Genomic DNA, 266,245 nt, shown 5'->3' on the forward strand with positions numbered 1-266,245 from the left:
AGCTTGGGGCACCTGGGTTGCCCAGTTGGAAGAGCGTGTGACACTTGATCTAGAATTAACGAGTTCGAGTCCCACCTTGGGTACAGAGATTACTTAAATAAGCAAATAAACTTAAAAAAAAAAAAAAAAGAAGAGAGAATGTAAGAAAGGTTTACCTATTTGTATTTCTATTTACCTATTTACCTATTTGAATTTCTTCTGCTATGATCTTATCTATATCTTTTGCCCAGTTTTCTAGCTGGATGCTTTCCTTTTCTTACTGATTTTAGATGGATATAAATACAGGCAAATAGAAACATATGCCTGTGAATATTGTGAATACTTTCTGTTTTAAATCTTTAAGTCTTGCTTTAAGTCAAGTTTTAAACCTTGACGTCAGAACACTAAGCACCTGTTTGGACCACTTGTTCTGCTGTTGGGGAGAAGAGGACTGGCCGGTTGAAGTCAGGGTTTGCATCCAGTAGGAGCTCAAGAAATGTCTATTGGTCAAACATGGGGTACTGCATTACTGCTATGTACAGAGTGAGGAGTTATCTGAACCGGTGGCAGGAGTAGTGAGGAGTGAGTAGTGAACAGTGGATCCCCCAGGCGGGCAAGAACTGAGAGAAACCCGGAGAAAGAGCTCAGCCAGGGCTGGGGCTCTTGGCCAGGATGCTGGGAGCAGAAACGTAGGCTCATACCTAAGTAGAGCCAGCAGGTGGCGCTCTAAAGACGCGCCGTGGCCCTCCAGACTTGCAGGGGGCCAAGATCTTGATCAAGCACCTAGAAGTGGAAAGTGAGGCATAGGGAACTTTAAGCCCTAACTTTTTTTTCTGTGCTTCCTCCAGAGGTGAAATCCCCAAGATCAAGAGCCCCGTGGATTTTGTTTTTCCTATGATTGCTCTCCCTCTGGGTGCCTGTATAGCACATCTATTCACTTCACTTTGGACCACTGTGCGTCCAAAACTTTGATGAGCAAACCAATGAAAATGCAGGTTCTGATTCAGTAGGACTGCGGTGGGGCCCGAGCTTCTGCATTTCTAACCAGCTCCCTGGTGATGACTCGCGCCCAGCCGCTCTCAGTCTCATTTCTAGGAGCAGGGGGAGGGCTCTGCCCCCAGAGCTTGCCAGCTTCTGGAGTAAACTCTCGCTGAAGTGTCTCTGGTACAAGTTAGAGAGAGCGTGGGTCCCCTCGCTGGGGGACCTTGGGCAAGCTGTGTGACCTCTTGGGGTCTCAGTTTCCTGATCTGCAAAATGGGAAGGGGGTGCCAGCCTGGCTCAGTGGGAAGAATGTGCAACTCTCGGTCTCGAGGTTGCGAGTTCAAGCCCCACGTTGTGTGTAGAGATTACTTAAAAGCAACAACTTAAGAAAAATGAGGAGAGTTACAGCTACTACCTTAGAGAGTGGTTTGAAGGTTAAAGCAACATTTAATATGGTGCCTGGCACATAGTAGGCCTCAACAAGGCTTGGGGCACGCTTAAAGGAGAAGCCAGGTGGGCATCCTGGAGGAGTGGCTGAGTGGACAGAACAGTCTTGAAGAAGGTGCCATCGTCTGAAAAGGAGGAGGTCAGGGAGGTGAGGGCAAAGAGCCAGGAGGAGGGCAGGTCTCCTGATCAGGTGCCAAGACTAAGGATTGCTTTTGAGGGAGATTTGAGGTTGCAGCAGGTTAAGCAGAGATCTTTCTGGAAATGGTGAAAGTGGGTGGGATCTGGACTGCCAGGCACATCAAGTGTGCCTTGTTGCCCCATTTCACATCTTTGGGGATCTTAGGAGGTTGTGATCAGAGCTAAGAGGAGCCAAGGCTCACCCTGGCCCTGCCTTCATGCCAGGCTTTGCCAAAGCCCATTTAGCCTCCTCCCACTGCGATGGGGTCCTCAGCCGAGGCTCCCGTGCTTGCCTGTGTGCTCTGAACAGGGTAGTGTTTCCCCAGCATCGCGAAGGCTGGAGCACATTTACGGACTAACTTCCAGTGCTCTGCTGAACGTTCTGGGGACACAGAGACACAGCCTCCACTCTCCCTGGGTGACCCTGGGGAGGTCGCATGTCACCACTGGAAAGGAATGGTCTGTGTGGGAACTCACTGAAGCATCCACGGACCTGCGAGGCTGGTACTGGGGTCACCTCAATTTCATCGAAGGGGAAAAGGAGACCCCAAGCAGCTCGTTCCAGGTCTCCCAGCCATAAAAGGGGTGGGCGGTGGCCCTCTGCCTTCAGTTCATGGGCAATGCCAGATGCTAGGCAGCTCCTGGCCTCGGTGACAGCTTTGCCCTTGCCCTTCCAAATACAAGGACAGGGGCGGACCCGCACGCAGTGACAGTGGGGAAGCTTGAAGGCCTGGCTCAGGAGCCAGGACAGTACCCGATTTCTCTCTTCCCTTGCTTGGCAAGGAAGGAATCGTTTCTCCACTCTAGCCGAGCGAGGAGGCTAGCGGGGTTGCCTCACCTCTAGATCACGGGGTCCCCTCCGCCTTTGCGGCCAAACCCACTTCCTGTTCTTGTACCTCTTTTGTCATATGGTGATTCTCACATTTCCTGTTGACTTCTACTTCCCTTCAGCTGGTTCAGGGCCAGCAACCGTGGGGCCTGCTGTTGGTCTGATCGGCGAAGCCCTGGACACAGGAGCAGGTACAATGCGATGGTGGCGGGGGATGGGGGAGGGGGTGGGGGTGTCTGATTGGACGTCTGGGCCAGGTGAGGGCCAGCCAGAGGCGCCCCAGAGCGGGAGGGCTCCTGGTGGTCGGCAGACCCTCTCTCTGTCCATGGGACTGGGGGCACCGTCAAAGGCTGAGGTCAGTGTTGTGAAGTTGGTTATGTCCCTGTGGGGGGAACACCAGACGTTGCATTGATGGTGGCGTCCTGAAACCCCGTGGTCTATCCCCATCTCCCCAAGATCCCATCACCCTGATTTGTCTTTCCTAGGTACCAGATAGCATTTTCCAGGCTTGCAGACAGGGTCTCTTGGGTTCAGACAGGTTTATCTCATGTGATGCTTAACATTGCGCTGAGCTGACCAAGTTAGGAGATTGCCACCAGGAGTCCCAGCTCCTTGTCTCGTTCATGGGCAAGTCACTCCCCTCTGAACCTATTTTCTCATCTAGAAAATGGCACCATGTCTCTCTTTCAGGGGACTTCTTGTCTTAAGCAAGACAGTGATTATGAAACTGTTTTATAAACTATAAGATGGTATCTTTCAGAATTTGAGATTAGTTTTATTTCATTTTCTAAATGGAACTCCACTTTTTTTTTCCTGGTATAGAAAACCCCCCAATACAGAGAAAGTTCAAGAAAGTTCAAGTTTTTGCATGATTCCATCCGCGAAGATTACCATGGACCCTTTGACATACAGATTTCTAGACCTCAAAAAATTTTAAAAATGTGTGGCAGTAAAATATACATAAAATTTACCTTAGGTCCACAGTTCAGGGACACCAAGTGCGTTCACGTTGTTGGACGCCCATCATCGCCCTCTGGTTCTAGAACTCTTATCGTCTTGCAAAACTGAAACTCTGTCCCCACTAAATACTGCGTCCCAACTCTCCTTTTCCCTAGCTTCTGAAAACCACCATTCTGCTTTCTGTTTCTGAGTTTGGCGACTCTAGACACCTCATATAGGTAGAATCACATGGTATTTGTCCTTTCATGGCTGGCTTGTTTCACTCAGCATAAAGGTCTCAGGGTTCATCCCTGTTGTCACAATTGCCTTCCTTTTTAAGGCTGAACACAATTCTGTTGTGTGAATAGACCGCGTTCTGTTCCACCGTCTGCACGTGGGTTGAACACTTGAATCGTCTCTACCTTCTGGCTATTACGACCCTGAGTTCAGCAATATCTGTGTGAGCCCCTGCTCTCAGTTCGTTTGAGTATATGTCCACAAGTGGAATTGCCGGGATCATATGGCAATTCTATTTTTAATTTTTTGTGGAATTGTCTTACTTCGTACATAGCGACTGTGTCATTTGAGAACCCTATGGTAGTGTGTGAGGGGTCTGATTTCTCTACATTCTTGCCGACACTTGTTACTTTCTGTGTTTCTGATCGCAGCCATCCTGATGGGTGTGCCCTGGTATCTTACTGCAATTTTAACCTGCATTTTCCTAGTAATCAGTGGCATGGAACGTCATTCTTTGAGGCTTATTGGCCATTTGTATACTTCTTTGGAGAAACGTCTAATCGAGTCCTTCGTGCATTTTTCAATCGAGTTGTTTGTTGTTGTTGTTGAGTTGTAGGAGTTCTTTATATATTCTGGAGAGCAACTGGACCTTTCAAACAAATATTTCTTATGTAAAACTCTGTCATTCAACCCTTTTTTACTTGATAATATCATTTGAGTATCATCTCTGGTTAATTTATAAATATCTCCCTTGTCTTTCCTTTTTAAAAGATTTTATTTACTTATATATTTAAGAGAGAGAGAGTACTTGTGTGTGTAAGAGCACAGTGGGAGGAAGAACAGAGGGAGAGGGAGAAGCGGGCTCCCCTCTGAGCAGGGGGCCTGACACAGGGCTTGATCCAAGGACCCCAGGATTGTGACCTGAGCCAGAGGTAGATGCTTTGCCACCCGGGTATCCTTACCTTGTCTTTCTTAACAGCTGGGTAGTATTTCAGTGTATAGGTATACAGAATTTATACATAGTGATGTATAAATACCTACTGATGGGTGTTTAGGCTGTTTTCAACATATTGCTATAATAAACAATGCTCCAGTGAATGCACGTCTTTGCATACTAGCCCTATTATTTCCTTAGTGTAAATCCTTACAAGTTTATTGCTGGGTGAAAAGTTATACACCTGTTTACAGGCTTGGTACTTTTGTCTAAATTCCTTCAGTAAGTATCATACTTTTTATGTGTTTCAAATTTCACATCCACTTTTATTAAAGCAACACAGAGCAACACAATGAAAAATACCAATTCCCCTTCCCACCTTCCCACTTCCAAGTTTTCTTTACCAGACACAAACACTTTTAATGATTTTAGTTGTTTCTAAAGTGACTGGATGGCTGTTTTTTTTTTTTTTTCTATTTTAGTCATGATCTATTGACTTTTTATGAAAAGGAAGGATACATCACCCTATCTATAGTAATGCCCCTCCCATCTTCCTGGTCCTTCCTGATAACAAATTTTGCTTAAATCAGTGTTCATGTTTGTGTTACAAAAGTATGTTGAGCTGTAACTATGTAAGTATTGCTCTCTGAGCTCTCCACTTTACTATTATTCTTTCCTTCCTTTTGTTTAATTTTTTCCCCCGGAGTTGATGGTTGCCTCAGGTTTTCATTTTCTTAGCTTTCACCCACATATCACTGTTTCCTCTCCAACAGGGCTTTTAAATTTCTCTCAATAGGATCAGACACATCAGATGATTTCCCAGTTCCCATCTTTATTTCAACTGCACATTTTATTTTATTTTTAAAAAGATTTTATTTATTTATTTGACAGATCACAAGGCAGAGAGGCAGGCAGAGAGGGGGAAAGTGAGCTCCCTGCTGAGCAGAGAGCGGGGCTCGATCCCAGGATCCTGAGATCATGACCTGAGCCAGAGGCAGAGGCTTTAACTCACTGAGCCACCCAGGCACCCCTAAATGTTCATTTTTATGATCAAGGAACTAGACGCTGATTGGAGGTTCTGGAGGGGGCAGGCGGAGGGTCTTGCTGGCTGTTGGGCTTCTCTGTGACTACGCCAGATCAGGCCAGTGGTTGGGAGACTCTCTAGATCCAGTTGGGTTCCGCTGAGAAAAACTCTCTGATCTCCTGGCTGGAGGATACACGTCAGGCTGTAAGCATTCTGGGAGGCTATCAGGAGAAGGAAGGTAGGATCTCTTCATTCCATACACAGCCTTTGAAGGATCTGCCCTCTCTCCATTACCCTTCTTTTTGTAGTGTGGTGACTTAGCCTTGTCTTAGTCTGGACAAGGGGTGGCCCAGTGTGCCCTAGTCTGGAGCTTTTCTAAACATCCTCCTCCTGCTGGGGTGGGAGAAAGGTAAATACCTTGGCTTGTCATTTGCCTGAGCTATGAAGTCAGCCTCTAAAGTGCTTTGTAAACATAGGGTAGTTTCAACAGATCTTCCTGTGTGTGGCCCCGCCCCGTCCCGCCTTCCGTCGTCGCAGCCAGCACCTCCGGCTGGGGAGCCGTCTGGTCTGCGGGTGGAGACGCCGCGCTGCTTGCGTCTGGGGGACACTGAGTCTCCCCTCCAGCCTTTTCTGATCACCCCATCAGCAGCCACTCAGCGATCTACTGTCCATTTTACAAGATTCTGTTGACATCTCATGTCATCATTGTCTTTCCTGCACTCTATCCTCCTGGAGTTCTGCCTTTTAGAATTTTTTTTTTTAAGATTTTATTTTTTTATTTGACAGACAGAGATCACAAGCAGGCAGAGAGGCAGGCAGAAAGAGAGGAGGAAGCAGGCTCCCCGCTGAGCGGAGAGCCTGATGCGGGGTCTCAATCCCAGGACCCTGAGATCATGACTAGAGCCGAAGGCAGAGGCTTAACCCACTGAGCCACCCAGGCGCCCTGTCTCTTTTTTTGGTCCTGTCTTTTTAGTGGTGTTTCAAGAGGAAGTGATGATACAAGTACTCAACCCATCATGGTAGCTGCCGTGGTTGTTACGCCGGCCCTCTGACCAGCGTGGTACAAACGCACTGACTTCCTCATACCTCTCATAGCAGCGAGCAGCATCATTTATTTTAAACGTAGCTAATCTGATAGACAAGTTGTACGGCATTGTATTCTAATTGACATGTTCAAAACTCATTAACGATACGGCCGAATATCTTCCTACATGTTTATGGGCCATTTTTTGTCTTTTTCTGCAAACAACTTATTTTTATCCATTGTTCTTTTTTTTTTTTTTAAGATTTTTATTTATTTATTTGATAGACAGAGATCACAAGTAGGCAGAGAGGCAGGCAGAGAAAGAGGGGGAAGCAGGTTCCCCACTGAGCAGAGAGCCCGATGTGGGGCTTGATCCCAGGACCCTGAGATCATGACCTGAACTGAAGGCAGAGGCTTAAACCACTGAGCCACCCAGGCGCCCCCCATTGTTCATTTTTTGAGCGGGGTAGGAAAAGTGCTACATTGGGATATGTGGCCAGCTCTGCAACGAGGCATAGGGTCGATGTTTTATTTTCTTGTATATTCAGTCTCAGAGCACAGGCTTCAGAGAACAGTGGATCTTAATGACTATGTCCACATTTTTGCATGATTTTTTATTCCCTCCCTTGGATTAAGAAAATAATCTGTAGGGGTGCCTAGGTGGCTCAGTTAATTAAGCGTCTGACTCTTGATCTCAGCTCAGGTTTTGATCTCAGGGCAATAATAATGCCCTGATCTCAAGGCAATAAATTTAAGCAGCTCTATGCTGGGTGTGGAGCCTACTTAAAAAAAAAAAAAAGAAAAGAAAAAAGAAAGTAATTTTTGTTCACCGCAGCACGTTTGGAAGACACAAACAAGCAGAAAAAAGAAAATATAAATCACCTTTTCAAACGTTACGAACCTGTGACAATAAGAGTCATTTTAATTTGTATTCGTGCTTTCGACTTACTAATCATAGTTCATCCTCCTATTATTATACACTGTTGTATGACATCATTATTCGTGGTAACGTGGTATTCCGTTGCGTGGCTATGCGATCATTTATTGAGGCCGTACCCTACTGACCGACATCTTGGTTCTTTTGGATTAAAATCTTCATTAACAAGTTCCCCTTCGGATCAGGACCCCATGTAACCTTGTTTCCACTCTGTTAATCTGTTTAGCAATCTCTTTTTTGGGGGAGGGGAAAGGACAAAAGTCACACTTTAATCCTTTTCTGGTTAAATTGTTACTAATGCAAAAACAGACTCTCAGAAATGTTCTAGCACTTTCTGTCTTTCTTTTCCCCCTCTGTGGTTTGGAGGAAGATGGAGAAAGGTCATTCGGGGGTTCTCCCTAGATTCCTCCATGGCTTTTAACCCTGGGTGGAAAGGGTGGAGGGCCAGAGCACCAGGGTGGAGGGATGTTTGTAAAGAGGAGGAAACAGAAGCGGATCGGGCAGGTGTCCGAAGAAGTTACCCCAGAAATACTAGCTTAAGTGCAAAAATCAGAAAGAATGAACTGTCCCTGAGTCTGCCATTGACTGGGTGTCCTCTGCAGGAGTCCCCACTCAGGGGGATTTCTAAGTTCCCTCATGTCTTCCAAGGCATTCTGAACACAGACTTTGTCACCCCTGCCTTGTGACCCGGACAAACTGCTTGACTTCTCTGAGACTCATTTTTCTCATTTGTAAAGTGGGGACACGAAGAGCTACTTCATAGTGTTGTTGTGAACGGGTGTTTGGCAAGCACTTACCCGAGCCCTGACCCACACTAAGAATCCAATAAATGAAAGCTATTTTTATTGCGTGCCGATTGTTATGTAAGACGAGGATAATGATAGCATCCCACACCGTGTGCATGGAAAAGGACTCTGCCTTCTCAAAAGTGGTTTTCAAAGCTCAGCCTGCAGCTGGGACAGATGCCAAGGAGAGCCCAGTACAAAGTCACCACTGGCCACTGACCTTCCCTTTTGGTTCATTCTTCCCTGGGGCTTGGACGCTGTCCAGATGCGGGCCAAGTAAACATGAGAGTGTTTAACACAGATAAGTGGGAGGCACGAGTGTGAGTCCGACGGGGGAAGCAATAGGAAACACCACTTTCTAAATATAAAATATCTGTGAGCATAGCAGAGGGGACCTGAGCATCAGCTGGTTCGAGTCGCCGGTGCAGGGATGCCGGGAAGAGACACTGACATGCTGTCAAGTTGTGCCCAGTGAGAACGGAGCCGGGGCTGCAGTTTTGCTCTTTGTTGCTGTGCATTTTTGGCCAAATTACCCTCTTCTGTAAAACCAGCAGGCTGGATTCTATTTTTGTCCCCCAAATGCTGGCCTTGGTACTCCCGGAGGCATGCAGAGTGATGTTACCCGGGATAGGCATGGACAGTTGCCATCTTAGTAGTTACGGATTTACTTGATGAAATATTAGGGAAACTAAAACTGGTGGTTCATTCCAGGAGTTCATGGATATGATCGTTTAGGATGAGGCTAATGAAGGATGTAAGTCTATTAAAAAAAAAAAAAAAGCAAACCAATTCAGGGGTGCCTGGGTGGCTTAGGTGGTCGAGCGTCCAACTCTTGATCCTGGCTCAGGTCTGGATCTCAAGGTCATGAGTTCGAGCCCCGGCTTGGGCTCCACACTGGGCGTGGAGCCTGCTTCAGAAAAAGGGAGGGAGTCAATTTAAAGAAAAGCTCAAAGATGATAAGGAGAAGTGGCAAATATTGTGACGAGGGTAGAATGAGCACATCAGATATCGTAGGCAGAATGATAAGCCCTGGAAGATGTCCACACCATAACCCCCAGAGCTGTGAGCATGTCCTCTTACGTGGCAAAAATGGCTTTGCAGAGGTGGATCAGGCTTTTTTTTTTTTTTTTTTAATTTATTTGACAGAGATCACAAGTAGGCAGAGAGAGAGAGGGAAGCAAGCAGCCTCCCTGCTGAGCGGAGAGCCCTATGTGGGGGTCGATCCCAGGACCTGGGATCACGACCTGAGCCAAAGGCAGAGGCTTTAACCCACTGAGCCACCCAGGCACCCGTGGTTAAGGCTTTTGAAATGGGAAGATTATTCTGGGATATCAGGGTGGGCTTCATGTATGGAAAGGGTCCTCCTGAGAGGAAGGCGGGGGTCAAAGTTAGACCGAGCAATCTGACACCAGAAGGGCTGGTGGACAGAGGCGGCTGTGAGCTAGGAGCCCCTGGAAGGGGCAAGGAGCCTCCTGCAGGAACCAGCCCTGCCAACACCTTGGTTGGGTTCCTATGAGTCTCATTTCGGACACCTGACCTCTAGAACCTGAGGAGGATACCGTGGTGTTGTTTTAAGCCACTCAGGATGTGGTGATGTGCTTCAGCGGCCCCAGCAGACGAACACGTGGCCTTTTAGATGCCCTTGGAAGTGGTCCATTCTGCAAGTTCAGGGCCTCCCCAGGACAGAGCAAAGCAAGCTCTGCCAGGGTAAGACGGTCCTCCATCATACGCCCTCACCAACCCACTGAGGAGGGGCCTGACCTTCCCATGACTGTAGGGCAAGCTGGCCTCAGAGAGGCAGGGACCTCAGCTCTCCTCGAAAGGGTGCTCGGCACCCAGAGGGCAGGACCAGTCCAGACTCACAGGAGCTGCTAACAAGCTGCTCTTTTTACAGAGGAAGAAAAGGAGATGCAGAGAGGGGAAGTGATGGGCAAAATCGCCTGTTGATGGGGCCCAATGTGGCCAGGAAGAAATTCCTAAGGCGGTGGGAGGGAAGGGCTCCCCGGGGCTGAGGCTGACTGCGCCCTCACACCAGGGTGGGGAGCCCTGAGAAGGGGCGTAGCTCCGGCTGGGGGTGGAGGGTGGGTCTTGCCTCCCTTTGATCACCTCGTCAGTGTGTCTGGGCCTCCTGCTCTCACAGGGCTGCCTTTAATATCTTTCTATCATGGTCTTCACAACTGTGCTGCCAACACAGGACTTTTGGAAAATCGTTGACACAGCAACAGGCTTGGAGAAAGGGCTTTCCTGCTCCCCTTCCTCTCACTCCTCCCTGGTGTTCTACCACTGGCACTTAAATCGATGCCTGCTCCCCTCCAAAGGGACACGTATTTCCTTTGTATGGAAGGGGCATTTCTACTGTGATTGACATGACCCCTGGGCTGTTTTTCGTTTCTGCACTTTAGCCTTTTACGAGTCAAAATTGGCCTCCGTGGAACATACAGTCCTAGAAAAAGCCCGATCCGATTTCGAGCAGAAATTGTTTCTCATGCACAGCCCACAAACCCCTCCTCTGTCATTTTCCAAGTGGACATTGGGACCCATGCTGTATTTATGTAGGAATTGACAAAGGCTTGTGGGCAATTTCCTCCAAGATCCCGCGGACTCGGGCTAGGTTGTAAGCCCCTGTTAGGTTATGATTATAAACGGTCAGGGTACGGCGCCCCTTCCTGAATCCATGGTCTCCACATGTGTGACACCCCCCCCCCACCATCCCGCCAAAAAGCAATCCCCATTTTCCAGGTTAGCTATAGTTGACGTCCAAGGTAGTGACACCCAGCCTCCTACCCCCACCTTCTTGCTGTTCTCTTTGGAACGCTTTTGATTAGGAGCGAGCTGACGATGACATGTGTGTTAGTCACCTTGTAATTTTAAAATTTGTCAGCAGCTGCTGATTGCTCATTCTGTTTCATTGGAGAGGTCTTTACTGGAGTTTTAATGATAAAAATGATTTGATGAAAGGAAAGAAAAAGAGGGGCACCGGGTGGCTCAGAGGGTTAAGCATCCGACTCTTGATTGGCTTGGGTTGTGATCTCGGTGTCATGAGATCGAGACCTGCGAAGGGCTCCATGCTCAGCAAGGGGTCTGCGTGAGCTCTGTCTTCCTCTCCCTCTGCCCCTCCTGCCGCTGGTGCTTGCGCTCTCTTTCAAATAAATAAATAAAATCTTTAAAAAATATTTTAAAAAGAGAAAGGAGCATCTGAGAGCCAGGGAAATATCTCAGAACTTAACAAACATTCAACACAAGGCATTTGTTCATGCTCCATGTCCGGTGTTGCCCTCCGTGCCCCCCAAAATACAAAATATTGAAACGTCTTGGCCTCTTTGTTTCTTCTCAGTACTTAACACTACTGGACAGGCTAATGTTTCCTTCTTTTCTGTTTCTTCTCTGTGAGCTCATGTCATTAACTGCTCTGTTCCTGGAGCCTAGAACAGGGCGGGCACTCACTCTAGGCGATTTGTTGAATGCCTGCATGAATGGTCGTTCAGTCCTGTACGTCTGGTAATAGAAATTTGCCTGAAATTACCCGATACGCCCAGCGCAGCTCGGAAGAAACGCTCCATCTCTTTCCAGCCTTGTCATTTCATCAGAAGGGTTTGGGGGTGAGCAAAACCGGTGTCACCCTGTCTCCGTGAAGGTATGGAGCAGATCTTGCTTTGGTCTGGGGACAGTCACGCTGTTGATGTAGGTATGATGGCAACAGCCCGTGAGGTTGCCAGGTGTTAACCAAGCCAACAATTAATAGTGTGGAGCCTTCCTTTCCTGGGGAGGCGGCTGTCACTCCGGGGCGTGGGTAGTGACACAGGGGCTGGCTGGGAGCCAGGGCTGACAGGGAAGACAGAAGCTTGGAGGAGTGGAGGCTTTGAAGCCAGGAACACCACGAGGCTGCAGATAGTTCCAGAATGGGAGGAAGCCCACAGCTGAGGTGGGTTGCTGGGGAGGAAATTGAGGCAACTCCAAGATTCATGGGAGTGCGGCTGGGTGTCAGTTTCCATTAACAGGGAGTGGGCAAAGGCTGAGCCAAGAGTCTTAAGCCTCAGTTTAGCCCCCAGATAAGGACAAGGTGGGGTCCTTTCCTCCCAGGTATGAGAGCAGCACTCTGACAGGGAGGCCTGTGATGGCTTCAGCTTGACTTGTCCTCGTTCTCGCCTGTGAGCTACACCCGAGTCCTGCCATGGAAGGATCTGGAAGCTGGCAGCGTTCTCAGACAGACACAGCAGGAAGGGAAGGGACAGCAAGGAGGTCTGGACCCTTCTGGGTCATATACCCAGCTCCTGGCTTTCTGTTGACTTACAGACCTCTGGAGTTTGGGGAAGGAGGGGATAGAGAATCTGACAGGAGAGTGGGGTTTAGAAGGCATCGAATAGCTTTGAGCAGTTTGCTGCACTCGGTTTGATCGAGGAGCTGCTGAGCAGGCAACATAGACATCGAATGGAGCCCATCATCTCTTTGGGGTGGCGCTGGGTTACCCCTGCTCCGCTGTTCACGGCTGTCTGGCTCAGGGGTGGGGGACCAAGCAGCAGGGGGCATTTTTTAAAATATAATTTTTATTTTCTTATTAACATATAGTGTATTATACTGGGAGTGTTTTGGAATCAGATGCGAACTGGCTACCATTCTTTATCTTAGAAGGGGGGAATTTATCATCTGGTTGGAGGCTGGGCATTTTGTAGACCACACAGCAAGCCCTTTATCCAACTGATTTATCGAACGCCCACTCTATGCCCGGCACTGTGATGGGAAGTAGGATGAGCTTCTCTATGTGAGACACTGGCATGTATTATCATGTTCTTAATTTCACATCTCTCTTGCATTTTACATAGCAGCCTTTATCATAAGAGTCCTGACAATTTTGTGGAGGAAGACAGTCGTTCCCATGACAAAGCCTGATACTCAGGGAAAACTCTTGCCATATCTTATCCTCTTGCTCTGGGCAGATTCCTTCCTTCCTTCCTTTCTTTTTTTTTTTATTTGAAAGATTTTATTTATTTATTTGACAGAAAGAGATCACAAGTAGGCAGAGAGGCAGGCAGAGAGAGAGGAGGAAACAGACTTTCTGCCAAGCAGAGAGCCCTATGCAGGGCTTGATCCCAGGACCCGGGATCACGACCCGAGCCAAAGTCAGAGGCTTTAACCCTCTAAGCCACCCAGGCGCCCCCCTTCCTTCCTTTCTAAGATTTTATTTGTTTAATCGACAGACAGAGAGCACAAGCAGGCCAGGCAGGGAGGGAGAAGCTGGTTCTCCACCGAGCAGGGAGCCCGATGTGGGGCTCAATCCCAGGACCCTGGGATCACGACCTGAGCCAAAGGCAGCCACTTAAACCACTGAGCCATCCAGGTGTCTCTCTGGGCAGGTTTCTTTCTAGCATCTATCATGATTGGACAGAAAGACATTTATTTGTCTATTGGCTTATTATCTGTCTTCCCCATTAGAAGATAAGCTCTACGGGCGTGGGGTGCTGTGACTGTGACGCACTTGAATCCCCAAGTTCAAGAACGGTGCCTAGAACTTAGCAAGCGCTAAACTCACAGCTGGAGAATGAAAGGCTTCGTTCTCTCTAGAAAACCACTTCTCACCTCAAGGTCCCAGAGCATAATTTTATCCCTGCCAAGAATAATTTTTAAATAAAAATTCCTATTTTTATTATAACTATTCTTTTTTATTTATCAAAAAACGTTATTTATTAGAGAGAGAGCACACAAGCGGGGGGAGGGTCAGAAGCAGATCCCCTGCTGAACAGGGAGGCCGACGCGGGGCTCGATCCCAGGACCCTGGGATCATGACCTGAGCCAAAGGCAGAGGCTTTAACCCACTGAGCCACCCAGGTGCCCCTGAAACTTGTTTAACTGACTTTTTGCTAAAGATCTGTTGCTGAGGAATAGTGGGACAGTCAATATTATCCCAGTGCTCAGTGAGATTTGGTTCCTTTGTGGGGAGCCCAGACACCTCCAGAACCAAAAGGCCATGTTCAGTAAGTCTCCTGTGAACTATTTGGGGTTCTGCTTGAACTCAGAGGAAGGAACACTCATTTGGGGGCATTAGGTATCGGGAAGGCTTCCTGGAGGAGGTAGCATATGAATGAGATTTCCAAAGGCAGAGAGGAAGGTGGGTTGGCCGGGCTCAGGGAGCAGGTGTGGGAGTCAGTAAGAGGCCCAGAGATGAAGGGAACTCTGTGGGGGACACAGTGGAAGGTCTGGCCGGACCCAGATTGGTGAACTGTAGGAAGTAGACTGTGGACATGTGTTGGAGTTGCTTTGGGAGGGCCTTGAATGCTAGGTTTTGTAGTTTGTACGTTATCACCAAGGCAACAACAGGATGCCGAAACCACTTTTGGAGCAAGTGATGCTCTGTACACAGAGGGATTTTGGAAAGGTTATCCTGATGGTGGTGTGGTCTGCTGGGCTGGGACCGGGAGGAAGTGAAGGGAAAGAAGTTCGGAAAGGGCGGGAGAGAGAGATAGGAGACTGTGAACTAGGGAGATCCAGGAGGAAAATGCTGCGAAAATGGAATTGAGAGAGTTTATGATGGGCGGGTCTCTTGGATTCGGTGACCTTCTAGAGTGAAATGAAAGCTGGGGGAAGGAGATAATTAAGGGTGACTTGAGGAGGCTTTTGTGCCTTAGTAACTAGGGGAATGACAGCATCTTTGTCAGAAACACGAAGTCATTTTGGAAATTTCAACTGGGGTAAAAGGAGGATTTGTTTGGGGTTCACACATGAGAGGTGGTGGGACCCCTGGTGGAGGTATCCAGCAAGACTCTAGTGACCAGCCAGCCTTTGGGAGTCCCTTGGCCAGCCTGGGTACAGGAGATCTATGCCCCTAGAGATGGGCAGAAAATTCCAGTCACAAAAGATGCAAGGCTGAATCAAACCTTTGCTTATCAGGTCTCTGCTTGCCTGTTTCAACAGAGGGTTCCATGGGCCCCACATCCCCTTGGAGTTTTCGAGGCAGGCCTGTGTTCACTGTGTCACCTTCCATGTGTGATGTGGCTGGAGTCTACGATCTTATTAGCTTGTCCAGACTTCTCGTAAGGCAGCTGGTCAACCCCTACCTCCCAGTGGAGACTGGCCTCTGTTTCCCAAGTCTCTGTGAGTTACTGCCAGGAAAGGTGGGATGCTTATGCCTGCTCTCAGGGACTGTGATATTGACCTGCTTTGGCTAGATCCATTCCTCATGGAAGCAGAGGATGTAGCAACCTCTTTCATCTTTGTTAAATTCCCAAAGCCGATTTTGCAACTTTTGTTTCCCTTAGAGGCTGCTTTCAGGTCTCACTTCCACTTTACTTCCCCAAGATGGGCAGGGGAGTGGGGCAAAGGCTGTTCACTGTTACTTGGGAGAAAGCACAACAGTGCAGAGGAAGGAGATCAGTTGGGGGCTTTGCGATTATTAACAGCCTTGCCAGGCAAAGCCCATTCATTGAGATGGGGCCAACGCATGGAGTCCAGACTGGGTAGGGGGAGTGGTGGGGCCTGGAAGATGACGCCAGCATTTTGTGCAGGGCTTGCCCTGCCATTAGGTGACTCAGTGTATTTCCCAGGACTTCAGCCAGGAGGCGGGGACAAGAGTTGCAGACTTTGTTTTTTCCTTTGGGCTGGGATTGCTGGGTCTTGGCAGGAGGTCCACAGGAAGACCTCCCTGCCTAATTACCTCTCTGTGATCTCATCTAACAGAGCACAGCTTCCTGCCAGGGAAGCAGAGCCCCAGATCCGGAAAGAGCTTCTGCAGTGTCCCCCAGGTCACTGGGCTTGGACAAAGACCTGCTTGGGTTAAAATTCCAGCTCCTCAGGGCCTCGGTTTTGTAAGTGTATTACTCGAGGTAATAATTGTGGCCTCACAAGCTGCTTGTGAGGACTGAGGGAGGTAATTTATTTAATGCACTTAGCATGGTGCTCTAGCCCCCAAATATTGTTAATATTAATTAAATTAAATAAAATTATTAATAGACATCCTGAGTGAAAGCATAGTAGTGGTGAAGAGCGTGGTTTCTGGAATTAAACCATCCAGACTAGCTGGATTTGGATCTTGAGTCCACTTTTTTCTAGTTGATTGACCTTGGGCAACATTATTTTGCTGACTCAGTTTCCTCACTGGTGAAATGGGAATTTTAACAGCACCGATTTCCCAGGGTCCTTTCGTGGATTAAATTATGCAAACCGAGCATTTCTCGTAATTGCCAGTGCCTACAGATGGCACAACAAAAGGGCACTTCTCTTACTGTCATTATCATGATCTTTTCAACCCTCTTTCAGAGTCTAGCTCAAGGTGCCATCCTTCCCGCAAACACCGTTCATCATGTTTCCAATTTTTATTGATTTGGACACCTATTACAATTCATTTTGCATTGTTCCCACAAAGGTCTATTTCCTCAAAAACGTGACTGAACTTCCCAACCTCACCTTGCTTTCACCTTGAAGCCTGTCTTTCACATGATTATCGCGTCCAAAAACCCCACAGACCCAATCCCGAGAGCCCTGACATCAGGGGTAATTACACGGCACATTGTGCACTCAAAGTTCCCAGAGCTGTTTTTTGAAAGAGCTCCGTTCTAGCTTCCGCTTCCCAAGCCGTTGCTCAGCCTCATCTCTCCCCTTTCTGAGCTGAGCACCCCTCGGCCCTCTTCCCTCCCAAGTCACCTAGGAGGCCAGGCTTCAGGGGCCCCAGGGCGACACACCCCCAAATAAATGTACGCTCAGATATGCAGAACACGTAAGTGGATGTTACTTGTATTCCTCCCAGCGAATCCATGCATTCCAACCAACAAGTATTTGAGCGCCCACTTAGTGTGCCAGCTCCCGGGTGGGAACGAGAAAGACCTGGGGGGGTCCTGCTCTCCGGGCACTTACAGTCTGCGGGGGAAGACAAGTCCCGGCACACAGTGCCCGCCGGAGGGAGAGCGCAAACAGCACGCAGATCCCCGTGGGAGTGACGAGGGGGACGGGGATACCCCTGTTACTCTGCAGGGTGCTCGGGGGTGTGCTACGGGGTGAGATCAGACCCGAGAGTCACGCTACGAACGGGCGCCCGGACACACGGACACTCGAAGGACCTCGGTGGCTGAAAGACGCGGAGGCCAGAGGGTATCACCCCCAAACCCCCTCCTTGGGGCGTCACTTCCCGTACCCGCTCAGCTGTTTTGGGGGAGCCGCGACGACTGAGGGCGCCTGCGCAGAGGCCGCCGCCAGCCTGACGTCAGCGCGCCGGGCCCGGCCCGCCCCCCTCCCCCCACGTGACGCCATCCCCGCCGCAGCCACGCCCCGGCCGCGCGCGCGCTCGCGCGCATGCTCCGGGCCCCGCCCCCGTGCGTCACAGAATGGCCTCGGACACCGAGGCGGCCCCTGACGTGTCGGGGAGGAGCCGGGCGCCGAGGTACGCGGAGTGGAGCTCTGGGCTGCGGAGGGGAGCCGAACCCAGTGGCTGGGCGGGCCTGGCCAGGCCAGCGGAGCGGAGACGTCGGTCGAGCGGCGGCGAACATGCGCTTTTGACACATTGAAGGTGAGCGGGCGGTGCGGGGCCGCTCCCGAGGGGGCCGGGCCGGGTGGCGGCGCCGAGGCCTGTCCCCGGGGGAGCCCGCTGCGCCCGCGGGCCGGGTCGGGCCCGGGCTCTGGGGGCGGCCGACCCCGGGCGACTGTTCCAACCGCTCTAACTGCCCTCCCAACCCCTGCCCGCCCCCGTCCGAGGTGTGGCCCAGGGAGGGGGTGGCCGGGCCGCCGGGGCGAGGGGTGCGCGGACGCAGGCCGGGACGTGGCATCGCGGGCCGGGGCGCTGGTGGCCGCGGCGCGCCCAGCCCTCCCCCGCCTCCCCCCGAGCGCCCTCGGCGGGCAGGGCTGTCGGCCGGCTCGGATTCCCAGCTCCCGGGGCCTCTCCGCGCTGGGGGCGGCAGCGGCCCGCGTCGGGCTTCGGTGGCATCCCCGTGACTCCCCGTCCCTCCTGGAGTTCGCAGAAGTGTCCCCAGACGGGTTCGGGTTGCCTGTCTGCTCCCCCCCCCCTTTTTTTTTGGCTGGTAAGCAACGAAGTCACCTTTTAAGTTTTGCCGAGGCAGTGCGGGTTCCTTCGGTGTTGATAATTACATTCTAATTCGGCAGCGCCTTGACGCATTTCAGAACGCTGCTTGCTGTCTCGGGAGCCTCATCTCCCTGGGTGGTGCCTGATTCTGTTACCTCCACTGGACGGATGGGGAAGTTGAGCCCAGGTGGGGTGGGTGGAAGGAGGAAGTGATCCACGCCGGAGTTTGGATTTTCCCAGTTGGTGAATGGCTTCGTTTGGATCAGAATTTACGGCTCTAGCCTCGACGTTAAGGTGTGTGTGTGTGTCTGTGTGTGTGTGTGTATGTGTGTGTGTGTGTGTGTGTGTGATTTTTATACCCTATTCAGCTAGAAAGCACAGCAGAAAATTTGGCTTGCCGAAAATACGCCAGAAGCTAGTAGGGAGAAGATGCATTCGAGTATTTTTGAGCAGACGTACTCAGGATAAGAACTGCTAGTGGGGCGGGGGCGGAGGTGGGGGGAATGCCTGGGTGGCTCAGACAGTTGGCTCAGGTCGTGATGACAGAGTCCTGGAATCGAATCCTGCATTGGGCTTCCTGCTCCTCGGAGACTCTTTCTCCCTTTCCCTCTGCCACTCCCCCTGCTTGTGCTCTCTCTCTCAAATAAACAAATATCTAGAACAAAAAAACAAAAAACTGATACTGGGTCGTTAAGAAAATCATTCTCTGTCTGAAACGTTCATGGGTCGCTGGCTAATTATTCTGTCTGATGAACTGTGTTGCTCTTAATCCACTTCTGAAATAGGGTAATGGCTTTGCTAAATCGTGCAGCACTAAGTCATGGGTTGAAGAGAAGTAAAGGGGAGAGGAGGAAGATAGCTCTTCTGAATTTTTTTTTCCTAAGATTTTATTTATTTATTTGGCAGAGACCCCAAGTAGGCAGAGAGGCAGGTAGAGAGAGAGGGGGAAGCAGGTTCTCTGCTGAGCAGAGAGCCTGATGCAGGGCTCTCCTGAGACCCTGGGATTGTGACCTGAGCTGAAGGCAGAGGCTTTAACCCACTGAGCCACCCAGGTGCCCCCGGGAGATTGTATTTATGATCAGCTTTGAAAAGGAAAGAATTCTGTAAATGTCACCTTTGGGAGAAGTAGATTTTGTTCAAAGGCACATATCACCTACAGTGAGTTCCAGAAGAACTCTCTCAGTCTCATTAGTCGACTGAGTCGACTCAGTCTCATTAGTACAACTTCTAATAGGATGGCAATATCATAGGGGATGGATATATATATTTTTTTTACCATTGCACAAAATGTAGCTTCTGGGTAAGTGTAGCATTTTGCACAGGCTATTTTACACCCAAATGAGTTGATTTGTCAGTTGCTGACCATCTGAAGGTCACGTACAGTGTGATAATGCCGCTACTTTTGAGATCCATCCTCCCATCTGTATGAGACACAGGATGGAGGGAATGTTTGGGTAGCAGAGGAGAGTACATAATTATCTGCTTTTATTTCAGCCTCATAAGATTATCGATGTATCATTAAAGCTTTTTAAAGAAAATTTTGAGCAGTGAATTTTTCCATATTGGCTAACTTTCTGTAGCCTTAGTATCTCCAGTTACATAGTTTCAAATAACGCAGTGAACACATCCTCCCACTGTAACCCGAAGCAAACTGAACAGACTGTCTTTACAGGCTGGAGAAGGTCTTTTGAATATCTGCAGCGGTGGCAAATTTTGGTCATTTGCAAAAATTCTGATTTTTGGGAAGGGTATTCCTTTTTTTTTTTTTTTAAAGATTTTATTTATTTATTTGAGAGAGAGACAGTGAGAGAGAACATGAGCGAGGAGACGGTCAGAGGGAGAAGCAGACTCCTCATGGAGCTGGGAGCCCAATGTGGGACTCGATCCCGGGACTCCAGGATCATGACCTGAGCCGAAGGCAGTCGTCCAACCAGCTGAGCCACCCAGGCGCCCAAGGGTATTCCTTTTTAATTATTATTTTAAGATTATTTATTTATTTGACACAGAGAGATCACAAGCAGGCAGAGGGAGGGGAAAGCAGGCTTCTTGCTGAGCAGGGAGCCCGATGCAGGGCTCCATCCCAGGACCCTAGGATCATGACCTGGGTGGAAGGCAGAGCTTTAACCCATGGAACCACCCAGGCACCTGTGGAAAGGATATTTCTGATGAATAAAATCAGAGTGATAAAGTGGGATAAAGCAGTCAGGAAGCAGTAAGAATGAGGTGTGACTACAAAGAAATAACTTTTTTTTTTTTTCCTGTTTTTAATTTTGTTCTTCAGGGCTGTTCCGAAAGAGGTTTTAAAAAGTGTTTTCAGGAATGGTGGTATCACAGGACTATGTGCAGTCCTATTTAAGAGATTCACTGCTGAACTATTTTTTTTTCACAATTTAATGGAATTTATGCTACATACACTATGTGCCAGGCTCTGTACTAAGTACTTTACAAATACTTATTCCCCTAATCTTTTCCCTAATCTTCATAACAGCCCTATTATTATCCTCATTGGGCAGGTGAGGAAGAGGGGGGCACAGAGTGGTTGAGTAACCTGCCCAAGGTCATCCAGCTAGTGAATAGAGGAGTCTAGCTCCAGGGTCTGGGCTCTCCACTGCTGTGCTGTGTTGCTTCTACCCCTTGTTTCTAGGCTGAATGTCTTTAATTGGTTTCTTCTGGAAAAGATGGTCATTTTAGTAAAAGGTTTCAGTTGTAAATTGTACTGTTTATGGGACCAATAAACAGGTTGTAAAAGTAGCCTGTTAATTGGAGAAATTGGCGACAACATTCGGTTTACATAAGATTCAGCAAGAAAATAGGAGATGCACGTGTGAAATAAAAACACACATTAAAGTGGTTTTGCTGCTGTTACTTGGCACCGAACTAAGGAGTTGGATACTGAAAAAGCTTCGCAGGAAACTCTGTTTATAACCCAAGTCATCAGGGAATGCCGATGGCAATGTTGATGATTGTGTTAAGAATGTGGCCCCATTTAAGCAACAAAAATCAGGAATAAATGGATACTTTATAGGACACCCAGAAGTGTAAACAGATAGATTCCGTGGGGAACACAACTTAGAGTGGCCTCACCCAGAAAAGTTTCACATTGGGCATGTGAATGATAAGCTGGAGGCAGTCCTGCTACAGATTGTTTGTAGAAGGATTGGCTCCATGTTAAATCCATTCAAATAAATATTAGGTGCAAGGACGGCATCTGATAGTCATTACGAACTTCCGTAAGGACTCTGGGCCATGGACCACACGACCCCCCACAAGCAGTTGCTGCCTACTAACAGGAAGAGTCCTGAAAACTTCAAAAGTACCCTACCTGTGAAGAAAATGTTGAAATACCGAAGAGGCACCAGTCACCCAATTCCAGAAAGGCATACATGTCACCTAGACAAGGTGCAAAGCATGACAGCGACATCCCTGTGGGACCAAGATGGCTGCCAGGTGACTGTAAGCTACAAAGTAATATATAATCAGCAAATTAAGATTTCATTTTTAAGTAATCTCTATCCCTAACAGGAGCTTGAACTCAACACCCTGAGATCGACAATCACACAGCCTCCTGACTGAGCCAGCCAGGTGTCCCCCTTGTGCTTTCATCACAAGCTCACATGGATCCCGCTTCCCAGGCTGCCCGTGACATGGGACTCCTCGTTTCCCCCGGAGCCACCCATGTAGCTGAGCGGGGGCCGGGCTTCATCTGGGGCCTTCTCTTCCTCCCGGTCCTGAGTCGGAGCCGCTGTTCCTTGCACCCGGTGCTGCCTGGGCGTGGTTTTCTCTGCCTTCTGTAACTATCTCAGGAAGTGTGTGGGAGGTCATCCTCCTGAGTTCTTGCAGGAGAAAAAAATTCTCTCATTGTCTGGATTACCTGTTTCCGCTCAGTTCAGTAGCTCCTAGGATTTTCTTGTGTTCCTGGGTCTTCTCATTTGTCTGGTGCTTCTTGGTTGTCCATTTCTATTAGAGACCGAAGGGCTGGACAGTGATTATTTTAGATAGCAAGTGTGTGGCTGTGGCTCCCAGGCTCTGCCCAGCGAGTCCCCTCTAGCCCCGTTCTTTGGAGCAGAGCCTGTTTGGAGCTTGTACGAGGCTGTGGATGTGGCCTGGTGTGCGTCAGACTGGCCATGTCTAGCAGGCAATGGTGGGTCTTACAGGCCTGATGGAGTATGTGGTGGTGCCCCGTGAGGCAGAAATAAAGTGCTCACAAGTGTTTTTTTGCTTCCACTATTCCCGAAATAGGAATTTAGGTTTTCATAAAGGAAAGCAGTACTTTAGAAAGTAGAGAGGGACTAAGGAGAGGAAGGGTATAAGTCATTTCAAACATTTGTTGAATTTCTCCCATGTTCCATGTAATAAATCACTGGTTCTGCCCTCAAGGAACCAGCTGGAGAGATTTCCCTTTCATTAAAAAAATATAGATTTCTTATTTGAGGGAAAGTAAGTAGCACCGAACTTTGCTTCTTGCGTGCCTATGATCTTCGTAACCTTTTACAAAGCCATAATTTATTGGAGTGTGTATCAGCATCTGAGTATCATCGATGAACTGCTCATCGATACATGGTTGCCAGTGTTTGATATGTGGTTGCCAGTGTTGGAAGGATGAGTGGAGGACCTGTACCCATGAGGTTCTTCAGGGCTGGATTCATAGATTTCAGATAGATTTCAATTTTGGGAAAGACCTTACAGAGAGCATTCAAGGGACACACTGATTGTTCCCTCACCTTGAGGTGCCGCTTCGTGCACTGATTGTGTCTTGATCTGGATTGTTAATATGCAGTCTGCCCCTTCCTTCCACGAAATGGGAGGTAGGAGTCCTCAAGAGTTGTTGAAACCACGGGGTGATACCTTCAGGGTTTTGGATATTCTTTTGAAGTACAAATACTTCTGTTCTTCACTAACCCCTTACTACAAACTGTGGCTATAAATGAGATCACTCCTACAGCCGGGGACATGGAGTGCGAATGGGGATCTCTGATGAAGGGGTAGGATTGTAAAAATGATCCGTAATATTTAGTAGTCACTGTGCAGACTTGAAGAGACTTGTCATCTGCTCCAGACTCTCATGAGAGGAGAAAACGGAGACCTTGAGGGGTCAAGCGGACGGCTTAAGGAATTGAATGGCAGGATCGGAACCCGAGAGTCCAGTCCGGGCAGGCCTCCCCCTCCGTGAGGTTTCCATTTTCATGCGCTGTGGGTCCTGAGCTCATGTCCCAAGAGTGGAGTGGTCCAGCCAGGGGGGTGCCAGTGGAGGGCTGACGGCGCTGGAGGAGGCCCGCCTGGGGTGCCAGGTACTCCTCCAGTACCTCACCTGACACGTAGCAGTAGATGAGTAAATGCTCGGAAGTACTCGTACTTCTCTGTGACAGGTGTTCTGCCTGGTGCCATGAGGTGCACAAAGCGTGGTCAAGAACCCATCTCTCTCTTTTCTTTCTTCCTTTTTTTTTTAAAAAACTTTTTATTTATTTATTTATTTTTTAAGATTTCATTTATTTGACAGACAGAAATGACAAGTAGGCAGAGAGGCAGGCAGAGAGAGAGGGGGAAGCAGGCTCCCCGCTGAGCAGAGAGCCCGATGCGGGGCTTGATCCCAGGACCCTGAGATCATGACCTGAGCCAAAGACTAAGGCTTAACCCACTGAGCCACCCGGGCACCCCAAGAATCCATCTCTTTTCAGAGAACTCAGACGGCTTGGTAATTTCGAGTAATTGGAAGATCGGCCAAGATGCTGAAAGTCAGAGAAGGTGGTGTGGTCCGGAAAGATGTGGCTGCAACAGAACACGCCGGTCAGCCTCCAGCTAAGTGTGTTGAGTTACGCGTTTATATCACTCAGCGAGACATCACTCTCGTACCTCTTGGCACACTCACCCTGAAGCGAGAGTTTCTGGTCTGTGACTTCTTGCTCAGCCTGTATGAGTAGCTTGTGCTATGTGAACTCTGGGTTTCTCTTAATTTACTTTTAAAGCCGCTCGTTAGGGCGCCTGGGTGGCTCAGTGGGTTAAGCCGCTGCCTTCGGCTCAGGTCATGATCTCAGGGTCCTGGGATCGAGTCCCGCATCGGGCTCTCTGCTCAGCGGGGAGCCTGCTTCCTCCTCTCTCTCTCTCTCTGCCTGCCTCTCTGCCTACTTGTGATCTCTGTCAAATAAAATAAATAAAATCTTTAAAAAAAAAAAAATAAAGCCGCTCGTTAGTTCTTGCTGCCGAGTGTGCATTAGGTGGATTTAATTTTGGTTTCGTTTAGCTGATGTCACTGAACATCTATTGTGCAGACCCGGCCCTTGGTCGAAATAAGAATGATACACAGCCTGACGGGGACACAGGTTTCAGCAAGTGCTTTACCATGTGCTAAGTCTCGCCAGGAAAGCAAGTGTGGGGTATGCTGTAAACAAGAGCGTGGCAGATTTCAGTGCTGTCTGAGGGTAAGAAAGGCTTTCTGGAAAAGATGACAGCTAGGTTTTCAAGGACACATAGGAGCTTTCCAAATGCACTAGGAAGGGAGAGCCCTTCCAGGCGGAGGAAACAGCCAGACCTGAAACAGAATGTCATGTTCAGACCGTTTTGATCAGTGTTGCTGGAATACAAAGTGGGATGTGTGGGAAGGGGGTTGTAGGAGGGAGGGCAGGCATTTTGCTCCAGGTATGAATGTAGAGTGAGCCCAGTGTCCGTGGCAGTTCATTTTCTGGCCAGCCAGTTGGGGTTTTTAGGCGGTCAGTCCAAATGTGACGTCACAGATACTCCACACCACCCCCCCACCCCCCATGCTTTGGGAGAGCAACCAAGATGAGAGAGCGTTAAAGTTGGGGATGAGTGAGCTCATGGAGGAAGCTTTGGACTTCAGATAATTAAGTTTTTAGAACTGTAATAATAGTGAATTACTGAGAATGTGGTCCCTGACTTGCTAGTGCATCACCAGGCGCAGGCTCTGCTAGGTCTCCTGAAGTGGTTGTGTGGCAGGGAGGGACGTGCAGGGGGAGCGTCACCTCGGACAGTGACCTTGTTTCTGTCATCTGATTCCTGAAAGACCGGCTGCTGGGGCCCGGGGTACGGGATGGTCCTGTGGGGCCAGTTCACTGGGAGCTGGTGCCTTTACCCAGAGTGTCCCACGTTCCTTTCCACCCGACCACACTGCGGATCTCCTGTCCTGATGTCGTCCGTGGGCCTGGTGGGCCCTGAGGTTGGGGCAGTAAAGTGATTTATGTGTCTGACTTAGAGTCGTTATTCGCTCTCAGAACCTGTCGTGTTTACTTCCCTCCAGAATGCTGATTTAATGTCCCAGATTTTAGACTTTTAGATTCCTGTGTTCTCTCTTTGGAAATTTTTTCTTACTTTGTAGGATTTCATTTTTAACAGCCGTCATTTATTGACTGGTTGATTGTAAGCTCTCTGTGCAGTGCAGGGCTTGACATGCCCCGGACGGAGGTCAAGAGCTGCTGCCTCTGCCGCCCGAGAGCCAGGTGCCCCTGTTCTCTGTTTAATGTCAAAGGTTGTCTTTAATATTTCACAGGCTTTCTTGATCATGGATGGTGAAGATATACCAGATTTTTCAAGTTTAAAGGAGGAAACTGCTTACTGGAAGGAACTTTCCTTGAAGTATAAACAAAGGTAATATTGGAAAGCATCCTGAAAATAGGGGAGGGCATTTAGAATATGCCATTTCTAGCCAATGGATTTCATTTATTTATTTACTTATTTAAGCATAAAGCTGAATTTAGAGTTTCAGATTTAGTTTTGGGATTCTGGAAATAGTCATAGCATTGCTGTATTTAAATAGTATGAAAATGCCATAAATCTTTATTACTCAAATTATTGTTATTATTTTAAGAAATATTTTATTTATTTATCTGGCAGATGGAGATCACAAGTAGGCAGTGAGGCAGGTACAGAGAGAGAGAGAGGAGGAAGCAGACCCCCCTGCCGAGCAGAGAGCCTGATGCAGGACTCTATCCCAGGACCCTGAGATCATAACCTGAACCGAAGGCAGAGGCTTTAACTCACTGAGCCAGCCAGGCGCCCCTATTACTCAAATTATTAAAACAATTAGAAAACTTCACGTTTGTGATTTCTTTTGGTTGTTAACCTCCTTTTGTGCTTACTGCGTTTGGCCATTCTGGGCCTGCTGTATCTGCCCTGATTCCGCCGCCTTGTGTGGTCTTTGGAGATGCCACTGGGCTGGGTGGGGCATGCACGGCAGAGTCTAATTCTCTCTAGGCAAGCATTGTCAGTGTCAGGAGCCAGCAGAGCTGGGAAGGGGGCGAGAAGAGTTTCAGGGGTATGGAATATTTTATAAAGTCTCACTTATTTTTTTTTCTTTTTCAAAGATTTTATTTATTTATTTGACAGAGAGATCACAACTAGGCAGGGAGGCAGGCAGAGAGAGAGGAGGAAGCAGGCTCCCTGCTGAGCAGAGATCCCGATGCAGGACTCGATCCTAGGACCCTGGGATCATGACCCGAGCCGAAGGCAGCGGCTTAACCCACTGAGCCACCCAGGCGCCCCAAAGTCTCACTTATTTTAATTAGTTGGGAAAGCTTTACATAATGACCTTTGAGCACCAACATTTGTCTTAGATTTCTTTTTAAAACATCCTCTAACATACACACAAGTTTTCCTGCTTTTGTTTACAGAGCTTGTTATCAAACTTTTTACCACTGGTTCATTGTTATTGTTGAAGGCTGTTCCTGTATTGTGCCCATGGATCTAGAAGGCTCTGACTGCGGCAGGAGTTCTTCATCTTTTTTATGCCATAGGTACCTTAATAGGCTGGGGAACCTGTGGACCCCTTCTCAGAATAACACTTTCAAATGGATAAAATTAAATCATAGAGGGGCTCCTGGGCGGCTCAGTCAGTTAAGTGTCCCACTCTTGGTTTCTGCTCTGGTCCTGATCCAGTCATGGGAGTGAACCCCGCGTTGGGCTCCGTGCTCAGCGGGGAGTCTGCCTGGGACTCTCTCCCTTCCTCTCTCTGCTCCTCCCCTCCCCACTGTGGGCACTCTTTCTCTTTCTCTTTCTCTCTCAAATAGAGAAAAATCTTAAAAAAAAAAAGAATTACAAAGGAGAACAACTGTATTGGAAAACATTACCTAAATATTAAACTACTTTGTGGTGTAGTGTATGTGCTGCTTTATTTATACCTTAAATAGGAAGTATCTAGTTGTGAGTATATAAAATGTAAGTCCTCTGGGCCTTTAAAACATTTAAAAAATTTTTTAAATTTTCTAAAAAACTTTTATTTATTTGAGAGAGAACCCAAGAGAATGAGCAGGAGCTGGGCAGAAGGAACGGGACCAGCAGACCACCTGGCAGAGCAGGGAGCCCAGTGTGGGGCTTGGTTCCAGGACCGTGACCTGAGTTGAAAGCAGACGCTTAACCAACTGAGGTCCCCAGGGGCCCTCTTTTGGGCCTTTTAACTCACTTTCACTGAACCCCCGAATACAGAGTCAGAACTGCAGAACAGGTTGTCCTTACTGTGTAGTGTAGTTTACGGTGGTGCCAGCGCCCAGGTCGCATTCTTGAACTGGCGGTGATCATCTTTGGGCTGACTCTGCTTCCTGCTCTGACTCCTCATTCCCATGTGGTCTCTGATCAGCTTCCAGGAGGCTCGGGATGAGCTAGTGGAATTCCAGGAGGGGAGCAGGGAGCTGGAAGCAGAGCTGGAGGCACAGTTAGTACAGGCCGAGCAGAGGAACAGAGACCTGCAAGCTGACAACCAAAGACTGAAGTACGAAGTCGAAGCATTGAAGGTAACCGCAGTGGGTAGCTGGGGTCCCGCGGGCTGCTTGCGGCAACCCGGGAAATAGAGCTCTTTTTTCGGTGGAGCCTCCAAGCGGCCGGTGGCAGGAAAGTAGCGAAGGCTCAAAGTCAAGTTTTGAAATAAACTTTTCCTTTCCGGGGACCAAAGACAGGTGGCTTGGCATTGAGGCGTTCACTTAGAAGCTCTGTAGCTGTTCGTTTGTTCGCTGCATTGCTGCTGTAGTATCGTAATTCCCATCGTTTTCAGAAGTGGCCCAACATGACAGATGGCCTCATTCCAGGTCGCTTTAAAATTGTATTTGTATGAATTACACGTTTGTTTCATTATTGTTCATAGTCTCTCTAGTTTTGAAGTTCAGTTGGGGTTAAAAAAAATTCCTTTTAGAAAAGGGATTTCCACGAGGGAAAAAAATCAGCCCCGTTTGCTGCTGTTCAGCACCAGCCTTTGCCCAGCGCTTGAGCTGTCTCTGTGCCCGGGGGGGGGAGCGCGGTCTGGGGGAAGGTACGGAGCTCGGAGCCGTAGTTAGCTTGAGGGGTTCTGAGGGCAGCAGTCTCATGGTTGTACGTCTTTTCAGACATTGTTATTCGATTTCTTTCTGACAGGAGAGTTGTTGACTCTCGAGATTTATGTGTTAAGATACTTTGAATGTGGGTTTTTGGATTTTTTTTTTTTTTTTTAGTTTTAAATGTTTTAAGGAGGAGAGTGCTACTTCTCCCATCAGCTCAGATGGGGGGTGAGTTGCTTGGGTCTCCCCCACGTCCGTGTCTTGGGTTACTTCTTTGCTAAGGAGAGCTGTGTTAGTGACACCCTCACCTTCCTGTGCCCGCACGTCCAGGAGAAGCTAGAGCACCAGTACGCGCAGAGCTACAAGCAGGTGTCGGTGCTGGAGGATGACCTGAGTCAGACCCGGGCCATAAAGGAGCAGCTGCACAAGTACGTGCGAGAGCTGGAACAGGCCAACGACGACCTGGAGCGTGCCAAGCGGTGAGTGGGGCCGGGCGTCCGGCTGGCGGCTGCGAGGCAGGTCTGGGTCTCTGCGCTTGGCCTGTCCCCTGGGTCTTGGTTCCACAACATCGCCCTTCGCGGTTTCATGCCCCATCACATCAGCACTCACCGCAAATCCTCATGTCCCCAGATCGGATCCTTTGAGGGCTTTCTCCCACTGTCCCCCCCAACCCCGTCGTTCCTGTTGGTTTTCCTCTGAAGCCTGTGTCCTCCGTTCCTCTGTCTTTTCCTCCGTGTTCTCAGTCTTCCCACGCTTGTCGTCAGCCCTGCGTCTGCTACCTGAAGTCTGTAGTTTCTTCCTTGCCCATCTGTCTGTCCATCCCTACTCCTCTCCCTTCTCTTGGCCTTTCACACCAGCACATGGGTTTTTTGTGGGTGCTGCTTCCCTCACGGTCATGTGGCGTGGCCGGAGCGGCTCCCCTGGGGTTGGAATTCGTAGTTTCTTAACCATCCAAACTGAGTTCCTTTCACTGTACGGTTATTGATATGTGGGTGACTCTTCAGTGCCTGGCCTGGTGCTAGAGGGGAGGCTGCCTTGGGTGTGACAGGTGGGGATGTTTCCCATGACAACTGCTCCAGCAGGGAGCGCATGCAGGTGGCTGCGGGGTGTGGAGGACGGCGCCAGGCACGTTTGCCGCTGGTGTTGCAGCTGCCCCCAAGTCAGCAAGGAGGAAGGAGGCCAGGCGGGTAGAGAGAGGGATGTGAAGGCCGAGAGGCAGGAAGGCTCGGGAGCTGCATGTATTTCACTTTGCAGCGCATGGAGACGGTGTGGCTGACCAGGATGAGGCCGGAGGGTGGTTGGGCCAGGGTCGGGAGAGCCTTGTGTGCTCTCTCCATTCTGGAGGCAAGGAAGGGCTCTTTGAAGAATTTGTTAAGCCAGGGAGTAGCATCAGATTCTGAGTTTCCAGAGTCATGCTGAGGCATTGGAGGGAGGAGGACCATTTAGGAGCAGTCCAGGGTTGGGGGTGGGGGTGGTTGAGGAGCTAAGCCAGGGCAGGAGGTTGGAGGAGAGCAGGTGGAGTTGAGAGACATTTCGACAGTTGAAAGTGTTTGGTAAAGTTGGCCAGAGCCTTGAGTTAGAGCTGGAGGTCAGGGAATGATGTTTCTGTAGCAAGCAGCACATAGTGGGGTGGGGTGCGGAGTAGGTGCCCGGCACTGTCTGTTGTGAGTAAGCTGAGGGATGCAGAAGGACGAGTTGGTAGGGACCTGGGACTTCATGTTTTAAACAGATTCTTAGTTAATTCTTAATGTTCTCTAAAATTGTTGAAAAGTTTTCTTCCTGAAAACATGTAAACTTCAATTGTTCTGTGTTTAAAATCCAGTGGGGAGATACAGTGTGTAATAAATGTCTGCCTTTTAAGGAACTGTGACGAATTTTGGTGGGAATTTAAGAGAATATATTAAATGGCCCAGAGTAGTGGCAGAAATACTAAATGCTGCCAGAGTCTGGAAGGGACTGAGATCCGTTCTCGTTCAACCGGGCCAGGCTTTCTAGGTCAGGAAATGCCATGAGAGAAACTGACAGTTTCCTTTTGTATTAGCTATTTGCATGCTATTTATTTAATTCGTGGACTTCAGTTTATTTTATTTTATTTTATTTTATTTTAGGGCAACAATAGTTTCACTGGAAGACTTTGAACAAAGGCTAAATCAGGCCATCGAACGCAATGCATTTTTAGAGAGCGAGCTTGACGAAAAGGAATCCTTGTTGGTGTCTGTCCAACGGTTAAAGGATGAAGCAAGAGGTATAATTGACAACTGAACTTGTATCCTTTACCTTATTATCCCTAAGCCCAAGGGCTATGCTAGCTTCAGGATTCGCCTTTAAAGCTATGTACGTTATCTACTTTCATCAAGCACTATGGCTAAGTGCTTTTTAGACTCTTAATGTCTACAGCGTCAACTGTAAGAGGTAGGTAGTATTACCCCCATTTTATAGGTCAGAAAACCGAGGCATGGAGAGTTTGAGTTTTGTCCAGAGTCTTAGAACTTTTAGGTTGTGGGGGGGCGCCTGGGTGGCTTAGTCAGTAAGTGTCTGCCTTCAGCTCAGGTCATGATCTTGGGGTGCTGGGATTGAGCCCCACATTGGGCTCCCTGCTTACTGCGGAGTTTGCTTTTCCCTCTCCTCCTTTGCTCCTTCCTCTGCTCGTGTTCTCTTCCCCCGCCCCCAAATTAAAAAACAAACAAACAAACAAACAAAAAACACTTAAAAAAAAAACAAAACTTTTCAGTTGGAATTCAGAGACCCTGGTCTGTTTTCCAAAACCTTATTAACTGCTACTATTGGGTGTGTCTTGACTGGTTTGTTTAGCTTTTTCCTTTTCGCTTATATGTAAATAATTTTGTGTTAGGCACATAATAGTAACACTGTGTCTGTGCACTTATCGTAGAAACCATTTTCTTCTTTATAATCTGCATTTTACCACATACGAAAAAAAGAGGGAGGGAAGAAGAATTTTATTCATTTATTAAAGATTTTGTTTATTCAGTTGAGAGAGAGAGAGAGAGAGGTAGAGAGAGCACAGGCACAGGGAGAGGCTGAGGGAAAGGGAGAAACAGTCTCCCTGCAGAGCTGGGATCCCAACCTGGGGCTCGATCCCAGGGCCTGGAGATCATGACCTGAGACGAAGGCAGATGCTTAATCATCTGAGCCACCCAGTGCCTCAGGAAGAACTTTAAAGGAAAGCATATAATCATCATAGGCATAATAGTGTGCAGCAGTCTATCTCTCCCCTTCTCCTCCAGCCCCTGGAAACACCCTTCCCTTTTCTGTGTCTGTGAATCTGACAACTCAGGGAACCTCGCAGACATAGAGTCACACAGTATCTGGTCTCTTGTGACTGGCTCGTTTTCACTTAGTGTAGTATCCCCACGGCTCATTCGTGTGGTAGCCGGGGCCAGAATGTTCTTCCTGTTTGAGGCTGAATAAGTTCACATTACATGCATGTACCGCATTTTCTTTATTTATCCATGGTAGACATTTGGATACATACCCAGAAATGGGGCAAGTTTGTATCCGTTTTTAACATGAGTGTTCTGTACATCAGTTGTGTAACTGGAAGAGAAAAATGTTAATTTTAGCTTAAAAATTCAGTATTTGAAAGCAAGAAAAAATTGCAACTGTTTTGAATACTTCCTTTCTAAAACGAAATAGTGCATTTTGATAATAAAAAATTTAAATTTACAAAATTTAAAAAATTTTAAATTTAAATTTAAAATTACAAAAATGAACTTCATTGATTTTGCTGTAATCCCAAAGTGTACATCATTTCAAAATAAAAACAAATGCGGTGGAAAGAGTATTTAGTTTTGTGTCGTGCAGGCTCACTGCGAGTTCTTCTTTGGACTCTGCCCCCCATTTTTTTTTTTTTTTTTAACATATGAGCATAGTTAATTGTTCTCCTAGGTAAGAGCATTTGTATGTGATCTTAGCACTCTCAACCATCATTTAGGCAGTAAAGTTATCATTTTTATACCCCAACAAATAAAAAGTATTACACAGGAAACACTTAATTTATATATATTATAACCATAATTTAGGAAGGACGTCTTTATGGCATTTCAGAGGTGACATTGCTGGTTGGATTTGCTTCCTCTGGTGAGTTTTGTTATCTGTGCCCCATTTTGCAGATTTAAGACAAGAACTGGCAGTCCGGGAAAGACAACAGGAGGTAACCAGAAAGTCGGCCCCCAGTTCTCCGACCCTTGATTGTGAAAAGATGGACTCTGCGGTCCAGGCATCACTTTCTTTGCCAGCCACTCCTGTTGGCAAGGGCACAGAGAACAGTTTTCCTTCACCAAAAGGTTTGTGATGTCTTTTTTTTCTGAATCTGCGGGAGGTTGTTCAGCCTGGGAGGGTTTGCTGGGGAGGTGGGGCGAGGCGCATGTGAGGTTTCAGGGTAGAGTCGCGCGCTATGAGGTGGAAGGAGAGGTTGGTTTCTGGGGCCACAAGCACACGGGGAGCAGGGCGACAGTGGCTCTGTGTAACATGAGTGGCTCAGTCAGTTGCAATGTTAAAAAGTTGAAGGTTTTCAGGCAAAGTTGATCTTTTGATGCTAGCAGTCATCCACACTCATGTCGGAAAGTGGAAAAAGAAGAAGGAAAGTGGCCTTTCTGCTGTCTTACCCTGGAGGCTGACTGCTGTTAACCCTGACTCTCCCTGCCATGAGAACGAACCGATCTCGGGGACTAGATGCCTTCACACGCAGCCTACCAAGACAGGTCGAGCTGCCCTTCACGCTCGTAAGACTGGCCCAGGCAGACTCGGCTGTCCTCTTACACGCCCCCGTGGCTGCCGTTTTCAGAGGTGACGTTTGGAGTCACTGATGACTAGTACATAAAGAATGTTCTCTTGCTGTCAGCAAAGGTGTTTTTTAAAAATCTAGATAAGCAGAAAAGCCATTTAGCAGACACTGCATAGAATCCTAGAGAGGAACCCGGAAGCACTTAATTCAGATTTATTTCATTTTTCCAGCTTATAGATGTTTCAGCCACTCCCACTCCTTTCATACTTTTTTCTTCCCAAAATGAAGCTCTCTTTTCCCCTCTTATTTATTTATTTATTTATTTATTTTTAGAGATTTTGTTTATTTGACAGAGAGATCACAAGCAGGCAGGGAGTGGGGGAAGCAGGCTCCCTGCTGAGCAGAGAGCCCCATGTGGGGCTTGATCCCGGGACCCTGAGACCATGACCTGAGTTGAAGGCAGAGGCTTTAACCCACTGAACCACCTAGACACCCCCCCTTTTTTTTAAATAAAGGGTTTTATCTTGCAGAATGATAGGTGAAGGTTTTGTCTCCAGGCAGATAGTGACCTTCCGTGTCTGTGCCAGCCCTTCCTGTAGCCACTAGCCACATGCGACTGTTTACATTTTTATTAATGTAATCGAGTTAAAATTGGAAATTCAGTTTCTCAGTTGCACTAGCTGCATTTCCGGTGCTCTGTAGCCCTTGAATAGATAACTCACCCTGCCTTCTCCTAGTCCTAAGGTGACATTCGGTGAGAAGTGTGGCAATGCTGTATAGTGCTGGGTGTTGCTGTGTGTCCTCGTGCTGTTTGCTGCTGAGGACCTAGAGCAGGTCGGGTATAGAGGACGACAGTCACCAGCAGCCCTCACTGTCCATGTTCAGAATGGCTCCTTGGGCATTTGAGGATCTCAGAATTCCTAACATTTGAGATTTAACAAAGGTTTGCTTTTAGGCGCTAATTAGAATTCTGCAGGTAAGTTCTGAAAATGCGTTAGTCAAGCACGAATCAGTATAGTGTGGAGCTTCAGTCGATGTTAAATCCCGGAGACGTGTACATCCTGTAATAGCTCATTATAGGTTTAATTCAGGGACTTGGTTGCGCTGAGCCGGGTGAGGTCAGTGGGACGCAGAGCTTGCTCACTGTGGCACAGGATTAAGATACGTCAGCCCTAAGACTGGAGTCTTGGTCCGGGCAGACACAGTTTTAGCTGGTGGCAAAGGACTTTCACTAACCTTAGAGCTGCTGTGCATTGGCTCCCGGCAACTGCGTGATGGAGAAGGCGGCACAGAGCTAACGAGAAGCAGGATATGAGAGAAGTCAGTGCGAGACCAAGGGGCTGAGCTCGGTGGTCTGCCTGTAACTGTGTTTTACTGGTAACAGCGCCTGTTGCCAAAAAGCATTTAAGACAACTCCCCATAAAAGCACAGATTTCATAATTTGAGGAGAATAAGGGAAGAAGAGATCTGGAAGTCCCTGCTGAGAAAAGTACGGCAGCTTCTTTCTATCCTGTCGAGCGCTGGTCGGATGCTGCACGTTATTCTGGATGCCGAGAGGCTCCTGGTAAATTGGGCAAAGGTGCTACCTTCAGGGTGATGATACTCTGGAGGCCAAGGACAGCGAACAGCCTCAGCAGCAAAGCGACTACGAGCTGATGAGACTCTGGAAAGTGGATGAGAGAGTAACAGCTGCATGAGAGCTTGAGTACTTAACGGTGGTGTGCTAGGCATTTAACGAGTGTATTAACTAATTTAAACTTCACAACGACTTCATAAGTGTTGTTACCAGCCCTCTTTGAAGTATGGGCCACTTACTAAGGCTCCCACAGTCTATAACTGGCAGGGATGGATTTGCCTCTTAAAGTTTAGCTCAAGAGCCCTTACCCATCGTGTACAGTACCTCAAAAGTAAATTGAAAAAATGTGCGTGACTGAAAACCTTTGCTGAGGAGCGTTCAAAAAGATGTGACTATCACCTTGGATAACCCCAATTCTGAACGGGAAGCTTCTTGCAGTAGCCATTGTTCGCAAATCAATCAATTTAAATTTCTTTTTTATTTTATTTTTTAAATTTTTATTTATTTGTTTTTAGCAATTTAAATTTCTAATAAAAGACAACACAGGGTTTTTTAAGTTGGCAAGTTTTAAAGTTACGCTGAAGAATAAATGTGCCAAGGAGAGTTTGGATTAGCTTAATAACAAGAAGCTTTCTCCTTTAGGATACCACAGGCTGTTTTAACATTGTAGCAATGAAAGCAGCCTATTTCCGGTGAGACAGACTAATAGTTTAATGGAACTAAAGTATATTGGGAATTCACGTAGGTGAAGTGTCATTTCAGCTGAGAAGAGTGTTCATGACATGGTATTAGTACAATTGGTTATCCTTTTGGGTGAAAAAAGAATTAGGTATTTGTTGAATTAAAAGGATCTAAATGTAAAAAAAAAAACCTAGGAAAGCATTAGGAGGAGATAGGAGCAACATTTTATAATATTGAGGAGAAGAAGCCAAAACTTCCCCCGCCTGTAGAACAGAAAGTATGAAAGGTTAATACCACGCTGAGAAATTCAAGATCGAGGAGAGAAAGGGGGGCCATCTGTGGTGTTCAGCGCCCTTGCCCATCGATTGAAGGAAAGACAACCCAGTATCAAATCGTAAATCATAAACATGACTTCCTGAAGAAGAGATTCAAATGTCTAGTTATTAAGGAAACAGAAAACGAAATGATTGTCAGATTGACCAAAGAAAAAAAAGATCACATCTAATATTACTGAGGGCATGCCGTACAGATCACTGACATTGGCATGACCTTACCAGCATTTTGGCAGGATCTCTTCAGGTGGATGAAAGGCCCATATCCTCTGATCCAGCAGTTCTATCCATTTTTAGGAATCTCTTCTCTGGAAATACCTGTCTAGATGTTTTAACGATATGTGCCCTTTTAGCATTATTCGTGATGTAAAATTGGAGATCGTCTCAATAGCCATCAGTTGAAGGAGACAGTTTATGGTGTCTCCGTTTTATAGCTCGTGTCCCCAGTTTGGAACACCGTCTTGACCTGTCCCTGAGTGTATCCTGCTCAGGGACACCTGACCACAAAAGGGAAAGATGCCTGCAAGTGTACTCTTCCCCCTTTCCTTTCCCTCTAGCTATACCAAACGGTTTTGGTGCCAGTCCGCTCACTCCTTCTGCTCGGATCTCCGCGCTCAACATAGTGGGGGACCTCTTGCGGAAAGTCGGGGTGAGTATTCAGCCCTTTAGCCTGAGGTACTGCCCTGGTTTTGAATTCTGAATTTGGGGCGAGAGAAGGAGAAAAAGGGTTCCTGTGTGTGGGGAAAGCTGTGATGATTCAGAGAGGCAGGAGCGTGCAGGGATCCGCGGAGACGGCGGCAGATAAACATGCTGGGGCGCCTGCGGGAGGCCCGGTGCGCTTCACTCTGGAGATCCCCGGGGCTTTCTTTGGTTTCCCCTTGGCTCTTTCTGCCTCATGACTCCTCCGTCTTTTCCTAAGGTAACTGGTCTCTGGCCTGCTGTGTGTTTTATCCCACTCTCGGGTCCTGTTCTTGCTGCAGGTCGCCCTCCGTGTGTCCTCCCCTTGAGCTCTGTCCCCGGAGGACTTTAGCACTGGCCCTCGGACAGGACTTTGTGCTCTTAGTCACGCCTGTCTCCTCGCTCTTGGCCGCTTCAGCTTCTGTGCTATCTCCTTGGCTCTGACCTTGGCTTCCAATTGAGCTTTTGAAGTCTTCCACTTGTTTTTCTGCTTATTCAGTTTTTGCTTGGTAGAATGCCTGCTCTTTGACACCATCAGCAGTGGGACTCTGGGTGAATGAGTGAAAGCTATTCTTGCTTTCATTTCTTCCTGCTCGTTGGTGACCCCGCAGATGGCTTCCTCTGTCACTGACGACTCATGCTCTTTTTGGCCCCAGAGGAGACCCGCTGTCTGGGTCAGTTTGGCCATTGGCGTTCGCCTTCCCTGAATCTGGATTGCAGGAAGCAGTTAGATAACTGGGGATTCATGCCACCGTGAAGTTAGCGTCTCGTGTGTGGGCTCCCTTTCCTGTTTCCCTGGGCAACTTTTACCTCTCTCTTCAGTAATTTTCCCCTGAAGCTGCCCGCTGTCTACCGCTCCTTCACTTACTTGTTTGTGAGAGACATTTTCTGACAAAAGCAGAAATTGGATTTTACTTCACATAATGAAGAAACGGGAGGCCTTTTCTGGCTTATAAAATTATTTTCTGACCATCACATTAATTCTGAATCTGTGTTTCAAATTTGCTATAGAAAGCAACCTGCACAAAGTCCATAGAGTAATTTTCCCTCCTAGCGTAACCATTTTTAAAAATCCCATTTGCTGTAAGAGTTGTGGTATTTGGCTCCAGAGATCAAAATAATATGCTTATTTTTTGGTATCTTACCAGCTTCAAGCAGTAGGATGAAGAATTTAACTCCCATCTCCCACTTTTTAACTCTTTGTTCTTTTGGTAATATTGAAACTTTAAATGGCATGCTTAAAGCTTGTTTCTGAGTTTATTAGACCGTATCTCAGCTCCTTGCTGCATGTGTCTTTCTCTCTGTCCTGTCATGAACCCTCCATTAGTTGGTTCTGAAAAGTAACTGAAAATCATTGAGCGGCTTCTACGGTACTCTGTGCGTGTGTGGGTTGTAGGCTGCAGAATCACAGAGAGCCTGGGCTCCTGGGTCGTTTATCTCTGTCACTCAACAAATGTTTCAGGGATTTTTTTAATCATTTACTCAGAACCATACCACGTGTTTTCATTTTTGTATCAGAGCTGACTTGTATGTTTTTTCCTTCTCCTGGCGTTGTTACTTACCTTCTTTTTCTTGGGGGTAGAAGAAGCCTGTCCTTTCTCAGCTACGTCTCGTGTCTGTAGCTTCTTACCGGTACCCTCTCTGCCGGTGCCCCGAGGGGTGCTGCCCCAGTTCTCTGCCTGGATTACTCCTGCCCGTTCCCAGGCTTCATGTCCGTAGCAGCTTTCTCTGGTCCTTGTTTGTTTTGCTTATGACGTTACATAATTTGTTCAGAAATGGTGCAGAAAGGTGACCTTGGGAGTCCCCGTGCGGTTGGTCCGTCTGGCTGATGGTCCACCTTCCGAGAGGCCGCTGGGACCTCGGGCATGTGGTTCCCCGCCAGCCCCGCGTGTTCTTCGGAGTTTCCAAACTCCCTGCTTCTCTGTCCTCCTCTGTCTGCTGCCTCGAGCTGGAGGCTCCAGCCCCTGCCCTGCATCCTCTTGAACTGAGAAATCAAGGCCATCTGATCTCCACCTGTCTATTCTCTTTGACTTCTGTTACTACTCTCCTGTTAGTAACTGTTTATTATTTATTTTTATTCTTCCTCGTTACCGCGGTGCTTCAAGGACCATGTTCCTGCCCATGGCTGACTTTGTCCCTCTGTGCCTTGGAACCCTTCCCTCCCCGCCCTCTCATCAGTGTCTCCTGTGCTTTTAGCCTCTTACCGTGTTTCAGTATCTTTGTGTAATCTTCATGGATTGCCACGTGTCACATGTAATATCTGTGTATTACAAACTAATTTTTTAATCTTAAAAAGCAAAAGTAAAAAGCAGCAATTTTTTTTTTTTACCCTACATCTGTCTTTAGCTGTCACCCTCGTTCTCTCTTCCCTTCACAGCCAAGCTCTCTGAAAGAGGCCTCCGTTTATTGTTAGCATGGGTGACGATGTGCCTCCTCCCCAGACATCCTGGTCCGGACTCTGATTCCTGCTCCCTCCCCCAGAATCGCTCATCGATGAGCTCAGCACCGTCGAACCCAGTGGACGCTGTTCTGCCCTACTTTTGCTTGGAACATTCAACACTGGCTTTTTTTGTTTTTTAATGCTTTCTTTCCTTTGCCTCTCCGATGCTGTGTCACGTCTGCCTCCTGCCTTTCTGCCCATTCCTCTGTCATCTGATTGGGTCTTCATCTGCCGCACCCTTCCCGGGTTGATTTTATTCAGAATTCTGTCCTTGAATTCCCCATTCACAGCCCTGACTTTGTCTGCTACTTGGTGTGACATCTTCTAAGTTTTCATTTCTAGACCACTCTCACTCTTTTCCCCAGTGCCAGACCCAGGACTTGCCCTTGTGCATCTGTCCCACTGAGGCCTCGGACACAGGTTGGGCCTGCTCTGTGATCACGCTCAGCAAGTATTTGAATGAATGAATGTCGTGAATAAGGATATTAGGGGCTTTCTAATAGTCCCCAACTCAGAAAGGGTCAAGAGACCTGGGATCTGTTTACTTGTGCCACATTTTGCTTAGTTGTAAGGTCAGGCTTATATCCGTGTTCGTCCGTAATACTGAGAGGAGTAAGTGCATTGTTCTGAGGTCGTTAGTTGGCCGTCAGCATAAAATTCCCCCTTTCCAATCAGAGAGGTGATGGATTGTGGCTTGAACGGCTACTGCAATCAACAGAGAGACTGTAATTTTAATCTTGAAATAGAAATGATTTGAAATGCAGATTTTTATGTACAGCTACTGTTTTGACAACCAAATCATTCCTCCTTCTTTCTGTAGGCTTTAGAATCCAAATTAGCAGCTTGCAGGAATTTTGCAAAGGACCAAGCATCGCGGAAATCCTATATTTCAGGGAATGTTAACTGTGGGGTCATGAATAGTAACGGCACGAAGTTCTCTCGATCAGGACATACGTCTTTCTTTGACAAAGGGTAAGTAAATCCTGGACATTATATTTATTTTTTATTTTTTATTTATTTACTTTTAAGATTTTATTTGACAGATGGAGGTCACAAGTAGGCAGAGAGGCAGGCAGAGAGAGAGGAGGAAGCAGGTTCCCTGCTGAGCAGAGAGCCCGATGTGGGGCTCAATCCCAGGACCCTGGGATCATGACCTGAGCTGAAGGCAGAGGCTTTAACACACTGAGCCACCCAGGTGCCCCAATTTTGGACATTTTAAATGATTTTTCTTTTTCTTTCTTTCTTTCTTTTTTTTTTTTTTTTTTTTTTTTTTGAGTTAGTAAAGTCGCACTTTATTAAGTGAGCTTATTTTACTTTGAAAAGGTAAACTCAGTTTGATAAGCCTACCTGAAGCGGTATCATTGAGGTCTTAGGGGACATAAATCTGTTGTCATCTTCTGGTCCCCGTGGAGTCGGTTGCCCCGAGAACTCTCATGCTTCTGTCTTGGGAAACACTCTTGCAAGGTAGCTGTGCTAGGCTCTGGGAATTAAAGACGATGTGGTAATAGTTCTTGTTCTCAAGGCGCTTGAAGGCTGGTGGACTTGCCTGGCCGGTATTTGTAAGGGTAGAAAACACCATGACCATGTGTGTGTAGACTTTGCAAGACACCTGCTATCTGAAGATTTTGGAAAAATATGAAACCACTGGATCAGATACAGTTTAGGGGACACAAGTTTTGTATGATATGAAGATGTTTTCTGGGGAGTTGAGAGTGTAAAAAAAAAATGGCATAAGATTGAAGCACTGGTATGTCCTTAATGCAAAAAGAATTTCAGTTGGTGCCGCTACATAGAAGTGAAGAGTAGATCTTTTCTGTTTTCACACTACTACATCCTTATATGTACTCTCTCGGGCAGGTAAAATCATATTTTTACGCATCTGCTATATGCTTTTTAAAAATTTATGGGATTAGACTTTGAATCCGACTCTGCAACCCAGCCCCCATCATGACTTACAGGCCAGTATCTTCCTGTCCGTGCAGCGTTCTCCCTCAAGTCCAAAAAAGACACTGCGTGGTCATACTTGATTGAAAGCTGTCCTGTAGCTAATGAGCGGTCAGGACCCCGTGGTTTGGCTCTGCCAACCAGGTTCCACGAGGTGGCTGTTCTTGGAACAGCATCTAGGCACCAAGCTCCCTTGCCCGGTCCCTGTTTCGAGTGGTAGAGCCCGTCTGGTCCTGTTCTCTGCATGCAGGACAGAAATGAGTCTAGAGAGGTTTCAGTTTCTTACAGGAGCTTATATTTTCTACTTTCCTCTGTAACCGTGGCACATTTCTGGAAGACTTGACCCGGCACACAGGCCGCTCTGAAAAGCTTATGTCCGCCCTTGTGGAGTGCGGTGTTCTGGTTTCCCTCTCTCCCTTCAGGGACTTCTACCCTGAAGGGCACATGCTTCATTAAGGAGCACGTTCTGAACTGGCTATAAGTAAGTCAGAGCTTCATTCTGACCGCTGGGTTTCCTCGGGGAGTCAACATAAAACCAATTTTCCTCAGGTTTAGGAGTTTCAGGAAACCTTGAGGAGTCCCCATGTTTATATCGTAATGGCAAGTGGAATAAATAGATATTTCACATTCAAGTTGCCATTTCTCCCGAATAACACAGGGAAAGTTGAGGGGCAGATGAGCATTGAAAACAGTACCTAATTATTTTGTCCAGCTTGTACTTTTTGTGACGTCTAACTCACCTCCAGTGGGGCAGTTACAGGTCTGTTTCTGGAACCCTGTTTCTTGCCTCAGGTGCCCTGTAACGTGAGAATGGGCAGGAACCAGAAACGGGGGGGGGGGCCTGATGCCTCTTTCGCAGTCCTCAGAGCAGTCACGGCGGGGAGGGACCACTCTCCGGGGAGGGACCGCTCTCCAGGCAGGTCCCTACTCCTGGCTTCCACGTGGCCCCAGCGTGGGGCACCTGGGCGCGGCAGGCCCAGAGATGGACCCTGTTTCAGGGGGCTGTGGAGGGCACAGAATCGCCCAGAACCAGGAGCTTTGGCTTCTGTCCCGGAGTGCCTGTCCCCTGAGGAACATGCTAGATGCACGCGCAGGCTTTATTTCCTGAACTGGGCCTAGAGACGGGCTTCCTGAGAGAAACAGTTGCAGATGATACATCTAGTTTTGCTTGAAGTAGTACAAGTTTTCAACTGTACTGTGTTGGTTAAGGATTAAATACACTTTTCTGGGCTGGCCTCTTCTCACGGGTTCAGGTCACAGCGGAGTGGATCATATGTCCACATTGCAGCATTGACCTTCGTGAGCCACGTGTCCTGTTGCCACGTGTCCGAGGCTGGCTGGTGGCTTCGCATGTCTGTGGATCCTTGTCGCTTTGCTTTGATTCTGGCTTCCTTCTGGCCTGGCTTTGAACTCTGGCCTTTCTCCCCGGTGACCTGCTGACTAGATAGTCATGACGGCGTGCACCAGCCGCGACAGGAAGCGGGGGAGCGTCCCAGCCCCCACCTCCGTTATGGAGTCTGGCAGGTAGAAGTCAAAACACCATTTCCAAGTGTCCAAGCGTGTAGCTTGGAGTTGTAGCATGAGAGAAAACTCCATTTTCAAAAGCCTCCAGTTGGAACTTCCCTGCCCTACCTCCTGCTCCCGAGGAGTGTGTCTGCAGGTCCCTGTGTTTTCCCCAGCTGTCCTAGAGACCTGGGGTGGGGTGCTCCTTGGGGGAGGTGCGCACCCCCAGGTCCGGTGATGCCTTGAGGCCTTACCTTGCCCACCAGATGCTGCCCCTTGTTAGGTGTCCGTACGTGTGGCCTGAAAACACTCTGGATGTTCTGGTGGTTTGAGGACTTCCTGCAAACAGGGTTTCCTCTAGTCTGTGCTGGCTTTTGCCAGGTTCTGGATCTCCTCCTTGGCGTTGCTCTGTGTCCTCCAACCACCGACAGCCCCTCGTGCTCGTCATCTGAGCCCCACGTGTGGTGTGGTCCCTGGACTTCTCTCAGACCCCTCTGTTTTCGCTGTCATTTTCATTCAGCCTCTTAAGTGTCCCTTACCCTGATTTTGTAAGCCAGTGAGGTCTCGGTGGGGCTGTGTGTAGGGGGGCGTAGACCAATTTTAGGGCAGGCTGTGAAAATAGGACTTGTATTACTGTTTAATGTTTTTTCCTTTTTTTTTATTAGGCAAGAAAAGGTCATATTTCCCACGTTGTTCATGGGTAACTGAATTTGTTTGCTGTGCTCTTTCTGCTTCTCTCTCCATCCCGGTGTGCGGTGCAGGACCCACTAACACACTCGTTTCACTAACGCATGGGGCTGACTCTGCTCTAACCGACTTACAGCCTCCGAGTGAGCGCTCAGGCTCCGGTCCGAGCCGGCTCCCTGCCCTCGTTGCTGCTTCAGCCACGCAGCATGGAGGCAGCTCGTGGTCACGGGCCCCGGGCAGGGTTGGGGCGGAGGTGGGGGGTAGCTAGCGGGCCTGGCAGTGCTCCTGGTCCAGGGTCAGCGCTATAGCGGTGACACTGCCGGGGGTCTGGGTGTGGGGGTCAGGCCCCAGAATCCCATTTGGCTTGACATCCTGGGAGACCGGGCTTCTTCCTGCCGTCCAGAGTCTTCTGTTAGGTCAAGGTGGGAGCCGGTGGTAATGGAGCCTCACCGCCCCCCAGGGACTCTGTCCTCCTGCTCACTCTTGGATGCCCTGTGTACAGCGGGAGGGTAGAGGGAGACGTGTGTGCATGTGTGTGTGTGCATGTGTGTGTGAGAGATCTGCCCTTCCAGGAGTGTGCATTTCCGCCTGCAGCACGGGCTGGAGCTTGTCTGAGCATCTGCTGCTCCCATCTCCCCAGGCTGGCAGGCCGGGAGGGGCTCTGCCAGTGCTCCCCATGCCTGCTCTGACCTTCTTGCGTCCTGTCCGGGCTGCACTCAGCTGCACTAGCCCTTGCTGCCGGGCGGGATCTCGTCTCTGTGCTCTGCTCCGGCACTGAGGCTTCCCGTCCCGCTGACAGCTCTGTCCCCCTCTCCACGTCATCTGCCGTGTCACACAGACCACAGGCTCTGTGCGTGGCCAGATCTGCTACTTTTCAGACTCTTGAGGTAGATTTTGGTGGTAAGACTGTGACATTTCTGGAACCTTCCTGTATAGATGATTCCCAGATCTGTCTCTCCCTCCCTGCATGTTCTCCCTCCACTCAGTCCCATGTCGTCCACCAGGACATTTCCCTGTGGCTCTCTTGCTGTCCCCTGCAGCCCACATGGGGAGTGTGGCGGCGTTGCTCCTCTGGAACCCCTTCCCCGTGGCACAGCTTGGCCGTCGCGGGAAGGGACCTCACCAGACAGTTTCTCGTGCCTGGAGGGTCAGCCTTCTTCTCCCTCTGGCCTTTCCCGTCCCACTCCTTGCCTCAGGAGACGGGTGCTGGGTGTGAGCCTGGCGGGTTTTGCTCCCCGGGCTGCATCTGGCATTCACTTGAGAATTCTCATTTCGGTCCACGCGGGGAAATGGCCCCGTTGAGTTTCTTGTTCTCCTTTTCTCTGCTGGTTGGCACTGCTGTTTGTCCCCTTAGAGCCGAGCTGCGTCAGAGTTACCGCAGGAGTTGCGGCTCGTGGAGGGCTGTCAGGTGTCCTCCTGCAGGAGGAGCCTGGGAAGGGAGAGGGGCCTGGGCGCCCACTGACTCGCTCGGGGGTGAGCCCAGGCTGGCATTCGCTTGCTTTGCTCTCTCCGGCCGCAGAGCGATAGGGGTGAGCTTGCTGTGTGTTCAGGTCTTTCCGGCTCGAGACTACAGGGGTCCCAGCCCTAAAATCTGCGTGCGGGAGTCCTTCTTGTGGGGCTCTTGCATCCCCTTTGGATGGGTGCCGGCCGCTTCCTGGTGCCAATGGAGCTCAGCCTGACGGCCGGAGTATAACATCCATGTTTCTGAGGCCAAGGCTGTGCGTGAGGCCTGCCTGGTTCTCGCTGAGGTTCCGGGACTGTCCAGACACATGGTGGCGGGGGGCCAGTGCCGTGAAGGCTGCAGGGGGTTGGGGCCCACATGGGGAGTGTGGCGGCGTTGCTCCTCTGGAACCCCTTTCCCGTGGCACAGCTTGGCCGTCGCGGGAAGGGACCTCACCAGACAGTTTCTCGTGCCTGGAGGTTGTAGAGGACAGGGAACAGATGATTGAAAGGCCCAGGAAGAAAAGGGAGGGTCCCAGGTGCACATCTCGGGGAGGAGGTTGTGCAGCAAGAAGTCTCGTGCCTGGGGGCTGTCCTGTTGCTCTTGGCCTGCACGGGGTTGCTTGTTTTCAGACTCATTTCTGTCCTCTGGGGTCAGTTACTTCGGACCTTAGCCCTTCTTCGTAGTCGTCAGCTGGTTCTTCGTCTCCCTGCATGCCTGTTCTCTCAGGTCACACTTACTTCCGCAGCGCGTGAAAGCATTGTCTTTGTGGGGAATGTGTGTCTGCACCCCACCCCCCCCTTTGGTTTGGTTTGTTTTGTCTTTTAAGAGAACCTCTCTCCTTGAGTCTATACTCAAGGCCCTGGCCCCTGCCGCTGAGCAGGTGGGGGGACAGCGATGGCCTGTGGGTTCGGCACAGCCCGTACAGTTGCCCGCACCTCCCGTATTGCTGCCAGGAGGAACCTTCCTGGGAAGGGTGATGCGTGGAAGGCTGGTGTGGTTTCCCTGTGCTTTTCCCCTCTCTGCTTCTGGTGGCTGTGGGGGGCTGGCGGGTGGGTCTGGGGTGGGGATAGTGGGCGGGGCCGCAGCCAGAGGGCGGGGTTGGGAGGCTCTGCATCCTCGCTCCTGCGTGCTGGGGCCGGTTGCGGGCTCTGGGCTGGGTGGGGGCCGGCGGGGCGGGCCCCTCATGTCCACAGACACACCTACCCATATTGCCAAACAACTTAACAGAGTTATTTTTTCCCCTTTATTAAGATATTCATGTACATTGTAGGAGATTTGGAAAACAATAAAAAGTGGAAAGTAGTAAAAATTATCCACCACCCAGATGGAGGAAAAGTAACCGTCGTTAAATTTCCTTTCTAGAACATAAATGATTTTATACACATGTATGTGCGTGTGTGTGTGTAGCGCGCCCACATTGTGAATTCAGCTACACAGAAGTAAGGTCCATAAAAAAGGTTGTATGTTAGAGTCTGGAATGTCTGTCACTTACTCTTTTCCTGCCCGGCATTGAACCTATACAGTTTGGCGACTTGCTGCTTTTCCACGTAGCATCAGTTACATTCTGAGTATTTTCCCGAGCGGTTAAAGAACTCTGTGGAGTGTGTTTAATGGCTGTGTAAACTGTAAACTTCTCGTTTAGTTGTACCAGTATTTATTCAGACAGTTCCCTTCGGGCAGACATTTAGACCAGCTCTGCAGGGGCAAGTCAGGGCTGTGGTGGCGGCGGCCGGCAGGACGGAGTCGTTGAGGAAGAAGCACGCGAGCGCCTTGCTCTCCATCCTCTGATTCTGAAGTCTCTGACTTGCTGATGCCTTCCAGTCGCCACTGTTCCCAGGGCTGCCGTGATTCCACCCTGGGCAGGAAGAGGGCTGATTATAGAGAGCAGGTACATTTCTTGTGTGTCGAGTGATTTTAAATGACCGTCTCTCTCTTTCTCTCTTTTCTCCCCTCCCTTCCCCTCTCTGCTCTGGTCACCCCCACAGGGCAGTAAACGGCTTTGACCCAGCGCCGCCGCCTCCTGGTCTGGGCTCCTCGCGCCCGTCTTCAGCACCGGGTATGCTGCCTCTCAGTGTGTGAGTGCCCGGCCTCCAGGTGGGGGCTCCTGCCCTCCTCCAGCAGCCCAGGACACCCACGCCTCACCCCTCGGTGCCTGGGCCCAGCTTGGGCCCCTGCGACCGCCTCCCCGTGGCCGGCAGAGGGCAGGCTGCATGCGGTGGCGGCTGCCGGGCCCCGCCCAGCCCCAGGACTCTGCGCGCTATCAATGCTGGCTATTTTCTCTTCTCGCCGTGGTGCCGTTGGTTTCACATGATTGCACTTTTGTGGGTCACAAGGTGATACGTACGTGTATTCCTTGGTCACTGGATGCAGAAGTACCCATTCGTCACACCTGCCTCATAGCTCCCACCCTGTTGTACCGATAGGATTTAGTTGTGTTTAAGACATGGCAGACCTTCTAGAAGTTCTCCCCCAGATCAGGTCAACATGTGCCCTCCTCCTGAGCTCCCGCTCAGGCATCTTCAGTGCTCACGATCATGTATCCCCCAGCCCCATTCCCCACAGTTTGGCCTGTTGCTGGAACAGAGTCAGGAAGGTCACTGAATTCGGGAACATTTTCTGCACCTTCTGATTTTACTTTAGCAGTTACCATTCCATAGACTTGCCTCCTGGAGAGCGAGACGCCCGTCTGATCCGGGGTGCCCACAGTGTGGGTCCTCCGCGCCGTCTCCTCCTCTGCGTGGCTCTGGGTGAGGGCGGGGGCAACCTCCTGGCCAGCTTTCTGGTTCTTGAGTTAAGTGACATCTTTCAGAGCGTTTTGTTTTGTCCTCTGAGGGCCTGCGCGGTCGTGTTAGGAAGGGTCGCGCGCCTGAGTCGAGGCAGACCGGCCGCCGTGGTGGTTCTGTGCGTCCTTTGGTTCCTCTCATGCTGCATTACTGTTTACATTTGTGTTACTGTACATAGGTTTGTAAACATTACCGCCCGAGGTATTTGTATATAACCTGGGCTTTGTAGCTTTTATTTATTCAGAATTCATATGGCATGTTAACGACTGACGCTGTCCGACTTCGGCGGCTGTATAGGATCATCATGTGGTTAAAAGAGAAAACAAGAAAATACTTCCCCTCAAAAAAATCTTTTAATGTGGAAACAATAAATTTCACAGAAAACAAAGGATGGAGGTTGCTTTCTTGGGTTCCTGCCTGCCTGCGGAAGATGCGGAATTCCTGAGCCGGGTTCCGGTGTCTGTGCTCCCGCACCGGAGGAGTGGGCGCTTGGTGGCCATGAGCAGGGGCAAGAAAAAGCCTGGCGGCCTCATGAGGAGGCGTCTCACGGCCAAAACAGGCGTTCTCAGCCAGATCCCTGGGGCTGGTTTCTGCCCGTAGCTGTGATGCCCAGGAGGGCCCTGTGGGGCCGGTGGGGAGGAGGGGCTCGGCCGTGGAGGGGGGCTGTGTTCTAGGTCATGGATCCGGGCGCCTGGCTGTGCTGCCTTTCCCCATGCGTGTCTGTGTGTCAGGACAGGCCGTCCCTTGGGTCTGGGCTTCTGTCCTCCCTCAGGTTGGTGTTGGCAAGTGCGGGAAGGTGCCGGGTGTGCGGTTGCAAAGGCACAGAGTGACTGGATGCAGGAGCGGCTACACTGGGGGCGTGTATGGGTGCATCAGATTCCACACCCCGCTTCTGAAGAGTGTGGTCTGTCGTTTTAAAAGTAGAAGTAAATGAAAAGTGAATCAGATTTGGCCCGGAGACCTCTCTGTGTCTGAGCCTCGGCTCTGTCGTGGAAGCAGAGCTGCTGCCGTTGACGCAGGACAAGTTCTGGGCCTGACTGCTCGGCCCTGGCCCCCAACAACTCCTCAGTTGCTCCCCCACTGAGCGCTGCTGCGATTGGCTCGTGGACGCGTGTGTCAGCCGATGGCCGGGCCGGGCCGGGGCCATGGCTGCGGGAGCCCGTGTGTGCTTCACCAGCTGTCGCTGCCTCTTTGGGCCCAGGACACCGCGGGCCAGGTCCATGCGAGGGCGGCGGTGTGCTGTATTCCCGGGCTCCTTGCTGGGGAGACCTCACAGGTTTGGGGGGGTCTTCTGTAGCTGCAGCAGGCCCTAGCCTGTTATGAGCCCCCGAGGAAGCTGGCTACTTCCTGACCTCATCTTCAGCATTTGGGATCCTGCAGTGCAAGTCACTGCTTTCTACTTGCTCACGTAGGGCCCTGGGCCACCCGGCATGAAAGTCACCGCAGGCTGTTTGCAGGTGCAGCCTCCTGCCTTGGTGCGCGTGTTCCCCGCCGGGCTGCTCGGTGCCCAGGTTAGCCTGGCGCTCATGGAAACCTCCAGGAACGCGCCTGTCCCTCAGTGGGGTCCCCGCTGTGCTCTCTCCTGGTGGAGGGGGTACTCTTGCAGGAGCCGAAGGACTGCCCGTTGCCTCCAAGTGTTTCCACCTCGCCCCCCGCCCCCCATCCCCCCTCCCCCCTTGCCCCCATCTTCACCCCCCCCTGCCCTTACCCCCTCCCTGCTCTGGAATCTTCCCGCAGGAGGGTAGGAGCCAGCGCTCTACTTCCTTTCAGCCCAGAGTAGCCAGAAATCGTGCCCCTCGGCTCAGGAGCAGAAGCTGAGGTGGAATGTCAAGTCTCATGGGAGGACGGGACTCGGGAGGCCTGGGAGCAGGAAGAGCCCACTCACCCCAGTTTACGGGAGGGAAGGTGGGCCCAGAGTTTAAGGTGGCCTGAGCTCCCCCAGCGAACGGACGAGCCAGGATCGGACACCAGCTCAGGTTCGTTTCCTGAATTATGCTCCACTTCTCCAAACCTGAGGCCTCGCTGGCCTGGGTTCTGTTTCCTGCCTCAGTGGATGAGCTGCTTTGCGACCCTTAGAAACGACGGGCTACGGGGCCTGGGGCAGGGCTGTCTCTCTGTAGCAGGAGGGACAGGCTTCGTCCACCTCTGTCTCCCGGCCTTGACTCTGCTGCTCTCAGCTGTCCCCAGGGCGCCCTTAGCCTCTCCTGAGAGCCACGTGGAAACTGGCGTCTTCCCGGAAGGGCGGGGTGTCCAGGGCACAGCGGTGGGCTTCCCGGGGGGCGGCCCGAGGCCACATCTGTCCTGCCAGGCCAGTGACGGGAACAGGTCCAGGAAGATCTCAGGCCTTTTCCTCATTGCGGCTTCCTTCCTGGCAGCTCTCCCGTGTGCATCTGCCTGGGAGTTGGGAGCCGACGGCGGGTGCTAGCCTCACTGTCCAGACGGAGGTGTGTTCCTGGGGTCTGTCCTAAAAATGGGGGCCAGCCGAGGAGGCATCTTTGTAAATCACTTTGCTATGACTTGGAGCATCTTTTCTGAAAACTGGTCCGTGACTATTACAGATGTGCTCTGTGAGCATATCATAGCCCTTCTCTAATTTTAAGGAAGAACAGTCCTCTTGAGTGAATGGGAACATAGTGACTTCCTTGGTGAAATGGTTCATCTGTCTCACCCTTCATCCGTCTGTCTGTCTGTGCCCACAGGAGTTAAATTGGGGTTTCCTTTCAGCCCTGAAGCCTTCCCCGAGGGAAACCAGACGCAGATTGAACTGAGATGTAACTTGCTTGTATAGCGGATGTTTTCTAAGAGACGGGTTTGCTGGCCCCATCCTGCCTGGGTCATGATCTGCAGGTGGCAGGCCTGGGCAGTAGTGGCCCCCGGGCACGTGCTTGGATTAACAGTCAGGTGACAGAGGTCTGGATGAGCCCAGAGCCCCACTGCGCCCTGTAAGAAGATGGTGGGCTTAAGCACTGTTGTTTATTTGCAAAAAATAATGATTGCTTTAGCCAGGGAAAAAAATCAGCAAGTTGCAATATCATCTAGAATTTAGGGGAATAGGTACACTTTTACGTTCCTGGTGTCACTAGATGATTCTCGGAGTCTGCTCAGCATGACAGTGCGATAAGCTTTGAAAACTCTTCTCTTTCTCCTTTGGGTAGAAGAACCCATGGTAATAAGGCAAATGAAATAATCTCGAGAAAGGAACGAAAGGGTCTCACGGCCGCGGAGCGGTGGGATGACTTTGCTGCCAAGCCACTGTGGCGTGGACGCACTACCACAGGCGAATGGGAGCAGTCGGGGGGAGATGGTGGGCACAGGTGAGCACCTTTGTTAAAAACAGTTAAGATGCAGATAGTTTGTGGGTTCTCTAAATTTTTCTATAAAGTTGCCCAAATTAATTTTTTTTCCCAAATTCACTGTTTAACATGGAAGTAATGAAACCAATTTTTTTTCATTGTCCCAGTTGGCCCAAACCTGGGCTGAGAGGCTCGGAGGTTCGAGCCAGTAGGATAGAGCAGGGGCTCTCCGAGCTGCGGGATGACCGGCGGTCACCCTTGAGGAAGTTAAAAGCTGGGTCCCCCCGGGCTCCGTCCTGTACCGGCCCAGTGAGGGCCGGATTTCAGAGACTCAGACCCAGCACTTCCAAGACATGCCTGTCTTTCGCGAACCATTAAGAAAAACGTGCCCCTCAGAACTACGGAACGCTTCTCGTGAGACGTTTTTTTTAGACTTTAGACAGATTTCCATATCGCACTCCAAAAATAAATAAAATGTTAAGAGAGATTCGTACGACTTGGCACCATGATTCGACGCTCTGGCCGGTCTTGACCCAGAGTTGTCCGTGTTTTCCCAAACTGTCTTCTGTGCCATGGTGAGTGCTTAGGGCCGGAGAACTTCTGAAAAGCGGCTCCCGCTGTTGGTTCCAGAAGCTGCTTCTAAGCTGCTGAGACCCATTCTGTAGGATCTCATGTTGGGCTCTTGACCTTGCCGGGAGGAGTCTGGCAATGACACTCACGTCATGTCACTGTTGCCTCCTGCTGATGGCGACTGGGGGACGCGTGAGATTTTACACCTGCATGAACATGGGCATCTTAGAACCGGGGCGGTACGTCGAGGGAGGTTGTGCTGTGCTGGGCGGTTTCCCTCAGACCTGGTGTGTCCTAGTCTGGTGCCGTCCCAGGACATCATTGCGTGTGGTTCCGTGATGTCACTTGGCAGGGGCAGAGCCATTAGGCTCCTTTGAGAAAACAGACGTCACTGGCGTGACGGATCAGATACGAATTTCTAGTTTCAGCAAGGGTAGAAGGACGTGGTCCCACTTTTTGCGGATGTTAATGTTGGCCTCAAACGCTGGCATCGTCCTGTCAGTACACCCTTACTGAGAGTTTGATTTCCAATAAGCAGCACGGGGACACGTTGCACGATTGGCTAGTTTCCCAGATGGCAGCCGGCTGCCCCTGGAAGCGGAGCACCCGCCTGGTCCTCGGAGCCGGTGCAGGACACAGCATCCCAGAAACATGGGAAGGTGCTCGGTGTGGCGTTGTCCCTCCCAGAGTGACAAGAAAGCCTGTGTGTGTAGGGACTCTCCTCCAGTCTCAGCCCTGCCTGGAACTCTCAGAGATACGTCTGCTTCTGTGCGTTCCTAAAGGCCCCCATCCCATGGTCTATTCCAGCATGGCTTTTGGTTTAGGGAGGTGGTCAGGTTCCACTGGGACAGGGTGTGGTGTTTCCTGGAGTGGGACACCCATGAGTACTTTCCTTCTCCGGTCTTGACCCAGACACCTGTGTCCCGCCAACACCAGCTTCAGGACGAAGGCACGACAGGAGAGACCCAGAGCCAGGGGGCGTTTCCAGGGATGGGGACGACTGGTGACAGGGCTCTAGTGTTTCTGATGGCCGGGCTTCAGAAGTAAGACGCTTCTAGCCCTCCTAGGAATGTGTGTTACCCCACTAGAGCAAATGAGTATCATCCCCGGGATGTCTGCATCAGACAAACACCCCTGGGCAGGGGCGGGCGGTTTGGTGTGGGCCGCGGAGGGACAGCCCTAGCAGAGCCTCACCGCGTGTCCACTGGGTCTCTGCAGAGGACAGGGCTTGCCTGTGTCTGGCTGGAGCCCTTCCTGATGAGGAACCAGAGTGCTGCTGGGCAGAAGCCGGCCTGCTCCTCGGAGTCGCTGATGCACTGAGAACCCAGCATCCATGAACCCTCTTCCTAGGGCTGTCCGTGCCCGGCAGAGGTTTTAGGAACCGCCTTTTCCTTGGACGATGAAGCAGTGGTTTGTTGAGTGGAGGAAACTTACTTCTGAGGGTCTTTGTGGCATCATAACTGCAACCAGCCCACGTAGCTTAGGTTTCTTCCGATGAGGCTGGCCTGGGATCGCTGGGCTGTGGGGAGACTGCGTGGATGTTAACGCCAGTGAAACCAGCCAACGGGGAAGAATTCTTTTTTGAGAAGCTCCTCTGAGTTCTCTGCTGAATGCCAGGGTACGGACACATGAAACGTGACTGGCACTTCTGCCCATTTTGCTTGGCCAAGCAGAACCGCCCTGGCCCGAGAGTATCGTGGAGTATGTGTATATATGAATCCGCGCCGTCTGCGGGATCGCGCATTCTCCTGGCATTTCATTCCAGCCTGTCCAAACTGGCCGACACTAGAGAGGCTGCCGTTGGAGCTCCCTGAACCCTCCCGACAGCATCTTCGAAGTGCGTCCTGCCCGAGAGCGAAGGATAAACCAAAACCCTCTAGGACCGTTCCGAGCTGAGCTGGCTGGTGAGCAGAGCCCTCCCGGAGGGAGGCTCCATCCTGCCTCCCTGACCCGCTCCGTTGGCCACTAGCGTTTGGGTCTCCAGCCCCAGCGGCCCTTTCCCTCCCCGCACGTGCACGCAGAGGCCAGCGTGCAAGCAGGACGCAGAGCCAGGGCCGCCGAGGGCTACCCCGTCATCCGCCGGTTCCTGGGAGCACAGCGCCCCCCTGAAACCGCGGGCCTGGCTGGCCGCGTTTCCGGTCTGGGCCCCCCCCTCCCGCCAGCCTCAGACAGGCCACAGGCGGGACACGGAGAACAGAAGGTGAGAAGACAGATTCCATGTTGACGTGACTTCGTGTTTATTGAGGTGTGTTTACTGTCAACGGGTGCTTTCTCCTCCCAGTAAACAGAGCAGGCGTGAATATCTATAATGAATAAATTTATTGTCTTACAAAAATCATTGTCTAGAAATATGGGAATACAAGAAAAAAGATATTTGCAGTCAGGTGTCTGGTGGTAACAGCCAGTACAGTTCATCAAGGGGAAAAGCAAAGATTCCAAACCCACGTGACATTTCTTCCTAACAGATGTTAAAGCTTTTAACCCAAAAGGTTTGTGTTTTCAAGCACGTCGCAGAGGATCAAGGATTTAGAATTAACACTGATTCGCTGTCGCTGAATGTCTCTAATACCACTTTGACTGGAGAGGTACATGATACGAAGCACAGTCAGAACTTATATGTTAAATTGTTACAGAGGCAAATCATAGGTTTAACATTGTCTTAGTACTGTAGTGTCTAAGGCACTTTCTGTAATGTCAGTTTGCTTAACTATCAACCAAAACCAGAATGCTAGATGGTCACTGTAACACTGTCCGGGGGGGACGGGAGGAGAAAGGAACAAGGATTCACATCCACTGGCGTGTCAACATTCAGGCAGATGGCGTCGGTTGGGGAGGCTCTGTGAGCCTCCCGCACAAACTTGGAATAAATCTGGGACACAAAACCGAGATTTCCATTTTGGGCTCAAAGCAGTGGCTGGTTTGCAAGGTCAGCATGCGAGCCTGGCTGGCGAGGGAGGGCCCCCTGCGGACCGCCGCGAGCGTCTGCTGAGCCAGTGGGCCCACGGACCGGCCCCGGCCAAGGAGAGTTCACAGGGAGAGACGCGGGGATGCCACCAGCTCAAGGGAGAGGGGCGGGGGATCCCAAATGGATGTGGCCTCCCCCGTGTCCGCCCCCCTTCCTCATCTTGCCATAGCCCCTTTCACAGTTTGCGCACTAGGTCGTGCTGCTCGTTCTCGGAGGAAAGATGGGGTCACAAGTGCAGTTCAGGTTCCACAATGTTCTAGGAGACTCGATGTGGCTGAGTCGTCGGGGGCCACACGGACACGGAACGGAGTTACCTGTCTGTAGAGAGAGCATGCAGAGCGACGGGCGGCCGCCACACGGCGGCCCTGGGACCCCCGCCACCGGCGACTGGTCTGACAAATGGTTCTCTTCTCACCGTGAGTTCGAAATGGTCTCGCGAGGACTATATGGAAAACAGATGCAATGAGGAGACTCTGTTTAACGGGCGCGTGTCTCGGGTGTGTATATAGAAAAGGGGCGCGGTTGTACTCAGATGTGACGTGGGATACAGTAGGGTCGGCCGGAAGCCTTAAGACACGGTTGATCTTCCAGGAAGGAGTCCCAGGCGTGGGGGCGGCCCCTGGCAGGTGGGCTCAGGGGCTCATGCGTGTCCCACTGTATCGCCTCCTAGGCCTCCCGGGCTCTACTCGGACTGGGGCGGCTGTGTCTCGTTGACGTCGCTGGTCTTGCTCTCCGTGTCGTCGTCCGACAGCTCCAGGGAGGCCCCCTCGATGTGCAGCTGGCGCCGGCCTGATCGGCTGGATGAGAAGCTGATGGGGCCGCCTCGCCTGGGGAGAAAGGGGAGGACGCGCAGAGGTGAGGCCGGGAACACGCGCGGCTCTCCAGCTCTCCAGCCGCTGAGGACCGCACCCTTGCACCCTTTCTGCGGGTGGCTGGGGGCGGAGGCGGACGTGATTTGGAAGCCTCTGCACTTTGCCCGTTCTCCAGCCCCCCTAGGCAGGCCTGGTGCAGCCGCGGCCGTTGCCGTAGGAACAGGCAGGGCAGCGGGTGGAGGCCAGGTTCCCTGTGCCCAAGGGGCAGCAAGTCCTTATGGGCCGGTGGCTGGGCCGTGGAACGTGGAACGTGGACTTGTAACACACTTCGTAAACGTAACAAAGTGCATAGCGCACTGAACAAGGAGCGGGCATACGTGGCGTGGTCCCTGGGCCGCTGTCCCCCACGCCCCAGCTGACCTGCTCTGCGGGAGGGAGCGTAGCTATCGCCCCCACCCACTCGGCCTCTCCCTGGCACCAGCCACATCCCGTGGGCAGGCGGGGGCGGGCGGAGGGTGGAGGGCACTGTTCTGGGCGGCCGGTGCCTCCACACCAGGGAGGTCCAGCAGGGAGCGAGCGTCCCTCCTCCGTCCTGCTGGAGGACGACCACGGCCAAAACCCCGAACGCGCGAGTGCAGAGCAACTGCCGCTGCCCGAATGGGACGCTCCCTCTGGACCAAACGCTGAGCCCCCGCGCACAGCTGTGCTTGCAGCTCTGGGCACAACCTCTGAGGCCCTGCGGCCTTGTGCCGGCAGCCCTGGGTCGCTCACCTCAGCCGGTTCTTGAGTGTGCTGACCTCGCGGCTCAGGCCCTCGTTGGCCTCCGTGGCATCGTCCAGTTCCCGCTGGAGCTTGCGCCGAGATGCGTTGGCACGTGTGGCCTCCTCCTCAGCCTCCTCCAGCTGCCGCTTGAGCTGTTTCATCCTGGCGGTGGCCTTCTCCATCTGGGGGATGGCACCGAGCCCGTCAACACCAGCCCGGCCGACTCAGTTTCAGCACGGCTGCGTCCCCAGTGTAGCATGGCTCGGGGCCCCAATGGCCACATGAGCGAGCGCACGCATGTGCACATGTACCTGTGTGTGTGCACGCCCGCCCGCCCGCCTGCGCGGTGGCCCGTCAGTCACCCTACCCCTCTCACGAAGCCCGTGTCTACAAAGCCAACTCTGCTAAAGGACACCGAATGGTCAAATTCTGTTTTCACCCGAGTTTTCTGTAGGAGTAACGACACCTTCAGCACCTTCCCGAGTGACCCAGGGAGCACGAAAAGGAACGGCTGTTCCTGCAGAAACAGGAGAGCCGACAACGGGGACCGTCTCCAGCCCCAGGAGCTGGTACGGTTGGTTTTGTGCCCCCACTCAGCATGGCTGGTTTGGATGTGACGCTTTGATTCAAAGAGTGGACACTGGCCAGCCAGCGCCTTGTGGGTCCGGCTCACAGCCACCCAGAACCACCGTTGGGGGCGCTTGGTCCTGCGGGTGAGGGTTGGGAGAGTGGGCGCGCGTCTAAGTGACCTCTGTGTCCCCAGCACCCCAGTGTCTCATGTGCCCCAGGAATATGAGAGTGAACATCTCAGGTAGCATTTTCTTACTCTTGCTGCTCCAGTGGTTGCCCTGGGCTCCTCCTGCTCCAATGTCCTTGCTAAGCAAAGCATTTCTGGGGCAGGAGGCGTGGTCGCCCCGCTTGGGCTGCGCCCCTTACCTGTTCCTTATACTGGTCCGCGTGTCGACGTTCGTCTTCAACCTGCATGAAGATCTCTTTCAGCTTCTTTTCGGTACGACGGACTAGTTTGTTGGCAGCTGCTCGTTCCCTGTTGAAACAACCCGTGCATGAGTTTGTGCAACTCTAGGAATGATCGTGGAACGCGGCGGACAGGATTTTGTAAGACCTTTTTCTCCGGAAGAGGACAACGTGCTCGAGTGCCTCTCAGGACCTGACCAGAGTCATAGAATTAACACGGCCCAGAAGCTTCTCCCTTGTGACTAAAATATGGATTATCCGTCGTCTGATGCTGACAGACAGGAAAAGTACATTCATCATTTCCTCCTCACAGATGGTGAGCACGCTGGCGATCTTCTGATCAGAGCTACCTGCCCCAGGGATACTGGGTGGCTCAGTCGGTTAACTGGCTGCTCAGGTCATGATCTTGGGGTCCTGGGATCGAGCCCCACACTGGGCTCCCTACTCTGCGGGAGGCCTGCTTCTCCTCCTGCCCCTCCCTGCCCAGCTCGTGCTGGCTCTGTCAAATAAGTTAAAAAAAAAATTTTTTTTTAAACCACTTTCCATATATATTGAGTTCAGATTTTTTGAAGACAAAAACCTCAGCTGGTTACTTTGATTGCCTAACTTTTTAGCTGGGAAAACAAAACCAAGACCTAATTTATGAATGAGTGACTGTTTTTGATGTAAAATTTACTGACTGCCCACCAAGATGCTGGGGGCTATTACAGTTACTGGTGAAACAGACAAACAGAAATCCCACACTCCCCCTTCAGTTAGAGCCAAGCATGTCGCCCTGCTGGCGGACGGGGTGCTGAGCCTCGTTAAGAACATAAAATGTCTTTTGTTCCTTCATAAATGTTATGCAAAAACGGGCATCGAAGGAGTTCTTCCCTGAGAAGAGCAAGTCATGCTAACTACAACGAATGCGAACAAGCCCTTCGCTTTGAGTGCAGCGGAGGCTGATGAGCCGGAGGTTCGGGGAGGCCGTGTCTGGGAGGAGGCCGCGCTCGGAGTCCAGGCTCCGAGGGCAGAGGCGCGCGCTGGCCCGGGCGGTCTGGGATGCGGAGAGCTGCGTCTGCATCATGCGCAGTCCCCCAGTGCCTGGCCTGCTGCCTCCCGCACGAGAGAAGATGCTGGGCTGCCCTCTGCTATGGGAGAAGGAGAGCTTTTGTCAAACCACACTTGTTCTCTGACAACAAACTAGCATTTCATGGGATGCCGGCAACATCAACTATGGCACCTGGGAAATCGTGGGGACGAGAGGACACTTGAGTCTGGGAAGGGGCAACAGGCGAGCCCAGCCGTCCCCGGGGCTCATAGCATCTCCCTGTCCCGCTCAGGTCATGCGTGCGCGGTCCTTGCCTTCCGTGGCCTGGAGCTCTTGTGGGGCGGGCCTAGCCCGGCCCCAGCCTGGCCCCGGCCTGCAGCAGAGACGTGGTCCGCTGGGGTCAGTGGCAGCAAACCCCTCTTACTTGGCTTCCTGCTCGAGCTGCTCCTCCAGCTGCCCGATCTTGGCCTCCAGGGCGGAGATGGTGGCCTTGAACTTGGACTTGACGGCGCCCTCCAGCTCCTGCAGCTTGGCCTTCAGCTCCTTGTTCTGCCGCTCCAGCTGTTGGCGCGCGTTGTCACTCTTCTGCGCAGCGCTGCGCTCGGCCGCCAGCTCTGCGTTGAGTGTGTCAACCTGGAGTGGAGGGGAGAGCCGGGTTCAGTGGCTCAGCCCAAGGGGCAGCGCGGCCCCTCCCAGTGATAGCACGGCCACCTGCAGCGTGGTCTTGCGGAAGCGGTCGTTGAGCAGCTCCATGTTGCTCTGCTCCTCTTCCAGCTCCTCCTCCAGCTGCGCGATCCGTGCCTCCAGACGCCGCTTCTCATCCAGCAGCGCAGACCTGGCCGGGCCAGGGAGGGGAGGGGAGGTGCCGGCTCAGCTCGGGGCTGCACGGCCCCAGGACACGCGGGCCAGGGGGCAGCTCCCCACCCGGCCATGTCCTCCTCTGCCGGCTTTGTCTGGCTGCCGTCCCCCAGTCCGCCAGCAAGTCCACCCCGCCACACTTCACACTTGCTGCCCTTGTCCCCCCATCTCTCCCCAGGCCTTGCCGGATCGCTGTGCCCCTGCCCACTGGCAGCACAGACGGCAGCCGGGGTTCCCTTCTGGAAGGGCGAGACGACCGCGCGTGCCCTAGCTTGGACGGCGTGGGTTTGCCAGCGCACTGCGGTCAGATGCCCGGTGCGCACCAGGACCTGCCACAAGGCGCATAAAGCACTGTAACTGGGAAAAAGGGCTTCCTGAAAAACGTGCTCAGAGAAGAGCAGGTCTTAAGAGATATGCTTGATCCAGAAGTGAGGACTCGCATGGCAAGGTGGCCTGCAGCCTGCGGAAATCGGAGCTTTCAGACGCTCCTCCACACCGAGTGTGGGAGTGACCGACGCGGTGGGGTGGCACAGGCTGCATAGTGCAGCCGCAGGGGGGTGAGGCAGGTTGGAGGCCCGGCGGTTTGCGCTCACCTTCCCAGACTCAGAACAGGAGCAGATCAGCCCCTGATTGCCAGATGCCGGACGTTGCGGCCTTCCCTGGGGATGGGTGGGCCCCAAGGGGGAGTGGGCCACAGGTGCCTGAGAGGACCAGGGCAGTGGGGGCACTGCTGTTGGTCTCTAGCCCAGCTGGCCACCTGCCTCCGGGAGACTCACTTGCCAGAGGCGCTGTTGGCGATCTCGTCCGCCAGCTCATCTCGCTCCTGCTCTGCATGGCGGCGCGCTCGCTCGGACGAGGCCAGTTCCTGTGGGAGGTTGCATGCCATTAACCATTTCCCCCGCGGTGACACCGGACTGCCCTGCTGTCCCACAGACAAGCTGGAGACCCGGGAGCATCCAGGCCCCAGGGTGCTTGGCAGCTGGGGTGCGCTGTCCGGTGGGGCGTGGGGGAGAGGCAGGGAGGAAGAGTGCTTGGGCTTGGGCGGGAAGCAGGGCTCTTCCTCAAAGGGACAGGGAGCACAGCCATCCAGGCCCTGTGGCCGCGCGGGCGGCTCCTGGCAGACCAGACCAGGGCAGGGCAAGGGACAGCGCCGGGCCGGCCACTTCTCTGCAGAAGAACTGCCTCATTGCAGCTCTTCCGTACATTTCTTTGGAAGGAAGACTTGCTGCAGGAAGCAGCTCAGGTGCATTTCTTACCCCACATGGGTAAAGATGGAGAGGACAGTCGTGCTGCTGTCCTCAAGGTGTGGAGGAGGGGAGCTGCCAAATCCTAAGGCTGGTTGACAGAAACCCCAGGTTCTAACTCCTCCCGGCCCAGCCGGCTCCACGCTGCTGGTGGAATAGGGCTGCTACAAAGTTGTCTGCCCGTGCGCCTGGCACGTGTGTGCGCCTCTCAGGTTATTAGCACACAGGAGGCAGGTGATGCCTGGGTTCGAGCACACACAGCCCTCACACATGGGACACGGCGAGCCCCGATGCAAGGGCAGCTGGCAGAATGCTCTGGGCCAGACCCAAGGGCCTCCAGTTCACAAGCACCGGGTCAGCGTCAGCTCCAGCAGCACCAGCCTCTGCTGCCCCTGTGTCCTGGGCCCAGCCAGGGCCCTTCCTGTCCGCCGGCTGGGTGCGCTACACACAGGCTGGGGGACCCATGGGAGAAAGGGGAGGAACCTGGGGCCTAGAAGCCGAAGAACAAAAGTGGTGTGAGGGGAGGAAAAAGAGCGGAAGGGTAGGGCAGGGCAGGCCCTCTTCTCCCTAATGCCATGGGCCCTTGTCTGAGGGCCTGAAACACACACTTTCTGACAAGGCTGGGAGGGAGCTGGGCAGCAGGTGTGCACGTGGGTTGTGCCCTGGGGCCCGGATCCTGGAGCCCCAACACCTTTGGTCCGAGCCCCGTCAGCTGCATGATGCACCACGCAGGTCTTGAACAGCTGCGTCCCTCAGAACCACATGCACGTTCTTTTAAGCACACCTGGAACGTTCTGGAAGACTGCCCATGCCTGGCCCTGCAGCCCAGCAGCCCTAGCCAAGACGCAGCAAGACCAAAATCAAGGGCAAAAAAAAGGGACCCCCCCCCATGGAAAACCAAGAATCACACATTTGGAAACTTAAACCACACTTCTAATTATTCATGTAATAAAAAAGAAAATCATCACTGAGATGAGAAAAACTAAGAACCAGGGGGCCCGGGCGGGGGCTCAGTTGGTTGAGCAGCAACTCCCGGTTTCACCATAGCTTGTGATCTCGGGGTCCGGAGACGGAGCCCTGGGTCGGGCTCGGCGGGGAGTCGGCTAATCACGATTCTCCCCCTCTGCCCCTCCCCACTCTGGCATGCTCTTGAGAATAAATCCATCTTTTAAAGAAAAATTAGAATTTAAATGGCAACGTGAGCCCAGATTTTGCAGGACCCAGCGAACACAGAACTTTGAGGGGAATTTGGTTTTCTAGAAGCAGAATCAGACAAGAGAAATGTATGAAAAATCAGTGAGTGTGCAACTCAAAAAGTCAGGAAAAAAAATCCATAGGAAATAAAGACCAGAGCAAAAGAAATCAGTAAAACGGAGATCAGAGCAGCTCAGCAGCAGGAACGGCCCCTCAGAGGCAGCTCAGGGTCCACTCGGCATTACCCAGCCCCCAGTCCTCCGCCGCCCCGACGCCGAGGGCGTCCCCTTCCCCTCCGGCCAGCCTGACCCCACACCTACGGCGGCCTTCGCCACCACTGAAGCCCGCCTTTCTAGGGGGTGGTATGTGGGGGTTTCTTTTTTTCTTTTTAACTGGTAACAGCGTTACCAGTTGAGGTTGCTGCTATCTTTTGGGGTTGGAAGAAACTCTAATCATGTCCCCGAAAACGGGGACACACTGAGTGCATAGTCAGGTCTCCGTACAGGTAGTGACACGGTTACCGTGTGTGTGTGCGGGCATGCCCACCAGGGACGGAACCCCAGACCCTTCGTCAGTCCCTGCTCCTGAGAACTCACTAGAGGAACTGGAAGCATTGCCCACAAGCGGATTCCCCAAGGAGCTCAATGAGACCTACTCGTTCCCTGGGAGGTGTCCCCTGCTTGCTCCTGTGGAAGACTAGGCAGCCTTAGCACAGTTGGGTTAAATGACCCTCACACTTAGCAATACCGGAATCTATGACCTTTTCTGACGTAGGAAATGAAGCCTGGAAAGTCGCCTGGAGAATTACTAACCGCCCCTCGGCCTCCGGCCAGCTGGGGGACTGGACCCACGAGCCCCAGGGGAGTGTGACTGGCCTGCTTGCTGCGCTGAGGTCGGGGGTGGGCCAATGCCTTACTAGACATGGTCATGAACTTAGGCTGGCTACCCCGGCAGCAGCACACCACTTTGACCTTGGAGAGATTTCAGGGGTGAATACTGAACAAAAGGCTGAGTAAACAGACCTCCTGCAGCTGAAGGACTTCGGCTTCTAGACTCTTCAGTTTCTTTTCACTCTCCTTGGACTGAGCAAAAATTTCATCCCGGGACGCACGCGCTTCTTCTAATTCACGCTGGTAGTCCTTCATCTGAGCCTAAGATCAAGAATATGAAAAGGTTTTAGAGCGGTTTGCATTATTAGTTCTTCAAACATGTATTTTTTCCAGATCAGAAAAGTCCTATCCAGCCACCGAAAATGTAAAACTGTACAGAAGTGACACAAAGTGCCACACGAAAGCATTTAGGACAATGTCCCTTATGAACACAGATGGAGAAATCCCCAACAAACACAATGACAAATTAGGAACATAGCAGCAAACTGAATCCAGCGGCACGTCACAAGAATTAGACACCGGTAGATCCCAACACCCTGGTGGGATTTACCTGCGGAAGGCAAGGCTGACTGGAAACCCCAAATGAAGGGCTATGGCTGCGGGACATCGCGATAAAAGCAGACGCAGCAACGGACTGAATCTGACATGCTTTCATTATAAAAACATTCAGAAAATGAACAGAAAGAGACGCCTCCACTCTGGTAGGCGGCAGCCATGAAAACCACAGCGGATACCACGCTTCATGGTCCAGAGATGGGTTGCCTTCCCCTGAGGCCACCGGCGAAGCAGAAATGTCTGGCTTTGTCCCCTCTGTTTAACACTCTCCTGGTGGTTCTAGTCAAAGCAGTTACACCAGGACAAGAGCAACAACAAAACGACATCCGGATAGGAAAGGCTTTAAGCAAAGACAACCAGCGGCTCTGCTGACAGCGGGATCCGAGGTGCTGCGAGGGGAATCCACCCTAAGGATAAATGATTTCCGCGGGTTTTAAGACACGAGATCAACACACAAAGCGAAATGCACTTCCTTGCATTATGGACGTTCCAAAAATTAGGAAAGCAATTACCCTTGTGAGCATCAAAAGCAATAAAATATTTAGGTACAAGTTTAGCTTAAGTAGTATATAACTTGAACACTGAAGCTATAAAATAAAATATCACTGAAAAAAGAATTGCTAATTAAGCGGAAAGACTGTTGTGTTCGGGAACTGGGAGCTAACACTGTCAAGATGGCGGTCCCCTCCACACTGTCTCCCCAAGTCAAGGCTATCGAGACTCAACCCGGCTGCCCCTCCCCCCATGACAGAAACTGACCAGTTGATCCTAAAATTCATACGAAATTGCAGGGAACCCAGAATAGGTAAACAATCTCAAAGAAGAAGAAGAAAGCTAGAGATTCACACTTCCCAATTTCAAAACTTACAAAGCCACAGCAATCAAGACTGTGTGATACGGGCGTGAGGAAAGGCATTAGAGACCAACGGAACAGACGGAGTCCGGATACACACAAACCCACAGTCCATGGATTCTTGACAGGCGAGTCCAGAAAGTCAACCGGGGATAGAATGGTCTTTACAGCTGGTGCTGGGACAACTAGATGTCCTTGTCTGGAAGAACAAGGCTGGGTTTACACACCAAAAAAACCACACCACAAAAATGGACTCCATGGACTTAAATCTGAAAGTATAAAATTTAGACTACACAGGAATAAATCTCCATGACCTTGGATTGGGCCACAGTTCACACAGATCTGATCACCAAAGCACAAGAAACAAAGCAGGAAATAAGCTGGACTCCATCAAAATTAAAAAATCTGCACTGCACACAATACCATCGAGCATGTGGCCAGACTAGAGGATGGAAAAGATATCTGGAAACCTGTCTCACAAGAAGCACCCAGAACGCACAAAGAAATGTCACAACTCCGTTATGAAAGCTATGGCAGTTGAGGAGGTGAGCTGAGGGAAAAGGTTCCCCTGCTGAGATGACGGCCAACGAGTGCGTGAAAAGACGTTCGTCACTGGTCATCAGGGGCTCCGGCAGAACTACAGTGAACTGGGACGTCACAACGTGGGTGACTACAGAAGAGGGTAGCAGTGAATACTGGTGAAGATGCAGAGACAGCGAATCTGCACGCCCGGCTGGTGGGAACGCGAAATGGGACCGTCGCGGCGGGACGGTCTGGCAGGTCCTCCCCGTGAACCAGAGTGAGTGATGAACCCGGCATCCTGCCAGCGGGTCCGCGTGGACCTTGGAGCTGAAAGCATGGGTCCGCACAGGCGTCCGGGAGCTCTCGCAGCAGGACCCCCAGGGGCTGCCGAGCACCGGGTCATGCCGCGGTGTGGAGATGCCCTGCAAACACGGACGGGGAGGAAGCCTGCTGCAGAGCCGCCCTGGTTGCTCCCTGTACCCGACACGGCCGGCAGAGGCAGCGCTCCAGACACTGAAAGCAGATTCGTGGGTGATTTGCGCTGGACGGAGCGGGGAGTGGGGGGTGGTGGTGACAGCAAACGGGGCACGGATTCTTGTAGAGGGAACCAAAGTGTCCCAGCTTGGACAGTGGTGATATCTGTACACCCTATGGCTGCATGAAACACTGAAAATGCTTTAAAGCAGTAAGTTGTGTGGCTTGTGAACTGTGTCTCCGTAAAGCCGGGACATACCCAAAACCAGTGTCCTAGACATTCTCCACAACGTGCCGCGTGGCCTTTGTAATTAGCTCGTCAAAAGCAAAAGCTTCGTCCTTAGATTTTTAAAAAAGTGTAAGGAGGGGGGTGGCGCCTGGAGGGCTCAGTGGGTTAAGCCTTTGCCTTCGGCTCGGGTCATGATCTCGGGTCCTGGGATCGAGCCCCGTGTGGGGCTAGGCTCTCTCTCGGCGGGGAGCCTACTTCCCTCTCTCTGCCTAAAAAATAAATAAAATCTTTAAAAAAAAGTGTCAGAGAGCAAATATAAATTAGTCCTAACCCTATGCTGCGGAGCTGACTTTCCTTTTGCCCTTTCTCCTGAGTACGTCGGGCTACTGCAGCGGCCCGCACCGTCTTCCTCCCTCAGGCCCTGTTGTCTCCCCGCTCGGCGTCACCAGCCGGTGGGCAAGCCACCCTGCAGCTCTGAGCTTGCATCTCAGTATTTCTCCTCCTCCTCTGAATTTTGTTTGAACACATTCTTAAGATACAGAATCGCCACGGTCCAGGGAATGGACCTTTGCTGAAAGCTTTTGTCACAACCAACCGATTTCCCCCGGGGAGAAGTTGTGCCTACATGGAGAGGGCCCATGACGGCGTGCCACCAACCACGAGTTATTCTAGAAATCCTGTTGACACAGTGACAGTGACAACCGGCCCATCATCTGGGAACAAGTACTGATTAAATCAGACTCAAGAGAAAAAAAATCCGGCCCTGCACCGGGGTGCCCAACGCCCCCCTCCTCGTGGGTGGCTCCAGGGTAAGCCAAGCGTCCCCAGAGGCTGTCAGCCGGGAGAGCGTGATGGCCCTGGTGGATGCTCCCCTGCTGACCACGCCAGCACCGTCCGGGACGTGTGTGTGTCCTGCAGACACAGGAGATACGCATGGGCCATCCTCCTGCCTGACCAGAGCCCTGGCCCGGTGACAGCCCTGCAGCCCCAGGCCGCTGTCCACGGGGCCGGAGGTCACCCACCTGAAGCTTCCGGAGCTGCTTAATCACTTCATCCCTCGCTTTGTTCGCCGCCTCGATCTGGGCTTCGAGGTCCTTCAGGTCGATTTCCAGTTTCTTCTTGGAGGCCACTGCCAGCGCCCGTTGCTTCCGCTCGTCCTCCAGCTCCGCCTCCAGCTCCCGCACCTGGAGGACAGCACCGGGTTAGGCCCAGCCAGACCCACGTGTCCCCTTGCAGGGCCCGGTGGCCTGCCGTCGGAGCCGGGATGCTGGCAGCTCTCTGGAGCCCAAGTGTGTCCAGGGAGGTCTTTAACCGTAATGCCCTGCAGGCACCTTCACTCTCCCAGACTACCGTGAGGGCCCATGGGTAGGCGGAGTCCTTGACCTTATAGCCAAGATGACGGACAAGGGGACAACCAGGAGACATCTTGCAGGGACACTCAAGGGCTTATGGAAGGGCCCCATGGCAAGAAGCTGAGGTCTCCCGCCAGGACCCTGGGCTGCGGGGGCAGCCAGCCTAAGGCGGGCCTTGAGTAGGTGCAGACAGATCGGTTCAGAATTCAGACCCACAGAAACTGGGAGCTAAGTAAGTGCTGTTCTCAGTCACTGAGTCTGAGGTTATCAGTCATGTAGCAAGGAATGGCAAATACACGAAGTGTTACTGACCTGGGAGTAACCAAACAAGATGGGCCCAGATCCAAGACTGGACCCGGTGAACTCCAAGGGACTGTCAAAACAGTTAGTTTTGAAAGTGAACTTTTAAGTTAGAAATCTGACATATGTTCAGAAAAGTGTACGAATCCTAAGTCCCCAACAGCTTTTTAAAACCAAACAAAATCATCTGGCTTTCTCCCCTCTCAATCCTGGTGTTGCGAGGGTGCGGGGTCTGAACCGCCAAGGCCCCTCGTCCCCTGCGGACGGCTCCTCTCCTTCCCATACGGTTAAGCCCCACTGAACTCGAAGCCGCCGACCGTCGGCTACCTAGTCATGGAGCAGCGTCCCCGCTCGTGAGCAGCAGCGGTGGTGCGGGGGGCACAGGAGTCAGAAACAGGGACATGAACCTCAGACAACAAATGACCAGGGGAGCTGGCTCACCGCCGCTCACATGCTCTGACCCAGCGCCGTGCTCGGAGACCAAGCGGCTCCTGTCCCCCGAGACCACGCGGCCTCCGACCCACCTGCTTCACGAGGAGCCGCTTCTTCTCCTCGTTCTGCTCGTCCCTGGTCTGCAGGTCCCGCTCGAACTGGGCCTTCATGGCCTGCATGTTGACCTCCAGCCTCAGCTTGGCGTCCTCTGTGGCCTGCAGCTCGTCCTCCAGCTCGTCCAGCTGCGTCCGCATCTCCTCCACCTGCTGCTCCAGCGCCCGCTTTGATTTCTCAAGTTCGTGCACCTGCAGCACACAAAGTGGTGGGAAGAGGCCCCCGTTCAGCACGAAGGCCCCCCGGGGCCAGCTTCCCGTGACGCTGCCGCCCCCCTCACTCCAGAGCATGTCGTTTACACGGGACGGAGCTCCTCACTGATGAGGGCCCTGGAGTCACCAAGTTATTCTCCAGTGCCTGTGAAGCCGAGCGAGCTTTGTGAGCACAAGAGCAGGGGAGTGAGCTCAGCGTCAGAGAGCTGGTCTGGGGCCCGAACTGCACGTGGCACCTGGTGCGTCTGACGACGTGCTGGAGCTGGGAAGTGGGCTGCTGTGGGACACAGGCCTCACCTCTCTGGACAGCGGTCCCCGTCCCAAACATCCACCTCGTTCTCGGGCAAGTGCGTCCATCCCATGGCCCCTGTGCTCTCCCCCGAGACACCCCGCAGGTGCCATGCCTCCCCTCTGGGGCGCCCCGGGACAGCGGGAGGCCAGGTGCGAGGCGGCCCCAGGGTCTCCATAGCGTCTGGTGCTTCTCAGGCTCAGAAGCGGCGTATGTGGAATGGATGTGGGGCTGTTGACTATTCTAGCGAATGACTAATGTGAACAAGCGGATGGGGCGCCTGGCGTGACTCCTGATCTCTGGGCCGGGAGCTGCAGCCCTGTGCTGGGTGGAAAGCTTACTTGATTAAAAAAAAAGAAAATGAAAGCAACTGTGGGGTCCTCGCTCTATGCTCTACTGTGTGACCACGGCCGCTTCGGCTCTAGGAGGCCTCTTGCTGCTGGGGCCGATCCCCTCGGGTTCAGAGGGCTGTCAGACACCCAGCAGGAAGGCGGGAGGGCCTTCTCTCCGCCATGATGGGTGCCCACATCCCATGATAAACGGGACTTTAGCTTTCCAAAGCACGTGCCATAGCCTCATGAAATGGGAGATGTGTCCTGTCCATGACGGAACTTGGGCTCAAGAGGAAAAAGGTGGCTTCTGCCCAGAACGGAAGCTGGGGCAGAGCCGACCCCCACGCCTGGCCTGGCTGCCATCCTCTGTACCTCGTGCCCTGGGGGGCAGGTGCGGGGCACGTGCAAATCATTGCCATTCTCATGCTGTGTGCATGTGGTAAAAGGACAGTATCGCAGAAATTTCCAGACCGTGAACGAGTTCCCAGAGCTTTTGAAGCCTTCTGGGAAGACCAAGGGTCTCAACTGGGAAGGCCCTGGTCAGGGAGAGCGGCAGGTGCCTCTGGGCCCCCGCCAGGGTCCCACTGCCCCTGGTCTGAGGGGCCCTCATGGTTCTCGTGTTTGGTGACTACCTGTGACTCGGGGCTGAGGACATCGCCCGTTCAGCGCTCCCCACCACGACGCGGGGAAGGCCACGGGGGCCCGCGGGAGAGATGCCAAAAATCGAGGCCTCCCCATCTACGAGCGCTGCCATGAGGACCCCGCAGAGCCTCTGACGGCTTCTCTCCAGGCATGTCACCCTCTCCTTACGCACCGGCCGAGACACCCCCGGACCACTTCGTGGCTGGGCGAGGCTTCCCTGCATCCTTCAGGGCTTGTGGGGTGGCCCGCCCCGCGCTGCCCCGCCCTGCCCCGAGGATTGTTCCGGGGCGCTACTCACGCTCTTCCCCACGTCGTCCTTGGAGCTCATGACGTCTTCCATGTCCGCCCGCAGCTGCCTGTTCTGCCTCTCGAACTCCTCCTTGGCCTCCAGCGCCTCCTCGAGGGCCCGGGCCAGGGACAGGGCCTTGGTCTCCTTCTCTCTGGCCTCGGCTTCGGCGCGGTCCCGCTCCTCCGCGTAGCGAGCGGAGATGTTCTTCTCCTCCGCGAGCAGCTGTGCGGGGGGGGGGGGGGGCAGCGGCGGTTACTCGAGATGAGGTTTCAAGAGCCACGGAGCCACTGTTCCCTCTCCGTGGCTCGGACTTCCAGCTGAGCGCAGCCCCAGGAAGGACGGATGGTGTCCCTTCATTTCTGCCTTTCTCCCTTTCCAACCCTCTACAGGTAAGTGTGGTTTTCAACTAAAATTACGTTAATTACTCATTATTTTATTGTAAACCATAAACCGCTAACAGCAGGGCGCTGCCGGGAGGAGACCGTGTGGGTTGCCGGGGTTGCGCCTGGGACACGGGGCGCAGGGGACCCACCTGGTCGAACTTCTTCTGCTTCTTCTCCAGGCTGGAGGCGATCTGGCGCTGGTGGTCCAGGTCCACGGTCAGGTCGTCGAGCTCCTGCTGCAGGCGGTTCTTGGTCTTCTCCAGCTTGTCGTAGGCCAGAGCCTTCTCCTCCAGGCGCTGGCCCAGCGCCTCCACGTCTTTCAGAAGCTTCTTTCTGGCTTCTTCCAGACTCTCGATTGTCCCCAAGTCGTCATCTACTTTCTTCTTGGTGTCCGCGAGCTAGGTTTTACGGGAAGAGAGATCCACGTCAGACCACTGCGCTGGTTTTTACAGGGGAGGCACGGGGAGAAAGTGAGTTCCAGATCAATACTGCGTGGCTCTGAGCAAACGAACCTTCGCCTGTCACAATTTCTGAGCTGGAAACCCACACAGGGATGACTGGGGGCAAGCGCGGACACAGCCCTGGGCTGTTTACATGCTCCCAGCACCGTAACCACCAGCGTGGTACCACCATGGCTGGGTCAAGGGAAGGACCCCTCCTGGGCTTCGTCTAGTTCAGCCTAATTAACTGTCCTGAACGCTGTGGGAAGGATGCGGCGCGGCAGGGACACGGGGCCGGCGAGGCCTCCCAGGGGTACGCCCGCACCTGGGACTGCAAGGCCAGCACTTGTTTCTCCAGGTTCTTCCTGGCCTCCTCCTCCTCCTCCTGCTGCTCCTGGAGGCTGTTCTTCTCCTCCTCCAGCTGCCGGATGCGACTGCTCAGGTGCAGCTTTTGGCGGGTTTCCTCCTGCAGAAGCTCCTATTGGCGGGAAGAGGTCAAGACGGAAGTCATGTCAGGCGCCGACACAAAAACGGCTGTAGGTCACGAATGCCAGAGCCCCTCCCTGGAGGAGTGACACCCGGGGACACTAGGACATGGAAAGGACTTGGAAACGCACGTGGTGGTTTTATAAAAGCCGCCACCGCAGCTATGCAAACCCTCCGCTCTGCCCCCTGCCCGCCCCCGCCCAGGGTCAAGTACTGGGCGTTCCTCACTAGGATCGCCTGTAGGATGGGGCCGCCCCTCCACTGTCTGCCCTTTCTGCCAGACTCCTTTTTTTCAAATGTCAATGCAAATGTGTCTTTCCCTTGACTTTCAGAGTAGGAAATTCTCAAAGGCACGGACGGAGGCTTTCTGCGCTGACCAGGATGGGGCACAGCATCAGCGTGACGGGGCTCATGCTGTACTGAAATTCTCAAAGGCACGGACGGAGGCTTTCTGCGCTGACCAGGATGGGTCTCAGTACAGCGTGAGCCCCATCACGCTGATGCTGCTCGCCTGACGATTTTACCCTGTGTCCGCAGCACCTAGCAAATACACTAGGAAGTTAGAAAATTGAATCCAATGAAGACGGAAAACTCCTAGGAAAAAGTGCTACATTATTTTCCTATCAGAGTCATTATCCTGACTCCTCTTGGACTTGAACACATTCCCGAGAAATGTTTCGATTCAAGTTTAACGGTAGGATTTGGTGAGCTTCAACCTCTCCTTTTACGGTAGGGCCTCTGTAAGGTCAAGGTCACGGAATTTCAGCCACAACAGAATAGTCCTGGTGCAAACGGCCAGTGATGGTTGTGCGCGCAGACGGCCGCCTGAAACACTTCCCAGGCGGGATCTGTGTGCAAGTCCGGGTCCCCACCCAAGCTGCCCTTGTGCCCACCAGACAGGGACCAAGGGCTCTGCATCCAGGTGCGAGCATCAGCGATTTCCTGAGCAGGATGATGGCTCCGGATAAAAGTGGAGTGCAAGCCAGAGGTGATCGGAAAGCTACTCTGGGACTTGCCCGCAGACACCAGATATGGCACAGCTACCGTCAGGGGCCCTGACCCCCAGATTACCTGCGTGTCCTGTAGCTGGGACTCGAGACTGGCTGCGTCCTTAGCAAATTTAATGCCCTTCTTCTCTGCTTCTTCCAGGAGACCCGACACGTTGTCCAGTTCATTCTACGGGGAGTATGAGATTTCGTGTATCAGTCCACCAGTGAGTGGACAGGAAGGGCTCAGACTCTCCGCCTGTAAATGCTCACAAACAGAGCAGTATCGGGGGGGGGGGGTGACCCTGCAACTGCGAAGCCCCGTTAAGGCAGGCTTCCCTCACGGGGGTTCTGCTGCCCCCCTCAACAGCACTGGCTGCTGTGGGACAATGTCTCAGTCTCTATTGGACAGACAGGGAGGAGCGTAACAGCGGAGGCCACACATGTAGCGGGTTTCTCCTGACTCCTGTGTGCCCCCTTGTCATTTTATCCTGAAGGGACAGAGGGAACACTAAATCCTCTGGGTTAAGGTTTTGCTTTGCCTCGGAAAGAGGCCCAGAGATCAGCAGATGCTGTACTTTTGGTCCTTTTTCACGTGAAGGTGCATTAACCCTGTGTCAGAGGATCCAGTACGTTCAACGTTCCTACAGAACTTGAGAACTTTATTGTAGAGATTAAAAAAATTCAACTCCTAGTATTTAGTCTTTAGTACTTTTTAGGCTTAAAAATCTGGCAGTATATATTTATCAGGTCTATTCAGCTATCTCTTATGGTCAGATTTCCTGACTAACCACCCCCTTCCAGTCCCCATGAAATCTTTCCTCAGGGACAGCGGGGCCCCCTTCACTCGGGTTTGTCCCTTGGTCATATTAGCAAAGGGGAGACATGCAGAGGACACGTCAATATACGTGACTCAGGTCAATGACATTTCTGTTCCTCTGGAGGGCCCACGTGTCTGCAGTCTCGGTGACAGCGTGGCATGGAGGGCTCTGGACTCAAGAGAGGCCACCAGCCTTCAGCTCTGGCTCTGTGAGCTGTCGGGGGCGTTCCCAGAGGGTGGCGCGCCCCTAGCGTCTCTGAGGCTCCCAGATGCCTTGGGGCAGTGTGAGCATGGGAGGGGAGAGCCCGCACAGGAAGCCGGAGGTGTGCCCGGCTCGCCTCCCTGCCACAGAGATGGGAACACGTGACTACAGTCACTAACACGGTTTACCATCTTGTCTCTCAAGCACACACCGTGCGGGAGGACACACTCGTGCAGGGAAGAGTTAACCGAGGAGGCTGCAGACTGCAGCCTTTACCAGGGCCTGTGGCTGGTGATTTCCAGAAAGTGCCTACCATTCCCTAAAATAGAGAGGCTCACTGTGCCGAGCGGGCGGGTGTAAACACTGTAGTACACGGGGCACCGGCTCCCCTGGGATCTGAAGCGTTGGCAGGCAGAGGGGCCAATGGAACCGGCCCCCCAACAAGCCACCAGGCAGAGTCTCCGCGAACACAGAGTGTACATCTCCCCCCGCAACAACAACGTCCAGCTGCCGGATCATTTTTCCTGACTGCATATGAGTCCGTCCTGACCCGAGCTTACCCCGCTGAGCCACCAGGCACCTGATTCTGATCGTCTTTAAAAATAGTATTTATTGATTTTAAGTCCTCTCCACACCTAGTGTGGGGCTTGAATTCACGACCCTGAGACCAGGAGTCACGTGCTCCTCGCGCGAGCTGCCGTGCACCCTCTTGCCGTCTACTCAAGTACTCGTGACCTCGCAGTGGCCCAGCCGGGCCGGGGTTCCAGGGCGTGTGCCTGCTGCGGGGGCCTGTCCTGGGCTTACCTGGAGCTTGCTGGCTTTCTCGGCCAGCTCCACGCGGAGCCGGTCCCCCTCCGACACCTTGGCGTGGAGCTCCTGCACCTGCGCGTCCAGCTTCTTCCTCTTGTGCTCCGACTCAGCTTTGACCTGCTGCAGCACCTTGACCTCGCACGCCAGCTCTTTGTTGTCCGTCTCCAGGCCCTGCTTGTTCTTCTCCAGATTCGCTTTGAACTAGGAGGCGAGGGAAGAGAAATGTGCTATTTTTAGAACATTCCATACAAGGCGCTGCTTTTCCTCTAGGTGGGGTCGCACCCGCTGCGTGGTCTGCTGTCAGCGTCTCAACGGAAACCTCCCTTCTCCTCAGAGGGTGAAGTTTCTAGAGCAGGGACCCCCCGGGGCACGCTGCCTAGGGGAGGAGACCCAGATACCTAGAGGCTCACTGCGCTGCAGACTTTATCCTTGTTGGTGTTGGGAGGTCGACACGGGGCGCCTTCTGTCCCACATGCCACGGTTCATGACCCGGGACTGGGGACCGGGACTTTAAGGCCGCACTCCGGGGTTCAGTGGGGGCTCCGGGGCTGGACTCCCCGGGTTCCCTCCCCCTTGCCGCTTACTGGCAGTGCGACCCCCTGGTAATCTCTGCACCCCGCGGGCAGAGGCTACCCCACAAGGTGGCAGTCAAAGGCACTGCGTGGCGAGTACTCAGTGTGACGAGGGATACATGGGGATCTTGATGCCATCGCTGCTGCTGTGAGCGCACAGATCAGCAGGTGGCTGGGCGGGAGGAGGCTCGGGAAGAACGAGGAAGAAAGGAAGACTGTCTGCCAGCGGGGGGGGGGGCAGTTCTGAGGGTGGAGGGGATGTAGTGTGGTCAGGACAGAAGCTGATATGAGACAGAGGGGACAGCGACAGGCATGGTGACACCGTGCACAGTGGCCTGAGACAGAGCAGGGGCGAGGAAGGGTGGCTAAGCGGCCTGGGGAAAGACAGCAGGACTCGGGGACTGGCAGCATGAGAGACTTCAGGCCACTAGAAGTTTCCAGCTCAGTTGTTGGGAGGGAACGCTGCCGGAGGGATGCCCGGGAAGGAATGTGGGATGGGGACGGTGGCTGGAGGGCCCAGTTACTCCGCGCACACCCCCAAGCCCTGGGCGCGTGCTCACCCGCTTGGCCTGCTCCAGCTGCTCAGACAGCTCCTCCAGCGCCGTGGCGTGCCGCTGTCGCATGTCCTGGATCTGAGCCTCGTGATTCCTCGTCTCCTCCTCCAGGGCCTTCTTCAGCTCCGCGACCTCCTGCTCCCGTTTGGTGCTGCACGAACGCATTTTCAGAGAGAGCAGCTCAGGACCAGCCGGCCAACTGGACCACTTATTTTTTAAAAGATTTACTTGAAAGAGAGACAATGAGAGAGAGCGAGCAGGGGCGGGTGGAAGGGAGCAGCAGCTCCCCGCGGAGCAGAGAGCCCGATGCGGGGCTCGATCCCAGGACCTGAGACCATGACCTGAGCCAAAGGCAGAGGCTTAACCCAGGGCCACCCAGGCGCCCCTGAATTAGAAAAGTACGTCTTTAAGGTGCTGCATTAGTTTTAAATGTGCTCCGTCCTCCCCAGAGCTGACGGATGTGGGCTCAGTTATGGCTCTTACAGTGCCAACTCCGGGACCTTGAACACCTGAGCTCTCCACCTCGGTGTGTCCATCTACACACAAGGGTCACCTGAGCACTGGTCTTGGGGCCGCTGTGAGGCTCACCCAAAGGAAGCACCACGGTCTGTCCCGTAACAGCCTATAACAGCCCTCGGTACATCTGGGACATGGTTAGGGTCACAGAAAACAGATTACATGAATTCCCATGAGAGAATTATTTGGCCTGTTACATTCCAGAAGGCTGCATGCCCACTACTGTGAGAGTGGAAATCCTTCTAGAATGAGCCCAAGCGCGGCTCCTGTTCCCTGTGCGACAACGGTCACAGTGTGACACCTCTATGGGCCTAAATTTGGACCATTCTAGGCAGCTCGGTGGCCTGCAGGCCGGGGCTCGCTTACCCCGAGGTGCCCCAGCACCAGACGACACCGCAGTACAACAGGAAAAGGGGGTCCTGAAGAGGTTTCAAAAGCCAAGGGGTGGTGAGGGCCCCAGGAGTCAGGACGCTGGTCCCGACAAAGGCGGCACGGCACCCAGCCCGGGAAGGGACAGCTGGGGCGCTCCCTCCTGAGACCTCCTCTGGAGGCGGCTGAGGCTGGGGGCCGAGGGACGCTTGAGTTCTGAGGCAGGCGGAGGAGCCACACCTCTGACTCAGAGGGACAAAGCCCGGGCTCTGAATGTCCCAAGGTGAACTGAGGGCTCCTCTAGCCTGAACCTGGGGAGCAAAGGTCACACGAAAGTACTCTGTCTTTACGCAGCTTTCCAGGACTTTCACGCTTTGCCATAATGTACACAGGGTGAGCTGGGAGACCAGGCGGCTCTGCTGAGACGTCACAATCTGTCCATGTGGGCACATGGCTTGGCGGAGCCCGAAACTGGCCAGGCGAACCCCTGCCTGCTCAGGGCCACAGGACGTCAGGAGTTGGAGCAGGACGGTGACTTGGGGGTGGACCCTGTGGCCACATCTGTCTCCCTTTCCCAGTGGACCGGGGATGAGGTCAGCTGTGCTGAGCGGCCCGGCGCCAGCTCTGGGCTCACTGGGCAGCCGGACAAAAGGCATCAGCAAAGATTCTGTTGTCCAGCTGGGCTCAGGCCGGTGGGGCCCTGTCCCCAGAGTCTCCTTGAGAGAAAGGGACCCGCAGAGGGGGCAGACAGATGCAAGCACTGGTCCAGACAGACGGACACCTTCCTCTGGTGACTTCAGCTCACCCCAGTGAACGACCAGCACTTCCAAGGATGCGATAGCAGCAGCAGCTCTCCTCCCGCACATCATGTCCGGGGAAGACATCTGCTCCTAACTCCTATGTGACACCCCGTCCAGAAGCCCTTCCTTCCTTCCTCCAGGCTCATCGACCCAACCGCCCCCGGCTTTCCAGGCAAGTCCTATAGGGAATTCCGTGCCAAGTGTGTGGGAGGCGCTGGCCGAGCCGAGGCCGGCCACTTTCACGTGGACCCCAGCACTCACTGCCTGGGAACTGGCGGGCGGGCAGGCAGGGGGTTCTCGGTGAGAGTGGCGGGCCCGGGCGCTAACACAGCACAGCAGGGGCCACTGTGAGTCTCGGCACAGCAGCCCCCTCCCCGCCTGTTTGAGCACAGCCATGGTTCGATAAATACGCACGTGTGCTTTTTCCTTTTTTTCTTTTTTTTGAAGACTGAATGGAAGAAATGATCAAGGCCTTTTTTCCTATTGTGGCCAAAAGTCCAGCCGAGAACAGCTATTTCAACAAAGTCTAGCGCCGTGGTTTCCAGGTTCTGAAGTATGGATGTTTCATGGGGAAGGCCAGGACTTAACGTTGCTGGAAGCAGAGCTGCTCTGCTGCTGGGGGTGGGGGGAAGCGGGCCTGCCTGGCTCAGATGGACTGCAGCAGAGACCCCCGGTGTCTCGGGGGACATGACCTCCATGCGCAGCCGCAGCCACGTGCATTCACGGCAAAGCCCTTGACACACCATTAGGACCCCCCACCTCTGCTGCTTCACCACTGATCGCCCCCCCGATGCCCATAACCTGACCTCCACCTCCTGGGCAGAACTGCGATGTCACTCTCCAGCCACGCCCCTGGGACAGCCCACCCTTGTCCTCCAGAGGGCACCCCCACATTTCTGTCCCCGTGGCTCTGTCTCATTTCCTACCTCTCTGCCCACACCTGTCTTCCTAAGTGATTCCCTTTCTGCCCTACCTGCTTTATTCCAGGCCTTTCCTGAGCTGCCACCTCAGAGCGAGCACAGCCTGCAGCAGCCCGGACAGGTGTGCGCGCGTGTGTGTATGTGTGTGTGTGCACGCAGCCAGCCACATCTCGCAGCCACGGCACCTGGGGGGGCCCTCCTGCCCTGGCATGAGGAGGGAGCAGACAGGAGGCGGCGGCCCCGGCAGCCACGTGGGAGATTCCCAATTCAGGGCTCACAGGAGCCCCTCTGCCTGGCCTACTCCCCAGCTTGGGGCTCTAGCTCTTCTGTGACCTCCACCGGGCCGTTGAGTGGAGGTTTCGGCGCAGGAATCCTCTCCGGCTGCACGTGCCTGTGCCTGCCGGTCGGCTCACCAGTCCCATGGCACACGCCTCTGCCCAACGCGCACTCCAGTCCGGGTACCTGCCCTCGCCTGTTTTTGCAAGGTGAGCACGCACCTCGCTTCTCATCTGTCTACCTGCTGCGGTTCACACCCGCTGCCGCCGCCGGCTGCAGCCTAAGCATGCCTGATCCCACCCATGCCCCCCACCCCGGTACCACGCCGGGCCGCCCCGGCTCTCTGTGGGGTGCACCTGCCCCCCGTGATCCCACCGCAGCCCGGATGCGGCTTTGTTTCTGACCACGGCTATTTTGTTCCCCGTCACCTGCCGGTGTTTCCAGGAGGGCGAGAAACACCCAAAATGCCAGCAGAAAGGCAGGCCCCCAGCCCGTCCGGAGCGCTTCTGCCCGCTGCTCACCGGAGCTCCTGCTGGGCTGCCGTGGTGTCCAGGGTGTCCTCCAGCTCCGTCTTCAGTGCTTCCAGCTCCTCACTCAGGTCCCGCTTCTGCTTCTCTGCCTTATTCCGGGAAGCCTTCTCCGACTCGAAGTCCTCCTGCAGCTCGGCAATCTGGGCCTGCAGCTCCCGCACCGCCTTCAGGGCGTTGTTTTTGTGCAGCGTCTCATCATCCCCCCTGCGGAGACACCCGAGGGACCGTCTGGGTGGCGCCCCCTGCCCCCCAAGATCCAGAAACGGCAGAGCCCACACCGGAACCAAGCCAGCCCCCTCGCCAAAGGGTGACGATTCTCCATTAAAAGGACGGGCAGACTCATTTTCACAATCAGGACAGAAACAATCTCCTCTCAAGCGAAGCGTCAGATCAAGGCCACCGCTCAAGGTGGCCTCCAGCCCAAACTGTCTGCCTCCCTTGATTCCAGGGACGCCCCCATAACGCAGGGGGAGGCCACCGTCACACATGTGGTCCCCTCACTCCCTCCTGCGGCGCTTCCCTGCGCTCCCATGCCCGTGGACCTTCTGACCGGAGGGGTGGGATGTCTGCGGGGAGGGAAGGGGCGCCAGGGGATGGGACAGCCTGTGTGGACAGCTGTCCTCCTAGATTCTAGCTCTCAGCTCTGAGAGAGAACACAGATCGTCTGGCCAAAGTAAAACCAACTGAGAGGACTGGAAAGAACTTGTTAGGAAATGTACTCCTTTGTAATAAATTATAAATGAAACTCGAAGATCCCTGACCATGCAGCCAAACGGTTATAAACCTCCGTTCCATTAAAAGTGACGCTTTAGAACCGAAAAGCAAATCATGCTTTAGGTGCGAGGTCATCTCTGAAATTTCTGCTCAACTTCTGAAACTCCTCTCTGCTGAGTTGAGTGCCATATGGGAAACTAGTTTCTCCTGGGATGGACTCCCAGGGACCTCAGGTCATGACTCGGGGATCCTGGCGTGCGAAGGCCCAGGCTGGTTTACGTGAGCTTCCTGCCAACCTGATGCAAACCAGGGACTCCCGGCTGCTCCAAGTGCCTCGTCACACCCCAGCAAGGAGACGACGTGGCCTCGCCCCGGGTTCCTGTCTGGCCCCAGCCCGCAGCAGCGGGAGGCAGACCTGGCCAGTGCGCCCTGCAGCTCCTCCTCCTTCTTGGCCAGCTGGACCTTGAGCTCGTCGATCTGTGCCTGGAGCTCAGCGATCTGATCCTGCAGGTCAGTGGTCTCTCCATCCAGCTTTCTCTTGGCCTTTTCCAGCTCCTGACGTGTCTTCTCCTCCTTCTTCAGCCTTTCTGCAGGGGAAGAGGCCAGAGAAGTGCTTCGAAACCCACGAGCGGGCGCCGGACAAACAAACCCAACATGTGAACTGGCTGAGGTTGAACATCGCCACTTGACTCAGCAGCACGCCGCTGCCTCGACGGCCCTGGGCCAATGGCTCAGTCATCGACACCCATGAACGTCAAATAGAAGGGGAGAAAAATCAGTGGGAGGATGAAGTTCAGGGAAGAAATTGGGGGGGAGGGTTTCTAACGATGTCCCTTTGCGAGAAGTGAGCCCACCTGCCTGGAGTGGAAGTGACCCGGCCCCTCTTACTGCGCCCATCGCCGGGCAGAGCACTCATGTGCAGAGGGCTCAGCAGAGGCGAGGACCGTATGTGCCACTGTCTGTCACCCCACGCCCCTTTCCGGGAATCCCTGGTTGGAACCAGGACCGCAGCTCCCAGGCAGCAGGGGAGGGGACGGGCAGTGGGTCCTGGGATTCCCGCCCTCCCTGCCACAGTCCCCCAGGGACTCCCTCACCAGGCCAGGGAACCTCCCCTTCCCGCAGCGGCCCTCACAACACCGTGCCCTGTGCGCCTTGGGTTCTCCCACATGACCGGCACATGGAGACGTGGGGACGGAGTGTCACAGGCCAATCACGTAGGTCCAAAGACTGGGTGCGTGTGCCTTGGGCCCCCCCCAGCAGAAGAACCCCACACGGGCCAGAGAGACCCTCACATAGCGCCTGGGCATCGAGGGCTGTGCCCCTCCCCCTGCAGTGCAGACGCTGGGGTTTGGCTGCCCATCCCAGGAGAGGCTACATGCTCTCCCCAAGAGCCACCCTCTCTCTGTCTCTTCTGCGCAAAGTTGGCCTCCGTTTTGTAAACCTCCCAGGATTTCCCGACACTTGTTTGCCGTCCCCATGCACTATGGCTGCCCTCAGCGGTCGCGCCAGTCCCTGCCACGCTTGGTGACTTTGTGACTTCCCCTCACTCACGCTGCTCTGAGAGCCACAGCTCACGAGGTCCAGCAGCCCCTACAGCTCACGCCATGGAGGGCCCAGCCGGGTCCGCCCCGGAGTGTGCCTCACCCTGGAAGCCAACTTAAGTACGATCCTGCCAGTCTCAGCCCGTTGCGAAAGCTTGTAGACGAGGCAGGACACGAGAACTGCAAACAGGCCTGTTGTCACACCTGGACCCAAGCAGCTTACCTGGCGGCGCGCCAACACCCATGGGTTCCTGGCCCACGTTTCTCCAAACCCAAACACTAACCTTCTAGATCTGAGATCATCACTTCCTGCTTATTCCGGATTTTGGCCAAGTTTTTGGCCTTTTCTTCCTCCTCAGCCAGCTGGGAGGAACACTCCGTGATACGGTCTTCCATGAGTTTCTTTTCCTGAGAAGAAAGAACCGTGGCGTTGGAGAAGGCTTCCAAAGCACACCAGGGCCCTGGTCTTCCTCTGAGCACAGGCGCTCGTGTCCCCATCTCGCAGGGGGACAGTAGGCCTGCACGGACGGGTCCTGGTCACTGAGTGGGGATCAGAGTGTGCAAGACAAACACACCAAACGTCTATAGGATCAGAAGGCTGTTTGGCAGATTTCGATCACTACATAGTTTCTTGTCTTTAGAGATCACACAGTTAGAGCCTTAGGACAGTAAAGTACGTAAGTGAATCCAAATTCTTGAGAATTGCTCTCTGGGCGCCCCTTTCACGGAATGCATCAGCTCCGTCACGGAAATATGCTCTTACTTTGATAAATTTGGAATTCTGGTCCTCGAGGAGCAGGATCTCCTCTTCCATCTTCTTGATTTTGGCCTCAGCGGTCACCTTTTCCAGCTGGAGCTTCTGGCGTGCGCCTTCCTCCTCGTCCAGCTGCTCTTCCAGGTCCTGGGGAGCGGAGAACATAGTCAGTGTCGCCCGCCTACCGTCGGACGCGTGCTCGCCAACGTCACATGCCGAAGTTTGCTTTTCAAAGTGGCAAGGACGTCCTGACGTGTCACGGCGTGAGCCCACCCCTGCCGGGTGGGGGTTCAGGGGTTGGAGCCCATGTGGTCGTAACACACCTTGTGAGTTCCCACCCTGCCTCGTGTCCCGCAATAACCAGACACTACGGAACAGGGTTCTTTCTACACAGAGATCAACGTATGGCCAAGTCCAGAAATTCATCCTGGCTGATTCCGGAATGAAACCCGTGTTAAGTGATCAACTTTACTGTGAAAAGCCCTGACAGACGAGCCAGAGCGCAGAGTAGCATGCAGAGCCCTGCATGGACGAGGCCAGGGACTCTGCCTGGAGGAGTGCTGACTCCCTCCACGTGCCCCCAGCTCCCCCCACCCCCAACTGCCGGGTCATCTTGAAGCAAATCCCAGACCTCCTGCTTTCTCTGTAAAACCTTCCAGCTGTCCCTCTGAATGATACAGACCTCCTGCAAATACGTCTGTTCGCCTGTGCGGGAGCCCAAATAAGGTCCACAGACGGCGACAGAAAAATCCTCCTGAGACACCTTCATCTTCTAGGCTCCCCTGTGTCCCTCCCTCGCTGCTTGGTTGTTTTGAAAAAAACCCAAACAGGTTCTTTGTCCTACAGTTTCCCACAGTCCGCTGTCAGGTGGCCCCCCGCACCATACGCTCCTAATTTCACAAAAGCAGTGAACGTAACAGCGTGTTTAGTATGTCTGTTCTTTGTAAAGATGTAAGAGAGAAAAAGGACAGAGGGAGATGGAGAATCCCAAGCAGACTCCTGCTGAGCACAGAGCTGGAGAGGGGAGGCTCGATCTCACGACCCCGAGATCACGACCTGAGCCATAATCAAGAGCCAGACGCTTCCCTGAGCCACCCAGGTGCCCCTGTAATTTCCATTAATAAGTCAATCCACGTACTCTTCTTGGAAATCTGCATAAGCAGACAGAACAGCGTTAACGGTGGTGGTGAAAGCGAGGAGATGGGGAGTGCTGTGTTCCCTAGGTCTTCTACAATAATCATTTACTGAAACGTAATTAGACAGTTCATCTTAAAAACAAAATCACACCAAAACCAGCTCCACTAGTTCTGGCTGCAAAGGATATAGATCAGAAGCCCCTCAAAGCTGCACAGGTCAGAGAAAGGACAGAAGAGGGACCAATGAGGCCGAGTTATCCCAGGGGTCGTCCGGGGACTGTAGGGCTTACAGGAGCCTGACTTCTGATACATCTGCTTTCCTCGGACTGAGGTAAAAGGAAAAAAAAATCACCTATTTTTAGAATGTGTCTGAATGAGTTTATATGTCACAGAAAGAGATAATGAATTCAGACAGCAGTGCCAAAAACAAGAAGTTAAAAGAGTCTGGTAAGGAATGAGACAGAAAGTACTGGAAAGGCAAAACCCAACGCAAACTTTGCTGGTCTACGAGGACTTACTTGTTCCCCTAAATAGACTAGAAAAATGCAAGCCTGGGGGTCCCTGGGGGTGCTCAGTCGATTGAGCATCTCACTCTTAATTTTAGCTCAGGTCATGGTCTCAGGGGCGTGAGATCGAGCCCTGGGTCAGGCTCCGTGGTTAGCGTGCAGTCTGCTGGAGGTCCTCTCTCTCCCTCCCACCCGTTCATTCTCTCCCTCAAATAAATCAATCTTAAAAACAAATACAAGATGCAAGCACTTCCCGTGAGTGTACTGAAACCTGGAGCATAAGAAACGAGGCTGAGGACACTGGAGGGGACTTGGGTGCCCTTGTCCCACAGGAGTCACAGGTTATTTCTGAGACGAGCACATGCCCTTCACAACTGTGGATCATGCCCTATAAGGAGTGGCGGTGAACATTCTGGGTTCGTGTGTGCTCAGATACACAGTCATGCACACGAATTTCTATGTTACAGGAATGTCCTTCTACTTGGATCTTACTCTGTGTCTGCTCCTTTGCGAGTTAAGGGCTCGCCATGGAAATAAATCTCTTTATTCTGATTATAACCGCCTGGTCCTACCGTGGCTTACCAATTCCTAGCTATTAAATGGCTCCCATCAACTTATGCTTAACACGAAGCCCCAGAACTAGATTCGCCGGATGAACGAGCATTTTTTATGGCTCTGGGCTATGGCCCCCCAGCGGGAGGTATGTTGGGGAGTGGCAGGTCTCCTGCTGGCTTAATGCTGGGGTATTTGTCCAGGGAATAAGGTGGTATCTTTTGTGCTTTTGAGAAACGTCTGGATCGCCGGCCTGTTGCCAACATAAGCTACGGGATGAGAAAAAGTTTGAGGAGAGACCTGGAAGGAAGTTCGGTGTGGGACCCAGGAAAGGGCAGTGGCCGTCGGGACACCTGGACACCCAAGAACGTAGCTGGGAGGTGGGGTGTGGTAGACCATGATGGGGGTGCATCCCGGGGGGCTGGCAGTGAAGAAGGGTCCACACCGCCTGTCTGGGTGTTCAACCACAGCTGTGATTCACGCGAGGACAGCCCATGTCCCAGAGAGACAGCCTGGAAAGAGCTAAGTGTTTATTCCGCCTCCTGGGTCAGAGTCCGGCATGTCCCATGAGTAACGATAACACAGGCCAAACGAGGTCCCAGCGTGCTGTAGACCCCGCGATGTTCCTACTCTGGGTCACTGCGCGTGCCGTAAGAGGTTACCCCATAAAATCACAGATCCGCACTTGAAGATAGTCTATTCCTCGAGCTCCGTGAGGGGCCGGACCTGGGCCTGGGACTCCGGCCACAATCCTGCTCCCCAGCTTCTACTCATCGACCCAGCAGACCCACTTGGGAAGCCTAAAACATAACATACCCACCTGAATATGTGCTTGCATTTTCTTCTTTTCGTTCTGGAGGATTTGGTTTCTCTCCTCTTCTTCTTCAACCCTGGATTCCAAGTCGTGGAGAATCTCCTCCAGCTCCTGCTTCTTGGCGGCAAGCCTGGCTCGCATCTCCTCCGCCTCGGCAAAGAGCTCCGTCTCGGCCTGAAGCTGCTCCGTGAGGATGTTCTTCTCCTCCAAGAGCTGCAATCACAAAGAGTGCCCGGCACGGTCATGCTGCCCCTGGGCCCACAGCAGAGAGTCACCAGGACAACGGGGCCAGCGCTCGACACCGAAGAAACTGAGGGTTAAAAATACGCAACGTCGCTGGTGAAACTCTCAGCCCAATGAGCCAGATGAAAGCGTCTGTGGCTGCTTCTGTGGTCTCAGGCGACCCTGAGTGACCTTCATTAAATTCAAGCTATTTCAGAAACTCTCCTTCCGTGCAGATAACTGACAAAGGGGAAACAAACTGATTCAAATGTGCTCACGGTGACAACAGGCAGGGGGTACTGAGGGACAGTCCGGCCTCTGCCACTCATTGTCGTGGCCCTAACACTACCGTTCTGTGCTGGTCTGCAGAACGTGGCCTGAGGCCTGGCTCTGTCAGGGAGATGTAACCACGGGGACGGGACAGTGACTCAGGACCCATGGTGGCCGCGGGCAGTCTCATTCTCTTTTTTCCCTCGGGGTCCCATGCAAGCAGTCCCAGGGAGGGGATGCTGCTGGGAGCCTCAGAGAGGGAAGGTGTCAGACACCCGCCCCATGGCAAAGGTGACCAAGAAAGACCAAGGCAAAAACACAGAGGCCGGCTGACTTCAGCGTCTACAAACCCAACTATGTGGGGCCACGTATCTGCTGCCCCCTTCCCAAATGCCTGTGCTTTGGGGGAGCAGTGAGGACCCGAGTAGGGTCGGAGGCCAGGGCGGGGGATGGCCCGAGTGGGACAGCTTGGGGCGCGGTGGCTGCGGCACGCACCTGCTGGTGCTTCCTCTCCATCTCCTCCAGCTCGCCCTCCACCTTCGTCTGCCTCTCCTTCACCTTCAGCAGCTCCTCGTCCTTGGCCTGAAGCTCCTCCTCCTGGCGGGTCACCTGCAGGAGCGGCTTCACCTGTGGCAGAAGCGTGAGGTGAGAGTGGCGGGGTCGCGCATTCGCCGGCCTCCCCGGGCAGGAGCGCGCACGCAGGGCCCACCTTCGTGAAGACGCGCCACCACTGCCAGTGCCTCAGCTTCAGGTAGGCCGCGCAGTTCCGCTGCAGGACCTTCAGGGCACTCAGCTGCTGCTGCTTCTTGGCGAAGGCCCTGCAGTGCCCACGACAGTCAGCGTGGAGAGCGGGCAGAGCGGGGGCGCACGTGGCTCGCGGCCCCCTTCCCCGATGCTGCCGCGGGGCACCCCTCGGCTGCCAGGGACCCACATTCACTGGACCCACGTTTGCAAGCAAGTGTGTGCTCCCGGCCACCAGTAAGCCCCTACTTCCCCGGGGTGTGAGGACGGGACCGACCTCCCCATCCTCCCTTTGCTGGCGGGCAGTAACCTTCAGGAGCCACTGCTTTTCCTGCACGCCCCCTGCCCCCTTTCCCAGGTGATCTCCCTCCTCCTCCCCCAACTCTGTAGGGCCTAGGTCCGGTTAATGCCTCTCCTTCACAGACAAGGACGCAGATGCTTCTGGAACCCGGTCTCGCCGCCAGGTCTGGGGTTTCCCATCTTCCCATGCTGCCTTCTCAGGCCGTGGGACCTGAGACCCCCTTGTTGAATTGTCCGGAATCCAGCATTTTCAATTTCTCACTGGCCTTGGGGAACAGAGCTGTTTCTGAAGTACCCCCCCCCCCCCCCCCCCACGACCAAACAACACCCAAGGGCCCAGCCAAGTTCGCTGGGCTGCCCCTCCTCCTAGGAGGCCACTAGTTGGTCTATGCACGATGGCACTTCCAGGGGACACAGGCTCCCCACGTCCTGCTCCCTCCCCGTCGGGCTCTGTCCCACTACCTCGGGAACCTGGGTTCACTTGAGCTGTCCCCTCTGCCAGGTCTGGTTTGCCCGTGGGACCACATGCTACTTAAAACATTCAGATCCCCTGGGTTTCGGGGCACTGGGGTGCACTGTGGCCTCCTTCACTCTCTGTCGCAGTGAGCACGACCCAGGAGCTCTTTGGTCCCAGCCTCCAAGCCCGCGAGCCAGCGACATACTCAGGGCCCCTCAGAGTACGGCTGCCGGAAGCAACTAACACCTCTAGGCCTGTGGCGGTTCCTCTCAGGACCTTCCCATAGCACCTTGTGAGACTGGCGACAGGCTTCTCCTGGGAAGAGAAGGGCTTGGTGGAATTGGAGAAGATGGTAAGAATAATTTATGATCGTCCTTTTGCCGCAGCAACGACCGGTATGCACTGCGATCACGGAGGACAGTCTTCGGAACGGAAGGTTCCAGGTCTAGGGCACAAACGGCGGCGACTTTTCAGCCTTCTGCAGCCTGAAGGTCACGTGTCCTCGCAGGAATCCCAGAACTTCCGTGTTGCCCACGTGCTGGTCAGAATGTCCTCCGGCCCGCCGCGCGGCTCCCTACACGGCCTTCGTCCTTCTCACAGGAGCCCACCAGCCGGGCAAGTGTGGGCGAGCCTGAATCACAGTAGTTTCTGCTATAAGAACAATAGTTTCAAAGTATATTTTTGGGGCTACAGAATAGCTTCTGCCTCCCAGTTCTCCGAGAACACGGTCAGCGTCCTCCTCGCCGACAACCACTGCCCGGTGGCGTCCACGCGTCTCCGGGAGGAAACGGTCAGAACAGGCCAAGAACATGCCAGTCACTCGTCCGAACGAGGCAGCTGGATTTCCTTCCCTGCAACCCTCACATGAACCCGAACGCTGGCCGGGCAAAGGGTGCCACCCCGCTCTGTTCACAGCGGGGCTCGGTGACCTGCGTCTGGTACTCAAGTGTCAAAGCCACCTGTCTCCTCCCGCATCTCCTGGCGGCTCCCCTGCACCTCCACCTCAAGTTCATGGACTCCTGGGCACATGCCTGTCTCTCTGCCTACTGTCAGCACGATGCTGAGGGTTCCCCGCTCTCCGCTGGCTCTTCTGAGGAGACACCTTCATTCACGGGCTGCAGGCACCGAGCCACCCCTTCCGCAGTGGTCACACAGGCGCGCCCGTTCTGAGTCCGTGAGATGAGATCTCTGGTTCTGATTACTGGTCTCCACATGACTCTCACAGGGCTTAGATTTCAGTGAAAAGGCTGCACACGCTTTTACCACGTACGTAGTTCATTCCCCATGCTTCGGACAGTTCTGTGTTTCTGGTCGCTGTCAAAGCGTTACCTGGAGGCAGTTGGCTGTGCCCCCTCACGTCCCCGCAGGCACCTGTGGGCTGCGGCTCTGACAGTTACCATGCTGTCTCCCAAGGCTTTTGCTCCTTCTGCCCACGTGTCCTGGCGTGAATCACTGAAAATGTCACATTCTTCTTGGGGTTTCCGCACCTCCTCCTTAGCTGGGATCCCGTTACGTGTGGGCACAGACTCACAATCTCGTGTCCACCTCGTGGGGCAGAAACCCCTCCTGGCACCATGGGGCAGACCAAGCCCCGAGCTGTGGACCGAAGCCTCTGGGCAGACGCCGCCGCCTACAGGACCCCGAGAGCAAACTGTACCTCCTTCCCCAGCGCCGGCCCCCTGTGGGAGGAGGTGAGGAAAAGCCCATCACCAGACCTAGGCCCTTCTGATCAGATCTCGGTCTCCATCACCTTCCTCGGGCCAGGGAGAGCCGTCTTCCCGGCATCACCCCAGAGCTGCCCAGGCGGCCCACCCGATGGCCCCACTATAGTCCGTTCTGCCAGCTGGGTGACCTGGAAATCCCAGCTTACCCGGCCATGCTCCCCATGCTCCTGCCCCATGGGGCCACAGCACCTGCTCACAGGATGGTGACATGTTCCAGACTGTGCCATGCTCCCATCAGTGGAAGGCTGCTCTGCCCCCACCCCCATCCCAGAGCCAGGACATTCACATCCTGTGGGTCTCACAGCCTCAGAGCAACCTTCACTGAGAACCTGTGCTGAAGTGAACACCTGAGCCCTTGATCTTCTGCCTCGGTCCCTTGTTTCTTTCCTCAGGGCAACGTGTCCTCGGGTGGGACATCCAGGCATGCACCTGGACGTCCGTGCCGTGAGGACACGATTCCCACAGGACGGGGACCTCATGTCCCACAGTGCTCGGCAGGAGCATGTGCTCGAGGAGCATCTTGTTCGTGACCCCCACTTACTTCCTGGCCAGGTAGCCGCGGCAGACGGCCTGGAAGAAAATAATGATGTCGGTAATTTTCAGGTCCCTTTCTTCCTCCAAGTGGGCCAAAACGCCAGCTCTGAAAAATATCTTGCTCTGTCCGATTCTGTACAAGTTTGGGTCCAGTTCTAAAGCCCGGATCTGGAAAGAGAAAGAGCCCGTTTACTCCTGGCCACGGGACAGACTGTTGGCGGTCCACAGAGCAGAGAGGCCCCGGAAAGCTTACCATCCGCTCACACGCCTGTTTGCCGTCCATGAAACCCTTAGGGATTGCATTGGGAGTGAGGATCTCGTACCTGTAGGAAAACCAGCCCAAAAGTCTCCTGTAAGAATCTGTGGGAACGTCTGCCTCCTAACCGTGATTTCGGGTTCTCTAAGAGGCGAGGAAGGGATAGGACATCATGTCACAGAAGAGTCAGGACGGGACAGGCTTCTGATTCCAGACGATGGGGTGATGGCCTCAGACTTTCTGCAGGTCTGGCTTCTCTTTCTTACAACAGGAGGCAAACTGGTGTCCTGGTGGCTCCCTTGCGCCTTGACCTCAAGGACAAACACCGGGTTCCCCAAGGACAAACACCGGGTTCCAGAAAGTGTGGCAGAGTCAAGGCATGGTGTTTGAAAAAAACCTTACTTGTCATTTTCCCCCAGATGTTCACAGGCCTTTTAAAACACAAGGAGAACGTGGCCCCCTGTGTGATGTGTGGGCGTTTACTATGGAACAGAGTAATACCCAGAGGCCTCCACTTCCAACAGCAGGAGGAAGCAAGGGGCGTTCAGCACAGCACTGGTCCAGGCGTGCCTGTGCTTGCTGGGGTGTACATATAAGATCTGGGCACTCAGGTGGGTTGTACCGCAAGAAAATTACATCTTAGCAAAAAAAAAAAAAGAAAAAAAGGGTTTAAGGCATGAGTCCTGGCTGTATCACTCGGCTTCGTATTCTGGATGCCAGCTGAAGTGCTCTTTCTCCTATCAACACAAAGCGAAATTCTACCGTGTTTATCAGACAGTGGGGCCACGGTTAAGGTCTCCCGAAACCCCTAAAGACGGGAATCGTTTCTCAGCTGGGTTCCATCTGGAACGGTGTCAGAAAGCGCCTTTCCTTGACCTGTGGACTTGTTTCTAAGATGGAACAGCCAATGCAGTCAGAATGGAAAATCTGATTTCCAGGGAAAAATGGAAAAAAGCAAATGGCACAATACCTAAGGATACATAAATTATACAATACGTATAAAAAAATCAATTTCTCCTGTTTTCATTCATTTCTATTGCAACCACTTTTGTTGATCTTCTGCTATCTGATTCCCCTCCCCACCCCGCGTTAGTAAAAGGATGGCCAGCGTCCACGTGGGCACGCACATGGTGGAAAATGTATATACACGTTTGCACACGAACACACCTACATCCCCAAATGTCTGCAAAGTCGCTTCTGAATGACTTATTGATTTCTGACTTGAGTTTTTAAATCTTTCTGAAGGAACACACACGTTACTCCTATTCTTAAAAAATCGGATAGAAAATAATCACATGTAAATCCCAAGTGGGACTGGGTGCATGGCCGACTCGGAGGTCCAGCTCCCACCGCCGGGAGCTCCCCTGCCACACACCCTCAGTGGCCTCTGTACAAAGACAGCGCTTGGCAGTCTTGGCCACCAACACGGTAATAGTGACAATAATGATAATCATCATCATCCCTTTCCTATGTGAAAAGGCAACCGAAACCATCCAGGAAGCGAGGAAATGGTCTTCCCTGTCAGCTCCCTGTTCTGAGGTATCAGGAGCAGCTCTGAAAACACCTGGGAACAAGGTCAAAGTCGGCGGTACCTCTGCCGGAACTCCTGGAAGACGATCCGGTTGGGGAAGCCCTGGCGGCAGATCCGGATCCCCTCCAGGACCCCGTTGCAGCGAAGCTGGTCCAGCACCAGGTGCGGGTCCAGTTTTCCAGCCTGACAACCAAGCAAACGACAGTCGGACCCCTGAGTTGCCATGGCCCAACCCGGGGCAGCGGGAAAGAGCCACAGGCACCTGGTGGGACACGCACCCGCTTCTCGTGATTTGGGATGATGCAGCGCACGAAGTTGGGGTTCGTGTTCCGCAGCGTCGCCATCAGCTTGGCGAGAGACTCCTTGTACAGCTGCCCGACAGTCCGGAACATGCCCTTCTTGGTTTTGTAGGCAGAGCCAAAGGCCGTCTCCGTCATGCCCGTCACCTGGTCCAGACCCACAATGCGGTCCACTGTGGGGAATAAGACAGGGACGGCAAGTAAGGCCCCAGGGACTCTTCTGCGGGGGCAGGAGACACAGCGATAGTGCGGCAGCACAAGCTTTGTGGGGCGGATGAGAGGAGGTGCCGTAGGGAGGTGAGGCAGTCAGCGAAGACACCGCACAAGCCGTGGGACCCACAGCCACACGCCCCCATGGCAGGGTACCGGGTGTTCCAAATCCCTGCCAGCAGAGGCCTCCTGCTGACGGACACACGGGCTCTGGGAACGGCCTGCCTGTGTCGCGTACCAGCGCGTGGGAAAGGCGGGGTCGCCACAGGCATGATTGATACACAAAGGGACACGGGGACAGGTCTTAGGGTGGGAAGCGGCCTGCGGATACACGCACCTGCACCGAGCAGAGCCCCTTAAGGAAGAGGCTCCAGTAGGGGGTGGGGCCCAGGGGGAGGGACCAGGGTCCTCTCTCCTCCGTCACCAGACTTTCATGCCAATCACTCAGGTTTCAAGAACAAAGGGGGGAAAGCCTGGAGGAGGGACGGGTGTGCACCAGCTCCGTCCTCCAGGCAAGAGGATGCTCGCAGCGGAGCAGCTCCTGATGGTGATGAGACCAATCGGGACGCCTCACTCTGTGGGCAGCGTGGACGCAGCCGGGGACCCACGCGGCCTTGACCCTTCTGAGCAGGACCATGCGCATAGCCACCTTGTGGGGCGTTGCGTGCAGAACGTGTCCTCACTTAAAACAGCCGTGAAGGACAGGAAAAGCATGCAAGTATCCGCTCAACGCTACACACTAATGCCCGGCCAGTCCTAACAGCCACTTCCATGTGTGCGGTTTGTTCCCTAGACGTACAGCACGTGGGGATCTGGCCCTGGGGAAGAACTTTGTGAGCAACACCTTGCTCACGTCTCCACTCCCAGTGAGGCTCTCAGGGAACGGACACCCTGACCCTGGAGGGAGGTCCCCGAGCCCACGGGGCAGACCTTCAACACAAGCCGGGGACACGATGGGCTTCGCCTCCAGCCCCATGCACACACCCTGTCCTACAACGCTGGTGAAGCAGAGCCACCGGACTTGGAGGGGGTCAAGGCTCCTCCTGCCTGTGCCCCCAAGGCAGGCCACCATCTACCTCAGAGGCTGCCAACTGCCATTCCTTCCTGTGCCTCCAACCTGTCGCTCCTCACTTGTTCCGGCAGAAGACAGCCCAGCCCTACCCCTGCACGCGCCACCATTCCGTGAACTTCCCTTGACCTTGGGTCTGCCCACTTCTCGGTCTCCTCCATGCCAAGCTCCCTTCCAGAAGAGTTCACACACTTGGTACCCCTTGTGCCTTCCACGAGTTCCTGCTCCCTGGGCACCTGACTGGCTTCCAGTCTGCCCTCCTCCCCCAGCCTGATGCCACTCAGGCAAGGACAGGCCCGTGGCCAGCTGCAGACACCGCCCAGTGCTAGCGTGGCCTGAGTGCGTCTGCTTGTGGGACCAGCCTCTCTCCACCCCTGACTTCTCCTCTGGACCCCATCCCCCTCTGCAGCTACTCGGGTTTCCCGAAGCACTGCGGCACTTGCTGGGGCTCCGAACTCTACCAGGCCCTGAAACCCTTCTGTGGTAAGGCAGCCACGAGGAGAGGTGCACGCTACTTGCCCTGCTTTTCTCAAGGCACATTCTTGTCCGGGGGCCTCTCCTTTGCAACTTGAACCAGCTTTACCTGACGACCCAGCACCAGAGCGCCTCTGCCTTCACAGATTCCTAAGTGCCCAGCATGACACCTGCATCTGGCCTATCGCGCGTGTTGGTGAATCAACACGGCAAATGCTTAATACTGTGACAATTACTGACAGCGAGAACATCACGGAGAGAAAAGATGCTGTGAAAGACATCGGGTCAGAGATCTCTCTGGAGAAGCTCTATTTACTGCCCAATGGGGAAGAATGAGCCTGTGGAGAATCATTCCAGGCAGCGGAAACAGCATGGAAAGAGCAAGGACAGGACTGACAGCAGCCCGTGCCAAGAATGCACGACACTTGGGGAGGGGTCACTGGAGACGGAATGGCTGTGCTGGTCCAGGCTCTGAGTGAGATGAGGGGGGCGGAAGCAGTGATCGCACAGGAGAGGGAGAGAGGAGATGCGAGACATCTTTCCGTGGGAGGACTGACTCGCTCTGATGATTAAGCTGACGTGGAAAATACGACAGACGCGTCAAGAATAAGTCCCAGGGTGCTGGCTTGAGCAGCAGAGTGGCTGGGGGTGCCGCTGCCAGATGGGGGAGAAGTGATTTTTATGAGCAGGAAGACAGACTCCAAATACTCTACATTTGGAGCACGTAACACACCAGAACGTTCCAGCCTGTTGCTAAGAAGAAAGGACTGCACTAGGAAGGCGGATGTGGGAACTGCTGACTCGGAGAGCAGTCACTGGACCAGATGGGCCAGCTCAGGGTAAATGGTGAGGGACAGGGGCCTGGGACCAAGCTGGGGACAGAGGAAGAGCCAGATGGGAGAAGGGGGGAGAAGGAGCCGGAAGCAGGAAGGGCGGGAGGTCAAAGTCCTACAGTGGAGAGCCTGTTCTCTGCCTCACTGTCCACCTGGATCTGCCTCCTCTGCCTCCCCTGGAAGGGGTATAGAGGCCAGAGACTGGGAAGAGTGCCCCTCGACTGCCCTACACCAACTGCTCACCAAAACTGGTCAAGCCAAGCCCCCAAATGTCTTCCATCCATCCCTCGGTTCCATGGCCCTCTCAGCCCTCCCCCCGGTTCCTCCCCTGCAGCGCTGTCCAACCTGCTCCTTCCTCTTCTCCCCGAGCCACCATGCTCTTCCTTACAAGGACCCCTCTGGTTCCAGGGTCACGATAACCGGTCTTTCTGGGAGACCCAACTGAACAGGTTCTTTATTCCCATACTCCAGACCCTTCCACGTCTCCTGCAGCTTGTAGGGCATGGTCCGCATCCCCTGGTCTAGAAGTGTAGCCGGCAATGCAGAGCTCGGTCCTGAGCCAGGGACCCCTGCCCTCACGAGCTGTGCCATCGACTGCTCCAAGTCTCAGTTGCTTCCTGGGTAAACGGAGCCCCCGTGACTGAGCTCAGACAGATGTGAGGTGCCTGGAGAACGTTCTAGAACTCCATGAAGGGACCCCTGGCCACTCTGCCCTCCCCGGCAGCTCCATCTACAAACTGGGTGCATTTTCTCAGACACCAGACCCTCAGGTCTTGTCTTTTTCTCCCTGCCCTGAACACCCGCCCCTCCTTCCAGCCATCCTGACAAACACGTCTTGGCTTTTAAATCCCTACTCCGTGACCCAGCTACCTCTTCTGAGGCCCCCAGGTCCACCCGGCGTCCAGACTCGGTGGGCCCCTCCCTCCTCTGGGCTTCAGATCGCCGAGGCCAGATCCCGGGACAATGCCCCCAGCACTGTGTGTTCCTACTGCCTGGGGCTCCCCTGGGGACAGCTCTCTGGCACCGGGCACACGCACACACACCCCAAGAGCTGCGGCCTGGGGTCTCTGGACCCCTCCAACCACCAGCTCAGACCATGTCCTCTGCTTTCCCATCTTGGCCTCCACGTGGTGCCCAGCATGCAGGAGCCACGTGATGACCTCCCCTCGGTAAGGTCACCCACGAGAATGAGTCACCTCCAAGGCCAAGGAGGAGGGGTGCAGTGTGAGGGCGGTCCTTCCCCATGCTGTCAGCTGGTGACTCAGCCCGCAGCCCCAAGCCTGGGCTGCTGTTTACACCAAAGATGGAAATGCCATCACAATGAACCTGATCCCCAAAATAAGGGAACCCAAAACGAGGTATTTGGATTTTGAAAACATTAACGCTTTGGATTTTCAGCCTTTTTTGTTTAAAAATCTAAACGGCGGGGTGGGGGTGGGGGCGGGGGCGCCTGGGTGGCTCAGTGGGTTAAAGCCTCTGCCTTCAGCTCGGGTCATGATCCCAGGGTCCCAAGACTGAGTCCCGTATCGGGCTCTCTGCTCAGCAAGGAGCCTGCTTCCTCCTCTCTCTCTGCCAGCCTCTCTGCCTTCTTGTGATCTCTGTCAAATAAATAAATAAAATCTTTAATTTAAAAAAATAAATAAAAATCTAAACAAGGGTTCAGTTCTAACAATGAGCAAAATTATGTTGTGGGTAAAAGACACTTTGAGAACTTCTTTAAATGATGGAGGCCACACTAGTAATATAGGATTTCACTCTAAGGCCCAGAAAAACCTCTATTTAAAAAGAATATTTTCTTGGGGCACTTGGGTAGCTCAGCCAGTGAAGCCTCTGCCTTCAGCTCAGGTCATGATCTCAGGGTCCTGGGATCGAGCCACACATCAGGCTCCCTGCTCAGAGAGGAGCCTGCTTCCCTCTCTCCCTCTGCCCCTCCCTCCATGCTCACATGTCCTCTCTCTCAAATAAATAAAAAGAGTATTTTCTTGTTGAGGAGCGCCTGGCTGGCTCAGTCGGTGGAGCGTGCGACTCTCCATCTTGAGGTCCTGAGTTCGAGCCCCACACAGGGGGTAGAGATTACCCAAATAAATAAAATGTAAAAAAAAAAAAAAGAAAAGAAAACAAGCAGTTTCGTCTTGAAAGTGGCAAAAGCAGGTACAGAGAAAGGCAGAAAATGCAAAGGTGAGATTCTAGCAGCTCCTTGAAATGAGACCTGCTACGGCTACTTCATCCTCCCAGTGCTGCAGAGCCCGTGGCTCGGGGTAACCGAGGGCTTGGTTGCCCCCCCCCCACTGCCAACTCCCCTATCTGCCATGTTAGGGAAGGTAGGCGAGCATTGCTGGTGGGCAGGATACATTATCTGGTTGCCTAAGAGCCTGAGAGAACTTGAGTATCTCATGCCGACAAGTCATTCGTCTAAGAAAACTTAAGCGGAGGGGCACCTGGATAGCTCAGTGGGTTAAGCCTCTGCCTTGGGCTCAGGTCATGATCTCAGGGTCCTGGGATCGATCCCCGCATCGGGCTCTCTGCTCAGTGGGGAGCCTGCTTCCTCCTCTCTCTCTGCCTGCCTCTCCACCTACTTGAGACTGAAATAATATCTTAAAAAAACAACAACAAAAAAAAACTGAGGTCCTCATTAAAAAAAAAAAAAAAACAACTTAAGTGGACAGTGACCAATAAGATGAGTCCCACAGACCTAACACCTGTAAGGGCACAGTTAGATTCAGAAGAAAAATGCAATTTGCAATTTATAATCATTAGTCTCATAAAATAGCTATGAACGGTGTTTTTTTACCGAGGAATGCTGTTTAGTGCCAGAATGCTTAGTTGCTCTCGTCTAGGGGCCAGGCTCGGGGTGCAAGAGCTCTGCGAGATTTTTCACGTTCCTCTCGTCTGCATGGGCCAAATCACTAGTGCTACTGCATCGCACCGCTGTATTTAAGCCGCTCTTCGGACACTTTTTGGTAGGAACCAAAAAAGGGGGACAGACATATCTGAATGTTCATTTTAACAGCCAGATGATGAATGAAAACTGCATTGAATATTCCTAGAAAGGCCTCTAGGATCTGGCACTGGGCCAGACACGCAGCACGTTTTTAGGACTCACGTAAACAAGTTAAGACAGTTCTACTCTGGCGTACAGAAATGTCGCCGCCAGGTAAGCGCAGGTTGGGAAATATGGAAGTGCTACAGACTCCATATATCCCCGTTGCGTGGTAACACGAGGGCGCTGCTTCCACTCCTGGACAGGGGGACCAACTTGCTCGTTGTTCTGGAACGTCTGGAAATTCTCAGAAAAATTTGAGCAAGTCCCCAGGTCGACAGGGAGCATGTGATTCTAAGCATCTTCCTCCGGCTCTGGAACTCTTCTCGTTACTTCCCGAGGACGCCGGGCAACTCAGCACACCTGCCCCTCAGCTTGGTCCTGGTGCTCAGGGAACCTGGGGGACTTGCACCAACTCACCGCCAAGGTCGCAGTTGCTGATTTTCTGGTTTTCGTTATTAGGGCAGCAGCCACACAGCCGCAGCCAGAGACAGGCTCACACTCACACTGGGAGGCATGACGCTCACAGCCCTGGCAGCAAGTGTCACTGTCCCCACGTGACCTCAGGGACTCATGCAGCAAAACCTGGAGGCTGCTTCTCTTGGCGCTCCCAGCTCTCATTAAGGCTCAAGATTAAAAACAGAAACAAACCAGGACAAGAATTTTCCACACAACAAAACCCTCCATCCGCTGAGAAACCTCCGTGCTGTTTAGCTCTGCACACAGACTGCGTCCGAGCCGCCCCCCAGGTTCTAAACAAGGAGAGATCATGGCTGATGGGCAGGACTTACAAGATTGAAGACTGCCATCTTATCAGTTCTGCTACCCGGTTCTACGTGGAACCTTCTTTCGTGACTTCCTGGACCCGAAAAGGACCAGTTCAGCGTTTTTGAAACCAGAACATTGTCCTCTCGGTTGGAAGCATGGCTAAGGGGAAGCTTCCCCCTTAACTGTGACCAGGAGAAAGGGAAGAGCTCAGTGGACATCAGAGATGAAGGGAGACCCCCCAGGGGCCTGTGACAGACACGAAGCCCTCCTGCATGCTGGCCAGCCCCTCCCCGCTGCGTCTGTCCAAGTGAACTGGGCTCCCAAGTTCAAGGGCGCTTCTGCAGCAGATTGGAAAGGAGCAGGGCTGGTGGGAGGGGCGTCCTCCAGCAACTGCTGGGACCGGCTCCAGGTACTACAATTTTGAGGTTACGATCCCTCCTCGCCGGCTCATTGCTGGTTTAGTTCAGAAAGTCTGGGCTTTCAAAGCAGATCTGGAAGAAAACAGACCTCTGGCTTACAGCGGAAACATGAACGACTCCCTATTCCCTCTCTGGGGATTCCTTCCTCTCACACACTTGTCCTCTGATGCTTCTGGAAGCCCGTCTTTCCTCCTGCCTCTCACCCTTGTCCTCAGAGCCTGCACGGCCTCCCTGCTCCATCCCTAACACTCCGCGGGAGCTCGGAAGCATAAGGTCACACGAGCTCCACGCCCTCACGTCTAGAGGGACACGCACTAAGTTATCGCTGCACCTAAGACAACAGGTTCACAATCTGGACACCTAGAAATCCCTTCCTCCGCCGTCTTCGGAGAATTCAGTGCACACACTAAAGCTCCACATCTTTGTTTAACGCTGGCTACGCCTCTCTGGGGCTGGACTTCCTAAGCACACACGGAGGAGGAAGACCATTTGTGGGAGACCAGAGGTAGCCACGGCGGGTGGAAGACCTTTTAAGAAGGAGAGACGGAGCCCGGACACTTGTTCAGCCAAATCACTCAACAGAGGACACCTCTGGTGAGGTGAGGTCAGGGAGCTCAAGGAGCTGGCGGCCTGCCCGAATGACGTCATCCAGGAGGGGCTCGCACGTGCTGCAGGAGCAGAAACACACCTGCTCCACGTTGTGGGGAAAGAGCCCCTGCGCCTGCGCCGTGGGAGAGGTGAGGGCCACTGTGGGGGCGCTGGACAGAGCCGCCGCGTCTGAGAACCGGCTGTGGGACACCCACCCTCCGGATCCCTCACTGAACTGCTTCCTTCTGGGGCACCGATTTCTTGCCAGTGCCGGGGAACTGACGGCAAGCCCACACTGGCCCGTCCCTGCTCTACAAGAGCTCCATCTGGAGCGCTCTTAAGAGTTCAGACATCCAAGAGTACCAGTGATTAGTTTAAAGAGGGCACTCTATTTTGGCAGAAAGGCGAACAGAGCCAGCGCTGACTCCGAACAAATCACACGTTTCCGGCAGCCCCTTGGCTGGAAACTCCTGCCTACTGGTCTGTCCCTATCCCCGCGTCCTTGACCCAGGCCAGACTACTGAGGGCCACGGGGGCGTGAGCACGAGTTCTTCCTTGGGCTTCTGTGCGGCATGTGCTCCAGCGTGTGGGACCCTCCCTGGCGCCATCCGACCCGCATCCCAGCCCCCAGCTCTCCCAGGTGCTTCCTCCCCAGGACGGGGCCTAGAACCGAGGCGGGGGTACTTGAGTGCAGACCGGCACGCTCCTCTTCTTCCTAAGGAAGTCTTGGGATGGTCTGAGGTCTCAGCATCACTGGATTCCAAAAGTCAGAAAGGAAATTTTGTCTGATGAATCTGAACTTTGTCTCTGAATGTCACACCTGACAATTTCACTACATGATTATCAAACTGGCTGATACATTCTTTCTTAGGTCGGGCTATCACGGGGCCTTTAGCCATGTGTAGGCCGTATTTAACAACGGGGCTAGGGCCTCAGACCACCAGGTTCCGTCGTGCGGGGCTCAATTTCGGGTTCAGGGTCTGAATTCGACCCACACCTGCACCTCTGAGCCTTGTTGATCGACTCACGATCTCAAGCTCCAAACAAAAAGCCACGTGACTCGATACCCACCCACGTTCCAAACCAAAGCTAGCCCGAGGAGACCAACATGGGAGAGAAAGGCGGAATTATCTGCTCTCCCAGCATGCAGGACTTAAAGCAAGAACCACCCCTCCCTGGAATTCCTCGGCCTTGAAAACGGAAAGGAGACCCAGAGACATGGGAGACCCTCCTTCCGCACATCCGTTCCCAGCATTCCTTTCGGGGCCCGTGTATCAAAACGGCACCACTGGCAAAGGTAGCGACGTTGCCTTTCAGTAAGCAGTGCTGTGAGTGCAGAAGAGAAGAAGCGATGTGTATGCGGTAGCGATTCGATTGTGGATGCGCTCAAACAGCTGCCTCGGAGGACAAGGGGAGGGAGCATGAAATGAAAGGTTCATGCAGGTCTATGAGCAAAACAAAAACAGGAGCCCAGGAACCAGCCCCCCGCCCCCGCCCAGCCTACCCCGGGCCCCTCCCGGCCACCCTGCAGCCCCCCCCCGCCCCCCTCCCCGCGAGCTCCTCCTGGGGGCTTATGTGCTTGGAAGACCTACAGGCTTTGTACATTCACCTGGTGGCTCATGAAGACCAGAAACACTGTCATAGAAAGAAGCTCTCTGAATATTCTGAATCTCTACAGCAGAGACACAGCAAAACAGGACAGAAGAGCAGATACACAAACACGTCGGTTAGTGTGAGAGACATTGGACATCACAAGTCAGCTCTGCAGTCGGGCTGCAACCCTCGCGAGTCGGGGTGCAGAGCCCGTGCGACATTACCGCGCAGATGACTGCGCACACTTGGACACAGGTCCTCACTGAGTCAACTTACGCGGACTCAGAAGAGCCCTCCCCGCAGCATGTGTGAGCATGGGTTCGAATCCATGCTCCGTGATCGCCCGCCCCCTGAAAACCCAGGAGGAAATTTAAGGGTGCTCAGGTGCTACTGGCGTTATCCTTCATAAAATTATCTCGCAATTAGCACATCAGGACGAGACTGAGCAAGCTGGGGCACTCTAGTGCGTGCGTTAGTGGCTTTTACAGTCCAAATTCACATTGCTGTCCACTTGGGCGTCCAATACAAATTGTGGCAATGTAATTTACTTCAAGTAGAAATTAGGAACAGAAATACATTATATGTTAATTAAGAAAAGAAAACCAAAACCATGAAACAAATAATACTTTATATGTTAATTAAAAAAAAAAGGAAAAAAAATTAGTAACAGGTAACTACCTTTAAGGAAAGTAAAATTCAAATTCTGTTGCAGCAAAATGTTAAAACAACTGTAAACCATTGGGTGACATGTGAATGATCACACCCTTTACCCATGAACATACCCGAGGAGGCACTTTTACACGAAAATGCAATTGTTGGCTTCCCCTCCCCCAGATAAGACCCAGGGCGCGTCAAGGAGTCTGTGCAGCTGGTAGAGAAATCCCAGAACATCTTTCAGCAAAAAGTAGGGCACTATGAATCTCTAGGGCAGGGCTGCCACCAAAAATCTTAATACTCCTGGTTGGGTCTTGAGAGAACTCCGTCAAACCCCTCAGAGTCTGTTTTAACACAAAATGTTTTATACCCTGGGGATTGTGCCTTCGCAGGCAAGTTAATCCACGCAGCCTACTCTCCTGGTCAACCTGTCATTTCCTGCTTCTGCACTGATGTGGCTACAAAGAGAAAAACAAGGAGGTGTTCTTCCCGGGTTACTGTCTTTCTAAGGCCTGGCCTTATCCCAAGACTGAGCCGTGGTGAACTTTCCTCCTAGACCCCCGGCCACACTCCGTGCCTGCCGCTGACTCTCCAAACGCAACACGTGGTCCCGCAAACTGGGCAGACTGCCCTGGGCCCCCTTCTCCGCCATCCTGTCACTCAGACGAGGGAACTGACCACCTAAGCCAATGGGACTTCTGCCCATAGTAGCAAGCCCGTGGGATTTTTCCAGAGCAGAGGTCAGCATGGCCCAGTCACATTGGGGGCAGGTACAGACAAAGGGGCCACACTGGCCTCCCAGCGGCTCCCTGTAGCAAGTCCAGGCCATGTAAACACTACTATGCGGGGTCCGAGCCGTGGGCTAAGTTCAGACACACAAGGCTCTGGCCAGCACCGGGGGAGCCTGTGAGGCCGCCGGCTGTTCTGTAAGTGAGTCAGTAACGCAGGGTCTCTGTGGACACGGAAAGCACGGGAAGGCAGGTCAGGGACGCTCCTGATGTGGTCCCACCTGTCAGACAGCTCACCTGGGCTACACGGTGGGCATGGACCCCTGCGGCTCGTGCCCACCCCATCTCACCCTCTGAAGGCTGCCAGCCCGCCGCGGCCGCGGGCTTCTTTGGTGAGGCATGGCGGCAACGGAGAGGGATGGAGGCAGGAAGGCCGGGAAGGGAGTGGGGGGCCAAGACAGAGGCTTGCCTGTCCTACTGGGGTGTCCTGAGTCTCCCGCTGGGGGGCCAGCTCGGGGGGACCGGAGGCACGTCCCACATCGCCCCTCAATGGACCACACATGTCACGACCACGGTGAGACGGAGGCCAGATGGCCCCATGCCAATGGGGCAGGGCTTTCCCACAACATCATTTTCGGTGAAGAATTTAAAAAAGCAGTCAGAGTGGTTCAACCACATCAGAACCAGCGTGTTAGTCCAGACTCTCATCCCTTTGGTAATAATGGCCCTTTTTTTCCTCCAGTACCTGCTTCTGCTCTCACGCACAACAAAGAGAGAATCCATTTTTCAGGCTTCCTCTGACCCCTGCTCCACGGGCATTTCTTCCACACCCGGGGCCTGTCTCTAGGCCATCTTGCACTTGGCCCCCCATTTCTAGGCCCTTCGCCCCGACCCAGCCCACCGACCGCTTTTTCTGTCCACCTTCTGTGCCGCCCGGGACACCGGCATGGCTCGCACACCTGCTGCAGCGTGACTAGCAGGCGGGCTTCTCCAGCCTGGCTGGACCCCTCGCTCCCAACCCTCGCTGGGCGCCCTGCCGCCACCCTGGGCTCACTCCACCTGTGGCTCGGGCCCTCCTTCCGAGCCATCCTCACTTCGGAAAAGGCTCCCCGCTTTGCAGCAGCTCGTTCATGGACTCCTGCTCCCCCTTGGCCACGTGCGTTCCCAAGTCCACGCCGGGACCACGCCTGGCACCTGGGACGTGCTCGGTCAATGCCAGGCTTCGCGACTCAACAAACTGTCATCCTTCAAGGACCAGGCGACTAACTCTGTGTCCACAACCAACTGCCTCAGCTCCCTGGGCCAGAGGGCCACCCTTCCTCTAACGCCTATCTTTGAAGGCTCATTCCGCCCCATCGTGGGGCACCCATCCCAGCCGCTGCAGGACTCAACAGCTCGTGCGCATTTTCTCTTTCCTGTGCTCGGAGGTCTGACCGGAGCACCAGGAGAAGGGAGGGCCAGGGCTCGTCAAGTGGCAGGGTTGTGGCGAAAGGGACCTGTCCCTCGCATGCTCCCCCCTCACACTGTCTGGCACTGTGAGCCCCGTGCCAACCGGTGCTCTGAGTGGTCTTGTCCACTCTGGTTCCACGTCTCACATCCCCAAGCCACCGCTTCCTAGCGATGGACTCGGGGACCCTCGTGTATCCAACTGCCGCCAGCTGCTCTGCCCAGAGCTCAGGGAGCCCCCTCGACTGCCCGGCTCATCATCCTGACAGGGAACATGCAGCATCTGGCTGGAGACTCTTGTGGGAAGACACAAAATTGACCAAGCCTCCCCGAGTCCCTCCTTCTAGGGTCTCAGGTGGACCATCCCTCCTAGGACCCCCGGGCGCCGTGCCGCCTCCCCAGCAGGCCCAGCAGGTACGCACGACCATTCTTGACTCGGGCAGCCCTTTGCCCTCCTCACGTTCTCAACACTCCCTCTGCTCTGTCCTTCCGCCTCCACAGCCCTCACCCCTTCTCTTTCCCCTTCCTGGGCCTCTTTCTCCTCTGAGGAGATGGCTAGGTCACAAGGTCCGCAGGTGCTACGGGAAAAGCAGAAGTGAGCCAGGCTCCCAAAGAGGCCTGACCTGGGGTGGAGGCAGGGGCAGATTCAGGGCGGAGAGCTCAGGTGGCCTGAGGCTATGTGAAGGGGACATGCGACCAGGATGACACTGCAGTGAGCGCAAACCCCAGGAGGCACGGCCTCCCGCTGTGCGTGGACTCCCGGCTGTCCTCCTTCTAGTCCTAGCAAACCTTCCAGTCTATGACCAAACGGCCAGACCCTGCAGCTGAGGCTCCTGTAAAGAAAACCACTATGGGGGCTGGTGGAAAGAAAAGATCATCTCTGCATGGGGTTCTCAAACTTATTTGGCGGCCGCTCCGTGTGTGAGCAGAGGGCTCAGCTGAGCCACACAGCAAGCTGTGGAGGGGCTTCTCTGGCCCTGTGTCCAGCGGCCCTGGAGCGCAACCCAGCCGGGCCCTAGAACAGTCCCTAGAACGGTCCCCACCTCCCGCAGCGTCTAACCGAGAAGGCAGGGTCGGGGGACCCAGGCGGGGTACCAGGTGGGGACTGGGTCTAGCGGCAGCCCTGCTCTAGGGAGAGCGAGTCTTGGGACATAGATCTACGTGGACGAACCACCTAGAAGCCGTAACTGGCAAAGCTCCCGGGCAGGCGTCACTGCAGACAGGGGCGCGTCCTTACCGTCCTTCCAAAGCTCCGCCACGAATCTGTCCGACGACTGGTGCAGGAGGGTGGCCACGTTGTCGTTCAGCGGGTCCATGTTCTTCATCAGCCACTCGTCCGCCTTGTAGTCCACCTGGCGGGTGGCGGGCCACGCGGGAAACACAAACACACACAGGGAACGCTTTCAGCCTTCCGCCAGAAAGCTTGCGGGCCCGCCGGCTGGCCGGGCAACACAGGGGCCATGCGCCGGGCACACGCACGGCAAGGCGGGCGCACACATGACATGCGCACGGCACACTCACGGCATGGAGACTCGCGCATGCACACGGCAGGGCGGGATCGTGCGTGCGCACGCACGCGTCTCCGCAAGGCCGTCCCCGGCCTCGGGGACACAGCAGGATCTGCCGGCGCGGCCCGTACCTTGCCCGCGTAGTGTATGATGCAGAAGTCCGCTTTGTCCTTCAGCTGCCGCGGCTTCTGGAACTTGGAGTGGGAGCCTTGCTCCTGAACCAGCTTCTCCACGAAGGTTTTGTCTGTGGCCTTTGGGAACCAGCACTCTTCATCCAGAAGGGCCAGAACACCAGGGGGGTTCGCCTGGTGACAAGAGGCAGCCACTGAGGGACCCCAGCAAGGGCCGGGAGCTGGGGCCACAGAGCTGGACGCTGACTACATTCAGGGGCTGGCCAGGGACAGGACCCTAAAACCTCCATCAGAACAAAGTGTGGTTGCTGGGGGGCGGGGGACGCATGAGAAAGGGGAATTTTTTAAAATGAAAGAAAACCAGAATAAACGCACCCCTCAACTGGGTGGAACGCTTCCAACACCTTACACCCTAAGTGATTGCAGCTCCTGTTTAAGGGACCATGAAATAAGACACGTCCCCTCACGCTTGGCCAACAGTGGAACCAGAATCCAGCAGAGAATATGAAAGTTGGGGTGAGGATCCATCAGCTGAGCGTCTGGATTTATTCCGGCCGACGCTCGCGAGCCAGGCTGTTTAGTTTTGTGGGGCTGGGTCCCTGCAGAAAGGCCCAGAAAACATGGGAGAAAGTGGACCCACGCCACGGGGGGTGGGGAGGGCCCGACATCCCTGCCCAGGACGACCAGAATGTGAGCAGGAGGCAGACTTGAGAAGACGTGGACACCAGTGAACCAGGCCTAGGCCACTGGACTTCAGGGCCTGCAAGTTATGTCTCCATACAGAAAAAGAGCACAGAGCCCATGCAGGGACTTCCCTTTTGGAGGCAAGTGGGGGACGCGTGACAGCAACACAAACAGTTAAATTGTCAAGGACTAGGTCACTGCATCCGGGTCAGCCATCACAGGCACCCCACAACTACGGCCAGTCGGTGGGACAAGCCTCCAGGTGCACCTATGAAACCGGCCGTCTTCTTGAGCTCATGCGGCCTTGGCGTCCACTAGGGAAAGGCCAGCTGTACACAAGCATTGCTTAACGCACCCAGGAGTCAGTGTGACCATCAGCCGGAAGGCCATTGGCACAATGCACACCAGCAGGCAGAAGCTGTGTGTGGGGGTGTCCCTGCGATGAGCCCCCGGCAGCCAACTGCTTTAGGGCTCCTCCACCTTCAAGAACCCATGGGCTTAGAGCAGCTCAAAGAGCGATCATCAGAGGTGGGCAGGACTAGGTGCCCGCCAAGCCGCCGAGATTAGAGAGGTAGGTCACTCAACGGGCCCCGCTCACCAGACTCTGAAGATCTGTACTCACACTAATGAGGGCTCATTCGTCTTTCTAGCATGATTCTTACATTTTAATACCTTCCAATGAAAATATCCTTAAGTTCTGAAATAGGATTCCGAATGTAATTTAACCTTTTCTAAACGGCTCGGTGACAGCGTCATTATAAATGTCCCCAATTGGGTCTTTGTATTTTTGCTACTTCATCCTTCACTGTCAAGCAGTGTTACTGTGTCTCTTTTCGCTGGGGATTTCTACAGAGCTGGAAGTCTGGGACAAGGTGTCTATCTGAGGCCGCAGGCTGTATGGGGGGGGTGGGGACAGGTCTGTAAGTGCCTTGCTGAGCTTCCCTTCCTGACCGCCAGGGAATAGAGCCAAGTCATTAATATTTGCTTAAGATCCTAAGTGAATAAGTTCTACGTGGTCCGATGTATTTCTTTTCTTTTCTTTCTTTTTTTTTTTTCTAAAAAGGTTTTATTTGAGAGAGAGAGAAACAGGGTGGGGTGGGGGGAAGCAGGCTCCCCACTGAGCAGGGAGCCGGATGCAGGACTTGATCCCAGAACCCTGGGATGATGACCTGTAGCTGAAGGCAGATGCTTAGTGACTGAGTCCCCCAGGCTCCTCAGTCCTGTCTATTTTTGCGTTAACACTAAACCAAAGGGGAAAGAACACCTGATGCTTGCTAAGAGTGCTGTATAAAGTACACCTGCCCAGGGGCACCTGCCCAGTGAAGCATCTGCCTTTGGCTCAGGTCATACCTCAGGGTCCCGGGATTGAGTCCCGAATCAGGCTCCCTGATCAGTGGGGAGTCTGCTTCTCCCTCCCCATCTGCTGCCACCCCGCTCTCTCTCTCTCTCTCAACTAAAAAAAAAAAAACCCAAAACAAAACCAAAAAACATGTGCCCAAAAAACCCCCAAAACTTCAAATTAGGAAAAAAAAAAAAGAGAGAGAGAGAAACAAAACACTGCCAAAATAAGAGCTTTATGCTCCCAAGGATAGTGATGTGAAAAATGAGTCTGGATGCCATGTCCTGCTCCTGGCCAAGGACGGCGGCCTGTGTAGCCCTGGTAGGTGCGTGTAGTGGGGGTAGGGGGGCTGAGCAGTGCCTCAAGAGCGGTCTGCAGGCAGCAGGCTCCCCCACACAAGGGCTGAGGGAGGGCCTGCCTGGCTGCATGCTTGCTTTTTAAATAGTTCTTTTTATTAAAGTATCACCTTCCTACATCTTTTATGTTAAAAAACTGTCTTAAGACTGATTTGGCCGGGGCGGGGGCTGAGGGCTGGCTCTGTCCGCGGAGGAAGTGACTCTTAATATTGGGGTTGGGGGTTCGAGCCCCACGCTGGGCATGGAGCCTACTTAAGACAAGACCACTTGGGGGATGAGTGGCGGCAGAGCCCGGAAGTCCCGCACAGGATCGCGGCCTTACGGGTCTCTCGATGAGGTCGATGCAGGGCTGCAGGTCGAGCCCAAAGTCGATGAAGCTCCACTCGATGCCCTCGCGCTGGTACTCCTCCTGCTCCAGCACGAACATGGTGTGGTTGAACAGCTGTTGCAGCTTCTCGTTGGTGTAGTTGATGCACAGCTGCTCGAACGAGTTCAGCTATGGGCGGCCACCGGCAGGGTGAGAACAGGACCTGTCAGCTTCCGGGGAACCCACAGGATGCCCACCACACACTCGGCCATGGCACCCACCCCGCATGATCGGCAGTCCCTGCGGCCTAGGCCGGGGACATCAGCAACATGCACCGAGGAGGGAAACTGAAGGCCCTGAGCTCAGTGTGCGATGTGCGTGACCTACGCGTACGACAGCCCGGCGCCTGCTGCTGAATGGTTCCGGGACAGAAGCAGAGGAAGAAGCGAGGGAATAAAGAGGGAAAAGGAAGGAAAAGCAAGTGGCCGCGTGGGGTGTGCAGCCCTCAGTTGGGAGTGGGGAGACCGTGGTGCACTTCCGGTCCCCTTTCTCCTCAGCCACGGGCTCTGCAGCAGCTGCAGGAGTCCTCTTGACCTCAGGGGTGGCTGCTGAGATCCCGCTCAGGCCCACACGAGCCCTCTGCACATGGGAGGCTCCAGGCCGCCTCTCCGTGCGTTCCCTTCCCTTAGCAGTGTCCCTGCTGGGTGGTGATAGAGGATGACCACGTTCATGGCGGTGAGCCTGGAGACGTGTACATACATCGCTGTCCCCGTTCAGCCTACTGTGTTCACTGTACTTCCGCAGAAACGATGCTAGCGTGCTGCCCTCAGCCCGAGCAGCTTCCCCGTGCGACAGACACTGCTCTTTCCTCCTGTCAACCCTGCCCACTTCTCTACTCTAGTGGAGGGCTGGAATGGGGAAGGGTGGAGGGGTGGAGGGCTGGAGAGATGGGAGCGTGCAGGGGAGGAGGGGTGCAGGGGTAGAGGGGTGGAGAGGCAGAAGGGTGGAGGGCTGGAGGGCTGGAGGGGTCTATCTTTCACAAGCGATCACCTTACGTAGTAGAAGTTCTCAACCTTCGCTCCCTCCTCCACACTGTCCCCGCATAGCAGGTGCCCATGAATAACGTCTTTCATTAGGAAAAGGGATCTTCAGTTAGGGAACGTGTAATCCATCTCTGAGGAACGGATTTAGAGTCTGCGAAAGCCGTTCCAACTCTCCCCCCTCGGGGTGCTCTCCTGTTTCCCAACGAGGTTGTGCTCGGAGGGCGGACGGCCTGCCAATGGCAGCGGGGTCTGGGGACAGAGGCCGGCCCGCTGGGGCCGACTCACGCGGAGGCGCGTGCATCGAGGATGGGAGATCTGACTGCCTGATTTGGCCTGGGCAGTTCTGTGGCATGGCACTTCGCCAAAAAGGATTTTTCTACTTCTTTCCCATGGAGCCGCCAATGGCATTTTTCTATCATCCATTCCCACAGCAGTAACGCATGGCACAGAAGGACAGACGGACAAAGAGCTGTGTTGAGAGGTCTCACGTTGCCTGCTTCTCCAGACCCTTCCAGAGAGTCTGTGCACTCAGATGTGTGCATGCCACCTTGACTTTAAATTTGTCACTGTGTCTTGATGTGTTTCCACAGATCCGTACTTTGCTGTATGGAGATGCTGGGATTCAGTGACTCAGTTTCCTAACGGTGGACATTGAGGCCTTTTCTGTTCTCTCCCCAGGACAAAGAACGCTTTCTAAATAAAGGCTTTCTAAAGCCGTTCTAGCTTTTTTATATTTTTCTACTGTCTGTCTATTCATAGGTCAAATCTGCCCTTTTTCAAGTCCTGCAGTTTTATTATGTTCTGTATCTTTTTAATATCCTTTTCATTTCCCAGAATTTTACCATTATTTTTCATTAATTCACTTGTCAAAAATGCCGATCCACGAGTTTTGAACACATATTGAGAGATAAAGTGGAGGAAATTCACACCTTTATGGTGCAGGCTTTTCCCATCCAAGAACAAGGCATGATTTCCCGTTTGTTCTTCTGTTTCTCACGGGAGCATTGGGAGGGCACCTTCTGCTAAACTGTGCCTATTTCTTCTTAAATGGATTTTTCAGAATCTCATGTTTTTGTTGCAGTTGGCACTGGGGATCTTTTCTTTCATTGTATCTCCTGACTGTTTGTATAGGGGAAAGTGACAGATTTTTTTTTAACGTGACATGTAGCAGGCCACCATCCACGATTTCTCAAGGTTGTTTTTTGTTTTTTTTTTTTTAACAGATCAGTTCCTCTTAGCGCGGTCTCTCCAGGTGGCAGCTCAGCAGGTAAGACTGCTTGGACCACTAACATTCAGATCTCATCAGGAGAGACCGAGCATTTTAAAGTTCCTTTTCAAGCAAGACGGCTCACCACCCAGTCGCAGCCAAGGGCAACACGGATCCCCAAAGTGTGTGATTTAGTATTTGTACCTGAGCATCCAAGAGACACGTTTTTAGGAGATCAAAACTACCGTCCTTCTTGCAAAACTTTCACAGACGTGGGTCTCCACACCCAGGAGGGACAGATGCCGAGTGTGTGGACGAACCCAGTCAGAGCGACAGTGAGACAGACAGACAGCACCATCAGACGCTGCGGCTGGGATCTCTGGGACACAGAGCACAATCTTCCGCGGTTCCTCGTCTGTGTCTGTTCCTCCTTGTCCCTCCTGGCAGCTGTGGTTTGAGCCACGCTGGCTTTCTAGCAGTTTCTAACACTTGGTGATTCTCTCCCCTAAAAGACCACTGGGCTCGCTCTCATCATACTGGGGGCTTCTCCTCCTCCAAGGGTCCTCCCCTGTTAACTGCCAAGACCCCTCCCGAGACTCCGCTTCTCAAGCGGCGCCCCCTCTCCTCCATCCCCCAGGTTTCCTCACAGCACCCCTGCTGGACTCGACTAGAAAGGCGGGGACTGCACCAGGGTCACAGGGGCTGGCATGAACACAGACTCAAAGAGGAACAGATAAGACAGCAGGGGGAGGGGAGGAAAGAGCGAGAGAAACGGAGACGGAGAGACATACCTCAAATATCTCGAATCCAGCGATATCCAGGATTCCGATGAAGGATGCGCCCTGACGCTTGGTCCTATCTAGAGCTTTGTTGATCCGGTGAACGAGCCAGCGGAAGAGCCGCTCGTACGTTGCTTTTGCCAAGGCCTCTACTGCAAAATCTGCCTGTGATTAGACAACACCAAACTTTAATTCTGGAAGTGATCTCAACAACACAATATTAGGGTCACCTGGAGTTTCATGGGCTCCCCAAACCCAAGAGCATTTGCTACCAAACCCCGTATCACTTTCCCGTAGCACGGGGGGTTTCGGTACAATGAAACTGGTGATAACCGATTTTGGGGATGGGCAAAGGTGCCCGGGAATAAAGAGAGCCCTCACGACGCCCACAGGGGTCTGCGAATCGGCCCCCATCTGAAAGGAACCGGCCATGAAACGGGTGCATCCGACCCCCAAAATCTTGGCGCTGGGCCACTCGCATGGGGGCCGGGGAGCCGAGAGCCCCCACTGTGGCCGCGCCCCCAAGGCGGACGACCTGTTTCCCCGGGAGAACCCAAAGGCGACATTTCACATTTGCTTTTTAAACAGTCCCTTAAAAATGTTTCTGAAAAAGAGGAAAGGGTACGAGAGCAGGACGATACACGGCACCAAGGAACACCCACGATCGGGAAGGTCTCCAGGCAACAGTGCGGTGCGTCTTTCAGACAGATGTGTGCCCACAGTGGGAGCTCACCTGCTCCTTGGTCTGGGCTTTCTGCACGTAGTCTCGGCCGACCTTGATCCGGGGCGTGAGGATGGCCCGGGTAAACTCCATCACATTCATCCCAAGCAGATGGCAGAGCTTCTGTGCAACTAGGGTGTGACAAATCTCCTAAGTACGAAACCTTCACCTGGGCCTAGTCGCGACCTACTCAGTAAGAAGCCTTATCTGGACACGGGCTGAGCAAGGCTTCAGGAAGGACAAGGTTTGGGTCTGCGTCCTTTCCAGCGAATCCCACTCAGTCCGAGACAGGCCACAGATCCTTACTCCGGGCTGCTTAACTAAGTCCCAGAGCCTCAGAACCCACGGAGGATGCCCAGGCTTAAAACTGTGTTTAACGGGCGCCTGGGTGGCTCAGTGGGTTAAGCCGCTGCCTTCGGCTCAGGTCATGATCTCAGGGTCCTGGGATCGAGTCCCGCATCGGGCTCTCTGCTCAGCAGGGAGCCTATTTCCTCCTCTCTCTCTCTCTGTACCTGCCTCACTGCCTACTTGTGATCTCTGTCTGTCAAATAAATAAATAAAATCTTAAAAAAAAAAACAAAACTGTGTTTAACATGTCAAAGCTGGAGATCTCATTGTAAAATCTAGATTTCCTTGAAAAATATCAATATTTGGCAACATGGGGCCTCTCTTCCCGGCAGGGGAACAACAGGCCAGAACTTGTACCTACGGTCCCATTCAGATGAGCTGCATGGGGTCTATGGTATATGCTGTCCTGGCCCCATTACCCTACATCCCCCCCGCCCCCCACCCAGGGCTGGGACAGTGTGTCTACTGCCACCCCGGCTCCTCCCTCACTCAGGGACTCATTCGGCGGACGCTCCACTCCAGACGGCTCGGAGGAGTGTTGCACGAGCTCCTTCCCATGCAAACCGCCCACATGCCCAGAGGACAGCACGACGAACCACAGGACACGGCGTCACCACAGCAACGCAACAGAAACAAAACCCGCACTGGTCCACGTACCTGTATTTTCTGGCATGGACGCTTGATCCGTATTCCTCTCCTTTTTGAAAGAAATGTTTCCGAACTGTAGCACCGAAGACACTACTTTAAGCATTGCTTTATATGGATGTGAAAAGCAAAAAACAAAAATTATTGCTTCAAAATGTAGCAGAGACATATCCTCATTTATCTTGTGCTAAAAATCAGCTACACAGAACTTTTCGGCAACGTGGGTCCCATAAGGAATTTGTAGGATCGGGGCGGTTCCTGTGATTTGCTTGGTTGTTTTTGGGGCTACGTCCCTCACCCCCCGTGGGTACGTCTCATCGAAGGGGCGGCAGCCTGGCAGGGAAAGCCCACATACACAGAATCTCCTCGTGAGAGAAACCCATGATGTGCATCGCCTCCATGGTCTCCTGGAAGTTATCCTTGTCTTGCTGTCCCGGGATGGGGATGTAGCCATTCGAGAGGAATCTATAGTTATTAAACCCTTCCAGGAGCAAATCCGCTGCAAGGAAAGAGAATGGGATATGGTGTATACATCCCTCCGCCCCAAGGAGCCCGCGGCCGATCGCAGGGAGCGGTGGCTCGTGTCCTCCCCACCAACACACATACTTCCTGCCATGCTTTTTCTCTCTTCGTAGACACATTTCAAAACCACACAGTTGGGGCGCCTGGGGTGGTGGGGGCTCAGTCATTAAGTGTCTGCCTTTGGCTCAGGTTATGGTCTTGGGGTCCTGGGATCGAGTCCTGCCTTGGGCTCCCTGCTCAGTGGGAAGCCTGCTTCTCTCTCTCCCACAACCCCTGCTTGTGTTCTCTCTCTCACTGCGTCTCCCTCTGTCAAATAAATAATCTTAAAATACATAGTTCTCCAACAGCTACGTCAGAGAGGGAAAATAAGGGGGTCAGCTAAAAATTGCAACCGGGAGTTTTGGGGATGGTGGTTTACAGGCTCTATGAAATCGGCAGCCGGAAGTGATGGCTGTCCGTCGTCCAGACGTGAAAGGTACAGACCCAGACCACTGGCCCGACCAGCACCCCGAAACCCTTTCTCCAAGCCGTCTGTCTGGCATAAGTTTGCCTTTGCGAGGGCCACACAACCTGTGTGTACAACAGACTATTCTAACGGCTGCTGCATTGGTCACTTGCGTTTTAGGGACCATGGATCAGAATGGAACGCTCCCTTTGAGAAGTGTGTTTCTCGAGAGGCGGGTGTCTCTCAGGGGGGATAGGAACAGACGGGCTCCTGAGCCCCACGCTCCATGTTCCCACGTGCTCTCCTGCAGACTTTCTGCCAAGCAGACTTTTTGTGGCTCATTTTTTCCCTGCAGGTCTCACTCTCGTTTCTGGGCTGAATGCTTTCGCAGGTGTGTGTGGTTAGCAAGAACCTGAGCCCTGGGTGACAGATGGGAGTACAAGGCCCGTGTCTGTTGGGATCCCTGGATAACACACGTAATGGTCACATGGAACGAGCCCTGAATTCAAGACTCAGAAGAAATCAGGAAGTTGTACATCCTCCCCTCGCCCTCAAAGACCTCTGATCCAGCAAACTTCTGACCGGGAACTTGGCCCCCACCCGGTCCCAGAGCTTCCAGTCCTCAGGCTTCAAGATAAAATAAACAAAAGTCTACTCTAAGTTCCTTCTAGTACTTGTGGAAGCATACGTAAGTGTTTAGTTGTAAACCTGGGAATAAAAATATTTACTGAATGTAATTTTATTTGTTCTTACTTTTTATGCTTACAAATGTTGAAACAGAACTCAAAAAAAAAATTCTTCGTCTAATTTAAAGCTTCTAATTTTGAATCTTTATTCATCTGAGAGAGAAAGAGAGAGCACAAGCAAGGGGAGGGGCTGAGGGAGAGGGAGAAGCAGGCTCCCCGCTGAATAAGGAGCCCGATTTGGGACTTGATCCCAGGACCCCAGGATCATGACCTGAGCCGAAGGCAGATGCTTAACCAACTGAGCCACCCAGGCGCCCCTAAAACTTCTTTTAAAGAAAAAACACATACAGAAGCTAAGGTAACACTGCCCACAGAACTGCTACTTAAAATTGAGTATCCCTCGCATGGCACAGAAGTTCAGTCTCGTTTCCATTTTGCTGTGTGGGATTTCCTCAGCATTTCCTTCTCTAGTTTGCTTTATTGTAAGAATAGAGCATATAACATGTAAAACACATGCTAATGGGCTGGTTGTCGGAAAGCCTTCTCAACAGTTGGCTACAGGTAGTTAGGCTGTGGGGGAGTCACAAGTTACATGTGCATTTGTGACGATAGGGGGTGTGATGCCTCCAGCCCTGTACTGACCAAGGGTCGGCCATGCCGTTTCCCCAAAACGTTTGCGCTCTTTCAAAAAAACTTAATATAAAAAACCATATTCCAATAAATAGAAAATAGTGAGAAACTTCGTAACTTACACTTTAGGTGTTCTCCTGCTCCGGACAGTAACTGGTAAAAGATATGAAAAGTACGCTCATCTTTTGCTTGACGAACAGCACGAGATTTTTCCAGAAGGTCTGAGCGAAGATGGTTAAGGATCGAATTGCAGAGGTGGCCAGCCCTGTCTCAGTGTCTACACAAATTTAGGTTGTAAAACACTTTCTTGGATATCTATTAGCCCTCCTGCGATGAACCATTCTGAACGATTAAAACTTGTGAGTGAAAAAGGAAAATGACGCATTTATGTCCCTTCCTCATCTCTGAGGATCACGGAGGGAGGAAACTTGAAGGTCAGGGTGCTGCCCGAGCCCACCTCTGCCCCACCGGCCCCTAATCTGGGTAATATTCAAAGAACACAGCACCAAACCAGGACCTCTAATAAGTTTCTATGAAAGGAAGTAGAGCGGCTGAAAGCAGGAAAAGTCTTCCAGCAGTTGATACAATCTCAGGAACAAGGAAACCAAAGCACAAAGGGGATTAAAATAGCATAGTGGCAGAGTGGCAGAGTCAGGAATCAGAGCTCGGTTGGACCCCATAACCCACAAAATTGACCCTGCATTCCCTGAGAGCCCCTCTTGGAAAGCCTCACGCTGCAGGGGTTGGGTGGGGGCGGGGGAGGCCCTTGACAGCCACAGTGTTGCTCGGACTTTCCAAACACCAGAGACAGCCCTGATCCAATCAGCTACTGGCCTGCTCTTGCTGTTTCTCCAGAGCCGGCTGGGAGCAACCCCACCTGGGGTTCCCACTCGGCACCTGCTCACCCCCAGCCCGCTCCTGCCACTCGCACCACGGCACACCTGCCTGGGCACCCGGGGCGCGGATCTGAGACTTCACCAAGTGAATTAATTCCGTATATGCCATATAGCTAGATTTTCAATTAGATCAACCCAAACACAGCCTCCACATTTGGCGGAACATACGTTTGCGCGAATGCCTTAGCAGACCGATGCGAAGAAACTCCAAATCCATACCCGTCATTTCACAAGTGATTTTTGTTTCTGGCTCTGAACGTATTCAGAGACGTAAGCCACAATTCTGAATTAATGGGAAAACGTTGATCTCTCCCTTATCTGAGGGATTGAAACACGTATGTCTATCATGGGATCTCTCATACTTGCCAGAAGGAGCAGAGAATTGTCACCTGGATCCTTCCTAACCGATATACCATCATTCAGAATCATCTGTATTATTACTTTACTCAAATTGATTCTGTACTGAGTTACCACTCCTGAGGGCCGCGCTGGGCCTGTGACATTTCCTCGGATGATTCTACGTAGTTGACATTTGTTTTTCCTCTGGTTGTCTCCTGAACATTCACTGAAACGACTTGAACTCTGCACGTTCGTGGGGCTTGTTTTGGGGGACACATGCCCATCCCACGGATACCAGGAGCAGACGGTCAAAAGGGGCCCCCCCCACCCCGCTGAAGAGTGGTTCTGTAGGATGGCATGCGCTGGAGTGCATCGTAGCAGCCTTTCCTGGCTCACGAGCAGGCAGTCCTCAGCTCAGCGGGACTCTCCACGGCCCTGGCCACGTGAACAGGGCAGGACCCAGTGTTCAAACAACCACCACCAGCAGAATAACACTTGGGAGTTAACACTGAGTACCTGACTGAGTCATGACCTCTTCAGGCTTCCGTCCAATCATCTGGGTGACCGGAGGGATATCACAGGGGCTCACCCCAAGGCTGGCCAGAGAGGGCATCACTCCTGAGTTTGGAGGATGCCGTTACGAAAAGGATACACGTTTCAATATTGGCCCCAACGATGTACCCAGTGACATCAAAGTTGATCCGAATAAACTTGCCCTGAAAAGAAACCACAACAATTAAAAACAAGTAAGGACACAGAGAATATAAACAAACAAAGTGACAAACCACTGTGCCCCGCCAAGTATCCATGAGTTGCTTACAAAAATGGGTCGTAAATATCACCCCAAAGAGAAACGGAAGGGAGATTTCCCCAAATTTCTGTAAATTTCCCCAAAGCAGCAACAGGACAGGTTACCTTCCTGGGCTTTAGTATAATAAAAATGAGACCCTAATCATTTCGAACTCAGAAAAAAATTCTTCTACATAATCTGAGATAAGATTTCACAGCATTGAAGGAACACTGTATCTGGCCCTATCATGACAGGCTTGAAAAAAACCGGAATAATAGAATTTCCTAGGAAAATGGAAATCTACTCAAGGGGAAAAAAAAAAAAAAAGAGAGAGAGAGAAAACTTGAATAGATCATAATCACTAAAAATGAAATATAATTACTTTTTCTAAAATGATGGATTGGTCTGATGAAACAGTTTTGCAAATTCCTAAGAAAAATTTAATGGCCTGACTAAATATAACTGTTCTACAGAAACAGAAAATAGTGATTATTTCACTGTTCATTTCATAAAGTTATCATAATCCTGAACACCAAAACCAGTAAAGTGATCATAAAAATGAGAAAGCAAATAAAAGCAAGTATCCTCATGAATTAAATGTCTTGCAAAACCACAAACCTGACAAATGGCGACAAATGGTTTATTTGCTGGCCTCTACACTTGCTTGTTACAGGAACAGTCAAGGGACTGAAGGGCTTTCCTTGGGCCATTGGACAAGCTGATTCAAAGATTTACAGGGAAACGGAAAGGACCTAAGAAAGTCACAGTGATGTTGAGAAAGAGGAGCAGAGCCTCAAGGACTTGCACCACTGATTTCAAAAAGCTGTGAGTTCATTAGGACAGGTTGGTTGGTATTGGTAGGTCCATATGGAGATACGGATCAGAGGATCAGAAGGGAGTCCAGAAACAGACCACACACACATGGTCAATTCGCCTTCAACAAAAGGTCCCAAGATAATTTAACAGAAAAAGGACCAAGCTTTTCACAAAACGGTGCCTGAAAAATTTTGGGTTGTTGCCCTTGGAGGACCACAGTGGTGAACGGATAGAGAAACTGAGGTACAGTCACACGGTAGAATTTACTGAGTGATATAAAGGGACCAGAGAAACACCCACCAACGTGGATGGGTCCAAAATACCCACAATGCTGTATGAAAGGAACCAGACATAAAACGCTATGTATTCTGGGATTCCATTTACTGGACGTCCTAAAGAAAACAGACCACAGAGCCAAAACTGATCAGGGGTTCCCAGGGCTGGGGCAGGCGGAGGCACCGGACGACATGAAGGTAAAAGGAAGGTTCCTGGAGTGAAGGAAATAGTCTCCCTGGGCCATGGGGCTGGCTTCACTACGGAACACATTTGTCTAACCCCGTCTAACTGTACACTTAAGGGCACCTGGGTGGCTCAGTGGGTTAAAGCCTCTGCTTTCGGCTCAGGTCATGATCCCAGGGTCTTGGGATCAAGCCCCACATCGGGCTCTCTGCTTGGCAGGGAGCCTGCTTCCTCCTCTCTCTCTGCCTGCCTCTCTGCCTGCTTGTGGTCTCTATCTGTCAAATAAATAAATAAAATCTTTAAAAAAAAAAAAAAGGTGAATTTTACTGGATGCAAGATTTAACTCAGCCTTATTTTTATAAATAAGGATCTCTTAGGACCCCTTGGATAAACACCAACAAAAAAATATAATTAAACATCATTCCTCCTATTTCCTATGAACAGATTACACACGTGGGCTACACTCTCTGCTGGGTATCCAGTCCTCTCTCCCAGCCTCTTACACGCTACGCCCCTTTGTATCCTACATTTATTGCATAAATACGTGCTTTAAGTACCATAAACGGAGCCGTCAGTATTGGGATGCCACCACAAATTCTGGACAGTATGGGCTGAGTAATGCTGCGGTAACGCTGACTTTTGAAACTAAACACAAAGGGAGAATTCATTAAAATCAATACCTGATTACATTTTTTTGTTCAAGATGATGATCGTTCATGAAGAACTCACCCAATTTTCCAATTTTGAAAACCGCAGACTGAGCTAGGAAAACCAGGTGCAACAAGAAGACACGTGGGGCTCCTGGGGAGGGGGGAGGTACCCTACCTCATGTGACCCGAAAGCCTCACTTTACATGAATCCTATGACCATGGCCTTGAGAGAGGCTGACCTAATGCCCCCTGCCTCCAACGGAAGCAGACTCGGGAGATCGTGCTCTTTTGACGCCTGAAGGGTGCTGTGGTAGGGCACCTCTAGAGGGCCAGCAGGGGCCACGGGGACACAGAGGAAGTCTCAGAGGAGGAGCATCACTTGAGCTGAGGGAACTGACAGCTTATGAGCCGGCTGCCAGCTGAATGGTGACTAAAGGGAGGTTCTGTGCTCGTTTTCTTTAAGCTCTTGGAACCAGAACCACCATGAGCGGCAGGAGCCCGTGACACATCACAGTGGGATTTGCCCTCTTGGCCACAAGAGAAACCACGCTGTGATTTTCAAGAGACAGATCCTTCTGGCTGGCGGCAACCTGAAGTGGCCCCTGTCGGCCCCTCTGGGGGCAGCTGTTGCCCAAAATGAGAAACCCATTCAGGGAGCAACAGGCTGGCTTTCATCCAAGGCCAGGTGATGGGTGTGCATCTCCAAACTGCACCAGAAGCTTCTATCATGAGCAAAGCAGGTTGAGGGAAGGGGTCTCGTTCCTTAGAAAACGGATGTGAGGATTGCTGGGGTGACACGGACAGAGTGGAAGTACAGGGACACCCCCAGGCTGGTGTGAACAAGGTGCTAAGACTCTAGATAGGCCCAGAGGCCACGGGGTGTGTCGGGAGGGCTGCCTCGGGCTCCAGGTGAAATGGCCGCGTGCCTGTTTCCCGCTGGAGGCCACACTCAGTCTCTGACACGGTCACAGCTGTCCCCACAAGTTTTCAGTTCGGGGGGTTCTTACGGGACGAGCAGGGACTGTGTTCGACTTTCTTACAAAACTGTTCCGAGGGCCTGCTTGCTAACGAAGGCCGGTGAGGACATAGGAGCGTGACCGAGCTCTCCTGACGCAAAAGTGCACGCTACTGGGGACTACCTGAGTGACTCCACTTGGAGGGAAAATGCAGAATGGCCAAATACAGAGAGGGACTCCCTAGCGGAAGACGGGCCCACCCCTGCCGGTCAGAAACTGGAGCCCCTGCTTTCAGGGTTTCAGGACAAGAGCTCACTTGACGTAAATCTCCCATCTGGAATGCGTGTGGCTTCCCCAGAAACACAACGGGCCTAACCGGGAACGGCTCTTTCCTGAGGGTAAAGCTCTCCTCGGAGTCCCCTCTAACACGAACCAGACGCCCGCATCTCTGAAAGAAAAGCTTTTTCAGGAAATGATTTGTCTCTACGAGATCAAAGGAATGGCAGCCAATGGATCCGAAAGCCTGCGGAGTTGACGGTTTCAAATACTTTCACCGCAAGCCCGTGTCCTGTACAAAATAACTCCACCGGCTCCGCTGTACACGCCCGTGCCTCTCGGTGGCACTTTTCCCTCCCAGCCTGACGTGGGACGCCACTCCCCAAACCCTCTGTTCCCTGAGGGTCTGGTCCACGCAAGACGCCCCGAGCTCAACTGCATAGACCTGGATGAAGGTGGGCTCACCAGCAAGAGTGGAGGGAACCACGCAGTAACATAAATATGTGCCTACTGTATACTTACACGCTGTAACATAAATATGTGCTTCCTGTATATTTACTGTAACATAAATATGCGCCTACTCTATACTTACATTGGTGAGGCCCGGTGCCAGGGACTAAGGACCCAAAGAACAGGGAGATGGGCCTGACTGTGAGAGGCATCACACGCCAGCAGGACAGGGTAGAGCTCACTCACAGACTGGGAGGAAAGGCAAGAGGACGCTGTGCACAGAGCGACAGAGAAACGACCTCAGATGGGGTTTTAGACCCACTGGGTATTGAGGAGAGACAGGAAGAGAACCGTGGGCAGATCTGAAAGGCATTCTAGAAGTGTGGCTGACAGGATTCGCTCCAGTCTGGACACAAGCCACAAGGACAGGCTGAGGACAGGAGGATACCTAGCTATTTTATTCCTCTGGGTTTCTGTGGCTTTATTTCATCTCACGCATGCACAAGTGGGTGACCTGCTAGGACCACATCCTGTCAGAAGATGGAAGGAACAGATTTTTGAATAGAAAAGGTCCCACTGGAACGTGTGAAATCTGAGAGCTCCGTTAAGACATCCAAATGGAAAGAACGTAAGAACCACAGTGCCTGGCAAAAGACAGGAGCTCAGTAGTTAACTGAGGGGCCTGAGAGCAAAATCTAAATTCTAGAAGATGTGACGGAAGGATGAGCCCAAACCAGCTACCCTCGAATGCCTGAGAAGCAAAGTGTTGGCTATACCCACTGGGAGTTGCCAAAGGGATGCCCGCAGCCAACTGAGTTCCTGTCCCCTGGCACAACAGATTACCTCACCATTTTTTATGGAACCACTAAAACCAACTACTTGCTGTGGTTTTGTGCAGTTAATGCCTCAGGATGGGTTAGTAGCTAGCTACTGCTATCTCTTTAAAAAAAAATCCTATATAGCGAGGCACCTGGGTGGCTCAGTGGGTTAAAGCCTCTGCCTTCGGCTCAGGTCATGATCCCGAGGTCCTGGGATCGAGCCCCGCATCGGGCTCTCTGCTCAGCAGGGAGCTTGCTTCCTCCTCTCCCTCTGCCTGCCTCTCTGCCTACTTGTGATCTCTGTCAGATAAATAAATAGAATCTTAAAAAAAATCCTATATAACGATATAAAGTTGACTTTCTAAGAGCCCACAATGATACCTTTGTTTCTCCTGTTGAACAACTAGCTCTGTGAGAACACTGCCTCAGTGAAAAATCTTTTCTTAAAGAAGATTGACTTTTAACAGATTAGACTGAGTATAGTTGAGACTGTAATCCAGGAGCACAAGTGCTGGGGGAGGGGGCATCCAGCCGAAACTGGGTTTATCGAGGATCTAGATTAGATGGGAGTGCCTTGCCGGAGTTGATCCTGCTAGAAAACTAAGAAACTTAAAAAAAAAAAGAAAAGAAAAAGACAGAAAACGAAGAAATTCTTCCTGCCAGTGGGACACAAAATAGGTTCCTACTAGAATTGCTTCCATCAACCTTGGGCATAGGATATGTAAATAATAAGCTTGAACGAGACTCATGGATAGTAATTACTTTGCAAATAAATTCCAAAAAGCGATGATCCTGATTTAGACTCCAATTGAACTGGGGTTTCTCAACCTCGACAGAAATGGCATTTTGGGCTACATAATTCTTGGTCACGGGGCCTGTCCTGTCCACTGTTGGATGCTGAGCAACTCCGGCCTCTACCCACTAGATCCCAGAGGCGTACCACTACCGTCACCTGAACCGAAACAAAAATGTCTCCAGACACTATCAAATGTCCCCCAAGGTTCTCCCATTGAGAGCCACAGATCCACAGTAATGCAAATTACAGCTCACAGCCTGCCTCTGTCAATATGGAAATCTCTCTAATGACCTGTGGTAGCCAACTTCCAAGATGGCGCCAGTAATCCCCAACGTCTGGTGTTGCCATCAGAGTGCATTTGTGCAGTCCCCTCCCACCGTGTTTCAGGGCTGGTCTTTGTGATCAGTAAAATCCATCAAAGGCTTGGATGTACCAAGGCTTGGGTGACTTCCAAGGTCATAAAGAACACCGTGTAGCTTCTGTCTTGCTCTCTTGGACGACCTGCTCTGGGGGAACTCCAGCTGCCACGTCAGGAATGGGCATCCCTCCAGAGAGGAACCAAGGTTCCTTGAGGTGAGGAATCAAGGCTTCCCGCCAAAAGCCACCTGAGTCAGCTCAGAAGACGATCCTCCCGCCTCACAAGCCTTCTGAGGACTGTAGCCCCAGCCAATACCACCTTAGCAACACCTCCATGAGGGGCCCCGAGTCAAAACCGCCATCTCACAGACACTCTGAGGTGATACAGGTTTCAAGTCACCGGGCTGAGGGCAACTTGTTACATGGCAACAGGGAACCAACACGGAATTATTTGTCCATCTGTCCCAAACACGACATCACCAGCAGGTAGATGGATCCCGACCACTCAGTAACAGACTTGCAACATTCTTTACCAAAGGGCTGGTTGCAGTTTATCTTTGCCGGGCAAAGAGAAGACCGTCACAAAATGCTTTCTCCTGAATTTCAAGTGTGGCTCGGGGCAGTGGAGGTGGGAATAGACTGGTAACTTGATTTATGTGGTAAAATAAAACATTTTCCACTCAGAATCCTTATAAATCCTCACAGAGATTCACATGCCAAAGCTGGTAGCTCGAGGTATCTTCAATCCCATGATGTGGCCACCAAACACAAGGCTTTCAGAAGCAAGAATTTAGGATTTAAATGTGGCTCAGGCTCAGTGCTGATGATCCAGGAGATAAAAACTCTACCAATGACGCATGGTGTCCCAGATCTTTATGAACCCCAAAGTCACAGCCATGCTTCATGCCGACACAGGTGTATTTGTCATCTCACTCAGTACGTAAAAAGCTAAAATCATTACCTAAAGAACTTGGGTTAAATGAATCTTCAAAATTTATCTTACTTATGCGATATTCCAAACAAATACATCCCTATTTTGCGCCTAACTTGGGAGAGCCTCTTGTACTTAAAATTATCTCTGAGGGTGTCACGGGCTGAGTCACGTCCCGCCCCGAATTCTTATTTGAAGTCCTAAGCCCCAGTGCTTCAGAACAGGACTATATTTGGAGACATGGTCTTTAGAAAGCTAATTAAGTTAAAATGAGGTCACTAGGGCCCTAGTCCCACATGACTGGTGTCCTTACAAGAAGAGAACAGGACACAGGCGCACGCAGAGGGAGGTCTGTGTGGCCGTCTACAAGCCAAGGAAAGAGACCACAGAGAAAACCAACCCGGCCGCTACTTCAGTCGTGGACTTCCAGCCTTCAATACTGAGAAAATCATCAGAATAGAAGTCTCTGGACTTCTACAAATACTTCTAATATCAGGAAGGACAAAAAAAAAAAAAAAAACCCAGAGAATTAACTCTCAACGATATAAGTAGAAATAACTGAAATTGAAGACCCTCTCCGATCTCACTGTGGAAACAGTCATGCATCTGGAGGACTATAATCCAGGGTAAAAGATGGATGGCAGGTGGGCCCCGTTTTGCCATATACGGCTCTGGAGGGAGGTCTGCCACCGACGTATCAACTGTGAGTGGCTGGACGGGGAGTGCAGGGTCTCTGCAGGAAGGCCGATCTGGCCATGCCTAGGACAGCCTCAGGTACTCTGGGACTGATGGTCCAACAGACAGAGAAAGGGATGCTCTCCAGGAACTAATAGAGCCCAACAGCTAAGAAGAATTTTTACAGAGAAGGCACAGTACTGATCCAATATTCTGAGTTCCTATGCTGAAGAATCAGCGAGTATGAACGGGACAAGTGACTATGCTGAACACCAACGCTGTCTGGGACCCACGGACACCCCAGTGCTGTGCGCTAAGTCCTCCACAGGCCTCTCATTTTGCCGCCACATCAAACCCGTGACAAGCATTACAGATCAGCCCTGAAGGCAATTATCCATCCATATAATTATATACAGTAAATATATCACTACAATCACTCCTGGAAAATTGAAAATCCCATGCGACTCATCACGTTTCTACCAGGCAGTACTGGTCTAGCCTACGTCTGTTAGCCTCTCCTTAAAATCCAGGGAGAGGCAGTACTCCAGCTGCTTAATCACGTCAGACATCTACCCAGACGTCAGAGAAATGAAAGGTTTCTGGTGCTTTCAAACTTACGAAGCGAGATGAATTATCATTTTTCACAGTCTTCGCGTTTCCAAATGATTCCAGAATTGGATTTGCTTGCAAAAGCTGCCGTTCAAGTTCCCCCTAAAAGACATTACACATATGCACATACACACACACACACAGACACACAAAGCAGATGTATTAATCTCATGTCTATACTCCAATCCTCAGCAGAAAATAGGAAACAAAAACTTGTCCTATTCTCCTCTGTTTCCATTGTGGTGCCACCTGTAACCTTCTTGGCTTTGTTCTTGGTCCCATGAACTCTGCTAAAGGAAAACAATTAGCGTTTATAAAGCGATCAGAAGGAGAAGGAAAGGTGACATGGGGCACAGGAGGCAGGGCACATCTGGGTTTTCATGAAATGAAATGAAATCTAGCAGGACGCTGCGATGAAGACAGTAATACACTTCTGTTCATTTCTACTCTGCCTTGTTCCAGGGAGGCAAGGCAGCCAGTTCTAATAATAACCCTGGGGGTTCAGTCCTTAAGTGTCTGCCTTCAACTGGGATCCTGATCCTGGGATCCTGGGATCAAGCCATGCATCGGGCTCCCTGCTCCATGGGAAGCCTGCTTCTCCCTCCCCCACTCCCCATGCTTGTGTTCCCTCTCTCACTGTCTGTCAAATAAGTAAACAAATAAATAATCTTCAAAAGGCTAACTATAGAGTCTGTGATAGGCTCTGTGTCTTTACGCGCAAATCCAGCTCTTCGACAGATTTTTACAAACAAAAAATGTTAAGAATATTAACAGGTGCCTTGATCATGACCCATGACAGGAAGCTGTATGAGAAAGCCTGATGCTAGTTCTGGCCACGAAAAGCAGGAGAAAGTGATGCTGTGTTCCTGGGATGTCATGTTAGAACTGCATCACAGGGCTTAGAGAAATCTGTGTTTTACAAACACGGCTCTTACCCCAGGTGTTTCCAGATACCAAGGTATTCTAGACCTAAAGAAAGGATGACAACGCACTAGCAAATGTGATTTTCGGAGCAAAACAGGGTCACAAGGACCCTCCCATGGGAGTCTTGATGGATGGCCAGATGCTAAGTGGAGCACTGTATCGGCAGATCCAGAAAGAAGGACAAATGTTTGCCATGCACACAAACTGGGGCGGGGGAGGACTCCTTCACACAGTGGAAAGGGTGGGGACGCGCTCGGGAGGCACGGGACACGGGGAGGAATGCTCCCCACCCTCCAGTGGTTAGCTGAGCTGTCTAGATCTTGACACGGCTCAAGTCCCATCTACGACTGTGCCAGAAACTTCCTTTCTCAGCATTAGACAATATGCCCCCTGCAGAGGGAGTCTTCCGGTCATGGACGTCAAAACACCAGGTTATTTCTGATGTAGATCCTTCTAAACATTAGAGGCTCCCCAGATTTCTTTTTTAAGATTGTATTTATTTATTTGACAGAGAGCACAAGCAGGCAGAGCAGCAGGCAGAGGCAGAGGGAGAAGCAGACTCCCCACTGAGCAGGAAGCCTGACACAGAACTCGATCGCAGGACCCTGGGATCGTGACAGGAGCCGAAGGCAGACGCTTAACTGACTGAGCCACCCAGATGCCCCTCTCCCCAGATTTCTTAAAATGGGATATCCTGGTAACCAATTTTAACAGCTAAGAGCCATCATTAAAGAACAGTAGTTACAGGCATCTGAGTTTAGCTCAGGTCATGATCCCGGGGTCCTGGGATCAAGCCCCGCATTGGGCTCCCTGCTCAGTGGGGAACCTGCTTGAGTTTCTCCTCCTCTGCCCCCTGCCCCCCACCCTCTCTCTTCAATAAATAAAATCTTAAAAACAAAACAAAACAAAACTTAGCTATCATTCTGTAATCCAACAGAGGGCCTTTCTCCTGGAGGTTAGCACCTGTCTTCATCAGTGTGGCCATAACCAACACCTTGTGAACCCCTTGGTGTCCCAGCTCTGCAAACACTGGGCTCTAGAATCCTCCTTACCTCACTTGGTCTGTGGGATCAGAATGCATAACTTGCATTTTCATAAATGGGGCATTATTCTTTACACTAAACATCCACTGTTAGATCAAAGATCTAGAATAGAGGGCGCCTGGGTGGCTCAGTGGGTTAAAGCCTCTGCCTTCGGCTCAGGTCATGATCCCAGGGTCCTGGGTTCGAGCCCCGTATTAGGCTCTCTGCTCAGCAGGGCGCCTGCTTCCCCACCCCGCCCCCCGCCTGCCTCTCTGCCTACTTGTGATCTCTGTCAAATAAATAAATAAAAATCTTAAAAAAAAAAAAAAGATTGAGACCAGAGTTCTTAAAATCACACACTATCTTCCTGTCCCGACATAACAAAAATGCTTGACTATTTTACTTTTCGAATGTTTTCCTAACTTGGAGGGAAAATGTGTCCTGCATACCCTGTTTTAATACTCCCTAGACGTGGATGCAAGGACTCTCTTCTTTGTGTCAGTGTATGTGGGCGATCTCAGATTCTGTTCTTTCTCCTGCTGGCTCGTAACAGCTGGTTGTATCCCCAGGACCTGTGTGGGTCCATGTGAGGCCAGAAGGATCCCTATGAGTGTCTGCTGAAGGAATGCACAATCAGAGGTCCCCAAACTGCTAGAAGTGAACGTTAAGGGAGGGGCTGGGGGTGAGCCCAAGGCAGTAGTAGGAATCCTTTCTCTCCCCGTAGGACCTGCAGACTGGGGCACGCCTAGGCCTCTGCTGTTGGGGACACGAGGTTGACAGGGTTGTGGTACTAACTTTTCTCCTAAAGGACGGGTGACATCACCGAGACCAAGTAGAGATCTCAGTAACTCAAGAACGAATCACAAAAAGCTTGACACAAAAGCTAACATCAGAGAACACCCCAAAAGGGTCTTACATTGAGAAATTATCATGAAATTTGACCATTTTGGTGTCGTACAATTTCACATTTTGACTGAACAGCGCTAACATCACTCAACCAAATTATGAAGCCATTTATAAACCCTCAGGGGACAATGACTAAGCGTTAACCCTTCTGCTAGAATCAGATGGGAGATGTCCCCTGTTTCTAGTCTATAGGACAATGAGAAAAGTCTTTTGGGAATGTGGGGGTGGGGGAAATTAGCATTAGCTATTAAAATTATTTTCAAAGTTTTAAGTATGTAGAATTATATGATGCTTTAAAGGATTACCAATCACAATGAAAACCATACCCTTGTGGATATGGTAATACATATGTCCTTGCTGTGTAATACACATAAAAGGACTCTGACATTAGTAAACCTCCAGTTCAGCCAGCAATGGGATGTGGGCTGGGATTGTGCTGGGCTTTGCGGCCAGGCTGGTGGAGCTGCAGGTGTCCCCACTCCCCACAAGAGGGCTGAAAGTCGGTGGGAGCCCCTCACCAACAGTCCCAAGAACCAGACTTAATTTCCATGGGCTGACGGTCATTTCCATACGTGCTACTTGCCATCTGTCACCAGCCTGTCATTTAGGCCAGTAGCTAGGAAGTCACCCCGAAGCTGCCATCCGGATGTGGGTTGAGTCGAAAGTGGGCTGGGAAGATGGGCTGGCCTGAAGACAGTCATCCTTCAGGGACGGTCAAGTTCTAGAAATCAGCTGTTTTCAGATCTGCTCTGAACTTGGCCTGGGTTCAGTGGCCTGGGACTCTGTCAGACTGTGAGGGCCTGTGACAGCAATGTACCGGGAGGGAGCGTGACCCCCAGACCACTTCCAGCTGCCTGGGGGACAAAGCCAAGCCAGCCTTAACCCCGTTAGAAGTATGCCTTGCATTTATAGGTCAATGTTTGTCACTGCTTAAATACTGCGACCTTCCTTTTGAAAATTAGTTTAGATTTGTTTGCATTTCCATCATGAGGATTAAGTGGTAAAGGCAAGCACGAAGGCCTGTGGGGACAGCTCAACAGAATGAGGGCCAACGAGAGCCAACATGGCGACAAGATGGGGAAACTGACACCCTCGTAAATGGCTGGGGGGGGGCAGGGAGCGGGGTGCAAAAGAGCACCATCACTTGAAGATCAGCAGGGCGGGCCCTCAAAACATGAAACAGAACACCACCATGACCTAGCAATGTCCCAGGTGCACACCCCGGACAGCGGGAAACACAGGTCCACACGAGCACTTGTACACAAATGTTCACTGAGGCATTACTCAAAGTGGTCCCCAAATGGGACCCATTGGAGTGCCCATCAGCCAGTGGACAGGGAAACAGAAAGTGGCTTTATGCATGCTACGACACGGATGAACCGTGCAGACATCACACTGAAGGGAAGAATAGCCCAGAAGGCCATGTTCTCTAGCGTTCTCTTCGTATAAAATACGCACAGCGGGCAAATTCATAGGGACAGAAAGTAGATGAATGGTTTCCAGGGGCTGGAAGGACGTGGAAGGGGATGCCTACTGGGATTCTTTTTGGGGTGATGAGAAGGTCTTCAAGTGTACTACAGGGAAAACTGCGTAACTCAATGTACTAAAAATGGCAATGTGGGACTGTAGGAATGCATGAATTTGATGGCATTCATTAATTAAATTAATTAATTTAGTGGCATGAATTAAACCTCAATAGAGCGGTTTAAAAAAAAAACAAAAAAGAATGAGCCAAGAGACAGATAAATCAAGGTGCCTCGAAATACTTTCCCCTTTGTCCTGACGCTTCATGCTACTTTCTGGGGACAAAACACCAGAAACATATCCAAATGGTTCCTGGGACCCTGAGCGAGCTTTGCCAGTCAAGCTCGCCGTAAATACACAACCCAGGGATGTCAAACCAAAGGAGACCCTCGCCAGGTAAAGGCCTGCAACACAGAGACTACTCTGCGGAGGTGACTCTCAGAAAGGGGTTCGGGGTCCCTGGGGAGGGGAGGGAGCGAGGGCAGAGATGGATCCTCCCGACACGACCCCCTCCAGGGTCGCTGCCGCTCAGGAGTAGCCCCCGTTCCTTGAGCTGGGGAAGCAAAGCTGAGAACCAGCACTCTTCTCAGGTTTCTAGAAACAGAAGCACGGCTGGCTCTGGGCTAGACAAGTGGGAAAACACACGTGGGGAAAAGCAGCATGGAAGCTTCTGGGCTGGGAGTTCATGCAGAAGGACATGCGCAGCAGAGAAGGTGCGGGAAAACCTGCTCCCCAGGGACTCCTGCGACCCAAAGGGAGGCATGCGACTCACACACAACGGGGATCCACGCTGTAGTTTAAAATGACATCGAAACAAAGTGTTAACAATAAATGATGTGCGAAATTCCACATCATGAATTTGGAAAACCCAAGTGTGCCCGTTAATCACTTCACACTGTTTCACAAGCGACGGAAGGTTTACACGTTCAAAGGTCATGTTAGCTTGTGCCTCAAGGGCACCAAGAAAAGCTCATTTCGGGGCTAGAGGGTCCTTCTATAACTGGCAAAAGAGCCTCTCAGAGCCCTCTAGGATAACGACTTCATTACCCCTTCCAATTTGGGTGAGTGTCTGCTCTTGCTGAAAGGACAAAAGGACATTACAGGCCTTCACAGGCAGGGGACAGCTTTGCTCTCTGACAACTTCAGAATTTTAAGAAAGATACGTGAAAATCCAGGTATCTAGGACTATTCCTGTAGATACCTATGATCATTTCTTTATATTAATAAGTCATTTCTATAACATTATCTTTCCTTGCTTCGTATTTGCTCGAAACCATTCCAGTGCCGGGGAAAGGTTAAGTCCAAGACAGAAGTCCCTTTCCGTCTGGGGCTTCTGGCTTGGGGGCCGCCCTTCCCTCTCAGTGAGCACGAACACTCCAGTTAGCAGAAACACTCCAGGGGGCCATCTGTCCGTTGTTATGCTCTGGGGGACCAGCAGGGGGCGAGTTCTCTAATCAGGAAGAACAACACTCCTCCTCTACCTGCCCCAATACAGAAAATGCTAACGAGGGCGCCTGGTGGGTGCTCAGTCCTACAGTGTCCAACCTTCTGCTTAGGTCATGATCCCCGGGGTCCTGGGATAGAGCCCTGCATTGGGCTCCCTGCTCAGTGGGAAGCCTGTTTCTCCCTCTCCCCTTGCTTGTGTTTCTTCTCTTGCTGTCTGTCAAATAAATAAAATCTTTTAAAAAAAGAAAGAAAAGAAAATTCTACCTTCATCTATTAAATCATTAAACCCTTTAAGGCTAAAACACATAGGAGCCATAAGACATTAATTAGAAACATGTTAACCCCAAAGTCACAAGTCTTCAAGTTGCAGCCCCAGACTTAAAATTTAATGTCGGCACAACGCCGGCCTTCCGTGTATTTAAGGAGAATCGAAATCATTCTGCATGGTCTCTGGCACTCGAAACCCTGAGGGTTCAGTCTTCATAAACATGTGATTCAATGTCATGATAAAGGGGTAAATAAACATCAAAACTCATCTAGAAAACAAATTTGAAGCGAGGGGGCATGCTGCTTGCCAAAGAACACGTCCCTAAGCAACAAATCTCCAAAAGGAGGTGTTCACAGGGGACGTCACTCGGAACTAACCGTATCTGCTTCTAACAGAGACTCAACCTAGAGACAGAAATCAGTGCGAGCATTCAAGACTCAGAAGGGTGAAGAAAAGCACTTGCCTGATGTTTCACTGGCTTAGGCGACTCCTGCTGTTTGTTACAAACAGATAAATGCAAACGTTAGCGAGTCTGGCCCGTTTCGAGCAGGAAGCCACATCCACAGAATCAGGTCAACGTGCAGCTCAGAACCACGAGAGCAGGTGTGGCTGCCTCACCGACCCCTCCTGCAGATCTGCAGATGAAGGGTAGCGGGACTCTCCTGTTCGTACCCCTTTTCTATCATCAGCGGTCCCCAAATTTCTATCTCCATCTCCAGCTGCCGCGGACAGTTAGCAGCAACAGGCTGCCGTGCCACTTTCGGAAAGAACTGTTAAAGACACTTGAGGACCTTCCTTTGGTGGAATAAGACATCTTGGGAAGCAACACTCATCATCGTTAACAGTTCTTCCCGAAGCTTCGGAGAGGGATTAGGCTTCAAGCTACCACCACTAATTCCACTTGGCCTGTGCAAAAGACCTAATTAATAGCAATTTCCAGGTCAACCTGCTCCCTCCCAAGCGGAGGAAGTTTCTGGGTAGGGGGTGGGAACAGACAAGGGAGCGGGTTCTCCCGGCAGTGTGCCGGGCTTCCTGACGCTGGCAGGCAAACTTACAGGAATATTATGGTCCTTCCGTCCTTTATGCGAAGAAGCAACGTGCGCGAGGTACTGAATGACCTTCTTCGTGTTTTCTGTCTTCCCGGCACCCGATTCACCCCTGGAAGAGGAAAAAGCACAGGCCGACTTAAAGAAAGCTGAGCTCACATATTCCCAAATTACAATGGACACAATTAATGGAGTTGGAACAAGAATTGGTAGAAAGTAAAAAAGAGTGTAAGTAGGGGGGGGGGAACCTACTAGCAGAAGTTAGAAAACGTTTTAAAAATTTTAAATAATTAAATTAACCCAAACTTTTTTTTTTTTTTTTTTTTAAGGTGCCAGTAAGACAAAGGATAGAGTCATAATGCGGTTTTTTCCTTGGAGTTTGGGGACTCTACCAGAGAAGTGACATTTTTTATAAAAGTTCATGAAACAGGGCGCCTGGGTGGCTCAGTTGGTTAAGCAGCTGCCTTCAGCTCAGGTCACAATCCTGGAATCCCAGGACAGAGTCCTGCATCAGGCTCCCAGCTCCACGGGGAGTCTGCTTCTCTCTCTGACCTTCTCACCTCTCATGTTGTCTCTCACGGTCTCTCTCTCAAATAAATAAATAAAATCTTAAAAAAAAAAAAAGTTCATGAAACAATTCCTCAGCCCCAGAAGCGCAGCCAACACTGGAAATAGGACTCCTGAAACAGTGAAGATGATTTAATCTGAAGATGTGGAAAGGACTCTGCGATGCCCACTGATGCTCAAATTCAAGTCCAGGCAAGGTTTTCTCAGCGCCTGCCCCCAAACTAGCTGCCGACTGCTCCTTCCCCAGCGCTACCGGTGCAGAAGCTTGTATACACCTTGTCGAACCTTCTCTCGCAAACTGCGGGCTTCGCACCCTGGGCTCCCGGAGACGGGGAACAGGACCCCATGCAAGTGTTTACTATGTGTTTGTGTTAGCTTCTTTTTTAATCCATGTAACCTTGGGCAGTGTCGACACTGAGCCAGTGCACAATTCGTAGAGAAAATAAACACTATGAGTTTTGTTACAAACTGGGACAAATGTCACCGCTTCATGTTTAAAAACAAGGTTGGCACATTTTAAAGGCAGCTTTTTATTTCTACGCAAGGACTAATCTTGAAATTCAGGTAAGCTGCTAGGCACAGGGATACCTAAGTTATGGTCTTTCTGTTCAACTATCAAAGGCTTCCTAAGATCGGATTCAAAGCGAACCTATCTACACAATCAAGAAAATCTCAATTTGGAATAAAAGAAAAATCTTCATATGTGTTTGGATTTTTTCATTAAGGAAGAGAAAAAGCCCCAGAAAAAACCAAAAAACCCCAGAAACAGAAAAAAAGCACCAGAAACCCCCAAATATTATTAAACCCATGGCTAGCCAATAATCCTCTAAGCTTGTTTTATCCAAGGCTTGAAAGTCTAATTTTTCTAGTAAACTCTGACCCTTTCCTGGATGTATACTCAGGATTGTACTATGAACTGGCCCCAACTTAAATTTTTCAGGTTTACTGCTTGCATTATTATCTTAATTCTCTGCACCTATACCTACAATCTTAATTGCAGAGGGTTCGGGCAAAGGGAGCCAACTGACCCACTAGTCCTTTGAGTAAGGAAACCGTCTTCTCCAGGCCCTCACGCCACCCTCTGCACTAGGTAGGATCGTGTTAGAACCTTTCTAGCTACAAGACTTGATTCTAGAAACAACCCACTTACTGGTTTATAAGCATATTTTATATATGAAGCTCCTTAACTGCCATCCATTGTTCTACAAAAAATAGTTCCCTTGTATGTTTTATCATCTACAAGTTTTGAACTGTAGGTACTCAATAGACCGAATTCAAGGGTTTTTCTGCCTGCTGTTTGTGCTTAAAAAGGCCTTTCTTGCACCAGAATGATACCCATCTATGCTCTCATTTTTATAACATTATTATTAAATCCATCTGTATTTTCTTCCAGAACTTTGATGGCTTCACTTTTTACAATGAAATCTTTAATCCATCTGGGAAAAAAAATTATAGTTTGGGGTAAGCATATAATCAGATTTCATCCCCAGATGATTCAGCCCACATCCCAGTATCAATGGTTTGACAAAGACACTCATTATCCCGTGATCTGAACTATTATCTGATATTTACTTCTACATACAGCTTAGTCTAAGGCCAGAAACGTACTGCAAGAGTTTTGAAACAGGACGAGCCACAACAACCCCCAGCACTGGTCTTCTTTAAAACAAAACAAAACAAAACAAAACACCCAAGTAGTCTCTGAAGTGTATTTTTTCAAATAAACCTCAAATAATTTTGTCCTGCTCAAATAGTTTTGTCCCTCACCTCTTCCCCCACAGATAAAAAAATAAAAGGTGGCATTCTGAACTAATATTAATATGCATGCCTTTTTTCTTTTTTCTTTTTTTTTTTTTTAAGGAGAGAGGACGTCTTCATCTCTAGCTCTCGGGTAAATTTTGTGTTCGTGACAAGCAAGCAGTGTATCTGTCTTATCATCAATCTTTGATATCGTAGGGTCCAGCACAGCAGGGGCCGAATGAATCAATACAGGTCCTACATGTTTCAAGTTTATTCCTAGGCTCTTTTTAATATTTTTTGTTCCTGCTGTTAACATCCTTATATTTTCTACCTGGCTTCCTCTGGTGCCTGGCTAAGGTAGTAACTGCACTCACTCGACAAATACTTAACAAATCGACCAGGGTTGGGTCATTCTTCTGAGCACAAGAGCCAGAGCTGTGAACCTTTGTTTCCATCCTTGCGGAGCTCAAGTTCAGGAGAAGAGAGAAGATGAACCACAAAAACAAGCAAGAGGAGTGTGGGACATGAGGAATGCCTTTAAGGCATCAAGGAAGTGGCTGGGGGGAGCAGGGGGCAAGCAGACAGGAGCGGAGGACACCGGACACCTCCCCGGAGATGCGATGTTCTGGGGAGAGCCTCCCAAAAAGGGAGAACAGGCCAGGGAAATCAGGGGGCACCACGATCAGGCAGGGGGAGAGACAAACGCCAAGGTCTTTGCCAGGAACCAGGGTGCAGGTATAAACGTGGGGCTGGAGGCAAACCAGCAGCGAGGCAGAGAGCTGCAGGGACTCTGGGGGGCAGCGAGAAGCTCCCCGAGTCCTGGGAGAAGATCTGCATTTTATTCACGCATTAATTTCTCAAGAGCGAGTGTAGTGGTTTTTCTCCGTTTTGTTAACTTTATTCAAAATACTCTGTATTTCAAAGCTAATCATGATGTTGGCGGCTGGCTTCAAACAAGTAATTTTTCTGTTAGGCAAGGAAATGAGCCTCTCATTTTGACTGATGATGACTTGTCTGGAAAACAGTTCTGATTGTTCCCTTTCTGCTTAGTTGTGTGTCTCTGTGGTTTCTCCGCTAGCTCCACTCCATTGGACCCGTTTCGGCGTGTCCTTAATACGATCTCCCCCCTCCCTGTCACACTCACTGGTGGTGCTTCAACAATGCTTATGATCTCGGCCACATTTCTGTACATTTCAGGTCTAAGGGGACTTTGACACAGAGGACATGACTGTAAAGACAGAGGTTACCAGCAAGCTCCTGAGAGGGGAGATGGGGAGCCACACATAACCCGTCTTAAAATGTGGCCAGTACCTTCTAAAACAGGAGCCCGTGATGAAGAAAGAACATGGGCCATCTGAGGCCCATCATCACCGCCCAGTTACTGTCCACTTACCTGCTTGCCCACCACTCAGGGAGGGGCACCTTAGGTTACCAAGCCCCGAATTATTTTACGAATCCATAGCTGCTTGCCTTAATGGCTAAGAATGTGGGTTATGGGGTGGGGGCGCCTGGGTGGCTCAGTGGGTTAAGCATCTGCCTTCCGCTCAGGTCACGATCCCAGGGTCCTGGGATCGAGCCCCGCATCAGGCTCCCTGCTTGAGAGGGAGCCCACTTCTCCCTCTCCCACTCCCCCTGCTTGTGTTCCGTCTCTCGCTGTGTCACTCTCTCTGTCAAATAAATAAACTCTTTTTAAAAAAGAAGAGTGTGGGTTATGGTGTCCAGATGAGCTGCCTAGATTGAAATCCTGTCCACCGCTCTCTAGCTCCGGGCTTCAGTTTATACTCCTTTCAGTGAGAGACTAAGTACTTCACAGGCCCCGGAGCATGCCTGTAAGGAGCCTAGCTCTGCCCCCAGCCAGAAGGCTCTTGGCAATAATGCTAATAAGTAGGTATGAGAAGCATGAAGGTATTAACAGCAGTAAAAAAAAAAAAAAAAAAAAGCTAATCCCCAACATGTCTCTGAAAGAGGTGGTAGGATCAAAGGCATAGAGTTAGAAATCTCGAAAATGATTTTTTAAAAGGGCAACAGCACGTCCGTCCCAGACAGAGGCAGAGAATTCAAAGCAGCTTGGACAGAAGTAAAGACAGGAAGGAGCCCATCGGAAAGCTTGGCAGGGGTCTCACCGAGGAAGCGGGTCAGGAGAATCCTCAGAGAGCAGAGCGACAGAACAAGACCTCAAAGCCAGGAGGACAAAGGGATCTGATCTGGTTTCCACCGAGGAGACCAGACCCACGGACGAAGGCGCTCTGCACGGGAGGGCTGCTCCGTCCATGCTGGTCCACGCGCTGCCAGTGTGAGGTCAAAGAGGAGGACAGCGAGCAGCCTGCGTCTCGTGCAGGACATCAGGACACAGAAGGACAGGGGTTTCTGGCCTGGAGGTGTTCTGGTTCTCTAGAGAGGTCTTTGGCCCTCGGTGGCTTTGCAAAGACGTGCACAATCCCAAATACAACGTAAAAAGCTACAGCGCTAAGAAGGGGGGAGGAAGAGCGTTGACAGGTGATTGATTCCAGGATCTTTCCTGGAGTCCCTTCTGGACCCTGGGTACATTTCCCCAACGAGAAACTCCTCACCCAGATCTGAACAGCTTCTTTTCTTCTTCTGTGGATACATCAACTTCAGTGTAGTTTCAAAAACCCCCTCTGCCCCAAGGTCTCGCTTCAGATGACCTCCGTTTGAACACTAGCCACACATGACATTAGCTGACGACTGCCGACAGTTTCAAAACTCTGTTAGAAAGCAGTTTATTCGCGAGAGCCGAGGTTTTGTGGTCAAGACGAGCCTGGGGTCGGTCCTCCATCCCATGAACACGAGGGTCAGCCTTGGCTACCATGGAACAGGACGACCACAAAGATTCACGGAGGGAACTCTTGCAAAGAGCTGAGTCCCTTTCCTGGCACACTTGCCAAGAACATTTTAAACTTCTCTTCACCAGCTGATCTGAATACTACTTTCTCCCCTATAACTCAGCTATCATTCAGATACACCTATCAGAATCCAAAAACTCCCCCAGTTTTAAGACTTGAGCACTTTTAAAGCAAGGATCATCTGAAAAGCAAACGGTGGTCCAGAGAAGCTGACGGTCTGGCCTGGAGTCACGGAGCTAGCTCAGGGTGGACGAGAAACCACCAGACATCTACCTGACCCCATGACGCTTTTTCGCCTACACCACACTATTGCCTTAGATGTGTGTTTTAAGCATTTTTTTTTTGGAAGGCAGTTTTAGAGATGGAGAGGAATGCAGAGGTTTCCCAGCTACTCTCTGTGCTGGCACAGACACAGTCTCCTCCATTAACAACATCATTAAAATGGGACATTTTTTTACCAAGGACCCTACTTCATGATCGCCCAAAGTTTGATTAGGCTTCACTCTGGGTGTGGTTCGTTCTGTGGGTTTAGACAAATACAAACATGTAACGGCGCACATCTATAACACTATATGGGATAGTTTCAGTGCCCTAAAGTCCTCTGCACTCTGCCGGCTCATCTCCCCTCCCTCCCACACCCCCTGTGCTCCCTGCGTCTATGGCTGGAGCCAGACAGTATGGAACCTTCTCAGATGGGCTCCTTTCACGTGCTCGTGTGCCTTTAGCGATCCTCCAGGTCTTTTCATGACTTGAGAGCTCGACTGTTTTCATGGCCCAGCAAGACTCCATCGTCTGGACGTACCAGTGCTTATCTACGCACCCTGCAGAAGGATATCCTGGTTGCCTCCTGGTTTGGGTAATCGTGTACAAAGCAGGTCTTCATGTAGGCATAAGTTGAACCCCAGTGGGCAAATACTACGGAGTGTGACTGGTGGGTCATGGTAAGAATATGCTTAGTTTTGGGGCGCCTGGGTGGCTCAAGTCATGATCCCGGGGTCCTGGGATCGAGCCCCGCATCCGGCTCCCTGCTCAGCAGGGAGGCCTGCTTCCCCCTCTCCCACTCCCCCTGCCTGTGTTTCAGCTTTCGCTGTGTTTCTGTCAAACAAATAAATAAAATCTTTAAAAAAAAAAAAGCAAACAGTTCAAAATCCAGATGAGTTTAGTCAGCACTAAAATTTCTATAGGATAAAATTCCCGAAGAAAAAAAAATCTCATCACATCCCGACAGAAGGCTGATGTGAGGCAACCACTGTTTTACAACTGTTACATGATTAAATGCACTTAAAAGGAGAAAGACTTGCATTAACCGGCAGTTAGAAAGTAGTAAATGTAAACAGATTATTCTTTAAAAAGGGAGCTTAGAGAACAGAATCATTTCCTAACCAGGGTGACTGCTCTGTAAATTTCAATTCTAATGAGAGGAAATTCAACATAAGGATACATTCTTAATAAGATTTCACTGCCCATGACACAGGATTAAGTGTAGAAAACATGGCTTTCTCGTGGTAAAGGAAACCCTGCAAGTCCTCACCAGAGGCTCTGGCAGCACATGAGTTCAAGGACCCTGCAGGGGGCTGGACCCATAAGTGGGGGCCCACACTGCCAGGCCTGGGTCTGCAGAGGGAAAAGCTGGGTGGGTAGCAGCAGGCAGAGGAGACCAGAGGGGAAATGAAGATGTTCATCCTTTTGGAGGAAAAGTAAAGAGTAAGTGATTAAAATAGAAAGCTTAGAGAGAGGCAATCCAACTACCTAAATATATATATATTTTTTAAAAACACTGCTTCCGGGGAGCCTGGGCTGCTTAGTCAGTGGAGTGTCCAATTTTAGTATATGTGCTGCTGAAACAAGTACTTGGTAGAGTGTCTGACTCTTGGTTTCAGCTCTGGTCGTGATCTCAGGGTCGTGAGATCAAGCCCTGAGTCAGGCTCTACACTCATCATGGAGTCTGGTGAGATTCTCTCCTCCTGCGCCCTGCCCCACCCACCACTTGCACTCTCTCTAAAATAAATTAATAAATCTTTAAAAAAAAAATTGTTGCCTCCAACTGTATTTTTCTTTGTGATACTATCACAAAGTATCACAAAGTGTACTAGTATCACAAAGAATACTATTAATAAAAAATAACTACTATGTAAAATTGAGTAAATAGTTAATGTCACACAGGAAACTTAAGCAGCTTGGTTGTGTGTTGGCTAAAGTTGAAGAAATCCCAGTTATAATATTCTTGGACTTCTTTGGTGGCTACTCAAAGACACCACAGAACGGATCCTATTCTCTCAAATCTAAGATACATTGTTTCACATTTTCCTACTTCTCAAGTCACAGTGTAGCTTCTAATAGATATGAACAAGAAAAATGTTATTAAATATCATAACCAGGAGCATCCAAGAATTAAGAAAGAGTGCCGAGGCCAAAAGATCTACTGGGGAACTTTCTCCCAGGGTGACTGTAATGTTCCCCAACGCAACAGAGGTTCCGGTTACACAAACAGCCCTGCAGACGTGTATTTAAGATTTGCGTAGTTCATTATACACAGATTTTAGCTCCAAAGAGAAAGATGTAAATACTGGACTTCAGTTAATGTAATGTACACTGAGGTGCTTAAGGGGAAGGGCACCGAAGTCTGTAATTGAACTTGAAATAAAGTTCAATAAACTTAAACTTGAAATAAATCAAGTGAAGGGATTGACAGCTCATCAAAGCGGTATAAAAATTACTTTAAACTGAAAATATCAATCCGCAGCCACGGAAGGAAACATTACCTAACCTTAAGCACAGCCTCCTGAAAATATAGAGGCCATTCATCCCAGGGAGTGTCCTGACTGGAAAAAGACAGACCCAGGAACTACAAAGTCAGCCGTCTGTCAGCATGGTACAGCCCGACAGAACCCTCCACGCTCTCTCCTTGAAGCCCTCTCTTTCTTTTTGGTCAAGCTTAGCATATAAGCCTTTTATTTCTGGATACTCAGCAAATGCTCCTCACGGAGTACTCCCGTGTGTGTGCAGATAATCGTAGTCGTTTCTCCTATTACTCTACGGCCAGTTAATTTGCAAAGCCCCGGGTGCAGGATGCAAGGTGGAAAAGGAAAAAAATTCCTCCCAGCACGAACAATAAAATGGATCGACGGATGGACAGAGGAGGAACACGGCAATATATCGTACAGCAAATCGAGTGAAATATTAATGGTAGAATCTAGCTGGAGACATCTATGGGTCTTGACTCAAAATTCTTTCAACTGTGCTTTATGCTTGGAAATATCCACAATCAGATGACCGGACAAGTTAAAGGGAAGGAAAGAGAAGGTACTTGCTGACTGCCATTTTGTGCTCAAGAAGACAGAAGGGGACTCTACGAGACTCACTTCAGAAATCCGACCCTATTAATTAAGGACAAAGGAGCCTAAAATTACCCTAATTACAAATGCCTGCAGAGGTCACTTCTGGTGACAAAAGTAGATTAGCGTTCTCTATCTAACCTTTCATTCTATCAACAGCACTCATTCCTTCCCTGAGTGTTTCCTGCATCCCAACCTTTACCAAAAGTCCTCAACAAAAATAGTCAACCCAGGGCACCTGGGTGGCTCAGCTGGCTGAGTTGATTTCAGCTCAGGTCGAGATCTCGGGGTTGTGAGTTCCAGCCCCACACCAGGCTCCATGCTCAGCGCAGAGTCTGCAGGAGATGCTCTCTTTCCCTCTCCATCTGCCCCCTCCCCCCACTCGTGCTCAACACGCACTCTCCTGCGCTCTCTTAAATAAATAAATAGATACATCAATAGATAGTCACCCAAGCTCCAAAACCACCTGCTCAGGGAGGAGAGGTCTGCGGAGGTCCACGTCCTGCCCCTGGCTCCCAGATTACTGGATGTGGGGATGTGGGGTACTGTCACCAGACAGCACAGACTGGCAACCCACACATTCTCTTCTGCCTCACTCATGAGCAGAATGTAGTTCGTTTATCCATTTCATGGAGAGTCCCAATGCCTAGATTTCCGTGTGATGATTAACCGATGGTGTACGATGAAGGACGTGGGTGGTCTTTGTCCCTGGTTCCTGGGAGGGAGCCTCTAAGTCCTTGGATAGTCTCTGTCATTTATGGGGGGTACTGAGAGCTTGTGCCAACGAGGGGACTCACGACAGGCCCCTAGATAGTTCCAGGATGGGCACTGGCCACACTGGAAGACCAGTCCAGAGATCAGAGGTTTGGGCACCGAGTCAAGGAAATCACCCCAATATCCCAGGAGGGGAGAGGGGCTGGAGACAGAATTAAAACCCACGGCCCATGATTCAATCACTCATTCCTGCTTGACAAAACCCCTTAAAGACTCCAGACTCTGAAGCTCGGGGGAGCTTCCTGGCTGGGGATAAACATCCATGTTCTAGGCGGGGAAGTGTCCAGAGGATATGGAAGGTTTACAATGGGGTCGCTCCCAGACCTTACCCTTGCTGTCTCTGCTCTGGCTGGATCTGATTCGTCATCCTCGTGAATTATCAAACCCAACAGGGCAGTGACCCCCAAATACATAGCTGGCTGGTCAGAAGTGCAGGTGGCCCGGGACCCCATAAGCTTAAGGCTGGGATCCACAGCACGAGCACTGTGTGGGCGAGTAGGCCCTGGGTGGGCCGGGTCAAAACTGCATCACAAGACACTTGCAGATCGGGTTCTAAATAACTTAAAAAAAAAAAAAAAAAGATTTTATTTATTTGACAGAAGAACATAAGCAGAGGGAGAGGGAAAGGGAGAAACAGGCTCCTGGCTGAGCAGGGAGCCTGATGTGGGGCTCAATCCCAGGATCCTGGCATCATGACCTGAGCCGAAGGTGGACGCTTAACGACTGAGCCTCCCAGGTGCCCCAATAACTTTTTTTATTAAAAAAAATAATAATAACTTTTAAAGAACACCAGCCAATGAGATAAACAACAAAAGAAAGCAAAAAGTTAAAGACTACTCTAGAATACAGAATTGAAATGAAGAGACCTAAGGCAAGGATCGTGGATTTTAAAAATGAGAAAAAATACGTTAGAGGGGCACCTGGGTGGCTCGGTGGGTTAAAGCCTCTGCCTTCAGCTCAGGTCATGATCCCAGGGTCCTGGGATCGAGCCCCGCATTGGGCTCTCTGCTCAGCAGGGAGCCTGCTTCCTCCTCTCTCTCTGCCTGCCTCTCTGCCTACTTGTGATCTCTGTCTGTCAAATAAATAAATAAAATCTTTTTTAAAACTGGAAATCGGATCCTACATCAGATACTATAGAACTGATGTGGACCTTCTCAGCGTGAGGATAGCCCGCAGTTACGTGGGGACATCCTTGTCCTGGGAAGTCACTTGAAGAATCCCAGGGTGTCAGGAAGTCTGCAATCCAGTTGCAAATGGTTAAAAAAAAAAAAAAGCTTTTGCACATAGGAAACTGACAAGGTAAAGGGTATGCAGCCATTTAAAGTATCATTCTGTCAACCTAAAGTAGGTTTGAATTTTTTAAAAATAAAAATGTGGGGAAATGCATCAGCAAAAGTTTTTAGAAGGCTAAAAATGAAGAAAAGTGGTAAAAAAAATTTTAAATCACAGAAGCTGGGTGATGGGCATACACAGCCCACGTACCATTCTATTTCTGTGTAGCTTTTAAGTTTCAAACTCAAAATGCCTTTTAAAAATGGTATCAGGAAGGTTTTCCCTTGAAAACATACAGTATCACCAGTAATCCATACTTCAGCCTGTCATCTTGGTTCCTACCTCATTGAGATTCGTGCTTTTGTTTGCCCTTTTATCTGTTTCTGAAATATGTTCCCTGTTCAGAGTAGGGTGCTGGGGTCTCCGAGGTTATTAAGACCAGTCGAGGTAGGTCACAGTCCCCACCCTTCCGCCTAGTTGTAAAGCATGGTCTGGGCAACCCAAACAAGGAACCAAGGGCGGCAATGGATATAAAAGAGGGTTGGGGAGAGAAAAATCAGTGTGCGTTGGAACCTGTCATATAGACGGGACTCAATTTGAGGAGATTTCGGTCCCCAGAGGGAAGATGATGGTAAAGGCACAAAGCCAGCCGGGATCCATAAAGTGGGTCAGACCAGAGCTATGGGACCGGCTAGGACCAGACAGAAATGTCCGACAGCTTGCCAGAAACGGGGCCCTGCAGACAGAGGGGTCAGAGGACACGGTGAGATGCTGGGGCTGGAGCCCTGAAACACAGGAGTGGATGGCAGAAATCAGGAAACTGGGTGATGCGCAGCAATGTAGGTTAATTTTTCCGCATGCTGAGTTCAAGCTAACATGTGTTCCTTACTTCACACCGTATGCTGTGCTTGCACCAAAATCCTTGAAAACTGCCACTCCTCTCCTGATGTCCTCCGTGCCTACAGGCTTCAGGGCACCTCCCTTGTCCACCTAGAACACCGATTCTTCAGGAAGCCATCAGGGAGTGTGAGAAGAATCAGGGTCTAGAAACTCATCCAGCTGCAAGCCTGGCCACCTGAGCTAGCAAGCACTGGGATCTGGAAGTACCAGGCACAGCCACTGCCCACAGAGGCCCAAGCCCCCCATTCCACCCTGGGACTCCTAGGAATCCTCCGGGCTCACCACCCTGCCATGCTCAACCCCGCTTGGTGCCCAAGACATCGTCTCCGCGGGTCGCTTGGCATTTTCACAGTCTGCTCCCACGCTGTCCTCTCCCCCGATCCAGAACCACAATCCCGTTTCCTCTGCACACCCCGGATCCCCCTTCCAGAGGGAGCAAAGGCCCCCACACCTGCCACCTCTTCACTGAGCAGTCCACGGACCCCCCTTCCAGGTGAGGACCACCCCCTCTCTCCCCTCCGCGGTGCCCCCAGACCTGAGCCCGGCGTCCTGCTCGCTCTCCCTTACGGTGTCTGCAGACCCTGGCATGGGAAGGAGCCCCCAGCCTGCCCCACCACTCCTCTCCAATGGTTCTGGACTTCTGGATTATTCTCTCCCAGGGAGATCATTAAGAACAAAACCTCTCCTCTTGTTTCCAAAAATTAAGCACATTTTATTCCAAAAGAGTGGAAAGGATATGATCTTGGAAAGAAGGACGCTCCACTAGGTGAAAACCTTTAGCCTTACGAAGGGCTGATGACGCGTGTCTGTGTGTGCATGTGCGCATGCGCGGCTGAGCCCCTCCTCTCCGCAGGTGAGGGACACATCCCAGACCCCGCCCCTCAGCACCCTCAATTCCAGTGAGCTCCCCTCTGCCCACGGCCTCACTGCCTGCTTTTCCTGCTCTGCCTCCAGCATCCCCAGCATCATTGGTTCTACTCCATCGAGACCCCTACACTGTCCTGACCTGTCTACTCCCTCCCAACAGTGCGCTCCCCTCTGCCCATGCCCCATGGGACAGCTTCTCCACCTCATGTTCTCTGTTCCCTTGCTCTGCTGTCCCCCACTTGCTGCAACGGCTCCACCTTTTGATGGACGGGATCTGGTTCCACTCCGCCGCTCTCCGGTGGAGGATGGACCACAGCGATGGTCCCAACCGTCTCCACTCTCACTCTATCTGCTCCCCCTGCCTTGGCCCTGTGTCTTGCTTGGGGCTAGGAAGACCGCAAAGGTGACAGGAGCAGGAACTTGAACGAGGCTCATGCACTGGGGCTCACTGTCTTGCTGCTTCTGGAACCTTGCCCCCCCCCAAGAGCCAGCAGCTGCAACCCCCCCTCCCCAGAACCCACAGCAGAGACAGGAGCAGCCCCAGTGGTGGAAACACCAGCTGAGACAACCCAGTTGCCGGGAGGAGGATTTTAAGCCATGATGTGCCAGGCTGGTTGGCTGTTCAGGAAAAGCTCACCTGCACAACCCCAGAGGCTGAACAAGGCTAGGAGAAAACGTACGCAACAAGCAGACCCGTGCCTGCTACCTCCACCTCTCCTCCCCTGGCTTATATCAGATACCGGAGCTGCGACATCAGGGAAAAGAGAAGTTAGAGACCAGAAGGTTCCAGCCCCTCATTCAAACTCGTCCACGGTAAACGCTGGACCATGCACAGCAAGATTCGGTCAGTCTCCAACAACTGCCCTTCACTCTCCCCCACAGTTTGAGAGCAGCAGGCCTACACCTGCGGTTTGGGATTTTAACTTTTCCACTCTCCCATCCTTTCTCGAGTGTAATCTGGCCTCTGCCTTCATCTCAGCCCCTGGTGCTGGACGGACACACCCAGGGCCCCGGTCTCTGTGGGGCTCACCCCGTCTCCAGGCTTCTGTGCTGGCCGTAGCCACGGACACACACCCTCCTGCCTCCTCAGCCTCCCTGACCTCTGCCTGACTCTTGCCTTTCCGAGGGGCTCCACACTCAGCCTTCTCCCTCCCGTCCTCTGGAGGCAGCCCCTCTCACAGGCCTGCACCTGGGGCAGCCCTCTCCTGAGCTCCACATCCAGGCGGGTAGTGAGAGAGGCAGTGCGCACTGCAGCCAGGTCCTCCCCCACACCCACTGCCTCCACTCAGGGCCTGCACTTCCCCTACAGGCTGCCAAACAGACACCCCAGGCCCTCCAGTGACTCCCCTGCACACTTGGCACAGTCATACCTCCAGCTTTTGCCTGCACCGACTGACAGCCTCCCGATCACTCTTCCGATGCAGCCCACACTGAAGCCAGGCTGGTCTTTCTAGCTAACGATTCTTTGCTAAGCCAATCTAATGGCATCCCGCTGTGGATATGGCTTCATTCACTCCCGGTGCTCGAGCATCCAGCACACGAGGCAGGTGACCATGGGTAATGCGGACACACTGCCGACATGTCCAGGAGCCTACCAGGTGCACGCAGAAACTAGAGATGAAGGTTTCCCAGATAAACACTGCAAAATGTGGGAGACGCCCAGTGTGACCACCAAACAGCGACCCTGGATTTAAGCAACCTATACCATCTCAGTCTTAAAATGGTCACTGTAAGGTTTACATCCAATTCTTAAAATTACTGCTCTACTCTCCCCCTCCCAGACCAAAAAAATAAAATTAAATTAAAAAAAAGCAAACAACCAAGAAACAATTGCTTTAGTTTCCAACAGAATCACAAACAAGTCAGAATGTTCAATATTTACTTACGTGCAAAGAATTGACTGGTCTTCACGATCTAGAAAACAAAAAAGAACACAAAAAAACAAAGTGACCATTTGCCTGCTTTTTTTAAAGACCTGATATAACAAAGTTGCAGTCGTGGTCCACATCGCGCTGGGGACTCTGCAGACTCTGCGTCTCTCCCGTAACGCTTCCCCGCCCCTTCCAGAGCCCTGAAGCCAGTCTCTTTGGCGCGTGGTAATGCCAGGTGCTGAGGGGGTAAACAACGGCCCCAGCTTCGGGGGCTACGTACCCTCATCAAGCCTGATGCGCAAGCCCAGCTCCGTCACTGGCTTCACCTGAGAAGTCCTGTAAACATGCGACCCCGGTCCCTCCCTCATGGAATCAGTTTCAGGCCAGCAGGGGCTGACCCTCCCTCGCCCTCTATAAAGAGGAACCCCAGGTGATTCTGAAGCAGGGTCAGGTTTGCAAACCGCTGCCTTTCAAAACGGCTTCCAGAACACCCACCACTGGAGAGGAACTGGATTTAACTTGACCTTAAAGGAGGGGAAAAAAAAAATCATCACACACTAAGTGGAGAAGGTGGAAGGGGGACAAACACTGCTGAGTCTAACGGCCGTCTCCAGTCCAAGTGGCATTTGTCCCCAAAATGACAAAAGAACGTGCCACGGGGGGGATCGAACGTGATTTTAAAGTGAAGCGTGATTTGAGTCTTCAGCTCGGTTTTTCAAAGGAAAGGGTGAAATTCAAACCCACGTCCAGCCCACGGACGAAGCCGCAGTGTGGGACGTGGGACCTCCAATCACTTCCGAGCCTGCCTATGTGCTGAACAGGTGAGAAGTGTTCCTGGAGCCGGTGGGGGAGTCTGCCCACGCCCCGCGGCTGCCAGGGGCGAGCGCTGGGGAAGCTTCCCAGACCTTCTCCCTCTGGGTCCTCAATGCGTCCTTCTTTTAACCCTGTTCTGGAGTTAGACGATACCACCGGCTGCCTGCCCCCTAGAATGAGCTGCCCAAGGTCAGGCTGTCTTCTGTCCTTATTCCCACGGTGACGTTAGCCTTGATTAGGGTGGCTGACTGCAGGGCACTGGACCCCTGGGTGCTGGTCCCCCTCTGTTGCAAACTCACCTTGCATCTCTAAATGTGGCATCGACACCTGCTGGCGCCAGCACCTTGACCTAAGATACTGGGATTTTATCAGGTCCTTGCTTATTCACTGCGAGCACGAGCCCCAAGCCCCCCAGAATGCAAGCCCCGAGCCCCCTATATTCTCCAGGTCTGCCTGAGCAACTTCCATAGAACTCCATGATTGCATGATTTTTACGGCTTTTCCAAACTGGTTATCATAGTACAAACATCAAAATGCATATAAATTAACCAAAATTCAATTGCCTCCTAATTAGTTCAGATGGCTTTCTTCCTTCCAGCTGGAGACCTGCACAACCACAGCCCACCCTTCAATTCTGCAGCATCCTTCACTCCCCGTGCTTCTCACCCCCCGGCCCAACAAAAACCAGAACAACACTGCTGGCCCCACATATTGACCCTCTGTGTTTGTCCGTCTGGTCTTGTATGGCTTCAGGCCTCAGTTTCCCTAGCCGTGCAATAAGGGTATGGGCTTGATCACCTCCAAGATTCTCTCCAACTGTGATCCCACCATCCCTCTCTTCCGCATCATGAATCCTCATTATTCTTCAAGGGCCAACAAAAGCACTATAATAATGCACAATGACCTTGACCTCTAAAAACCTGTAAATGGAAACAAAGCCTCCCCCTGGTATATATGGGAAACAATTTCACTTTCAAAAATGCAACTAGCCTGCTGAAGATTACAGACTCTTCTCCTAGCTCAGTGCTTTCCCAAGCAACCCCAAGAATCCCACACGCGGATCCTTGATAAACCCACGCCGAGTTAAATCCTATGTCAGCAGCGGAAACAGTTTCAAATCAATGACCTCAGCTCCTACCTTAAAAAACCAGAAAAGAGCAAATGGAATTCAAGTGAGATAGAAGCCAGGAAATGAGAAAGAACAGAAATCAAAGAGGGGCGCCTGGGTGGCTCAGTGGGTGGCTCACCTCTGCCTTCGGCTCAGGTCATGATCCCAGGGTCCTGGGATTGAGCCCCACATCGGGCTCTCTGCTCAGCAGGGAGCCTGCTTTCTCCTCTGCCTGCCTGCCTCTCTGCCTACTTGTGATCTCTGTCAAATAAATAAAATCTTAAAAAAAAAAAAAAGAAATCAAAGAAATGGGGAGCAGGAAAAAGAGGAAAAAAGGAACCAAATTCTGGGTCTTAAAGAAAAATCATACAATTGATAAACCTCTAGGTAAACTGATCAGGAAAAAGACACAAAACACCAATATCTGAGGGCGCCTGGGTGGCTCAGTGGGTTAAGCCGCTGCCTTCGGCTCAGGTCATGATCTCAGGGTCCTGGGATGGAGTCCCGCATCCAGCTCTCTGCTCAGCAGGGAGCCTGCTTCCTCCTCTCTCTCTGCCTGCCTCTCTGCCTACTTGTGTTCTCTGTCAAATAAATAAATAAAATCTTAAAAAAAAAAAAAAAAACCAATATCTGAGAATAACTACTCCAAATCCCAGCCTGACAACCAGGATGAAAGGGACAACTTTTTTTAAAGATGAAATCTGCTAAGGCTCATTCCAGAAGAAGTAACTTGATTGGCCCTGAATCTATTAAAGAAATTTAATCTGTGGAACTCATAAAATGTCCACAATACCTCAGTTAAAAAAACAACAGGATGTGTAATTAAAAACCTTACCACAAAGAAAACATACTTCACCGGTGAATTCAACACAACATTTAAGGAAAAAAATCTTATCAAACTTTTCAGAAAACTGAAGAGGAAGGAGGAGCTCCCAACCCATTCTCAGAGATAAGCCTCACCCTGACACTGTGACTACAGAAACATGATAATACAAAAAAATGGTAAATATCTGTCATCGGCAAGGACACAAGAATTCTTAACATGCTAGCAGATCCATTCCAGCAATATACAGAGGGGAGCACAGGACTAACAGGTGACATTTGTCCCGCAAGGCAACATTAGTTGTGTCCAAAGGCACTTTACTCACTGTAACCACAGGCTAAAGAACGTCACCTAGTCATCCAAACAGACGGAGAAAAACATTGGACAAAACTCAACAACCATTCAAGATTTAAAATGCCTGAGCAAACCAGGAATACAGGAGACTTTCACGAATTTGGTTAATGAGCAGCCTTAAAGGCAGAAAACGGAATGCCGTCCCCGAGACCAGGAACGAGCCCAGGATGTCTGCTGTCCCGTCTATTCAACAGCACAAGGCCAGAAAAAAATCCAAAGTGTAAGATGGGAAGGACATGGTGAATGTCTCTGTTGGCAAAGGACACAATGGTCTCCACGGGAAATCCCAAACACTCGACCCAAAAAACCTTCCAGAATAAGTGAGTTTTGCCAGGTTGTAAGATACAAAGCCAATACATGTACTTAGAGATATTTCTATGTATCGACACTACGCAACTGGAAATTTTTAAGTTTAAAGTTCCACTTAGTCCTAAAAAACATGTAACGCCTACTTACATTAAGGTATTATTTTACGCAGGTATAAATCTAATGAGAAAGGAGTTTGTGATTTCTGCCATCAACTTTGTGCCTGAGAACTCTTTCATTCATTCATTCAATGACTTTCTTGAGCACCTACTATGTGCCAGACACACACTGCATTTTATTAATACAGAATCCCCGAGAATCCAAACTTAGGGAAAAAGGTAAGCTCTCTTCTGTTTTTGTGCGTTAAAGCAGCAACTGATTGGTGGGACCCTATGCTCTGAATCCTCCCCTGGTTAGCGGCTTTGCTCACATTGGTAACTGGAAACCTACGTGAGCAGCTTTGGTAACTACCGTGAGCCATACTTTGATGAACGTAGTATGTGTCCCAACCCAATGTGTTATGTAGGACATCGGCCCGTAGCCCTGACCTACAGAGTGGAACGTGATGGAATTGTTTAGAAGGGGGTTTTTGGTTAGTATTTTGTGTCACACTTTTCGATTATTATGTAATCAAAGCTATCAACTAATTTTTTTTTTAAGATTTTATTTATTTATCTGAGAGAGAGACAGTGCACATGCAAAAGCAGAAGGAGGGACATAGGGAGAGGGAGAAGGAGACTCCCCGCTGAGCAGAGAGCCTGATTCAGGACTCGATCCCAGGACCCTGAGATCATGACCTGAGCCAAAGGCAGACACTTAACCCTGAGCCACCCAGGTGTCTCTTTTTAATTTTCATATCGAATTTTATTATGGTGGAAAAGAAGATGTCCCACTGCCTTGGTTTTGAACCCTAGTTCATTACCTCTTACTACCTACATTTTCTTGGGTCAAGTTTTTAACTTCTTTGTGCCTCCGTAAAGTAGGGACAGCCAATTCTTTTGACTTCAGACGATGGCTGTTGTAGATTACATCATACACATAAAACGTTTAGCCCAGGGCCCGGCACACAGTAATATTCAGTAAATGCTCATTCTGGCATTGATAATGGTATCAGTGATAATGTGATATGCTGGTAAGCTACACTCTCCTTGCTCCGTAGGCATGTGGCTGGTTGGGCAACCCAGTAGTGGGACGTTAACATTTAATCACTCTTAACTATTTGGTCAGATTCAATTTTCCCATTCAACCTGTCAAGATCACTTGAAGAATTCTCTTTCTTTTCATCAACTGTATTTACTACACTGAAGTTATCTATACATTTTACAGCAGGCATCCTGCATCAAGTATACGGATAAAAATGTCCCAACGGGATCCCGCCGGGGGACACCCCGACAAACTAGACAGCTTCCATCCGCAACTGGCACCTCCGGGCACCCTTTCCAAAACAGCCATGAGGATGTCACAAAAGACCATGGAATGGCATGGGGATGTCCTGATTCTCTCTTAACACTGTCTCCTGTACTTTCCCTTCCCACTGAGCTAAAGGAATGTGGAGCATATTTCTGTATTGTTCTTAGGCTGTTTGCAACAGATTCTAGAACCTTCCCTGGCAAGTATGTGAAGCTCAACAGCCTGAAACTTCCTGGCCTTTTGAGAAGTTAGAATGGTCACGTGACCATCACCTCCCCCGCCCTCCACCGCCTTCTGGAAACTCCCCTTTCTGATAAACACTTCAGGGACCAGAGAGGGTCAACCATCCCCACTGGGAGAATGGACTCATTTCAATGGGAAATACGGACTCAATGAGAGAAGGAATATACTTTGTCCAGTTTCTTCTCCCCTGTAAGGCCAAGGCTGCTCATTCCTACAAATGCTTTTCTGCGTATATAAGGCTTCTTTTTCACGCAGACACAGAACGGAGAGCAAAGCAGCTGACCATCCTCTCTCCACGATCAGCAATTCCCCATGGCTGTGGGTCTTTCTCAGGACTCTCTGGCCCTGAAGCTAAGAAAGGGCATTAAACGTCATCTTTTTTCAGCCTGAGCGGATTCTGGATATTCCCCTGTCCTCACCCATCGATGACGCTCTCCTAGGTTTGAAGTACTTCCCGTTGGCCAGGGTTCTGGTCTCATGCACAAACAAGCAGTGGGAGATGGGCAGTGCACTTGGTGAATGCCCTCACACTGCCCTTCAATTTCAGATCCAGCCTCTGCGACCCGCAAGACGGTGACATGCGGAAGCAACATATCCCGTTCCCGAAGATGACCAAACTATTTTGTAAGAACCGATAGATCTGGGACACCTGGGTGGGTCAGTCGGTGAAGCGTCTGCCTTCGGCTCAGGTCACGATCCCCGGGTCCTGGGATCAAGCCTCACGTCGGGCTCCCCGCTCAGTGGGGAGCCTGCTTCTCCCAGTGCCCCTCACCCCATTCTCTCAATCTCTCTCAAAAGCATAAATAAAAAAATCTTAAAAAAAAAAAAAAAGAACCAATAGGTCTTATCACACTTTATGAAGTTTCTTTCTGAAACGATGAAAGGAGAGGGAGCGTTACTACAGGAGAACTCACACAACACCAGGAAGGCCCACGTTTAATGCTGTCTTTTCAAGTGATAACATGAAATGTGTTTGAAACTGCTACGTTCTGGCTTCCAGGAAAATGTCCCCCCCGTAAACATTGTGTCTAAAGGCATGATGCAAATGAGTGACTCTTCCCATGTACATTTTATCCTAAATCCAAAGGGGAACAGTCGAGAACAACCGACTTACCTGTGCTTTCGAACGTTCCCTGTTTTAAGACAGAAATACTTTATGACCTTCCTTTCCCCAAGGCGGCCTCTACCTTTTCTGTTATTCCTCCTGTGGCTCTTCCTGTGGGTTCTAATTCCTAGTGCAAGACAGCTCTAATCACACTGGCTTGCGCTGGTTGGAGAGCAAATATACATAAAAACTAGATGCTTTTTTGTGAAAAGACAAACATGGCGTAGTTATGATGGCAATCCTAACTTCCTCCAGAAAATGACCACGCTGCCCGTTCCAATCTTAAGAATTCAAAATTCTTCTACAATAAACATCTGTTACACTTTTATTTATTTATTTATTTTAAGCTGAAAGCCCTTTGGAGAACAGATAGACACACACACACGGAAAACCGACCTGTCCTTCGAAACCGTATCTGGGCCGCGGACGCTCCCACTTACCCTGCAGCATGCACCTGTAAGCAGACTCCGAGATCGCATAGATGTGCGGCGGCATCTCGTGGCGTTTCTTCCCTCGGTACATCTCAATAATGTTCTCAGAGTAGATTGGAAGATTCTTGTAAGGATTTATGACTACACAGAAGAGTCCAGAGTACGTCTGGAAGAAAAACAAAATCGTGTTAAAAAATGAAAACCCAAAGTCCCTGAACACATCAGACGGCCAGAAACCACACAGCGCCTGGAGCAGGGGCCTTTGATGATCTGAAAAGGTGGTTAGTAGAGAGATTTGCAAAAATGTTAAAACTTCTCTAAATTTTTTGCTTCGGAAAATATGGTTTTTTTTTTCATGAAAGATAAATTACTTATGTTATCTTTGTCATACGTTTGTTTGAAATGCATTTATTTAAAGAAAACAATGGTTTACTATTTTTAAGGGAATTTGTAAATACATTTTAACTTGGCTATCATTTCGAATACAGTGAGTACCGATGAACATAACCCACACGGATGCTCTTTGGGGAGAGCCTCAATTGTTATTTTTTTTTAAGATTTTGCTTTTAAATCCTCCCCACAGCCAGCGTGGGGCTTGAACTCACAACCATGCGATCAAGGGTCATGTGCTCCACCCACTGAGTCAGCTGGGAACTCATGGGTCCCCAGTTTTTCCGAGCCGCTAGTCCAGAGCACATAAACCTTTCCTGATCAGCACGATAACCACTTTTCAGGATGGACACTGAGTGCACTTTTGATTTGGGGGTTTAAATTCCTTAAGAATGACTTCTGAGAAGAGTGCACAAAACTGTCCGCCTCACACTGGGGTGGTGGCAGGAGGGCCCGAGGCACCTGGGAAAGGGCAGCCCGTGGCCCCGTGATGAAGGCCTTCTATTCAAGGGGAGCTGGGGGACCACATCTCCAGAAACTGGGGACTGATGGTGTCCAGCGCGAGGGCCCGCTTCCGCAAGGACAATAGCTGCGTTCACACAGGTGGGAACCCTGGGCAGCTGCCACCAGAAGGCTCTCGAGAGACCACCGGACTCTGAACACTCGAACAGGGGAATGCAGGCCGGCCCGAAGAAGGTAAGTGGTCAGAACCACGTCCGAGCTGCTCCCCCGCAGACTCCCTAGAGTCACGGTCATGGATCACACCTCCCACTGGGGGGAGGGGCAGAGAGAGGACAAAAGGCGAAAGGCTCTGGCCCCCATTCACCGGAAGCGGGGCACCTGTCTTACTTCTGAGCTGACACTGAGCCTGAGACCTCAGCCCTCGCTGACCACCGGGGCTTCAGACCCCGGCTCTGTCTCGTTCAGGCAGCTCAGGTCCCTCGAGAACCCTGGCCAGCTCCGGGCCTCCCCACCATGGCACATACCCCCGGCCAGCCTCCCTGTGCTGCTACAGAAAGGCAATGGGAGGCAAGAAACACAGGGGTCTCCGTAAGGGTGAGGAAACTAAGGCTAGGCAATCTTGATTTCATATTTTGTCGAGTTTAACTTGTATGCAGACAAGTAGACAAGCCACAACGATCTACCTCAAAGAATTTTTCTATGTACCTCACCGCTGTTCCATTCAGAAATGAGATCACAGGCTGTCACAAAGCTACACAGTCTGCACTTCACTTTTTAAAGATTTTATTTATTTATTTACTTGACACAGAGAGAGAGAGAGAGATCACAAGTACAACGGGGAGAGGCAGGCAGAGAAGGAGGTGGGGAAGCAGGCTCCCCGCTGAGCAGAGAGCCCGATGTGGGGCTTGATCCCGGGACCCTGAGATCATGACCTGAGCCAAAGGCAGAGGCTTAACCACTGAGCCACCCAGGTGCCCTACATTTCTCTTTTATAAGAGGTAAATTACAGGGACGCCTGGGTGGCTTGGTCAGTTAAGCGTCTGCTTTTGGCTCAGGTCAGGATCCCAGGGTCCCAGGACTGAGTCCCACATCGGGCTCCCTGCTTCTCCTTCTCCCTGTGCCTCTCCCCCTGCTTGTGCGCGCGTGCTCTCTCTCTCTCTCTCTATCAAATAAATAAATCAATCTTAAGGAAAAAAAAAAAAAGAGGTAAATTACAGACTGGCCAAAAAGAAAAAACCACAAACCAAACAAACAAACAGTAAACCCCCAAGAAAGTAAAAATGTGGAAGTTCGGTCTAACATCTCACAGCATGGGTGACGTGGTAGCAGGTCTTAATGACACTTAAATCAGAAATCATTCCAACATATGTGTCTCCCACCTTGGGGGCGCTCTTCTGAGGTCTAGGATTACAAAGATGACTCAGTCTCACAAATATGAGTCCATCATCTAAAAACAAGGTTAAATCACCATCGGTATCCTGTGCCTGCCAAGCAGGGGGAGTAAAAAATGTTCTCAGGCAATACAATATTCAACCTTACGGCTTCAAGAGCTGCCTTTGAACTATCTGGAAGTTGGCTCCAGTACCGGGTTCCTGTAGAACTGATAGATAATGGGATCGATACTGTGTCCCCCTATCTTCCCCAAGGCATATGGCAGGAGGGCGATATGTTGTTAAAATATGTTTCTGAGACCCTGACGTTCCAATCAGACCTCATTCAGTGCCTGAACACACACATGAGACATTACGTACCTTCAAGAAATACACACTCTAGGTACAAAGACAGTAAATGTGCACTCAACAAACACAGAAAATAAGGCACAAAAAAGAAAGTGGTACAAAAAGAAAAGGAGAAAGGTGAACAGGATTATAAATAGGACAGAAACTCTGGAACAGAATACACAACCAACCCCAGATCCTGAAAGTCAGGGCCATCTCATCAGAAACTGTAAAACGAGGTATGAAATTCAGGCATCGATGGTCTCCGAGGTTCTTTCAAAGGCTATTTAAAAGTTAAAAGAAGGGATTTAAAAAATCGTATTAAAACATAAAATTGGGTGGCAGGAGACAGCCAAGGCAGAGCGAGAAGCTCAGCATCGCTGAAAGTAGTTTGTGTCATGGAATGTGCTTGGCGGCAGGAGCTTAGAAAGGCTGACTCAACAACCTAGTGTGTCCTGCATAGGGGATCCACTAGCAGAGGTTCAGGGGAGATGCAGGGGAGAAGCATGTTTGTAAAGTGTAGATAGGGCAACTCCATGGAAAAGATACCAAAGGGCAAGAGATGAGGAGTGGGGAGTGGAGACTACTGCACCAGTCCCAGCACAGTGACCGGGCCCCAGTGAGAGGGAAGCGGGGAGTCCTGAGAACACTGACGTGGGAGGGAGACTCAAAGGCACTCAGAAGCTCTGAGTATAAAGGCCACGGAAGACACAAGCTAACGACAGCTCCACGTTTTCAAGCTTGAGAGGCTGGAAATGTTACTGATGGATGGGAAGAATGATTTGATGCGTGGGTAAGATAGCGAACCCCCTTGGAGCATACTGAGATGGCGGGATGCTGAAAGGGGATTCACTATAGCAGGCAAGTGCAGGAGAACACCCAGTGAGAGCCGGACACACTGACTGCCGAAGCCATGAGAACACTCTGAAGAACCACAAAGGCCTGAGGGATGTCTGCACAGCCTTTAAGACCCCAGCTCCTGTTGTTGCTGAGCTGACCTAAGGGAGACAGAGTAACACATCTGCACAAAAAGCCTGCCATTTTTCAAACATGCTATGCTGCTTTACGCCTCTAGGCTTGTATGTACGCAGATTGTTCTGCCTGGCATGCCCGTCTCCCGTCCAGTATCAGGAGGTTCTCCCCACCCCTATGAGTGCCAGGCCTCCTGTTAAGACAGGAATGTGCATACACATTATTTCAAGGTTTGAAGGATGCGGAACCAGGAAACAAGTGAGCATGGAGGTCAAGGCCGGGGCATAGAGCGAACATGGGACGGAACTGGGGGGTCTCACACACGCCACTCCCCACCCAGAGCTCTCGGGAGGACATCAGGCCACCACCCAGAAGGAGAGAGATCACCCACACCGTTTGCAAACACTGCACCCACATAAATTCACATGTGTGTTTAAGGGAAAAAAAAGAACCAAAACCTGATAAAAGAAGGAAAACATCATCAACCAGAGGCTTCAGAGAAAACATTTACCTAAGGAAATCACCAATAAGATAAGTTAAAAGAATATTTTCAGAAACAGAGTTAGAGCAGGGACTCCATGTACCGGAACAGAAGCACATGCGGGAAAAGCTGTGGGGAGTGATCCGAGATAGAAAACCAAAACTCCACAGCAGGGAAAGTAAGGAGTAGAACAGCATCTGGAAATGCAGCGACAGACCCGGCACGTTTATCCCGGGAGCTCCCTTCGCAATAAGAAGTAGGACGAAGGTGCATAATACAGAGAAAGGAGGCACGAGGGTAAAATGACAAAAATACTTCAAGGACAGATGAAGACAAAAAACAAAGCAGAGGTCACCAAAACAGGAACCACTGTGGCTTCCTTGGGGTAAGAAAGGCCAAAATTCTATAAAAAGAGCGATCGTCCCAAGCACATGTGAAACTGCCCCGTGCATGTGTGCGTGCGCCTGTAAGTGTGCAGGGTGGTGTGGACGCACACCCCCAAATAAGCCATGGAGCCGTCCAACATGGGGGCGCGGGCTCCGACGAGATGACGCATGTGGACAGTGCTCCCCACTGGTGGCCTGACCCCCGGAGGAACGGCACGCAAGGACACGGCTACCGCCAGGACAGGAACAACGTTTGGATTACAGGAGACACAACGCCTAATTGCATAAGGTGAGCACGCCCGGACCTGGATGCAAACATACCAAACCAACCACGCTCCACATTTAAGAGAAGGATGGACCATGTGACAGCGACCGAGTATTTGACGATCCAGCATCATTCTTCCTGTCTTCCACAGACGGTAGTTACAAACCCCAATGCTGTGGCAGGGAAGCAAGAGGCCGGGCAGAGTGATTAGCAGCGCACAAGGGCCAGGAGGAGGGTGGACACCCCCAGCTTTCCCCCCCAGCTCCCCCGGGCTGCTCATGGCTACACCCCGAGAGTCATGGGTGTCCCAGGAACACCGGGCCTCGCACAGCACAAAGCCCAGCAGGGGGGGATGCCAACCCCTGGCGGGCTCCCCGTGCTCGTCCCCTTTGCCTGACTGCCTGCCCAGAGCGGAACTCTAGAACGGGCTTTGGGTCAGCAAGAGCAGCAAAATCACAGTCCCGGTTGGCAACCGACAGAGGACGCGACACTGATGACTATGACCACAGGCTACCCCCACGTGCCCTGTGAGTCCATCTGTGCCGCCCTGTGTTATCATCTCGGATGTGTTCAGGTGAGTGAAAAATGGATCGAGAATTCTGCTGGAGAACTGGGAACCATTAAAAGAAAAACCATAAAGGAGGAGCTGTAAAAATAAGTAAGTAAGTAAATAAATAAATAAAAAGCCTTAAAAAAAAATCATAAAAAGAAAACACCAGATGAAAACTGCAACACAGGGGCGCCTGGGTGGCTCACTTGGTTAAAGCCTCTGCCTTCAGCTCAGGTCAGGATCCCAGGGTCCTGGGATCGAGTCCCACATCGGGCTCTCTGCTCAGCGGGGAGCCTGTTTCCCTTTCATTCTCTCTGCCTGCCTCTCTGCCTACTTGTGCTCTCTGTCTCTCAAATAAATAAAAAATCTTAAAAAAAAAAAAAATACCAGAGACTCCATGAGGCACGATGAAAAGGTGACCCGAGAGCATCTGTGTCCGCGGAGGACAGAGGCAGGTGGCAGAAGCCGTCTCCGAAGACACAATGGCTCTGGATGTTCCAAACCTGACCAAAGGCATCGAGCCACAGGCAACAAGCCCAAGCTCCAAGCTGCATCTAGAGAAGAAAACTCAGCCCGAGCACATCCGAGCTGAACCTGTTGGCCCCGTGGCAGGGCACGCAACTCGTGGTCTCAGGGTTGTGGGATCGAGCCCCCGTCGGGCTCCGCGCTCAGCAGGGAGTCTGCTGATGATTCTCTCCCCCCACCCTGCTCCTCCCTCCCTTCTCTCCGAAAATGAGAGAGACGGAAATGTATGTGAAGACACAGAGAGCGGCCGCAGCACACAGGCCAGGGGCTCAGAGCCAACCCTCAGCCTTGACAGGGGGCTATGATGTGTCTGGGCAGCGTCGAGGGAACAACGAAGAGAAGGATCAAAACACATCACGGGGGTAGAGGAAAGAAGCTCCAACAGTAACAAGAAAGGTGGCTTCATCCGGACGGGGGTGGTGGAGGGCACAGAACTGGCCGGACCAGGAGGAAGCAGGAATCAGATGGTCCATCTCAGTCAAACTGTACATGTATATAAGCTGGATATTCTGATTAAAATGCTGATATTGGGGGCCCCTGGGTGACTCAGTGGGTTAAAGCCTCTGCCTTCAGCTCAGATCATGATCTCAGGGTCCTGGGATCGAGCCCCGAGTCGGGCTCTCTGCTCGGCGGGGAGCCTGCTTCCCCCCCCCTCTCTCTGCCTACTTGTGATCTCCATCTGTCAAATAAATAAATAAATAAATAAAAATCTTTACCAAAAAAATTATTTAAAAAATCCTCAACAAAATATTAGCAAGCAGAAGGAATCTAGTAGTATATAAAGAGACTATCTGTTCCTTCCCAGGTCATTTAAATACTCAAAAACATATATAATTCACCACGATAACAAAATAGCCACACAAAAAAAGAAAATCACACTATCATCTCACTGGGTGCTGGAAAAACATTTGATAAATTAACATCAATCAGGATTTTTAAAAAGTTCACCCATTCAGGATAAAAACTAGGAACAGAAGGAAACTTCCCTTAATCTGATCAAGACTAAAAACAAAACAAAATGGAAACAACCATCATTCTTTTTTTTTTTTTTTTTTTTTTTTTTTAATTTTTTATTTTTTATAAACATATATTTTTATCCCCAGGGGTACAGGTCTGTGAATCACCAGGTTTACACACTTCACAGCACTCACCAAATCACATACCCTCCCCAATGTCCATAATCCCACCCCCTTCTCCCAAACCCCCTCCCGCCCGGCAACCCTCAGTTTGTTTTGTGAGATTAAGAGTCACTTATGGTTTGTCTCCCTCCCAATCCCATCTTGTTTCATTTATTCTTCTACCCACTTAAGCCTCCATGTTGCATCACCACTTCCTCATATCAGGGAGATCATATGATAGTTGTCTTTCTCTGCTTGACTTATTTCGCTAAGCATGATACGCTCTAGTTCCATCCATGTTTGTTGCAAATGGCAAGATTTCATTTCTTTTGATGGCTGCATAGTATTCCATTGTGTATATATACCACATCTTCTTGATCCATTCATCTGTTGATGGACATCTAGGTTCTTTCCATAGTTTGGCTATTGTGGACATTGCTGCTATAAACATTCGGGTGCATGTGTCCCTTTGGATCACTACATTTGTATCTTTAGGGTAAATACCCAATAGTGCAATTGCTGGGTCATAGGGCAGTTCTATTTTCAACATTTTGAGGAACCTCCATGCTGTTTTCCAGAGTGGCTGCACCAGCTTGCATTCCCACCAACAGTGTAGGAGGGTTCCCCTTTCTCCGCATCCTCGCCAGCATCTGTCATTTCCTGACTTGTTGATTTTAGCCATTCTGACTGGTGTGAGGTGATATCTCATTGTGGTTTTGATTTGTATTTCCCTGATGCCGAGTGATATGGAGCACTTTTTCATGTGTCTGTTCGCCATCTGGATGTCTTCTTTGCAGAAATGTCTGTTCATGTCTTCTGCCCATTTCTTGATTGGATTATTTGTTCTTTGGGTATTGAGTTTGCTAAGTTCTTTATAGATTCTGGACACTAGTCCTTTATCTGATATGTCGTTTGCAAATATCTTCTCCCATTCTGTCAGTTGTCTTTTGATTTTGTTAACTGTTTCCTTTGCTGTGCAAAAGCTTTTGATCTTGATGAAATCCCAGTAGTTCATTTTTTCCCTTGCTTCCCTTGCCTTTTGCGTTGTTCCTAGGAAGATGTTGCTGCGGCAGAGGTCGAAGAGGTTGCTGCCCGTGTTCTCCTCAAGGATTTTGATGGATTCCTTTCGTACATTGAGGTCCTTCATCCATTTTGAGTCTATTTTTGTGTGTGGTGTAAGGAAATGGTCCAATTTCATTTTTCTGCATGTGGCTGTCCAATTTTCCCAGCACCATTTATTGAAAAGGCTGTCTTTTTTCCATTGGACATTCTTTCCTGCTTTGTCGAAGATTAGTTGACCATAGATTTGAGGGTCTATTTCTGGGCTCTCTATTCTGTTCCATTGATCTATGTGTCTGTTTTTGTGCCAGTACCATGCTGTCTTGATGATGACAGCTTTGTAATAGAGCTTGAAGTCCGGAATTGTGATGCCACCAACGTTGGCTTTCTTTTTCAATATCCCTTTGGCTATTCGAGGTCTTTTCTGGTTCCATATAAATTTTAGAATTATTTGTTCCATTTCTTTGAAAAAGATGGATGGTACTTTGATAGGAATTGCATTAAATGTGTAGATTGCTTTAGGTAGCATAGACATTTTCACAATATTTATTCTTCCAATCCAGGAGCATGGAACATTTTTCCATTTCTTTGTGTCTTCCTCAATTTCTTTCATGAGTACTTTATAGTTTTCTGAGTATAGATTCTGTGTCTCTTTGGTTAGGTTTATTCCTAGGTATCTTATGGTTTTGGATGCAATTGTAAATGGGATTGACTCCTTAATATCTCTTTCTTCTGTCTTGCTGTTGGTGTAGAGAAATGCAACTGATTTCTGTGCATTGATTTTATATCCTGACACTTTACTGAGTTCCTGTATAAGTTCTAGCAGTTTTGGAGTGGAGTCTTTTGGGTTTTCCACATATAGTATCATATCATCTGCGAAGAGTGATAATTTGACTTCTTCTTTGCCGATTTGGATGCCTTTAATTTCCTTTTGTTGTCTGATTGCTGAGGCTAGGACCTCTAGTACTATGTTGAATAGCAGTGGTGATAATGGACATCCCTGCCGTGTTCCTGACCTTAGCGGAAAAGCTTTCAGTTTTTCTCCATTGAGAATGATATTTGCGGTGGGTTTTTCATAGATGGCTTTGATGATATTGAGGTATGTGCCCTCTATCCCTACACTTTGAAGAGTTTTGATCAGGAAGGGATGTTGTACTTTGTCAAATGCTTTTTCAGCATCTATTGAGAGTATCATATGGTTCTTGTTCTTTCTTTTATTGATGTGTTGTATCACATTGACTGATTTGCGGATGTTGAACCAACCTTGCAGCCCTGGAATAAATCCCACCTGGTCGTGGTGAATAATCTTTTTAATGTACTGTTGAATCCTATTGGCTAGTATTTTGTTGAGTATTTTCGCATCTGTGTTCATCAAGGATATCGGTCTATAGCTCTCTTTTTTGGTGGGATCCTTGTCTGGTTTTGGGATCAAGGTGATGCTGGCCTCATAAAATGAGTTTGGAAGTTTTCCTTCCATTTCTATTTTTTGGAACAGTTTCAGGAGAATAGGAATTAGTTCTTCTTTAAATGTTTGGTAGAATTCCCCCGGGAAGCCGTCTGGCCCTGGGCTTTTGTTTGTTTGGAGATTTTTAATGACTGTTTCTATCTCCTTACTGGTTATGGGTCTGTTCAGGCTTTCTATTTCTTCCTGGTTCAGTTGTGGTAGTTTATATGTTTCTAGGAATGCATCCATTTCTTCCAGATTGTCAAATTTATTGCCGTAGAGTTGCTCATAGTATGTTCTTATAATAGTTTGTATTTCTTTGGTGTTAGTTGTGATCTCTCCTCTTTCATTCATGATTTTATTTATTTGGGTCCTTTCTCTTCTCTTTTTGATAAGTCGGGCCAGGGGTTTATCAATCTTATTAATTCTTTCAAAGAACCAGCTCCTAGTTTCGTTGATTTGTTCTATTGTTTTTTTTGGTTTCTATTTCATTGATTTCTGCTCTGATCTTTATGATTTCTCTTCTCCTGCTGGGCTTAGGGTTTCTTTCTTGTTCTTTCTCCAGCTCCTTTAGGTGTAGGGTTAGGTTGTGTACCTGAGACCTTTCTTGTTTCTTGAGAAAGGCTTGTACCGCTATATATTTTCCTCTCAGGACTGCCTTTGTTGTGTCCCACAGATTTTGAACCGTTGTATTTTCATTATCATTTGTTTCCATGATTTTTTTTTTTTCAATTCTTCTTTAATTTCCCGGTTGACCCATTCATTCTTTAGAAGGATACTGTTTAGTCTCCATGTATTTGGGTTCTTTCCAAACTTCCTTTTGTGGTTGAGTTCTAGCTTTAGAGCATTGTGGTCTGAAAATATGCAGGGAATGATCCCAATCTTTTGATACCGGTTGAGTCCTGATTTAGGACCGAGGATGTGATCTATTCTGGAGAATGTTCCATGTGCACTAGAGAAGAATGTGTATTCTGTTGCTTTGGGATGAAATATTCTGAATATATCTGTGATGTCCATCTGGTCCAGTGTGTCGTTTAAGGCCTTTATTTCCTTGCTGATCTTTTGCTTGGATGACCTGTCCATTTCAGTGAGGGGAGTGTTAAAGTCCCCTACTATCATTGTATTATTGTTGATGTGTTTCTTTGATTTTGTTATTAATTGGTTTATATAGTTGGCTGCTCCCACATTGGGGGCATAGATATTTAAAATTGTTAAATCTTCTTGTTGGACAGACCCTTTGAGTATGAAACAACCATCATTCTTAATGGGGAAATGCTGAAGCTTTCTCTCTGGGATCTGGAAAGACACAAAGATGCCCATCCGTGATCACCACTTCTCCGAGCGTCCTACACAGCACAATAAAGCAAGGGAAAAAACGTGCCAGAACTGGAAAGGGAAACAGAAAACTGTCATTATCTGCAGACAACGTAAGTGTGTTCTCAGATAATCCAAAAGAATCTTCAGTTAAACTGATACAACCTATTAAGAGGTCTTGGTAAGATTTTGTTTGTAAAAAACATGACAACGGGGTACGCCCGGTTGGCTCAGTCGGAGGACCGAGTGACTCCTGATCTCAGGGTTGAGTCTGAGCCCTGTGTCGGGCAGACAGATTACTTAAAAATAACATCTTTAAAAAACAAAACATGACAACAGTATTTCTACATAATGGCACCAATCACGAGACAATGCTGGGCGCCTGGGCAGCTCAGCTGGTGAAGCCTCTGCCTCCGGCTCAGATCATGATCTCAGGGTCCTGGGATGGAGCCCCACATCGGGATTCCTGCTCAGTGAGGAGTCGGCTTCTCCCACTGCCCCTCCCCCGCGCACGTGTGCGCTCTCTCTCAAATAAATAAAATCTTAAAAAATGAGAAAGAAGAAAAAGAAAACAATGCTGAAACCACCATTTAATAGCATCCAAAAAACCAAATACCCCAAAATAAATCTAACAAAAGATGTACTAGCCTCTACAGAGAAAACCAATCAAACACATTGTGAAAAATTAAGAATGAAGTCAGTGGGTATACGTGAACCGGAATGTCAAATATCTCAGTTCTCTCCCAAAATGATCTTCAGAATCAACAAAATCCCAAACAGAATCCCAGAAAGGGTGGGAGTGGGCAAGATACTGACAAGCAGGTTCTAAGATTAATATCCAAACGCAAAGATTTTGACAACTACAGCGAGAGCCTAAAGAATGCCAAAAACGAGCGCAGGCCACACTGGACAGCAGGACTTACCAGAAAGCTGGCATGACCGAGACAGTGGGATCTCAGCCAGAAGACGGACGCATGGACCACATACAGAACTGTGGGCTGAGCATGAACTTAGGAGCACACGACACATGCCATGGAGAAAAGGGCTCTATCAGGAAATGGCACTGGGTCACCTGGACAGCCATCTGGGAGAAAGATGAATCTTGTCCCCATCTCTCCCGCTGCAGAGACTCCAAGTCCAACTCCAAGTGGAACTGGGGCTAACCCCAAGAAAGGCAGCATCACTTTCCCCTCTCAGACCAAGGGCAGGAGGAGAGTGAAGTCAGGACCTTTGCCTCCAGCCCAGCCAGGCCCCTCCGTCTGGGCGGTCAGGAGGCCCCAGGCCTTCTTAGGCGGAAGGCCTCCCCCCTATAGCCCCCCTCCCCCAGCCGAGGCAGCAGCTCGGGCCCATCTTGTCCCTGAAGATGGAGGTTGTAGCATGGGCCGGCCACCACCAGGCAAGGACCCCGCCAGGACCGGCCCGCACCTGTCTGCTGAACTCTGTCCACGTGTGGGTAAACTGCCCCCTGGTTGAGCTCTCACAACACCTGGTTCGAGGACCTTCTGTCTCCCGCTGGAATTCCACTACATCAGGCTTTACCCAGAAAAGCTGAATGCATGGGTTAGACAGACGTGTACCCCAGCACGCAAGATTTCCCTTCCTTATCTACAGACAGAAAGGTGTGCCTGTGTGCCCCAGGGACGAGCCCCGGACTGGGAAACACAGATGCCCAAAATGTGCTGAACGCACAAAGCGGGTCAAGAAGCTTGGTACCGTACGCTCTGACAAGGGGAATGAAATAACTCAACCTTTTTAATTTCAGGGCCCTGAAACCCTCTTAGAAATCAAAGACTTGGAAAACTTTTTGCTTTATATAACTATATATGTTGCCAAGTTTTTGCAATTGTGTATCTATTAATTTTAGAATAACAATACATGTTAACATAAATAACATTTCTCATAAAAAATAACGTTTTCTGAAATCAGAGCGAGAAGGGTGGTGGTGTTTCATGTTTTTGCTGGTCTTTTTTTATTATGGGGCTTCACAAAAATAGCTCCATTTTCCTATGTCTTCACATTCAATTTGTTGTGCTATGTTGTCTTGGTTGAAGCGTCTGAAGAAAATTAGCCTTGCAAAGATACTTAGTTGGAAAAGGAAGGTGCAGTTTAACTGCCTTTTTACATGACTGTGGAGCTACGTCCTCGATGCTGCATCAAAACCCCAGAAGTGAGAATTGGTTCAAGATCTGAGGCAAGGTGGCGTCTGAAATCCTAACCATGAACTTGCATGCTGTTGACCTACATCAAAATCCAGTGGCTTACCCTGCCTGTGGAAAGACTCTTTTATCCCTGCATGACTTTGTAACAATGTACACATCATTTGGAAAACAGTGGCTCAGGGGCGCCTGGGTGGCTCAGTTCTTAAGCATCTTTGCCTCAGGTCATGCATGATTCCATGGTCCTGGGATCGAGCCCCATGTAGGGCTCCCTGCTCGGTGGGAAGCCTGCTTCTCCCTCTCCCCCTGCTTGTGTTCGTTCCCTCTCTCGCTGTGTCTCTCTCTGTCAAGTCAATAAAATTTTTAAAAAGATCTAAAAAACAAAACCATTGTCTCAATGACTTATACAAGTCTTCCTTTTTCTTTTTCTTTTTTTTTTTTTTTGAGATTTCATTTATTTGACAGAGAGAGACACAGGGAGAGAGGGAACACAAGCAGAAGGAGTGGGAGAGGGAGAACCAGGCTTTCTGCTGAGCAAGACACCCGATGTGGGGCTTGACCCCAGGATACTGGGATCATGACTCAGGCCAAAGATAGATGCTAAACCAACTGAGCCACCCAGGGATTCCTAGGCAAGTCTTCCAAATGATGACATTTTACTATTTGACATTAAAAAAAAAAAAATCAGTCATTAATATCACCATCTATCTCATCAGCAAGGGTTTCAAGTGATGACAAGCTGTCACATTCAGTGATAAAACAATTTCTCTAAATCCTAATTTTTTAAAGATTTTCCTTTATTTTTTTATTTTTTTTTTATTAGAGAGAGAGAGAGTGCATGGCAGGGAGGGAGGGACAAACAGACTCCTTGCCAAGCAGGGAGCCCAACGCGGGACTCCATCCCAGGACCCTAGAATCATGATCTGAGGGGAAGGTAGATACTTAACCGACTGAGCCACCCAGGTGCCCCTCACACAGTGTATTAAAAAAACGTGTACTCCAGGATTGACATTTAATAAAATCGATCATCTCTCCTGCTTTCTCAAGGTTGTTCTCACATGCAATGATTAAAATGACCATTAGTATAGTCCAGAGTCCCTGCCTCTTTTTGTGGTAAGATACATGCGGTTTCCCCATCATTACTCTTCTACCATCAGTTGCATCACCAACAGTGGAAAGAGCAAATCATGTCTTCAAATCATCAGGAGAACAGTTGTGCCCTCACGGGCCCCCTGGAAGAGTCTTAGGGAAACCTTGAGGGTCCACAGGCCACACCAGGAGAACTTCTGAATTATACCAAAGAAAAGCAGTAGACATGAAACTTAAAAAATTTAATACTGAGTGAAAAGGAAGACACGAAAGCCATACACCATGAGACTCATTCCTGTAAAAGTTCATAAACAGGAAAAACTAAACTATATTGGTTAGGGGAGGCATACTTAGTTGAGAAAACACACCAGGGGATTTGAAGACACTTCTCAGTAATTAAGAGACCAAGCAGAGAAAAATTAGTGAGGAAGATCTAAACAGAATTTAAGAGCTTACCCTGATGGCCACAGATGGAATCCCATAACCAACAATAACAGAATTAATGCTCTTTGCAGACACAGCGAACGCTCATCAAATGAGACGACACATTGCATTAAAGCCTCAACAAAAACAAGGAATGCTATTATGTGAACTACATTCTTTGACTGCAATGCAATTCATTTAAAAATCAGGAGCAAGGGGCGCCCAGGTGGCTCAGTTGGCTGAGTGCCTGATTCTTGGTTTTGGCTCAGGTCATGATCTCGGGATCCTGGGATCAAGTCCCGTGTGAGGCTCCACACTCGGTGGGGAGTCTGCTTGTCCTTTTGTCTCTCCCTCTGCTCTCTCTCAGAAATAAATAAATAAAATCTTTAAAAATGAATAAATAAAATAAATAAAATCTTTAAAAAATAAAAAAATAATAAATAATAAATTTAAATAAATAATAGTAAAATAAAAATCAGTAATAAGATAACTTAAAAAACCCACATTCAGAAATTTTTACACTATCCTTTTGAAGGGCTCATAGGTTAAAGAAGAAATCCTAACAGAAAACAGAAAATATTTAGGACCAAGTAATAAAAATGCCACGTATCCAAATGTGTGATGTGAGCTAAAATCGTTATTAGAGGAGACATTTACGCTTTTCATTAGGAAAGAGGATGAAAATTCATGACCTGAGAAGTTGGGAGGCCAGCGAGAATCCATCCAAAGAAAATACAAGGATTTAACGAAAGTTAAGCAAAGTAAGCTACATAAGTGAACGCATGTTAGAGCTCATCTCTAGAAAGGGGTCCAAAAGGCCCCCCCAAGTTACTACGGGCTCTACATCACCGCACCTCTGCTGTTCCACTTGACCTGACTGGGGAGTCCCAACGCCCAGGTCACATCCCTCGCGATCGTGGTTTCCTGCAGCCCCACTTTCTTACCAGGATTCTTTAAAGTCAAGTGCTCGAACGCCAGTCTCGGGTGGGAACCCCTTCTCCCACCCCCACTAACTGCACACACCACTGCTCCAAACTCCCGGCTCTGCTGGGACCTTAATGCTTCCAGAAGAACTCGGGTCGTCCTTCTGTAAAGAGTAAAGGGGGGGCATGCTTTGAAAAGTAACTCAGACATCATTTGGGGTTCCTGACTTCAGCTGGAAAAAAAAAAATCAAACTTAATAAAAGACATCTGCAAAGTCTTCGAATCATCTGGAGGAATGGCCACAGTGAACGGAAGTGTCTTTTCGTCGATTCCTTCTCTTTGGCCCACAGCCGCCTTCCCTTTTGTATTTCCCTTCTCTCTCCGCCTTGCAGGAAGCCACAAGGTCCAAAGTGGGGAGTCAACGGGGAAGGGGCTGGCAGAAAGAGCCCTGGCTCCCTTCCACACTGCAGATCCCCCGAACCCGGGTGCAGTCTCATTTCCAGCCCCAGGCAGCACCCAAAACTCATCCCCCCACCAAATCTGAGCCATGAGCTCCTGATCAGAGGCATCGCACTCCCTCACTCCACAGGCGGGGCTGGGAGCAGTGCCGCACACACCTTGGGGCGTGGTCTCGGCCAGTCCCAAAGCTGCTTCCCTGTGCAGTCCTTACCAGCGGCTTCTCCTCCCCAGACCTCCTCCTTTCTCAAGCTGTCTTCCCAACCCTGCAGCCTTACTCTGCTGTGCCTGACCTCATGGAGGAAAAACAAAAACGAGAGGCCATGAGGCTTGACCATGCCTACTTTGGCAAAGGTTACGGAAGAACTACTCAGTTCTCAGAGCTTCCCCTGGCTAGCTGCCTCCTAGCAGAAAGATTCCGGCCCTAACATGATTCTTGAAGAGCCCTTCGTGGCCCCATTCGTGGGTCATTCCCCTACTTACTCTATCCCATAGCCCGGCTTCCCTTCCTTATAGTGTGTATCCGGAAGCAGGGACCTGGCCTGTCCTATTTTCCACACCCTCCCCAGCACCTAGAACACAGGTGCTCAGGAAGAGTCTCTAACAATGCTAATTTCCATGGGAAAACTGGCAGAAGTTTGAAGAAGTTCTGAAGGGCCTCAAGCCCCAGCTGCACACCCTTCATAAAAACCCAACCACTCTTCTCCAAATGCGGACCAGTACAAAGCCACCTCTTCTCTCGGCTTCTTTTCATTCTGCGTCTAAGTTCTTGATCGCCTCCTTTAAATCGCTGCACCTGCGTTTAAGAGCCCCTCAAACCCATTTTGTTGTTCTAGAGCTTCCCGCATCTGGCTGGCGTCTTTCCACTCTCCCTCGTCCACCCCACCCCCAACCCTAGTAAGTTCAATAATTTCTTCCACACGGTCAGCGGCATTGTCCGTGACAACAACACGCGTGTCAACCACTAACCACAGGACAACCCAGTCTCAATCCCGCTCGGAACGGTTTCCTCTGAAAAACCTCAGCATCCCTGTTTCCCACTTCCCCACGCCGGGGAACGCCATACTCGCGCTCCTGGATGAACCCCTGGTGCTGGCTTCACGCCACACTCCTGGACACACGCATGCCACCTGCATCCTGTTTGTGCAACTCTCACCCCAGCCCCCGATCTTTCCGCCACACGCTGTCCCGGTCCTATCACGTCCCTGCGAACCCCTCCAACAGAAGTCTCCAACTACCACATTCATACGCTCAACTGAAGATCAGATCATGCACAGTTACGTGTGACAATGTAAGGCAGGGCAAGACTCAGGTAAGCACGGGACAATCGGTCTCTAACGCACACGGCAACACGGGGCAGAGCACCCAATGGGGTGGGTGCTCCTCGCTTTCGTTGACTCGGCCAGTCTGTGTCAGTTACACGAATTCCGTGTCAGTTACACTAATTCCCAAGCGCAACCAGAGGGGCGTACTCACATAGATCAGTCCCGAGTAGTAGCGGTCCTTCAGGTTGTGTAAGACAGAAGCCTCATTCAAGCACGTCAATTCTGCCATGTCCTCCACCTTGGAAAACTTGGGAGGGTTCATCTTCTGAATATCATCTTTGTTGACCATCGCCTTCTTCCCGTTCTCGGCCAGTTCCACCATAACCTCATCTCCCCGCTCTTCCTTGATACTTGCTGCCTCAAAACCATGGCGCTCGGACGGAATCCACACGAGCTTTTTAGCCGTCCAGTCAGCCTGGGTGGCAGGGTTGTAGATGACCGCCCTGTCCACAAAGAGGTACCTCTCTGGGTCTTCGAGTCCAGCTCTCTGGGCCATTGTAAACAGGAGGAGTCAACTACAATTGTCTCTAGGAGAAGAGGAGGAGGAGGACAAGGTTAGAGGTTCAAAAACATACCGTGATGAGCAGATTTTCACTCTTGGCAGGGTTTTAAGAGAGAACCTTTCCGTCGAGGAGCAGGGGTGATAGGCTCCTCCACCGTGTTAGCCAAGAGTCCCGGGGGCATTTCAGGGCTGACCACAAATCGTGCCCGCGAGACGCACCCTCAGTTACCAAGGGCTGAAAAACAAGCTGGGGGAAGGCAGAGCTCCGGAGGTACTTTCATCCTGTCTTGCACCCTAACCAAAATTAACCAGGGAGTTAAGATGGCAAAGGGGATTGAGGACAAAGAAAACAAAGGTGCGAAGTAAAAGATCCAGGCATGGCCATGAGGATGGAGCTAGGAAATGCACGGCCAGGGAAGGAGAGCGAAGCCTCAGGTCTATGCCGGCCCCCCTTCTGCCTTCATTCAGGAGACTCAGAGCTCCTTGATACAAACACCCCCAACTCCATCCCCCGGGGGGCTTCTTTGGCAGTGCGAGTGGTCTCGATGCCATCAGATGATGCCACAGTGTGACCTGGCTTCCTGGGACAGCGATGCAAGCACGCTATGGGAGCTCTCCAGGCCTCACCCCTACCCTGCAGCTGCTCCCCCTCCCCAGTTCCCCTGCAGCGAGCCATCATTCATCAAGATTCCCTCCACTGCCCTGCTTTCTTGCTGCGTAACAGACTCCAGTGTGCCCACGCGTGCCCCTGCAGGCCGTGGGGCCCAGAAGCAAACACTGAGTGTTCCCGATAATGATCTGACCCAGGCAGAAGAAAGAAAACAACTAACCTCAGCCCCATTGAGAAACGCAGTTTCTGGGGTGTTCACAATGAATGCATCTCAAGACCTAACTGGTTTACTGAGCACTCCTTTGCCATCTGCCCGCTCGTCTGTGGCCCCAGACACGCTAGTCTCAGCTACCTCTGGTCCTGACCTTCTGGATCAAATGACGGCATTTTACAGTCATCATTCACCTTTCCGAGGTGACTCAGGACTCCTGCCTCACAATGTCTTTTTGGAATCTGATCCCATCATTAAACACTTTTGTGATCACCTTAAATTCCAGTGTAGTACAAATCTCAGAAGCCTGGTCTCCAGGACCTCATGCAAGGCCAGGCAAGAAGCCAACTGAGTAACTAGATTTGTTCTCTTCACATCTTCCCAGGTTTTGCCGCCAGCCCCCCCACCCAAAGGATGATTCTTACTAGGCAAAAGACAGAAGGCTGCAAGGCTAATCATGGACTAGCCCAGGGGCTCCTGGCTGGCTCAGTCAGAAGGGCATGGACTCTTGATCTCGGGGTTGTGAGTTTGAGCCCCACGTGGGGTACTTAAAAATAAAATTTTAGGGGCGCCTGGGTGGCTCAGTGGGTTAAAGCCTCTGCCTTCGGCTCAGGTCATGGTCCCAGGGTCCTGGGATCGAGCGAGCCCTGCATTGGGCTCTCTACTCAGCAGGGAGCCTGCTTCCCCCCTTTCTCTCTCTGTCTGCCTCACTGCCTACTTGTGATCTCTGTCAGATAAATAAATAAAATCTTAAAAAATAATAATAAAATTTTATTTTATAAAATAAAACATATTTTTTAAAGATTTTATTTATTTATTTGACAGACAGAGACACAGGGAGAGAGGGAACACAAGCATGGGGAGTGGGAGAGAGAGAAGCAGTCTCCCCGTTGAGCAGGGAGCCCAATGCGGGGCCTGATCCCAGGATCCTGGGATCATGACCTGAGCCAAAGGAGGACACTTAATGACTGAGCCCACAAGGTATCCCCTAAAAATAAAATCTTAAAGAAAAATAAAGTAGTCCCAAAGTTATTACGAAGCTCTCAGCCCACAAACTTCAAGCTCCATAAAGTCCCTGAAATGGTATAAAAATGGACACTTTAGAAAGGATTTGCTATAATGTAATGTGTTATAAACATCCATGGTTTTGGTTCTCAGACACTGGTGTGGGCATGGGCGTCATGTAGGAGGCTTAGAGAAGCACGGATTGGAGCCCCTTCCCCAGAGTTTCCAATTCAGCAGGGTCTAAGGCAAAGCCTAGTAATTTGCATTCCTAACAAGTTCCCAGATGCAGCAGAGGAAGCTGGTCCTGGGACCACACTTTGAGAACCATCATTCCATGGTTTCTGGTTGCCATGGTGAGCCAATGTCATTAACAGGTATGCTGGGATAGGAAAAAAAGGGTTGAAAACCAATGTTCTAGACTAATTCCTAACCTGATTTAAGGGCTGTGCTCAGGTTTTTTAAATGATGGACTTGAACAAAACAAACAACAACAACAACAAAAATGAAACCCCCCAAAAATCACAAAAAGAGGTAACAATAAGACTTCTACAAATAAACAGGCTAACACATTTTCTAACTCAACTTTTATTTGCCTTTTTAGGCATTCGCTTGGGGAGGTGGAACTGGGAATTCAGAAAATATTCCCAGGGCACATGTACATTCTGGAAAATGGTTTCCAAAACCCATCATTACCTCTAGGGACTGGCTTTCGTAAGACTATTAACACACTTTCTGTCTTTCCAAACTTATACTTTGCAAAACTGCTCAGAAGAAGGGAGGCATGACTCTAAGGTGGGAATTGTCCTAGATAAATCTGGACACGGACAACAGGACACACATTCTGCCTTTAAGATGGATGGCCTTCTAGAAGAGAAAATTTCCCGTGATCACAAAATACGGTAACAAGCTACTCTTGTCATTAACAGGTAGGAACTGTTTATCGACACCTCGGAAGAGGTCTTGTTGCCAGCAGGCGTGTGCACACACATTTCTTTAATTTTACATTGGGCATGTAATTATATGCTTAAATTTCGTGGACGGCTATAAATTAGAGCAGCTCAACAGGTCATTTCTGAGGCAGGCTTAAAAAAAAAAAAAGTAAATGATACATTTAAAAATTAGTTCACCAAATTGGTACATTTAAAATCTATCGGTATTTTTTTCTAGGTGAGGAAATTCGGTATTTTTTTCTAGGGAGGAAATTCTTGTAATTTCAGGGAAAGAAACCAACAGGTCACAAAAAACGTAACTGCAAAATGCTCCCACCTTTGTTGGGGGGAGGAAGGGAGAATTACACATGCATGTGCTTTTTTTTTTTTTTTAAAGGAATAGATAAATAAATAAATAAATAAAATTAAATAATATTTTTAAAAAGGAACAGATAGTCATTGGGTCTCCACTGGGTGGTGAGATTACAAATTACTTTTACTTTTTGCTTTTCCAGAGCTTTCTATGACTGATCAGACACTGAGAGGACAGCTTCCTGTTCCTGGCTACCTGGTGAGCATCTAGATGGCTCCTGGGTCCTCTTGGGATTGGGGGGACCTCCACCTCCTGACCAAACCTCACATGCATGGTCCCCACCCCCACAGTAAGCCTCAACTTCTCCACAACCAAACACCTACCCCTCCTCCCATCCTGCCCCAAATGCCACCCTGAAAAGTTCTTTTCAGGTCTGGTTTGACAGAGTTCGGGATGCCCGTGAAGAGGTTTCCTTCACTTTAACTCTTCACCTGTGATCGCCTGATATGCGGTATTTTTTCCATGCCATTGTACATACGGTACCTGAGCTTGATAATGCCAGTGTTTAACAGTGAGCCACTCCCAAATGCCTCGCTTTACAACATGGTGGGGGGTTGGGGGTGAATACCACGATTTTAAAAATAGCAAATACTGTTCTGTACCATTAATTATGGGCAGGCACTATTCTAAGCAGTTTACCTTTACTTGGTCCTCCCAACAGCCCTGTGAGGCACGTACTATTAATATCTCTATTCTACAGATGAGGAACCCAAGGCAGAGAGAAAGCCCGTAGCCAGCCCAAGGTCATGGAGCTCACCAGCAGCAGAGCTGGGCTAACCCCAGAGTTCCCGCAGAAATGCAGCCTACAGCAATGGTAGGTGAGGCCGGGAACAGATTTTGCAGGGCGTGGAGTGCTCCCCGATGCCTCTCCACTAAATAAAAATCCTATTGATTACAGTTCCAAGAATGGAGGCTTAGCATTGAACACACCAGCACCATCTGGCAAGGGTTTTACATTTAATAGAAAAAACACCTCTATATTGGAAGAAAGGGAGTAAGGAGCAAGGTCTTTGCTGCAGACGGAAAGATAATCTGAAGGTTTTTGGTGTCATCTGAAACGAGCATCTGATTATAGCTAAGTCATTCACGAGTCAGGAAGGAGCCCCCTACAGAGCCAGAGCCCATCCCCTTCATTGGTTTTGGACACACCCTGGGGCTCTGTTCCTCACCCCACCTCCATAGCCAATTTTTTTTACTTCCAGTGAAATGCCACCAGGGAAACTTCTCTGCTGCCTCCCAGCATCTACTATGGGTACAGAGAGGGGCAAACAACCCACTTTTGAGAATATCTTGTGTATAACTAGCCAAACGAAAATGATGGATCAATTACCCGCGACAGCACCGCCCTCTGTAACAGAGCAACTACACGGAATTGTCCCACTGGGTTTACCACCACCACTGCAGCCACTCAAGACGACAGGGACCTGCAAACCTATTCATCTACCCAAATTCATCTCAGCCAAAAGAGCACGCACACGCACACGCGCGCACACACACACACACACACCCCAAACGCTAAAGGGCACCATCTCTCAGGGAACATCTGCAGGCTGGGTTAAAATATTTCCAAAATGCGGACTCAAGGCCAGGAATTTCAGTCCCTCCTATAGGATGAGAAAGGACACAACCCTGAAAGGACACAACTCTCTGAAGCACTGGGTCTCCCCCAACCCCCTGCAATGTGCCCTTCAGAATTCCGTTCATCTGCTCTCCCAGTCTGTCTGTCTTCATTGTGATGATTTCCCTAAGGAGCCCAAATAAAAAGCCAGCCTCTGGGGTCACATCCCTTCGCTGTGGAACCTCGGGCTGCATATCGCACAATGACAGCATGTGCCGTCTCCAGATAAGGACAGGCAAGAACCAAATTTAAGATGCACGGAGTCAAGCAATGCATCAAATAAAATGGCCACTTTTCCAGAATCCGAGACATACAGGGCATACTTCAACGTCAAAAGCGCGGGACTACAAGAATACTCGGTCGGGGCAGACTGAAAAAGGAAATAAAACAATAAACAGATGAGTTTCCCAGACTGAGAGACTATGGAGAACGATGAAGCCCGACTCAAAGAATCCTCACTTCCAGCGTTTAAAAAAACACCGGAAAAAAAAAAAAAAACCCAAACATAAAAAAAACACCCCAAACCCAAAAACCAAAATCTCGGCAAAGCCGAGGTATTACATTTAGTATATTACATTATTCAGCGAAAACAGCAGCCTTTGTTCGGTTGGCAGGCTGGATCTACCCCGCCTGCTCTCCCCTACCCCACCCCACCCCACCCCTTGCATCCACCGCAGTGGGCTCGCAGGGAGCCGCAGAGGCCCGAAGACACAGATAACGGTCACAGGCGGAGGCCACGCCAGCCCAGCCTCACCCGCGGAGCCCAGACCCGCAGCATCGCCAGCCTCCGTCCCCAGGCCCCGGCGCCCAGGCCGGCCAGGCTGGGGACCTCCCGGGTCCCTGGGCCGCACCCGCCCACCGCGGGCCCACAAAGCGCCCGCCAACGCCACGACTCCGCCGCTCCCACTTCGCCCCGACCCCATTCCAGTCCCATTTCACGGGATCAGGGTGTGACCCCAGCTGCAGAAGGCCAGCAAGGGAGTCCGCGGCGAGCCGTGCCCGGATCGCTTACACAATAAAGCGATCCCGAGGCGAGGGCTGACCCTCCCCCCAGCCCGGCCCGGCCGCCCTGCCGCAGCGCGCCCCCGCCACATTTCCCGCCTCGCCCCCCCACCCCGCCCGGGCCTCGCCAGGCGTCCGGCCCCGGCCGCCCTCCCGCCCCCAGCTCCTCCGGAGCCCACCTTCAGCGCGCCGGCCGCGGCTCGGACCCTCGACCGCCGCGCGCTGCCGGGCGGTGCGGAGGAGCCCCTGCCCTCGGGTCCCCCCCACCCCACGGGGCGGGCAGCGCCGTCCGCCTTGCCAGCCCTGAGAACCCCCAACCGCACCCGGGCTACCCGGCCGGCCTAACCCGTCCGAGAACCCACCCAGGGGCCGGCCCTTCCTGTCCGGCGCCCCCCACCCACACCCGGGTCGCGCTTCCCAGCCCGCCGCAGGGCTCCCTCCCCTCCCCGGAGCCCCGAGACCCCCACCAGGGCACTAGGCCTCCCCGTCCCCCGCGCCCCCACGGACCTGACACGCCGAGGGCCAGGTCCCTGCATGCCCACCCCCCCCAACCCCGATCTCCATCCCCAGCCCCCAGAGGTCGTCCCCCAGCACACCCAGGCCCTGATCCCTGCAGGGGTCTCAAGCTTCAGGACCCCATTCCCCGCCCCTCCAGAGCTCTCTCCACCCGCTGGGGTCGGTTACCTACCCCGCTTCCCTCCCCAGGGTCGGTCCCCGCATGAATCTCCCGCTCCGCAGCGCGAGCCCTTCACGCAGAGCCGCCCGGGCGTCCCAGTGCTCACGCTTCGGCTCCGCTCTGCCCTCCAGAGTCCCTCCCTCCTCCGCCCCAGCCCGGGACCCTTCCCTCCCCCGCCGCCGTCGCCCCGCCGGCGGCCGCGGCGCTCGAACCCGGGCGGCCGCACCTCTCACCTTCAGCCGAAGATGGTGGCGCCGGCGCACGTCCCCAGCAGCGACCACAGATCCGGCCCCTCAGTCCCAAACCCACCGCTGCCTCCGCCGGGCTCCTTTAGCACTGCCGCTCCGCGCCGCCCCACCCACTCCCACCCTCATTGGGCCAGCCCCACGCCCATCACCGCCGCCCCCAGACCCACTGGTCCGTTTGCGCGCCCATCTCCAAGGAAGACGTTAGCAACCCGAGAGAAGCTACCTTCCCGAGGGCCGCTCCCTCCACCCACCTGGAAGGGCGCTCATTGGCTCCCGCTGCCCGCCCCGGCCGCCGGCGCCCCGACCTCATAGGCCGCCCCACGCGCCCGTCATGGACTCCGGGAGGTGCGGCCGGGCCGGCGGCGGGCGATTGGCCGGCGCCCGCGAAGATGGACAGCCGAGGCCGGCCGGGCGCCGGCGAGCCGGCGGGGCAGCCGCTGCGGACGCCGCGGGAGCCTCGCCGTGCGGCCGCTGCGGCAGGTGACCCGCGGCGGGAGCCCCGAGCCGCGCCCGGACGCGCCTGTGCGGGCGTCGGGCCGCCTCGCCGGCCCCTGTCCCCGCCGCAGCCGGCGTGTCCCGCAGCGGCACCGGCTGCCACCGCCGAGTCGCGGGCCCCCGGCGCTGCCTGCAGGGGCGGGGCCGGAGCGCGGTCCAGAGGCCTTACGTCACCCCCCGGAGCCGGGGGGGCGGGGGCCGCGGCTCTGCGGCTCACCTGCAGTGGGGGGGCGGGGCTCGCGGCGGCTCTGGCCATGCGCGCGGGCTCTGCGGGGGCCCGGGCCGCGCTCCGGCCCCGGGGTGACGGTGCCTGGGCCGCGTAGCGCGGGACGCCTTGCTCCGCTGCGGCAGTTTCGGGGTTTGCGAGGGGCGGGGCCTCCCTCCCCAGGCTGCGGGCTGCGGCGGGATTCCAGACGAGGGGCGAGCGGCCTAGGACAGGAGACGTGGGGGAAAGGACTTCGCTCACCTCATTCATTCGTTCCTTCTTTCATTCATTCGTTCATTCACCACGCGGAGCTCCCCACGCGGGAGGGGCCTGTGAGGAGATTTTGCCGAGCTGTCCTCACCCCTGGCGCCTATGAGCCCCTCGGAGGCCTTAGAAAATGTTTGAGAACTGGGGGGGGGGGGGGGGGGGGGGGGGCTGGAGGGGGGCGGGTCAGGCTCCAAAATAAGGAAACTGGAAAAATAAATTGAAGTCAATGAATAGTTAATGAAATATCCGCAGAAACGAGTCAGCTGCAACAGGGCTCTTATATAATGACATATACATATAATAGTGTAAGTCACGAGATCAAAATGAATTATAAAACCTGCACATCATCAAAAACGTCTTCAAAAAATTTTACAGCAAAATGCAGTTATTTAATGTGGGGAATGGGTGCATTTTAATGCGTGTGATATGATACATGGAAACTTCCAGTCTGGTAAAAAGTGAATAAGGAAAAAAAAAATCAGGAAATGATAAGGAAGGGTTGGTGGAATTCAGAGAAGGCTCCAAGAGGCAGCTGAGTGCAGAGTCCTTCCTGGGGAAGTCGGAGTCAGGTCCTGTGTCTGTGCTTTGTCCTAGTAGAGTGACTCTTGTCCCCCACCCCCACCAGCATGCTGTGGGGTAAACTGCCCCTTGTCCAGGCGTCTTGTGACTTGGCCCCATGAATTGGACTGCCCTTAATGCTGTGTGCGCATGGAGTATGAGTGAACTGTACAAAGTATCAGAGTGATATTCCTCTTCTGAATCTTTTAGTGTGTTCAGAGAGGACGAAAGACTCCGTCTGTAACCTGTCTCAGCTTGTCGGCCACTGGACATTTCCCCATGCAGTGTTCCAGGCCAAGACCATCCATCCACACACACACACAACCCTGTGAGCCACCAACTCCAGGGGTGCTCACGATTTGAAAATAAATCCTGGATCATCAGAGAGGGCAGGAAACTCACCAGAATGAAACATCACAATGATGTTAGTCTTAATGAGAAACCAGTCATAAAAAGAATGTCCGCGAATGTATGTCTAGTCCTGGTGACACTCCCAACACTTGGGCCCAATGTTTTTAACAGTCTGATGGAAATCTCTACCTGGATGAAAGGGAAATTGCAAAGCAGCGAACCTCATATCTCTTTTCTTCCCATTTCCACTTCATCCCGTCACCCAAACTTACCCTCTCCTCAACTTCCCTTTGTCTGTTAATGAAACTAGCCTTGAAACCCCTGATTCCTTTGTCTCCAGTGGCTCCAGTATCCTGTCCCTCTCAACCCCCATAATCCAGTCAGCCAGGCTCCTCTGTATCTCACCCCACAGACACCTATTCCAGAATGTGCTGCTATTTGGATGAGGAAGACACAGGATTTTTGAACCAGGTAAACTTGGCTTTGAATTCATCTCTGCCATTACTAGATGTTGAAACTTAGACCAGTTCCTTACTGTCATCTTTAAAAAGGGGATAGGGGCGCCTGGGTGGCTCAGTCATTAAGGGTCTGCCCCCGCATCTGGTTCCCTGCTCAGCGGGAAGCCTGCTTCTCCCTCTCCCACTACCCCCTGCCTGTGTTCCCTCTCTCACGATGTCTCTTTCTGTCAAATAAATAAATTCTTAAAAAAAAATAAAAAAGGGGATAGGAATAGAGACTTTAAAGACTCATTCAAATGGATATTAACAGGACAATGTAGTGAGAGGGATGGGGGAAAGGCATCACGGAAATGCAATAGGTTGAAACTTGTTTCTTAGTCTACAAGTTCATTTACAAGCGAGAGAGGTCTTTCTCCATAGTAATTTTTCCTGGCAGTCTAGGCTGCTTTGCCCCCAAAAGAGAAAGTTCATAGACCATTGTTTTGCACAGTCTAGGTCATAAGTCCAAACTCTTTCCCTCTGGGTGGTTCCAGCCCGTGAACCTGTTTTGTTCTAAACTGTTTTGTTCCATCTGCACAGGGCTGATATGAAGCATTTTTTTTATTTGAATGAATTCCAAAATTTGCAAATAAAGAACTATCCAACACCATTAGCCGTCAGGGAAACACAAACCAGAATCATAAGAAGATACCACTTCCCACCCACCAGAATGACTAGAATCAAAAAGACAGACAATACCAAATGTTGGTGAGGACACAGAGACATGGGTATGCTCAGTCGTTTCTGGGGAGAATAGAAAATCGTGCAGGCACTCTGAGAATTCATTTGCCACTTAAAAATAAAAGCTTCTGTTTATTTATTTGACAGAGACACAGCGAGAGAGGGTACACAAGCAGGGGGAGTGGGAGAGGAAGAAGCAGGCTTCCCGCTGAGCAGGGAGCCCAGTGCTCTGTGGGGCTCGATTCCAGGACCCTGGGATTATGATCTGAGCAAAAGGTAGACGCTTAATGACCAAACCCACCCAGGCACCCCCACTTGCCACTTTCTTAAAAAGTTAACTATAGGGGCACCTGGGTGGCTCAGTCAGTTGAGTGTCAGACTCTTGATTTGGGCTCAGATCTTGATGTCCTCCTCGTGAGTCCAAGCCCCAAGCTTGACTCTGCCCTGGGCATGGAACCTACCTAGAAAAATAAAAGGAACACAATCTTGTGCGTGAACCTTGAAAACATTACCCTCAGACACAGACACCACATTTGTAGGATCCCATTTATATGAAATATCTGAAAAGAACTAAACTTGGGAAATAGCATCACAGTAGTTGCCTGGGGTGAGGGCCAGGGTGGGGAAAGGAGGAACAGCACGGGGATTAGCAGGAAATAGACAGGAGGGTTCCTACTGAGATGATGAAAATGTTCTAAAATTGACTCATCATGATGGTTGCCCAACTCGGTAAGCTTACTAAAAAAAAAAAACAAAAAAACAAGCCACTGAATTTTATACTGTGAGTGACATGATTTGCAAAATAAACCTTACTAAAGTGCTTTTTTAAAAAATGGGGGGAAAAGAGCTGACACATGAAAATCCACATCTCCGGTTTCCCCTGAAAAATCGGAAGATCGGGAAATTCGAGGACAATTGGTGCAATTGGACAATTGGACAATTGGTGGTGCCTGAGCTGCCGCTCATTCTTAGACAAAGCACGTGGCCCCAGCGCTCCTCAGCCACCATGAACCCCGTGGTGCCTCAGAGCTGACCTGCTTTACTCAGTGACATTCTTTGCCTGATCTTTTTAAGTATCGATAAGAGGTTTTCAGTCCTTGTTATTCCTGTTGAGGAATTTCAGGCCAGATCACTCCAGAGAGATAGAAGAGTGGTATTTTTGAGTTGAAAAGCCGTTTCCCTGGGGGCACTGGCCGGCTGGGTGGGTGGAGCACTCAACTCTTGGTCTCAGGGTCCTGAGTTCGAGCCCCACGTTAGGCGTGGAGCCTACCGAAAGGAAAAAGAAAAGAAAAGAAAAAGAAATGTTTTCCTGATGATGGTGAAGAAGTCAGAGGTTTAAATTTGAGTGTCCACAAGAGTTACTGATAGGGGTCCCTTTTCAACATGATTCCTTGGCCGGGAGTATCTTGGGCACAAACTATTGTAAAGACCACGACACAGCTCTCCTGGGGAATAATGCCGGATGGACCCGAGGGTTCAGTGCTCACCTGTGGACATCTTCAATCAGCACGAGTAATGGGAAAACCATTGCAGAGACTCGCATGAGCTGAGAAAGAAAAAAACCTTCTAGAATTTTCTTGGGCCTCTTATACTCTGGAATTCTGAGGGGAAAGAAAAAAACCAAACGAGCCTGAAATTTCCTCATGTAAGACTTCTGTCCAATCATGCAGGATAAGGCTAAGTCAGATCTAATGTGGTTTAGAAAAATGAAAGCATGAGAGTTCCTGCATCCTAATGTCTTAGGGCAAGTGACATCTGTGGCAAATGCTTTTTTTTGGCAAATGCCTATCGAGTGTCTTTTGTGTCTAGGGATGGTGCCAGGTACCAAGGAAATGACTATGTCAACATAGGCACAGTCCCTACCCCTAAGGAGCATACAGTCTAGCAGGAAATATGAGCAAATAGGCAGATAATTTTAATTACAGATAACTATATAATTATAGAGCAGGGGTTTTTATTCTGGAGTCCATGGAAACCTAAAGAATTTAATTCTATAAAACTTCGAATCATATGCAACGTTTGCTGCACGCTTTTGTCTTTTCTTTTTTTCTGGGGAGATCTACAGATCTTCGTAGATTCTCAGACAAGCCTCTGGTCCAAAGAGTTTTGTGGGAATGCAACATGGTATGATAAGTACTATACTATGGGAAATACAGCAAAATCCAGGGACTCCTAAGAGGGATACTTAACTCAGAATGGTGGCAGGGTGGGGATGGGGAAAGTTCCAGAAAGTCTCCCTAGAGAAATTTTTTCTTTTGAAAATATAATCTGAATATGACGTGAGCCAGACAGACAGAGGAGGAAAATTCTTTCAGAGAAAACAGCAGGGGACGACGGTAGAGTTTTAATTTGAAAAGTAACAGGACCCATGACCGGGTCTGTGTTTTGGAAGGATCACTCTGGTTACAGTGTGCAGGGTAGATTGAACCAGGGTACGAGGCCGCTGCGCCAAGGCTGAGAGATGCTGGTGACCTGGTCCCAGCAGGCTAGAAAGATGTGGTGGGTTGTGGGGATTGGTGGTGCCAGGATTAAGGGAGGTATTTTAAATGCCAAGCCAATGCATGAGTGGATCACAGTGCCTTGTACAATGCTTGATGCATCATAAATGGATTGATTTCCTTCCTCTTTTGTGTCCTGAACTAAAAACCCTCCCTCACTGAATCCTGCACACACATTTTTATGGAAAGACCTATCTAAAACTCCTTATGCAGTTTTGCCTTTGTCCCTGTACCCTCCACCAAGAAATGAAGGTGAGCCAGCCACGTATACCACATACATCAGCTTAAACTTTCTAGGAGCTGTATTCCAAAACTAATGTGAAATAACTGAAGTTGATTAATTTTTTAAAAGTAGGCTCCATGCCCAACATGGGGCTTGAACTCATGACCCTGAAATTAAGAGTCTCATGGTCTACCGACTGAGCCAGCCAGGCGCCCCTGGAATTAAGTTTAATCGTGTATTAACTCACCATGGAGAGAATATTACATCTCCACATGTAGTCAATTAAAAATCATTACCAGGATGTTATACATTCTTTTCCTTGTGCTGAGAGTTAAAATCCAATGAGTGTTTTAGACCTACAGCATATTTTATTCCCGACCTGCCACACTTTAAATGCTCAAGAGTTGTGGCGTCTGGGTGGCTCAGTAGGTTAAGTGTCCGACTTCGGTTCAGTTCACCCTGATCTTGGGGTCCTGGGATAGGGCCCCACATGGGGCTCCATGTTCAGTGGCACATCTGCATGCCCTTCCCACCCCTCCCCCAGCTCATGCTCTCTCTGTCTCTTATTCAAATAAATAAATAAAATTTAAAAAAATAAAATGCTCAAGAGTGACCTGTGGCTAGCGGTAACTATAGAAGACAGAGCACAGTGCTAGATGGTAAACTCCTTACAGACAAGGCCAGTGTGTTCAGCTGGTGTCCCCAGGAACTAGCTCAGGGCTTGATACAGAGTCAATGTCCAGGAACTGCTTGTTGGACAGAAGGATGGATGGATGCATGCATGGATGCATGTATGGAGGCATGGATGGAAAGATAGATGGATGGATGGATGGATGGATAGGTAGATATATGTATGTATGGATGGATATATGGATGGATGGATGTAAGGATGGATGGATGGATGGACAGATGGACAGATGGGTGGATGGATAGATGGATGGATGGATGGATGCATGTATGGAGGCATGGATGGAAAAATGGATAGATGGATGGAAAGATGGATGGATGGATGGATGGATGGATGGATGGAAAGATGGATGGATGGATGGATGGAAAGATGGGTGATGGATGGAAAGATGGATGGATGGATGGATGGATGGATGGAAAGATGGGTGATGGATGGATGCATGCATGCATGGATGCATGTATGGAGGCATGGATGGAAAGATGGATGGATGGATGGATAGGTAGATGTATGTATGTATGGATGGATATATGGATGGATGGATGGAAGGATGGATGGATGGATGGACAGATGGACAGATGGGTGGATGGATAGATGGATGGACAGATGGATGCATGTATGGAGCCATGGATGGAAAGATGGATGGATGGAAGGATGGATGGACGGATGGATGGAAAGATGGATGGATGGATGGATGGAAGGATGGAAGGATGGATGGATGGACAGGTTGGATGGGTGGATGGATGGATGGAAGGACGGATCCATGGATGAGGACATCCTTTCCAGCTTCCCAGATGACACTTCAGCTGAGTCAGAGAAGGTGGGCAGGATCGTAGCAGTTGGGAATGGTGGGCTGCCAGAGCCAGAAAACAAGGGACCAAAGCACAGGTGAGGAAAACCAGTACCAGGAAACAGTGGGAAGTAACAACATTTGACTAAAGTATGGGCAGCACGTACTTTTTACCAGAAAAGAAGGTGGGAGGTGATCTTGGAGTTTGCTGAAAGATGACAGCCAAGCCTACACATCTGGAGATTCTCAAGCTGTTTTTTTTTTTTTTTTTAATCAAAGGCATATTTTGTTTAACATATCCTGTCTGGGGGCTCCTGAGTGGCACAGTCGGTTAATTGTCTGATTCTTGGTTTCAGCTCAGGTCCTGATCTCAGGTCGTGAGATGGAGCCCAGCATGGAGTCTGCCTGGCATTCTCTCTCCTTCTCCCTCTGCCCCTCCCACTCATGCTCGCTCCCTCTCTCTCTTTCTTCGCTAAAATAATAAATAAATAAATCTTTTTTTATAGATTAAAAAAATAAAATAAGGGCAGCTCGGTTGGTGAAGCATCTGCCTTCGGTTCTGGTTATGATCTCAGGGTCCTGGAATCGAGTCCTGAATCAGGCTCCCTGCTCAGCAGGGAGTCTGTTTCTCCTTCTGCCTGCAGCTCCCCCTGCTTATGCTCTCTCTCCAACAAATAAATAAATAAAATCTTTTAAAAATATATATCCCTCTGATACAGGGAAGATCCTTAATCTCTCTGAGCCTTAATTTACTTGTACGCAAAACAAGAACACCACCACCCACTTCACAGGGTTGCAGGAGGGTTAAACACAACATGTGGCCCGTGTGAAGCTTTCAGCACCAATTAGCAGACAGAAATACTGCTCCTTACTATTACAAGCACAGTCGTCATCAGTATCATTCCCTTTCTAAAGGAGTTATACACAGCCTTTCCCCAGGAGTTGATGGCGTTCCTCCATGGCTCTCCACAGACGTATGTCAAAAAAGATACATGAGGGAGCCACCTGGGAGGCTCAGTTGGTTACATGTCCGACTCTTGATTTCAGCTCAGGGCATGATCTCAGGGTCATGAGATTGAGCCCTGTGTTGGGCTCCACGCTTATCAGAGAGTCTGTGAAAGATTCTCTCTCTCTCTCACCTCCTCCCTCCCACTCTGCTTGCACACTCTCTTGGGGGGAAAAAGATATATGATGAATACACAACCAGCAGAGAAAGAAAACCATCTACAGCTATTAAAGTTCTTACAAAAGGTAAATGAGGAATGTAAGATAGACAAACATGCTAACTAGAAGTAGTATGCAGACCCGGACCACACAGACAGCTGCTACACAAAGGCCCACTTTGACAGACCTACAGACTTAAGAGCTACACACTTAAGAGCATTTGCTCTGTATATTTCAACAAGAGAAACACGAAGGGGTAAATGATAACTCCAAACGTTCACAATGCACCTTGATGATGCATGGGGCCTTTCACAGCGAGTAGTGTGACACAGTGGGAGACTGTCTGGACTCAGCCATCAGTTGAGTTGACTCTACCCTTCACAACGACGTGACCTTGGCCAAGAGACACAGCCTCTCAAGGCCTCAGCTTTTGCCTGTAAAATGGGGAGGATGATAGTATGGAACTCACAGGATTGTAGACAATGTTTGCAAAGTCTTGGCTGAGCATTGACTACTAGAAAGTCTTCTCAATAGAAGCTAGCTATTTGGGGTGCCTGGGTGGCTCAGTCAGTTAATCGTCTGCCTTTGGCTCAGGTCATAATCTTGGGGTCCTGGGATCGAGTTCCGCATTGCGCTCCCTGCTCAGCAGGGATTCTGCTGCTCCCTCCTGCTCCTGCTCTCCCTCTCAAATAAATAAATAATCTTGAAAAAAAATCTAGCTATCTTGCAGTGCTCAAACTGGGATCTGATCAAGTCTCTGGGCCCAACCATCAATTTACAGAAAACACAGGGGACAGAAGAACACGTTAAATCACACCAGAAGAATGCAGTCAGCAAAACCCAGACTGTGGGCAACACCACAGGACAACCCAGCTGGTTTTCTTCAGCAAATAAACTGCAAAGAAAGAAAATACTCAACAACAAAAAAATGAGGCTTTGCTGTAGATTAAAAGAGATCTAAAAGGCATATCAACCATGCAAAATGTGTAAACCTTTTCTGGATCCTGAGTCAAGCAATCAAACAAACTCTATTTGACATATGTATGTACATATGTGCATAATATAAAATTTATGATCCGAGTAGAAATTTTAATGTTGATTGCATACAGGATGATTATGAATTATTATTAAATTTTTTATGTGTGGTGGTGGTATTATGGTCATGTAAAAATAAAGAGTCCTTTTGTTTTAGAGATGTGCATGGGAATATTTACAGATGGAAGAATATGGTGTCCGAGACTTACTCTAAGATGACAAAGGTGGGGAGGCACCTGGTGGCTCAGTTGGAAGAGCATGGGGCTTTTGATCTTGGGGATGTAAGTTCAAGCCCCATATTGAGTGTAGTGATTATTTTAGAACTTTTAAAAAAATCTATGGGGCACATGGGTGGCGTCAGTAAAAAGAAACTCAGTTTAAGTATCTGCCTTCGGCTCAGGTCATGATCCCAGGGTCCTGGGATGGAGCCCTGAATCAGGCTCCCTGCTCAGCGGGGAGCTGCTTCTCCCCCCTCCCATCCCCCTGCTTGTGTTCTCTCTCTTGCTGTGTGTCTCTGTCAAATAAATAAGTAAAATCTTTAAAATAAATACATAAATAGATAAAAATAAATTTAAAAAAATTTTAAGAAAATAAATAAAGTGGCAAAGGGACAGAAGAGAGGGTAGAGATGATTTTGCCCATGAGTTCCTGAGTGGGGTGCTGGGCAGAGGGGGTTCGTGATTATCTGTCTTAGTCCAGTCAGGCTGCTCTAAAAGGATTCCATAGAATTGGTGGTTTATAAACAACAGAAATTCGTTTCGCACAGTCTGGAGGCTGGAAGTCCAAGTCAGCAGATTTGCTGTCTGGTGAGGACCGCTTCCTGGTTTGTAGACACCAGTCTCCTGGCTGCGTCGTCACATGGTTGGAAGGGCAAGGAGCTCTCCGGGGTTTTTAAAAAGGGCACTAGTCCCATTCCCAAGGGCTCTGCCCTTCAGACCTACTCATCGCCCAGAGGCCTGCTTCCTAGCCCCATCACAGGAGGGCTACAATTTCAAAATACAAACTTGGCAAGGGAGCGTAAACATTCATTCTGTTGTACTACTGGTCTCTCTGCGTTTGCATATATTTGAAATCCTCCATAACTAACATCTACAGATCATTTCTTTAAAAAGATTTTATTTATTTATTTGACAGAGAGAGACACAGCGAGAGAGAGAACACAAGCAGGGGGAGTGAGAGAGGGGGGAGCAGGCTCCCCTGCTGAGCAAGGAGCCCGATGCGGGACTCGATCCCAGGACCCTGGGATCATGACCCGACCCAAAGGCAGAAGCCCAACAACTGAGCCACCCAGGCACCCCTCAAAAGTCATTTTTGTTGATATGACTTATACTGGGAGAGTTGGATCTTAGGGGAAATGATCTGAGATCCTAGAGAAAATAAGGTATTATTCAGCGTGAAGCTCACAACCCTGCCCAAGGTGGTCTCAACTTACCTGTCCAAATTCTTGTCTCCTCCCCTTTCAACAGGGTGGTTTTCCCCATAATGGCCTCTCTTTGGTCTTCCCCACCCGCTTTGCTTCCTTCTGGCTATTTTCTCTCCTTTGCTGGTGCTGTTTCCCATTGGAGAGGCCCCTTCTCTACTCAGCCACCGGGCCAGGTTCTCCCCAGCGTACGGGCTGAGCCAACTCCCCTCGTCCCCGAAGCTTCACGCAACACTCCAGCCAAAGTTTCTTTGAGTTCCTGTTGTCTTTAAACCTACTTTGTTTCCTGCCTGCTCACACCTCTCCTCTAAATTGCAGTTTAAGCTTCTTCAGGGCAGTATCATCCCTCCCTGAAGGCAGAGCACAGAGTATGGCCCTGTCCTCCAAATACGTAATCAATAGCCGATAATTGGTTCATCTCGTCATCCCAAATCCCCTGTGTTGCTCTGGTATTCTCATCTCCACCTTGTCCTGATGACTCAGCAAACTGGATTAATCCTAATTCCTCGAACATACCCTCAGCTTGGCCACCAACCACCCTGATTTGGTCTCAATGTTTTCTCTCTCTTTCCAGGGCCTTCCCCAGATCTGTACCTACCGAAATTCTGTCTATTCTTGGAAGCTTGTCTCTTGTGCCTCCTCCTCCAATGGGCCTCACCTCTGCTCCCCATCCCCCCTCCCGCCCAACCAAATGTAATTATTATTTTTTTTTCTTTTTGTTTCTAGAGGCACAAATTCTGTTAGAGTTTTGGCAGGAGGAAATCACCGCACACTTTGAGACTCTGCCGGGACCTGTGGACAGTCTCTCCTCACCCTTTGAAGGCACAGGTGCGCACACGATGTCATAGTTAATTATGTGAGGGAGGCTCATGGACCCAGGTTACGTTCCTGCCGGGTCCCTTCCTTATAACATTGATCATAATCTTTCCAGTGCTCAGGTTATTCAAGACTTTTTTTTTTCTGGATTATGAACATCTTCAGGGGACAATCAACAACAACAACACTCCTTGCTTAACTGCATATCCCCAAGGCACCTGGCAGGTTGCCTGAAAGGTCCTGTTGGGATCCCATTTGTATCTGAGCAAGAATATTCCAGACCCCCTAACTCATTTTCTTCTTGAAAGAAGTCTGGCCACCGATGGCTGCGAAGCCATCCAGGGGATCACGGTATGGTGGGGCAGGAAGCCTTGCGGAAACTCTCCTGGGTGAGAAACACCGCTGGGGAGCTCACGCGAACGCCCTCACTACCCGCCCCCCCCCCAATGTTAAAATCAAGTTTTCAGAGTTCGTTGTGCAGCATTTTGGGTTCATTAGGAAATGGTAGTTCCTGCTCTGCCCTTAGATGTGCTCATAAAAGGAGATTTCCTAATTTCCTTCTATTGAGAGCATCAATGGCTGTGAGCCCACTGATAGCAACGCGACTTTTCGTTGAAGGAATCTGGACCTTTACGGGTGGAGGAGGCTGTAGGAAGCCCCTGGTCCTGGGTTCACAGATGCGGTGCCAAGTCAGAGCCTTGCCCGGGAGCTCACAGCAGGTCAGGCTGAGCCAGGAATCGCCCTCAGTCGCTTGCCCACTCTCCACCCGCGGTTCTCTGTGCGTCGGCATTGTTGGCCGCAACAAATTTGTGGTGCACCTACTGTGTGCAGAGCTCCTACTGTGTGCAGAGCTCCTATTGTATGTGGAGAAAAGTAGGGCAGAGCATCTCAGGAAGGGTCACAGAATTCCCGAGATGCTAATGTGTTTAGGTGGGGGTTGGGGAGGGTTGGGAAAGAGCACAGGGAAATGGCACTGGTGCTCAGTTTGGACAGAAGTATGGAGAAGTGGGCAAAGAGCATTAAGATAGTGGGAGCTACATCGAGAAGCCTGAGGAAGACTCAAGTAGAAGGATGCCCATTCTTCTCCCCGAAGTGTCTATTCGTGAATCAAAGAGACCTCCAGTTATCTTCTCTTCCCTACAGTGCCTGACAGCCTGTGAAAATCCCTAAAACTTCTTCCAGATCCCCAGCTGGGGGCCAGATGCTGGGTTTGTGCTAGAAGCAGGTAATATCCAGGGAACGTTTAGCATACTGGTTAAACGGAGATGCTTTGGAGACACAGCATGAGTTCAAACCTCAGCTCGGGAGGGACTTGAACTTGGACAAGTCCCTCAGCCTCTCTGGGTCTGCATCAACTTCCTGCATGTCAGGGTCACAATGTAGGTTCAGGGGCAGGTAAGCCCGGTGCCTGGCAAGCAGGTAACCCCTCAGTAGATGACAGCTATTGTCATTCTTGCTCCCCTGTCTCCCTCGTCCCAGCTCCTGAGTCAACAGGAAGTTGGACGAGAGACAGATGAGCTCTTCTGGACACACCTGGAGTCAAGGTCTATTAAAAGTTCCTCTATCTCTCTTCATAGCTACATCTTTCATTGCAGGGGGCAGAATTCAGAGGAGCTAAATTGGGAACGGAAAATCTGCATCTGACAAAAGGTATGTGCAGACACATGTTTGTGAGTGAGGTCAAGGTTTCAAAATACCCCTGCCCTGACAGATGAGTCAAGCCCTATGCAGCGGTCTTACTGTTTACCACGCATGACGGCACATTCTTGCAGCAGCGACGGATGGGGTTGCTTGCCAGGAGTTATATTGGACGGGGTTACTCATTGGAAAATGTGGCTCCGATGGAGATCTGAACTTGGACGTCCAGGGATTTTGCCCAAAATAAGCTGAATTCCTCAGTTATAATTGTCAAAGAAACATAGCCAAGGGCTCTGGGGGCCAGACTGGCACAGAGCGGTTCCTGCTGGGGAATGTGGGTCCAGGCAGGGGATACTCGTGGCTTTCAGCAGGAGGACAAGGGGCACTGGGCTCGCCTGACCCTCTCGTGGCACTTACCATGTCTGCCGAGGTCGAGGACGGCTGCCAATGGGTTTGCCCTTCGTCCTTTGATTCCGTTTTCACTCCCTCCCTTGGCAACTACTTTGTGATCCCCTAATAATGACGGCTAGCGCGTGCTAGGTACTCATTAGGAGCCCGGCCCTGTGCTGAGCCCCTCATCAGTGTCAGCTCCTATCATCCTTCCAACAGCTCTAGGAAGTGGTATTGGGAGACAGCAGGGCTGACGTTTCTAGCGCTACTGCAACTGAGAAGCGTAAGAAGACGGAAATGTGTTATTCTGTCTATAACGAATCCGAAGCGTAAGAAGACGGAAATGTGTTATTCTGTCTATAACGAATCCGGTCTTCTTCCCGAGTCCCCGACTGGCTCCATTCACCTGTGACGGGGTGAAGTGAATTAATCCAATGGACTCCCTGAGGATTTAAATAGTCCTTGGCGGGGTGGTGGGGGGTGTCGGGGGGCAGGTGACTCAGTTGGTAGGACATGTGACTCTTGATCTTGAGATCCTAAGTTTGAGCCCCATGTTGTGGCAGGCGGGGAGTCATTATACCTGACAATGAATTCCGTTCTCCTTCGAGATCTCTCTTTCCTTACGGTTTCATCAAACTGCTTATATCTTTTGTTGTTGTTGAATTGTTCAAGCTCCTTTGGGGGCATGGATGGTGCCTATATTCTGTTGAGTTCCGCAAACTGAATCCAGAGTCTAGTCTAGAGAAGGATGGCAGGTGTTGGCAGACAAAAAGGCTCATATCTCCAATCTATTAGGAGCTTCTTTTTTTTTTTTTAAGATTTTATTTATTTTTTTGAGAGAGAGAGCATGGCAGGGGGAGTTCAGAGGGAGAAGCAGACTCCCTATGGAGCTGGGAGCCTGATGTGGGACTCAATCCTGGGACTCTGAGCCAAAGGCAGTTGCTTAACCCACTGAGCCACCCAGGCATGACAACTTTTAAAAAATTTTGATCATACAGTGTACGCTGTATACATATATATGTGTATGTAATAAATACTTTATAGATTTATAGATTTATAATATGTATTTTTTATATTATATATATTTAAGAACCCAGAGGGAGAGAGAGGGATTGGGGTCAAGAGACAAGGAGAGAAGTTGGGCTTTTCTAAATATACTTTGTTTTGTAGATACGACTTTGGAACCAGGGAAATACTTGATATAACTATAACCAAATGAAAGTTTTGGGCAAGGGTCATCACTAAAAATCTATAGTAGATAAAAGAAATTAACCTAAGTCTTTGTCCAAGGCATAACCGCATAGAGAAAAGCTATTTGAAGTGATTCGAAAGAATAGAAACTTGAGTGTACACTCTTAGGAGGATAGTCCAAGGACAAAAGAATTGTCAGAAGGAGGAGGAGGAGGAGGGGGAAGGAGAGTAATCCTGAACCATCTCCATAATCACACTGTTGGTGGTAGTGTTGATGTTGTTGATGTTGCCATGTAAGGGCAACTCTGTTACATTATCCCAAACCAGGATTTCCGTGTAGGAGATCCATGCAGGTTCACAACAGAAGACAGACAAGGCTAAGGAAAAAATGTTGCAATATTGACTTTGAATCAGAAGTTTTAGCAAGAATTGATGATAATATTCTGTCATTAAAAAAAAAAAATACAGCTGACCCTAGCACCACGGAGGTCTGAAATGTGTGGATCCACTCAAAGGTGCAATTTTTGGATCAACACAGTAAAGTTCAGTACATGTATTTTCTCTTCTTCATGATTTTCTTCACATGTCCTTTTCTCTGGCTTACTTTATGTAAGAATACAGCAGAGAAATGTAGGACATACAAAGTATGTGGTAGTTGACTGTTACTGGAAAGACTTCCGGTCTGCCTCGGGCTAAGCCTCCATTACCTTTCTTGGGAGTCAAGAGTTATGTAAGTGGGTTTTCAACTGTAAGGGACTTGGGTGCCCCCAACCCCTGCATTGTTTAAGGGTCAGCTGTATTTCCTGGCTCTGCCCGCCAGAAAGGCCGAGAAACAATGAGCACACCCAGGGGATACAAACTGCAGTAAGCACACACCATTTCTCATTAAAGAAATCAGGGCTCCTTGGAGAAATGACCCCTTCCAGGTCAGAGGCAGGAACACACAAGATGAACTTGGAAACAAAATATCAAAGACTAAGGCTAAGGCAAAAGGACTCAGAATTAAATCAGGAGGCACAATTCAACTCATCAGGTGTCCTGATAATGATGTCAGTGCATCGAAACATGTTAAATACGAATTTAGATACATGAGTTCACAGCGATGAAAACAACCAAAAAAGGGAATTCATTGGTTAACTGTGAAGACTTAGGTAAGCAAACAATGTCACAATTTGGAAAACAGAGGTAAAATAGAGGTAAAAAAAAAAAAAAATCAAGTGTTCCTCTTGCCTTTCCTTGTACGAACCGCACCTTGGGAGGCAGCTTAAGAGAGGAGGAGGGAGACGTTTTCTCTTTATAGAAGTATCGCAGTGAAAAAACGACAAAGGATTGATAGAGCTGGAATGACGCTTCTTTGCAAGCCCTGAAGATATCAAGGCAATCGTCGTCAACGGATGTGAAGTCACAAAGAGGAAAGCAACCCACCTTGTGTCTCGTGGTAGAAGTGTGCGATCCAAATAAAATATACACTGTAACGTCATACGTACATCACCAACCTAAATCCAGTCGAGCTTCTGGATCTCACTATCAGCTTACCAGAAATACAAAGAACAGACACGAATGTTAAACATCACCCAGGAAAGCAATCTGCAAGATTCATGCAAGTTTGTAGGACCGGGGACCCAGTTTCTTCAACAATAAATTGTAAGGAAATTGAGGAGAAAGAGAGATTATAAGATCTGTAGGGCAGGGTCAAGAGAGGAAACCTATCAGTAATCATAACGTATGGACCTTTTTGGAACTTGAGTCAAATGAACTGTTAAAAAAAAATTTATATATAAATATATGTTAAAAACATATGTATGTGTTTATGTTATATTTATAAAATTGGGAAAAATTGAACACTGATTGGCTATTTGATGATAGTAAGGAATCATTGTAAATTTTTTAGGCATGATCTTGATGTTGTGGTTATTTTTACAAAGAATCTAGAGATACATACTTAAATATTTAAGAGAAAATAATACAATGTTGGGACTCACTCAAAATAATCTGGGAGAAGAAGTGGATAGTCACTGTTGAACCAAGTTTGTCCATGTTGGGGCGCCTGGGTGGCTCAGTCATTGGGCATCTGCCGTCTCCTCAGGTCATGATCCCAGGGTCCTGGGATCGAGCTCCGCATTGGGTTCCTTGCTCAGCGGGAAGCCTGCTTCTCCATCTCCCACTCGCCCTGCTTGTGCTCCCTCTCTCACTATGTCTCTCTCTGCCAAATAAATAAATGAAATCTTAAAAAAAAAAATTGTTGGAAGCTGGGGGACCGATAGGTCATGGGGTGGTTCTTATCATACTATTCTTCTCTGCTTTTGCCTGTGTTTGAATTTTTCCATAATACAGTCAAAAATAAATAAGGTTCCAAAAAGGTATTTTTGATTACACGAATAGTGTGTGCCTTTGGAAAGATTTAGATACTGTAGAAGTGGAGAAAGTGAAAAGCACCACTTCCTTCACTCCCCAGCACCACGACCTCAGGAGGAATGACCAGGGCTCAAATGGCTTCTGGCGTCGTGTTTTGAATTACCGCCACACATTGTCGCTGTGCTGCTCTGAGGAGGGGACCCATGCCCGCTCCCTGCTGCTGTCGACTTAGCTCTGGACTCGACTGACCAATGAACCAATGAGCAGAAGTGACCAGTCTGATGAAGAGCCAGCCCACAGCTCTCTTTTCTCTCTGTCACAAGAGCAGTGATGCTCCAGAAGAAGGTTGAATCCCAGAGCAAAGACGACAGAGCCACACCCGCATGCGATACACTGGGATGCACAGTAAACCTTTACTGATTCATCACAGGGATCTATCCTCCCCTCTCCCGGTTGATACAGTTTCCTTCCATGCCTTTTGCTATGCAGCCGTACACGAAACTTTTCCCACAAATGTTCTAAGTGTTGCTCTCTGGTTTGCTTTTATTTCTTGAAGCTCAATAATGTATCATGGGCATTTGAGTCTACCCAGAAATAAAATGCATCTGAATTCTCAAAGAGCCCCCAAACAGTTTCTTTTCTTTTCTTTTTTTTTTTAAAAGATATTTATTTATTTGACAGGTAGAGATCACAAGTAGGCAGAGAGGCAGACAGAGAGAGAGGGGGGGGGAAGCAGGCTCCCCACTGAGCAGAGAGCCCGATGTGGGGCTCGATCCCAGGACCCCAAGATCATGACCTGAGCCGAAGGCAGCGGCCTAACCCACTGAGCCACCCAGGCGCCCCAGCCCCAAACAGTTTCTTAATGCCAGCAATTTCTGTTTCTTTGAAATAGGGGTCAGTGGGGTGCCTGGATGGCTCAGTCAGTTAAGCGACTGATTCTTCATTTTGCCTCAGGTCATGATCTCAGTGTTGTGAGGTCGAGCCCCGTATCGGGCTCCACACTGGGTGTGGAGCCTGCTTAAGACTCGCTCCCTCCCTCTCGCTCTGTGCCCCCCACCACCTCTGGCTTGGGTGTGTGCACTCTCTCTTTTTCTCTCAGGAAAAAATAAATAAATAAATAAATAAATAAAGTTTTAAGTAAAAAATAAATTTAAAAAATTTAAAATAAGTAAATAAATAAAAATTCATCCTCTTTAAAAAGTAAAATAAAATAGGGGTCAGTGGAGAGTTCTCCAGCAAACGCTCGTGGGGAACGCAAGCTGAGTGTGTTGGACGGGGGGCTCTGACATCAGAGGCCTCCGTGTCAGTGGTATGGCCGACAGCAGACTCTGCATTTACAGGATTCCACATGCTTTTCTTGCCCAGCGAAGGCTGGAAACCTACAGAGCTGATGCAGTGCCTGCCTTTCTCTTTGTAATATTGAAGGCACTGCCTGTGGTCAGAGCCAAATTCTGGGTTTCCGCAAGAGCTCGGAGTTAGATGTGACTGTGTGATGCCTGCAGCCGGGGGACTCCTGACACCCGACTTCTCGGTGATGCTGTCAAGCTCACTCGACACCGGCCTGCTCGGTCCCCTCTGTCTGACGACGGTTCCACCGTCCTGCCTGGTACACAGAGTGGGAACCGCAGTGTCTTGTCTGCACTGCAATCCAGCAGCTCGTAGAGCTCCGAGGGAGCAGGGGTTCTCTCTGTTTCCTGCTGTGTCCCCCTGACTGTGACATTGCCCGGCACATGGTGGAGGAGAGACTAGGCACTTGCCCGGGTCCTGTGACTTCTCCCTCTCTGACATATCTTTAATCCGTCATCTGTCATTCCCACTGTTCCTACCTGTGGTGATGAACGATGGACATAATTTGTTTTTAAAGATGATTTATTTGAGAGACAGAGAGAGAGAGAACGAGCAGGGGGAGGGATAGCGGGAGAGGGAGAGAGAATCTCAAGCAGACTCTGTGCTCAGCGGGGAGCCCGACGTGAGCCTTGATCTCATGACACTGACATCATGACCTGAGCCGAAAGCAAGAGTTGGACTTAACCGACTGAGCCATCCAGGTGCTCCAGAGATGGCCGCATTTCTGGAAATGCTCCCACTGGAATGCAAAGTCTATGCCCCCACTCCAGGGCAGGGAGAGAGGGGGACAGAGAATCCTGGGCAGACCCTACACCCAGGGTGGAGACCAGGAGGTCTTGATCCCCGGACCAGAAAGGACACTGTGTTACTTCAGCTAATAGAATACAGTAGAAGAGATGTGCTCGTCTCCAGGCCCAGGATTTAAGAGGTAGGCAATGCCTGCTTCCTGTCTCTGAAAACACTCTCTCTGAGAACTGTGGGCTGCAGACAGACCCTGAGACTGCATGGAGGGGAAGGGGGGCCAGCGGAGATCAGCCCTCCAGCCACTCCTGCCAAAGAGCCAAATCGAAGTGTGAGGCTCTTTGGGACACTCCAGACCTTCCAAGCCCACTGGCTGAACGCCCCTGAGTGACTTCGGCTGGTGTTATGGGGACCGACAGGCAGCCTGGGCGGGTCTGTGCACCTGTAGCTAAGCCCGAAATCCTGATGTCTAAAATTATGAGATATAATAAAACTGTTATCTTTAGCCATTAAATGTTGGGGTGATTTGATAATGCAGCAACTGATAACCAGAACATTCCCCCACCTGAGTGGGAACTTACAGCTTCTTACCCACAACACTGCTCCCTGTTTAGTCTCCTGCCCTTGTGACCATGCTCTACTCAGTGTTTCCTTCTGAGGACACCACGCAGGGCTCCTGCTTTAAAATAAAAAGTTACTGTCAGGGTGCCTGGGTGGCTCAGAGGGTTAAGCCTCTGCCTTCGGCTCAGGTCATGGTCTCAGGGTCCTGGGATCAAGCCCTGCATCAGGCTCTCTGCTCTGCGGAGAGCCTGCTTCCCCCTCCCCCTCCACCTGCCTCTCTGCCTACTTGTGATCTCTGTCAAATAAATAAATAAAATCTTTTTTAAAAATATAAAGATAAAATAAAAAGTTACTGTCAACAGAATGCAGCCCAACCCCTTCTGCTGGCCTCACTGGTTTTCCACGACCTGTCCCTGAGCCCAATTTTCAAGGCTGTCTGACTCCCCCCTCAGATTTCTTTCTTTCTTTCTTTCTTTTTAAGATTTTATTTATTTATTTGACAGAGAGAGTGCGAGAGAGGGGGCACATGTGTGCACAAGCAGGGGGAGGGACAGAGGAAAGAGAGAAACAGGTCCTCACTGAGCAGGCAGCCCAACATGGGGCTCGATCCCAGACCCTGAGATCATGACCGAGCCCAAGGCAGATGCCCAGCAGACTGAATCACCCAGGCGTCCCTCCCCTCAGATTTCTTTCTTCCTTTCTTTTTTTAAGATTTTTTTTAAAAGATTTTTTCTTTATTTATCTGACAGAGATCACAAGTAGGCAGAGAGGCAGGCAGAGAGAGAGGAGGAAGCATGCTCCCTGCTGAGCAGAGAGCCCGATGCCGGGCTCGATCCCAGGACCCTGGGATCATGACCTGAGCCGAAGGCAGAGGCTTAACCCACTGAGCCACCCAGGTGCCCCTTTTTTTAAGATTTTATTTATTTATTTGACAGACAGAGATCACAAGCAGGCAGAGAGGCAGGCAGAGAGAGAAGGAGAAGCAGGCTTCCCACAGAGCATCGGAGCTCGATGCGGGGCTTGATCCCAGGACCCTGGGATCATGATCTGAGCCAGAGGCAGAGACTTTAACCCACTGAGCCACCCAGGCGCTCCTCCCCTTGGATTTCTTATGTTTCACGGCGTATAACTTTTGGCCTGCCCCCTTTGTCACTTTCTGGTTTTTATTTTGTTCAGGCAGTTCCTCCTCTGGGAACGAGCCTCCATTTAACATTATAATTTGGAAACATGCCTTTAGCGTTCCTCATAGAGCAGGGAATCCTTGCAGACAGGGCCCCCATCTTATTTACTTACTTTATTTTAAAATTTTTATTTTATTTTGACAGAGAGAGAGGGAGTGTGAGCGGGGAGAGGCAGAGAGAGAGGGGGCAAGACAGAGTCCCAGGCGGGTTCTCACCTAGTGTAAAACCCAACAGAGCTCGATCCCAGGCTCCTGGGATCATGACCCAGAGTCGGATGCTGAAGGAACCGAGGTCCCCAGGTGCCCTCTTATTTTAAACTCATGATCGAGGGGCGCCTGGGTGGCTCAGTGGGTTAAGCCTCTGCCTTCGGCTCAGGTCATGATCTCAGGGTCCTGGGATCGAGTCCCCACATCGGGCTCTCTGCTCAGCAGGGAGCCTGCTTCCTCCTCTCTCTCTGCCTGCCTCTCTGCCTACTTGTGATCTCTCTCTGTCAAATAAATAAATAAAATCATAAAAAAATAAATAAACTCATGATCGAAATGAGCAAAAACAGTAATAAAAAGATAAAAAGAAACTGGCAAAGAACCTAGCTCTGGGAAGACCCCGCATAAGTCTTTGTTGGACAGACAGGTGGACAAAGGGATGACTGGGGTCTCATTCTCTTGTCACATCCCTGTAAACTACTGGTTTCCCTCCCCCAGCCTGGCGGGGCCAGATCCATCCTTCCCCCAAGCCTATTGCCAGGCCTGGGTTCTCTCCCGTTTCTCAGCCCCCTTTTCCTCCGCCTTGGTTTCTTTCAGAAGCAGGCGCTCCCAGGTGGCGCCACAGATGGGCCCCCGGCAGCCTCACACTTACACCCTCCCGGTTTAGCAACCCCCGCGGAAAAGAACGTTTCTCTGTACCAGGAGTTCCAGAAAAAGTCTGGGGATGAGGATCCACCAGACACCCGGGAAGCCTTTCCAGAGCCAATCGCGGTGGCCAAGGGGAGGCTGGACCGCGCAGATGGCCCTGGTCTGGGGTTTTCAGCGGATGCTCGGAGATGGAGCGAGGCGGTCGTGGGGGGTGATGGGGTTGTCACCGAGGGAATGGCACTGGACACAGGGCAGGGAGAGCAGCAGATTCTGCCTGGAAGGAGATGGGAAGCTGTACAGAAAGAGAGTAATCTTCCTTCCGACTGGCCTTGGGCACCTGCTCTTTATTTTAATCACGGAAATATAGGTAACAAGGTCATGTTCGGCACCTGTTCTTTACTGGACCCTTTCAAAAGAGCTGCCTGCCCGACCAGGGGACAAGGTGTCGGGGCCATGAAAACTCTGCACTGGCGCTTCCCGCCTCCTCCATCCCTGCTCCTTGTCCAGACTATGTTGACTTGGTCTCTGATTTACCCCCGTGCACCTAACATGCTTTGATCTCACCTTCCCTGGCTCTTAGCATCTATGAGCAGGCAACACTGGGCCTCCCTGCCCAAGCCTCTGCGTCCCATCCCGGTACGCTCACGCCCTGGGGCAGAGAGCCTCTCTGAGCAGTCAGGAGACCCCCAGTGACATTGCTGAACCCCTCAAGGCAGCCATAGCCCCATAGTGGGTGGACTTGGCGTTCTCTATGAAGACACAGTGAAGCCCTAACTCCTGGCACCTGTGTGACTTGACTTGGACATTAAGATCTTTGCAGGTAGGATCGAGCTCATCAGAGGCCATCCAGGATCCTCGTAAGAAGCAGAGACAGATACTTAGGGAGAACGCCATGTGATAACCCAATATGTGGTCATTCCTTTGGGCTTCCTCGGAGGAAACCTACACCACTCCTGTGTTTCTCTTTTTGCCTCTCACAACCAGCACACACTCCCTGACACCAGATGTGGGGGTTCTCGCACACTTAGGGATTCTCAGGGACTACCTGGGCATCTCACAATTCAGCTCAGCTCCAGTACTATCCACGCGGAGACCACATCAGACTCCTGAGCCAAGGGGTAAGGGCTCAGCCCCCCAAGTCTGCCCTGCAGACTCTGCTTCTGATGCACCTGCTGGAGGTTGGAGGCTCCCGCGACCCCTCCTTGGGTTTGAGCACTTTGCTAGGGAGGCTCAGAGAACTAGAGAAACCTTTTATTTACTTGATTACCAGTTCATTATAAAAGGACAGAACTCAGAAACAGCCGGATGGAAGAGACGCAGAGGGCAGGTGTGCGGGAAGGGGCTCAGACCTTCCATGGCCTCTCCAGACCCTTCCTGCTTCCCAAATCTCCATGTGTTCACCATCTGGGAAGCTCTCTGGAAGTCGCTCTTTCCTGGTCTTTACGGAGGTGTCATTACAGGCAGGACTGATTAAATCCTGGGTCTCTCACAGTTGATTCAACCTCCAGCTCCTCTCTCCTCCCCAGAAGTCGGGGGGGGGGGGGAGGATGGAAAGTTCCAACCCTCTAATCAAGTGATGGGTTGTCCTGGCAACCAGCCCCCCTTCCTTAGGTGACCTAGGGGCTTTTCAAAAAACTGTAACAAGACACTGTTTATGGCTCTCATCACTTAGGTAATTCCCAGCGTTTTAGGAGCTTTGTGCCAGGACCTGGGACGGAGACCACATATATAATTCTTATTGTAAGTCATAATTTCACAGCAGCCCTAGCAAACGAATACACCTCTCGTGTCCTCCCCTGTCCTGTGACCCAGTGAATTCCCTGGTTTCTGTTACCGCTAACGTCCTAAATAATACACCGTATTCCCTACTTTTTGTTTTGGAGATACAGGGACAAATTAGGCTCTGTCCCTACCTTTCAGCCATCCACCCCGTGGCTCTCAGCTCAGCACCATCTAACATCACTGGGGCCAAAACTAGTGAGGACAAAAAAAAAAAAAAAAAAAAAAAAAAAAATCCCATATTGTACCGGAAGGCCATTTCTTACCCCTGATTAATGACAGTAATTCACCAGGGACAGCTCAGACTCCTATCAAAAATGTTAATAGCTTCCTGTCCCATGCAAGACAAAGGCCAAACTTTGCATCCTGGCACTCGAAGCCCCAGGCTGTATTTCCACCATCTCCTACTACACTTGGCTGCCTCTACCCCGTTGCCTTTGTTCCAGCCATAACCAATTAATAATTATTCCACAAGGACCCCTTCTGCGTTCAAAAGTCGCTACATTTGCTCCCAGCCGCTCTGTCTGCAGAGTGATGTCTCTTTCCTGCCTCTCAGGGTCCTACCCAACCCCACTGGTTTCCTAGGACTGCTGATCAATTACCACGAGCAGCAGCGGGGGGCGGGGGTGGCTTGTATGGACAGAAAATTGTCTTCTCGTGGTTATGGAGGCTGCACGTCTGGACCCGGGGTTTCAGTAGGTCTGTGCTCGATCACCCTGAATGCTCCTCAATCCTTCTCTCCCTCTTCCTAGCTTCTGACGGCTGCCGGTAACTGTTGGAGTTCCTTGGCTGGTACACATGTCACTCCAACCACGGCCTCCGTTGTCACATGGCATTTCCCCCGCATGTCTGTGTCAGTATCCAGATTTCCCAGTCATTGGATGGGGGCCCAGCTAATTTCGTATGATCCCCTCTCTTAACTTGATCACACACCTGCAGAGACCTGATGTTCACCCAAGGTCACATTGGCAGGTATGATGGTGAGGACTTGAGGAAACCTTTTTGGGGAGCCATGCTACCTCCTGCCGAGGTTCTCAGCACCTACCTGGGGCTCAAATATCTGGGGCTGCTGAGAAGCCCCGTTGCAGCCTTGTCTCGCCGCCTCCGCAGTATTGGCACTTATGAATGCCCTTGCACTCGTGAGCCTCAAGGACCGGCATTCAAACCTCCGCTCGATGCTCCAGAGCCCTCTGCAAGTACTTCTTCTACAAAGCAGCAAATAATTGAGAAGTGTTTGTCATTTCGAGTTGAGCTGATAAAGGAGAACCGCGGTAAGATGAGAAATGAGAGAGTGGCCATACTGGGCAGGCTAGGGCAGTTTTGAAGCCATCGGAAGGGAACAAAGTTAAGTCGGTCCTAATAACTGAAATGTCCATTTCTCTCACCCTCTTTTGCCTGCCGCTCATAGACCCCTGTTCCCCACTTGCATCCTCTGGGTCAGACTGCTTTGGAATGCCCTGAGGGCCTGGGAAGAGTCTTTGAGACCCAAGAGGGGCCCTTCTCCTGCACGGAGGCTCAAGGACAGTGAAAAATCCCCCCTCCTTATGACTCCGTGACAGCCTTCAGTCCCAGACTCTGACAGCCTAGTTGAAAACCCAAGATCAAGAACACAGCAGGAAGACCCGTGTGCCATACCACCCGGATGGGGCGGTGTAGAGCCCACGATGCTTCACCAGGAACCTGGGGCAGGTGATAGGGCCCACACAGGGCTGCTCCCAGCACTGAGCCGCGATCTCCGGCCCCTGTGGTCTTCAGCATGAAGGGAGGTGGAGCTATTGCTGTCTGCCTCAGACAAGAATAACACCACGGAGACATACTCATCCTGAAATAGCTGATAAATTGTCACCCAGTTCCTTGACGCCTGTCTTTCGGGGGGAGGAGGGAGACTTGCAGAGAGTGGTCCAGGAAAACACAGCCTCATTTACTCCTCCTCATTAGAATATTTCAATTAGACCTCGAATCAGGCTGTTGGGGGGTGGGGGTCTGTGTTGGGTGGAGGGGTAGGGATGGGGCGGGGAGGGGGGCTGCTCAGTTCCACCAACCTCTCAGGTTTTCTCTCCGGTGTTTTCTTGGTTCATGCTCAGTTGGACCATTGAGGTACGATCCTAAATCAGGGTCTGAGAGCCCCAGGCCTCCCTAGGAAAACTACCAAAATATTCAAGAGGAAAAGGAAATATTAATAGCAATCCCAATATAGCACTGGCATGGCCTTATCAAGAACTATTTCAAGCATTTTCTTTAGGTAGGTACTGTGGCAGACTGGTAGGATCGCCCCAGATATTCTCTGTCCCTCCTTGTGGGAGAATTCTATCTCCCCCACTACATGGACATCAAGTTCAGCCAAGGAAATGCAAACAGAAGCGACACAGGTCATTTTCAAGGACAAGTGTAAGAGCTATTGCGCTGATGGACTATCGACCCCCATTCCCCCCGCTGCCCTACCACCAGCAACCTTCCGAATAAGAGCTGCTCCTCCAGTCTCGCCCCAGGGGAAGAGCGCAAGCCAGCCTGGAATGCACATGTGATACGAGCAAGAAATAAACCTTTATTTCTTTTGTAAGCCACGAGTGTTCAGAGCTGTTTGTTACAGTAGCACAGCTTGAGCCTAAGGTTTTAGTCTCGTGCCCACTCCACAAAGGAGAGAATGGAGGCGCCTGGAGACTGTGCGATTTGCCCGAAGTCATGCAACCCGCACTGAAATCCAGACAGCCCGGCGGAGTCCACACTCTTGACCACTTCCCCATATCGTCACCTCCGAAAACGTCTTGTCGGTTTCCTGCAAGACTCCTTTAGCTGCCAGGATTCCCGTGCACACTGTTTTTCCTCATTTCCCAGGGAGGTGATGAAGACTAACCAGCAGATCATTTGGTCCTTGGGAGTTGACAGCCGACCAGGGAGATACAGACTCTGAGCAATAAAACACAAGTGGTTCTTGAGTGAGCCAGACTCATTGGTACAGAAACAGGAGAGAACTTAATTTTTTCCACACTCAGGAATCAAGAAACGATTTCATCATTGGAGATTGAGCATCTGAAATCAAATTTTGCATAAGAACTCTGATCCATTTAAAAGCTTGTCTCCTGCCCCGGGTTTGGGACTGCAACAGGGAAAGGGGTCATGGTGTAGGGGTGGGGGTCCCCCTGATTTCCTCAGGCTCTTGTAGACTAGCTTTGGGGGAATGAGAGGTGGCAGGGGGAGGTGTCTTTCTTGGCTTTAGTGTCCTCAGCTTGTGGCAGGTGGTCAAATGCCGGCTTTTTGTGACATGGGTCTCTCGCATGAGTTCCCTAGTCTCCCACTGGGGACAGCCCACAGTGAGACTTTCTGGCCTAGATAATGGTCCACCTGGTTAACCACTGAGGACTTAGCCCTCTTCTCCACCAGCTTCTCACTCCCACCTCTGTCTGCTGAGGCAGAGCTCTCCACAGAAGACCCTCCTACCCAGAGTCCTTTTTTGGTTAAACAGCTTTATCGGGATGTAGTAGGCAGAGAGGCAGGCAGAGAGAGAGAAAGGAAATGAAGCAGGCTTCCTGCTGAGCAGAGAGCCCGATGTGGGGCTCAATCCCAGGACCCTGAGATCATGACCTGAGCCAAAGGCAGAAGCTTTAACCCACTGAGCCACCCAGGCGCCCCAACTCACCATGATTCTTTTTAGGTAAGAACCTAAAAAGGGAGGCCCATTTCAAGTCATGTAAGCCTGGCCACTTTCCAAGGGAAAGCCCACTCACCAGTGTCCTATCACACAGTCTAAGAGCGGCCCCTCCCAGGCATCTGTGCCACTGTCCCAACTTCATTTTCGAGGTGTGGCAGGCTCCGGGGTGAGGCTGCCCCGGGGACATGGCCAGGCTCTTGAAGTACGTGAAGATCCATCTTGCTTGGCTCATGGTTGCATCCGATCCTAATGACTCTGGTGGAACATTCCCCATCCAGTGTCCCGTGCATAACTTAGCCCCCCTGCACGACCTGCAGGGGCTGATGCTCTGAGGGCCCCCCGACCAGTTTCTCAGATCTCTTTAGTGAGTTCTGCATGATGGACATCCTATGTTCTCAGCTTGGGGGGCTCAGAGATGACGGGAGAAGTTGCAAGTTAATGTCCCAAAGTGACAACTTGGAGGATAAAGAATGCTCTTTTGTAGCAATGCCTGTGTAAGCGTTCTGCACCTGATTCTGACATTGGGGTGTGTGTGGTGGGGGAAGGGGACCCCACACTAACAAGTAATTTTCAGACACCAACTGGATATCCTATAATGCAACTCAGTTTGGACACTAGCCACAAGACAGTCCCCTCCCCCGTGATTTGAGATACCAACGGCAAGTCCAAGTTATCCTCTGTGCTTCTGACCAACCTGCAGGAGATCGGAGGTTCCAGTGACCCCCCTCCTTGGGTTCGATGAATTGGCTAGGGCAGCTCATAGAACTCGGAGAAATATTTTTATTTACTAGATCACCGGTTTATTGTAAAAGGACAGAACTCAGGAACAGCCTAATGGAAGAGGCGGTGGTGGCGGGGGAGGTAATTGGTGTGGGAAGGGGCTCAGAGCTTCCCCGTCCTCTCCGGGTACCTCCCTCTCCCCAAATCTCCTCCACCTGTTCACCAACTGAGAAGCTCTCTGAAGCCCATCCTTTTGGGATGTTACGGAGGCTTCATTACAGAGTCATGCTTGATTAAATTATTGGCCTTTGGTGATTGATTCAAGCCCCAGCCCTACTTCACCTCCCCCGACGTGGGAGTGGGAATGGAAGTTCCAACCCCCCAATCCTACAGCTGGTTGTCCTGACAACCACCCCCCTCACAGGTGTACTCCCCGGAGTTGCCTCATTAAAACCAAAGACACCTTTTATGGCTCTCTTTACTTAGGGTATTTCTAGAGACCAAATATCTATTTTATTATAAGTCACAATATCACAGCCTTTAACCGTGATGACTCGAGCTGGACTTGAACCCCAAGTGTGGCAGATGTCACCTGCTCAGGAGGTCCCATGGCACTTCAATCCCCAAATTCCAGTAGCCCAGGGCCCCTGCCTCCCCGGCCGCAGACTTTTACCAGGTTCCCCTCTGCAAGTTTTCTAGGACTCTAGAAGCATTCCTCACAAGAACTACAAATCTGTCCCATGCCCAATTCCATCCCACCCAGCCCTATGACTTGGGGTCACTCCTTCACTCCCTTCTCTCCAGGACTGCCCCTCCTTTAGTACAGCTTCACCCAAAGCATGGTGTAGACCTCTCCCTCAAGCCCCCCTGGCAAGGCTGAGCCAGACTTCTTTGATATTTAACACCGAAAACTTGGAGGTAATGGAAGGGGCCGTATGAAGGGTCTTCCCAGAGGTTCCCTTCTTAGGATCGCCAGATTTAGCAAATAAAATTGCAGGACCCCCAGTCAAATTTCAACTTCAAATAAAAAGCAGATGATTTCTCTTGGTGTACGTACATCCTATGCAGTATTAGGAACCACGAGATATTTGGGACGTATTTATGCTAAAATATTATTTGTTATGCGCCCGAAATTCGAATTTAACAGAGCATCCAGCACTTTGCCTGGGAACACTGTCCCCTCCTGGTGTCTTTCTGTGGGCCTTATTTCTGTCCCCCATGGCAGATTTCAACTCAACCTCCCACAGCAGGAGTGAATGGGAGAAACCCTCCTTCCCCAGGGTTTAGGCATTTCAGTCCACAAGGCTCCAAGAACAAGAAGCATCTTCCCCTTGGAAAACCTAAGGCTCTCCTTCCAAGTTCCTATTTTGGGGGCCCCCAGGACCATGACTGATCATGGGGACATCTGTTCCTTTTAGGGGAAGCCCCATCCACACCCAGAAGAATGGGCTCTTGTCCTTTGTTCCCAAGGGTTCTGAATCAGCACATTTCCTGATGTCTAGATGCCACATTTGTTCTAGAATAATCTAACTTATATTATAAGGAATTATAAGGGGTGCCTCAGGTCATGCCTGTCTCATTGCCTTTAAGGGACCTCTGTCACCTGACACTGAAGATAAGCCTCTGGGCATCCCTCTTGGACTATCTGATAACTGTTCCCAGTCTTGGACAAGAACGTACCAGGCATCTCCCCAGAAGACACAATTTCAGACCTGCCTTTCCGCAGCTCTGTCCCTGGGGGAAGACACTGGTTCACATTATCATGTAGGGAATTGAAACCCCCCATTCCCTGGCAGGTGACACGGTCACAGAATCAAAGACCCAATTAGAGCGTTTTCCTTACATCAATGCAGCAAGTCGCCCTGGGGTTAAAAATCTCAGTTTCAGCCTACACCAGAGGATGGTCTGTGCTTTGAAATGTTGGTTTCCCCTGCACAGAACCATCGACATTTCTTCAAATCTAGGAGTTAGTCTTCCCCAAGACATCACCTCTCCCCTGCCCCCGTAGACACCCCTGGGCATTCATCCACTTGATAGATTTCTTCTTCTTTTTTTTTAATCTCTGAACGCCTTGCTAGGTTTTTTGATTCAAAACATAACAACGCTTCTCTCATATAGTTCTGCTGGCACTCAATTCTTCAAACACAGGTTAGGTTTTCCAGGTAACTGAGGCTCATCTTTACAAAAACCAACACTGTTCATTTTAATTTCGTTTTGATTGGGGTCTGTCAAACATATCACAGCACAGTGCTACACATAGCTTTTAGTAGTTTTTCTGTGTCCCCTATTCCCTAGGCAACCAGATGGTTTAGCGCTGTCTCTATCAAGCCCTCTCCCTGTCACCCTGTTGAGAAAGATGTGTTAAAAAATAATAATAATAAATAAAGGGTAAATAGAATTTCCAGAGCTCGGGGCACCTGGGTGGCTCAGTGGGTTAATGCCTCTGCCTTCAGCTCAGGTCATGATCTCAGGGTCCCGGGATTGAGCCCCGCATCGGGTTCTCTGCTCAGTGGGGAGCCTGCTTCCCCACCTCCTTCTCTGCCTGCCTCTCTGCCTACTTGGATCTCTGTCTGTCAAATAAGTAAAATCTTAAAAAAAAAAAAAAAAAAAAAAAAAAGAATTTCCAGAGCTTTTAAACACTTTCCTCACAAATGAAGCTCTGGTCTTTAGTACGGGACTTGGTGAAGGTTATCTAGGGGCTCTCGGGGTTTTGTTTGGCTTTGTGGCTTAGTTTTACATTTCCGTCATTTTGAAAGGCTAACATTTCTTCCCTTCTAGATCAGGGAGATGTTATTATCATGAAATCTGCAAGTTCCTTTAGAATGAGCTTGGGCAGGCTATAAAAGTTAGAGCCGTTGCCGAGGGAACCAGGGAAAGCTTGCTTCATGTATAAACCTGGTTATTATATTTAAAATTCAAGTAGTAGTCAGAGAGTCCTAACCAAAAGAGGGAAAACTCTGCTTTTGAAGAAGAAAGTGGGAAATCATTCCTGTCTCAGAGGATAGGACAGTCCCTGAGGCTCATCATTGGTGGCCTGAAGGCAAATGTAAGAGCCACTCTTTCTTTTGTTTCTAAGGAGGACAGGACTAAAAGGCAAGCCACCTTTCCAGGAGGGACCAGGAAGAGAGGATACCAGCACCCTTGCCTTCCTGAGTGTGGAGACTGGGTCACTCTAAGAAAGGGAGAACTGTCCCGAAGCCTTTGGATCCCGAAGCATGAAGGTCAGGGAAAAAGCTAACTATCGTTTTCCCCCTTAAAAGGAAATAGTTCTTTAAAAAATTAAGATATTGAGATGGAAGGAAAACAACAGTAAGTTGCCCCTACTTGCCTGCTTGTGTCTCCGACTCAGACTTGTCCCTTTCCCCCCTCCCCCCATGCTCCATCCAGATGCCACATCACGTGGGAGGGGGACCCCACTGAGTCCGAGAATCTCAGCTTGCAAGAGGTCATCTGGTTCATCACTCTTAATTAGCCGCTGCAGAAACTAGGACCACAGAGGTCTTCATCAGTGAGGAATGTGAGTTCTAGCTCCTAACCTGGGATGCCTTTTCTCGGAAGCATTTAAGGCAGGAATGTCCCTGGAGAATGTTCTCGCTTCCTAGTGCCCCCTCAGAGCTATAAAGAGCCCCGTTTCCAGAGTGTGTTCCACGGAACACTAGCTTAAGAGACGCTCCAGCAATCACTTCTGGACATACGCCCCCAAAGGATTGAAAGCCGGGACTCAGACAGACCCTTGGTCACCGGTGTTCACAGCAGTGTCATTCGCCATGGCCAGAAAGGTGGAAACAAGCCGAGGACGGATGAACGGACACAGGAAATGTGTTTTGTGTGTATAATGGATATGATGCGTTCCTCCTTAAAAAGGAGGAAAAATTCAGACACAGATCAATGTCGGGGACATTCTGCTGAGTGAAAGCTGCCAGTCACCAAAGGACAGATACTATAGGATTCCGCTTACAGGCGGTTCCTAGACGACTACAGATTTGTAGACACAGAAAGAACAGTGTTGCCAGCGGCTGGGAGGGGGAAGGAGAAGTTACTGTTTCATGAGTGGTGTTTCCGTCTGGGAAGATGAACCAGTTCTGGAAAGGGATGGTGGTGATCGTTATACAATGTGATTTTTTACCCCCCCCCTGCTGTGTCTGCCTTACCGCACACACATAGAAAGAGAAGCTCCCCTACTTAGGGGTATCACGGAATGACCCAGCTGGAGGAGCTCTGCCTCGTCCTCCCCACAGCCCCCTCCCCCACAGCCTCTGTCCTGGCCAAGCACAGTGCATTCATAAAGGACTCAGAGAGATCCTAAATCAAAGACTGTTTAATTCAATTTAATCAAGCATTTCCTCAACAGAATACAGACCCTTTTATTTTCACGGGACGTTATTCATAGCCTGCATGATGGGCCACACTCTGGGAAATGCTGGTAAAGAGCTTCATAGCTGTTCCAAGTACTTCTCTCACTGCCAGCAAGCCCTAAAGATAGTCCCTAACAGTCAGACCTCAGTAATATTTACTGGTTACAGTACAGTCGGTGAGCTTGAGAATCGCCCCCACTTTCCCGCTGAACAAATAGAGCTCAGAAAAGTCCCATCTGCCTCGAAACCCCCCCAGAGCGACTCTGCCAAGATCAGTGGCAGAGATGAGCCAGAACTCCTGTTTCTTAGACCCCGGTCTGGAGTGTGTCCCCCAAACCCCGTGCTGATCACTTGTTGCCCCTTCTGGGTTCCCGGTTCTGTGAGCAAGTTCATGATAGAGACTCAGAACCCCTGGGCTGCTGATCAGCCAGTGGGAGACCCTACGGGGGACAGAAAGACCCCAGCATGGCAGGCTTCCTGTTGCTGACATCACGGAGCCCCGTAAGGCTGGTGCTCCCAGCACTTCCTTCTCTCTTTCTTTCTCCTAAACAAGGCAGGGGGAGTTTGGAGATGCCCCATCCCTTCCGGCAATTCCTGAATTTTCCCGAGGTAAGACTCATGGGGGTCCCGACTAAAACAGAGTCCAGGGAACTAAGACAAACCGGAAAACATTGCACGATCTCCCTTACATGTGGAATCTAAAACCCACCAAATTCCTAGGAACAGAGATCAGATTTGGGGCTGCCAGAGGCGGGGGTGGGAGGTGGAGGAACTGGGTTGAAGTGTCCAAAGGTACATACTTCCAGCTAGAAGATGGATGAGTTCCGGGGGGTGTCATGGACATCAGGACTGTAGCTAACTATGTCGTAGACAGTAGATCCTAAAATTTCTCATCACAGGGAAAACAGAAGTTTTTTGGTAACTATTAAAGGTGATGCCTGTTAACCTACTGTGATCATCACTTTGTAACATGTATATACATCGTGTCCTTCCGCTGTGCCCCTTGAACTTACATGATTCTGTGTGTCAATTATACCTCCATAAAGTGGGTTCAGTAAATAAGTAGAGCTCCAGTACCCCTTTCTGCTAAAACGTTAGGTATGTAATAAAATAAGACACAGATTCTCAGGCCCCTTCCCTGGAGACTCTGACTCTGTAAGTCTGGGGTTGGACTTGGGAAGGTTTGAGCATCCTGGACCATAAGACTGAAAGGATTGCCTTGGTTTAGTTCTCAGATATGAACTTCCACTGAGCTAAAGTGATCGTCCAGATCCACACAGCTACTTTTTCTAGCTGCTTTTAAAACAGACACAGAAGCAGAATATGTCTTTGCTTGAGGAAAGATACAGGCTTGTCAGTTCTGGATACAAATCCATCTGTAGGGTTCTCTCCATCCAGCTCAGCAAACCGATCTCGTTCCTTCCCACTCCGCCCAGAGGAGACCATCTTTCTCTCTAGGCTCCCCTGGGAGGTCCAGCCACCCCAGGAAACGTCCCGGCTGCCATCGTCCTTGCTACAGACCCAGTTCTGCCTGCAGCGTTGACCCAGCGCTCTTCCTGCACTCTGACGGAGACCACATGGTGTTGGGCTCTGCTCTCCCACCCCACTTCCTTCTGAGCACACAACTATGTCAGGCTTGAACTATGCTGCAAGAGGGAGCTGGCAGCCGGGAGCTCCCCCTCCCCCAGGAGCTCACCCCCACCCAGCCCGGCTGCAGAACCTGAGCCCCAGGCCGATGCAGGACGCCGGAGACAGATGAGCCGCGACGAGGCTGGGCACACGCACAGCATTCTGTGGTCACTTGGCAGAGCCTCCTCGAAGAGCAGATGGAAAAGTCTGAGGACACTCAATTCTCCAAATTCCTTTTCTGAGAGCTTTACCCCGGCTCAGTCTCAACAAGTTAGTGCATTTCAACCCTGTGCCTCCCCACCCATATCAACACGAGTTTTCTATCCTTTGGCTCCCAGGACAGGGGCAGCCCAGAGATCCATAGATCACTGGCTGTGCTGTCTGCCTGTCTTCACCGGTGGGGACCCTGCCGCAGATAGGAAGAGCCCAGGCTCAGAGCTTCCCTGTTTGTGGGGTCTTCCCTGTGCGGGCTTGTCTCACAGGGGCCTCGATGCTGCACTAGGTCCTGGAGCCCTTGCCAGGAGGAGGAACATGGCTGGGAGCCGCAGACCTGGCTTTCAAGCCTGGCTTTCTGGCTGCCTGGGGGGAGTGCTGAACCCAGCTAGGGCTGTTTTCCCGTCTGTAAAATGGGGATAACAGTATCTGGTTCAGGAGGAGAGTATTAAATGAGAGGCTGTGTCCAGAGCTTGGTGCCCCGCTGAATGCTCCCAGGGTTATAGTGACGACAAGTTCCCTTGAGCTCTCAGGACATGTCTCACTTCTCCACGGCTCCCCTTTGCCACAAGAAATGCCACCAAATACGCCAAGATGGGCCCTTGACTACAGGTATCACAGAGTCTAAATAATGGCCATCCAGAAATATTCGATTCATTTAACTAAAAATTTACTGCACACACACACATGCAGGCCATCCAGAGGGTCTTTTTCTTTTCTTTTCTTTTTTTTAAGATTTTATTTATTTGACAGAGAGATCACAAGCAGGCAGAGAGGCAGAGAGAGAGAGAGAGGGGGAAGCAGGCTCCCCGCTGAGCACAGAGCCTGATGCAGGGCTCGATCCCAGGACCCTGAGATCATGACCTAAGCCGAAGGCAGCGGCTTAACCCACTGAGCCACCCAGGAGCCGCATCCAGGGGGTCTTAATGTGTGGGGTTTCCCATAAAATAAACACGGGGAATATAAGAATACCTAGAATTTGACCCAAGAATGTGCCATTTGATCTGTATTGCTAAATCACTTTCCAGAAAGGTTGCATCCATTTACACTCGGGCATAAACCCGGGAAAGTGCCTGCGTCCCTTCTCCCTCTTCAGTGTTGCTTATAGGAGGACCACTTGGCTGGCTCGTAAGTTCCACTCTTGATCGTGAGGGCATGAGTTTGAGCCCCATGCTGGCTGTGGAGGTTACTTAAAAATAATACAAAAAGAAAAAAAAAACCACCTTAAAAAAATAATGCCTGCGGGCAGCGGGGTGGCTCAGTGGGTTAAGCCTCTGCCTTCGGCTCAGGTCATGATCTCAGGGTCCTAGGATCGAGTCCCGCATCCGGCTCTCTGCTCCGCAGGGAGCCTGCTTCCTCCTCTTTCTCTGCCTGCCTCTCTGCCTACCTAGGATCTCTGTCTGTCAAATAAATAAATAAAATCTTTAAAAACAAAACAAAACAAAACAAAATAATGCCTGCAGCAACATTTTTAAAGGCATCACCAGTTTGACCTCAGCTGTCCTGATTGGCGAACCTGCGATTGATTATTGGTATGACTGAAGGTTTTTCAAATTGACCAGACTTTCATATTTCTTCACTTGTGATTTTGTTTTTTTTATCCGTACCCTTTGTTTGGTTTTCTGAGGCTTTTTCACTTATTACCAAATTATAGTATTGGAGTGCCTGGGTGGCTCAGTCAGTTAAGCAGCTGTCTCGGGCTCAGGTCATGATCCTGGGGTCCGGGGATCGAGCCCCGCATCAGGCTCTCCGCTCAGCAGGGAGACTGCTTCTCCCTCTGCCTCTGCTGTTTCCCCTTCTTGTACTCGCTCCATGCTGTCTCTCAAATGAATGAATAAAATCCTTTTAAAAAATCTAAAAATTTTTACAATATTAATTTCCAATTGATTTCTTAATGTATAATCATCATATATTAAAAAATGAACCCTTTGGGCACCTGAGTGGCTCAGTGGGTTGAAGCCGCTGCCTTCGGCTCAGGTCATGATCTCAGGGTCCTGGGATCGAGTCCCGCATCGGGCTCTCTGCTCAGCAGGGAGACTGCTTTTCTCTTTCTCTACCTCTCTGCCTACTTGTGATCTCTGTCAAATAAATAAATATAATCTTTAAAAAAAAATAAAAAATGAACCATTTATCTGTCATATGTGAGGTAAATTATGTTCTTTGTCTTTTAATTTGTCCTAGTATATTTCACGTATTCTGGCTCAATATTTTTAGGTAGTGCCATGTTTTCTTTTATGATTTCTGCTTCTGATATGATGCCAATGAATATTATACCCCAAGAGTATATCTTAGTTATATTTTATTCCAGTTTTATAAGTTTAGCCCATCTAGAACTGTGTTGTTCAGTACGGGGGCCCCAACCACAAACAACTATTTAAATTTCCAACAATTAAAATGAGCAGTTCAGGGGGGATGCCTGGCTGGCTCAGTCAGTCGAGCATGTGACTCTTGATCTCGGGGTTGTGAGTTCAAGCCCCATGTTTGGTGCAGAGATGACTTAAAAATAAAATCTTTAAAAAAATTAATTAGAATAGAATAGAATAGAACAGAACAGAACAGAATAGAATAGGTAGTTCAGGTCCTCAGTGCACTAACCCCACTTGAAGTGCTTGATACCTAGGTGGTCAGTGGCTACTACAGATACAGATTATCTCTGTTACCACAGAAAGTTCGACTGGACAGGGCAGATATAGAATTTATTTTGTGAAGGATGGAGAATGGTAGGAAATTCAACTTTCTTTCAAAACAGTTCAGGTAGTTGTCCCAACATGTCCTAACAACTCAAATCAGGAGATTTGAGCCATCACATTTACACTATCTGGACATCTGGGAATGAATATTTGGGCCCACTTCTGTATTTCTTGTTCTATTCCTTCATTTTCCTAATCTTCGCCAGGACCACACAATTCCCAACCACTGCGATTCTATATTGTAATATTTAGCGAAGCAATATTTCTTCTTTCCTCGTTCTTCTCCTTCAGAAAGGTTGGCAATCCTCACACTTATTTTTCCCGGTGAACTTTGGAGTCGCTTCATAGTTTTCAGCTGGATTTATGTTCTCAGAATCACGAAAGGTTCTTACTGGACTCCTGTTTTCTCAACGTCATCTCTCACCAAACCCTATGTTCTCACTAGCCTTAGCTACGTGTCCTCCCACAAACACACTCACACTCTGCTCCCTGTCTCTGTGTGCTGTGTCCTCCACCTGGAAGTTGCTCTCCTGGTCCACTCGGGACTCTGGCTCGTTTTCCCAGCTCAAAGCTCCCTGTCTGGGAAGCCTTCTGTGATGGCCATGGGCAAATGTGTTTTATACATTCCTATGATTATGGTTGTGCATCTGTTAACAAATTTGTCGTCTCACTGTGAAAAACAATTTGAGGACAAGCACTATAACCTTTCAACTTTGAATTGCCATCACCTACCACTGCATTTTGGCTCATGGTCTTTCCTCAAAAAATATACATATATGGAATCAAAGAACATCACGAAAGTAGAGCTGGAAAAATTGGCTGGCCCATGCCATGGAAGGCATAGAACATAGAGATCGGTGGGCTGTGAGCTGGCCCGGGCCAGGCCAGAGCTGTACTGTGTTCATTCCATCTGGCAGAGAGGCAGTGACTTAATTGGAGAACAGAAGCAAGAGAAAGCCAGGAGACCCGTGAAGGGCCCATTACAAGATTTCAGGGCAGACGGAGTTAGGCCTGAATAAGGGTGGGTGGCTGGGGCTTGGAAAGGAAGGGACATTGTTGAGAGATGACGCAGTTAGAATTACGAGGAGACTGAGGACGGGCAGGGCCAAAACTATGACCAGGAGCCGAAAATTCTCACGGAATTTTCAGTGCTTTTAAGAATTTTATGTCATTTGCAAACAGTAAAACAAGTTTTCCTATAAAACATAAGTGAATTATTATAATGTTACCAATGATGGTTCTGGAACCAGTGGGGTTGCCTCCCCCAAGTCTTTGGAACTGTTTCCTGGCTTGTGAAATGGGAATCATCATGGCACCTCCCCTACAAGGATGGCCTTGGAGCAATGCCTTGCACACAGTAAGCACTCCATAACTGTTGGCCATTAAAAAGAGATTATTCGTACCTTTCCATACCTAAGTAGCTCCCTACTTGTGAAAAAAGCAAGTAATCACCCAACAGCTCATGGAGCCTCATGTGGGGTAACTCATCAAAAGCTTTCTGAAAGGTGTGATTAGGGGACTAAGGACCATATAGACGAAGAGGGAGGGGAGGTCCCCCCGAGCAAGACCCACTCATATCCCACGAGCGGAACAGGATGCTATTTTCCCATGGCTCCTCATGTCAATGGGGAGAATGTGTGTTGAACAGGAGGCATGGGAACCCATAGTTCGCTTGCTCTTCCTACCTGTGGAAAAGGGTGTGGGAGGAGCCACGATACCCTGTTAATTAGAAACCGCTAGTATCAGCAGATTTTATCATCACCAGGGTTCAGGTCACAGGTGCTCTGGGTACTCCTCAGAACTGGTGTAACATTGGCTGGCTTGGCTTCATGCTACCCATTTCTACCATGCATCCTGCCATCTTGCCCATAGAGAAAGTGAGATGTAGCACCGTGTGTATTAGCTCTCATCATCTCGAGAGAAGAATGCAAACCATCCCAGGAGATGTCTATCAGAGATTCCACCATCTTGTTCATGACAGAAGTGAACATGGCTCCGTGTTTGGATTCTGGTCCTCTTGCCCAGATCAAGTGTGAGAAGTGCCCCACGGTCTGCATCCAAGCATCCACTGGTCCTCCCTGTGAATGGAGGCTGAAGTGGCAATGAGTCTGCCGAGCTATTCTGGAAATCTCTCTCCATCCGTTCTGCCCTTGCCTTCAGACTTGCTGGCCTCAGTTCTCGGGGATGGGGATTCTGACGCGTTAAGGTCTTTGGTTGGCGCTGCCATGTTTGCGAGGGGTCACACTCACAGTTAATGCCTTTGTGTTGGAACAAGGTCTCCACTGTGCCTCTCTGGGTGAAAACAAAATCCCTGAGACAGAGAGCTGACTTCCAGAAAAGGCTCCCGTGCTCAGTCAGCCAACAGACTCCACAGCTAATTGGAACCAGATGTGAGTACTTTCACTGAAATGTATTGCAGGTCACAGATTTATTTTCTGAGAGTACCTATAATAACAATTAAAAACATAAAATGTGTTTTCCCTAGATATTTTCTCCTAGTCAACCAAGCAATATAGTCTGATAAGTTGGGGCTAACCTACGCCAAAACCAACATATTTTCTTTGTTAGAAATCTGCAGAATGTGTCTGTCTGCGGAGGTGTGCACTGGTCAGGCTAGGGACAGCTGCCAACATATGAACAGTTTCCCAAAATATCTGTGCACGCAGGAATGATAAGCAGACTCCATAGATTTGTGGCTGAGAGGTGGAGAGAGAAAAGCCTGGGGGAGAGGCACAGAGTAAGTGGCATTAAGCATAATTCATGTAATGTGGCAGATACTTCCTGTGTTTAAAAAACGGGGTCTCCAAAGAGCCCCGCGGCTGACAACATTCTCCACACCAGCCTCTCTGCCAAGGTCAAACGCTGGGCTGATGGCCACCTCCGGGAAGCATGACTAGCAAATTCTGGGGGTTGTTCCATCAGAGAAAGTCTTGTACCAAGACACGGGTTTGCTTTTTTTTTTTAGACACTGTCCAGTTTTCCCAGGAGCTGATCCTCCCTCCCTGCTCTCAGCCCTGGGTCCCACTGGGGTCAACAACACCCACCCCTAACCCATATACATGCCCAGGCATGTGTTTTTAAATATTTTATATATTTATCTGAGAGAGAGAGAGATCACAAGCCAGGGGAGGGGCAGAGGGAGAGGGAGAAGCAGACTCCCCGCTGATGAGAGAGCCCGACACATGACCCGATCCCAGGATCCTGGGATTATGACCTGAGCTGAAGGCAGACACTTAACCAACTGAGCCACCTAGACGCCCCAAGAGTTAGCTTTTAAAATAGTTAATACATTCACCTGGTTCCAAAAAAAAGTAACACTTAAGACACTAAATAGTAATGAAATAGGAAACTATGAGTCTGTACATGAATAAATGAATTCCTTGAAAATGTGAGATGGCACAGGACATTTACATGGTCTCAGAGGATGTCCCCACAAAATATTCATTACAAAGGGATAAAGAGTAAGTTTACAGTGGAGAATCCTGGCAGATGGCACCTTAATAAAGTGGTTCAGGTTAACGACGACAAATCACGTCCCCATGGGCCACCTGGTAGAATGCAATGATGAGACAATCACGTATCCTTTTGGTGATAGTCCTACGCAAGATGCAGACCCCGGATCCGTGCCTGAGGAACATCAAAGGCACCCACATCCATAGACCTTCTGTAGGATAACTGGCTGTCATCTTTGTGACTATGAGACCTTCTGTAGGATAACTGGCTGTCATCTTTATGACTATGAGAGCTGAGGAGACAAGAGCAGACTACTCCAGACTGAAGGAGACCAAAGACACAGGACCACTCAAAGTCACACATGATTATGAACCGGATTCTTTGATTTTTAGGAAGGACATTGTTGGGTGAGACGTGAGTGGTTGAAACATGTGTAATATTGATTTCTTGATTATGTTGATGGTGTGTGGCTATGTCAGAGAAGGTCCTAGTCACCAAAGTGTCTGGGAATGAAGAGCATCTTATCAACAGCATAGTCTCAAAAAAACAATTTTTTTAAACCTACTTGCAGCTGTTTTTTTATAGATTTGAGATTGTTGCAAGATCCAGACCTTTGAAATTACCTAGTAAAAATTTTGCCTCTGATCCCTGACCCTCTTCCCGTCCCTAATAATAGGTAATCATAGATCTTGGTGTATTCTTTAGCGATTCTCTTTCCCCTGGGCATATAAGAATGGAGAAGCCAATTCCCACAACTTAAGAGGCACTATTCACTACCAGGGTCTCCGAATTGCAATCTGCTAGAGATCTTAAAGCTTGGCCAGAGATCAAGACCTGGTTCTGGGGACCTTGTCCCTCATCCCCGTGGCCCTTGGGGACTTCCGGTGTGGAATGGGGGGCACCCAGCTCACAGCTGACCCCCCCCCAGGTCACACTATACTCTTCTTCAGTCCTCTGGCTCTCTTCTGTCATCCAAAGTCACACAGGCTTGCAGAAATAAAAGAGATTCCCACTCAAAGAGTTCTTCTGTCCAAGACCACCAACCCATGGGAAACATATAGTATGGGAGAAACTCCTTTGGGGACATGGAAGGACATTTAGATTTTTTTTTTTTTTTGAGATTGACATTTCAAAAAGTTTGTATTGTACCCAACCCATCGACCGTTCCAAACTTTGCTTAATGTTAGGTTACTGCAAACAAGTAAAATCACCAACAAGATGTTTTCCCTCTAAGTGATGATAGAGACAAGGACATGGAGCTGAGAGAGAAAGAGGTTGAGAGACTATTTTCCACACATGCCCAGGTGGGAGCTCTGCCGCGCTCTCCTGACAATGCTGGCTTCTAGCTAATTCTTCATGTGTGACCTGGGATGTGGGGAGAGGGGATTTCTCAGAGGCTTTTCCTACAGCCTCTCCCACAGCAGAGCTTTCTCCGTACCTCATCTGTGATAATTCTTCATGGACACTCACTTCAAGAGGTGGATGACTGTTCCTCAGGAAGGAATTCCTCGTGGGCACCATCTCTCCCATCATGACACAATTTGTGTTTTTATCTTATTATTATTATTATTATTAGAGAGGGGTGAGGGGCAGAAGGAGGGAGAGAATTGGAGCCTGACACGGGCTTGATCCCACGACCCTGAGACATGACCTGAACTGAAACCAAGAGTTGCATGCTTAACCCACTGCACCATCCAGGTGCCCTAACAGATCATTCTTAATAAGAAGATAACCTTGGGGCGCCTGGGTGGCTCAGTGTGAGAGCCATGACCTGCCTTCGGCTCAGGTCATGGTCTCAAGGTCCTGGGATCAAGCCCCGCATCTGGCTCTCTGCTCAGCGGGAGCCTGCTTTCCCCTCTCTCTCTGTCTGCCTCTTTGCCTACTGGTGATCTCTCTCTCTGTCAAATAAATAAATAAAATCTTAAAAAAAAAAAAAAGAAGATAACCCAATTTTAAAAACGAGCAGGAGACTTCAGTAGACACATCCCTGAAGAAGATATTTGGATGGAAAATGAGCATAAGAAAAGATGCTCAACATCATTAGATGTTAGGAAAACACACCTTGAAGCCATGATGACATGTTCCATCAGAATGGCTATGGTAAAAAATTTGACTGATTTGACCAAGTGTTGACAAGGACGTGAAGGAACCGGAACCCTCAGCCATTGCCTGTGGGAATCAAAACGACGCGGCCACTTGAGAAAGCAGTTTGGTAGATTCTTAAACATCATAACATAAACTCCCCAGATGACTCAACAATTCCACTCTCAGGTGCACACCCAAGAGAAATTAAAGCATGTGTTGGTGCCAAGATTTATACCAAAAGTTAAGAGCAATGATTTTCCTAACAGCCAAAACCTGGAAACCACCCAGATGTTCATCAGCTGATGTATGAATAAATGTGGTTATGTCCATGCTGTGAAGAACTACTCATTAATAGTATGAACACAACATCAGTGTGAAGTACTGATGTATTCTACGACACCGAAGGACTGCAGAAATATTATGGCAATTAAAAGAAGCCCCATTATATAGGATTACATAGAGTATGATTACACTGATATGAAGTTTCTAAGAAAGACAAAACTACAGAGCCAGAAAGCAGATCAGTGGTTGCCTGGGGCTGGCAGTGGGAACAAAGGCTGATGGTAAGTAGGCACAAAATAAACCTTGGGGTGATGGAAAAATTCGAAAACAGGGCTCTGGTGATGGTTGTACAATTGTATAAATTTTACTCAAATTGTCTGACTATACCTTTAAACTGCATGAATTCTATGGTATGTAAATTATGCCTTAATAAAGCTGTTTGTTTATTTTTAAAGATTTTATCCATTTGTTTTAGAGAGAGAGAGAGAGAGAGAGAGAGGGAGAGAGATAGCAGGAGAGGGAGTGTCACAGCGAAGACAGAGAATCTCAAAGTCCGCACTGAGCACGAACAGCCCGACATGGGGCTTGCACCCAGAACGCTGAGATCATAACCTGAGCTGAAACCAAGAGTCAGATGCTTAACCGACTGTGCCACTCAGGCGCCCCTTAATAAAGCTATTTAAAAAGAGAAAAGTCATTCACAGGGGGCAAGGTTGAAGACAGAAGACTATTTAGAAAACTCAGAGTACCTTCTCTGGTCTTTGTTCCTTTGACTCTCATCTTCAGAAGTCAAGCTCCTTTAAAAATAAACACGAAACCACCTCTCTGTAGAAAGGCCAGAGTAGTGGCACATCCTTATGCAGTCTGACTCAGCAGACACAGAATGTGGCACAAGGAAACCACCACAATTAGCAAAGCTTTCAGGTTGTGAGAACTGCTCAGATGGTGTGAGAATGGATGGGGTACCTGCTTTATTCTTGCGTGACATGGGGTCAATTCTAGCGTGTTTTTCCAAGACAAACAATGACAAAATGCAGTTGGCCTCAAAGAGAAACTGCAAGCTCCCTCTTCAGGAACAGAAAAGTTGTTCCTAATTTTTAAATTGCAGTCCCCACTCCCACCCCCTCAAAGTTTCTAAATTCATAGAGTCTCTCCTCCACCCCTTCTTCCGCCCCTACTCCTCACTCCATCCTGCAGAGGGAAGGCGATGGCCAAGCATATATCAAGGACCAAGCTGCAGGTCCCCCACCCTGTTCTTCTCTTCCTACCCCCAGCTCCATCCTACACCATCAGGCGCCTCATGTACACAGCTGCGGACACCCCCACCTTCACACCCAAGCTCCACTTTATCACACTGCCATCCCTACAAACAATCTCACCTTGGCCATCCCTCAGACCTTGGGCCACACAGCACCCTGGTGACCAGATCCACCCTTGAGGGCACAGAACCAGGGAAGAGGCTGGCGTAGACCCTGGAAATGGACTTAGGGCCATCTGGGCATGTACTTTTGGAGCCCCGATACCGAAAGTGTGGTCTAATAGGAAGGAGGAACACAGGGCAGGTCTTCTTGGCTGAGAAGGGAGCAGGGCTTCCTTATTCCCAACATAACCTGGCGGTCAGGGTTGGGGGCTCTGATGTCGTGGTCCGAGGGCAGTACTGATTATCTTGAGAGATTGTATGAATAGGCTTCTGATATTCATCCATCCTGGTGATTCTGGAATGAACCCTGCTTAGTCATGGTTTTTGATATACTGCTGGATTCCATTTGCTAATGTTCTACATAGGAATTTTCCATCCGTATTCATAAGTGACATTGATCTCCTGTCTTCTTTATTTGTGTTAACGTTGTTGGGTTTTGATATCAGGGATATGCCAGTTTTGTTAATTGAATTGGGAAGCTTTCCATCTTTTTCTGTGTTCTGTAACAGTTATTTTGTTCCTTCTAATATGCTAGGCATTTATAAAAAACATACCCACTGTAAAAAATTCAAACCATACAGAAAAAGCAAAAAATTCTCCTCGGCTCTCCTTTCATACCTTATGCCCCTGCTGAGAAGTGACCCATTATCGATTCATTGTGTGTTCTCTTTGTTTCCCTACATTCATGTATCTATATATAACGTGGTACTTTTATTTATTTATTTATTTTACGTAAATGGGATTAAGTTCTACATACTGAATTGCAAATTTTTAGATTTTATGTTTTCTTTCTTTTTTTTTTTTTTCTTTATAACTTCACATCTTGGAGAACTCACCATCAAGTCAGTCCATATAGACCTATTTCATCCTTTTAAAATTCTATGTAATAGTTTATAGTATGGGCATATTTAAAACTATTTCCCATTTGAAGGACACTCAAGTGGGTTGGAACTACTTCCATGAGTAATACCCGAGAAAATTCACGTCCTCTCTGGCCAGCATCTGCCATGAACACATGTAACTTTTTGTTCAGTTTAGGAGCGAAAGAATTGCATCTTCTTGCTGTTCTAATTTGCACTTCTTCCTACAGCCAATCATGTGTTTATGTGTTGGCCACGTGGAAATCCTTCTCTTTGAATGACTTGTTCCCATTTTTCTCCCATTTCCCACTTAGCTGCTCATTCTTTTCTTATTGGTTTGCTGGAGATTTTCCTTTGCTTTGGAAAAAATTGTGGCCAATATTTTCTCCAAACCTGTTGCCTTTCCCTTAACTGTGTTTTGAATCTGCATGAAATCCCTTATATTTTAATGAGTCAAACTTATGAGTTTTTCCTTTATGCTTTTATCCCTTAATTTGAATGTCTGCTATCAAACCCAGCTCTACGAATAATGAGAAATTTTCATATTCAGTCATCAAGAGGGCCCTTCCAAAGTGCTATTCTTTAAATACTTATTGGGCTTTTATTAAGAGGACAGAAAGAAGCTATTTTTCTTTTCTTCTCATTATAGTGGAACACAGCTTTCTTCATATACCACATAAGGGATTTAGCCCATGTGCTGCATGTCACAGAGCATCTTAGCATATAAGCATTATCTGTCTCTTAGTCTTCTTTTGCTCACAGACTCACAAAGGATGAACATGACCTACAGGATTATATAAAAGCCAGTTTCAAGGCAGCGGGGCTCAGGACTCCAAGGAAAATGGGCACCCACAGGGTCCATGGGAGCACAGACTACCAATGTGGGTGGACATTCTAACTCCCCACTCTTCCTTAGTCGCACCATAACCTGGTATCTCCCAACTACGTTTGTTTGGGGGACAAGGCACTAAAACATGGATTAGGGGTTGGATTTGAAGTCTGTTTCTTTATTACAGTCAGAGTTTAGGTTCCATTGTCTAAACTTTTAAGCCAGCAAATTGAACTTTATTTCTCTCTTGACAATGCCTTCCCAATGTAAGTTAGCACTAGGTGCTCAGTAGCTATCTGGCAACAACTCCTGGGGCACCTGGGGGACTCAGTTAAGCATCTGCCTTGGGCTCAGGTCATTACCCCAGGGTCCTGGGATCGAGCCCTGCACTGGGCTCCCTGCTTGGTGGGAAGCCTGCTTCTCCCTCTCCCACTCCTCCTGCTTGTGTTCCCTCTCTTGCTACTCTCTCTGTCAAATAAATAAATAAAATCTTTTTTAAAAAGACAAAAAACAAAAATGGAAAAACAACTTCTCCCTCCCTTCTTCTCTCTCCTCCTTCCAGAAAATGAGCAGCCCTTTTGAGGAAAGTCAGTGGTTCTGAACCAAAAGATGCACCACAGATTCAACTGAGAAGTTGGAAAAAAAAAAAAAAAAAAAGAAAGAAAGAAAGAAAAGAAAAAAAGAAAAAAGAAGCTCCTGGGCTCTACCCTACATTTGCTGAAACAGAACCACCAGGGACAAAGACATGAATTCTGGAATGTTTAACATGTCCCCAGGTGACAAACGCTGTGCAGCCAGGGTTGAGAAGACCCAGCACTTGAATTTGAACGTATGATACTCTCCTTGAAGAGCGGTTAAATCACCCAGTGGGGATACAGTCAGCCAATGTGACAGATTCTCCAGGACGGATGACCCAGTTTCTTCAACAATAAATGACATGAAAACCAGAACAGGGGAGTGGAAAGTATGATAAGTGAAAAGATTTGAAACATGTCAGTTTGATGCTCTGTGCAGACCTTGCTTGGGCCCCAATTCAAACAAACCCCAAATAGACATTTCCTGAGACGACTAGAGGAAACAGCATGGATTATTTCATAATAACGAATTATTGTTAGTTTCGTTGGATGTGATATGGGTATGACGGTTGTTTAAAAAAAAAAAAAAGTCCTTATCTGCTAAAGATAAATACTGACGTATTTATGGATGAAATAATACATCTGAAATTTCCTTTAAATATTCCAGAGGAAAAAAAAGAAAGCACGTGTGGAGGGAATGATGAGGCAAGAGCCCCAGAATGTTGTTAACTATTGAAATGGGATGGCAAGTACGAGGGGGTTCTCTGTACTATTTTCTCAACTTTCCTATCGGTTTGAAAATTTCAATAATGAAAACGTTTTCAATTTTTTTTTTTGCGTGTTATTTTTTTTTTCAGTTTTATTTATTTAAGTAATCTTGACACCCCACATGGGGCTTGAACTCACAGCAGTGAGATCAAGAGTTGCAGGCTCCCCTGACTGAGCCAGCCAGGTGCCACGTGAAAACGTTTTAAAAGGACAATTGGAGGGCGCCTGGGTGGCTCAGTGGGTTAAGCCGCTGCCTTCGGCTCAGGTCCTGGGATTGAGTCCTGCCCGCATCGGGTTCTCTGCTCAGCAGGGAGCCTGCTTCCCGCTCTCTCTCTCTGCCTGCCTCTCTGTCTACTGTGATCTCTGTCAAATAAATAAATAAATAAAATCTTAAAAAAAAAAAAAAGAATTCATTAAAAGGACAACTGGGGCGGTGGGGGTGGGTGGGAAGGGGGGGCACCTGGCTGGCTCAGTCGGTTAAGCATCTGCCTTTGGCTCAAGTCAAGATACCAGGTCTGCGACGGAGCTCTGAATAAGGCTCCCTGCTCAGCTGGGAGTCTGCTTCTCCCTCTCCCTCTGCCTCTACCCCCTGCCTATACCCCTGCCCCCACCCCGCTGCCATGTGCTCTCTCCTTCAAACAAATAAATAAAATCTTAAAAAAAAAAAAAAAAGAATAGACCATCGTATCCATGAGGATCTGGAGACCAGAGCTGCTCCCATGCCTGGCATCCCCTGCCTCACCTGGGCCTCACCAGTACCTCCATTCTCTGGGTGAACCCGGTTCCTGAAGCTTTAAAGGAGTTCCTCCCAAGGTTGCCTTACCTATTTCTTCCTCCTCCACCCAGGGAGGTGTCTCATGGCTGACATTTCCCATTCTCCATAACATACTGAGACCCTTGTCTGCCCTGGAGCAAGAAGCCTCATGGTCAGAACCATGGCAAGCACTGGCCCCTTTGACCTTCAGACCTGACCTTCAGACCTAGCCTATGGTGTCCCCAATGGCCTCCATGCCTCCATGGCCCCCTCCACTGGCTCCTTTGGCAGCACTGCAGAAAGTGCTGGAAATGAGTTCCAAGGATGGCCAAAGAGCTGAGCCACAGATCTCTCGGAGGGGAAGGAGGAGTGTGGCCAACAGAACAAGTCAGTGAGGCAAAAAGGCAGAGTTGCCTCGTGCTGGAATCACGGAGGGGGGAAGGACAGGAACGTGGGAGTGTAGCCTTTGTGCACCGGGAACCAGGGGCGTCTGTGTCTTGCCTTGTAGGGGTCTTGTTTCTCAAAGTCGGTTTCTTGATTTTTAACTCGTGCGCCGTACGTGTGAATGCTTCCTAAAAATGACAAGAGGGGAGGGTTTGGATTTGCCGCGACTGTTCGAACACCCCGACACGGGTCCCGCTGGGGCTGCCGGTCCTCCTTGCAAGCAGAGTACCGTCAGAGGCCATCATCCACCTCTTGAACTACCCCCTCTCACGTCCAAGTCCATTGGGTCGACAGATCACACTAGGGAGAACCCGTTCCCCTAGTCTCCCTCACCTGACCACTTGCCTTTTCCTGGACTTCTGGTGCCCACGCCCCGGCCTGCTGCATCTGCCCTCACTCCCTCATGACACTACCCTCACCTCCAACCCTCTTCCAAGCTCAGATTCCTCCACCTTCTGATTTTGCTCAAAAGCAGGTAGAACGGGGAGTGGCAGGACTCAGGGAGGCTGAACCTACAGGCCCCCAACTTTCTGGGTTGGCGACAGGCCCCCTGTCCACTTGGCCATCCTCCTCTGGTTTGGTTTTTTTCTTTTCTTTCTGCTGGGCAGAGAGGGGCTGCAGTCTTCTCTCAACTGGCTGACGTCATCTCACCTTTGGGCCAACCATTGTTTCGTGCGCTGATTCTGTGGAGAAGCAAGCTTTGAAACCCCTCGTCTGGCAGCGCATGGCGGAGGGCAAGGGGGAGGCACCATGCGCTTGGTACTAAAATCGAGCAGTGTAACGAAAGCATTTCTCTCCACGACCTCAAGGATCCTCCCTGAGCTGGTCCTGCCTGGGTTAACCTTGACATCCCTGAAAAGACAACCAGCAATAAGTCTGGGGTGTACCCACCAATTACGTTCAGGTGCGTAAGCTCTGGAATTATGTTCCTGCTACCGCACGTAGGTAGTGTTGGTGGGACCTCGGCCAAGTGATTTAGCTTCTCTCAGCCTCAGTTTTCTCATCTTTAAAGTGGGCCGATTAGTAGAACATGACATGACATGTCCTCAGCCTGCGGCATCGTTGTGGCGGGGGGGTGCATGGTAATTGTTCAGTAGCGTTACCACGATGGAAAGTCATCTCACCAGTCTTCAGAGAACTGCTCTAGCTCCAGAGTCTGTGGTCAAAGAGACGGAGATTTTAAGAAATTTGGAGCACTGAATAAGGGCCTCTGGGAATTCAGGGCAGAGACAGGTGGGAGTCCAGGGCTCAACCTTCCTGGCTTCTCTTGGGAGACCTGAGGCTGGTCCAGGCTGGGGGATCAGGAGCTGGTGGGCTTGAGTCAGATGCCCCAGGAAGAGCTAGCTTGCTTTACAGCCATGCACACAGCAGATCCTCGGGGAAGCTGGGGGCATAGCTGTAGATCACAGCACAGGACAGAGACCTACCCCAGGCCATTATGCCAGAAGATGCTAGGGCTGGACACCTGCAGTTTATAATGTTTGTCTTGGGTTTCTCAAGTCAGCAGGACCGGGCACTCCCTGTGTACCCGAGGCTCAGGGCACCGGGTCCTGGAAGAGGCAGTCCTTATTGTCTGGAGTGATTAGAAGACAAGGGGCACCAAAGCCATCCTTCATCCTGAGCGTGCTCTGAGGCTGGCCTCTGGACACCTCAGTCTAGGGCTCTGGAGGGCACCTCAGAAATCCTGCCACCGCGGGCTGGAAGGAGACAGTGACGTCCCCTGCGGTGGCTCTGGGGGATCGCTGATATTTACGATGGCCTTGCAGCTACCTGATTCTTGGGAGGCTGAGCCCCCAACCTCTGGCCAGGACAGGTTCTGGGAGCTGGGGGATGGCGTCTGCGGTGGCTCCCCACTTCAAATCCTGCCCAGCCTCGGGCTCATCGGCACCTGGCCAGCCTCACCTGGGCTGGAGGGGTGCAGGGAAGAAGTGTCTTCTGGCCGGGGCACAAATGAGGAGAGCCAGCAGAGGCAGCCCTTGGGGGCGGCGGCGGGATGGGAAGGATTTCAGGGGGCTCGGAGGGAAGAAGGGGAGAGGAGGCGGGAGGAGGGGGGGTCACGGGATCCACGAAGGGAACTGGCCAGCAGATCTCTTCCCCCACATTCCTCCCGGAATTTTTTTCGTTCCCTTGGTTATAGAAGAATAGCAATTAGCAAATTCAGTAAAAAGAGCCAGAAATGGAGATTGTTTGCGCGTTCGGGGGCCAACGTGCGTTAGTGGAGGAATGTGACCAGAACTATATATAACCCCTCTCTCGGCCCACCCACCTGTCCAGCGGAGTGAGCGATGGTCTTGTTTGTTCTGGGCTGGTATGTGGCTCACTTCGCTCTGGGAGCCCACCATCTGGGCCCGAGCCTCGCAGCCAGTAGCTCTCGGTGACCATATATGGCAAAATGATATATGTGATAAAAAGAAGCCAAATTCTCCAATTGCGTCAGCCCCCGGAGCACGCAGGCTGCCTGGCTCGAACCCCTCCCAGGCCGGCTCCCCGCCTCCCGCCCCACAGCCGGGCTCCGGAAACCCCAGCGGCTCAGCGATTGGCTGGGGATGCGGGGGAGGGGGCGGGGGGGTGGGGCCTCCACGCCTCGCCCCGCCCGGCCAGCTCAGGCCGGGACAGACTTCGCTGCGTGATTGGGGTGGGGACGGTGATTAGGGGAGGCCCCACGCTGCGGCGGTGTGTTTGATCCTGGCCCTAAACCAGGAAGATTGGAAGTTGGGTGATGAACCGACATTCTTTCCGGAAAACAGCCTAGTGTGGGGTCAGTGCGTATGTGGGTAATGGGTCGCGGGGCACAGTCACCCCCAAGTCCAAGGATATCATGAACCCCTCATTCCTCGGACATCTCTGCAATCCCCGTGACTTTAACCCACCAGGAGAACGTTTACGCTAGATTGCTTAGCTGGGGGAAAGAAAAAAAAATTTTTTTTAAACCTTCTCTAATTCTTTTTTCCCCTCTGCTCTGTCTGCAACCGCCAAACCTCACCGCTGGGCTCACCCCAGCTCCCTGAGTCCCCATTCTGGGCCAGGCGCTACTTCTGGGCGCTGGGGGAAAGTGACCAGCGCAGAGGAGGGCCTGGCCCTCTCCAGCAGCTCGCCCTGGGGCAGAGATGAGTCCCTGACCATTGCTGTCAAGGGACATGGAGCCCAGACACGGGGGCCGAGGAGGGTCGTAGGAGGAGGAGACACAGGACAGGCTAAGGAGAAAGAGCAAGAGTCCGGTGAGTGTGGGGAGATGCGGGCAGGCCGAGCAGGGAACCTTCTCCAGGACGCACTAAAGGGGCTGGACCTCTGCATACTCCCCAGCCTCCTGTGGCCCCTGAGCCCACGCCCCCCGAGCACAGGCACGCACCCACGGCCCGGGGCCAGCACCCGCACACACGCACCCGCATACACGCACACGCGGGCACGCACAACACAGGAGGAGCACACAACACGTGCGCCGAGACACATGCTCATGGCCACCCATTGCCCCGTTGTTGTGTGAACAATGAACTGTAGCAGAAGGACAAGGGCACAATGAAGTACAAATGAGAACCCAGGAGAGAAGGCAGGCCTGGGGAAAGCGCTCTGCTGCCGCGTGGGCGGGAGAGCCGAGGTTGGAAGGGGACTGACATTCTGGCAGGCTCCTCCTGCTCCCCCTTTGGGGAAGGCACAGATGGGAATGGAAACAGCTGGTCAGCAGAGGTGGGGTGGGGGGCCTGAGCAGAGGCTAGTAGCCCAGCCTCCCACCACTGACCAGCTCAGCTCAGGATGTGTGTGTCTGTGTGTGTGCAGGGTGGTGGTGGTGGGGGGGGGGCATCAGCACCCACTTTCTGACAGCCGCCAGTCCTGGCGCCTCCTACAGCTCCCCTTCCCTGAGCTACGACAGAGGCTGGGACACTGGACGAAGGAGGTCCCTGAGAAGCTGTTGTGTGTAGCCCCACAGGAAAATAGGGTCTGGGGGCCCTGCCTGGCTTTCTGCCCACCAGGGTGCCTACACTGACCAGATGTGTCCCTGGACACTATTGAAGGCATGAGAGCCTGTCCTGAGGGGTAAGTGTCATCACTGACCATGCCTTCAGATACCCGGGTCCCCTGAGCATTCAGAGAGAAGGATAACATTTTAGGGTATGGTTCAATTGCTGCTTCTTCCAGGAAGCCCTCCTTGGCTTTCCAGGGCTAGGCCCTGCCCCCTTCTCTGGGCTCATTCAGACACCACAGCACAGTGGGATGTTCCCAGTGGTTACAAGGGGCAAAGCTCAGGATCTCTTATGACCCAAACTACACACATTGCCTCCGCTGTATCCCGTCGGCCTCACGGAGCCACCTTGATAGGACAAGGGAGGGGACTACATACAGGCACAGTGACCAGGAAGTGAGGATCTTTAAGGGCCATCTTGGAGGCTGGTTACCAGAGTCACCGAGTCTGGGGTAATTTGTTAAGCAGCCATAGACAAGGAAACGTGCATGCCCTCGCAAGGGGACTTGGGCCCAGGGTGACAGGCAGATAAGGTTGGGTGGGACTAAACTCTGGGTCTCTATATTAGATGGGATTCTTCCCATTGCCAGAGGGGGAAAAAAAAAATCACTTTGAGACAAAGAATAGAAGGCAATTTGTTGGCTCACTTAACAGAAAAGCCCAGAGAAATAGTCCTGGTTTCAGGAAGAGCCGAAACGAAGATTTTAGGAGAAATCGCACCATAATTGCCAGAGGGCAGGCACCGGCAGGTCAGAAGTGTTTGGAGGAGGAAGAGGTCCGTCCGAGAGACAGAATGCTGGGTCTTGGAGCTTCACTGCGCTATTCTGTCCATTTCTGCATGGATGTGTTCAAATGTCTACAACGGGAGTGAAAACCGGCCCCCAAAAGTCAGATCGGGGTGTGTCACAGACACGAGGGTGTCACTTTGTGGGTCTTTCTTGGTACATGCACGGTCAACCACAGTCATGTGCACACAGTTCTCTCATGTGCACACAGAGAGATTCTCAGCATTGTTGCCCCAGCAACATAACTGGACACATGCCCTCTTTCCCCAGAGTCCCCAAGACTTTCCTGATGACCAGCCCTATGCAATGGCCCTCTTCCGTTACAGGAAGTCCATTTCCCTCTGACCGCCATATCTGTTCCGTCTGTCCGCTGCTACCCAGTAACTGGTTCCGATTGAGGTCATCTACCTTGCCGAAGAGGTTGGGTCACTCGGCTTCTTTGGATGCTGGAACAGATTCTGAGCACAAGTGTATCGTCTGTCCCATTGACTGTGCTCTGTGCTGTTCTCGGGACTGGGCTTGGCACACAGCAGATGCTCCGTAAATATTTGTTGAATGAATGAAACATTTTCAAGGAAAATAGAGTTGGGAGGACACAGTAGGTCCAGAGCTAGAGCAGGAAGGCAGAACGGAAGCAACCCCAGGGACCACTAAGGTGGTGTTACAGGCTTCCTCCCTCCTACCTCGGCTCACTCTAGATTCCCGCCATCCTACAGCCTCTCCCCTGCTTCCTCTGCTGGCTTGTCTCCCCCACTCCTGATTCTTAGGCCCTGCCTTCCAGGAACCCCATAGCGTCCCTGACCCCCTTCTCTTATGTATTTAACCACTTCTTCCAAACTAGCCTCTTCCCATCGACACCTGAACATTCCCTGGGTTCTCCTGCTGACATAACCAACAGGTCCTCTCTGAATACACGTCCCGTTCCAGACACCGCCCACCTCCCCTTCCCAACCCGAGTCTTCAAGGGTGTCCCAAGATATTCTTCGTTCTCTTCCCCACCTCACACTCAGTCCTTCCTCGTTGCGCTCTGGCCTCCCCCTCTGCCGCCCCACTGGAATCCCAGCGACACCCTAGTTGCCCACATCCCCTTCTTACACGAACCCTCAATTGCGTTAGACGCGGCGGGACCATCTGTTCCTGAAGTCATCTGGTCCCTCTCCCATCCCTCCATCTCAGCCTCCTTCCCAGGCTCTTCCCTTCTCTCAGGCTGGCGGCATTTCTCAAAGCCAGGCCCCGGGGTCCCCGTGCTGTCCCCTCCATCCTCTCTCACCGGTCGGATCATCTGCATGAGGTATTAAGGCTCTTCTGTTACTATGTGTATGTCTGTGACTCCTGGGATGGTCACCGTTCCTTCTCCTCCCCTTGCTGAGAACATGTTAGGACTTCTCCATCTCCTCGGCACATGGTTGTGAACTTGAGCATGAGCGAAATACATCATTTCAAGGCAGAAGGTTTAAGGATCAGTATGCAAACATTTGAGTATCTGACTCCTGATTCCGGCTCAGGTCGTGATCTCAGGGTTATGAGATCAAGCCCCACACTGGGTGTGGAACATGCTTAAGATTCTCTCTCCTGCTCCCTTGGCCTCTCCCCACCCCAACTGCTCCCACGTGCTCTCTCTCTCTCTTAAAAAAAAAGAAAAAAGAATGGGCATGCAATTTACCATTTCTCTGTCTTGATCCTAGTGAAAGCATGTGTTGTCAAGATGGGTGTTTCATCAGTCTGGGTCTATGACAAGCAAAGCCTTCCCGGTGACCTATTTTGGGTATATAGGATAGTAGGAAATAAATCTTACTGAACTGAGATACGGAGATCTGAATTCTATCCAGCCGTCCAACTGTCCACTCCTCCATCCATCTGTCCACCCATCCGTCCATCCATCTGTCTACTTATAATGTCTTCATTAAGCTTTGGTGTGGGGTATTGATGGCCTCATAAAATGAATTGGAAAGTGTCACCTCCTGTTCTTTTTTTTTTTTTCCCTGACAGAGCAAGTTTAGTGTGACTTCTTCCTTAAATATTTGATAGAATTCACCAGTAAAACTGTCTGGGCTAAAAGGTGTTTTTCGTTTGTTTGTTTTGTTTTTGTGGGAAGGGTTTTGACCATTAACAGACAAAACCATCTGGATTTTCAGTTTCATCGTGTATCATTTTTGATCAGTTGTAAATGGCTAAGCAATGTGTCCCCTTATCTGTGTCGTCAAGTTTATTGGCATGGAGTTGTTTACAAAGCTTTCTTCCTGTTCTGTTGTCTCATTTTTATTACAGGCTCTGGGGTGGTATCTTCCCTTTTATTTCTTATACTCATAATTCACTGTCCCTCTCACTCTTTGGTCAATCTCGTTAGGAATTTGCAGTTTTCTTGATGCTTTCGATGACTCAACTTTGGGCTTTGTTCCTTTTCTGTTTCTCTGTTTTCTGTGTCACCAGTAGTTGCTGCCTGTGTTATGTCCTTCCTTTCTTCTACGTACTGGAGGTTGACGATGTTCTTCCTCTCGCTTGAAATGGAATCTCAGACCATTGATCTTACATCTTTTGTCTTTTCTAATAAAGCTAGATATTCTCTCTTGAGCACCCCTTGAGCGTATACTACAAATTCTGATGGATTCTATGTTCATTTTATCATTCAGCTCAAAATATTTATTTCCTAATTTTCCTTGTCTTAGAAAAAAAAAAAAAAAAGACGCTCCAAATGGAGTCACTTATGCTAAGCCCCACGTCACCAAACCGAGATTTAATTTAATTACAGTCTTGGTTCTCCCAGAAATGGAATCTTGATCCAGTCAAGAATCACCTGATGGCACTAGCTGGGTCTACTGCCTGGTAGACCCCCAGGCATCCGTTAAAGGAAAGGGACCTTGTAATGACCAGCCTGCTTTTTTCCAGTAGAATTTCCTTTCTTCTGCTCTGCCTATGAAAGTCCTTTCTTATGTATGGCAACTCAGAGCTCCTTCTATCTGGGAAATGGGATGCTGTCTGGTTCACAAATTGTTGACCAAAGCCCATAAGATCTTTGAAATATACTCAGTTGAATTGTGTTTTCTACAAGAAGCAGGTGCCCAAATGATGTGAAGAGGGGTAGGGGGAGGGTGGGAGCCCGTGAAAGGAGAGAGGGAAAGACGAGCTTCGGGCCACACTGCAGCCTCGAGAGTGTCTCCGCCAGCAGGGTGGCCCACTGTGCTTGGTCACTGGCGAGGAGCTACTCGGGGAGGGAGTGGCCTTGGTGTGAACACTGGGGTTGATCTGAAGTTGGGGCAGTTGGGGGCTTTCGGACAACTATGTTTTCCCCAAGAGGGCCTCTGGAAGGGCACAGGTGACTAGTCACCCTCCAGGGACACATGCCTTCCTAAACTGGATCACGGTCCTCTGTTTTTCCGTTTTTAAATTTAAGTTAATTTTACGTAAGTTCTATTAATTAACATATAGTGTGACATTAGTTTCAGAGGTAGAGGTTGGTGAGTGATCAGCCTTTTTTTTTTTTTTTAAAGATTTTATTTATTTATTTGTCAGAGAGAGAGGGAGAGAGAGCGAGCACAGGCAGACAGAGAGGCAGGCAGAGGCAGAGGGAGAAGCAGGCTCCCAGCTGAGCAAGGAGCCCGATGTGGGACTGGATCCCAGGACGCTGGGATCAAGAGCCGAGCTGAAGGCAGCCGCTTAACGAACTGAGCCACCCAGGTGTCCCAAGTGAGTGATCAGTCTTATAGAACACCTAGTGCTCCTTCTATCACGTGCCCTCCTTTGTGTGCGTCACCCAGTTACCCCGACCCCCACCCCCTCCCCTGCGGCAACCCTCAGTTTATTTCCTAGCGTTAAGAGTGTCATATGGTTTGTCTTTCTCCGATTTTATTTTCCCCTCCCTTCCCCTATGCTCTTGTTTTGTTTCTTAAATTCCATACAGGAGTGAGATCATATAATGGTCTTTCTCTGACAGACTTATTCGCTTCGCGTGACACCCTCTAGTTCCCTCCACATTGTTGCGAACGGCAAGATTTTGGTTTTTCGGATGGCTGCATAATATCCCGTCGTGTGTGTACCCACCGTACCTTCTTTAATGCATTCATCTGCCGATAGACATCTGGGATCTCCGCAGTTTGGCTGGAATCACGTTCCTTTGACCTCACTGCCCTAGAACCCCGTTTTTCCCTTCAGAGAACTTACTTTGGTCACCACAAAACCACCTGCGAGCGTGATCTGTGTTTAAAGTTTGTCTCTCCTTGAGAGGGCAGCTCCTGGGAGGGAGACGGAAGCATGACCAGGTGACAGTTCAGTCTCCCAGAGGCCCTGAGGAGGCTACATCGGGGAGGGGAGCTCTACAGTACAAATTTGTATGCATGTGGGTATTTCTAGAATGGATATCTCGGAACCTCCTCGAGACCTTGCGTGTCTTCCTTGTAAAGGGGACCTCCATCGGACTGGCTCCAGAGCCTGGTCCCCATTGTGGGAAACAGTGTAGATGTCTATGAGTCCCCATCGGCCGGAACCCGCCACAGGCCCTCATACCTGATTTTATATGCACATACCGTGTCCCCTTACTATCCCCGTTCCTTTCCCCCAAACCTGCCTTTTGTTCTGCTTTCTCTGAGCTGTGTCAGCCGGGACAAAGGCAGCCTCTCAGGGTCAGTAACTTCTTTCTGGAACTTACTAACATGGGATGAAAAGTAGCTGTGTGGTAAGAATGTAGGCTCTAGACTCAGATCCCAACTCCACGCCCAAGCTGTGGGACCCTGGGCAAGTCACGTACCCTCTCTGAGCCTCGTGGAAATAGCAAAATGGCGGAAACAAACGCCGTTATGAAGGGTAAGCAGAATGTCTGTAGCTCTCTAGTTGGGGCTCATCAGTCTTTGAAAGGCTCTGAGCAATCCTGCAGGAAAGAAATCCAGCTTCCCCCAAACTTACTGGACAGCAGGTCAACAAGGGCCAAGTCCACGTGTGATCCTACGTCCCGTGGGGAGCACTGCGGGAAACACTGCTGTAGAGGGGCTAGCTCTCATCTCTAGAATGCCGTGGCCCTGCAGATGAGATCCAGACAGGCTTGGCCTCCTGCAGAACCATTCCGAGTTGAGTTTGGGGGTTACACCTCTGGGTTTTGTTGAGGGGTACCGGAACTCTAACGTGTCCCACGGCTGTTGTTCTCAGGGTTGTTTGGATGACACTGTATGACCATCCTCTCTTTAATGCCGAAGGGACCGCTTCTCTGGTAAAGGTGGCCCCATTCATAGAGGCATGAGTTGTTTTAAGTGGGGTGCACCGTGGGGTAGGAAGCCCTCTTGTTCCATTATGCATTTTATTTATTGTTCAAAGATTTTATTTATTTATTCGACAGACAGAGATCACAAGTAGGCAGAGAGGCAGGCGGGGGGAGGGGAAGGGGAGCAGGCCCCCTGCTGAGCAGAGAGCCCAATGGGATGTAGGGCTTGATCCCAGGACTCTGGAATCACGACCTGAGCCGAAGGCAGAGGCTTTAACCCACTGAGCCATCCAGGCACCCCGACCCACTATGCATTTTAAACAAGGGAAAACTGCTACAAAGTTAAGTGACTTGCCCTAAGGTGCATGGAGGTAAGGGGCAGAGCCCAGGAGGCACACCCAGCTGCCTGCCGCATACCACAGACCACGGATGGATGAAAGGACACACGGAACATGGTACAGTCCCATCATGGGTGTCACAGAGCGCTGGGCTCTGAGGAAGATGGCGTCTCCTTGGCTTGAACGGGCCAAGTGAAAGGCCACCGGGTGGGGACTAGGAGGTCCCTTGGCTTCATCCCCCAAAGTGGACACGTGGAAGGAGGTGACAGGAAGGGTTAGGGCTGGAGGTCGGGGTTAATAGGCCTGAGTCCAGATGGCAAGCAGCTGGCCGGGGCACAAACCAAGAGGGCTTCCTCCCCTTTCTGGTGATTGCAGAGATGAGAGGACAGGGAAGGAACTTGCCACAGATGGGAGAGAGACCAGAGGAATTTGGAACGTGCCCAAGGGGCCCTGCTCGGAGGCTGTGAGGGCAAAACAATTTCTGCTCAGAGCGAGGGTTATTTACAAGGAGAACGGGGACCAGGTCCTTCCCCGGGGAGACTGGTGGGCTCTGGCTGCGGCTTCTTGGCCATGACCCATCATACCAACTCCCGTTTCCAAGACAACCGGAGAACCAGATAGGAAGAACATGAATGGTGATAAGAGGTGGCTGCTGCGGGCCAGGCCAAGCCAGACAAGTAGAGCTCAAAGATCAGAAGTTTTGAGGCCAGTTCTAAATTTAGAGTCCAATTTTGGAGGGAGCCAAAATGCGCTCTCCCCACACGAAGTGTGTCAGAAGAACAGAAGATACAGATCCCGGGCAGCGAGTAGGACGGAGGGGGTGGGGAGGCCCCTTTCAGCCAGAGATGCTAAGAATGAGATCAACCAGGCTCTTTCCTGTTTTGTTTTGATTTTTTTTTTAAACTCTGTGTTTTCAAAGTAGGAGTGCTGAAACAGCTGCCTACCTCATCCCCCCAACCTTCTCGCTTCCCCACTGCTTTAAAAAGTGTTTATTACACAGAGAGACCCTCAGAGCAACTCTGGGTATGTGTGGAAATGGCAAAATGGAAGCCTCCACGTCCCCATCCACACCCAGACCCCATCTAGCCCCCCGCTGGCCCAAACCCCACTCCTTGGGGAGGGAAGAGTGCCTGTCACCCACTGGGGCGGGCTCTTTCTGTTGGTTCAAGATGGGTCATGCCCTCCTTGCACAGTGCCCCGCACTGACACCCATACCGGGCTGATGTCAATGTACCCTTCAGAGAAGTCAACAGAGCCCCAACCTTCCTGCTTCCCACCACGAACATACCATGGTGCCTGAATGGACTCTGGGTCCAAAGACCTGGATGCAGGGGCCCCACCCCTGACGTACACGTCTACACTGGCCTCTTACCTTCCACCGTTGCTAGCTGCTTTGCTAAGCGAGCCTCCCAGAAGAGCATGGATCTCCCAGAGCCACGACTTCCTCATCTGTAAAATACCGGGTTGCTGGGTTAGGTCAGACCCACCCCATGATGTTTCCTGCCTTCGTACCTGCCCCTCTCGTCCCGTCCTACGCTCTCCAGGTCCAAGAGCATCGTGCCCCCAGACGGTCTGCATTTATTGGGCGGCCAACCTCCCAGTCTCCTGAGAGCGCAGTCCAGGACGAGTCACTCTCCTGCTCTGGACCTTTTCGTAGCTTCCCACTGCCTACAGAGTCAAGTGCAGCTAGCCCAGCCTGGTGGTCAGGATCCCCCACGATCTGACCCCAGCCTTTTTCACCCCGTTCTTATCTACTAGCAGCCAGAACAATGACCCTCCAGAAGTCATGTCTCTGGGCTGGAACACACATGCTTTCTTGTCCTTCCCTGTACTCTTCCACGTTTCTGCAGGTCTCACCTGCACCCTGCGGATGCCCACGGCCTCATTCTTAGCAGGATGAACTTGAGCAAAGTGATGTGAACCCCGTGTCTGTGTGAGGATGGTAGCACGACAAAGGTGGGGTTATTGATGGTTTCCTGTGACACGAGGGCTGGGAGGATGAAACCGGTCCATCCGGGTAAAGCACGAGAACACTGTCCGCACATCGTAAGATCACAGTGAATGTTAGCTCCCTGTAACCTCCAATGATCTTGCCTAGACCTTTCTTGTACATCCCCAAGCCCCACCCCCGACCCCGGCACGTAGTAGGTGCCCAGTAAACACAGCTGAATATCAAATGTCCTCTCCTTCAGGAAGTCTTCTCCGCTCTCCTTCCTCCAGAGGGAGATCACTCTCCATCCCCATGACCACTGTCTCTGTCAATGTCCCTCCTGGGGTGCAGATTACATTCAACCCCAGCTCTGGCTGTCGGTTTCCTCTGGAGACCATGAGCTCCTTGAAGGCAGGACCTTGCCCATCATACAGGACCAAGAAATATTTGTCAAGTGAATGAGAACTGGGAGCAGAGCCAGCTGCCCTAGCAGCCTCAGCAGACTTACTGGCACTGAAAAGGAGATCAAGGGGCGCCCGGGTGGCTCAGTGGGTTAAGCCTCTGCCTTCGGCTCAGGTCATGATCTCAGGGTCTTGGGATCGAGCCCCGCATGGGGGGGGGCGGGTTTCTGCTCAGCAGGGAGCATGCTTCCCCCCAACCTCTGCCTCTCTGTCTACTTGTGATCTCTCTCTGTCAAATAAATAAAATCTTAAAAAAAAAAAAAAAAGAAAAGGAGATCAAGAAAGGTGGGTTTGGGCCCCTCTGAGCTTCCTCTTTCTAGCTGCAATCCTGCAGCTTTTAGGTCTTCTGGTCCCATCTATAGGAACTTTATCCTCTAGGGCAGGAGAGAAGCCAACTCAGGACTCTTGAAGGAAGCCTCCCTATTTCCTGCCCCGAGAGCTGGCTGACCTCCCTGGCCACAGAAGGATGGGGTGTGATGTCACAGACCTGGGAAGGAGCCGATGACCCACCCCAAGTCCCTTCCCATTGTTGACGGATGCCTGACGTTCCACCGCAACGTGAAAAACAATGGATTCATAAACCGTGGTTCAACCAGAGACCAGTTTCTCATCTCTACGGTTTCCCTGGCCCAAAGAATCTGTTGGAGTATGTGAGAATGTAGGGTTCTGTCTGGTTCAAAGACAGAAATGACTTGACTTATCTGAAAAGCCAAAACATGCAGAATCAGATGGGGCGGTCGAGTTTCCCAGGTAGAAGAGGGGTGTACCATTGAACTCAGAGGTCGGCCCCCTAGGTCACGTGGCACCTCCCTTGGGTCGTGGGGTCACCAACAGAGGAGTGATAGGGCAGAAGAGAAGTTCTAGGATCTTAGAAGAGTCAAGAAGGCAACATCCAAAATGGCACCCAAAACGAAGATGAGAGTTTCCTTGGTGAGTGAGATCTTTAAAGATTTTAAAATATAAGTATAGATAGTTTAAGGGATTCCAAATCACAGCATTAATATTTTTTGGTAAAAGGATCTCTGCACATTTGGTCTTTCTGTATTTAGGGCTCAATAGGATTTAGCCTATTTAGAGTAAAAATCTTGGAATTCCGGGACACCAGCTGATTCTATCAGAAGAGCACGCGACTCTCAATTTCGGGGTCATCAGTTTGAACCCCACTTCGGGCGTGGAAACTATTCGTAAATAAACAAACTTGAAAAACATCCTTGGAATTCCAGTGGACAACGAGTAAGTATGTCATTCATTCAGATTCACAATTTTAAACTGAAAATTCTTAAACTTTACATCTAATATCGAAGTGTTTATGAGAACGTGAAGTTCACCATATTTTTAAGTTCGGTGGGTTTTTTTTGGACAAATAATTTAAATTTATATACTTGTAAAGATTTCGTTTGTCTCGTCAGACACGAAAGCACATCGGAGGAAACCAAACACAATAAATGTTTACATGCAATTCAAAATGTTTGAGTGAGTTTAACTTCGTCCCTGGATCACACATTCAAATTCCTTTCAGAAGTGATAGTTAAAATATGTTGGACAGAAATAGAGTAAAAGTTGTAAGCCGAAGCTTAAGGAAGAACTTAGATGTTTTGAATTGTAAGGTCAGCAAATTAAATATGAATTTTTAAAGTCAGTTAAACCTCTGAATCATCTTTGTCCAGAAAATGAGATTTACGGGAAAACCCACCTCGTAGGATTATGGAGAGGATTACATCCGAGACACTGGGTTTAAAGGGTTTGGCATCGTGACCGTTACATGGAGAACATTCCATATGGCATGCCAGGGATTATTAACCCTTTCTTTCTTTCTTTTTTTTTTTAAACAACTGGTATTTATTGAGTGCTCATTGTAGGTCAAGAGTTTCTTTTTTTTTTTTTTTAAAGATTTTATTTATTTATTTGACAGAGAGAAATCACAAGTAGATGGAGAGGCAGGCAGAGAGAGAGAGAGGGAAGCAGGCTCCCTGCCGAGCAGAGAGCCCGATGCGGGACTCGATCCCAGGACCCTGAGATCATGACCTGAGCCGAAGGCAGCGGCTTAACCCACTGAGCCACCCAGGCACCCTATTAACCCTTTCTTAAAGGACAGTCTAACAATGTTCAGAGGTAAGAGGGATGTTCGGAGACGCAGGATATGAGTCAGAATGTCACGGTGGCCAGAGTAAGATGTCCACCACACACCATTGGCCCTTGGTCCCTCTCTGGCCAGCAAGGTTCGCTCTCGCTGTGTCTGGGGGTCCCCCCAATTATGGCCAAGCTCTCCAGCAGGGGTAGCGTTCCACTCATTATCCTTACATCCCCGTCCCAGCATCCCCTTTGCCAGTGCCCGCAGGAGGCATTTCTCTGGGCTTGCTCCTTCATTCCCTTGATCACCGATCCTACAAATGTCCCCTGATGTTTGCAACCAGGCACGGGTCTAGGCAGTGGAACATTGCAGCCAACTCGGCTGACAACCGCTGTCACCATGGGGCTCACGTTCTGGTAGAGGAGACACACGCTACTCAAAATCAACAGGCAAATCCCACAGTATGTTTTGAGAGGGTTCTTTACGGAGAAAAATCTGCGAGGCTGGGGAATGGGAGCGCCGGGGGTGGGGATGGCAATTAGAGAATGGGTAACCGTGGTAGGCTCTCTGGAGGAGGAGACCTCTGAGCCAATTGAGCCAGGACTTTAAGGGGGTGAGAGGGAATCGTGCACACAGGGAAGAGCAATGGCACAGGCTGGGAGTGGGAGTGTGCGTTGGGTAGTTGTGGAAGATGGTGGTGAGGCTGGAGAGGCATGGACAAGGGGAGGGTAGGAGAAGAGGTCAGAGAGGTGATTGGGGGGCAGTGAGAGATGACCATGGAGGGCTTCATGCCTCAGCCAGGACTTGGTCATTTACTTTAAATGAAGGGGCGGAGGGTGCCTGGGTGGCTCAGAGGCTCAGTGGGTTAAGCCTCTGCCCTCAGCTCAGGTCGGGATCTCAGGGTTCTGGGATCGAGTCCTGCATCGGGCTCTCTGCTCAGCAGGGGGCCTGCTCCCCTCCCCCTCCCTGCACCTGCCTCTCTGCCTACTTGTGATCTCTCTCTGTGTGTCAAATAAATAAATAAAATCTTTAAAAAAAATAAACGAAGGGGGGACCGTTCAGATATTTGGGGGAGAAGTGGACAAATTCGTAAACTGTATTTCAGATATTATTTAATCTAAATTTAAATTTAATTTAGATATTATTTAAGTATTAATTAATTGAATTCAATTAATTAATTATTAATTGATTCAATTCCTAATTGAATTAGGAATTGATAACTCCTAATAAATTGCAGTAAAATTCTTGTTTTGTGTTATTGTGTTATTGTTCTCAGAAAAACATGCCGAAGCATTTAGACCTGAAGGGTCCTGATGTCTGCAACAATTTTCAAATTATTAGGAATAACAGGGGGAAAAAAAACCCTAGTTACACGTAACAGTGGTCTACTACTGCGCAATGAGCTCAGATTCAGAGGCATAAAACAGTAAGATTACACATGTCGTGTGAGGAATTCTGGGGATTCCCACTGTAAAACAGTGAAGAGGCAAAAAATGAAGAAAGAGTATTTTTGGCCTGGACTGTGAATCTAGCTGTGGTCATGTTCGAGCTCCTGCACGCAGAATTGTGGAGATCCAAAGATCATCATAGGTCCTTCTATGAAAGAATATACACTTCATTCATTTGATTCACCCCACAAACACTTAATGAGCACCTACTTACTGTGTACCAGGCACAGCTCCAGACCATGAGTTCACATCTCTGAATAAGACAACCGTTGTCCACTCTCACGGAGCTTCACTTACAGCAGGGCTAGCTAAATAATGAACAGATAAGGACATTACGTCGTGATAGGCAGTATAAAAAATACGATGCACTTAAATCCTAGAGAGTGAGCGGATAACTGCTTTAGATTAGGCTGTTAGCCAAGAAAGGGCTGGAAAGAAAGGTCGCAAAAAAGAAAAAAAAAAAAAAAGCCAACCCTCCTTTGCTCCCCCAAAATGTTATTATCTCACATGATTTCGGAGGGTCTGGAATCTGGAGCCGCTTAGCAGGGGGGATTCTGGCCCGGGTCTCTCCTGAAGTGCAGTCAAGGTGTTGACCAGGACTAGAGGCATGGGGTGACTCGTTGGAGGCAGGAGGACCCACTTCCAAGACCCGCAGCACGGCTGTCAGTGGGAGGCCTTGGATCTTCACCCTGTGGACCTCTCCGCGGGGTCCCTGGAGTGTCTTCCTGGTGCGACGGCTGGCTTGCCTGCCAACTGAATGAACCCAGTCCCTGGAGTGTCTTCCTGGTGCGACGGTTGGCTTGCCTGCCAACTGAATGAACCCAGAGGGACAGAAAGGAGGAAGCCATGATGCTTTTTATGACCTGGTCTTGGAGGTCTAAAACCATCCCTTCTGCCACAATTCATTCTTCCGGAGCGAGCTGCTGAGTCCAGCCCATACTCGAGTCTATGAGGAATGAGCAGAGTATCAAATAACACTCTTTGCAAGTCCTGTACAAGATTTGTGATTTTTTTTAAAGATTTTATTTATTCATTTGACAGACAGAGATCACAAGCAGGCAGAGAGGCAGGCAGAGAGAGAGGAAGGGAAGCAGGCTCCCTGCCGAGCAGAGAGCCTGATGTGGGGCTCGATCCCAGGATCCTGGGATCATGACCTGAGCTGAAGGCAGAGGCTTTAACCCACCGAGCCACCCAGGCACCCCAAGATTTGTGATTTTGATAATTATTAGCATGAGTGTTTTACACCGCTGGTACCTCCCAGGAGGAGGGGTACTGCCTAGACCTTCCGTTTGCCCAGGGGATCCTGACGGCGTCCGCAGGAAAAGATTGTGGGGAAGGACAGAAGAAAGGGCCAAAACTTGGCGTAGAAACAACCGTTACCCTCTGTCTTCATCACACCCACTGTGCCCCAAGAAGGAAGAGGCCACCGTGACATTTTCAGTGACTGCTTCTCCCTAGGATGGCCGGGGCTGCCCAGTGGGGTGGGCCCCCGTTGTCTCCAGCATCTGCTCTCTGGCACCTTGCAGTCGCACTTGGGGGGTATCAGTAGGTACGTGGTGGGGGCCGTGCTGTAGATTCTCACGCTTGCCGTCTGTGCACGTGGCTGAACCCTTCTGTGTGTTCATTCCTGAGGCTCGCTGTTCTGTTAAGGACCCCAGTGTTGCTGGAGACGGGCATCACGAACCCCTCCTCACCAGCATAGTGAAACAGAATGATGCTCCCAAATTCACCCAGTCGCCAGAATCACAGGGACAGAAAACACCCCACACTTGCCGTGTCCCAGATTCGGTGTGAGGTGATGTACGTACGTAATGGAAATAATCCTCAGAGCGACCCTGGGTGCTGCTTGCTGTGATCTCCATTTGCAGAGGACACAGAGGCACAGAAGTGCCTGTGGCTCGGAGGGCTGAGCACCTGCCTTTAGCTGGGGTCACAATTTCCAAGTCCTGGGATGGAGCCCCATGTCGGGCTCCCAGCTCAGTGGAGAGCCTGCTTCTCCCCCTGCCTCTGCCTCTCCCCTTGCTTGTGCTCTCTCTCTGTCTCTTTCTCTCTCAAATGAATAAATAAAATCTTAAAAAAAATATATGCCCAAGGTCATGGCATTCAGAGCCTGATCCAAGAATCTGTGTGCAAAACCATCACGCTAGATTGCCTCTTAAAAATTGCACAGGTCACAGGACACTGGCTGAGCCTGTCAGAAGAGCCTGGGACGCTTGATCTCAGGGTCATGAGTTCGAGCCCCACATTGGGTGTCAAGATTACTAAGAAAATAAATAAAATAAAATAAACTTTAAACAAACTTGCACAGTTCATCTTTAGCGTAAATTGCAAGCAGGAGGCGGCACTGAAATCACCTATAAATCACCTATATATAATTGAGCATTAAGATTTAGGAAACTAGAAAGCCCACATAGCGTACAACACTAAGCAGGCAAGAACACAGGGGATGCTGTCCCAGGATCTGCTGTGGGGAGCAGGGGAGGTCTGCAGCTCTCCTCCCCCAGGTCCCACCACAAGACCCCACGGGAGTCTATCACATGTTGTTCCTCTGCCAATGTCCAGGTTTGCAAAGGCCACCGCAGCAGGCCCAGGCTGCCAGGGACACTGGTGGCAGGCTTCCAAACGGGCAAAAGGCGGCATATGTTCCTGAGACCCCCTATAGGCAGAAGGGCACTTACAGAGGGGAGGCAGAGGATTTCTGGTCATTGACACTCAGGTGAGTTTTGTGCAGGGAAGAAGCAACTGACTTCCGTCCTGCGGCGGAGACCATTCTTGGCGTCTGTGAGCAAAGTAGCATCAGCTTTCCAGACCGTCTGTCTCTGGGTCTGCTCTTGACATTCTCCTTTGAACCGGGTCATGCTGGGTCCTTCAATGGAGGAGTTCAACGCAATCTTGAAGATGCGTGCATTGCATATCTAAACGGCAGTCATATTGTTTTTAAGTTAAAAAAATTAAAGTTCCTTTATGAATATAGTCTCCTTGCAGCCACTCTGGCCACCTCCCTTTTGCCCCACCTAGTCCATTCTACACCTACAGGAGGCAGAGACCGCTTTTCCCAGGGCACATCCAACTGTGCTCTGCCCCGGCTTAAGACTGACATGCTGTGTAGACCACGGACAGCAGTGGGAGCCGTCATGCTGAGCCGGGCACCCTGCCTGGCATCAAACAGTGTGGCAGTCCCCAGGGAAGGCGTCCCACTTGCTGGGATGAGACCCTGCAATGCCCCCCACGCCATGAAGCTCAGATTTCACCAGACTTGCCTTTCTAGCACAGGACAGAGAAGGTTCGTGGGTTTTGTTTTGCTTTTCAGATGTAAAGGTCTACTCCCTTAAACCTCATTCCTTGATTTGGTGCCAAACTGGGCTTTTTCTTTCTTTCTTTCTTTCTTTCTTTTTTTTTTTAAGATTTTGTTTATTTGAGAGAGAGAGAGAGAGAGCAAGCATGAGCATGGGTTGGGGGTGGGGAGGGAGAGGGAGAAGCAGACTCTCTGCTGAGCAGAGAGCCTGATGTGGGGCTCAATCCCAGGATGCTGGGATCATGACCCGAGCTGAACCGGATGCGTACCCAACTGAGCCACTAAGGCAGCTCCCAAACTGAGCTTCTAAGCCTCTCGCTATAAAACCAAAACCAAGTAAACTTTGACTCCGAGGTCAACCGCTGGCCTTTTGTGTTTAATTTCTTTCTTTAATACAGCCCTCTGTGTGCTCTTCAGGCTAGAAGAAAGCACAGGGTCCTTGCAAGGACCTTCCCAATGGCCCCTGTGTGATCCGGGACTGTCTACTTCTGCCCTCCCTCTCTCTGGTGCCACGACACCGGCCTCCTGAGCGAGCCACGCCTTCCAGACCCGGGGTGTTCCCATTTTGCATCAGGACAGCCTGACTCTGTTCTCCACCACCGTCTGCAAAAAACCCCGATATCCATCCCTTAAGTCTCCTCCCAAACATTACACAGCGCCCTCAGAAGGGTCTGGCTGGTTCTTTGCCCCCTTCTGTGATCCTGGCACCCGCCACTTCTTGACAGCTGCGGAGCCATCATTATTTAGTTATTTAACTATTTATCACTACTGGTTTAACGTCTCTCCCAAGAGACCATAAACCCCAAGAGGCGGAACCCACACCAACTGTGGCTGAATCTGTCCCCTTTGCTTCCCGCTGTGTTTGGTGTACAGGAAGCGATCAGCTCTTTGCCCATCGGCAGGAGGGTTCTGAAGCCCAGATGTCAGGGTAGCACATGGGGGCTGCGAAGGGAACTATGGGTAGGGCTGAGTGGCTGCCTGGTCCCTACCGCGTGGTCCAGCCTCCTTCCCCGGAGCCTGGCCAGCCCATAATCAGGTGTTGTATTCTTTGATCTCCAAGTGCATTCCTGGGTCCTGGTTTCATCAAGTCCGGGTTTTCCTTCGGACTCTTCCTCCTCCGCTGACCTTTCTTTCTGCGAATTGGCCTTTGATCCTTGACACGAAAGTGCGTGTTCCCAGAGTACCTCAACATGCAGTCATCCATTCCAGAGAGTTCGGCGCTTCTTAAAAAGGGGAAACAGCGTTACCGTCCGAACCAGCAAGTCTACCCCTGTGAGCACATCCCAAGACAGAGGACAACCCATATCCACAGAAACGCTTGCCCAGGAGTGTGCACAGCAGCACCGCTCACAGCAGCCAAAAAGGAGAGTCAACCCAAATGTCCGTCGGCTGATGACTGGGTATGGCTCGATACAGCGGAATATTACTCAGCCATAAAAAGGAACGACGCATCCATTCACACGACAGCACAGATGAACCTTGGACACGTTGTACTAAGTACATGAAGCCAAAGGCAAGAGACAAGAGTGTACTCCACTTCCACGAAATGCCCAGAAGAGGCAGATCCGGAGAAATGGAAAGTAGATTATTAGTTGCTTAGCGCTGGAGGTTTGGGAGAAAATGGGTAATGGGTATGGTGGGTTTTTGGGGAGCAGGGATAGAAACGTCTGGAACTGGCCGGGGGGATGGTGGCACCATTCCGTCAACCTACTAAAGACCACTGCAATGTATACTTTAAATGAACGAGTTACATGGTGTAAGAGTTCCACCTCAATAAGGCTGTTCAGTTTTTTGAAAAGCAGTACGTCCTCACCTTGCCACGTCAGGAATCTGAGATGAACCTACCGACAGATGTGGACTTTCTCTTGCCTCTGTCCCCCAGTCCCTCACTCATGAAAAATCCCTAGATGCAAGTACATAAAAGCTTCATCAGAGGGCGCCTGGGTGGCTCAGTGGGTTAAAGCCTCTGCCTTCGGCTCAGGTCATGATCCCAGGGTCCTGGGATCGAGCCCCACATCGGGCTCTCTGCTCAGCAGGGAGCCTGCTTCCTCCTTCTCTCTCTCTGCCTGCCTCTCAGCCTACTTGTAATCTGCCTGTCAGATATTAGGAGAGTCCCAGATGGATTCCTGTCCACTCATCAACCCCTCAGAGGGCAAGAAGCCCCAGGGGAATGCTGTGTGAAACTATCACTAATACACAGATATTGGGTCAGGTGCACAGCTCAAAGATTTCCTTCCCTCCACACCTCATCTTGGCCTTTGACCCCTCCCTTGCCACAGTCCCTCTTGTCCCCCTCCCCTTCCCTTCTCAAGCTGTTTTGACTCCTTTCTTGATCAAGGGCAGAAGGCAACGTTTCAAGATGGCGCCCGCAACCTTCACTCCCTGGCGCTACTCCCACGTTCTGTGGTAAAATGGAGATGGTCTGGATAAAATTCTTCAAATGACCACTCGCCCTCTTATCAGTCCTGGTCTGTGGTGGGAGCTGTCTCAACGTCCAAATGTTAGAAGTTCCAGAGAGGGGAAGCACATGGCGCTCAGTGTGGGGGAAGGGGGGAGAGAAGCCTGGAAGGGTCAGAGTGCCTCCAGCTTGCACGGAAGATGTGGGACCCTGGCCTGGAGTCTGGGAAGGGACAGAGAGGGTAAGATCAGGTGGGTGGCTGAGGGGGGTGTCCTGATCTCAAGGGCCAACAGCTAATCCCACAGAAGCATGGACTGTCCAGCTAGTTGAGAGAGAGAGAGGTCGCTCGGAGAATCGTTCAGCTCTCTGTTCGAATCCTGTCCTCAGCTTTTGGGCCATCGGGGGCTGTGTGTGTAGTGTGGCCTTACACCTGGCGGACATGAGGATGTCCGTCTGCCTGGCTGTGTGCAGGCTGGGCTCCTTCTTGTTCCCTTCCTCCCCTCCTTTCCATCTGGAAGAGCTAACAGATCCCACGGGAATGGTGTGTTCTAACCCAGAAAGGGAGTCGGCGAAGGTCTCCCTTCCTCTTGCCTCCCTTTACCCATAAAACACCCAGAGCCCTACTTCCTGCCTTTGCTGACCAGAACCACTCATCTTGGGAACAAATTCGTTCTTTCTGCCTCAACGAGCTGGTGTCTTTTCTTGTTGCAAACGCTCTAATCAGGCCCTTAACTCCATCTTTTTCTTGGAAGGTGGCCTCCTGCATCTGGGAGCCCAAATCTGCTCTAACCACAGTCTTGGGCTTCTCTCTGTGGGTCCTGGGCCCAGGGTGGATGTGCTGACGGGCTGGGGAAAGGCGTGGGGGTCTGTCTGCGGCCGCGGCTCTCCGCTGCTCCTCAGTGAGAGGTTCTGGGGGAACCCGGGGCCTTTCTGCCCCTGTCTGTGGGCTGGGGAAGGAGTCTGCGGATTTGTGGCTTTGCCTGGAATCAAGAAATCTGCCTAGACTCACAGAATTTCTTCTTCCCGGCCAGGGCTGGGCCCCTTTGGAACCCTGAAAAGTGCCGCAGTATCAGAGTGACTTGGCCACACATGTGTGAACACGTGTGGGGTGAGATAAGCCTGTGTGATCTCAGGGATTCTAAGTGTGACTCTGTTTGCGGCCCCCCCCCCCCAGTCAGTCAAGCAGGAAACCTGACCCTCCAAGGGTAAGGAGTGGGAGGGCCAGGAGGGAGGGAGAGGAGGAGGGAGGGGAGTCTAAGGGGAGGGGGAGGGAGGGGGAGGGGAGGGGGAGGGATGGGGGGAAGAGGGAAAATAAGAGGTAGGGAGGGCTGGGGGGGGCGGGGGGGGGCCGGGCCAGGGCTGAGGGCTTCCAGGCCCGCCCAGGAAGCCGGTTCAGTGCTGGAAGTCTGGACATCTCAACCCCCACCTTACAGACACAGCAGAAAGGGGATTTGTGTGTTGGGGGAACCCTGTGTCCCACACCCTCTCCCACCCCAGGACCCTCGAAGGGGAAGGGAGGTAGTTTAGAGGCACACCCTTCCCCCCCAAACCTGTTTCCGGCTGCCCAGACTTCCATCTCCTTCCAATGAGATTCTCGACCCACCCCCCACCCCCCTCCCCCCAAACCCCTCTCCCCCAACCCCCCCACACCTTTCCACACCCCCCACCCCACCCCCAGAGCAGCACTACTGGACCTCGCCCTCCTGCCCTCCCAGCTTTCCAGGATGGCCCCTGCCTCTGGCCCCTTCCAGAGAGAAGTCCCTTAGGCCAGGAATGCCACCTCCGCAGCCCTCACCTGTGCCGCAGGGGCAGCTCGAGGTAGGACTGCCCTGTAGTTCTGAGTTTCTTTTCTGGGTGTTTCAGGTGAGGGGGCCTGGGGGTCCCGGTGAGACTCTGTGTAAGTTGGTGCAGACAAAGCCAGGGCTACCTGCCGCCCCCAGCGGGATCCCCCCACCCCCCGCAGGGACACTGCCCCAGTGCTCCCGGCAGGGATCCCACAGGCTCCCTGGATCCCTTGTTCCGTCCTGCTCCAACACAGGCTTTGGAGGGGAAGCAACCGTGCTCCCGCCTGGCAGAGGGAGACCCGGCCCAGGGCAGGCAGATCCACTGTGCATCCTGACCTGGTTATCTGTAGCCAGCGCCCCTGAGCAGGCATGCTGCTCCTGGAGACAGGGACAGTGGAGCCCTGTGGGGTTCACACCCAGATGATGTGTGCGCGAATATACGTTTAAAAAATGCTCGTTTGTTCTTTTTATTGTTTCTTTGGGTTTTTTTGTTTTCTTGGTTTTTTTTGGGTCCGGTCTCTGAGTGCGAAACTTTCCATTTATCTCTACTCAGTTCTGCTGATTTTTTTCCTTTAAGATTTTGTTTATTTGAGAGAGACAGAGATAGCGAGGGGGGATGAGAGCGAGAAGCAGACTCCCCGCTGAGCAGCAAGTCTGACCCGGGATCCTGGGATCACACCTGAGCCAGCAGACGCTTAAGGCTTAACTACCGAACAGCCCAGGTGCCCTGAGTTCTGCTGGTTTCCGACCATCATTCCCGCTGGCTGAGAGATGAGTCCTTCCGGGCCTGCTGCCTAGTCCCATATTAGCGTGGCTGGTACCACAATGCCTGTTGTAGGGTCCTGGTAGGTAGGGGAGCAGGGCTTGGCCACTAGGTTGGGGACAGTCCTTGACTTGCCACCTATAGAACTCTGACTTGGGAAGCTGCCTCCGTGTGAATCTTTGAACCCCACTTAGGAACCCCAACTAAATTTTTTTGAAGTGATAGAGGAAAGAACGGTACTGGGTACTCACCCCACTGCTGGTCTGTTTCTCTGTGCAAGTCCAAAGCCTCAGACATGTCAGGCCTGAGACTTGTTTTCTAGTCCCTGGGCTGCCTAAGTGACCAGCTTCAAGAGGGGGTGATTTCTCCCCCCAATGGGCCATCTTCTCCGTGAATAAGCCAAAAAAGAGGCAGAACTTAGAAACACCTTACAGAATTTAATGTTTTCAGGGAGGGGAGGGACTGAGGCTCGAGGGGGGCAATGGCAGGGTGTTCGCCAGCACAAAGGCACAAGGGTCCCAGATGGCTGAACTGGGCTGACAGGACCGCGAGCTCACTGGAAACCTATCCTCTCTGTCTCCGCCTCAGAACGTTCTGGAACCGTGGCTGCTTCTTAAACTCGGACTTGCTGCTGTTCCTTCTTCCTCACCTCTGCCCAGATGTCCGACAGATCCTGAATGAACTGCTGGATCTAACAAGGCCAGGGGACCCGAGTTAGCCCACCCAGCACCAGGCCATCCCGTCCCCACACGTAGCACATCTGGGCATAACCTGGAAGGAGCCACTGTCCTCCTGGGACTGACTTCTTGGGGGCTTTAACTTTCTCTAACTTGACAATCATTCTAGTTGAAGCGACAGGCCTAGCAGACCAGTAGGCACAGACAGGGAGCTCCTGGGGACCGACATGGTGACAGCAGGAAAAAGAACAGTGGACAGTCTGGTGGAGGGAGAGGTGAGGGGACACTGAGCTGACCCGGGCACTAGAAGCCTCTGGAAGGTGGGGGCCAGCAGTGTTGGGGGAAACAGCTCCCCACAATGTAATAGCCTTCAAGCAAGGCATTTACTTGGAACCCAGAACTGATGCCCATCGTGACAATCCTGAGTCACGGAGGGATGCCAGAGTTCTGTTCACCAGCTTCGGTTTCAAAGAACATGGGCTCCAGGCGCCACGTGGGGACCTGGTCTCCTGACGCGGCTCTGGGGAAATCAGTTCATTGTTCTGGGACTCAGTTTCTTTATGTTCAGAAGGGCTGGCCTCGATGACCTCTAAGACCTCAGTTCTATCTCTCCTTTTCGAGAATGTTCCTGGACATGGGAATACACAGACCATCCCAAACTCTCAACAAACCCGGGAATACTGTTGCTATTATGGATACAATTCCTGCTTTTGTAAAAGAGGAAGGAAAGAGTCAGTGAATTAAACTATCTTCCCCAGGGTTACAGAGAAGACAAGCCCAGAATTTCCTGAACTATGTTCTTTTAACCAGTCATCACACATGCCCCCAGAAAGGATTCTGTGGTCAAGTTAGCTGTAGAAATGTTATCTGCGTGGAGAGTCTCAGGGCAGGACCACAGCAAAGACCATCTGACTTTGCTTCCCTGGGAGTTTTCCAAACCCATTAGCCCATGAACTCCTTTGATTCCCCCATAGGAAACTTACCCACCTCTTGGGGTCCTAGGATTTGCCAAGTGCAATTAGGAAAATGGCGCCCCAGAAAGCTTGGGTTTCGTTCAAGGAACACACTGGACCTTCCATGACACAGTACCGTTGAATTCAGATTCAGCCTTTTGCAGAATCATGTTTCTTAAGGTGTACCGTGGGACCATGCTCCTAAATTCTAGATAAGTGCCTGCCTTCCAGAGCCTGTGCATGGATGGGTCAGGGATGTCGTTGGGACGTCCATGCCCTGGGATGCTCTGTAGCCTCCTTGGGAAATTTCAATTGGAGTGAAGCACCAGAAAATGTTTGCTCTGAGCACAAGTACGTCTTCTCATTTTGGTACCAGAACTATGTGTTGCTTTTCCTTCTTGTCATCAGGGGATGCAGAACCAATGACTGACCCTCTCAGCCTCCTTTATACTCCAATCTGCAGTCTGTGTTTCTCACTGGTTCCTGGACCTTTGGTTGGAACTTTTACTTTCCCAGGTCCTTGTTTCTAATTGTCTCAGGCTAGTTGATTACATGTACGTCTGTCCATAGGTTCATGTCCTATGGAAACATGGTGGGATATTTTTAAAATAATGACTTGGGGAGTAGGAAGTGTTCTTGTGGAAGCAAACTGAGGCCGAGAGCAAGTCAGAAAACTCAGAATGGGGAGTGGGCGGGCTGGGAGCTAGGGTCTGAGCAGGGGATGCTTGGGTAGGTCGGGGAGCTGGAGATGATCACCTCCTGCCCCAACCTTGCTTTCCAATAGCTAACGGAGGGGGCCTGAGGACCTCCAGGAGTCCCTGACACCATTCTGCCAGGGACAGGGGTTTGCAGGGGCAAAGTCCTTTTTCAATACCACGAAGACATCGCTTGTCTTTTTCTCTCTTGAGCATACACGTTGGGGTGTTTCCACCATAGAAGAGCTCCATCGCAGACGGCTGAATGTGGAAGCAGAAAGCAGAATCCATCCACCTGTCCTTGGGGAAGCCAGACATTAAACGGATTTGTGATTGCGTGACTTGTCCCACAAAGTATTGTTTTGAAAACGTGTTTTTCATCAAGCAGGCGTTGATGGTGATAGGCTTCTTCTCGTCATTAAACAGTGACAATTCTTTTAAAATTTTCTGTTGAGAGTTTCTAATATGGGAAATATCAGTAGATAATAGCTCTTTGCGGGGGGGTCCTCCATCCCGTTTTAAGAGCGTGCAGGTCTCCTGATACCAAAAAGTTTGAGACTCGCTGCTTTGGAACAAACGTTCTTATTAACTGCCTTCACGGTCTTCCAGTTGTCAGTAACTCTGCTCTAGACGCAGTTTGAGCAGATCGTCCAGTTTGGGGAAAATCCCTCTTTTGGATTGATCAGTGGGCGAAATCCTTCACATTTCCCAAGTCTTACTTTTTTATTTTTTTAAAGATTTATTTGAGAGAGAGAGAGATAGAACAGACAAACATGATTTGGGGGAGGGGCCGTGGGAGAGGGAGGGAGGGAATCTCAAGCAGACTTGCCACTGAGTGCAGAGCCCCATGCGGGACTCGATCTCACGACCCTGAAGTCATGACCTGAGCCAAAACCAAGAGCTGGACGCTTAACTGACGGAGCCACCCGGGTGCCCCAAGTTTTCCTTTTTTTGGTTTTTGTTACATAGGGCAAGTACCTTCCAGTCCATGGCTTTTATTGGCTTGTGTCTCATATTCATTCACCAAACACTTATTGAGCACCTACTGTGTGCCAGGCACCGTTCTAGATACTGAGATACAGTTAGGAACAAGATAAGCACAAATCCCAGCCTTCTGGAGCTGGTAGTCTATTATTTCATGGCAAAGCCTGAGGCTTTTGCCCAAGGAGTGAAGACTTAGTCACGGTTCTCTGCGTGTCATGAGAAGCACGGGTAGTGCGTCTGCTTGTGCGGAGTTCCCCCATCTGTGGGGTGTGTGCTTGTGCGATTGGTAGTGAGATGACTTTGGGGTAATGGTGGATACACGTGGTAATGTTCGATGCACATGGCATTGAACAACTTAGAATCATACAGTGAGACACCTATTTCCTTCCCAATTTCCTTACAGTTACTTTTTAAATTTTTTATTTATTTGAGAGAGAGAGAGAGAGCACGCACATAAGCAGGGGAAGAGGCAGAGGGAGAGGGAGCAGCAGACGCCCACTGAGCAGGACCCGGGATCATGACCTGAGCTGAAGGCAGACGCTTAACCCACAGAGCCAACCCCCCCGCACCCCTCCTTTCAGTTACTTCAAAGAGAAAACGTCAGATTGGTACTAGTAAGACCCTAACACTTCCTTAAACTTGCGGATTCCTCCTCCTACCCCCGCAACTCTCTTTTTCCAAGAATGGGCCATGGTGCGAGCCTTCAGCCTCTCTCTAGAATTCAGTAGGACTGGTGTGCACAAGTACCGGATTCTACAGGGATCCCGCCCTTGCCTGCGTTGACTATGGCCAACAGGGTCTTAGCGCTAATGCGGGGGTTCTCAAAAGCGCAGAACCCAGGCAAGCACCATCATCTGGGAACGTGTTGAAAACTGGAAATTCACGGGTTCTTATCTCAGACCTACTGAGTCAGACACTCCAGAGCTGGGGCCCAGCCACAGCCCCCAGCCCGCAGGGGACTCAGATCCTGCTGAACTTGAGAACCACCGCCCTGGGGGGGTTCATTCTCGCCTTGGACCAACCGACGACCGTCTCCGCTGAATAGACCCAGCTGGGCAGGGCACTTGCGCTCCCTCTTACCATGTCCAGCTGTTTGTGCGTGTCCTCCAGGGACACGGTGGTGGTCTCCTTCAGCTGCTTGCTCACGATCTGGAAGAGGTTCAGCGTCGCCATCTTAATGGTGCCAAGCAAGAGGGTCTTCTTGGCGGCGGTGTTCTGGATGTGAGCCCAGCGAGATTCCTGGGGTCGGGGTGGGGCCGGGAGGTGAGCAGGTGTGCAAGCACAGGCGTGGGTGGGTGCCCCAAGCCATGCCCCACTCACGCCCCAGCGACGCCCCCAGCAACGTGACGCCACCCCCACCCCCACCCCTTGCTCACCCAGATAATGACATCGCTGCGGGCGCGGTCAAAGCGCATCTGCAGCCGCGCCAGCTCGTTGTTGTGCTGCAGGATCTCGTCGTCCTTCTCCTCCATGTAGTGCGCCAGCCGCGCCTTGGCGCGCTCGATCTTCTCCTGGCCCTCCTGTGCCGACTGCATCAGGTCCTGGTGCATGCTCACCAGCGTCTTGTAGCGTGAAATCACCTCATGGATCTCCTCGAACTGCGACGGGGTCTCCATCAGTGCACTGCCACCCCCCACCCCTGGGGCCAGATGGCGGGGTGCCCCGCCTGCCAAACCTCAGTCTAGGGGTCTCAGCCTAGCGGGAGACCCTGCGGCAAGGCCAAAGGTCAGAGGCCGCGAGGACTTTGGAGTCCACCTGCTGGCCCTTTTGGGTTGCTAAGGGCCACTGGGACTTTATGTTGGGGGTAGGTGCCACTGGAGCTGGGGCCCTCGGTCTGCCTGTTGGCATCGCCTGGGAGCTCTGAAAAGGACACCTGTCTGACTCTGCCCCCAAGAGATTCATCATATATATATATATATATAACTTATTTGTGAGAGAGCACAAGCAGGAGAGAGGGAGGGAGAGGGAGAAGTAGGCTCCTTGCTGAGCAGGGAGTCTGACACAGGCCGGATCCCAGGACCCCAGGATCAGGACCTGAGCCCAAGGCAGACGCTTAACCGACCAAGCCACCCAGGCGCCCCAAGATATTCATTTTAATCAACGGGTTCGAGGTGGTCCCTGGCACCTGAATTTTGCAAAAAGGGCCCCCGGGTTATTCTAGAGGGTGCTGGCTGGGGCTCGGGGGTCAGGAGGGTGAATTTTGAGACATCTCCCAAGGCAATAATTATCCTGTCCAACAAGAATGAATGGAGAACCACTTGTAAGGCAGGCAGTAGGCTAAGTGTGAGGCACAGAGCAGGAGATAAGAAGCCAGACCCTGCTCTTATGAAGCCTATGACTTGGGATGGTGTGGAGGGAGGACAGACAGACAAGGAAAGCATTACAACACGGAGTGATAAACCCTATCGATGACCGAGGAGAGGGGTCTGGTCAAAGACATGTAGCAGTATCTTCAGCAGAAGTCTTTCTGGAATTTGCTCACATTTGCTGAGGTCCCCTTCCAGTGGGGATGGGAGATGCCACCAGTGGCGCACGGGGCCTGCCAGGCGCAGCTGCCTGCTCCAGCCTGGTGCCGGGCCAGGACACTCTGACCTGACCTTGCAGGCCAGCTGTCCTCCGTAGAAGGTGGTATGAGCGCTGGCCTCTCCATCCATAATGCCTCTGTGGGGAAGGGCCACCCAACTCAGCATCAGAGGAGGTGGGAACAGCCAGGCAAGGTTTCCCGGGGAGAAAGGATGCTGCACTGAGACCAGACGTATGAACAGAAGCTGGCTGGCCACGGGCAGGTGGGGGAAGGTGAGGAGAGGGAGAGGGAGCTGCTGCCTGCAAACCTCAGGGACGTGTGGCATATTCAAGATGCTCAAGGGAGATTAGTATGAATAAACTGTGATCAAGATGGGGAGGGACAGATCCATCGGAGGAAGTAACAATAGTGCCCAGGGGCCCCTGAGGAGGAGTGTGGACTTCCTTCATTGAAGGAAGCAGAGAGATTACTTGATGTCTGCATTTCGAAAGGTCATGGAGTACACGCACCATGCGACAGCGTGCGACAGCTAAAACGAGGGGAGCTACCAGGAGCACCTGTCGAGGACTTGGTGCCGGTCCAAAGGACACAGGCACCAACCAGAAGAGGCTCCCACTGTTTAAAGATGGGACACTTTGCATATCCGAGAGAAAAAGTGCAAATGATCACACATACCAGATACACCGACCATCCAGGAATTCATACTAATGAATCAAGTGCTTAACAAGCTTTTCCTTTAAGACTCACAAAGTAAACAAACAGCTGGTGAAGGGAAGATTCTCTTGAGGAAGGCTTTCTTGGCCGTAGTTTCCTAGCTAACAGGTGAAGAAGAGACAACAAAACATTCCCAGCACCCTAGAACGGTCCACCAACCCCTTTCAGCACAGCGTCTGTCCCCACTGCCAAAGAAACCAGAATTGTGGCTTCTATCACCAAAGATCCACCTTGACCCCTTTTTAGATCTATCAGCGGGATCACACGTATGTCCTCTTGTCTGTCTAGCTTCTTTGGATCAGCATCAGAACGTCTGTGATACTCAAGGCACAAACATGCCACGTGGGAACCTTGTTCAGACCCTGATTGGAACAAAACAATTGTACGCAAAGCAGGTACGTAACAGATGAGGGAAGTCTGAACACTGACGACTTGATGTTAAGGAATTACGATCACATTTTTACCGGGTGTGACAATGGTATTAGCCTCATCTTTTTTTTTTTTTTTTTAAGATTTTCCATTTATTTATTTGACAGAGAGAGAGAGAGATCACAAGTAGGCAGAGAGGCAGGCAGAAAGAGGGGGAAGCAGGCTCCCCGCTGAGCAGAGAGCCCGATGCGGGGCTCGAACCTGAGCCAAAGGCAGAGGCTTAACCCACTGAGCCACCCAGGTGCCCCTTGGCCTCATCTTTGAAGGTCACATGCTGAAATATGGATGAAAAAAAAAATCATTTGTTTCCCAGTGGCAGCGGTGGGATGGTCTGGGGGTTGATTTGATGAGTCTATAATTGTCGGAATTAGGTGATGAGTAATGGGCATTTGATAGATGATTCTATTTCTGTATATGTTTGAAATTTTCTGTGATGAATAGTTTTTTTTTTTTTTAAAGAAAAAGTATCCTTGATCAGAAAAAGCAAGTTACAAAGAGGCATGTGGAACACTCTTCAAAGTCTATGGAGATGTACTATGGGACCAAAATAATACCCACAAGCATGAGAATGAGCGGTTAAAAAGTGAGGATGGTAGCCAGCTCCTCAGAGAGGGGAAGAAGAAGGGGGCTTGGAAGGCGGCTGCCCAAGAGGGGTTGCGGTAGTGCCTTATTTAAGAAAAAAGAACTGGAAGCCAATAGGGGGAAATATTAAGAGTTGGCAAGGTGCAGTGGATACCTGGGTGCAATTATGTATTTTTCTATACCTTTCCGTGTGCTCAAAATATTCTGGAAGACGGAAAGAGAGGAAGAAAGAGGGGCAGGAGATCACGGTGGGAGAGCGTGGGACAGGCTGGTGGCCAGAAATAAAGGCAGTGTTGAACTCCGGATGAGGGGCACTGGGGGTCTGGAAGAGGAAGGGGCAGGGGCCGGATTCCAGAAATACTTAGGAGGCCAGATCTGATGATTGATGGGCTGTGGAGAGGGAGGAGGGGGAGGAGGTGAGGATGAGGCCCCAGTTCTAACATTCACAGCAGGGGACACACACCACAGGAGGACTGGCTGCAGTGTGTGTGTGGGGGGGGTGCGTGGAGAGCTGATGGGCTGAGCCCGAGAGTCCAGACCGAGGGCATTGGGGCAGGAATCTCAGAGCCAGACACAGGCCAGGCTCCTCGGTTGTAAGACACACCTTTCCCTAGGTCTTATTGGAGTTTTCTCTTATAATGTACCTGCTGCTTTGAGATGTTGTCTCTGCTCACTCCTCTCCCCGTGCCCCATGACGAATGAAACTTTTATTGTTGGCATGATGCACATAACATGGATTTGGGCTTCACACATGCTTAATTCTAGTTCTAGTATGGGATTTTAAGAGATTAGCTCTGGGACTTCAGAAAGCTGTCCATCTTTTGTCCCCCCCCACACACCTGCACTGCACTCAGGACACACCCCTGAGAGCATACCCTGTACCTATACCTGGCTCTCACCACCCCCACAACCCCTCTTCCTATGAGGGGCCCTGCCTGCTGCTGTCACATGGGGGTGTGCGAGGCCCCCCAGGTTGCTCAAAGAGAAAAGTGAATGGTCAGGGACAAAGACCCGAGGACCACTGAAGGAAGGAGTTAGGAAGATGAGTACCCCCCCCAGCACCCCCCAAGAGGCTGAGGAGGAAGGGGGGAGGGTGGGAGACAGGGGAGGAGCCCCGAAGAAAGAGCAAAGCTCTGTTTCACGGAGGCAGCCACCAGCCCTGGGCACCGACCCACCAGCCCCGAGCGGCGCTAACTCTACACTGGGCTAGGTGTCTGCCAGTTTCTCTCCCTTATTCTCACACCCAAAACGAGGTGGAGCAGGAGACGATGTGGCCTGATCCCACTGCCGGCAAGGCTGGTCCCTGGGGGTCCCAAGCGAAACCTTGCTCCCCCAACACACACACACAGACACACACACACAGAGACATACACATGCCACCCGGATGCACCTGCGGCCCGGGATCCCTGGGAAACAAGCTCCGCTCCCACCCCGCAGGGCCCCCTCCCACTCAGCTGTCTGCTCAGAGCAGGGTGACCGTCCTGCCCCCCACCCCCCGCGGCTGCACACCCCCTCTGCTGGCCCCAGGCCCTGGGGCAGTCCCACCCCTGCCCACCCGCTCACCTCCGAGCTCTCCACCACCTTCTCCAGGTACTTGTTGAAGATGGAGTAGTCCTGCAGCCTCCCGCTCAGCCTCTGGTGCTCCAGCCGCAAGGCCGCCATCTCCTGCTTGGCCATGGCCAGCTCGCGCAGGCGCTGCCTCTTCAGTTCCCGCTCCTTGTTGGCCTTCTTCAGGGCCCGGATCCGTTTCTGGTCGTTCTCCTGGGGCGGGGGTGGGGGTAGGGGGAGGTGGCACCCGTGGGACACTGGGCCTGTCTTCCCTCTGTCTGCCGGGGATGGGCAGGGATCGCTGGGCTGCCCGTGTGGGCCAGGAGGCCCGGATTTTCTCCCTGTTTGGAGCTTGGTACTCCATGACTCAGTTTCTCATTTCTGTAGGAACCAGAGGCCCCAGGGGATGTGCTCCAGCTGGGGGAGGAATCAGTCTGAGGCCGGAGCCGCTGGTGCAGACTGATGTCCTCAGAGAAGGGGCAGTCGGGCCGACACCCCCTTCTTCATTCTGCAGAGCCTTCCCGGCAAGATCAGGGACACACACACCCCTCGCAGTGCACCTGTGTAGCTTCTGTCCATCTTCAGGGGCTCCCGGGGGGCTCCACGGGTGGAGGACATTGAGAGGCAGGTGGAGAAGGCACAGGGAGGGTTTGTACTCTGCCCCGTGAGCCTGGCAGAGGACCCAAGGTCCCCTAAACCCTAAATGCTGTATCATGATCCCCTGGGGAGCTTTTTAAAAAATGCAGCTGCTGGCCTGCCCCTCAGGTCCATTGAAAACACAGAGTGTCCAGGGGCTGGGTGGGTGGCTGAGGGGCTGAGGCCCCGTCGGATTCATCTGTGCACTCCCCGTGCCCAGCCCCTCCGTGTCGTCTCCCACCCATCCAGTCCCCGAGACACTGTATGTACCAGGCACACGCGAGGAAATGGTGACCCGCAGTCCAGAAGGAAACGGGAAATGACCAACTGTAATGAGCGCGGACATAAAGGGAGAAGCCCCAGGCCTTGCTGAGCCCTAACCCAGGGTGAGGAGTCAGCAGGAGCGAGAGAGGAGGAGGGGGGGGGGGGGGAGGGGGAGGAGGGGAGGGAGGAGGGGGAGGAGGAGGAGGGAGGAGGGAGAGGAGGAGGGGGGGAGGAGGGGGGGAGGGGGGAGGAGGGGGGAGGGGGGAGGGGGGGGGGGAGGGGGGGGAGGAAGGGAGGAGGAGGGAGGAGGGGGGAGGGGGGGAGGGGGGAGGGGGGAGGGGGAGGGGGGAGGAGGGAAAGGAAGAAGAGGGGGAGTGGGAGGAGGAGGGGGAGGAGGACGAAGAGGGCACTTGGGAACCTGCAGGCCCTGGCACCTGGATGAACTGCTCGAACTTCTGGATGTGGGCCTTCAGCTGGGCCTCCTTGACACCCAGCTCCTCCCAGCGCAGGTTCAGGGTTTCCATTCGGCGCTGAAATATCTGGGGGCCGGGGCAGCACAGAGGTCAGGAGCGCCCCTGCGCCTCCTGCTCCCGGGGCCTCTGCCCCTAGGCCTCCCGCCTTCCGCGCCATGCTGGGTTCAGAGCAGGGCGTCCCAGGCCCCTGCTACCCCCAAGACGAAGATCCCTTCTCTCTCCTGGGAGGGAACACAGAACCTCCGCGCAGGACTCCTGGCTCCAGCCACTGCTGCCCACATGATGGGTAGGGAGGCGTCCTCAGTTTCTGAACCCCGTGGCCCTTCCCGCACCCCAGGGCCAGGCCCCCACCTCCTTCTTCTGCTCCATAGCGCGGTGCATGATCTTGGCTTCCTTCTTCTTCTCCAGGAGCCGGATGGAGGGAGACTCCGACTGGTTCTCAATGTTCGGGAACTTCCTGCCCAAGACACGGGCGAGAGAGGACTGTGGGTTCTGAGCGCGTGGGACAGGCTGGGGCTGGGCCAACACCAGAGGGAGCCAGGGGGAGGAGGTGGTCTGGCCCCCACGGGAGGGAAGGGACTGGCATGTGGGGAGGGAGGGCTGCGTTGGCGTCTGGGAATGGCAGGGCAAGGTGACAAGGGCTGGGGGTCCAATTGGGGCTGTGGGTTGGTGCCAGGGTCGAGGCAGATGACTTGGGGCTCAGGGTTACAGGGGGGAGGGGAGAGGCTGGAAGGGGGCGCATGGGGACAGTGGGCGCCCCCTGACCCGGAGACACTCACTGCAACAGTTGTAGCAGCCTCTCCCCATACTGCAGCCGAAAGTACTCGGCCAGGTCTTCCTCCTCCATGATGCCCAGACTCATCCTGATGCTGCCCCAGGGGGCCCTTCGGCCCAGTCCTCACAGTGGAACTGAGGCTGGGCGGGGGGGGGGGGGGGGGGGGGGCGGTTGCTGGCTGGGCTCTTGCTTCTCCCTTCCTGCTGCTTCTCAGGGACCCACAGAGGGAAAGACGGCGGGAGACTGGCGGGTCCGCAGCTCAGGGTGGGTGTGGGCAAGTGCCGGGAGATCGGGTTACCCGGCAACAGGCCTCCTGGTTCTGCGGGCCGCCGGCAGAACCCAGGCTCTGCCCTCTGACCCTGGTCCCCGCGTGGACCCCAGTCCCGCTGGAACCCCGCCTTCATTTAACCTCCCCGCAGGAGCTCTGGGAGATTAGGCCTGATCAGGTTCTGGCGTCTAGGCCTGGGAGGCAGGGTCTGGGGGTCCACGGCCCAACAGGGGGTTTCGGTGGAGGGGAGTCCTTGGGGGCTCAGGTGTGTATGAGGGTGAGGGGGCGGCTGGTGCTGGGACAGTCCGCCCAGAAGTAAAGGAGCCTGGGGTGGGGGCCCGCGGGAGGGGGGAGGCCCCGACCTTGAGGACCAAGCGGTGGGTCCGGTAGGCCGGGAGGGTGCCTGGGGACCAAAGAGGCCGCGGGGGCGGGGGGGGGTGGAGGGGTCCCCCGCCCCGCCGGTGTAGCCGGCTCAGGGCCAGGGCCATCAGAATATGAAGAAAAGCTGCCCCCTGGCACCGTGACCGGCACAGATTTCCCACGTGTCCCCGATGAGGGCTGCCTTCCTTCATCCCGTGAGCGCTCCAGACTGGAGACCCCGTGGGAAGCGGGAGCCCCGGGGTCTCGGGCTGAGGGGCGGGCGGTGCCGGCCTCGACCTCGAGTCCCTGCTCCGGACACAGGCTTCCGGCCGAGCGCCGTCCCCTCGGTCCCCCGCCCGCGGCGGCCGCGGGGTTCGGCCCCTCCTGGTCTGGGGCGGGGGTCCCTCCCGGGCCGGGCGGTGCCCCAAGCGCGCAAGCCCACCCCGCGGCATCGCCGGTCTTCTGCCGCCCCCTGCTGGCCGACCGACGCGGGCCCGAGGGGGAGGTGAGGTGGGGGCGCTGCCCAGCCCCCTCCCCAGTGCCCTCAGGAGCCGGCCACCGCCCGCAGGGACAGGGGTGGGGGAAGCAGGACACCCCCTACCCCTCCCTCAGGACCCCAGCCCGCAGTGGTTCTCACCGGGAGCTTCCCAAGAAACGGGGTCCGCTAAAAGGGGACGTTTCTCTCCTTGTGCGCTCCTAGGGCTGGCGCAGGCAAGCTGGGCTTTACCTTCTTTTTCCCCTTGAGGAGGGGGCTGTCTGCTTCTCGGGTCACCTGTTTGCCAGAGTATATGCACGAATCCTGGGGTGCATCTGTGGCGTTAGGGGGCCCAGGGCCAAGCTCCTTCTGGGGCTTCCTCCGCACCTCGCACGAGAACCTTCTTCAGCACTGCTCGCCATCAGGGGCCTCTGGGGTCTCACTACCCCGCCTCAGAGGCCGTAGGGAGGATGCAGGGCTGTCTGGGAGTCCCAGGCTTTCGGTTCTTTCTGGGTGTACATCCAGATATGGGATCGCCTGGTCACACCTTAGCTCCAGTATTGTGTCCAGTATTGCGTCCAGTATTATGAGGAACCACCGTGCGGCCCTCCAGGGTGACTGCGCATTTCACATGCCCGCCAGCGGGCCGTGACGGTTCCAATCTCCCTACACCTCCACCAATGCCGCGCATCTCTGTTTTTTCAGTAGCAGCCATCCCGATTGGGTGAGAGGTGATAGATAGCTCACCTAAAATTATATTACCTTTAATTACGAGAGTAATAAGGGATGATATTCTCATTCTAGAACATTCAAGTGATACTAGTCTAGCTGGAGCCCAGTTGGTCCACCATCAGACGCTGTGTCCCAGAGCCCATGTTCACATGAGCTCCAAAAATACCCCTGCCGAGGGGTGCCTGGGTGGCTCAGTTGTTAAGCTTCTGCCTTTGGCTCGGGTCATGATCTCAGGGTCCTGGGATCAAGCCCCACATCGGGCTCTCGGGCTCTCTGCTCCGCTGGGAGCCTGCTTTCCCATCTCTCTCTGCCTCCCTCTCTGCCTACTTGTGATCTCTCTATCAAAGAAATAAATAAAATCTTTTAAAAAATAAAAAATTAAAATCTCTTCCATGGGATGTCTCTCCTCCAGGTCCTACAGATACAGAGCTCAGGGTCTGTGAGCTTTCCAAGAGCCTAAACAATGTTTGAGGCCTGGAAATGATTATTGGCTCTCAGATACAAAAAGGAAGCCATGAAATAAAGGATAAATGTTTAATTAAAAGCATACAAACGTAATATCCCAACTTTCTGAGTTTTCAACTTTAGCATTTCACACATTCAAAAGGAATCTGAAGATCCGATTTTCTCACTTCTCAAGAATTTCCAATTCTGCACAGATTTTTGGAAAAAAATCAAAGCAAATTGAGAACTAAATGAGTTACTCACTGACAATTTCAAAAGTGAGGTTGTGAAAATCCTCTCACTTCCCCCACCCAATCCAAATCGTGTTCAGTGTTGATGGGAGTGAATTTTAATTTGCTTGCTATGGTGGGGGTTAGGTCTTCCTTAAGTTCCTTGCAAGGTTGGGTTTCTAAGATGGCCCATGTAGGTTTTCACTAACAGAATTGTGCAAGACAGCAGTCTCACTGAACCCAGGAAACATTCTGTTACTCTCTTTGGCAGCTCGCGGAGCCTGAGGATGACAGGCCCCAATGGAGGCAGTTTCAAGGGCATCTTGCCGCACAAGGGAGAGGTTCTGCCTCTCGCTGGCTAGCCATGTGCCAACTCTGAACCTGGAGTCTGGCCCCAAACCTCAGCCTGCTCCGTGGTTTGTCCTTGAAATAGTAAATGACTCCTTGCTGTGTTCTGATGCCTGCTTTCCCACCGCTTATGTTTCTGAGAACAGAATCCCCACTGGCCCCAACTAAAAGACCTCTGCTGAACAGTGGCTGAAATCATCCCTTTCCTTCTGACCTCGGTGTTCTAGGAATGTGGCCCTCTCCCTGCATCAGGAAGCTGGCGGATGCTCTTGGTCCTACTATGGGAGCTTCACCAGCGACCTCGTGACCTAGGAGAGAACTACGTCAATAGCAATTAGCTTCTTATTCTCTGATCCAAGTTTTTCCATCTATTTTATTATTCTCTTTGCCTTTAGCAAGAACTCTTTGCTTTATCTCAAACAAGTATTTCCACAGTCGTACTTCTCCATCTTCGGACATCAAACCTGATTTTTAAAAGATAAAACGTTGCCTTTGAATACACACATATGTAATAAAAATGTAAAGAGCTATGGGGAATGATAGTAGACAAATTTAGGAAAATAGTTACTACCACTTGGTGCTGATGGGGGGAGGGTTACTATAAATTGGTAATGAATAATATCTTAGAAGGGGCACAAGTGTTCATTATATTATTCTACATACTTTTATTATTACAGAAATATTTAATAATAGATTTAAAGGGAAAGACTTTTGTTTCTGCTCTCACGGTGGTTAAATGTGTTTGTTATTCTCAACACCTGCTGTCTCTCCCCTTAACCTCTATTCAATCACTGGTTTTCGTTTTTCTTGTGAACCTCTGCCAGCATCCTCTCCCTTCCCCTTGTTCCTTGAATCTTGATTGACATTCCTCCTCCAAACCTGACATCTGTTCTTGCTAATAATGCTCTCACTAGGTGGTCCCCATTATGCCTCTTTATCTCCTTGGAAACTGTGGAGTCTTAAAATATCAATGTCTCTTACCTGCCACCTCTGCATTTCCTGTGCAGAGTCACAGAATTTTAGAGCCAGAACCATTTGAGATCATCTATTCCAAACTTCTCATCATGTAGAAGAAAAAAAAAAAAAAGGACACTTGGGGATTTAAGTTCATCTTCAGCGGTAGCAAAGCCAGGATTCCAAATGAGGCTAACTTCAAGTCAGATTGAAAACCAGGAGGAGATCTTTGGTCCTGTCCCTGGAAATGTTGTGGAGGTGGGAGGCAGGTTGATGGATTCACTAAACTGAATGCAAAAACTAAGATGATATATTTACAATTGCACCAAAAAGAATAAAATACCTAGGAATAAACTTAACCGCAGAAGTGAAGGACTTGCAGTCTGAAAACTACAAAACGCCGATGAAAGAAGTTGAAGACAACACAAACAAATGGAAAGATAGCCCATGCTCATGGATTAGAAGAATTAATATTGTTAAAACATCCCTACTACCCAAAGAAGTCTACAGATTCAATGTAATTCCTATCCAAATACCAACAGCATTTTTCACAAAACAAGAACAAATACTACTAAAGTTTGTATGGAATCACAAAAGATGCTGAATAGCCAAAACAACCTTGAGAAAGAGAAACAAAGCCGTGGGTATCATAATCTTAGATCTCAAGATACACTACAGAGCTGTAGTGATCAAAACAGTATGGTATTGCCACAGAAGTAGTCACACAGAGCAATGGAACAGCATAGAAAGCCCTAAACCCACACTTATCTGGTCAATTAATCTTCAACAAAGCAGGCAAGAATATACAATGGGGGAAAAGACAGTCTCTTCAATAAATGGTGCTGGGAAAACTGGACAGCTACAGGTAAAAGCATGAAACTGATCACTTTCTAACATCATGCACAAGAATAAACTCAAAATGGATTAAAGTCCTAAATGTGAGGCTTGAAACTGTAAAAATCCTAGAAAAGAACACAGGCAGTAACTCCTCTGACATCAGCCATTTTAACAATTTTCAGATATGTCCTGCAAGGCAAGGGAGACAAAATAAAATATTAACTATTGGGACTACATCATCAAAATAAAAAGCTTTTGCACAGCACAGGAAGCCATTGTTAAAACAAAAAAGCGAAATAATGAATGGGAGAAGATATTTGCAAATGCTATATCCAACAAGGGCCTAATATCTAAAATATATAAAGAACTTATACAACCCAATATCCAAACCCCCCAATCTGATTAAAAACTGGGTAGATGACCTGAATAGACATTAAAAAAAAAAAAGACATAAAAATGGCCAGCAAATGCTTGAAAAGATGCTCAACATCACTCATCATCAGGGAAATGAAAATCAAAACCACAATGAGATACCACCTCACACCTATCAGAATGGCTGAAATAAAGGAGACAAGAAGTAACAAGTGCTGACAAGGATGTAGACAAAAAGCAATCCTCCTACACTGTTGGTGGGAATGTAAATTGGTGTAGCAACTGTGGAAAACAGTATGGAGTTTCCTCAAGAAACTAAAAGGAGAAACACCATATGATCCAATAATTCCACTACTGGGTATTTACCCAAAGGAGATGAAAACACTGATACAAAAGCACCAATTCAAAAACATACATGCCCCGATGGTTATTGCAGCATTATTTAACAAGAGCCAAGATATGGAAGCAACTTAAGTGTCCACTGATGGATGAATGGATAAAGGAATTGTGGTAGATATATATAATGGAATATTATGCAGCTATATAAAAGGACGAGGTCATGCTATTTGTGACAATGTAGATGACCTAGAGGATATTATGCTAAGTGAAATGAGCCAGACTGTAAAAGAAAAACACCTTATGATTTTTTTTGCATGTGGACTCTAAAAAAGGCAAATGAACAAACAAACCAGTAACAAACAGAATCAGATCTATAAATGCAAAGAACAAACTGACAGGTGCCAGAGGGGAGGGCAGGGGGAGGGCATGATAGACAAAATGGTGAATGGGAGATACAGGCTTCCAGTTATGGAACGAGTAAGTCATGGAAATAAAAGGTACAACATAGGTAACACAGTCAGTGGTATTGAAATAGCATTGTACAGTGAGCACAACATAACATATAAACTTCTCAGATCACCATGTGGAATGTCTGAAACTCAAGTAACAGGCTGTGTTAACTCTACTCAAATAAAACAGAAATTTTAATTTTTAAAAAAGATTTTATTTATTTTTTGAGAGAGCGAGTGAGAAAGCATGAGTGAAGAAAGGTCAGTGGGAGAAGCAGACTCCCCACCCAGCAGGGAGCCCAATGTGGGACTCAATCCCAGGACTCCAGGATCATGACCTGAGCCAAAGCCAGTTGCTTAATCAACTGAGCTACCCAGGCATCCCAAAACAAAAATTTTAAATAAAAAATAAAGAGGTGGTTAAGGTAAAATAAGCTCATTAAGGAATTTATCAACTTAGAAAATTTATTGGTGTCCTTATAAGAGAGGAGATCAGGACACAGATGTGCAACTGTGGAGAGGGAAGACTACATGAAGACTCAAGGAGAGAAAGACCATCTGGGAACCAGAGAAAGGCCCCCAATGAGAAGAAACCAATCTTGCCAACACCTTCACCTCAGACTTCTAGCCTATGGAATTCTGAGAAACTAAATTTCTGTTGTTTAAGTCAAACAACAGCAAATCAAAAATCTAAGAGGAAAACCCCAGTGAGGCAGAAAGTGGTTGGTGGTTGAATGCTTCTCTCTCTCACCCTGTCTCTCTCTCTCTCTCGTTCTCTCAGCAGTCTAGAGCAGAAGAGGGCCAGATACCTAGAACAGGGTTTATATCATTTCCTTTCTCTCCTTCACATTGCTGTGGGATGACTGCTTCACACACTATTGCCAGTGGATAGAGAATTGACATTTTAATGATGTTAAGTCTGTCTACCAAAACACATGATAACGCTTTTCATTTGTTCCAGTCTTTTGTCCTTCAGCAGAGTTTTAAAGTTTTCTTTATATAGGTCTTGTATATTTTTTTGTTAAATTTATTCCCAGAAAGTCTATTATTTTGTTGTTGAAAGAGAAAATTCTAAAAGTTTCCAGAGAGAAAGCAGATCACCCACAAGAAACAATAAATATGTTGACATCAGACTTCTCAACATCAAACTGGATGCAAGAAAACAATGGAATATTTCAAAAGACTCGAGAGCTTTTCAAATCTTAGTATTATTTTATGCATTTTAACTGTTATTAAATGTGATCATGAGGGGATCTTGGGTGGCTCAGTCAGTTAAGCATCTGCCTTTGGCTCAGGTCATGATCTTAGGGTCCTAGGATTGAGTTCCACATCAGGCTCTCTGCTCAGCAGGGAGTCTGCTTCTACCCACCCCCTTCTGTGCTCTCTCTCTCTAAAATAAATAAATAAACAATCTTTTAAAAATGTGACCATGAATTAAAAATATTGTCAGGCATGTATATCCTCAAAAACTCTACCACATCAAGACCCTCTTTGAAACCATTAACAAATTATTTTCTTAGTAGCTGCCCTGGGGATTACAATTAGCATTTTAATTTAAAACAATGTAGTTTGGATGGATAATAACCTCATTTCAATAGTCTACAAAACTTTTGCCCC

The 266,245-nt window shown here is 50.7% G+C and overlaps 3 protein-coding genes, 2 long non-coding RNA genes and 1 other non-coding gene across 20 annotated transcripts; 2 read left to right on the forward strand and 4 right to left on the reverse strand.

Annotated features, from left to right (window-relative positions):
- The first annotated feature begins 2,505 nt into the window (after window positions 1-2,505).
- Window positions 2,506-53,521, forward strand: NDEL1 (nudE neurodevelopment protein 1 like 1). Of its 9 annotated transcripts, none has more exons than XM_045083365.1 (10): window positions 2,545-2,604; window positions 23,969-24,077; window positions 25,795-25,892; window positions 27,877-28,030; window positions 28,877-29,025; window positions 30,655-30,791; window positions 32,677-32,850; window positions 36,437-36,528; window positions 39,818-39,969; window positions 46,561-47,746. In XM_045083365.1, the coding sequence occupies exons 2-10, from the start codon at window positions 24,054-24,056 to the stop codon at window positions 46,652-46,654; spliced, it is 1,074 nt and encodes a 357-aa protein (XP_044939300.1). In that variant the 5' UTR covers window positions 2,545-2,604; window positions 23,969-24,053; the 3' UTR covers window positions 46,655-47,746. The 9 variants fall into 9 exon arrangements, with proteins under 9 accessions (XP_004760252.1, XP_044939300.1, XP_044939299.1 ...); XM_045083364.1 differs by lacking the exon at window positions 2,545-2,604 and adding an exon at window positions 17,651-17,783; XM_045083362.1 differs by lacking the exons at window positions 2,545-2,604; window positions 23,969-24,077 and adding exons at window positions 17,672-17,783; window positions 21,487-21,740.
- Window positions 53,522-175,109, reverse strand: MYH10 (myosin heavy chain 10). Of its 6 annotated transcripts, none has more exons than XM_045083358.1 (43): window positions 174,954-175,109; window positions 167,680-168,055; window positions 150,481-150,637; window positions 143,894-143,921; window positions 129,698-129,800; window positions 129,106-129,135; window positions 122,562-122,654; window positions 114,622-114,685; window positions 112,857-112,955; window positions 110,807-110,950; window positions 110,464-110,559; window positions 109,471-109,589; window positions 108,750-108,902; window positions 105,724-105,897; window positions 103,023-103,196; window positions 102,621-102,735; window positions 98,572-98,634; window positions 89,541-89,734; window positions 89,324-89,445; window positions 87,729-87,798; window positions 87,483-87,643; window positions 84,429-84,537; window positions 84,215-84,346; window positions 83,234-83,440; window positions 80,229-80,366; window positions 79,750-79,873; window positions 78,340-78,511; window positions 77,202-77,414; window positions 73,806-73,950; window positions 72,668-72,874; window positions 70,927-71,031; window positions 69,695-69,847; window positions 69,079-69,327; window positions 68,556-68,768; window positions 66,761-66,973; window positions 65,607-65,768; window positions 62,084-62,212; window positions 59,400-59,488; window positions 58,477-58,600; window positions 58,190-58,398; window positions 56,697-56,805; window positions 55,770-55,942; window positions 53,522-55,013 (listed from the first exon to the last, which is right to left on the reverse strand). In XM_045083358.1, the coding sequence occupies exons 2-43, from the start codon at window positions 168,022-168,024 to the stop codon at window positions 54,869-54,871; spliced, it is 6,024 nt and encodes a 2,007-aa protein (XP_044939293.1). In that variant the 5' UTR covers window positions 168,025-168,055; window positions 174,954-175,109; the 3' UTR covers window positions 53,522-54,868. The 6 variants fall into 6 exon arrangements, with proteins under 6 accessions (XP_044939293.1, XP_044939292.1, XP_044939294.1 ...); XM_045083357.1 differs by lacking the exon at window positions 174,954-175,109 and adding an exon at window positions 174,688-174,921; XM_045083359.1 differs by lacking the exon at window positions 174,954-175,109 and adding an exon at window positions 174,467-174,586.
- On the forward strand, window positions 148,878-150,486 carry LOC123392936. The gene is made up of 3 exons (XR_006607666.1): window positions 148,878-149,375; window positions 149,483-149,559; window positions 150,388-150,486. It is a non-coding gene; the product is annotated as an uncharacterized LOC123392936 (long non-coding RNA).
- Window positions 175,110-180,615: 5,506 nt separating the features above from the next.
- TRNAK-CUU lies at window positions 180,616-180,688 on the reverse strand. Its single transcript has one exon. It is a non-coding gene; the product is annotated as a tRNA-Lys (tRNA).
- A 41,943-nt stretch (window positions 180,689-222,631) lies between these two features.
- Window positions 222,632-225,613, reverse strand: LOC101684723. Its single transcript, XR_200032.3, has 3 exons — window positions 225,414-225,613; window positions 224,039-224,303; window positions 222,632-223,275 (listed from the first exon to the last, which is right to left on the reverse strand). It is a non-coding gene; the product is annotated as an uncharacterized LOC101684723 (long non-coding RNA).
- Window positions 225,614-248,001: 22,388 nt separating this feature from the next.
- Window positions 248,002-259,773, reverse strand: CCDC42 (coiled-coil domain containing 42). Of its 2 annotated transcripts, XM_004760182.3 has the most exons (7): window positions 258,825-259,770; window positions 258,397-258,502; window positions 258,007-258,111; window positions 256,688-256,885; window positions 252,252-252,473; window positions 251,956-252,114; window positions 248,002-248,257 (listed from the first exon to the last, which is right to left on the reverse strand). In XM_004760182.3, the coding sequence occupies exons 1-7, from the start codon at window positions 258,905-258,907 to the stop codon at window positions 248,180-248,182; spliced, it is 951 nt and encodes a 316-aa protein (XP_004760239.1). In that variant the 5' UTR covers window positions 258,908-259,770; the 3' UTR covers window positions 248,002-248,179. The 2 variants fall into 2 exon arrangements, with proteins under 2 accessions (XP_004760239.1, XP_004760238.1); XM_004760181.3 differs by lacking the exon at window positions 248,002-248,257 and having other exon boundaries at window positions 251,398-252,114; window positions 258,825-259,773.
- Between the last annotated feature and the right edge of the window lie 6,472 nt (window positions 259,774-266,245).

Source organism: Mustela putorius, unplaced genomic scaffold (assembly GCF_011764305.1).
Source record: "Mustela putorius furo isolate JIRA1106 unplaced genomic scaffold, ASM1176430v1.1 tig00000695_pilon_pilon_pilon, whole genome shotgun sequence".
Lineage (NCBI taxonomy): Eukaryota > Metazoa > Chordata > Mammalia > Carnivora > Mustelidae > Mustela > Mustela putorius.

Excerpts from the sequence above, each read along its gene's own strand:
- NDEL1 (XM_045083362.1), top strand. The coding sequence starts at position 21,540 with ATGGACCACACGACCCCCCACAAGCAGTTGCTGCCTACTAACAGGAAG. Across the intron at positions 29,026-30,654 it reads GACCTGGAGCGTGCCAAGCG|GGCAACAATAGTTTCACTGG; the intron begins GTGAGTGGGGCC and ends ATTTTATTTTAG. Across the intron at positions 39,970-46,560 it reads ACGTCTTTCTTTGACAAAGG|GGCAGTAAACGGCTTTGACC; the intron begins GTAAGTAAATCC and ends TCACCCCCACAG.
- MYH10 (XM_045083358.1), bottom strand. The coding sequence starts at position 168,024 with ATGGCCCAGAGAGCTGGACTCGAAGACCCAGAGAGGTACCTCTTTGTG. Across the intron at positions 59,489-62,083 it reads AAGTCCTTCAGCTGCAGGAG|GAACTGGCCTCGTCCGAGCG; the intron begins GTCTGTTTACTC and ends AACCTCCCACAG. Across the intron at positions 55,014-55,769 it reads ACACTCAAGAACCGGCTGAG|GCGAGGCGGCCCCATCAGCT; the intron begins GTGAGCGACCCA and ends CTTTCTCCCCAG.
- CCDC42 (XM_004760181.3), bottom strand. The coding sequence starts at position 258,907 with ATGAGTCTGGGCATCATGGAGGAGGAAGACCTGGCCGAGTACTTTCGG. Across the intron at positions 258,503-258,824 it reads AGGCTGCTACAACTGTTGCA|GAAGTTCCCGAACATTGAGA; the intron begins GTGAGTGTCTCC and ends TGTCTTGGGCAG. Across the intron at positions 252,474-256,687 it reads AGGTGGTGGAGAGCTCGGAG|TTCGAGGAGATCCATGAGGT; the intron begins GTGAGCGGGTGG and ends ACCCCGTCGCAG.